The sequence below is a fragment of the Electrona antarctica genome (assembly GCF_951216825.1).
Source record: "Electrona antarctica genome assembly, chromosome: 4".
Taxonomy (NCBI): Eukaryota; Metazoa; Chordata; class Actinopteri; order Myctophiformes; family Myctophidae; genus Electrona; species Electrona antarctica.
The window spans coordinates 23,911,944-24,189,306 of record NC_136809.1 but is presented as its reverse complement, the minus strand read 5'-3'; the positions used below and the strand labels follow the sequence as shown (position 1 = coordinate 24,189,306).

Genomic DNA, 277,363 nt, shown 5'->3' with positions numbered 1-277,363 from the left:
CCAAAGCTGCCTTTTCAATTCAGGGAAGCGCTGTCAGTCTGCGGCCCGAATCAAATCAACACGGGACAGCACAGAAAGTGTCTGGCAGTAAATCAACAGGTGTGTCTGCCACTTGTGATGTCGGTGAGATGAGGCCTTGTCCTCATAGCACACCAAGCTCTCTCTGCTCCACCGGATCCACATGCAGTCTGAGACGAGGTGCTTATAAGTGGGAGTCCTTGTATACATTATGTCATGAGTGGCTATACATAACATAACACGACTTTGCTTTCCTTTAAAAGACCATCCGCCATCGTCAGTGCGGCGCGTTCTTGTTTTTACATGCAGCACAAAGCATGTGTACACAGACCTCGCAATCACATTCACACATAGAGACAGCACTCTGCTACCGCCACTTTTTCCCCAGTGCAACTTTACATACATTAACACATTTGATGGTTGAAGGCGCATGATATTAGACCCACCTGATCTTGCCCTGAAAGAGGCTTGACCAGATGAACCCTTTGGCGAAATGGTCATCCCTCACTGACCGACTGACTGATTGAATCACAGAGGTATTTAGACAACAGCTCAAATCTCCTGTCCTGCACATACTGTACTATAATACTGTATACATATTTTGGATGGGATGGGAAAAGAGGCGGGGAGAGAGAGAGGTTGGTGGGAGATGAAAGGGCATAGGCTACTGTAGATAGACCACTGATTCTCAATTTTGGGACTGTTACAAATGGAACCAAATAGACAATATTCACCTTTAGACCTTCCAGAATTCCACCTGTGGGATTCTGGGACCTCTGTCTTTCACTGACACAGTCGACGAAATAGTCAACTAATATATGACATACTCATGTGACATTTCAGCACTAGAATCGATGGACAGCGACACTCACTAGCCTGGTCTGCATTTTGAGTGGCGTATTTTTTTCCCCCTCGGGTTGTTTATTCGTTTCCAAATGGTTTACTTTTAACTGTTAACAATAACATTCCTCGTTAAATGAGCCGAGATGCATATCGTTTCAGTGTCTCCCAAATTCCCAATAGTTTTCTGTTTCATTTCAGGTTTTCCACACAATGAACAAGACGCGCAATGAAAGTTAAGTATAGTCTCCCTCAAATCGTTTCAACTGGGTTTTGCATATAGTCTAATTCATACTTGAGCGAGTTAAATAGACCTGTGGATTGATGACAATAGCCTAATAATAATAGTAGGCCTGCCTACTACTACTACTACTACTACTACTAATAATAATAATAATAATAATAATAATAATAATAATAATAATAATATAATAATTACGCACGCACATAAGAGTATCTTTTAGCATAGTTTTGCACACCACCATGATCATCTTTTCATGCATGGTAGCCTAGAGCTGTCAACTATAGGCTACGCCCTGCTATAGGCTATACAATACAAATAACTTGGACTATACTTGTAGCATTTCCATAGACCTAGAATAGATAGACATAGTTTATAGCAACGTTTGGAACCTCAATAGCGGAGGGTGAGGTTCCAAACGGGGCTAAGTTGGACAATAAAAAACACTGGGCTGCACAATTCCGCTTTATAGTTTACAAAGAGGATAAGCTATAGGATATATAATTATATTATATTATATCTAATTAACGTGAGGAATATAACACAAGTGAACTAATAAGTATCGGAACGTACCTTCGATGCAGCAGACTCTCCACAGTCCGGAGTGCGTCATGTCGCCTTTAACTTTCTGGGTTTGCGTGTCGTCGGTGGTGACATTAGTGGTGTTGCAAACGTATGCCCGGTTGTAAAGCCAGTAATCGGTGCCGATGGCAATGGTCATGAGGCTGAAAGCGGCAAAAGCGCCAACAACGGTCAGCAAAGTCTGAACTCCTCTACTCCACGCCATGGCGTCTCATAATAATAGCCAAATCCACTTCTAGCCTGTACTCTCAAAGCGAGACTCCAGCGGGCGCATTCTAAACATTACAATATTGCATTCGCATACTTCCTTCCGATCTTTCCACGATATATTTCCAAGTCAATGCATATTCCACTTTCATTAACTTAAATCGAAGTTCAGCATGTCTCGACTGAGATCAAGTTGACGGGCTGATTTCAGGAATTGTAGCCCATTCTATACGAAGTTGGGTTCATCCGCATGCATTCCATTCGGCTACAGGTGGAAATATGAGCAGTAGCCTAGAGCTATAGCCTATTGCGGGGTTGAATGAAAAATATAGTGTAGCCTAGTTAATTGATCGACTTCCCCTTTGTGTAGTTTGTTTTCAATATTATAATGTATGTGATTTGACTGACAAGAGCGCAGCATCTTCTATCCAGAGTCCAGACGACCAGACCACACCTTCCAAGGCTACAGTCAAGCCAATGGGAAACGGCAGTTTAGGCATGAAAACACACAAAGTGACGAAATGTTTCTGTCCGGTGGGTTCAAATCTCGGGTTGCAGTCATGGGCCCTATCTTGCGTCAGGGGCACTTTTTCCTTAATTTGGGGGTTTAGAGAATAACGAGCCAAGAGGCGTCCCCCCGTTAAATTGGCTATTTTATGCCACCGCCTAAATCCAGTGCAACATCTGTTTTATTAAAGTATTGCACAGTGACAACTAAAGTATCTGTAATGTTTATGTTGTATACTAAAAAAACAAATCTAAATTGGTCCAGGACTTGTCACTCTTCGCACTTCGCCAATAGAAGTCTATGTATATATAGAAGAGCCGCCATTGGACTGGCCCCATGAAGTGAACGGAGTTGTCGTAACTACCTAATTCATCGGCGCACGTACCAGGCGTGCACGCACCAGGGCCGTGCAGAGTTAGTGTCGAAGTGTCCTTGAGCAAGACACTGAACCCCTAATTGCTCTTGATGTGCTGGTTGGTGCCTTGCATGGTTTCCTCCGCCATCGGTGTATGTGTGTGTGAATGGGTGAATGTATTGCACATCTATGTAAAGCGCCTTGGATAAAGGCACTATATAAATGCACCATTTACCAATGGTCCCCAGATCTCGCAACCAAAGAGGGAAATTAGTTATATCACAGAGTCCAATATTTTAAGCCATGTTTTTATTGGGATGTCTATTTTGATGTTTCTTTTGATGGCATAGAAGGCCCTTCTTCACACACATGCACTCTTTACATTGGGCCCCTGCCCTCTCAGTGCTCTGAAGGAGCTTGGGTTTGAACTGCAGCCACTCTACCCCTGAGCTACCGCCGCCAATTATAACATGGCTTAAAATACTGGACTCTGTGATAGAACCAATTTCCCTCTATGGTTGCGAGATCTGGGGACCATGAGCGCGAAAAATGGGATAAACACCAAACCGAGACCCACACAGAATTCTGCAAATCCATTCTCTGGACCCAGCGAAAAACACCAAAGAATCCATGCAGGGCAGAATTAGGACGACACACACTCATAATCAAAATAAAAAAGAGAGCACAACTAGAAAAAGTGCCCTTCTGGGCACAGGTCTCCACCAGGAGGATAGGAGTGTGTGATGTTTGGCAAAATGTTTAGGAGTAATATAAACATTTATTTTGTGTGTGTGTGTGTGTGTGTGTGTGTGTGTGTGTGTGTGTGTGTGTGTGTGTGTGTGTGTGTGTGTGTGTGTGTGTGTGTGTGTGTGAGACAGACACGGCTTGGCCTGTTGTAGCGCCACCATGAGGCTGATTTGAAAACTGTACAAAGCGGGCTACTCCTGAAAAGTTTAGAAGCCAATCGTAGGCAATGAAGGTGGATTATGAGAAATCAAACAAACCCGTCTTGATCACATGACTATGGAGAGCATGTGTACCGATTTGCGTGAAATTTGGATAACATCTGAAGGAGTAATATTAGAAAATGTGCTTTACATATGTCGGCCTCCTGGTGGCGCTATAAAGAGCAGATGTGAAAAATTCCAGGCAAAGGTTTTTCCTTGGCCTCTAGGGAGTTGGCATACAAAGTTATCCACAAATCCGTGCAGTTGGAGGTAAAAACACTTTTCAGCCAGTAGGTGTACTGTCCAAAAACTTGTTTTGCACAAAGCGGCCTCCTGGTGGCGCTATAACAGGCCGTTCTGAAGAATTTGGGGCAGAGGTTCATCGTTGGCATCCAGGGAGTGTGTGTGCAAAATTTGGCATCGACCGGGTTAACGGTGCCGGAGATTAGCTGTTCACAGACGGACGGACACACGGACGGACACACGGACGGACACATGGACGGACGGACGGAGTGCAAAACATACTCTCTCCCCATGCCTTCGGCCTGGTGGAGACAATAAGGCGAGACATGGTAGGTGAATAGGGAAAAGTTAACTAATAGCTATCACAATGAAACTTCGCCAGTTGATTACTTATATTAAAACTAAGATTTTTTGTATTACAAGTTTTCTGAAATTATATGTTTAAATGTGCAAATTAGGCATTATATGCGCTAATTTGCATACATTTCGGGACGATACATCTGAAGATCGGATAAAGCCAGGTTCAAAATGATTGTTTCATTTTGTTGACATATTAGAGACAAAGAAAATTACAGAAGGGATTTTAGATATCTCTAATTATCACTCCACAAATCAGAAAATAGTGTCAACAGGCATAAAAAACCCAATTTTAGAAAAAGTGCCCTTCTGGGCACAGGTCTCCACCAGGAGGATAGGAGTGTGTGTGTGTGATGTTTGGCAAAATGTTTAGGAGCAATATATGTGTGTGTGTGTGTGTGTGTGTGTGTGTGTGTGTGTGTGTGTGTGTGTGTGTGTGTGTGTGTGTGTGTGTGTGTGTGTGTGTGTGTGAGACTGTGTGTGTGTGTGACTGTGTGTGACTGTGTGTGTGTGTGTGTGTGCGGCTTGGCCTGTTGTAGCGCCACCATGAGGCTGATTTGAAAACTGTCAAGTGGCATTTCTTCCAAAGCCTAGTGGGAATATGCATGCAGTTTCACCACAATCGGACGCTGCGTTGAGTAGTTGTGGCGATTTGTACAAAACGGGTACAAAGCGGGCTACTCCTGAAAAGTTTAGAAGCCAATTGTAGCCAATGAGGGTGGATTATGATAAATCAAACAAACCCGTCTTGATCACATGACTATGGAGAGCATGTGTACCGATTTGCGTGAAATTTGGATAAAATCTGAAGGAGTAATATTAGAAAATGTGTTTTACATATGCCGGCCTCCTGGTGGCGCTATAAAGAGCAGATGTGAAAAATTCCAGGCAAAGGTTTTTCCATGGCCTCTAGGGAGTTGGCATACAAAGTTATCCACAGATCCGTGCAGTTAGAGGTAAAAACACTTTTCGGCCAGTTATAGCGCCACCATGAGGCTGAGTTGAAAATGTTCATGTGGCATTTCTTCCTCAGCCTAGTGGGAATGTGCGTGCACAATTTCACGGAAATCACACGATGATTTCCAGCATTTTGTTTGAAACTGAGCACTCCTGCGAACTTTGGAAGCCAATCTTAGCCAATCAGGATGGAGTCTGAGAAATCTGAAAGACCCGTTTCGTTGAATGGCTCTAGAGAGACTGTGTACCAATTTGCGTGATGTTTGGACAAAATCTGTAGGTGTACTGTCCAAAAACTTTTGCACAAAGCGGCCTCCTGGTGGCGCTATAACATGCCGTTCTGGAAAATTTGGGGCAGAGGTTCATCGTTGGCATCCAGGGAGTGTGTGGGCAAAATTTGGCATCGACCGGGTTAACGGTGCCAGAGAGTAGCTGTTCACAGACGGACGGACGGACGGACGGACACACACACACACACACACACACACACGGACACACGGACACACGGACGGAGTGTGAGTGCAAAACATACTCTCTCCCCATGCCTTCGGCCTGGTGGAGACAAACATACTCTCTCCCCATGCCTTCGGCCTGGTGGAGACAATGACTAGAATAATCTACTTCAGACAATTTAATTGCTAAATGATTCACATTGTTCTATCCATTGGCAAATCATCAACGTGTATGATATTACATTTTAGACCTAGGTACATTTTGCTTTTTTAACATGATGTGTCGAAATTTTACTTTGACCTACAAAAACAGTTTTTTGTGTAAAATAATGTTTTCTACTTTCCCCATGTGCTTCCCAACTTCACAGCCAGGTGTAAATGATGGATGCTTACTAGATTTAAGCTCCCCTACAGTACCAGTGCATTCTGGTATTGTGAATCAATGCACCAACTTCAGTGTTTACTGACTGACCTAGCTGACCTATAATCACAATATATAATAGCACAGTGAGTCCCCCAGGGGTCAGATTTCGTGTTTTGTTTTTTAATATAGCATCAACATCAGCTGTAGCCACTATAAACCCTATACACAAACTATCCGATCTACGAGCTTGTTGATCAGCAAATCAACAAATCAACAAATCAGACCTTTAAACTCAGTCAAATACATTTCAAATCATATGAAATAAAACATTGGGTCTTTAGTAGGGTCAAGGAGTAAACAGTGATGAAGAAGAACAGCAGAGGAAAAAACACAAAAGTCAGTTGGCAGTGAAAATCAGAACAGCGCCACAGCGCGTTGAGAAATGTCTCCGTAGTGATTCATCAGCACTAGGGCCGTTGAGCTAAAGAATCCGCCAGAATGTTCCATTTTGTAGGCCTACACCCTCAGAGTTAAATTAACCTTGATTTTACAATATAAATTGGGGGTCCCAGAGATAGAAATGCCATTAAATGGGGGTCCGTGGATGGACCGTGGACTAATTCATGAGAAACTAGCCCTAACCATAACCTCACAAAAACAAGTAATTCGTGTTTGTTGGAAAAACATCAGAGGGGTTTGAACCCATGAAGTTATAAAGTTCAGATTCAAAGTCGGGTGTCTAGACCGCTAGACCACTGATGACACTGTCAGAATGGGGATCACATTCTCTATTGACGATTTAAGCCGTGACGTAACCCGCTCTTCCAGAGCCACTTCCGGGTCTTACTCAAGGAAGCTTCCACATCATATATTTTCTTTGTCATAGACACTTGTACAGTTACATTAATAATTCTACTCGGGTTGGAAGCATTAAGGCCCATTTTAACCATCAATGGTTTCCTTTCTGAAAAATAACGTCATTGTAAAAAGATTCACGCGTTTCTAGTATTTTCAATGAGAAACGGATGGGATCTGGTGCCTACTAGTACCCGGATGTAACGTAGTAGGTAGGACTACAAATGACTACAACAAACACGCGGGAAAAACTCAAACTCGCGGGGAAAACTCGTGGGCGGAGCCTCACACCGGAAGGAAGTGAAGCCCCCCCTCAAATACGACGCAGACGCAGTGATGCGGGTTTGATGATCACAGTTTGTTGAAAGTGCCACGTCACCCATCGTGCTCTTCGTCTGCAGGTAAATAATTTATGTTACTTTAATACTTAACGCTGTTTTTGTTGTTGTTACTTGTTATGTTGTTTATATATACTATGTATCTACACAAATGTCCAACCGTGTTCCTGTAGTGGATTCGTTAGTGTCCTCGCTTTGTAAACACCAGGGCCCGAGTTCTAGTCCCGGTCGAGGCATTAGTCTTTTTCCTTTTTACCAACCAAACAAACTAAATACATTTCACATCTGGTCAAAAGGTCCATTTTATTCAGCATTTGAGCCACGGACCACCCATTTAGTAGTATAAATAACATAAGTAACATCACAATTAGAGAATGTAGAATCATTTGTTGGGGGGAAGCAAACAAACACTCTTTGGATTTGGTGGGAATCGAACCCGGGTACCCATGTTTACAAGGCAAAGTCTGTAACCACTCGGCTACTGTAATATATGTGTGTATATATATATACAAAAAAACGACTAGTTTTTTTTGGAGATTAAGTAATGCAGATGCTTAACGACAATTAAACTATTGAGAGTGTAAAGATCTACTATTGGGGTCCATTTGGTTACCTAAATGAAATTGCTCTGTATTGTGACAGTAATCATTGCTATAGTGTGTGTTCAGTAACAGTGTTAAATAGCTCTATAGTGTGACAGTAATCATTGCTATTGTGTTTGTTCAGTAACGGAGGTCTCCCGGTCTCTCCAGCTTTTTGTTGAACAGAAAAAGCATTTTCTGAAACTTGAATTTTATCCAATCAGGAACGCAGTCAGGATACAGATTAAACAAGTGGAATTGTAATGTTACAGACACAATTAGAACTGGAACATTAAGCTCATAAATAGCTACTTTCTCCTGATTGGCTGAACATTTGTCACCTACCTGAAATGTCTTTTTTTTAAAACCCTTTTCTATTTATTAAAGAGCTGGAGAGACATGAATATTCCTGTTACTGAACACACTCTATAGCAATGATTACTGTCACAATATAGAGCTATTTAACACTGTTACTGAACACACTCTATAGCAATTGTAAGAGCCATTTGAGCCACCATATTGTTTTCCATGGTTCATTCAAGTTGCCAATCTAGGTTGCCATGGTTACAGGGAGGGAGGGTATTTAACCCTGGCCCTAATTAGTCTCAGGTGTTGCCAGTGGCAGAGGTAAACCAGTTTTTGACTGTGTTGATGAGGGCTGGTGATCTGTATCCTGTGCGTTTGAGGATTTATGTTATGTTTATTTTGTATGATAAAGTATAGGACTTTGAGCACTAATAAATATAGTTTAATTTCTACTCAACGGACACTTTTGGACATCAGTTATTTTGATCACACGTCTGAACTTCCTCGGCAGCCAGTATCACCCAAGTATAGGGACTTGGGCGTTACAGCAATGATTACTGTCACAATATAGAGCTATTTAACACTGTTACTGAACACACTCTATAGCAATCATTACTGCACAATATAGAGCTATTTAACACTGTTACTGAACACACTCTATAGCAATCATTACTGCACAATATAGAGCTATTTAACACTGTTACTGAACACACTCTATAGCAATGATTACTGTCACAATATAGAGCTATTTAACACTGTTACTGAACACACTCTATAGCAATGATTACTGTCACAATATAGAACTATTTAACACTGTTACTGAACACACTCTATAGCAATCATTACTGCACAATATAGAACTATTTAACACTATTACTGAACACATTATAGCAATCATTACTGCACAATATAGAACTATTTAACACTGTTACTGAACACACACTATAGCAATTATTACTGTCACAATAACTTTGTAATGCTACTGATGTTTGTGTGCAACATTTGAGCAGACAGGCCTTTTTTATGTCAATCAATCAAGTCACCTTAATTCAAGTGATAGATTATATACAGGGGCATGCCATGTGTTCTACCTGCACAGCCTTTGTGATCTACTGGTAGATCACGATGTACCTTTTTGGGCACCCCTGCAATACAGGATTCCTGTCCAGAATTGTTTTATTAAATATAGAGGGTTTAAGTCGTTCTGAATTTATGTGCGTTTCTTTTTCTGTCTTTCTTTCTTAGGACGGAGATCAAGGTAGACACCGTTGGAAGGCTCTAGCCAGCCAGCCCCGCCAGTCAGCCAGTGTAGAAAGTCAGGCTGCCAAGCCAGCGCACTTCAGCCATTGCAGCCAAGGGTTAGGGTTAGTCAGCTCAGCCAGGCCTCTCTCGAGGCCTGGCTCGCCCTGCCTTGCAGCAACAGAACCAGCCGGCCTGGCAAGCCAGCCAGCTCAGAATGCGAGCTCAGCAAGCCAAAATCTTTACAAGCCCAGACTCAGGATGCCCAGCAGACAGCCAGGGTCTCCTACCTGACAGCCAACAGTCAGCCAGACCAGACCCGCATTTGCAGCAAGCCAGGCTCTCAGCCCTAACAGTGCAGTGCCTTTGATTAGTCATCTAAGCCAAAGGGTAGGGTTTGACTGCCCAGGCCTGTAGTGCCCTTGATTAGTCATCCAAGCCAAAGGGTAGGGTTTGACTGCCCAGGCCCAGTGCAGTGCCCTTGATTAGTCATCCAAGCCAAAGGGTAGGGTTTGACTGCCCGGGCCGCCTGCCAACTGCTAATGCTTTCCTGCGACCCTTCCTGCTTGCCAAGGTCTGCCACAAACTTTCTGTCCTGTCCTGGCCTGAAACTGGTTATTTCTGAGTCTGGGCTTGTAAAAATTCTCGCTGAGCTCGCATTCTGAGCTGGCTGGCTTGCCAGGCCGGCTGGTTCTGTTGCTGCAGGGCGGGGCAGACCGGGCCAGGCAGACAGAGCCAGGCCTCGAGAGAGGCCTGGCTGAGCTGACTAACCCTAACCCTTGGCTGCCTCGGCCGGCCTACCTGCCTGCCTGCCTCGGCCTGCCTGCCTGCCTGCCTGCCTGCCTGCCTGCCTGCCTGCCTGCAACTTGAATGAGGTGTGTAAACATTTATTTCACGGGTTCTCCAGGTGTTTTTTGAAGGAGTGTCCTGTCCAGTGTAACTCCAAGTTTCATGGGGTGGGTATGGTAGGAGAGTTTGTGACCATCCCAAGTGACTCTCAGTTCTTTTTTCACGTCTCGGTTCCTCAGGTGGAAGCTGCATAGTTGGGTTGTTGATGGGTTGGGGTTCAGGTGGTTGTATTGTAGTAGCTTGACATTTCTTGGAGGGCACTTTCAAGGACAGATGCAATCTTCTGGAAGTCTGCTTGTTGGGTGGTAATGCAGAGGTCGTCGGCGTAGATGAAACGCTGGCATTCTGTGGGTAGTGGCTGGTCGTTTGTGTAGATATTGAAAAGGAGGGGGGCGAGCACGCTACCTTGTGGGAGGCCGTTCTTTTGGGCTTTCCATTTACTACTCTGGTCATTTAACTGGACATAGAAGCGCCTGTTGTTGAGGAGGCTTTTCCTGACCATTGTGCTGTGTTGGACAGTGTCGTAGGCAGCAGAGAGATCTCTGAATGCTGCTCCAGTTATTTGTTTTCCCTCAAACCCATCCTCAATGTGTTGGGTGAGGTTGAGCTCTGTCCAGCACAGGAGCGGCCGGGACGGAAACCAGCTTGGTGTCTATGAGTGGCATGAGGCGTTGGAGTAGCAGCCTCTCATAGAGCTTGTAGGTGATGCAGAGGAGGGAAATGGGTCAGTAGCTCTTTGGGGATAATGGGTCTTTGCCAGGTTTGGGGATTGCAACCACTTTGGCCTTTCTCCAGACAGAAGGGATGGTTTTCTGTGCCATGCATGTGTTCAGCATCCCCACAAGCCACGTCTTTGCGTTAGGTCCCAGGTGCTGTATAATTTCTGCCAGTATGTCATCAATCCAACACTGTTTTTTGTTAATCATCGAATGAAATGTGGGAGGTCGGCAAGAGAGTTTAAAAAATCATAGCAAAACTTGAAAAAGTGCCACTCGGGGCTATTATAGGCCAATGTGAAAAGGGTGCCATTTCTTCTTACGCCTTGGATGGCAATTGGATGATTTGAGGCATTTTCTTCCAAAAATGTGTTTTGCAAAAATCCACCTGTTGGTGGCGCTATAACAGGCCAATGTGAAAAGGGTGGGATATATTCCTCAGCCTTGTAGGAAAGTCTGTGAAAGATTTCACGTACATTGCACGCTGCGTTCATGATTTGAGGCTTTTTGTTCAAAATGGGCAAATCCTGCAAACTTTGAAAGCCAATGTTAGCCAATTAGGATAGAATAAGAAATATGGGACAGATGTTAAGGAAATTATGAGGTCCCATCATTGGCAATCAGCAGAGGGAGGCGAAGGCATGACACAGCACAAGGAGTCCGGCATATGGTCAGCATCGTTCTTTATTCGTTCCGATCATCTCAGTACAGCAGAATCGTAGCATGGTTGCTCATCGTCGTACAGTCAAGAGTGAAGCATCACCCCGTTCCTCCCCCAAGTTGTTCCTTTCCCTCCCCTTTATTTCCCAACCACACACCCCCAAATTGACAGTCAGTGACAGGTGTTTTATTCAAATACAACAGGACATGGACAGATAATAACAGGTGGTCTCGCTCATCTCCTTTCATGGTGTTTGCTTGCGACATTTAGACATAGTCTAAATGGGGGATAGTTGGAGGCAAGCAGGAAACAAACTAATTTGAGAACACACCCAAGTAGGTAGAGGTAATAGTGACAGCTGTCAGATTGACAGCTGTTGGTTGGTTTGACTGCGTAGTGAATGATTGTTTCATCCTATTTGACCGAATGGAATACAATTATAGTTCTTATTGAATAGTAGAATTGGCATTCTAAAACTGCCATTACACAGATCCGTCTTGAACACATGAATATAGAGATGGTGTGTAGCGATTTGCGGGATTTTTGGACACAATCTGGAGGAGTAATATCAAAAAAATGTTTTTTCAAAAGTCGGCCTCCTGGTGGCGCTATAACAGGCCGTTCTGGAAAATTTGGGGCAGAGGTTCATCGTTGGCATCCAGGGAGTGTGTGTGCCAAATTTGGCATCGACCGGGTTAATGGTGCCGGAGATTAGCTGTTAACAAACTGACGGACACACTCACACACAGACGGAGTGCAAAACATACTCTCTCCCCATGCCTTTGGCCTGGTGGAGACAATAATTCAAAAATGTTAGTTTTGTGTTTGTTTTTCTTCTTTATATACCGTTATTAATTATTGCCTACAATGTAAATTGTGAAATTACTTTACCGTTGAAATGTAAAATATTACATTTCAACGAATGGACCTGTACAACAAAACAAAAACTAAGGCACTGGTGTGGTACTTCTGGTTTACCGGAATGGGGTTCAACTGCAGTGCTCCGCTCAATTTGTTGTATTTACATGGTTCATTTTTATTTTCTGCTCATTGTGTTGCATTTTCATAGATAGCCCCCAGGTTCTTTAATGTGTTTGTACTCCCTACACTTAGGTTACCAAGTCTATTTATGTATTATTTATGTTCACTAGAACTAGAACCATTGATGATATGCACACGGCTGCCATCTTGCCAGCAAGGTGCTACCTAGGTGCAACTTCCCATAGACAGCACATTCATCCAAACAGAAGTCCTATTTAATTCACCAACATGTACAAAAAGCTTGAATTATCAAGTTACTATCTGCAAAGTGTTTGTTTCATAAAAATCCACTGATACTGGTGAAGGTAATTTACTAGTCTCATGAAGGTCATCTATTCTGGTCAAGGTAATTTATACTGGTCAAGGTAATTTATACTGGTCAAGGTAATTTATACTGGTGAAGGTCATTTATACTGGTGACGGTCATGTACGAGTCTTATGAAGGTAATTTCTACTGGTCAAGGTAATTTCTACTGGTTAAGGTCATTTACTAGTCTTATGAAGGTAATTTATACTGGTCAAGGTAATTTATACTGGTGAAGGTAATTTATACTGGTCATGGTCATTTATACTGGTGACGGTCATGTACGAGTCTTATGAAGGTAATTTCTACTGGTCAAGGTCATTTATACTGGTCAAGGTCATTTACTAGTCTTATGAAGGTCATTAGTGTCGGAGGGCATACTAGTATGTCATTTTTTACGATTTCGGAGGATTTGAAAAAAGGTGAAAATCACGGAAAAGCGAAAGGCTATAGTCCATGGTGTCGGAGGGCATACTCTAGGGGGCCATTTTTCACGATTTCGGAGGATTTGAAAAAAGGTGAAAATCACAGAAAAGCGACAGGCTATAGTCCATGGTGTCGGAGGGCATACTATAGTATGTCGTTTTTTACGATTTCGGAGGATTTGATAAAAAGGTGAAAATCGTGGAAAAGCAAAAGGCTATAGTCCATGGTCACGGACCACATACTGGTCAAGGTAATTTAGGGCATACTATAGTTTGTTGTTTTTCACGATTCCGGAGGATTTGAAAAAAGGTGAAAATCGTGGAAAAGCAAAAGGCTATAGTCCATGGTGTCGGAGGGCATACTATAGTATGTAGTTTTTTACGATTTCGGAGGATTTGAAAAAAGGTGAAAATCGTGGAAAAGCAAAAGGCTATAGTCCATGGTCACTGACCACATACTGGTCAAGGTCATTTATACTGGTCAAGGTAATTTAGGGCATACTATAGTATGTTGTTTTTCACGATTTCGGAGGATTTGAAAATCAGGGAAAAGCGAAAGGCTATAGTCCATGGTGTCGGAGGGCACTGTCAAGTGGCATTTCTTCCAAAGCCTAGTGGGAATATGCATGCACAGTTTCACCACAATCGGACGCTGCGTTTAGTAGTTGTGGCGATTTGTACAAAACAGGTACAAGGCGGGCTACTCCTGAAAAGTTTAGAAGCCAATTGTAGCCAATGAGGGTGGATTATGAGAAATCAAACAAACCCGTCTTGATCACATGACTATGGAGAGCATGTGTACCGATTTGCGTGAAATTTGGATAAAATCTGAAGGAGTAATATTAGAAAATGTGTTTAACATATGTCGGCCTCCTGGTGGCGCTATAAAGAGCAGATGTGAAAAATTCCAGGCAAAGGTTTTTCCTTGGCTTCTAGGGAGTTGGCATACAAAGTTATCCACAGATCCGTGCAGTTAGAGGTAAAAACACTTTTTGGCCAGTTATAGCGCCACCTCTGAGGCTGAGTTGAAAATGTTCATGTGGCATTTCTTCCTCGGCCTAGTGGGAATGTGCGTGCACAATTTCACGGATATCACACGATGTGTTCATGATTTGCAGCATTTTGTTTGAAACTGAGCACTCCTGCCAACTTTGGAAGCCAATCTTAGCCAATCAGGATGGAGTCTGAGAAATCTGAAACACCCGTTTTGTTGAATGGCTCTAGAGAGACTGTGTACCAATTTGCGTGATGTTTGGACCAAATCTGTAGGTGTACTGTCCAAAAACTTGTTTTGCACAAAGCGGCCTCCTGGTGGTGCTATAACAAGCCGTTCTGGAAATTTTGGGGCAGAGGTTCATCGTTGGCATCCAGGGAGTGTGTGTGCGCAAAATGTGGCATCGACCGGGTTAACGGTGCCGGAGATTAGCTGTTCACAGACGGAAGGACGGATGGACGGACGGATGTCGTGTATTATCATCACGAAACACCATGAATTACTTAACCAAAACGGGAGAGCGGAGATAATTGTGTGAGACACGGCAGACAGCAGAGTAGATGTTCCTTGATGTTTATTTCGACAACACAGCATAGCAAGACATGGCATAGGCTCCTCCAGCCTCACGGCCTCGGGTCGACTGACTAAATGACATAGAGAATCAACTAGCTTAAGTACAGGTTTACACAATACACATTGGACCAGACTACCATTTGGCCATTCCTAGAAGGATCACTGTGGCCCTTTGATCTACTGTTTTAGCTTGGAACTCCTTTTGTCATACAAATAGCACAGGATAGCAAATGGCAAAGCCCTCACCACATGGGATCGGCGTGGGAAAGACAGTCACATACTTTGGAGACGAACTGACTGGTGCAATTAACTATACCTATATGAATAAACAGGATCACCCATATGCTAGGCCCAAGAACATGAGATATTGTAAGAATTATTGATTCATAATTCACCACATTCCCCCTTTGACAGACACAGTCTGTCACTATGAAATATGAAACCATAATTATCTTACCAGTTACCACCCCCCTTGATCCTCAGCTTAACAATACTCAAGACACCAGAATAACAGCCTTACCCCAACATGGTTTTCAAACAGACATTCAAGATTACAAAACTCGACATAAATGATTTCATTTACAGTAAGTTCAAATACAATTTCGTATCAGTGGATAATTCATAATTGGTTTCCATTACAGTAAGTTCAAACACAATTTCGTATCAGTGGATGAATCGGATCAGAATTCTCTTTGCGTTATTTCAAACTCTTATGGCTAAAAATGTTACAGAACATTAGGAGGATAATTTCCCTGTTGTTACTCAAATCTAGGATAACATGTTTATAAGCACCAGATCACATGAAACTCTCTCTTTGGAGTTTTCACAGGACCGAAATCAAAATAAGTCTTAGACTTATCCTGACCATAACACACCAAATCACATAAACCTCTCTTGGAGATTCACAGGACCAATAACACACCAAATCACATGAACTCTCTTTGGAATTCACATGAAAAATAAGAAAAAGGAAGAACACGTTATATCCCAGAACAGAAGCCAACAGAAATTTAACCCCTCACTAATAACTCCCATCCCGTAATTTAAATCACATTTTAAGCCCTAGAAAACCACAAAAGAGTCAAATTAAACCCTCCTTTCAACACTGTCGGTACTACACGACTACCAATTAATTACCCTGTAATTTAATCACTATCCTGACTTTAAACACTGTCGGCACCAAACGGCTGCCAATTGCCCTGTAATTTAAACATAAATGATTAGTACAAACGAACGTGACGCACAATTGTAATCAGAAAGAAGGAATGTCCGTCTCCCTCATATGAACAAAGGAAATTCTTCTGTTTGCTGCATTCCGTTACCTCAAAGTTCGCTTCAGCCACGGATCAAGTTGAGAAAAAGTTCACCGCTGTTTGTCGCTGAAAGTTCTCATAATCATCCCATCATCATCTCCCCCCCTCCCAGCTCTGAAACAACAGAGATGGGAATACGAAGAGAAAAAGGCCGCAACGTAACTTCACCACAGACCCCGTAGGCCCGTGAAGGCCCTCAGCTTGCGTTGTCAGTCGGCCATGGAAAGCCAAGCCACCGCCACCACGGAGATGTGTCCTTCTTCGGCACGTGTCGTGCGTGCAATGCGTGATCAGTACACCGCATACTACACGGCCGCTGTTTGACACTGTCCCCCCGTCCACTTCGAAACGAACTCCCGAAAGCGGAACCCGCCGCGCCAAGCGTCGAGTGGTCGCCTCCCCCCGTCGAGATGAGCGATCCCCTCTCCCCCTGGAACGCCGGTGCCCCCGTGCCGTGCCTCGCTGCTCCTCTGCTCGCCGTCCCCAGCGTAGAGGTGATGATCAAAGGCCCCCCCTCGTGTGGCTGTCCGCTTCGCCGAATGCACCGCTGTCCACCCGTCCAGCGGCTGGCCCCGGCGATGCATGTCCCCGTAGCGCAACACTCCCCATCGCGGCGGTCCGTCGTCATCCTCGTCCTCGTTCCGCTGGAACCCGTCGTTGCCGTCTTCCACAAAAACTCGCTGATTAGACTGAATAAAAAGCCGCCGATTCTTCCTGTCTGGCGCTGGAACGCACCATAGACACCGGTTTCTAGGCACCACATGTCGTATCTTATGACACGAGACCATACAAACTTAACCAAAACGGGAGAGCGGAGATAATTGTGTGAGACACGGCAGACAGCAGAGTAGATGTTCCTTGATGTTTATTTCGACAACACAGCATAGCAAGACATGGCATAGGCTCCTCCAGCCTCACGGCCTCGGGTCGACTGACTAAATGACATAGAGAATCAACTAGCTTAAGTACAGGTTTACACAATACACATTGGACCAGACTACCATTTGGCCATTCCTAGAAGGATCACTGTGGCCCTTTGATCTACTGTTTTAGCTTGGAACTCCTTTTGTCATACAAATAGCACAGGATAGCAAATGGCAAAGCCCTCACCACATGGGATCGGCGTGGGAAAGACAGTCACATACTTTGGAGACGAACTGACTGGTGCAATTAACTATACCTATATGAATAAACAGGATCACCCATATGCTAGGCCCAAGAACATGAGATATTGTAAGAATTATTGATTCATAATTCACCACACGGACACATACACACACACGGACACACGGACGGACGGACGGAGTGCAAAACATACTCTCTCCCCATGCCTTCGGCCTGGTGGAGACAATATTGTGTGTATTCCTGCACTATCGTCATTGAGCGATCTTAAGTCTCGAAGTCTCATCATTATAAATGCTTCAAATGTTCTGGAGGGGTGACCAATGACCATGCCATGTTGTGTCTTGTCTTGTCTTGTCTTGTCTTGTCTTGTCATACGTTTGTCTTGTTTTTATTTCAAAACTTGATTCAGGTTATGTGGTTTGTAACTATGAGTGTCACTTCCCTGTTAGCATAGGACTATACAATTTATTTTTCTTTTATGCTTCCACAATATTTTGCAAATGGTGGTCATGACATTTATATGTACATGTTATCTTTTTGGTATGTTCCGTATGGGTGTGTCACATATATTGTCATATTATTTGATTTACTGTAGGCCTATACCCTGAAATCTTGAATAAACAAAACTGTGAAAAAAATAATAATAAATGCTTCAAATGTAAAAGCTCTCTTGTTTTTGTCAATACTTACATAAAAGTTTGATTTCCACGAACTTTAGCTGAACTCCCTGGAACACGCACGCACGCACGCAAAACACACACACACACACACACACACACACACACACACACACACACACACACACACACACACACACACACACTCCATGGGTAAAATGTGAATAGGAATATATCTGCATGTGATATTGAAATACCGCGTCAGCGTTGCGTCTCCGTCACCGCCAGGGAATGTTCCCTTTTTAATCAATTAAGGGTGGATCTGTCTATAGTCTATACGATGCGTTGCGTTGCGCTGCGTTCGGTGACTGCTTTAAAATTGCCCCGGTTCGTTTTTTGACCCGCGTCACACGTACGCGTCACACGCGTCCAGTGGAGCCCCGGTGTTACTTGTCAGTCATAGTTAAGCAGATATGTGATGGCCGGATGTGTAATCAGATTCTCGGATAAATCTATCTGACAGCCTCAAGTCAGGGTTCATAGTCCATGTACTAGAACTAGATAGAGTTCATCCTGAGGCAAAGAAGACACACTACAGATGTGCCATAGTGCCCAGCTGGACATTGTGTATCCAGTGAGAAAGCAACTAAGTAGGCCCTATATGCCTACATATACTCAACTCACAACTGTGCTTTAATGAATGAATGATTGAGAATGCATTCACAGGGGCACCCGCTGGCCAAGTGGTCCAGGCGCACGGGTTGTGTTTACAACCACGGTCCAGGCGCATGCCACATATAGGCTTTGGCCTGTCAGTGTTGCGCTTTCGAGTCCTGTTCATGATGACCTTTGCTGCATGTCACTCCCCTTCTCCCCCTCCCTGTTTCCTGTCCACTTGATACTACCAATAAAGGCAGAAAAGCAACAAAAAAAGAGGGAGAGGGAGAGGGAGAGGGAGAGGGATCTGTATACAACCACTAGAGGGGGTTGTTGGCAAGTGATAGCACAGGCATGAAATGATAAGGAATGGATTTATATTCAAATTAAGCATGCACAAATGAAAGTACAAGTTACAACACTAGACACACATGTACCTGAATTCATGTCCTGACGACACACGTACCCACGGCCCACGCATGCACGCAACACACACACACACACACACACACACACACACACACACACACACACACACACACACACACACTTGCTGGTCGGTATCAGGTCAGTATCGTAATGGTCTGGTCAGTATCCGTATCATAGTCAGTATGATGGTCAGTATCATGGTCAGTAGCCTATATTAGTAATAGTCAGTATCATGGTCAGTATCAACCCTATTTAGGTTAATCTTACAGTAAGATTAACCTAAATATTGAATGGGGTTTCTAGGTGTAAAGTATATATAGGACTAGTAGCATGTCAAAGTTTGTGCTATTGACACATGGCCTTGGGCGTTTAAGTTAAATAACTCAGGAACTAAAAAACATTTCAAGGTAAAAAGTTCCAGCATGTGTGCCCACACTCCCACAGTAATCTGAATTATACAAAGTGTGAATGGAGTTTCTAGGTGAAAGTGATTTTTTTTGTGCCAATAGCTGCCATTGAGCTTCATTATACATTTCTCAAATTTGAAGTCTCTATGTGAAAGTGATTTTTTGACATCAAGGTCCTTTTCTTTACCAACTGCACCTTCACTACCTTATAGCCTGACTGAGTGAGACTTCCGGGCGCTTTTATCTTCTTCTTTCTTCAAAGTAAAGACCAGAGTGGGATTTGAACCCACAACGTCTGGATCATGTGGACAGCCACTTAACACATTGCGCTACCAGGCTGTCTGTGTCCTGTCATGGTTTCTCCTCTGTATTATCTGATTAACATCCACAATAACACTTAAAACCACTAAAGACACCTTTGATGCACTGCAAACACCATTCAAATGCTCTGTACATGATCCTATAGGCCCCATTTGAAGTGACACCAAGAAGAACAACTTACATCTTGAAATCACAGAGAGCTCAGTGGCACCCTTGTTAAGATGATGTTCATGTGAGCCAGAGGTTGTGAGTTCAAATCCAGCTGAGTTCCTCCTACTTTCACTCTGCAGCATGTTTTGGAGAATAACATCCAGAAGAACACTGGAAAGAGATGGAAAGCTGAGAGCATGGTGGCATTCTGTGATAAGCTGCTGTCTATGTGAGCCACAGGTCATGGGTTCAAGTTTAGCCCATGGCCTCGGATGGCATACTATGCATGCCGTTTTTTCATAATTTTTGAGGATTTGAAAAAAAGACGAAAATCACTCTGAGACCATGGGCTCGGATGGCATACTATAGCATGCAGCATACTATAGCATGACGTTTTTCATCATTTTTGAGGATTTGAAAAAAAGACGAAAATCACTCTGAGACCATGGGCTATAGCCCATGGCCTCGGACGGCATACTATAGCATGCCGTTTTTCATCATTTTTGAGGATTTGAAAAAAAGACGAAAATTACTCCGAGACCATGGGCTATAGCCTCGGACGGCATACATATATGTATAGTCCATGGTTTCAGACGGCATACATGTCCACCATAAGATGAACCTAAATAGGTTCAAATGGGGTTTCTAGGTGTAAGTATGTAGGACTAGTAGCATGCCAAAGTTTGTGCTATTGCCATTGAGAATGCATTGGGCGTTTAAGTTAAATAACTCAGAAAATACAAAACATTTCAAAGTAAAAAGTTCAAGCATGTGTCTTCACAGTAAACTGAATTATAAAAAGTGTGAACGGAGTTTCTAGGTGAAAGTGACTTTTTGACGTGCCACTATCTGCCATTGAGCCCCATTGTAATTTCTCAAATTTGAAAGCACTATATTTCTTAAACTATGAAACATTTCAAAGATTCCTTTTTGGGCAAACATGTCCACCGTAAGATAAACCTAAATAGGTTGGAATGGGGTTTCTAGGTGTAAGTATGTAGGACTAGTAGCATGCCAAAGTTTGTGCTATTGCCATTGAGAATGCATTGGGCGTTTAAGTTAAATAACTCAGGAACTACAAAACATTTCAAAGTAAAAAGTTCCAGCATGTGTCTTCACAGTAAACTGAATTATAAAAAGTGTGAACGGAGTTTCTAGGTGAAAGTGACTTTTTGACGTGCCACTATCTGCCATTGAGCCCCATTGTAAATTTCTCAAATTTGAAAGCACTATATTTCTAAAACTATGAAACATTTCAAAGATTCATTTTCAGGCAAACATGTCCACCGTAAGATGAACCTAAATAGGTTCAAATGGGGTTTCTAGGTGTAAGTATGTAGGACTAGTAGCATGCCAAAGTTTGTGCTATTGCCATTGAGAATGCATTGGGCGTTTAAGTTAAATAACTCAGAAAATACAAAACATTTCAAAGTAAAAAGTTCAAGCATGTGTCTTCACAGTAAACTGAATTATAAAAAGTGTGAACGGAGTTTCTAGGTGAAAGTGACTTTTTGACGTGCCACTATCTGCCATTGAGCCCCATTGTAAATTTCTCAAATTTGAAAGCACTATATTTCTTAAACTATGAAACATTTCAAAGATTCCTTTTTGGGCAAACATGTCCACCGTAAGATAAACCTAAATAGGTTGGAATGGGGTTTCTAGGTGTAAGTATGTAGGACTAGTAGCATGCCAAAGTTTGTGCTATTGCCATTGAGAATGCATTGGGCGTTTAAGTTAAATAACTCAGAAACTACAAAACATTTCAAAGTAAAAAGTTCAAGCATGTGTCTTCACAGTAAACTGAATTATAAAAAGTGTGAACGGAGTTTCTAGGTGAAAGTGACTTTTTGACGTGCCACTATCTGCCATTGAGCCCCATTGTAAATTTCTCAAATTTGAAAGCACTATATTTCTTAAACTATGAAACATTTCAAAGATTCCTTTTTGGGCAAACATGTCCACCGTAAGATAAACCTAAATAGGTTGGAATGGGGTTTCTAGGTGTAAGTATGTAGGACTAGTAGCATGCCAAAGTTTGTGCTATTGCCATTGAGAATGCATTGGGCGTTTAAGTTAAATAACTCAGAAACTACAAAACATTTCAAAGTAAAAAGTTCCAGCATGTGTCTCCACAGTAAACTGAATTATAAAAAGTGTGAACGGAGTTTCTAGGTGAAAGTGACTTTTTGACGTGCCACTATCTGCCATTGAGCCCCATTGTAAATTTCTCAAATTTGAAAGCACTATATTTCTAAAACTATGAAACATTTCAAAGATTCATTTTCAGGCAAACATGTCCACCGTAAGATGAACCTAAATAGGTTCAAATGGGGTTTCTAGGTGTAAGTATGTAGGACTAGTAGCATGCCAAAGTTTGTGCTATTGCCATTGAGAATGCATTGGGCGTTTAAGTTAAATAACTCAGAAAATACAAAACATTTCAAAGTAAAAAGTTCAAGCATGTGTCTTCACAGTAAACTGAATTATAAAAAGTGTGAACGGAGTTTCTAGGTGAAAGTGACTTTTTGACGTGCCACTATCTGCCATTGAGCCCCATTGTAAATTTCTCAAATTTGAAAGCACTATATTTCTTAAACTATGAAACATTTCAAAGATTCCTTTTTGGGCAAACATGTCCACCGTAAGATAAACCTAAATAGGTTGGAATGGGGTTTCTAGGTGTAAGTATGTAGGACTAGTAGCATGCCAAAGTTTGTGCTATTGCCATTGAGAATTCATTGGGCGTTTAAGTTAAATAACTCAGAAACTACAAAACATTTCAAAGTAAAAAGTTCAAGCATGTGTCTTCACAGTAAACTGAATTATAAAAAGTGTGAACGGAGTTTCTAGGTGAAAGTGACTTTTTGACGTGCCACTATCTGCCATTGAGCCCCATTGTAAATTTCTCAAATTTGAAAGCACTATATTTCTTAAACTATGAAACATTTCAAAGATTCCTTTTTGGGCAAACATGTCCACCGTAAGATAAACCTAAATAGGTTGGAATGGGGTTTCTAGGTGTAAGTATGTAGGACTAGTAGCATGCCAAAGTTTGTGCTATTGCCATTGAGAATGCATTGGGCGTTTAAGTTAAATAACTCAGAAACTACAAAACATTTCAAAGTAAAAAGTTCCAGCATGTGTCTCCACAGTAAGCTGAATTATAAAAAGTGTGAAGTGTTGAGTTTCTAGGTGAAAGTGATTTGCCATGAAAGGTGAAAGTGTGAAAGTGATTTTTTGACGTGCCAATATCTGCCATTGAGCCCCATTATACATTTCTCATAATATGAAAAATAAAAATAAACGACATACCGTCCGAATCCAAATATTTTTTGGATTCGGAGGATTCGGAGGATTTGAAAAAAAGAAAATCACCAAAAAACGGCATACTATAGTCCATGGTTTCGGACGGCATACTATAGCATGTCATTTTTCGTGATTTTGGAGGATTTGAAAAAAAGATGAAAATCACGAAAAAACAACATACTATAGTTCATGGTTTTGGACGGCATACTATAGCATGTCGTTTTTTGTGATTCTGGAGGATTTGAAAATCACAAAACAGGTCTACTATTCATGGTTCCAGACAGCATACTATAGTATGTCATTCTTTCATGATTTTGGGACACTATGTCAGAGCCAGGACTTGAACCTGTGGCCTCTTGATTCCCAGGCAGGCTCTGTACCCAGTGAGACACTGTGCTTGCTGTGTATGAAAGCAAAAGAGATAATGATAGAAGAGCCAGAGACTTGTTTCCATTGTGGTTCATAAGCATTCAAACGTCTAGAGATAAACAACAGCACAAGAAACAATAGAAATACAAATCTCCTGTTATTGTCTCCACCAGGCCGAAGGCATGGGGAGAGAGTATGTTTTGCACTCCGTCCATGTGTGTGTGTGTCCGTCCTTCCTTCCGTCCGTCTGTTACCAGCTAATCTCCGGCACCGCTAACCCGGTCGATGCCAAACTTTGCACACACACTCCCTGGATGCCAACGATGAACCTCTGCCCCGCATATTCCAGAACGGCCTGTTATAGCGCCACCATGAGGCAGCTTTTCACATTTTTTACCTAAAACTGCACCGATCTGCGTGAAACGTTGCATGCACACTCCCTAGAGGCCAAGGACAAACCTTTGACCTGCATTTTCCACATCTGCCTTTTATAGCGCCACCAGGAGGCCGACTTTTGTAAAACATATTTTTTGACATTACTCCTCCAGATTCTGTCCAAAAATCTCACAAATCGTTACACAGTATCTCTATGGTCATGTGCTCAAGTCGGATCTGTCCGATATTTCATATTCCATCCTAATTGCCTATAATTGGCTTTCACAGTTTGCAAGATTGCCCCGTTTTGAACAAAAGCCTCAAATCATGAACGCAGCATTCAATTTACGTGAAATATTTCACACATTTTCTTACTAGGCTGAGGAATATATCCCACCCTTTTCACATTGGCCTGTTATAGCGCCACCAACAGGTTGATTTTTATGCAAAACACATTTTTGGAACAAAATGCCTCAAGTAATCCAATTGCCATCAAAGGCAAACATGTTTATATTACTCCTAAACATTTGCCAAACATCTCACACAGTCCTATCCTCCTGGTGGAGACCTGTGCCCAGAAGGGCACTTTTTCTAGTTTAATTTTATTTTTATTTTTGTATCAATGTTGTTACTCACATGGAACAGCAGACTGTGTTGTGGCAGGTAGCAAGTAGGTCAGTGACTTAGCACACTGGTTACACGCGCCGGCCGGTCGTGTATAGTCGGCACAGCCGGACAGCCAATGAAACGAAGGCTTGCCTTTGTTGCCAGGCAGTTTTGCCATCTTTTTCACCCAATCAGAATTTTTCACTTTTCTATGTAGGTGATTTGGAGACTGGAGTTCGATTCCCCCTCATGGAAGATAGATCCATAGTTAAAGTTAGTTATTGACCTGTTAACTGCCTGGTAATTGCATACCTGGATGTAAAATAATAATAAAATATGTTGAGTTGTAATTGTACCACTGTGTCTGTGACTTATTTCTCTGCCCTTGATTTTCTATACTGCTGTAAATTTACATTGTCAGTAGTTATGATTGAATTGATGAATTTGGATAATTCTTTCCATCTAGATGACCAAGTTGGTTCCGGGGACCCTCAGGGGTCCTTGAGGGAGTTCCAGGGGGTCCCCATGCAGCTAAATGATAGTTAGTAACCAAATGGACCGTTATGGTTCTGTAACTCAGAGTGTACAAATGGAACCAAATGGTTCCATTTGTACACTCTCATAGTTAAATTAACATTGATTTAAAAACAAAAATTGGGGGACCCAGAGATAGAAATACCAGAAATGGGGGTCCGTAGACTAATGCATGTCAAACTGGGGGGGTCCTTGAAATTAAACGGGTTGAGAATCACTGCTATAGCCGGGAAAAAAAGGAAAGAATATCTCTTATGGGGGGTCCCTGGCATATGATTTCAAATGGGGGTCTGCGGGCTAATTAGTGTCAATTTGGGGGTCCTTGACATGAAAAAGTTTGGGAACCATTGGTAGATAGCAGTAGTACTCATCATCATTGCCATCTAGTGGCTGTTATAAATCATAGCACAGCAAATGGAAGGCAGCCTCTGTAGACATTTTTAAAGCTCAGCTCAAGACCCACTTCTACACCCTTGCTTTTAATTGATTTATTTGTCTTTAAAAAAAAAGTTATTCATGTCCTCACTGTATTGTTTATGCCCTGCCTTTCTTTCTTTTTTGTGTAAAGCACTTTGAGCTGCATTTCATGTCATGAAAGGTGCTATACAAATAAAGTTTTATTATTATTTTTTATTAGCAACAAAACATTTCTGTTGAACTCTGTGAAATTACACAACTCTTATATACATACAAAGATAAAGATAAATAGTATTAGAAAATAGATAAAATATCAAAAAACTGTGGGATACAATATATAGTGCAAATGTATCGGCTAGCAGCAGTTGAAATCCCATCCTAAAAATAAAACAAATGAAGAATGTATGTAACAGAATTTCTTTATACAGATGTAATTTGCTGTAAGCAGTGTATGGGTATAAACAGTGTACACACAATGATTTGTATTCCTTAAGGTGCTTCCATTCCATTCCTTTCAGAGTGCATTCTCTCTCTATGAAAAATGTTTTAGTCATTTGTTTTTATCAACACTTGTATGTGTGTGCGTGTGTGCATGCGTGTGTGTGTGTGTTCCTCAGGCACAGTAGAGGCGTACAGACAGTTGGACTGTGAGGTGATGTGGCAGCCCTCCTCCTCGCCTCCAGAAGGAGACTTTGACCTGTGCGTCCATGAAGGCAGCGCCCAACGCCTGCACTGCGTTGCCACGGTCTGCCGCTCACTCACTCGTTAACTAAAACACCTAAAACAGGCAGGGAAAGCATATTGTTTTTTAAATGACCGGTTAGTTTGATTAGAAAGTTCTGCATTGTCCCTATAACTCATGCATCAAATCACAAAACGTGTCGGCTGAGTAGAGATACAGAATGGATTCTTCTAATGGTTTGTTTGATTTATTGATTGAATACTTTAATAACAGCTTGCAAAGAAGTACAGAGATACAGATAATGCTAAAAGGATAACACAGGCCTTGTTTCCATTCTGGTTATATGTATTCAACTCATCAAGCGTGGGCAGTGTGTGTACTATACAGGCTACACATCTGTCAGACCCCACTTCTGCATTGCTGTACTGAAACGTCACACCTGTCCTCAGACGATTGAGGGTTGTCCACTCCATGCAGGGCAGGTGCTGGCTGGCCAGGAACATCTGTGGGATCCTTGATGTAGTGGTGAAGCCTGGATGTTCTGCTGCCTTGCACTGATCCCTCCATCTCGCCATCACCCAGGAAGCCTTGGAGGTGTCAGCTGGTGTTGTGTGAAGCAGTTCCTGAGCCTGTGTGGCAAAGGGGCACAGGGACTGGTGTTTTAAGGATTATGTTATACTTTAGCTATTGAAAAATAGCAGATCTACAAGCTCATAGCGCAGTGCTGCACTACGAGCTTGTAGATCTGCTATGTTTGGAAAATCTTGAAAATGTGGCGCAAATATTAGAATATATATTCTTTCAGAGCGAACGTTTTAAACTCCAATCTTTGCTTACGGGGGAAGACGACTTGCAGCAAGCTATACACCTTGAAAAGTACAGTCATGACTCTTACTAAACACCAAAACTCAAGTGTACACTTAAACTGTATGTTGGCTTGTTTACTGTTGAGTGAGAGACCCACAGTTTGGAAAACACTGCATTAGCTGTCTGGGTGTTATACATATTGATATGACAATTAAAATTGTATTGCTATATCACACAAATTATGTTGTATTACTGTTGTATGGTAGACAATATATTTGGGTTTCAAGTGTGGTCATCTGAACACAGCGTCTTTACACTCTAGTGAAATAGTGCATTTCATATTTAATGTAAACACACAAAGAGGACTAATGTGAGGCAGTCAGCAGGTCACAGCGCTGTAGGGCTTCGAACCCTATATCCAGCAGAAGCTCGGATAGTACTCTACCAGTGCTTTTTTTGCTTTGCAACACCATGCCTTTACTTGCATGTGAATTATTGATGACACCATGATAGGAGTACAATAACTTTGCATTGTGAATAAAACATATTAACCACAGTGTGGTTGCAGTGTAATGCTAACGATGTAATCACAGGGCTGTCTGCTTCATGTATTATAATTAAAAGTGCATTCTGGTAGTGTGAATCAATGTACTTAAATGAAAGCACCAACTTCAGTGTTTACTGACTGACCTATAATAACAATATAGCCTCCAATAGCACAGCGAGGGGTCCGGGGACCCCCAGATTTTGTAAATAGCATCAACATCAGCTAAAGCCACTATAAAGCCTATTTGAAACTAGGCGATCTACGAGCTTGTTGATCAGCTATTTTCAACAAATCAGACCATTAAACTCAGTCAAATAAATGTTAAATCATGAAATATAACATCGGGTCTTGTGTAGGGTCTAAGGAGTAAACACTGATACAGTGAGTTATTATTTTGTCTGCTGGTTGCATGAGTTCAGCTCCATGTACAGTAACAGCTCAGCACAGTACTCAATTAATAGATCCCATTCCCTGATCGATCTAAAAACGAATCCACTACATTCACCAAATCACCAAGACATATAAGCATTAAAACGTTTCCTTTGACAAGTCAGAGAGTGATCTGTTCGTGCACATTGAGCCATACAACGTCTGTTTAAGATGATGCTAACACGCTAATTCGATTAGCATCCCTTCCTTTGTCAAAGACGTGCAAAATAAAAAATCTGTCAATGTATATACACATTATGTTACACGTCTTTATCGGCGTTTCTGTGGTCAAGACAATGCATTGTACCGACCTGTCAGTTTCTGCTGCTGCTCGGGACGTAAACATTAAACAGGCAGAGAGACATATGAATCCAGGCATTAATCTCGTCCAAAAATATATAAAACGTAAACGCCAAAATCGCGAGAGAGTCAACTATTCATTACAAAATATTTCACAGACCTTGATGTGATTGTTCGCTGTGATAAAGTAACACAAAGGTGATGATGATGATGAGTAGGAAAAAATACAACGAGACGAGAGGATAAACATAACTCGAGAGAAGAAGAAAAGAGGCATTTGGCAGCGACATTCAGAACAGCGCCACAGCCAGCCCATCCACACCCACTCTGTGGCCAGACGTATATTACATCGGCAGTGAGATCAGGACAGCGCCACAGCCAGCCCATCCACACCCACTCTGTGGCCAGACATATATTACATCGGTACCGAAGTTTAGGACAGCGCCGCGGCCGCCGTCCGCACCCACGTTGCGGCCGGAAGCGGTACTGCGCCCGTAGTGAAAATTCACTACCGTAGAGAATGAACGGGACCCCGTTTAGGGCCGTTTAGCTAAACAATACGCGACGGCCGCGCGCCGGAGGTTGTTGGTTCAAACCCCACTCAAATCTTTACTTGCCAAAATCTGACTGACCCCCATTCTACATTTCTCAAATTTGAAAGCATATATTTCTAAAACTATGAAACATTTCAAAGATTCATTTTCAGGAAAACATGTCCACCATAAGATGAACCTAAATAGGGTTGGATGGGGTTTCTAGGTGTAAGTATGTAGGACTAGTAGCATGCCAAAGTTTGTGAACTAGAAAACTACAGAAACTACAAAACACTTCAAAGTAAAAAGTTCCAGCATGTTCTTTTCAACTTTCACTCCGCTATCGGTCTCGTGCCGTTATTTAGCCTTAGATGGAGTTTACCACCACAGTAAGTTGAATTATAAAAAGTGTGAATGGAGTTTCTAGGTGAAAGTGATTTTTTGACTTCAAGGTCCTTTTCTTAACAACTGCACCTTCACTACCTTATGGCCTGACTGAGTGAGACTTCCGGGCGCTTTTATCTTCTTCTTTCTTCAAAGTAAAGTATCAGAGTAAAGACCAGAGTGGGATTTTAACCCACGTCTGGATCATGTGGACAGCTACTTAACACATTGTGCTACCAGGCTGTCTGTGTCCTGTCATGGTTTCTCCTCTGTATTATCTGATTAACATCCACGATAACACTTAAAAGCACTAAAGACATCTTTGATGCACAGCAAACACCATTCAAATGCTCTGTATGTGATCCCAAGGCCCCATTTGAAAAGTGACACCAAGAAGAAGAACTTACAACTTAAAAACACAGAGAGCTCAGTGGCACGGCACCCTTGTTAAGATGATGTTCATGTGAGCCAGAGGTTGTGAGTTCAAATCCAGCAGAGTTCCTCCTACTTTCACTCTGCAGCATGTTTTGGGGAATAACATCCAGAAGAACACTGGAAAGCTGAGGAGATTCTCAGAGAGCATGGTGGCACTCTGTGATAAGCTGCTGTCTATGTGAGCCACAGGTCATGGGTTCAAATTCAGCCCATGGCCTCGGACGGCATACTATAGCATGCTTTTTTTCATCATTTTTGAGGATTTGAAAAAAAGACGAAAATCACTCCGAGACCATGGGCTATAGCCCATGGCCTCGGACGGCATACTATAGCATGCCATTTTTCATCATTTTTGAGGATTTGAAAAAAAGACGAAAATAACTCATAAACTACAAAACTTAAGTAAAAAGTTCCAGCATGTGTCTCCTCTCCACAGTAAGCTGAATTATAAAAAGTGTGAATGGAGTTTCTAGGTGAAAGTGATTTTTTTGACGTGCCAATAGCTGCCAGTATCATGGTCAGTATAGTCAGTATCATGGTCAGTATACAGTATAGTCAGTATCATGGTCAGTATCATGGTCAGTATCATAGTCAGTATCATGGTCAGTATACAGTATAGTCAGTATCATGGTCAGTATCATGGTCAGTATCATGGTCAGTATCATGGTCAGTATACAGTATAGTCAGTATCATGGTCAGTATCATGGTCAGTATCATAGTCAGTATCATGGTCAGTATCATAGTCAGTATCAGGTCAGTATCATAGTCAGTATATATCAGTATCATAGTCAGTATCATGGTCAGTATCATGGTCAGTATCATGGTCAGTATCATAGTCAGTATCATGGTCAGTATACAGTATAGTCAGTATCATGGTCAGTATCATGGTCAGTATCATAGTCAGTATCATGGTCAGTATCATAGTCAGTATCAGGTCAGTATCATAGTCAGTATATATCAGTATCATAGTCAGTATCATGGTCAGTATCATGGTCAGTATCATAGTCAGTATCATAGTCAGTATCATGGTCAGTATCTTAAGTATCATGGTCAGTATCATAGTCAGTATCATGGTCAGTATCATAGTCAGTATCATGGTCAGTATCATCAGTATCATGGTCAGTATCATCAGTATCATGGTCAGTATCAGTCAGTATCATGGTCAGTATCATGGCCAGTATCATGTCACTATCATGGTCGCTCAACTATTCAAATACATTGATCCTTTTATGTTGCAGTTGCAGCCAACTGATGATAATTACCATCCTAGTACCATTCTTCAACAATGAAATAATGAGTATAAAAAGTGAACTCCACAGGCACATTTCCATTTATGTTGATTCTCTGTCTCTCAATAGAGGGAGACATTGTGCTACACAAGTCCAGTGCAGTTACTCACTTTTAAACAACTTCACTGGCTTTAACATATGGATCTACAGTATTCCCTTAAACATGTCGGCACATTACACATACAGTTGGAGGCCATCGATATTGTCCTTTTCTTTTTGCCGAGTTTTGCGTGATCTGCGCAAAAGGACAGTTAACCCATTTTGGGCGGGAACCCCTTTTGGTGTTTTAAACATTGTTATAATTTAGCTATTGAAAAATAGCAGATCTACAAGCTCATAGCGCGCCACCGAGTGGCGCGCTACGAGCTTGTAGGTCTGCTATTTTTGAAAAATCGTGAAAATATTTATTTCAGAAAACAGAGGATTTAGAAGGATTTTTTTAAATTTTGAGGTCAGGCCTAAATGGGTCAAATGATAAGGGACAATATCGGTGTCACCCAACTGTATAACATATTAAAGATATTCACTGCTTCTTAATCATTTTATGATCTTTATTGAGAAAGAGTGGATTATTGTGCTACTGTAAACCAGGTTATACTGAAGGTTATTATATACAATGTAATTTGACACGTAATTTGAGAAAACCCCCAAGAAAGTGTGAAATAGGAGTCATTTCTTTATCAAATCCCATTACATTTTATTTGATTGAGAACACACAAATTACTCCCTTTGACAATACAAACGAACAGATAACATTTCCACCTGTAATATCACTTTTGAATACAGTAGCCTATATTCGTTACAGCATTATGTAAAAGCTCACATTCTGAACAGGATGCAGTAGTCTCTACTCAACAATGGAACTGGAACCTATACAAAACTATGTACATGCCTAATTTCATATTTACAGTCTTCAAAATCAACACAATTCTAAATATACCTCCCAACTGTTAAGTATACAAAAGCCAAAATAAGAAAAAAAAAAACGACTAACGAAGTCTGTACAGTACATATAGGTACATCTTAATGTTGTGAAAATTAACTGCATGCCAGTTTACACCATGCAACATTATTATGAACAATAATTATATAGTAACATATCAAACTACTGCATGCAATATAAACAACCTAGCACAAGACAAAATATAGTCCCATAATATGTTTATTCATACTTAACACAACCTGAAATGTCTATATTCAGTCCAAAATGTACCACAGTAAACTACAGTAAATCTCCTTTGGCATTTGTGTTTTAGTCTATACTATATAGGTTTAATTAAATGTTGTTTTACGTTGAGTCTGTGAGTATGCCTGTGTGCCAGAGGTGTGTAACGACTGCATCACTCAAGGGACTATAATACTTTATAATGAAGTATTATACTGTATCTGTATGAGAGATATTTCACTGTGCACAGCGAAGTGTAGTTTAGGTTAGGTCACCTTTGTTTCCTTCAGTAAATCTTACATTCAACATAGCGCTCCATATCAAGCCTATCAGACACTTTCCATCACATTCCATCATCATATATGCATTCATCATCTTATCCATATAACACAGCCAACATTTTCTCCTTTCATTTTGTCCATTTTTTTATATTATTCAAAGCTGTGTCAGTTAAACGCCAAACCCAGAATCCATTGGTGTAACTAAATGGTACAAATGTTTCCATTTCTTTTCAGGCTTTGTTTACTGTACTGTACTGTAAAAATCATTGCATACAACAAATGCTTTGGGCTATGATGGTTTATGAAAGCTGATTTTCCATAGTTTGTTAACATTTAGGGGAAAAAAACTAAAAAACTAAAACATTGTAATATAAATATTTTATATGGCCAAACAATTCTCGACAGGGGCTTCATTATGAGCTAATCTCTGTTTGTTTGGTTATAATGGTAAAGCAGTTTTTTGGCAATTGTACAAAAATTACAAAGTTTTACTAGTGTGTATCGACAATAGTAGTAAAGTGCTGAGAGTGACAGAGCAATGAAAAGGAAATCAACAAAACAGGAATTTCAATACTCAATAAAAAAGTTTAGCGAAGTCCTGTTATGGCTTTAAGAGAGAGGATGGCTTCAACCCAATGAATCTAGATGTTGAATAGCACTATGTCCAAGAATTCTCTGTAGCAAAGGAATGCTCATCTCTTTTTAAGAGCTGCTACCTGTACATTGAGCAAAAAAAAGAAAACGAAAAAAGACACAGAAATGCTAATAGGGTAGAGAAGCAGGGAAAAATTGGTGAGTTTAATGCCATCTCTCATGGTGCCCATAACAACTCCACAAGACCAAAGGCCTAACTCACAGAATGGTATGTTGGTCAAACATGATCTTAGTCATGTTTACAGGGCTGAAACATATATGAACCTATTATACACTAGAGGGCATCGCCGGTGATAAAATGTGTTGCCTGAGGATGTGACCAAGCGGCTGCATTAGACAGGTTGGGAATGAGAATGAGTTGGTTGGACATAAACAAATGAAAACCTGGGTTGTGAGGTACATACTAAAAAAAAAGAAGTGTATTCCGCATGCACCCCAGTGCATTGCAAAACACAACAGTCTGGATTGATAATGACTGGTTATTATGGATGTGTATAGCACAAGCACATGGGCCAGATCTTGAGTACAATCTTACTTTATCTCAAAGCGGACCCATTTTGACAATCCAGACACTAAATTTGGAAAAGATAAAATGATAAAATCTCAAGTTGAAATTGTTGTATAAAACCAAGTCAAATCCAATTTGTTTCACTAGACCCTATAGCGCAATCACTCCCCCAGTCAACCCCCCTCAACCAACCCTGACTCTTTTTCCTGGAGATTAGATATCTTTACTATTAACCAGGCTAACAGGATATTGGCTCTTCTAAAGGGAAATGGGTCACCGTTTCACTGCCAGGGTGCAGTTTCGTGCTCCAGTTTTATACATGTACACCTTCTTTTTCCTACTTGACTGAGAAACAGGCTTAAGTGACTCCAGCTCAGCCTCTATGGCAACATCACCCTACTCACCGTAGATTTGGCTCATCAGACTGCTAGGCACCGAAGATAAGAGATGAGACAGAGTCAACATATCGAGCTAGGATTTCCCCACAGATTTCCCCACAGCCTCCGTCTATCTGCCGATACGTTAACGTAATCAAACCCCGCTCAGCATGGTGACGAGGACATCTGTTCGTCCACGGGACATTTGAGGAGGGCGGGGTACGTGGAGGTGGAGTTCATCTGGACGGAGGAGGAGGAGATGGCCGAGGGGCTGCGCCTGCGTCCGGCGCCGGCCACGGCGTCCGGATGGAGGAACTGGGCCGAGTACTCGGAGCAGTTGCTGAGGCGTGGCCGGTAGTAGCCCTGGTGATGGGGGCGGTACATCTCCTCGGCCGTGTAGCGCTTCATGAACAGGTACACCGACATGACGCCTGCAGTCTGGCCGGGTGTTTTAGACGTGCAGCCAACATGCACCACACCAAGGATGAACGCACGCACGCACGCACGCACGCATGCGCGCGCGCGCGCACGCACGCACGCACGCACGCACGCACGCACGCACGCACGCGCGCGCACACACACACACACACACACACACACACACACACACACACACACACACACACACACACACACACACACACACATATATTTCACTTACATATTCAACACTTTTGTCATTCGAGTTTTGCTCAATTATTCCTGAATTACACTGTCAAAAAAAAAAAACAGCTCCATCATGTCACGTGTCTCTGTTAACCCTGATTATTTCCATGTCCTGTTACGTATATAACACTAATGGGTCCTATAAACCTCCATAATGATGTCTAATAGACCTATGTTTGTCTACATTCCCCAAGGAAGGAATCCATTAAGACTATACTCATCTTTCTGTCACATGGCTGAGTAATAGTTTCCTTTATTTATTTGTATGATACTGTACTGTAAACAGTATGAGCCCAATATGTCAGTGGCAGTGCATGTGTGTACGTGCACTTACAATGTAATATCTATCAATTTTCCCTTTTTTCCTGCAGGGGTCTAGTAGGACTATAGTAAATATTATTAAAGAAATCATTGTAAAAGTTTGTAAAACATTAGCAGAGATGGAATACTTGTAGAGAGGCTGGGGAATTGGGAATTGGCTATACTAAATTGGGACTTGAAGGGGAGAAAATGTTTTTCTTTTTTCTTGAAGGGGCATGTTTTGCACAATAAGTCTTTTCATTATGTCTGCCCACGATCTCTTTGATTCATACAGTAGGCTACGTTTGTTTACCTCAGTCACTGATACTAAATCTGATATTTTATTTTTATTTTTTCTATGAACCTGTGACTTGACACCCATACTGTTATAAAACGGAAATAAATAGATTTTGAAAAGAAAAGAAAAGTTTGTAAAACATAATAATAATAATAATAATATTAATAATAATAATAATAATAATAATAAACAAAAATACAAATTTAGCCCCTACACCCATGTAAAAAAACAACAACAAAACACTCATCTTTTACAATCTCTAATAACATAAAACATGAAACTTGGTTGGAAAAACAAAACAAAAACAAGTTATCCTTTAGGATGAATTAACACTCAGTCTCAGTTACCTCGGTGAGCAGGAAAGAGAAGGCGGCGGAGGCAAAGGACCAGCCGTACTTGTAGCTGATATAGGCCTCTTTGCTTTTGGTCGTGTTCAACATCTCATCATTAATACTTGAGATGTACAACACCAATCCTACCACCAAAGACAGGCCTGAGGCAGGACGAGGGACAGGGGAAGAGAGGCAGGACAAGGGACAGGGGAAGAGAGGCAGGACGAGGGACAGGGGAAGAGAGGCAGGACGAGGGACAGGGGAAGAGAGGCAGGACGAGGGACAGGGGAAGAGAGGCAGGACGAGGGACAGGGGAAGAGAGGCAGGACGAGGGACAGGGGAAGAGAGAGACAAAGAAAATGCACATTAACTTCAGTTTATTCCACTTGATGTACAGGACCATTTCAACGGAGAGGAACGCATGTCACACTTTCATCTATCCATCGAAACATGTGTGTGTGTGTGTGTGCGTGCGTGCGTGCGTGCGTGCGTGCGTGCGTGCGTGCGTGCGTGCGTGCGTGCGTGCGTGCGTGCGTGCGTGCGTGCGTGCGTGCGTGCGTGCGTGCGTGCGTGCGTGCGGCTGTGCGTGCATGCGTGTGGGTGAGCGCGTGTGCGCGTGTGCGTGTGTGTGTGTGTGTGTGTGTGTGTGTTTAATATTATTTCTGATGCCATCAATGCCTGCCAAAATAAAATGCAGTCGACTAAATCAACTGTAGATTATTAGGTTGACTAAAATAGTATGATAGTTGGTGAACTAAAACTACACTAAAAGTTAAACATTTCAGATGACTAAAACTAAATGGAATTTTATACAGAAGACCATGACTAAAACTACATCCAAAAATGCTGTCAAAAAATGTCAAATATCGATATTGCGATATATATCGATACGTCCTCCCGCGATAAATAATCGATATCGATTATTAAAATATCGATATCGAATTATTTTTTATTTTTTTTATTTTTAAATGTTGTTCATAATGAAGTGATGAACAACATGTTTAGAAAAGGAGGAAATGACAGCTAAAATAAAGCAAATCCCACTCTCAGATTCCATAGCAACCAGAAGTACTGAATTACTGGATGGTGATTTGTCCAAACAGCTTTGTGGGAATACAAAATGCAGAATGCATTTCCCCAGCAGTGGACAAGTCCACTGACACCAGTGATGATGATACCAGTGATAATGGTCAGTTGGTGCATGGTGTTTGTGAGGTATTATAATGATACCAGTGATAATGGTCAGTTGGTGGTGTTTGTGAGGTATTATAATGATACTAGTGATAATGGTCAGTTGGTGGTGTTTGTGAGGTATTATGATGAGGGTATGAGGCAAAGGGGGAGTTTATTGAGTATTCATTTTGTGTTTGAGTGGTGCAACCACTATAGACAGCTATGTGTGTGTCCCTCCTTGTGTCCGAGCACGAAAATAGCGTTTTTTCAGTTCCAAGTATTTTGTAGTTGCAGATATCGTGATATATCGTTGATGAAATTTCATACAATATATTGATATATCGCAAATATCGCAATATATCGAATATCGTGATATTATCGTTATCGAGGGCCTAATATCGCGATATATATCGTATCGTGAGGTACCCATATCGTCCCACCCCTAATTTAAACATGTGCCGGCTGCAGTCATATAATGTCGCAGCTTACTGTACTGTACCACACCTGAGAGGATGAAGAAGATTCCGGAGACAAAGGCCAGTATGGTACGGTGGGGTCGGATGTGGCCGATGTTGCTGAGGACGAAGCCGATGAACATGAAGAACAGGCTGACCAATGGGAAGGGCGTGGAAGAACGGATCATCTCTGGAGGAAGAGATAGAGTTGCGTGTGTGTGTGTGTGTGTGTGTGTGTGTGTGTGTGTGCGCGTGCGTGCGTGCGTGCGTGCGTGCGTGCGTGCGTGCGTGCGTGCGTGCGTGCGTGCATGCGTGCGTGCGTGCGTGCGTATGAGTGTGTGCGCGCGCGTGTGTGTGTGGGGGGTGTTAGAAAAAGAGTGAGGGAGACAAGAAAATAAAAAACAGGGAGAAGGTACAAAGTAGGTTTATATACAGTAGGTGGAATGCAAATATTTTATTTTATTTATTTATTTATTAAATTGTTTTTTTGGGGGGGCAATAACAACTAAATCAGTTTAGTTCTCACACTTCACTAAGATGTTTCTAAAAGTTTCAGAAATGGAAGATGTACAAGCTCACAGCGCAGCACAAAGTGACATCTGCTATTTTTGAATATCCAACGCTAAAATCTGAAATGACACAGATGTCTTCACAGATGGGTTAAAGCCAGTGTGTTCCAACTTCCACATTGACGCATCATGAGCTCTGTGCTGCAGCTACTTCCACTGAGCAGTACTGCACTTAGGGAAGGAGCAGTGCTGTACAAACAATGTATAATGCTGAATATGATATCACCGATGACAGAATAACACCTCCTACAAGGACAATTCATCACATGCTCCCCGTTGTTCTCCATTAGCACTTTAATTTATTCTGACTTCATAAGCCTCATGGATGCAGGTTGTTCATGAAGTTAGAATTGTGTCATAAACTTTACAGCCTGGATATCTAGAGTGTCAGCCATGCCAGAAGAGGAAATGATAGACATCTGATCTGTCAGATTCTGTGGCCTGAGGAGTGGCAAGCAACATGCATGGATGGAGTTGTGTTCTTGTAACCAGTGGTTCCCAAACTGTTTTAGCACGTGACCCAAAAGAGAAATACAGTTGGGTGCCACCGATATTGTCCCTTATCATTTGACCCATTTAGGCCTGACCTCAAAATCTTAAAAAATCCTTCTAAATCCTCCAGTTTTCTGAAATAAATATTTTCACGATTTTTCAAAAATAGCAGACCTACAAGCTTCAATAGCTAAATTATAACATAATGTTTAAAACACCATAAGGGGTTCCCGCCCAAAATGGGTTAACTGTCCTTTTGCGCAGATCACGCAAACCTCAGCAAAAAGAAAAGGACAATATCGATGGCCTCCAACTGTATGATGTCTCCCAGGGACCCACACTAGTGAAAATAGAAGTATTTTTTTTTAAAACATTGGAAATAAAAACAATAGTTAAAAATGGCACCCTCGAGAAACTCAAGACTATACAATAGGTATAGCTATAGATATAGTATTAGTATTTACTATCCAATTGTTACGGATATACTTTCCTATAGTAACTATATTAATTTGATTACCATCTACTTTCCTGATCAATAGAGGGCATAAAGTGAGTTGCAAATCAAGTGGCAAATCGATTGGCAAAGTGAGTGGAAACATTTGTTTAACGTCGTTTAATGCAATCAGATTAGACTTTTCTGTTTGGATGTATGGGCTGTCAAGGCCAGAAAGTATTTTTTGTACCACTTCCAGGTATGATGATGATGTCATGTACATACCCTCTATACCTGGTATTAGGGAACTGAAACACAAAGCGTTACCACCTTCTCTCTCTCTCTAATAGAGTTTGATGCACACATAGCTCTAAGTAGCTGTTGTTGCTCCTATAGTGTGGCTTTCCCTGTATACTGCCAGCCTGTCTCTGTATGTTCACACTGTAATGCTTTGTTGTGCATCCCACCCGTGCGCATCCCACCCGTGCGCATCCCACCCGTGCGCATCCCACCCGTGTGCATCCATGCACGCGTGCACACATGTAAGCACGGGCGCACACGCACGCACGGGCGCACGCACGGGCGCACGCACGCACGCACGCACGCACGCACGCACGCACGCACGCACGCACGCACGCACGCACGCACGCACGCACGCACGCACGCACGCACGCACGCACGCACGCACGCACGCACACATGTAAGCACGGGCGCGCACATGAGGGGGTCTCACCCAAATGGAAATGGCACCCTTGAATTTTTCATATGCCCCATATCTTGTGTGAGTGCTTGGTGGATGGAGCCCTCACCTTGGGAGTTGGGACAGAAATAGCATCAGCACACACATGCTTGATGGGTGGCCTATGTTGTTCTATGAATGTCTTCTCTTCCCCCAGCCGTACATCAGAGGGAGGGAAACACTGTGCATAAATAAGGGTGTGTGTGTGTGTGTGTGTGTGTGTGTGTGTGTGTGTGTGTGTGTATGTGTGTGTCACTCAGTCTGAACTGAGTGATGCTGTTGGGGTGTCTGACTATTGGTTGTCAGACTATTGGTTGTCGGACTATTGGTTGTCTGACTATTGGTTGTCGGACTATTGGTTGTCGGACTATTGGTTGTCTGACTATTGGTTGTCGGACTATTGGTTATCGCACTATTGGCTGTCAGACTATTGGTTGTCAGACTATTGGCTGTCAGACTATTGGTTGTCGGACTATTGGTTATCGCACAATTGGCTGTCAGACTATTGGTTGTCAGACTATTGGCTGTCGGACTATTGTCTGTCAGACTATTGGTTGTCGGACTATTAGTTGTGGGACTATTGGTTGTCGGACTATTGGTTGTCGGACTATTGGTTGTCGGACTATTGGTTGTGGGACTATGTATACTGTACTGTACTGTACTGTACTGTACTGTACTGTACTGTACTGTACTGTACTGTACTGTACTGTACTGTACTGTACTGTACTGTACTGTACTGTCTCTCATCATGCACCTATGCATGTGCTACACCATAGTCTGTACTGCAATGTGCTCTGTGCTGGTGTTACACTAACACTATAAAAAGCTTCCCATCATGCACCTGTGCAGTGTGAAGCTCACTTTGTCACCTGTTGGTACCCTAAACAGACATAGGGACTGTTGCTGAACATTGCTGTTCCTTGGAGTGGCTGCACCACTCAAAAATATTTGGATGTTGCTGTTCAAAAGTAAACCTACAAGTGGGTATGCGCATGATAAAGTCAGTGGCAAATCGAGTGGAAAAGTGAGTTTAACATTATTTAATGTTGTTTAATGCAATCAGATAGGACTTCTGGGCTTCAAGGCCAGAAAGACGTTTTTTGCCACTCAGTAGGCGTTCCGGCATAACTTACGAGTATGATGATGATGTCACGCCAATACCCTCTAGAATTACTATTACTAGTCCTTACTATTACTAGTCCTTACCCGTTCTGAATATATGAACAGCAAATGATGTTCAGTGTGGGTAATGCAATGTAATAGATCACATTACTGATAGGGGGGGAATTGTTTACAGATGGTCTAACAACAACAGGGTTTAAGTCCACCCGGACAGGGAATTGCCTTGGCAACAGTTACAATCCTGTGCACTTTTATATCTGTTGGATGATCATAACATTATGAATACTTGTGACATTGGTGATGTTCAGTGTGTCACGCAATCACGCTGGGTGCGTGCAGGGCTGTAACGTGTCGTAGTCAGTGTACAGGCTTTCAGCGTGCATGTAGCCTATATGGCACGGTGGTTGAGGAGGGAGCGGACAGTGTGGTGTCGAAACAGTGCGTGTGTTCACGTTAACATGCCCCCGTCCAACTGTCAGAGCTGGCTTTCAGGTGCCTGTGCCACGCAACCCCCGCGGTGGCCGCGATGCTTCCCCAAAGAAGAAGTTATGTCGACTGACGCAAGAGTAGCTAGTAGTATCAGGGTCGGAGTTGTTTTCCCCGTGTGGGTCTGTTACGCGGAAAAGTGTGTCCCAGTATTAATCTGTGTCCGTCCCAACATGCATTTCACTGGTGACACTGGTGACATGTGATTTGCGGGGAGATGAGTTGTTTTTTACGCAAATTAATTTAATTTAGATGATTGTTAGAATGTTTGGCGTGTGTAATGCAGGGCAGATTGAGGTTGGAGGACAGGGCTGTGCGGCGCTAGGTTCCGTGAGGCGGTCCGTTCGTTGTGGCGTTGTGAGGAGGCGCTCTAGGCGAGCAGCTGTCTTGCTCTATGCTAGGGAAGTGGACAGACAGACAGCGACCGAGCAAAATAGACAGCGGGCGAGCGATCACTAAATTATTAGATAGATATAGCTAAAACAAATAACCAGACTGGCATTTGGCCATCTGAGCAAATCACCAGGGATTGATATACAGTATATACATACAGTATATATACACACACACACACACACACACACACACACACACACACACACACACACACACACACACACACACACACACATTTGAACCATTTATTTATGTCCACACAAAGGATATGCATACAAGGACACAAATATTATAGGTGCATTAAAGTTACATCTGCAAAGTCATGGCATGTGTTTTCATGATACAACAGGCATGTCACACAGTACTCTATGGGTATAAGTAACAGCGTCTCCGCCATATATGACGGCTGCCAATTATAGCAGAGACACCACAATACTTTGCCAGCCTTTTTGCCTCCTTTTTGGGCATCCCAAGTTGTTGGAACCCTCTAACAACCAGTCTGTGCATATGCCCTAGGCTGCCAAATATAAATACAAATAGTCTGCACCTATAGCCCAGCTCTGAGATGTTATGTAGAAGTGGTTGGTATTTTATGACCTTGGTCATAAAGGCTTCCTCTAGGCTGTGGTCAAAGGTGCAGGCTATCTCTAATACAGACACTTCTCTGGACTCTTCATCAACCACAACAATATCTGGTGTATTAGCTGCTAGAGATGTAAAGGTATCTGAGTTATCACTGAGTTGGAACATGGATGGAATGACCCTGGAATGTTTGTACATTCTCACTGAAGATGCATGGTATTTTGATATATCCTTTGCTATGAGTTCCACTATTCTATCATGGCGTGCTATGTACATTCCTTTGTATGCATAACATCCATTCAAGATGTGTGACAGTGTTTCAGTGATCTGTTCTGTGGTGTGGTGCAAGCAATGAGGGACCTGAGTGGTGGGGAACCAGATGGATAGATTGAGTCTGGTGGGAAGGACTTGTAGTCTGGCCTTAACTGTGAATGTGATAATGTCCTCATTGAGTGCAGTGTTCTTGATGAATGCGTGTGAAACGGAGTGATCAGCATGGGGAAGACATGCAAGCTTCCCTTGGAGTTTTAGTCCAGTCCAGTGTTTAGTCCAGTCCACACACACACACACACACACACACACACACACACACACACACACACACACACACACACACACACACACACACACACACACACACACACACACACACACACACACACACACACACACACACACACACACACACACAGCACTTACTCAGGACGCTAACGGTGGGCTCTGACGTCATTTGGATGTTAGTTGGCATCACATAGTCTATGGTGAAACAGCGGCCTTTCTCGTCCCCTGGAGCAAGAAGGGAAGAACAAAATAATTTATAGCCTTTTAATTTGTACAGGACTTGCTCGGCTGTCCCTCCGTCGCTTGGCATTCAGCAGACCTTATGAAGAAACTGACAGAGCTTTTTATATAATTATTCGGTACAAAAAATTCATGGGATACAAGTGAAAAAAGTAGATGCTGCCTGTTTTACTGTGCGTAATTGTGTTTTCATAAGGATACAAGCTAGGTCAAAGAAGTTCATGATAAATGCACTCAACTGCAAGATAAACTTTAGCGGGAAGAGTAAACCTTCAGTTGTCTTTCATTATCTGTAGGTTAAAATTTTGAAGCAATAATGTGTGATTGTCACTTATTTTGTAGAAGAAATATTTCTGGGATTGTTCACTTCATAGGCATTTAATTAAATGCGAGGTGAAGTCTGGATAATCATGGGCCACACTGGTCAACTGACCAGTATGGAACCGTCAGGCAGGCGAGGTCAGAGTCCAGCATGAATCACTATGTCACAACCTTAACCCTGAATTAACAGCTCTCATAGAATGTCATAGCAGTTATCCCGTTTAACAGCAGTTAACACTAGGATGTCTGAAAAAAATGCACTACTAATATGACGGCTAACGGTCAGGCTGACCGGTGTTTTTCGTGCTATTTGATTGGCCATTGTCTCCCCCACTGTCTAATGATCTTCACACCTCTCTCTGCACCCGTTGACGGCTTGCCATTGTCTTCTAAATGTTACATTCCAACGAATTCCAAGAGTGTCTGACTGCAGAGTCCGCTCAGGGGACCAGGAAGTGCTGCAAGGGGGGGGTGGGGGGAAGTCCGCTTCAGGGAGCATCTGCCAGAGGAAAGGAAACAGAAAAGCGGAAACGGAAACAGATAAACGGAAACAGAAAAGGGGCGTTCCCTTGTTCCCTTCAGTCCGCCGTCCCGGACGCGCTCCCGGGGGTCTCGTGCCCAGGTGGGGGTCCGCGGGGGTCCGCGGGGTATCTCGGCCGTCCCTGGGCCGTTTCGTACGGGGGGAATCTCGTTCGAACCGGGCCGCCGTCCCGGACGCGCTCCCGGGGGTCTCTTGCCCAGGTGGGGGTCCGCGGGGGTCCGCGGGGTATCTCGGCCGTCCCTGGGCCGTTTCGTACGGGGGGAATCTCGTTCGAACCGGGCCGCCGCCCCGGACGCGCTCCCGGGGGTCTTGTGCCCAGGTGGGGGTCCGCGGGGGTCCGCGGGGTATCTCGGCCGTCCCTGGGCCGTTTCATACGGGGGGAATCTCGTTCAAACCGGGCCGCCGTCCCGGACGCGCTCCCGGTGGTCTCGTGCCCAGGTGGGGGTCCGCGGGGTATGCACACACACGCACGCGCGCACGCCGCACACACACGCGTGTGTATAGAGGGAGGGCGGGGGGTCTCAAGGTTCGGGGACCCCTGTCTCGTGCCCAGGTGGGGGTCCACGGGGGTCCACGGGGGTCCGCGGGGTATGCACACACACGCACGCGCGCACGCCGCACACACACGCGTGTGTATAGAGGGAGGGCGGGGGGTCTCAAGGTTCGGGGACCCCTGTCTCGTGCCCAGGTGAGGGTCCGCGGGGTATCTCGGCCGTCCCTGGGCCGTTTCGTACGGGGGGAATCTCGTTCGAACCGGGCCGCCGTCCCGGACGCGCTCCCGGGGGTCTCGTGCCCAGGTGGGGGTCCGCGGGGGTCCGCGGGGTATCTCGGCCGTCCCTGGGCCGTTTCGTACGGGGTGAATCTCGTTCGAACCGGGCCGCCGTCCCGGACGCGCTCCCGGTGGTCTCGTGCCCAGGTGGGGGTCCGCGGGGGTCCGCGGGGTATGCACACACACGCACGCGCGCACGCCACACACACACGCGTGTGTATAGAGGGAGGGCGGGGGTCTCAAGGTTCGGGGACCCCTGTCTCGTGCCCAGGTGGGGGTCCGCGGGGTATGCACACACACGCACGCGCGCACGCCACACACACACGCGTGTGTATAGAGGGAGGGCGGGGGGTCTCAAGGTTCGGGGACCCCTGTCTCGTGCCCAGGTGGGGGTCCGCGGGGGTCCGCGGGGGTCCGCGGGGTATGCACACACACGCACGCGCGCACGCCGCACACACACGCGTGTGTATAGAGGGAGGGCGGGGGGTCTCAAGGTTCGGGGACCCCTAGGGACCCCCAGGGACCCCCCAGGGACCCCCACATGGTAACTCTCTCATTTCTCTACCATTTTGGACGGGGGTGGGTTCGTTGGAATCGTGTCACCCCCCTGGGGGAGTTTTTGGGGGTCTCAAGGTTCGGGGACCCCTAGGGACCCCCAGGGACCCCCCAGGGACCCCCACATGGTAACTCTCTCATTTCTCTACCATTTTGGATGGGGGTGGGTTCGTTGGAATCGTGTCGCCCCCCTGGGTGCGTTTTTGGGGGTCTCAAGGTTCGGGGACCCCTAGGGACCCCCAGGGACCCCCCAGGGACCCCCACATGGTAACTCTTTCATTTCTCAACCGTTTTGGACGGTGGTGGGTTCGTTGGAATCGTGTCACCCCGCTGGGGGCGTTTTTGGGGGTCTCAAGGTTCGGGGACCCCTAGGGACCCCCAGGGACCCCCACATATTTTTAAATATATAAATAAATATGAACACAATTTTGCCTTGACAATTAGTCTAAATTATCTTTGAGAGGATTTGATTTTTAAAATGTTGTTAAACAAAGAAAATGCATCATGATTAAATAACTGACATTCTATGAACTTTAAAATGTTGAATGTCCATCCTCAAAATACCTTGAGAACCAGTTTGACCGGTTTGTCAGATCCATCGAACTCAGTGCACTTGATTTAGGGGGGGGGTAGCCAAAATCCTGGCTGTCCTAGTGCAATTCTTCTAGGACTTGTAGATCGGCTATTTTGTAAACCTTCTAGGGGCTATATCTCCATGGGGAAATGATATTAGAAGCCCATCTTTGGATATGTTATAGAGCTCGTCGAGATGAACAATCTGAGGCGAAATCGAACTGTATAATTAGCCAACTAAGGGCCAATTAAGGCACTTCTGGTTGTCGGATTGAGATATAACCTACATATTCTGATTCAGGTTTAGTGGGGGTAGAAGGAGTTTTGGAGCAAACTGACTAAAATTCGAGAAAATATGATTTTTTTTAAACTTTCAAACAGCAATTTGACCCATTTTTAAGTCTTCTAGACAGTTAAAACTAACACCATTAGATTTCCCTTACTTGACATAGGGGGGGAAGTGTATTTAGAGGAATCCTTAAAAAATTTGATTTTTAGTGGCCTCCAACGCGTTAAAATCAATTAAAAATCCAAAATGTGTCCGTTTGTTTTGAGCAGGCAAATTTGTTCTTCTTCTCATCCAGCTGAATCCAATGAACTTTGTCCTGAGTCTCTACGACACTTCTAACTATCAATGGTCACGCCCGTGACCTTTGTATGGCGTCGAGGCCCTTTAAGGCTATAATCGACAGGGAATAACCAATTTTTCTAAAACAAAGGGTGTTTATCCATGTCTGAAGCACAGGGAATCCAATGGAATTGGTTTCAAGTCTCTACGACACTTATAAATATTTTAGATATTTTTTTAGACACGTTTTTTGGACCCCACAAACACAAATATATATTTTTTTTTACAAAAACGACTTAGTCTGACTCACTTTTTCACGCTGGATTTAACGGAATTGGTCCCGTTGAATGTTTTGTTATTTTTCTAGCCTCTCTAAGGCCTCTAAGTCAAAAACCATTGGATATTAGGGGCCCATCTTTTAGTATGTTATATAGCTTGTCAGGACGAACAATCTGATATGTGTTTCTCCACACACGGTCATGTGGTTCAGAAAACTAGGGTTGGGACTTTGATGCGCGATAGCTCCTCCCACAAAGGTCGAAAATGGGCGTGCTTTACATCCACGCATAGCTATCCATGAGACGAACGCGCCAATATGTGTCTCCCCGCGCACGGACGTGTGGTTCTCAAAATTAGGGTTAGCATTTTACCATTCAATACACTGTACGGTTTACCATGTCTATATGGCTTGTGGATTACAGGTCAGAGTTGGCGAACTCTTGCTACGGGTGTCGCACGAGAATGGCGGACCTATCGGAGCGTAGATCTTGGAGAGCTGTACGCGCCCATGTGAATTACTTGGCTGACGAACCTATCGTTCCCGAGCTATCGCGCGTTGAAAACTAACCCTAACGCTAGCCAATTAAGAGAACCGTAAGTCTGTGTGCTGGGAAACACATATCAGCGTGTTCAGCTTGTCGTGCTGAGTCCGAAAATGGTCTCACTTTTTCCCAGACGTGTTTCGAGGGCAAGGGACCGATAGGAGGCGTTTACACCCACTTCCTGACATCGTAGAGAGATAAGACCACCACCGTTGGAATCGGGTCGAAATATTGTGACACTTTTACAAAACCTTGGTGCCATTTTTGACCACTTTCCTGGGATCGGACAGTCTCAACATTATGATATCTGGATTCAGCGTCGAAAAGTAAGTCTAGATAAGTACATGTTCATTTTTATACTATGTGTTTCCCCTTCCGTCTGCTATTTCACCACTTTCTAGACGTCGCACAGCAACAGCAATATGTGCATTGGATGCAGCGTAAAAAGTGAGTCTACATAGGTACCTTGAGAACCCCAAAGACACCCCCAGGGGGCGACACGATTCCAACGAACCCACCCCCGTCCAAAATGGTAGAGAAATGAAAGAGTTACCATGTGGGGGTCCCTGGGGGGTCCCTGGGGGTCCCTAGGGGTCCCCGAACCTTGAGACCCCCAGAAACTCCCCCAGGGGGGTGACACGATTCCAACGAACCCACCCCCGTCCAAAATGGTAGAGAAATGAGAGAGTTACCATGTGGGGGTCCCTGGGGGGTCCCTGGGGGTCCCTAGGGGTCCCCGAACCTTGAGACCCCCAAAAACGCACCCAGGGGGGCGACACGATTCCAACGAACCCACCCCCGTCCAAAATGGTAGAGAAATGAGAGAGTTACCATGTGGGGGTCCCTGGGGGGTCCCTGGGGGTCCCTAGGGGTCCCCGAACCTTGAGACCCCCAAAAACTCCCCCAGGGGGGTGACACGATTCCAACGAACCCACCCCCGTCCAAAATGGTAGAGAAATGAGAGAGTTACCATGTGGGGGTCCCTGGGGGGTCCCTGGGGGTCCCTAGGGGTCCCCGAACCTTGAGACCCCCCGCCCTCCCTCTATACACACGCGTGTGTGTGCGGCGTGCGCGCGTGCGTGTGTGTGCATACCCCGCGGACCCCTGCGGACCCCCACCTGGGCACGAGACAGGGGTCCCCGAACCTTGAGACCCCCCGCCCTCCCTCTATACACACGCGTGTGTGTGTGGCGTGCGCGCGTGCGTGTGTGTGCATACCCCGCGGACCCCCACCTGGGCACGAGACAGGGGTCCCCGAACCTTGAGACCCCCGCCCTCCCTCTATACACACGCGTGTGTGTGTGGCGTGCGCGCGTGCGTGTGTGTGCATACCCCGCGGACCCCCGCGGACCCCCACCTGGGCACGAGACCACCGGGAGCACCCAGGGGGGCGACACGATTCCAACGAACCCACCCCCGTCCAAAATGGTAGAGAAATGAGAGAGTTACCATGTGGGGGTCCCTGGGGGGTCCCTGGGGGTCCCTAGGGGTCCCCAAACCTTGATACCCCCAAAAACTCCCCCAGGGGGGTGACACGATTCCAACGAACCCACCCCCGTACAAAATGGTTGAGAAATGAAAGAGATACCCCGCGGACCCCCGCGGACCCCCACCTGGGCACGAGACCACCGGGAGCGCGTCCGGGACGGCGGCCCGGTTCGAACGAGATTCACCCCGTACGAAACGGCCCAGGGACGGCCGAGATACCCCGCGGACCCCCACCTGGGCACGAGACAGGGGTCCCCGAACCTTGAGACCCCCCGCCCTCCCTCTATACACACGCGTGTGTGTGCGGCGTGCGCGCGTGCGTGTGTGTGCATACCCCGCGGACCCCCGTGGACCCCCGCGGACCCCCACCTGGGCACGAGACAGGGGTCCCCGAACCTTGAGACCCCCCGCCCTCCCTCTATACACACGCGTGTGTGTGCGGCGTGCGCGTGTGTGTGCATACCCCGCGGACCCCCACCTGGGCACGAGACCACCGGGAGCGCGTCCGGGACGGCGGCCCGGTTTGAACGAGATTTCCCCCGTACGAAACGGCCCAGGGACGGCCGAGATACCCCGCGGACCCCCGCGGACCCCCACCTGGGCCCGAGACCCCCGCGAGCGCGTCCGGGACGGCGGCCCGGTTCGAACGAGATTCCCCCCGTACGAAACGGCCCAGGGACGGCCGAGATACCCCGCGGACCCCCGCGGACCCCCACCTGGGCACGAGACCCCCGGGAGCGCGTCCGGGACGGCGGCCCGGTTCGAACGAGATTCCCCCCGTACGAAACGGCCCAGGGACGGCCGAGATACCCCGCGGACCCCCGCGGACCCCCACCTGGGCACGAGACCTCCGGGAGCGCGTCCGGGACGGCGGACTGAAGGGAACAAGGGAACGCCCCTTTTCTGTTTCCGTTTATCTGTTTCCGTTTCCGCTTTTCTGTTTCCTTTCCTCTGGCAGATGCTCCCTGAAGCGGACTTCCCCTCGCCCCCCCCCTTGCAGCACTTCCTGGTCCCCTGAGCGGACTCTGCAGTCAGACGCTTCTCACGAATTCAAGGCAGCAGTTTCAACTAGACAGGACAACTCAAAGTTATTTTTTATTTCAGTTTACCAAACTATAATTATAGTGACATCGATGTAATTAATATATATTTGATTGATTGTGCCAAAAAAAGGAAAGAGCTGTGCGTGCGTGCGTGCAAATCAGAAAAGTTTAGGCTACAGACAAAGGAGTTGGGAGTTTGGGAGCGGCTAGCCTTCTATATAATTCTGCGCACATATTAGCCTATATATATTTTAAAAATACCCAGCATAATTTTTGGGAAGGCTAAGCCTGGCCTAGCCTTACATACCCGCCGCCTATGATCGATGTCATTTATATATATTTGATTTATTGTGCCAGCAGAAAGGTCCGTAGCAGCAGCACGGTTTATATATACACCATAGGATAGATCAAGTCATGTGACGCATCACCGCCACAAATAGTGCTACAGCGTTATCTAAAATGCACTTCCGCATACCTCACCATCAGTTACTTGGATATTTTCTCCCTCTCCACGAGAGAGGGAGAGAGAGAGAGGGAGAGAGAAAAAAAGAGAGCCGTGATGCGTGGAAATCAGTTCCACTGGTCGCGTGCAGAAAAGTTTACAGACGAAGGACGGACAGAACTGTTCTTCTTACTGACAAAACATTTAGAAGTTCGGGACGTCTATCGGGTTGGACTGATTTCAAACACTGTCATTTTTATTTGGCATCGCGCTGAATCGCGCATCGGCGAACATTCTCGCTATGCGTTTGGTTGAAACAATACGCCAGTCAGTCAATACACCATATTTCACCATATTTTTGATGCGCTGATATATGAAATGAATATGCGCGACATAGTCACAATGCTATAAACTTTATTATTCCAACATAATTATGCTAAAGATGGCGTGTATAGTCAACATGTATTTATATCTATTGAGCTATGCGCTTGGTGGAAACAATACCACACACCATATTTATTTTTCCGTTTCGAGAAATAAAGTCAGACATCGTTATTTCTGCAAACCGCATATAACAAATATAACATCTAAAACAACATTTAGTTTATGTAAGTTTGTAATGTAAGTTTGCCTACATGTGGAAGGCTAGTTGGAATGCAAATGACAATTTGAACAGCTTGAACAATGCCCGTCTCCAGCCGGGAGGGAGGTGTGAAAAGCACTGCTTGTGGGGGAGAAAGGGTGAGGGCTCTAAGAGCGGTCCCACGGACCGAAAAAGAGCAGACATTTTAGTAGAATTATGTCTAAAATCATATTTCCAAAACGTTTCAGATGAAAAAAAAAACAGAGATGGTTTGAATCGAACATTTAGAAAAAGTCATGCAAGGGGAACTTTCTCAGGACTTCATGGGCAAAGAAAATCCACTTCAAAATTTCAAAATCGGTCAGCCTGACCGCTCCGACGCATTTCACAGTAGTTACACAGTTTCACACAAGCCCCCAGGACAGGGAGCGATGTACTGTATGAAGCAACGCTGGTAGCTAGTGCACATTTAGGCCCACATCCGGGTGGCACGACCAATGGGCTCGACTCATGGCATGTAGTTTGTGACATGACGTAGGACGTATAAAGGCGCTGGATGAGAAACTTTCATTTTTTCTTTTCTTTTAACAACACAATGTATTTCCAAGGAACAGCCCAGGAGAAGATTTTAGCACCTTGTCCGTTAACACACTTTGTGTGTCCGTTAACACACTTGCACACATGACTAGAAGTTAAATTCCAGCAACTGGTCTACAGTATGTGTTCAATTAACACCACAGACCCAGAGGTGGATTAAGTGATGATGTGAGTGAAAGCCTGGGGCTACTGTGTACTGTATCTTTGCGTGCGTGCGTGCGTGCGTGCGTGCGTGCGTGCGTGCGTGCGTGCGTGCGTGCGTGCGTGCGTGCGTGCGTGAGTGTGTGTGTGGGAGAGGGGGAGGCGGGGTATTAGGATGTCTGCACATGTAACTAATTGCAGTTGCAATCTGTATAGAGATCTTTGTCACGGTAACTATTCAGATATGATCCCATGGTGGGAAGCATTGTGCTAAAATCTTCTCCAGTAGCTCCACAATCTTATTAGCTTTAGCATTAGCTCATTTAACCACTTTCAACTTTCAACGATCCACAGAGGCACGATGATGAAGATCCTTAAAGGGCCACTTCGCCCCTTTTGCAACCAGATCTTATTTGAATGATGTTTGGGAGACCAGATGTTTTATGTTGGTAAATAGATATTTTAGTATTTCAAAGTATCTGTGATGTCATGGACACTGGTCTCACTGCTGGATTGCTACAATGACCATAATGCTTTGCTGCACTCACCCCACCTGGTGGAGAGGGCTGTCTTACTGAGACAACATGTAGTCCAGGAAGGAAGTGAGACCAGTGTCCATGACATCACTGGCACTTTGAAATACTACAAGGTAGGCCATCAATGGACGAGAGCAGGATCTTGGCCTCACTATAACACCAAGGAGGTCAATACGACACCCCACATAGTCCTGACAGACCTGGACTACGCGGACGACATCAGCCTGCTCTCCGACCACGTGGAATAAGCTCAGGAGCTCCTGAACAGAGTGGAATCAAACTGTGTCAAGGTTGGCCAATGGCTGAATGCCAAAAAAACAGAAGATCAGCTATTTTCACTATTCATTGTATAACAATTAAGATTAGACCACATACTAAATGAGACTGAAGTCCCCAGAACCACGGTAGAGCAATGAAGCAGCCGTCGCCTGGTCAAATCTGAGAATGCAATACTTCTGCATTTGAAACGCTACTACTCCGCATGCTTCTATCGTCTGCCCCGCCCATAAACGCTAGTGCGTCTGCTCATAACTCTGTGGACCCGCCCCATTGGCCTCAATGTTGAGGTCCAGGTGCAAGACAAACAGAAATATCAAAAATCTGCACACTGGTGATGCTGAAAAAGCTCCTCTAAAGTTTATTGCTGCTCGTCAATGTTTCAATCTTAAGTTAATATTAATCTTTATCAGGACATATCAGGACAAGTTTGGAGACAATTAACTGGTCTGCTGTGGGAATGCAAATGCACAAGCACATACCACGTTCCTGATTCTAGTTGTGACTTGTGAGATGAGATACACGTAATGTACGTAAAAACGTAAAATGTTAACACAGGGGAGTTAGAGAAGACAGGAGGTAAGGGCAGAGGGTAAGACACTTTAGTGCTCTCTCTCTCCCCTCCTCTCTATCACGACAACCCCCTTGCTCTCACACAAAGACTGCACACTGTGGCCTTTGGCAGCAGCAGCTTGGAATTAATTGACTGAACACGTTGTATCCTTGCTGCCAGTCAACCATAATTGAATTAATGTAAGGTTAGGTCTCTGGGGTTTGCTGGGATCCCTGTGCTTGTAAATTAAGTTGTTAGAGGATCAGTGTGGAAATGGCTTCCCCGAATCCATTTAGCTGTGTCTACTCTGCCAGCCTCCCACAGAGTATGAACTCCACTACCCCAGTCTATCAAATACATTTTGAAGGGGGGGAAAAAAGTACATACGTACAAATGTTCACATTGATAAGTGACTCAATTAGATGTAACTTAAAAAATGTTTTCCTAAATTGAAAGGAGAAATGGTTAAGTTGTTTCAAAATAAAGTTTGACAATGTCAGTATAACAATGTTGCATAATGTTGATTATGCTTCCTCTTTATCACATCAAATATAAATAATTTAGACATTTATTGTAGATCTTGCCTGCCCCAAATCATCAGTCAGTGTTACCAGAACTACAACAGCTCCTGTCCTACCAAATGTGACTTGATGCTTCTAGTTCTAGGTGCCTCTGATCCTTATTACTGACTCCCTACTTGTTACAGCCTTGTTATATTATGCTCCTGCATTGCTGACTCAGTTATGCCCCCTTATTGCTGACTCCCTAGTACTAGGGAGGCATCTCAAAGATGGTCCTTGACTGAAATGTTGCTAGTTAATAAAAATGAAATGTACTGTATATTGAGCAAGTGAAGACAGGCATGCAGGTGTTTTTTTTGAGTGGTGCAACCACTCCTATACGGAGCTTTGTGTGTCTCTGGCTGGCTGGCTGGCTGGGTCTGTCCGACCACGAAAATAGCGTTTGGTTGGTTTTCATCACCAAGTGTCACCGGCCCGATCCCCTGGGCGCGTTCCTTGTGTTACCGTGTGGGGGTCCCTGGGGGTCCCCGGAACATCCAGACCCCCAGGGACCCCCACACAGTAACACACAATAACTCTGGCCTTGTTCCTGTGGGTCTGGAAGTTCCGGGGACGCCCTGTTTTTTCGTACAGTACAGTAGAGGGACCCCCCTGGGGACCCCCACACGGTAACTCTGTCATTTCTCAACCGTTTCGGACACGGGGCGGCTCCCCGGAACCGGGCCGGCACCCTGGGCTCGTTCATGTGGGTCTGGACGTTCCGGGGACCCCCTGGGGACCCCCACATGGAGTTGCACCACTCACTTCAGACGGGTGTGATTTCACTCTTCAACTTAAAAATAGGACATGATGACACAAAGTTGGGAATGAATCGAGACAGCCAATTGTACGAATAGACGCACGACTAACCACGAATGGTCATGGATTCACAAATTGCCTCTCACTTGATGTCACACTAGATATTGAAGTAATTGGGTAGTTCAGTCTGAAGAGTGCTTGCCTTTGAATTGCAAGGTTCAATCCCGGGCACTACCATACAAGCTCAGCAAATGAGTAAAGGCATAGCAAATTAAATGAGTAGTGAGTACTCTGAGCTGACGGTAGGTGTGGCACTACATCTCATTCAATCTCCTTGGCCCAGGGCCTTGTAAGCTATAGCAGTGTTGCTTTTGACAGCAAATTTTGATTTAGTTGTAGTAGTCCTCTGAAAAAAAATCCATTTAGTTTTAGTCATCTGAAATGTTTTAGTCTTAGTCTAGTTTTAGAAATGTATTTTTGGCAGGCCTTGATGGTGTCGTAATGCCTGATTTTACACATGGTTGCATGCTGAAAATAGCCAATCTAGTTGTGAGCTTGTAGATCTGCTATTTTCAAAACACAGCAACTGAGCGCAACAAAACATAGAACGACTTGTCTTTTAGTTCTACTGGATTTTATTTTCCACTAGTCCTTCCCTATAACATTTTGTAGTGATTATTTGTTGACAAAATTGTCAATATATTTAGTCTTAGTTTTAGTCATCATAGCTTAGTTTTTATTTAGTGTTTATTTAGTTTTCATCAGTGAAAAAAGCTAGTCGACGAACATTTTGTGTCATAGTTTTAGTCGACAAAATCAACACTTTGCTTGTAATGGGGAAAGATGCCCTTGTTGCTCGGCAGACTAATAATGAAACCGTTGAGTAAAAAATATGAAACTGGCATAAATAAATAAGAAGAAACACAAATGCCCTCCAAGAGTCCTATTGTCTTGGCACTTTACTTCACAGATCCTACGCAGTACACAGAAACAGATTGATGTCCAAGCAATGATTCCAGTTTGAGGGTATACTTTGTTGAATAAAGTTTGATGCAGTTGAAATTAATTTACCATGTAATATAATTGTGTTTAGCAATTCTCTGTTTTCCTGAGTCCTTTCTGTCTGCTGATAGGAACCAGTTCCATCGAATTACTGCACCTGAGTGACCTTATACACACCCAGTGCTGCCACCAATTGTTCAAAAATAATATGCCAACCTAACCAATAATATAGCACCATCATATTGGCTCCTACAAGCACTTTAATCAACGACCCCCTTTCTGAAACATTACTTCTGTCACTCCCCGACATTCTCTGAATGCCTTGTGTTTGCCTACATGAATGTACTGTAGACAGATGTTGCATACGTCAACAAAGCCTATAACTAATAGCTATAGCAACTTCCATTCATCACCAACACCCAATGAACTCAAAGTCAGCATTGATGTAACGGCATAGCATGATAGTGCACAGTGGGCTTTTCTGGGTCAAACACTGAGCCAGAACTGTTAAGTGGTCCATAAGGTCACTCAATTGACCCAACAACACATGTTATCCCATTAGTCCTTCCACTTATCTGCATGGTGGAACATATCTGCTGCTACCAAATCCTAACCGAATATACCATGTTCACCAAGACTGGACACAATGTCAGGGGTGGAACAATAATATAAGTGGAGCGATCGTCAACTGCAGCAAAGATGTCACATGCACATGGAATGACTGAATGAACCCTGGCAGAATAATACATCTGCGATCACATTAAGCAAATACCTTTGCTTCAGAATCAAGACAACAACAGAGGAGGCAGGCATTTTGAACTTATTAAAGATTTGATGTCACTCTAGAGGGATAAAGAAAGTGAAAAAGTCAAGGTTGATAAGCCTAAAGGTGGCCTCGCCTATAGCTGAAAAAATAAATCTGCTCCTCCCACAATCAGACGGCTAATCACCACTGTGTCCATACCGTGGGAACGGCACACGGTGTATGCAAAATTCCGTTGTAGCCAACCACAGCAAGTCGCCTCTGTTTTCAAATGGTGGGGGGGGGGCAAGTCGGCAAAACCAGTTTCTGTATCAGATACTGTAGATTTACTAGGTCAAAGAATCTCTGTCAAATATAAGGTCCAAAGACAACTGCTGCCACAGATACCTGAACATCCTGGCCAAAACAAATGTAATGAAGAATAATGCCATTGAAAAGTGAGTCAACCTGAAAATGTTTTTTTTTTCTCGATTTGAGCACAGTGTATTTACTACTTCGCTGGGAAAGCGAGCAAGAGTCAGTGTGTGACAATGATATACGCATAAACAATAGTGGACTGTCAACTTGGTGAGTTGAATGTCAGTTTCTGGTTTCATGACATCTGCTATTGGCACGAAAATCCTCCAAACTACTCTATGCCCCAAACTCACCAGCCTGGAAGCAGACCCTCCAGAGGCCAGAGTGGAGCGACGTGCGGATCTCTGTGCTCTGGTTGAGGGGGAGGATGACGCCCTCCTCCAGGTAGAGCCAGTAGTCTGTGCTGACAGCGATCCCCAGCAGGCCCAGGCCGCACACGGCGAACACGCTGCTTAGCAACGTCAGCGTCTTCCTGCCACATACGCTCATACCACAGTCTCAACAGCAGGGGGCGCCGGTGGCAGAAAGAGGAGCTGGGAGGATAAGGAGAGAGACAGAAAAAAGAAAACTTTGAATTCTGAGCTCTAAGGTGAATGGAGGAAATGAGATTGGTCAGCTGCCGTACCTTGTCAAACCAAAATGACGCTCCAGAGTCCTGATGTCAGAGTTACAGACCTGTTCAATGTTCAGCTCAAGCTGTTTTTGCTGAAGCAAACAGAGCAACAGCCATTCAAATCCGTGCAAAACCGTCCAAGAAAAGAAATCGCCCCCAAAGTACAAAGTCTTCACCTGGCTCAGTAGCCTACCTAGGACCGTGTGTGATGCATGTGTGTGTGTGTGTGTGTGTGTGTGCGTGTGTGCGTGCGTGCGTGCGTGCGTGCGTGCGTGTCAGGGGCGCAGATAGCATTTTATAACTGGGGGGGACATATTTGGGGGCTATAATGAGGAGGGGGGATCTGCCCCCCACTTTTGCGCATAATTACGCAGACTTTCCGCGTTTTTTTGCGGATTTCATGGCAAAACACTGCCAACACAGCAAAACACATGCAGCCACGGTACATGGCTTTTTTGGGGGGGATAATCCCCCCTCCTCATTAAACTGAGGGGGTCGACCCCCCCCCCCCCCCCCGCCCCCTATCTGTGTGTGTGTGTGTGTGTGTGTGTGTGTGTGTGTGTGTGTGTGTGCGTGCGTGCGTGCGTGCGTGCGTGCGTGCGTGCGTGCGTGCGTGCGTGCGTGCTGTATGTTTTTATCGGAATAAAGAGTTTCTCTGCAGTTTGTAACTTTGTATACAGGCCAGAAGTTGAATAGCTGCAGAGTTTGCAACCAAAGCCAAGCTGCACATTATAAATTGAACATGTTGATGATGACAGGCGTGTGAAGTCAATATGCTAATAGGCTTTGTGTCAAGTCCACCTCAAGGCCCTGGACGTTTGTTCAATGAGATGCCAATGGAAACAAACCATAGTGCTTTATGGGGTTTAAATCCTCTTAGCAGACCTTGTATTGAACTGTACTTTCCTGTGCCTTTACCTTAACTTTTTTGCAAACTGTTAATAAAGTATTCAATCAATCAATCAATCAATCAGTCAATCAATCAAGAGTGTAATTAAAGTGGTTGACCTTTGCAGGTATAACGTAACATGACATCACATGAAATGTTTTATAGCTTTTCTGGCACACTTCATGTGTTCACTCATTGAATCATCATCAGTGTGAAAGCACGGGGTATTACTGATGGGATGGATGCCCAACATAATGGTATAGTGTAATTACCAGTGGTGTAAAGTAACTACCGGTAAGTACATTTACTCAGAATGTTTCCAATTTTCAATTACCCAGGTCAGAAGTCAGGCATAAGCAATCAATCAGAATTCAGCTCAGTGCAATGGACCAGCATTAATGAGGAACAAGAACTGAGCCCAAATCATTAAACCGCAGGTAGTCCCTTGTTGTGGTACAATTCAAAATAAGCATCTAAGCATTGTTTATTGTTTATTTGAGATCCCCCATTAGTGACTGCCTCAGCAGTGCCAGTGACTATTCTTTCTGTGGTCAAGCATTGACTTACAATGTTCTTATGGTATCCCAGCAGGATGGTTGCCTCTAAATGTATATCCACACTGAGCGGTCCACTTGGGCAGGTGGTAGCCAACCCACTGAAAAACTCATGTTGCTATATCAGTAGTGCTCAAAATTATGTGTATTTGGCCACCCCATGCCAAAATATGTTGTTTCAGAAGCAACGTTTTGAGTTAAAAATGTTAGCTTTAATATATTCAAAGATTTGCACACATTTTCAAGATCTACAAGGTCATACAAGCTCACCCAGCTTGTAGATCTGCTATTTTTGAGAAGTCAACCCTAAAATATGCACTAAAATTTGAAATTACACAAATGCTTTCCCGGTTTTAATTGGTTAAAAGGGTTTCATTACAGTTCAGTCACACAATACAGTTAGATGTCATGTCCAGATCAACATGCAGTGATTAAGCAAGCATGTTTTCAGTGTAGTGAGAGTGATGACAATGTGATAATGTACAGTGTAAAAGTGTTGATGTGACTCTATGAGGGTGTAATAGCGGACCCGTTTTGAGCTTTTAGACTGAAGAGACTTGCAGAAAGGATCATTAGAGTTTAAGTGTGATAGTCTATTGCAGCTCTGTGACAGGGCTACAGTGACAAGACTCGGAGTGAGGACTCGGAGGCAGGGAGTCACCCTGACCCATGACAGTAAAAATAGAGATGAAAACCAGTTGTTGGTTTCCAAGAGAACAGCAGACAACAGTGTGTGTGTGTGTGTGTGTGTGTGTGTGTGTGTGTGTGTGTGTGTGTGTGTGTGTGTGTGTGTGTGTGCGTGCGTGCGTGCGTGCGTGCGTGCGTGCGTGCGTGCGTGCGTGCGTGCGTGCGTGCGTGCGTGCGTGCGTGCGATAGCCAAAAATTGTCATAAATTGGCATACAACCTTCTCCACATGCAACTCTACTGATTCTTCTAAACAGAAATGTGATCTCAACCATCCTATACTGAATTCCATCAACGTTTGAGATTGAAATGGGTAAATGACAGGTAAATATAAAATATAACTTTTACACTCAATTCCAGACCTGTATGTCACATAGAGGTCTGATTTACTCCTTTCAATGAATGACCAAATCAAAACCTGTCATTGCAGTCTCAATACATTCAGCTGCCACACACACTGTTTGCACTATTATGTGCCCAGGGAAGATGATGACAACATGAATGAAAACATCTCTTCGATTTAAAACTATGCAAACTACCACATATTAACATAATAAATCCCAATCCATAACAGATGAGTGTGCAACATTTCAGTAATCATATACACCAGACAGCTCATTTTAACAACACTTTAACAACATTTCAAGTCTTTGTCATGATCCTTCAAAAGTGTATTAAAGGGTTTTAAAATGAAAATCCACTCCAGTATGCTATGCCATGTGTTTTTCTCTTGTGTTCTAAGCTTCTTCAGATGCAATGGAAAAATGCCTTATTCTAGCCAGCAGATGGTTCTTTGCCTGTCAATCATCGCTCCTGCTCCGCCCCCCCCAGGGGCTGAAGCATTCTGTATTTAAGTCCGACGTCATTTTGTAGTCCTACGTTACGTCCGGGTCCAAGTGGCACCACCTCCCATCCACACCTCATTGTAAATAGAATATCTAAACGCGTGAATCTTTTTACATTGATGTTATTTTTCAGAAAGGAAGCCATTGAGGGTTAAAATGGGTCTTAATGCTTCCAACTTGAGTAGAATTATTAATGTTCTGTACAAGTGGCCATGACAAAGAAAATATATGATGTGGAGACAATAAAGACTATTATTATCATTATTATTGAAGGTGGTAACAGTCCATTTGCTCAGTACAATGTTTCGGGGGCATATTTAGAATGTGTGCAGGGTTGAGTATGTTGAATCTAGTTTGCATTCATGAGGATTTAGTTGACACAATGAAAGAAAATGGTGATAGTATTCAGTGTGGGGCAGACGGCCTGTCAGCCAGATTTGGGAGACCAGTAGCTTTGTTGTTGCAAGGAAAACCGTGGTCTCAGATTTAGTCCGACGGAGACGGACACAGTATAACTATGGGGACACAAAAGCGACACAAAAGTAGGACCCGGAAGTATCTCTGGAGGGGGCGCTCACGTCACGGCTAAAATACTGAATAGGGTGGGGCAGGGAAGAGAGGGGGCAGGATTTGTGGACCGTTACATCACTGTCTTTTCGCCGTTTTGCCGTGAGCTTCGTCAGGTGCTATGTGCGGACTGCCACGCTGGAGGCGTGGCAGTCCGCTCTCTAGTTTATATATAACTCTATGGTTCAGACACAGCATGGATCTCTGTTGGCATGGCTGTTTAAACTGGTTCCCATATGGTTGCTAAGGGTTACCAGAGAATGTCCTGTCAAATGTGGACAGGCAATACGCTGTCTGGATAGGAAGTCAGTTGTTGACGACTGTTGCCTGCTAGGACAGGGTATACTGCCTCGGGACAGCTGTAACCCATTGCAGGAATGACATGATACTGCAAGTTGTTGAGTGTTGGACACAGCTGTGCCACCCCGCCTGGACCCAATGTTTTATCCTTTTGAGAGTAAGCCCCTCAGGGCATGTGCATATACGTACACATGCTTGTATACAGAGACATGCACACATGTGCGGTGCGCACGCACGCACGCACGCACGCACGCACGCACGCACGCGCGCACAAATCACATGCTCACACATTAAAACATACATCAAAACCTGTTTCTCTCCGTGCAGGCACATTCTCCTCATTAGCAGTGTGTCACTATTAAAAGTATTTTTAGAGCTTAATGTCTGGATTTATTGCATTTGCAATAAGGCACAACAATGTACTGTATACAGATTCATTTTGTGCAATATTGGTTTGAATCTATTCTATTACTGTCTATTGTAGTTTCAAATGTCATTCATTCATTCATTCATTCATTCATTCATTCATTCATTCATTCATTCGTTGTTTTCCCCCATATTTTTGTTTACTGTCCAAGTCCTTGTTCATTGCTCTGAGCTGTCGGGGAAAAACTCTTCTTGAGCACCAAAACAAGGGCTTTGTCAGTCAACGGTCCGCTTGCGGCCTGTTGCCCGTCATTCGTCATCGTTTTTGCTCTTTTCAAGTATCTACTGTTGTAAATGTCCAGCAGGGACAGGATGGAGCTCATGTGGTGCGCTTAGCCAAACACACAACCTTCTGTAGAACTGCCAGATCCCGGGAATGGCTATTTTCATATCATACAGTGATGGCCCCCTCAGGATGCTCTGGGTGCTCTGGGTGCTCTGGGTGCTCACCCTCAGGATGCTCTGGGTGCTAGCTGAGTATAATTACTTCAGGATTTGTCCTTAACTGAAAAGAAGGGTCTCCCTTCTTTTCCACAGACTCAGGTCAGGTCAAAACCCATTCAGCCAAAGGTTTTTACCTCTGGGGGTAACCGTTATGCAAGTTGGACTATACAAGTTGTACACATTAACACCCCGATCGCCCAGGACGAAGTTCACCGTCCTTATTAGTAACACCCAGCACCCAGGACGAAGTTTTATCAAAAAGACGGAGGTTATTGATATCAAAACCGATCGCATCGCTCCACAGCCTGGGAGCGCCTGTTGCGCAACATTCGATGTTGCGTAACAGTGGGACGTCATCGAAAATGTTCCCCCCCTGTTTTGCTGACGAGACCGAAAATCTTAATACGTTAATAACTCTTGATCTAAATCATTAGACGGCCCACCGCGGTCCCGTCGCTAGTCGCGGTAGATTTAATCATACCTCCCGTTGTTGTCGATCGGCTCTAGAGTGTTTTGGCTACATTTAGCTGCTATAGCCACATCCGGGATAACATCCGGTCCGTCTGTAAAAGTGCTCCACTACTATAAATCGCCGGGCGCTATGATTTGAGCCACTATGTGATCAGATTTTCTAAAAGGCTGAATGAGTCACCAGATACTGTGGGACATGTGACATGTGACATTGGCATGATTTTCTGAGGTTCATTCTGTCTCCCAAAACAATAGCGGCGTGATTTGTGTGCTTATTTTGTACAACAGACCACAGAAAATCCACTGATTGTTCAAAGTTCAGGTTTTTTGGGTGCAATTGTGGTCAGAAAACCTTATTTTGTAATCTGTTTATTTCATCATGTAGGCCTACAGTAGCAACAACATAGCTCTTTACCAACTATATAGCTTGTGTGTGGATGAATTTAAACACCCACGCATATCATAGAATCAAGCTCCCTTGGTAGATAAAAAGGACAGCAAAATATGGATAAGCATTCCAAGTCACGATCGCACGTCGTTTGAGCTAAACCAATCTTTGATGAAACAATCCTCCTCTGGATTTCTCCATCTCCTCTTTGTGTTCAGAATACTGAGAAGTGATCTGCTGGTGATATGACACCATGTTCAGAAACACACATTATATTATGGTTTAACAACAACCCTGATTAAACCATTAAAACAGGGGAAGTAGCCTATCTGTGTCACTTTATGGAACATTATTTTTAAATCTTGAAAGTGTTGAAATGTTGATCTTTTTTTAACACAAATCTTCTCTTCTGGGGGTCCCTGGGGCACAAACCATTTCCAAATGGGGTCCGCAGCCAAATACATAATATTGTTTTGAGGGTCCTTGTCATGAAAAAGTTTGATAGTGGTTTATAAGGCATTTATAGAATCAGTTTCAGGTCTAAATGGTTTAATATTATGCCATACAGTATATGTCATATGCTACATATTTCTCTCCAAATTAATTACAAGAAAGCAAATGAACCCAGTGGTCTGGGAGGCATGTTTCTCACTCCCCTATAACATTGAGTTGTGAAGCATTCTGCATCAGAATACATCTGGGCACCATAATGTCAGATCATCTTAATGCGATGGGACAGCTCTGGCTCTAAGCCAGAGGCTTTCATGCTGCTCCAAAGGCATTTCCCTGATGGCTCAGAGCAAATGAGTGTTGGCTTACTCCTCTACTCTGCATTCCTTCACAGAGTCTAATGAGCTGTGTGTAGGTGGAGAGCTTACAAAGCAGCTGCCACAATGTATACAATAGCTTTAGAACAGGTATGGTAACAAATGGCCTGGTCAGTGACTTGGATCAAATATCACTATCAAGTATGGAATCAAATTCCAAATCTTGTTTGATGGTCCACAAAATATAGATTAGCGTTACACATTTCCTCTACACAAAGCATTTTTTTTGCCTTTGTTATGAGGACAAGTCTGCTCTCTAAGCAACTATTGGAAGCAACGCAACAAGAGGTCTCTGAATTAGGCAAGCGTGAATGGGTTTACCAAAGTAATACCAAATGGTAAATGGTGCATTTATATAGCGCCTTTATCCAAGGGGCTTTACATTGATTGTGCATTACATTCACCCATTCACACACACATTCATACACCGATGGCGGCGGAAACCATGCAAGGCACATCAGGAGCATCCAGCCACTCTACCCCTGAGCCACTGCATGCCGCCTCCAAAATACTTTTCTCAAGGACACTTTCACACTTTTGCCAAGAGGAGCCAGGAATCGAACCTGGAACCTTCGGATTCCAAGACGGGCTGCTCTACACCTCCTGAGCCACTATGTGATCAGATTTTCTAAAAGGCTGAATGAGTCACCAGATACTGTGGGACATGTGACATGTTGGTAAAAGTTTGGCATGATTTTCTGAGGTTCGTTCTGTCTCCCAAAACAATAGCGGCTTGATTTGAGTGCTTATTTTGTAATCTGTTTATTTCATCATGTAGCAACAACATAGCTCTTTGCGAACTATATAGCTTGTGGATGAATTTAAACACCCACGCATATCACAGAATCGAGCTCCCTTGGTAGATAAAAAGGACAGCAAAATATGGATAAGCATTCCAAGTCACGATCGCACGTCATTTGAGCTAAACCAATTTTTTATGAAACAATCCTCCTCTGAATTTCTCCATCTCCTCTTTGTGTTCAGAATACTGAGAAGTGATCTGCTGGTGATATGACACCATGTTCAGAAACACACATTATATTATGGTTCAACAACCCTGATTAAACCATTAAAACAGGGGAAGTATCTGTGTCATTTTAGATTTTAGCTATAGTAACATACGTTTTTTTCAGAAACCTCTGATTAGTAACTCTCAAAAATAGCAGTACAAGTGCCACTGTCACTGCCGCCACCAAAGTAAAGTGGAGTATAGGTGATCCAGGACATGAAAAGCGGCATTAGTTTAATTGTTGATGGGGCAACACATTCCCACATATTATGCACACACAGTGAAAATCACTAGGTAATAAAGGAATGGATAGGAACCCACCAGTTGCATTTGATTTGCACTTTCATATACAAAAACATGATATAAACTAGAAAAAGTGCCCTTCTGGGCACAGGTCTCCACCAGGAGGATAGGAGTGTGTGTGATGTTTGGCAAAATGTTTAGGAGTAATATAAACATGATGTTTTGTTTGTTTGTTTGTTTCTTGCAACAATTTTCTTTAAGGAAATGCAGAGCCAGATCACTCATAGCATCTCTGAGGATAGAATTCTGGATGAGCAGGACATGTGCAGCATTTTGTACAAAACGGGCTACTCCTGAAAACTTTGGAAGGCAATCTTAGCTAATCAGTGTAGAATCTGAGAAATCCAACAGGCTTGTCTTGATCACATGACTACAGAGATCATGTGTACCGATTTGCGTGAGATTTGGATGAAATCTGTGCGACTAACAAACAATGTGTTTTGCAGAAATCGGCCTCATGGTGGCGCTATAACCGGCAGATGTGGAGGGATGCAGGGAAAATGTTTTTCCATGGCCTCTAGGGAGTGCGCATACATACGTTGTATACCGACCGATGCAGTTATAGGTAAAAACAGGAATTGGCCTGTTATAGCACCACCGTGAGGCTGATTTGGGAACAAAAATTGTGGCATGTCGTCCTCGGCCTAGTGGAAATGTGTGTGTATAATTGGAAATTGGACACTGTGTTTGTGATTTGTGGCATTTTGTTCGAAACGGACCAATCATGTGAGCTTTGGAAGCCAATCTTAGCCAATCAGGATGGAAGATGGGAAATTGTGCAGATCTGTGTTGATCACATGACTATGGAGATAGTGTATACCGAATTGTGTGATGTATGGATAAAATGTGTACGAGTTATCTACAGAAATACGTTTTGCCTAGATCGGCCTCATGGTGGCGCTATAATAGGCCGTTGAGGAATATTTGGGGCAGAGGTTCGTCGTTGTCATCCAGGGAGTGTGTGTGCACAGTTTGGCATGGATCGGGCCAACGGTGCCGGAGATTAGCTGATAACGGACGGACGGACGGACGGAAGGACGGACGGACGGATGGACGGACGGACACACGGACGGAGTGCAAAACATACTCTCTCCCCATGCCTTCGGCCTGGTGGAGACAATAAACTGATATAAGATGTGCCTGCAGAGGTAGTTACTGCAATGAACTATGCATGCTGTAAGCACAAGGAGTCTATACACACAGAGAAATAAAGCATACATTGCAAAAAAAACAAAAACATAATACGAGTAGTTCCTTTCTGCATTGTCAATTATTTAAACTTGCACCATCCTACTTAAAAGAACCGTCACCTGCTAACTGGGGACTATAGCTACTGTATACACACACATACTGCAGAGAGAGTCAGAAAGAGACGGAGAGAGAGAGAGAGAGAGAGAGAGAGAGAGAGAGAGAGAGAGAGAGAGAGAGAGAGAGAGAGAGAGAGAGAGAGAGAGAGAGAGAGAGAAATGATTCCTTGCTATGAGCATAGTGGAAGAAATACAATACATTCAATATCCATAACCATGGCTGGCCGATTCTCCAATACAAAATATAGTAATACACATCACTTGTATAAAAACTAAGGGAGTCATCCTTGGTTAAATCTTTCACTACAGTATAGTATTACTGTACACAGCACATTCATACTCCCTCATGTGTATCTAAAATGTGTATGAAGACTGAAGAGTTGTCAGCAAAACATTACAGAGAAGGAGCTCAGACAACATGACAGTACAGGTTGTTCAATGTTGGCTGTGATGTTGAAGTGGGAGACTATAGCATTTCACTCTGTTGAGATATATGTGTTGTTGAGAAAGACCCATGTACAAAGTAAAACATTAAACATCACAAAATGCAGAGTAGTGGGTCCCAAAAGTTGTGGAAAATATTATATGTATATGTGCCCACTCCATTGTTTCATTGGGTTTGAGGGATAATTACGTATTGGCATTAAGCCATTTCCATCCTCCATCACATTTGGCGTTTATTAGGCCGATTGTGTTTACTGTAATAGATAGTGTTGGGTGCTGGCACATATGCACACATGGCATCAACGCATGGTGTTGTGTGCTGGCACACTATACACTCTGTCTTTCTTTGTATCATTCATTTTTTAAGAGCCTGCCCAGGGACTACAGATGAAATTTAGCTTTGGCTAACTCTGGCCCATTTACATTGAGATGAAAACTGACATGTTGATTAATGAGCTTTGTCCCTGTCAAATAAAAATAAAAATAAATAAATTGCAAAGGTTTTGTTACAGCTTCATGCATCTCAAATAGCTCAGTAAATTAACTTTCCCACTTTTCCATTTGATTTAAATTCACATAAATCAAGTTAAATTATGACCGGCGCTCTTTTTCTGTAGCAATTGGATCTTTTAACTGTCCCATATTATAAAATAGATTAGTAGCTAATTCAATTAATAGCCTCGGTTGTTGTCTCCACCAGGCCGAAGGCATGGGGAGAGAGTATGTTTTGCACTCCGTCCGTCCGTCCGTCCGTGTGTCCGTGTGTCCGTCCGTCCGTGTGTCCGTGTGTCCGTCCGTCTGTGAACAGCTAATCTCCGGCACCGTTAACCCGGTCGATGCCAAATTTTGCACACACACTCCCTGGATGCCAACGATGAACCTCTGCCCCAACATTTCCAGAATGGCCTGTTATAGCGCCACCAGGAGGCCGCTTTGTGCAAAACAAGTTTTTGGACAGTACACCTACATATTTTGTCCAAACATCACGCAAATTGGTACACAGTCTCTCTAGAGCCATTCAACAAAACGGGTGTTTCAGATTTCTCAGACTCCATCCTGATTGGCTAAGATTGGCTTCCAAAGTTTGCAGGAGTGCTCGGTTTCAAACAAAATGCTGCAAATCATGAACACATCATGTGATTTCCGTGAAATTGTGCACGCACATTCCCACTAGGCAGAGGAAGAAATGCGCCATGAACATTTTCAACTCAGCCTCATGGTGGCGCTATAACTGGCCGAAAAGTGTTTTTACCTCTAACTGCACGGATCTGTGAATAACTTTGTATGCCAACTCCCTAGAGGCCAAGGAAAAACCTTTGCCTGGAATGTTTCACATCTGCTCTTTATAGCGCCACCAGGAGGCCAACATATGTAAAACACATTTTCTAATATTACTCCTTCAGATTGTATCCAAATTTCACGCAAATCGGTACACATGCTCTCCATAGTCATGTGATCAAGACGGGTTTGTTTGATTTCTCATAATCCACCCTCATTGGCTACGATTGGCTCCTAAACTTTTCAGGAGTAGCCCGCTTTGTACCCGTTTTGTACAAATCGCCACAACTACTCAACGCAGCGTCCGATTGTGGTGAAACTGTGCATGCATATTCCCACTAGGCTTTGGAAGAAATGCCACTTGACCGTTTTCAAATCAGCCTCATGGTGGCGCTACAACAGGCCAAGCCGCGACACACACACACACACACACACACACACACACACACACACACACACACACACGTTTATATTGCTCCTAAACATTTTGCCAAACATCACACACACACACTCCTATCCTCCTGGTGGAGACTTCTGGCACTTTTTCTAGTTGGCTCTCATCTGAACGTCATGAAAGTCGCTGTCCATGGTGCTGATCGTCTGAAACCGACCGTGCTAATTTGTTAGCTGGAAAACAAATCATTACACACATACTACTCCCTACCCTACATCTTTACCATATGTTCTTATTTACTAAATTACTACGCTATCCCACTATCTCTCACTTTAACTCAGGTGAAAGCACTTAGCCTGATAGTTTTCTCCTCACAAATTGAAGCTTTTGCTCCCGGTTTCTCATGACAGCTACAGAAATAAGTTTGGCTCTGCGTGGGCACTGCCACTGTTCATTAAAAAATAAAAAACCTTATGGAGCATAATTCGTGAAGCTTTATTCCGTAGTATGGTGTTGCCTGCCCAAAAAATTGGCCACACCCTCCAGGATGGAGTATAGGCTATAAATACATCTCTAGCCTAAACCTATAGTCTTGACCAAACCTAGTATAATCTGTGGAATTAAAACCAGACACAAACAACAGCAACCGACCAACCGAACCAGAATTATGCGGTAGCCTATAAACTGCCTTAAAACAAACAAAACGAAATAAGGAAACAAACTAAATTAACTGGTCTAAACAAACAGGAGGAAAGCAAAGACGTGTATACGGTTGTGATGTTTACCTTCACGAAGAATTCTCGTGGAGAAACGCGCTGCTCGTCTGTCGTCCTGGTCCTGCTCTTGTGCTGCGCGTTGTGTCTCCACTCCAGGCTCCAGTAGCTGCCTGTGTGAGTGTGTGTGGCGCGCGCTGTGCCAAAAGAGCGATCAAGGCGCCGCGCACGTGGCACAGTCTCAAACTTTACCTCTCGTGCTTCCAGGTGCGACCAGGGATGGATGGATGGATGGATGGATGGATGGATGGATAGATGGATAGATGGATAGATAGATAGATGGATAGATATAGATAGCATAAATGAACTCATTTACATAGTCTCCAAATGTCTTTGGAAAAAAAGGACGAAGCAGTCCATTAGGACTTGGTCCTTTATTGTTATTGTTAGTTTTTTTTCTTCTCCTTCCGCCAAAAATACCAGTTCTGGCTGAACCGTGCAGTCGGTTTTCGCAAAACTTGGAAATATGGTAGAGGGCCATGCCAAACGGTGAGGATGCCAAAGGGCCAAAGGGTGGCACTAAAGCACTCAATTGAAAATGCAAACTTTGAAAGCGCATAGCTCATGAACCGTTTGACCGTCGGCAATGAAACCTCAACACACATATGCGTCTCCTCATACTGAAGTTTCGTGCTCTTACTTTTGACCTCTGACCTCTAGATCACCCGCCATTTTGAATTATATGGAAATCAGTTAAAATGCATCTCCTCCCTGGATCTTTGATCAAAATGCACGAAAATATTCTACACGTGAACTTTGGACCTATACGGACATGGGAAAGTATAGTACATTTTTGAAGTGAAAAAATATACATGCAGCGTCATATGCTTATGAAACTTTACAGTATGGTAGCACAATCTATGGACCATTATCTGAAATCCCAGTTGAAGATAAGTTTGTACGTGAAAACATGAACAGCGAACACACTGTAGTAATGAATAATGGACCAGGACACAATTGTCATCACAAACACTGAATGATTCAAGTTAACAATAGAACAACTGATTGTGTCTGGATAGCACAGTAGGTAGAGCTACCGCCTTTGGAGCACAAGGTCATGGGTTCAAATCTGGGCACTGCCAACTCAGTGTATGACGATTAGCTTGGTTTGGTGCTGCAAGTTTGCTGGAATTCCTGGGAACTGATGGTAGGTGTGGTGTTAATTTATTATACCCCACTACAATTACAGCATTTGCTATAGCTTTAGTAATCGTTCATGAGGATTTTATTGTGAATACAAAAATGGTTACAAAGCTCAGTACAGTACAGTACAGTACAGTACAGTACAGTACAGTACAGTACAGTACAGTACAGTACAGTACAGTACAGTACAGTACAGTACAGTACAACCTCTTATAAGCACCAGGGCCAGATTTGCATTGCGTTGAGCACAAAGCTGCAAACATGTCTTTGTAGTTTGCACTTAAGATTCAGTAAGCCTTTCTACAAACACCTGCAAATGAAAAATGCATTATAAAACATTTTCTGCTGCAATTTAGAAACGCGTAGGCCCTGAAATATTGTGCATCCTTGTTTTGTTTTTATGTCCGGAGACTCCTGTCCAGGACAGGATTCAGGCGTGCCCCCTCGGGGGACGTGGCTCAGATCTGAACCCATTTGATTTGGCGTTCGAACTCGCAACCTTCTGCATGAAAGGCATAATGCTCTATAAAGGCAGTGAGTGAGTGAGTATTACATAATACAGAGATGTGCTTGAGAACTTCACATGTCCTGCTATTGGCAATTCAGTAGATTGTCAGTGTATGGTCAGAAACAGAACACCATCAGTGAGAAAGGGTGGCATTTGCCCGGTGTTATTAAGTTAATTAATTGGCTGAATAGATAGTTACTCTGCTGGACACTTCTTTTCAGTATCAAAGCAGTAGAATTAGCAAGGCTAATGAGTGAATAAAACATGCAGGGAAAACTTCAGGAAAAGCTCAGGAAAGTGTAAAGAGTTGGAATGGCACATCTGTAACTGGAGCGGCATGCATTCCCAACGGGCATCGCTCCCAGTGGGCATCACTCCCAGTGGGCATCACTCCCAGTGGGCATCGCTCCCAGTGGGCATCCCATGCAGCAGCGAACATTGGCCTAGTCTACCAATAAAACGCCATGGTACTGATCTAGACCGCCCTCCAAGTATTATGAGGATGCACAAAGTACTCTGTCGGGTACAATTAACAGTTGAAAAATGGGTACAATGTATTGCATAAAAGGAGGAGCATGCATTCCCAATGGCCATCCGTCTAATATTGTCTAAATACCATACTTTGACATTTAGTGTGGTGTTATCACTGTTTTCAGAATAAGAGTGACATGAAAACATCTGCTCTAAAGCATTGAGGCAATCGCTTTGTGCACGTGATTACACAACATGACTATATATACTGTATAGTCTGTTATGTAAAATTGTCTGCACCATTTACCATTTTGCCCAGAGACCTTGTGTAAATCGTTACAAGGATGTTTACACGTGGTATACTGGCAACACCACTCCCTCTTGTTTCACTTGAGGTCACAACACTGTCCATAATAAACGATATGGTGGTGTTTACCTTAAAGTTCACCCCAAGCCTTGCAGATGCTATGTTGCTAAGGCACCGTGACTGTGTGTGTGTGTGTGTGTGTGCGTGCGTGCGTGCGTGCGTGCGTGCGTGCGTGCGTGCGGCCAGTGAACTGAAACATTTTTGAATAAAGGCTCACACACCAGCTGGGTCCACCGTCCACAGTTCACATAATCCCAGGTTTTTTTTCTACTTGAAGAAAGATGGTTGATCTGCAAACGAGTGGAAGAATACAGCAGGTCTTTAGCAAGAATATCTGAATAAAGGAATAAAAGCAGATCAGTATTTTTAATGTTATTCAATTAATATAGTATTAATATAGGCTAGACAACTTAAGCTTTCAAATGGAGTCTCTGCTTCTCTTTTCATATATTTTTTAGTATATACTGTATCTATCAAACGAATTAAAGGTCATGAGGGAACGCCACTACTATCTCATTATTTACAATAATGCACTGCAGTGACCTGATCCCCAAAGAGGAACATACCATTTGAGCAGGATAGGGGGGATACAAGTGTTGGGGGAAATTATACATTGTGAAATCTGTCATTACAATAATTTAATACTATACAGAGTATGATCCAAGAAATCCAGATTATATGACGTACTGTTCAAGAGTTATAGACCAAAACGTGAAGCGACCTGAAGCTACCAAGCTCTACCTATTGGGAGTGTGCTCGCAACCGGCCTTCACACCGATTGGATGCTGCATTCATTTTGTGCTAAATGGATGCTCGCACACACTTTGAAAGGCAATCGTTGCCTTTCAAATCTGAAAATTAGACCCGTCTGAACTGAGTGTTGCTGTCTGTGTGTGTGTGCACGGCGCGCGTGCATGTGTGCGCGCTGCAGTGGTCAATGGCTCTGTGTGTGTTAGGCTACTCAACAGTGACACCTTAGGTCACTGTGTGGTATTTCCATACTCACGCGGACATGGAGACATACATAGGGACCCACATTGCTGTTCCTTGGAGTGGCTAGCACCACTCAGACTCACAGTTTTATCACCCTCTCACTCTCTTAATACTGTTCATCCACTTAAAATTATGTTATGGTCCTTTTGCTTTATGGTCCAGTGTACTGCATATTGCACAGCAAACATTTAAGTAAACATTTAGTTGGCCAATAAAATAATCTCTTAGATTATAGACATTGTTTGTTTACTAACGATATGGAGATGGGGAGACCCCAAGCCCCCAGAGCGGCTGGGAAACGTTGAAGCTGCCCAACCCCTACTGACCAACGTTGGAACCCCAGGTGGGCGGTTTTGCTCGTGCATGCAGCACAACTGTGCACGAGCAAAAGAACGCGCAGCTGGGATTTAACACAGAGCGCTCGTTCATGAATCGATTCAGGTGCGTTCAGGCGAATCAGCACTTCCGCAAAATCGAGAAAATGTGGAAGTATGTCAGTGAGCAACCTCCATGGGAATGAATAGTGGGGGCGGGGCTGTCCGCTCTCTAGTTTATAGATAACTATATGGGAGACCCCTCTTACTGGGGGGAAAGAAAAAAAACCTATATAAATGATTATGGAATACAGATCTATAGTTTAACAATTTCATTTTTTTACACAATAGAATAACAAAGCACCACCTGCCTAACCACAGATGTGGTTTTTCTGTTTCTTTTTTTTTCTCTCTTTTTTATTTGCATTATCATACATTAGGTACAAATAACACTATTGATTACAGGGTTAAGTAGCTCAGACTCATTTCATGGGTGTCAGGCTGAGGTTAGAGACGAAAACGAACATACACCATTTGCAAAATACAATATATTCTTTCTTTGTCTATGCAGATATCTAAATCATTTATATACAGTATACAGGGATAAACAATGTTGTTTGGTTTGTAAATAAACAAGATGGATTGATTAATAGATTATGTGTGTAATGTATGGGTTAAGAGAGTGTCATCTAAACACAGATACAGTATGTCAATATGATGAGATGCATATGTAGCTAACAACATGTACTGTATGTAAAAATAAGCAAAAGTTGAAGTGAAGCAAAAACAGAGGAATAAATCAGAATCTCTCTTCCTACAAACTTAACATTCAAGCTAATATTTTCACATATTTTAATTGGCTATTCGGACCAATTTATTTTAAAATGATGAATATCGAACGGGATGTAAACAGAGGAAAACAAAAAGATAAAACAGAATTGGGAAAAAACACATCTTGGCAAAAAAAAAATCAGTGATTCTCAAAGTGGGGTTCAGGGACCCTCCAAATGGACCCTTACAGGTCTATAACTCTGAAGAGTGTATACACGTGGAACTAACTGGACTCTTAGAGTTATGGGGATCCTTGAAATTAAAAGGTTTGAGAACCACTCCTATAAATCCTTCTCAGTCCACCCCTCAGGTAACAGGGGGTTTGAACCGGGGAGGGAGGGAGGCGAGGGAAGGGGGTGCTTAGAGCAGGTATGAGGCAGTGGGATAGCTTGGTCAGTAGAACCGCGGATGGACTGGCCAGCCACTGAGGAACAAGGCCCAGTGAGTAGAAGGGAGCAGAAGACAGAAGGAGCGACAGGTCAATAGGTGTGTCCTTCAAAGGATTCTTCATACAGCCACTCCTTTACTCATCTATCACCCCGCCCGCCACCAGACCAGTTCCCATCCACCGACAGTTCATCACTCCTTCACCCTCTCTCCTCCTCCCTTTCAGACACATTGCTGAGCATTAGAAACAGTTCAACTTTCACTCGTTTGTCATTCAAGCCGTTATTCCACTCAGTCATTAGTAGGCACAGGGAGGTAGATGGGAGGAGCAAGCATTGTGACACAAAAAGGATGTCATAGTAGTGGTTAACCACTTGAAACCCTATACCTAGCCATTTTTCGCAGAATGTTTGGCTATTATGGCATACCCAGAATAAGGACCCTGGTGCTTATAATGGTCCCTATCTGACCTGGGTGCCAATGCAGATTCACTGGGCATTGCTAGGGGAGCATATAGAGTATGGAAAGTATGGAAGAAACTGGGAGACTAGTTATCAAATATTGCATGTGCCAAATGATTACACAACTATTTGTTGTGTACTGCATGCTCTACACTCTACAGCCTTTTGCTGTGTGCCATAATGGCTAAAAGCTCATTCATACGCACATGAATGCATTTTTTTTTCTCTCCCTCGAGCGACATCGCTGTGCATGATGGATACGATGTACAGACAGATGACTAGCTACCTACAGCAGCTGCATGGCATTGTTAAGTCCAGTGACGTCAATGTGCGTTGGCACATTCCTGTCATGAGGTGGACAGTGATGAGTTGAAGGTATGGCCACTTGCCAGAGGCAGGCGTCTGTCTATGAATGCATCAGGGATCACTATGACTATACAGCTAGTGCAACACTGATATCATTGGGTTCTGGCATTTTCTGGTTTGGCACAGACAGGTAATACAATAGGAAATGCAGGGACAGCAAACAACCCTTACAAAAATAGGGAGGAAACATTACAAAGGTGTGTGTATGTATATGTGTATGTATGTGTGTGTGTGTGGTGTGTGTGGTGTGTGTGTGTGTGTGTGTGTGTGTGTGTGTGTGTGTAGTCAGCCAGATATGCATTACAGTAAAAGTTTCCAACTGTGATATTTCCTATGAAAATTTCTGCATTAAAAGTGATGCCGACAAACCGATTAGACAATAAACTGCTAATAAACTGACAACAACATACAAAATGCAACAAGTATAAGACGGAACCCCGTTAACGAGACACTAATGAGGTCCCTTTGGTCTCTAGAGACAAGAGCAGTGCTGTTGAGTGACACCTCACATCAGATCTGGGTTCAGTCTTCCATATCACCCCCACAGGCATTCAAAAGGTAAAAGCAACCGGTGGCAGTATTTATCAAGCTTGGTCAGGTCTCAGCCAGACAATGTAAACATCACTTTAAAGCTTATTAGAGTGGAATTGTCAGTAGTACATCTTTCACTGCTATTGAACAATGTATCATAATGACTGTGGGAGCTACATTTATTTTTTTATTGATAGAGATATAAATCCTTGCCTGTCATTTTGATACGTAAATTGCCCTTCAGTTCAAATGCTATACTTCTCTCAAAAGACAGCATGACACAGCTGAACCTAGATCTATGTTTGAGGTGCAGTGTGGGGTTTGATACTTAGTAGCATGCAGCATTTTACCCGTGATTTATACTTTGTTGCACGTTGGCTTAAGTTTGTCACGTGCACGGACCATCCTTACCAGCAGCATGCAGGTACAGTAGGGATGGTCAGTCATCACACATGCACTCAAACATGTTGGATATGATCACAGAAAACAGAAAATGCGATAAATCTGCCAAAAACAGGTTATGCCGATATATCACAATTACTGTAGGTAAAGCTGGACTCTATGAAGGACACCCAAATGTTGCAAATTTGATCTGTATTGGGCACTATTTTAATTTTTACATAGAAATATATGTTTAATCTATCTAATGTAATAAAAGCACATTCAGTTGTTGGTATAAAAACTGTAAGTTGCTATACTTCCGCCTTTTAATAACTATGAATATTTACAATGGAGTTATACTCTGGTAAGTGATACATTAAAATCTCAATTATATAATCTAATGAAAAAATTGCATGACATCACAAAGGCAGAGAAGATTCAAACTAATCTATAAAAAAAAAGAATATGACATATAACAAAATGAAAAGTCTTGCACAAGGGATTCCAACATGTGATATGATAATGTGGATGACATGTTCCCCAACACAGAACAAACCTAAAAAATAAAAAAGCATGGTCAACGGAGCTACCTCTCCTCTAGTATGGAAACTACCATTACACAATGATCAACTCAAAGACAAGTGACATCTACTACGTGTTATCATCTAAAAAAAATAAAACAATGACAAATAAAGAAACATTCTGGTGAGTTATTGGGTAATTTCTTCCCAAAGGGAACAGATGGATTCTATTAGGGAACATTTTGACGGTAAAACAACTTATTTTAAGAGACGTACGGCCATACAGTACATATTTTACTAGAGGCCTTTGCTAGTGGACAGAGACAAAGATTAACACTGGATAGTGTTGGGAAATGACTGTAAACTTGGTAGTATCATTAATTAAAGGTAGATATGGCAATGTTCTGCCACTGCCCACAAACTAAACTCCCACAAGTTGTTCCTTCAAAATGTGGTTGTAAAATGAAAAGGAACTAATAGACAACGTGCAGCTCAAAAGGGCTATGAAGGGACTGTATTCTATGCTGCTGATTGTGTGTGCACGGTTAAATCCAGAGTGTGTAACCTGCTTACATTTCTACACCCTCAGTTAACCACTTAAACCCTATAATATAGGGTTTACGAGGTAAACCCCCCTCTACTCTAAATGATGTATCTTCACCAAAAATAGCCGTCCACAGGCTGAACACTCTGGATTTTACTGTGCAGACACCAACCCAGCAGCCTACAATGAGAAGGTGATGAGAGCGTGTTTGGTCATTACGATTAGTTGTGTGGCCCCTCTCACACGTGTGCTGTTCGTACAGTATTATGCATTTGTGCATGCTATTTGCATGCATGTTATAATAACTAGGGTAACTCACTGTCCTTTTGTTAGGTGCTACACACAAACTGGACCATGACACTGGCTAAAATTAAACATTGTACTAAAATAGAATCTCGTAGTCGCCACGAACGTCAGACAAAAAGGGGAGGTAAAACTGTAAACAAGCTACCGTGCACACAGCAAAACCCGGAGGGTTAATTCATTCTGAAAATGTGAAAATGCCCCCTCAAGGGTGTGTTTTTAAAGTGTTAAAGTAAACACTGTGTTTTGCTGTGTACCAACACCAGTCACATGGTGCCAATGCCGACTCCCAATGCTCCCCAACCCCCCCAACTTTGGGCTGAGCTTTTAGGAGATAATAACTTTTACCAAATATTGTATTAGGCTGTAATAGATATCAATTCACTTAGATTTGTAAAGCTTTCAATATTAACAGTGTGTGGGAGATAAGAGAAAAGTTAACCCATCTCACCTAAGGTCTGTATTAAACGTTTAGTTATTATTATTTTTTTAATTCTCTTAATTGTAACATACTGGCATAGGTTCATAAAGACTGACTCAGAATTCTCACTTGTCAATTCGTGTCACAACTGTAGTGGGCTATCCCATTCAAGTGGCAGAGTGGCTATTGGTTATTTCCACTGTGGCGTTCGTTCATGCCAGCCAGTGGATTTTTTTATAGGAAAAATAATATGATATATTTATGTTGGAAATCAAAGATCAGCCTCAATACATCAACGATATTTCGGGGCGTTGTTGGGATCATGTCGCATTCTTTTGGGGTGGGGGGGTGGGGGGGGGTGGGGAGGCGGTCTCAGACTCCGCTGTCATTAGTCGTCAGCGATGAAGCTACTAGGGTGCACGAACTCCGGATTGATGAAGGAGAAGCCGGCGAAGTCGGCCTGGTCGATATTGGCGATGACCAGCTCGTCCGGCGGCGTGAGCTGTGGCTGGGTGCGCGTGAAGAACTTGTCGAAGTTCTCGGCTCCTTTGCCACACTGCAGGAAAAACAGACAGATTGGGAGAAGAGGAGGTTAGAGTCGACGCATGAAGACAGTTACAAGGATGAAATAACGAAGCAGCGTGGTAGCATTATAGACAAACGGTGAACATGCAGTAGACCAGCGATTCCCAACCTATGGGCGAGGGTGGACCGTGAGGTTTGATGCAAGTGAACCTCCAAATAACAGATCTTTTTTTTTACATTGATCCAAGTCAGAACACAATCGATTGATGGATCATTAAAATAAACGTGCTCTGAAAATGCACACAGCCCACCCATCTGACCACTTAACACAGCAGCTGCTGTGGTCAGATGGGTGTGGGCCAGTGCCACAGTGGGCCCCTGCCAGGGGGTCAGTGGGCCCCTGCCAGGGGGTCAGTGGGCCCTGATCCAGAAAAGGTTGGGAACCATGCAATAGACTTGAGTGAACGGGAACCAAGCATAAAGGTGTTAATCAGACAAAAAGAGTTTTCGCTTCACAGCTAAATTCTTGGTGTCAATTTAATTCTGGACCTCTAGGTTGCCTCCAGGGCAGTAAACTGACACACTCTGCCGATCATCTGCTTTCTCCAAGTAGGTAAAAACAGGTAGTAGAAATTGTTAGCACAGATTCCCAGGTATTGTGAGCTGCCCCTATAGATCTGACAGTGATCACTGCTTCCCACAATGCCAGGGAAGACACTGTACTCCTGGTACACTACAGTATATGTTGCTAGGCAACAAAAACAAACCAGAATCTTTGTCACAGTGGAGACATCATCAGACATACAGTAATATACAAACAATGTTGCGGAGATGTACGTTCCCCTCATTAACATGCTTAATGTGAAAATACAATTACCATTTAATTCAAACAAATCTGGTATAGATCTTTTCACCTCAAAGTCACAGGCTCCTGGATAGCTCATGGAAATCAGAATCTGCCAAAATTAGTATCTTGTCCACACTTTCATCCAACAGGACATGACTTGTTTCTTTTGGACGGCTGGGAATTTCACCATAATGTGCCATATACAATGTGGAAAGGAGGGACACCCACACACCGCCACTTGCTGGGTTCAGAGCATTTATTGAAGCAACGTTTCGGTCTTGCGACCTTCCTCAGCCTTGCCTCGCCATCATCGCACCTGCTCAAAATTACCTACCGGGTGTGCGGAAGTCATCTCTCTATAACCATAATGTGCCATGAAACGTTAAAGACATGGTGGTGCCCTCCATGAACTCTGCACACCAGTGTGTCCGACACATCTTACCTTATGTCAGCTGCACCAATTCCACTGTGTGACAAACATGCAAGCCCACCCACTGCTCTACAGATAAACATTAACGCTACCGCCCTAAAACAACATGCCTCAGAATTAAATTGACACACACAATGATTTTGCAGTGCACATGGCAATTTACACTGAGAGACACAAAGCAAAGGCCACATAGTATTAAAGTATTCAGATCAGACATCATCGTCATAATCTATGACAAAAAGATGACGCTGGCAACTGGATCATGTGCTCACACAGAAAACAACAGGCAACACTCTTGGATGCCACATTCACTGTTTCAAACAAATATAGGAGTACGAGTCCATCTCTCCCATGGCCCACATTGAAGTGGAGAGCATCCTACACCTGATGTTCTGTTCTTCTTGTCCTATTATGCACCTACAGTATTCCCGCAATAACTTGACATTACACGCTCTACATCCCATTACAGTGCCGTTAAGCATCCTGGATGCCCAAGTTAACAATGGCACAGCTGTGGAATAGCAATCTGCTCCTAAAAATACATAGGCCACATCTCGGCTCACATGTATTATGTAAATGTTGTTGTGCGTTGCACCTCCCTCTGGCGAAGACTAGTTATGAAGGACAAAATTATAGCTCGAGCCCAAATCCCAACCACGTGATGTTACAAGGTGGCAAACAGGGTTAATTAGTATGTTCACAAGAGCGCAGGCAAACCGCCAATACCAAATGTGAGACATCAAAGTGTCTTCTTTGGTTTGGGTGAAGAGAGGATATTCAAATCGTATGAAAGGCATAGAAATGGTTCATGCCATGCAGCGGTTGAATTAGCACTTGTCTAATGTTGATGTTCTTTACAAACCCAGGTCATGTATGACCAGGAGTGTGAGTGCGCAACTGCGCATCCCATTACTGCCATTTTCAGTGACAATTCTCTCTATAAACTCATGAAAGCAAGTGTGTGTGTGTGTGTGTGTGTGTGTGTGTGTGTGTGTGTGTGTGTGTGTGTGTGTGTGTGTGTGTGTGTGTGTGTGTGTGTGTGTGTGTGTGTGTGTGTGTGTGTGTGTGTGTGGACCCACAAATAAGTAGCAGAAGTCATCATCGGACACGATGGACTACCATAAGCAAGTGTGTGTGTGTGTGTGTGTGTGTGTGTGTGTGTGTGTGTGTGTGTGTGTGTGTGTGTGTGTGTTGTACAATTACTCACTGCCGCATGCTCGGTTGTCATGGGCAATGTAATGTATTTGTGAGAGAAATAAGCAAACCGGTCCAGGAAAACAAGCCCAAAAGAAGCCACTATTATGCCACACGAGCACTTTAAATCGCCAATTTGAAAATATCCAATCTACAAGCTCACAACGCGTTGCATGTTGTTAAGCAGAAGAGGAGGAGGGATGCTAGTAGGAGTCGCATGTGGATTGCATCTGTGGCTGATATTGGGGCACAACATAAGCACATTTCTAAAAAAACATTTAACTATTCTCAACTTTTAAAAGCGCTCTGCTCGGCAAGAAAAGGCACTCTTAAGCCCAAACCACATCACCAAAGGGTGATGTGGGTCCAAAGGGTTTGCGAGGAGTTACATGGTGACCCTTTGGTGTGGTTTGGGCCATTGAATTGAACCAGTTGAATCACTTGGGACGACTTGGGATGACGTGCGTCAACGTGCAACAGGGTATATCACACCGCTGGGACAACGCTAAAACCGTCTCGACCCTTTGGTGTGGTTAGGGCTTAATGAGCGCCTTTTGACAAGCAGCCACTATATGTGGTTTCTTTATGGTCATAGGATTTAACGTTTTTAAAAAATACCACTTTTTTTTGCCTGGTGTGAACACAGCCCAAGGTTGCTGTGGACAATTTGGTAGAATTCATGGCTGAGGAGACACTAGCATTTATCCAGTGTCAGCTGCCAACATACCTTCCCTAGGGGGATATGACTAATTAGCACAAGCTCATTACCCTCTGTACCACTCCCCTCACCCAGGGCAGATATATAAAGGCCGGAACTTATTACAAGGCATTTTGTGCCATAATGTAGCATACTGTTATCTGCCAGTGTTTGCAAACTCGCTTGGAATGGTTGCAATCTAAACCAAATGCTGTTCAGCACCATGAATGGAGAGAAGCAACAACACCACATGCTGTGTGGGAGATGTGCTGGAGATATGTGCCGTTTACATTTCTGCATAATAAAGTAATCAATCAATCACTCAATCAGATCCCTGCTGTGACACAAAATACATCACATTGTGAGTGACGTATTGTGTGGTTGTAGATCTTATCATCTGCTATATTGGAAGAGTCTGACTACAGTATTTGTGACAGTATAATGCCCAAAAGACAGACGCTAAGTTGACTTGAAACGCACGCATGCACGCACGCACGCACGCACGCACGCACGCACGCACGCACGCACGCACTGACTGACTGACTGACTGACTGACTGACTGAGAATACAGTAGTACTGGCTCTGTAGAATCCAAAGCACAGGGGGGTGCAGCAGTGTAACACAAACACACAAGCTGACGGCAACGCAGAACCGGAACAAACAGAAAGGACATTTCTGCTGAAATCAATATTCATGAGTAGGAAATTTGACTGGCACCCATACAGGTTTTTTATAGATTGCAAACGTAGTGGTTTTGTTTTTTTGACAAGGACATGGAATTAAGCACATGGGGAAAAGTTGATACGGCATAAGGCCTCATTTCAGGAAACATTACAGTGGCAGATGTTTTCATTCCAATTTCCTGAATTTCAGTTGCTGTCCATGTAAGAAACAGCTGAATAGCATGGAAACGTTATCAGCATGACAGCATTAAACAATGTGGCAGCTATGTTGCCTGTTCTCCAGCAGAGAATAATGTATGCATCCATTCCCATCCAAGTAGAAAATGCTAGATCGGGATGTGTTGCAACACATTTGTCAGTGAAATTTAGGCTTTATTGTACATCCCATATGCTATCCATATTGAACCTGAAGGAAAATAATTTCAGTCAACTTGAAAGTCCTACTTTATAACTTAAATTATTTTTGAAAATAGAACAAACAGACGATCTACATCTACAAGCTACATTTTACATAATACCACCTGGCTGTTCACTATATGCTCAACAGGTTGAGAATCTGTTTTTGAGGGGCGCTAGCCCCTCCTATTCCCAGCTTTGTGTGTGTGTGTGTGTGTGTGTGTGTGTGTGTGTGTGTGTGTGTGTGTGTGTGTGTGTGTGTGTGTGTGTGTGTGTGTGCGCGCGCGTGTGCGTGTATACCCATAGCGATGATTTGATTGGCTGAGCCACGGAATTGAGGGAAAAAAAGTGAGGACGCCAAAAGCGATTGGCCGGATTGGAATTGAGGATAAATGAGTACCACAGACGAAAAACAGTCTAAGTCCAAATTTCAGACTGACCCCTCCACGAAAAGGCCTCGTTGTCCTGACCACTTATCTATCATTTATATATTATGGATCAATAGTGTGGACTTAGACTGTTATTCGTCTGTGGTACGAAATAGTGATGACAGAAAAGTGAGGATGCCAAAAGTGATTGGCCGGAATGTGATGCAGTATGATGATAAGAGCGCCCCTCACTTTTTTATTTGTATTATTGTTACTTTCCATAATACACACGAGGCATACATGGGATCAAAATACCGTTGTCCGCAACCCATGGTGCCTGTCACATTTCGCATTAATTTTGATGAATTATTTTCCATGGCGAGGATACACTACTGCATGTGCTGAGTGAGCTCGACTGCTAGAGGTTAAAAATAGCTCAACGTGTTGGGAAAGAGCAGCAGAGTTGGAGCGTGTTGGGAAAGAGCAGCAGAGTTGGAGCCACAAGAACCTCCCAATCATAGATTTAGCCCTCGGCGTACTAGCTAAAAAAAAGAGATGTCGTGGTGTTTTAGTCTGTTTGTCTTTGCTTGGCATTTTAACATTTCCACAAGGCACCAACATACATTGGATTTGTGATAAAAGAGGATACTGACTACATTTAAATTCTAACACTGTGGAACTTTTAATGAAGTGCCATGTTTTCATTTTCGTGATAGTCAGTGTGCCATATAATTATGACACCAGATCAAAATGTAATCCCTCCCCAGTCATGGGTTAGGAGTCTGAATGAATGCACAATTACAAGATGTAATTGGTAAATGAGGTGAGTGGACTTAATTTAACGGACTAAACTTTTTTGGAATATTTAATTTTAAAAGAAAAACGTCTCTCTCACACGTATGCCAGTGTGCCAGTGATCACCCTCCCTTGTGCCAATGTTGGCACCCGTGCCCAAGGTTGCCTACGCCTAGTCTAACAGACATCTGTGATATCTTGAATTATTACTACTCGGCTTGGTTGAATGCTTCATTCTGATTGGTCAATCACTGAATTCAGCGGCGCGTTATTTCTGGATAATGACCGCTGGGCTCAATAACAGACCACTGTCTAATCAAAGACCTAGATCACCTGCTTATATTTGCGCAGCTTGATTTTGTGCCATATCCAACATGACAGCCATGTAAACAAACACACAATGTAATTTACAACTAAATATTGCTCTCAAGAATGTTTTTGAAAACATTTGAAGCGAGAAATATGCAATGCAGTAACGAAAAATCGAAAATGTATTCTATTTGATCAACTTTTCTTTGTTTTCTGAGGCCCTGGTTTTCTGATTTGTGTTTGATTGGCAGAACAGTCATCAAATGTTTGGTCAAACCATGTGACTTCCATTGGAAAAGCATTGAGGCGGCCATTAAACACAGACAGAACATGCATTTGATGTGTGTGTATGAGGCCATACAGAACACATGTGTTTGATAACCGCCTCAATGCCTCAATGGGAGTCACATGGTTTGACCTAACATTTGTGTTTGATTGCTTGATTGCTGCCCACCTCCCCCCATCAAACACAAATGTTTGGTCAAACCAGGTGACTCCCATTGGAAAAGCATTGAGGCAGCCATCAAACACAGACAGAACACAGAACATGCGTTTGATACATGTGTATGAGGCCTTAGGCGACCGTGTCCTCCCTGCACAACACTTATGGAATACTTTCTTTATTATCGTAAGCAAGGAACTACTTTGTTTTGTTGTTACTTTTGGGTCAATTTAATAATCAATTTATTAAGTAGCCTCAGTGTTATTTCTCAACAACTACCGGCACGGAATATAGTATGCCTTGCATATCAATTTATTAATCACATGCTCAGTCTCAGATAGGCTATTGTTAAACTCCATATTAAAGCCTTATAGTGACACAGCGGAGCACTTCAGTGCGCCTCGGAGCCCCAATTAGATACAGATTGAATCATTAATTGATGTAGCTATTTACAACCTTCATATGTATTGTTGAACATATGTTGTGTTGAAATCAGAAGGATCAAAATGGGAAATTTAAACAAATTACATCTAATATACAGTAGGTATATTGACAAACTACCCAATTTTTTTACTTTGAATGCAAGGTGAACAATATTTGCGCTGGAGTTCAGTTTATAGGATTAACATCTTTAGACATACAGTGTACTCCCAGTCTCCCACACACCCTTTTAGTGTCTCTATATGGATGTTTGACCTAGTTTTGTTCTCTCTAATCGCTCTCTCTCTGTGCACATATGCAGACACACACTTGTGCACTCAAGCATATTAAAAGCACTCTTACTATGATAAATGAGAGCCTGTCTCCATTAGAAGTAAGGCCAAGACTCTCTCTCTCTCTCTTTCTCTCTCTCTCTCGCTCTACACTAGCAGTATCATTCTTTCACCATCACTATACAGTATGTATAATGCTTGTTTTCTGAATTTAACATAATATATTCAAGGCTTATGTATTTTGAATGTATTATAGCTCTACAAATATTATTGTTGGATATCTTCAACAACTCGATAAGAGTTCATGCTGAATAAATCCTATGGAAGAGTTCAGTACCAGGGGCAAATGAAAAGGTTTAAAAGAGAATAATGCCCAACAACATACAGATGAGATCTGGGATCTATTTGCTTTTGGGTTCAGTCACATGGTAAATATAAACTTGTAGACAAGAATAAGAGAAATATGTTTCCGAGCCCACTGAGCTCAGTCAAAATGCATTTTCAGCTGCACTCAGCATTAAATAGATACAATGTTATAGATTGTGACCGGTCCATTTATATTCACTCCAATTTCCAGAATTTGTCATACAACAAATCATATTACTGTATGTGGTTAATCTATTTGACCCATTTCCTTCTTCTGCCTTCCTCCCTCCCTTAGAACGCTACAGATGGTCAGCCAATCAACAAGTGGACCACAAACATGTGGGCGTCAAATGTATCCTACAGTGACGGCTTACCGTCATTACTTATTGTCACGTAATTTGTAATTACCTGACATATGATGTAGTGTGTATGCACGCTTTGATCGCCGGCACCCGATTTTTGCTGCGTTGATAGGCCGTGCAGGGACAAACACCATACGTCTGTATACATACCATACTGTCTACAATCTACATACGGTAACGGCGTCTGCATTAGCGCAAGCTCTTAAACCGATGCTCCCTTCGTGCGCGGCGCCTCGCTTTGGATTTGGGGCTCGAGTCCTCCAGGCTGTCTAGTCTAGCATACACAAGTGATTAATTCGATGCCTCTCTGAGCTGGCTGCTACTGGTGTATTGATTGCAATTCCACAGCAGTCACACGTGGATGAAGTGAGATCGAATGGCAAGCGGAGGAAGGTGGAAACGGGACGAGACGGAGGGTGGAGAGGAGTGGTGTGTGTGTGTGGGGGGGTGGTTGGGAAGCAGTTGGGGTCAGTGTCTTGCTCAAGGACACTTCGAGATCAAACCAGATAGCATTCCGGTTCCCAGTCATTGACTGCCAAATGTATTTCTCTCTGCGTTTACCCCTTGCCACGTTTTCTTTCTAGTTAGAGTTAGAGGTTGGGGCAGCCACCTCCCAATAGAAAGTAACATATCAAGTATATATTTGTATATGTTAAATTTTGTTCTATCTCAATAAATGTATTGAGATTAAATAGATCATAAGATGATATTTGTACACATGTAAGGTCTGACTCCTTAATTGTTTTTAAAAATATATTTTTCCTTGTGGGACTGCAATTTGAACCACGCACATGTCGAACACACGCACGACACGTGTGACCCAATTCATGTATTTAGTTTCCTTTCTCTGTGTTTTCTCAAAGTGTCAAACAGTGAAAACAGAGACAGAGAACTAGACCGAGGATAAATGAGAAACAGGGAGAGAGTCTGTGTTTGTATGCATGTATACTGTACACAAGGGAATTCAAAAGCACTCCTTTGCCGACAGCTTTATGAAGCATTCATTCATAATATATGGTGGCGTTTGAGTTAATTATGCATCGAGGTTGTCTTTGAAATTACTTACGGCCCATACAGCAGATGACATGACACATATAGCTCCAGCTATAGGCGTTTTGACTATACAAATGCAGGTCAAGTAAAGGGTATACAGTACAATAACGACTGACTATGTACATTATGTTGTGATCTCAGTAAAATGTATCACTGAACTATGTCGACTGCATTCAGTTTGTACTCTTATTGGAGGTTAAAAAGCATTCTGTAATTAAAGCTAATGAATGCAACACATTAACATACCTGGCCCTTATAACCTTGATTCTAATGGACCGTTATGGAATGACTGAACTCTTTGCTTCATTACCTTAAGTAGCTAGAGAATTATACTTTTTTTTAATTTATGGCACTTTGAGTTGCTTTGGATAATAAATGCATAGCAACATACCATACATAGTCCCATGTTTGGCCTGGCCATAGGTAGGCTACTGAAGAGCAGATGGGATGGATAGCTTGGTGCAGGCCAACGCCATTAACCAACATTAACCTCCATCCATGTCTTGTCCACTTACCTTCATTAACAGCCATGAGCCATTATTCTACGAGTTATCTCGTATATCTATTGCCTCATTCGATGACGACGAATTTGACCAGGATGTCGAGTAACAACGTCGCCCAGATACGCCTGTAGTAGACCCGTGGCCCAGCCTCAATGCTCGTGCGTGCGTGCGTGCGTGCGTGCGTGCGTGCGTGAAATGAAAATAAAAAGCTTGTGTGTATCTAATGTCTAGAAATAACTCACTCAAGCAAAAGTAGATGCTTCCAAATAACAATCTAAAAGGGGCTATAAATACAGAAACATCTATTCCATTGCAGCGGTAAAGTTACATTCTACACACTGCATGTGTGTGTTCTGACAAGTGATTGAAATGCTCCGGTGAAAGCTGGTAAAAACAGACAAGCACACACACTCCCTAGGGAAGTGATAAACACAGAACATCAAATAAAATGGTTGAGCAGAGTAAGAAAGCAACCTGCAAGCGGCACTGTAGGAACAAAAGATGCCATCTTTGCCTCTTAGCTAATTAGCACATACTGTATGCTCTTGTTTAAGTATATGCAAACATACACTGTATACGTACATAAATTTTTTGAACTCATGATTGTGCATGAGTGCATTAACAAATTCTGTGTGTGTGTGCTCACTGCTCATGCTGGTTAATGTGGCCATGCGTGTACTGTACCATATGTTCTGTAGCCACAGTACTACATGGCATTTTTACCAGCTGCTGTGTAAGCACAGCTGGTCAATGTTCTCTCTGCGGTGCTTTGAGACCTATGTTTCTCATTGGCTGTACTGACAACCTATCGTCCTGATTGGCTGCCTCGTCTCTAGGCAACCACACAACTTTTTGTACATTTCCACCTTCAGTTGATGCTTCATATCCATATGAGTGAAAAGGCCGGGATGATCGGTTTATTTTTCAAACACAGTTCTTATATGAAGAGATCTAATATCTCCCTAAAAAGTACACGAACCTGTGGCGCCCTCTACTGACAGTGACGTCAGGACTTCGGTGCTCTATAAGGCAGCAGCTGGTAATTAATTGATGTCATCAATTCTTGTTTTTTTAAAGGTTTAACAGTACTTCCTCAGCACTGCGACAACGTTGAGGGAGACCGCTTTTTGGTCTTCCTGTATTTGCTTCTGAGATGCAGTGGCGTATAAGTAAAAGTATTGAAAAATGTGTATATTACATTTACTTAAGTACAGTACTTCAGTAAATGTATTTAATTACTTTCAACTACTGCTCATAGCTGGATCAAAGACTTGCGGACAGACAGCTTGGTGCATTCCAACCCCACCCCCATGACTGTGATTGGCTGAAGCGCACACACAGCTCCCGTTTCACTAGGAAATATGTCACGATACAGAAATTAAAAACTCACAAATGAACACATGTGGAGTGTACTGTGGAGGACTCACCACTTTGGGCTTGAACGGAGGCTGTATATCGCGGGTCTCCAGGCGCTCCCAGTCGATGCGTCTGAAGAAGGCGTGCTGCTTGAGGTCACGCTCCCCTTCCGGGCCACAGGCTAGACGCTTTGACGGGTGTTTGGTCATCAGCTGGTCACAGGGAATGACACGAGGGTGGACATGACAGTTAGTACACACTCACGAGTCATGAACCACTTGCGTCCAAATTTTGGGCATGCCATGTCATTATAGGTTGAACATTTGCAAGAAATAGTGAAAACTAGATAAAGTGCCCCTCGGGGCACAGGTCTCCACCAGGCCAGGTCAGGCTGTGGCCTCCTGGTGGCGCTATAATAGGCCAATGTGAAAAGGGTGCCATTTGTTCTTACGCCTTTGATGGCAATTGGGTGATTTGAGGCATTTTGTTCCAAAAATGTGTTTTGCAAAAATTCACCTGTTGGTTGTGCTATAACAAGCCAATGTGAAAACTGAAAAGGGTGGGATATATTCCTCAGCCTAGTAGGAAAGTGCGTGAAAGATTTCACGTAAATTGCACGCTACTTTCATGATTTGAGGCTTTTTGTTCAAAACGGGCCAATCCTGCAAACTTTGAAAGCCAATGTTAGCCAATTAGGATGGAGTATGAAATATCGGACAGATTCGTCTTGAGCACATGACTATAGAGATACTGTAATGATTTGCGGGATTTTTGGACAAAATCTGGAGGAGTAATATCAAAAAATGTGTTTTACAAAAGTCGGCATCCTGGTGGGGCTATAACAGGCCGTTCTGGAAGATTTGGGGCAGAGGTTCATCGTTGGCATCTAGGGAATGTGTGTGCAAAGTTTGGCATCGACCGGGTTAACAGCCTCTCCTTTATCTAACGGGCATGTAATACTGGTTTTGCAGTAGCTTTAGCCACTAAATTGTACACACTGTGCTGCTGTCTCTCTGAATAATCCTCGTTCATTCGCTGTTTATTCTATTAGCTGCTATAGTTTCCCTTGCATTTCATTCTTTTGCACACCTGACTCTGGCTATATTGCTAAGCTTTGTTTGGCCTGGGCCTTTGATCCCAACAAAAGGACCGGATTGTACCTTGATTGATCATTCACTCCTTCCAGCTGCTGTTTTAATTGGCTATACACCTTTTATTTTATTTTTGTACAATACCTTATGTACATTTTTTTCATCCCCCTCAGAATGAATTCTGTACTGGCCATATAAGGAGCATGTCTTGAGTGTACAGGGTTTGATGAGGTCAGCTCAGTTATGGAGATCTAAGGGTGGTAGCGGGGCCATTCTCTTGAGTGTACAGGGTTTGATGAGGGCCTAGGTAGGTCCGGGCCTCAAATTTCGGGCCTGTTGAGAACTCTAGTTTTCGCCGGCTGCGGCTGCACTATTAACTTTAGGGCAGGCCCATCTAGAGTTTGAATGGACAGGTGGGCCTGTAGAGAACTCTAGTTTTCGCCGGCTGTGGCTGAACTAATAACTTTGGCGCAGGCCCGTCTAGAGTTTGAAATTTGAATGGACATCGAAGAGGAAGGAGGGAAGGATGGAAGGATGGGAAAGGATCAACGTATGGAATGTTAACAGGTTCTGAAATATATCCATATATGGAGATCTAAGGGTTTGAGATTTGAGGTCAGAGATGTAGAGTTGTTGGCCAATAGTGATGACATCAGGGATCTCCATATATGGGCTTAACTGTGACAGCAGCTCGCATTTACTATGACATCAGGGTCTCCACATCTCCATCCCTGATGATGTCACATGTCACGATGACACACTAACTGACGGGAAATGCTCGATTCCAAAATGCTCGATTCCCATTTTGGGCGGGAACCCCTTTTGGTGTTAGCATTATGGTATGCTTTAGCTATTGAAAAATAGCAGATCTACAAGCTCATAGTGCGCCACCGAGTGGCGCACTACGAGCTTGTAGGTCTGCTATTTTTGAAAAATCAAAGAACGACTGACATAGAAACATAGCTTTTTCAGAAAACTGTCAGGATGTAGAAGACATTTTTAGAATCCGATCTCAGGTCAAAATGGGTTAACACAAGGTCATGGGTTCAAATCCGGGTATCCTGGAAGGTGAAAAAATGCCGGAACAGTGGAGAAGTAGTACTGTATGAATACTGGTACCAATTCTCATACACAGAAAGCTGATGAGCAACAGCATGGGAAAGAGTAGTGGAAGCTAGGCTAATAAGAGAGGACGCACTGTTCGCCTTGAAGAAAGTACCACAGACGCACTGTTCGCCTTGAAGAAAGTACCACAGACGCACTGTTCGCCTTGAAGAAAGTACTGAGTGTTGATGGAAGTATAGTATAGTATAGTATAGTGAAGGGCAGAAGGAGTTACACTGTATCTTTGTGGACACAGAAAAATCGCACCCGTGTGAAGTGAGGGGCACTCCTATCATCACACGTCATCATCTCATTCTGGCCAATCACAATTTCCATCCTCACTTTTGAGGACTTTTTTTCCCCTCAAAGCTGCACATACTGTAGGAGGGAAGCATACCATTCAAAAAACATCTAAAGAAATATCTTATTTCTTCCTCTCTGTAGATTACATGATTTACTTTTATGTGTTATATTTTATTTTGTGTGTTTGTTGTTTGTATTGTTTATTTCCCTTTTTTGTGCAGTCTGTGTTTTTTATTTCTTTATTGCACATCTGCCCCCCTTTGCCAAACTTGTAGACTTTTGTATTGTTCTTAATTGAACTTTTAATCTGTTTTAAATTAATTGACCTCATACAGGAAAGGATTCCAAATCAGCCAGCTGGCTTCTTCCTTTCCTTGCATTGTATTTTTGTTTTTTGATATGTATTGTCTATCTTTTGTACTACATGCTAAATAAATAAACCTAAATAAACCTAAACCTACCATGATACTGTAGGTTTCCAAGAGAGGAAGTGTGGCATTGCATGAGGAAGTCAGGAGTGGCAGAGAAGTATGTCAAAATGGTGCAGGACATGTATGAGGATAGTGTGACGGGAAAACATGAGTATTAGTTTACTAAGTTCTAACTTCAACTTTATCGTCAGGTTTACAGGTGTAAAAACGTGGGCAAAATTCTTTGTCATATACAACAAGCTCCCGTCATTGTTATTTGCCCTTCCAAGAAAGGGGGAAAGAATAGAGACGGGAGGAAAACAGGAAAACGTCTCAGATGAAAATGTGCTTGAAGCGAGGAGAATCCAGAATAATTGTCATTCTCTCTTTGTTTTCTCTCTTTTATCCGGGGCCACCTGATTCCACCTATTTTCTAGGTCAACTACCCGACAGCCAGAGAGATGGGGCTGATAAATAAAAAATAATATAGCTCTCTGTCTGCCTCTCTCACGCTCCACCTCCCATCCTCTCTTTCCTTCATCCTCACCTCTTTGCGATGCCAGTGCCACTTCAAATCGTGTGGCAGATGCAGTGACTGGTGAGGGCATGGTTTGTTTGTCTTGTGCTGTGCGTTCTGTTATACTTTAGCTATTGAAAAATAGCAGATCTACAAGCTCATAGCGTGGCACCGAGTGCCACGCTACGAGCTTGTAGATGCAAATCTTTGAAAATCTTTTAAAAACGTTCACTCTTTCAGAGTGAACGTTTTTAACTCAAATCTTTGCTTCTGGGGGGTCCCCTAGAACAACATATGTTGTTGTTGTTGTTTGGTTCGTGGCCAATTACATATAATTCTGGGGGTCCTTGACATGAAATACTGTAGTTTGAGAACCACTGATACAGAGAAATCGTTTTTTTCTGAAAACGGTCATGGTTTAGAAGACATTTGTAGAATCATCCTCAGGTCGAAATGGGTTAACTTAGAACAAAATGTTAAACCCCCTCTCAGATGGAGTGGGAGAAAACAGACAGTGCTGACAAAAAGTATGTCAACGTGATATGTCAACGTGATATGAACGTTTTACCACTCATAGATCATAATCACAGTCTGCGTCAGTGATTGTTGTGCGTGGTAGTGTATCATTAGAAAGTGTTGCCCTTTACGTAGGTGATTTGAATGCATGCTCATTGCTCATTTGTCGCAATTTGTCCTAGTCCCTAGGAATGAAGGAGTTGTGAGAGTTATTAGACTAGGCTATGTATTAACGCTCTAAGGATAACATGACTTATTCACGTCCACCATTCTGTACTGTATGTGCTAATGGCAGACATGCACCAGGACTTAATGCAGCCAAGGAATCCATTGACAGCGTAATGCAGAAACATTAAGCGGATAGCTATTAAGAAAGTGCACACTTAGCAATGGGGCAAGTTATTGTTCTATGGGGGAGAGTGGTCGGTAATTCATATGGAAGGCTGATGTGCACAAACCATTGAGGAAGAATTTATTTTAACTCCTTTTCTGCAGGATTGGACAACTTTAATTAATGATCACAGATTGCCAAGGATGAGGTTTTATACTGAAATTTAAAAAATAAAAAATAAAAAATATTTATTTCTGTTCCATGTGTGATATCATCGGTTATATTCCATCCAGGTCCCAGTCGAAGAAACTCTTTGCATTGGAATTGAGCTCAGATTGAGTTGATCATACAAAATCAATGTTTTTGGAGCTCAATAAAAAAATGTGGCGACCACGCTGGACCGCTGCAGCTGTTGTGGTCACTGACCATGTATCTAGTGCACCCCTGAAATGCTTCCATGTTCCCGGAAGTGCGTCAATTTCATCAATATCTCGCTTCTAAAAGGGGCCACATAGGGCTAAAACCTTGGCGGTCTGAGCCATTTCTAGATGGTGCTGTTGGGCAGTCAAACCCTCACAGACTCATTATTTTCTAAAACATACTGTAGTTCTCAGTTAGCCTACAGCCTAGTTGTTGTAACCCTCATTATATTTTATTCTTGTGTGTGAGCCTTGGGGCAGGATGACCACACGCACCGCACGCACGCACGCACGCACGCACGCACGCACGCACGCACGCACGCACGCACACGCTAATGACCAGAAACAACACCTGTCATCCAATGTTTCTCTGACAGCTGTTGAAATATGGCACGAGACATTTAGAACTCCACATGCACAGTGGTACTGTACATTGTGCATTACCGTGGCTCTTGAAAGCAATGCACCCACTGTGTTATGAACCACAGTAACTAATAGTGCAGAAGTGAGTTTGTGGATCCTGGACCAGTATGGTATTGCATAATTGCATGGTATTGCCATGGTCCAAGGAATCCAGAGAAAAAAATCATTGTATGCCTTACGGCTACAAATGTATGCCAAAATGCAAATTGGCCTGCCATGAGGCCGAAAATAGCCTACAGGGAGCGTGCGTGCACAGTTTCACGCTGTTTGGACCAACAGCGCCGGAGATTACACTTCAGACAGACGGAGACAGACAGACAGTCTCACATGAGTGAGTATACAGAATCCTCCACCTTTGGCCGCTTTTCACCGCCTGGCAACAGAGGTCGCCAGGAGGTGCATAACCAGTAGGTGTGGGTTAAGTGATGATAATATAAATACACATTCAAGTATCTGGTAATGTATACAATCACCATACCAACTTTGATGAGGCAGTATCAAATTGTGTTGTTCAAAAAAGATTATTTTCATTTCCTGAAATGTTTCTATTTTGGAACGGTGTGTAAATCCACATGTTGACTGACTCAACATAAACAACTTTCTTTACGGTAATGTCATAACCATAAACATGGAACCAGGTGTGAATCCAGCCGCAGACACAGTTTGGGGTGGAAAGGAAAGGAAATTTGCTACCTGTTTTTAACACATTTTCATGTTCACAGGGCTGTCTGAAAGCAAACAGAAAGCCTGTAGAAACGTCATGGATGGCTGGCTATTGGTATAGTGTATCAGGAAGTCAATCAATCTACCCGTTTTTTAATTTAGTGTCCTGAATGCTGATTGTGTTCAGACAGAGTACCAGTATGTTCTCCCCCTCTCCTGTCTCTAACAGGAGACAGGAGAAACATGTGGACATCCAAACATGTGGACATCCAAAACACTAACAGTAGGTGGGTGAGATGGGGTGTTGAACTGAACGCACGCGCACGCACACGGCACGCACACACTGATGTGTATAATCTCCGGTTCTGTCTAGCTGTGATAACATGCTATATTGCTGTCGTGTCTTTTCTATTCTAGAATACTGTTATTTATCAATTGCTCAATTTCTGACATGAGATAAGAGCTACATTATGGTTTAAGTGAAAGATTATATTCAGCAACACACAATGTCATGAAAAGGAGACAGAAAATTCCATTCAGGGACGCTTAAACAATTCTGATGGAATACATTAAAAAAATGTTTTTGTTTTACACTTTCTTTATAAGACATAAGCCATTATAGATAGATACAATAGTATCTCTTGTGTGGATTTCTGAATACTTGAAGGACTGTATAATGCTGTAAAGAAATAGCTTCCCATGCCCTGAATGCTTTTCCTTTCCATTTTCTGTTTGAGTTGATTTCTGTTCTGATAAAAAAAAAAAAGAGTACAAATCACTGGGAAGAAGGGAAAAATCCCGGCATGTTTTCTCACCTGGTTTGACACAAAAATGATCACTTCAACTAACATAAAGTGACCTTTCATTTTGTCCACACAACCAGACCAGCAGCTGCTGTTGACAACTGTCTATTGTTCTTCAAAAAAGGTATTCCTAGTTCCTACTCACCCCTTTGCAGATGGAGACAGATTCTTTGGACAGGGACTTGGGGTAGGACACATTGTGCTCCATAATTGCCTGGAACAACTCATCTTCATCCTCGCCATCAAACGGAGGCTACGGACGGAGGAATAAAAAGTGGAAAAATGTAAATATGTAATAGTAAATATAATTAAATATGAGAAAACATGCAGCATATGGTATGCCTGAATAGTAATCATGAAGGAACAAGAAACTTGAAGAATGTGGCCGCACACAATGATAGCCAAAGTGCCAATACTTTATTTAGGACTCAGAGTACAAGAAACCAACATTTCGGCAGTTAAGCCTTCTTCAGGGGATTAAAAATGGGACCCAGTGCCTCCCTGCTTGGCACTCAGCATCAAGGGTTGGATTGAGTCCCTGCGACATACTGTACTAGCTTCATGTCCAGGGGGTGTACTTGTACATCATGTCCAGGGGGTATATTTGTACATCAAGCTGCCTCACGCTGCCCTATGGGAACCACTACAAGGACTTTGGTGTGCATAAGCATCTCATTCTTTGTGCACAGAATATGGTATGCCTGGCATAAAATGGCATTACATTCTTTTTAGACTGTTGTCTGGCGACAACAGCTAAGGGGGTTGGAAACCCTCCGCTACGCCCCAGGCATCCTATGCCGTTCTAAAAGGCATGGTGAACCACGGCCTCTTATTGCTTTATTGAGTGTACAATAAAAAATCACACCCGTGTGAACTGAGTGGTGTAAGGCCTGTCTGATGTAATGAAATCATGTCTGACGTAATGAAATCACACCCGGGTGAACAGGGTGAACATAGCAACCATGCTCATTTTTTCTGCACTAACAAAGCCAGGTGTAGGAAATCATACCCGGGTGAACAGGGTGAACATAGCAACCATGCTCATTTTTTCTGCACTAACAAAGCCAGTTGTAGGAGTGGTTTACACCACTCAAAACAAAGCCAGTTGTAGGAGTGGTTTACACCACTCAAAAAGTGGACACACAAGGGTCCTTTCATACTTTCTGAGCACCCTTGAGGGTGATGAGAGCAACAAAGGAGAAGAATAAGACAGTGGACAGATAGAAAGAGGCACGAGGGATATAAACTGAGGGTGACAAAGAAGGGGAAGGGGAGGGAGAGAGAGAGAGAGCAGAAACATAGTTACAGTAAGTACGTTGACTGAGAACAATGATGAAGAAGTAAACAGTGACCGGTGAAAAGTGTACTGAGACGTTTCAGCAGAAGCCCTTGTGGTGCCACTGGAGTGGGCTTCTCATCACCAATCAAAATGTGACTGTTATGACAGTCTAGAAAAAATAAACCAGTTTAGAAATAGGTAATCTGTCTAGACTCTAGCCCTCTTTTCTCTGACTTACTAGACTGGAGGAAGTGTGCTTCAACGTGTGCCGAAACGAGAAATGAATTTGGGTGTGAAAACTGTGAATGTCATCACACCCGGATGATCAGAACTGAAATGAACTCTAAAATGTATGCATTGTTATTTGTTCACCCTTGTTGTGGTGCCAAATTTCAACTAAACTTGGCATGTCAGCTGCCTCAAACCCAAACTTCTTCAAAATAATAGGTTACTTTAATGATAACATGAGTGTGGTGTCTCCAGTGTGGTGAGACTCCTCAGTCATGTTCTCAGAGAACCATGGGTTACGAAAGTAACCTATTGTTCTCTTTCAACCACTCATCTCTGTGTATCACATGGGTACTAGCACCCCGGGCATTATCCTAAGAAATCCTCAGTAATACAGATACTAATGCTTCTGAAAACTACCAGATCATTAGTTTAGTGCATTTTGGAGGGTGTGGGTGGCCAAAGTCGGAACAATATTTACTTGGCCTGGGACTGTCAATGTGTGCGTGTGTGTGTGTGTGTGTGTGCACGTGCATCTGTGTGCATACCACTCACCTGCCCTGCCAGCATTTCGTAGAGCAACACGCCATATGCCCACCAGTCTACAGAAAATGCATACGGCTGATAAGCAATGATCTGTGAAGACAGGGAGAGCTAATCATCAGTTGTGTATTGGAAGAATCTCCACTGTTGCAGTCACAGGCCCAAATAGTAAGGTGCACCACTTTTCCCTTTGAGCAGAGAGACTTAATGAGCATGTTGAAATAATGCGTCAGGTTTTTGCTGTAGCAACACTCACTTTGCTTTACAGGAATCAAATATTGCATGGAAAATACAGCTGCCACACAGGATACTGTATGGAAAATGAAGCTGTGTTGTAATTGAAAAATCACACCACTTTAAATATTTGTGTTCTTCTTGAGGTAACGTAAAACAATTAATGCGATAATGAAAAATCACACCCGTGTGATGTGAGGGGCGCTCTTATCATCATACATCATCATACATCATCTCATTCCGGCCAATCACAATTTGCGTCCTCACTTTCGTCATGCAATGTTTGTGTTTACACAAACACTCAAAACTGGCCATTCATTATCAATGGCATTTTGTGTTAGGACAATGTTTGTGTTTACAGTTTTACACACACACTAAAAGTTGGACATAGGAGGGGCTAGCGCCCCTCAGAAAATCTAATATGCTTGATAACCAAATAACTTATTTTGGAGATGACTGCTTTCACAAAATGTTTGATAAATAATCATCAGTGACTATAATAATGAAGTAGCTAGACAAATAATAGAACTACTATTACAATTCATGTAAGTTCAGAAAATCACTTTATGCAGTCTTTAAAACCAGGAAAAGACAACATTTATGCCATATGATTATATTACAATATCCAAAATTCCTGGTGAAATTGAGTTTCCTATCATGGCATTGATATATTGATATATTTTGCCTATAGCTACATGGTAGGGGGATTGTGATATACCCATGCCCAATACAAACAAAAGAAGAAGAAACTGCATTAATAGCTGCTGGATTTTGTTAACTTTTTGTTAACTACGGGTGAACGATTATGGTAAATTAAAATGTGTTGATTATTATTTATTATAAATGTTATTTATTATAAATGTATTATTATTTATTATATTATTATTTAATTGTAAATTGTAAAGTACACTTCCTTGAGGGACACCTCATTTCAGTAGCGATGCTTATACAGACAGACATACACACAAAGCTGTGCATAGGAGCCGCGTAAAATAAACAAATCACACCCGTGTGAACTGAGTGGTGCAAGGTCTTATATAGCCTGATCAGCTGTGGTCTGACGTAATGTCAGTGACCATGGTAACCATGCTCACCTGTGCACGGACACGTACACAGGTACACGGACACGTACACAGGTACACAAACATACAGACAAAGCTGGTTGTTGGAGTGGTTTGCACCACTCAAAAATAAAAGTTACACTCATGTGAAGTGATGGGCGCTCTTACTCGTCATACATCATCATACATCACATTCCGTGTTCAGCCACTCAAATCATCTCAAATTTGGTACACACAACCACACCGTGCTAAGCCAATCAAATCAACTCAAATTCGGTACACACAAACACACAAAGCTGGGGATAGGAGGGCCCTCAAAAACATTAATGTCTTCTGGTACTAGTTATTGTAGGTTTATACTAAAGCAGTCAGTATCAGCTTATTCTCATGGGCAATGAAAAAAAAATTACCCTCGTTTAGTATAGTGTGGTGGTGCGATGAGTGGTGTCTTTAATCATGATGATGATGTATGAACATGTACAGTACACAGGGGGTGCAATAGACAGACATACAAAGACATACACACAAAGCATGACATCAAGGGGGGGAGACATACACGCCACACGTTGGAGCGATTAGCACTGCTAAAAAACAAAATCACACCCATGTGAAGTGTGCGGTGCCTTTTATCATGATGATTATGTATAGACCCACATGATCAGTGACCGTGCTGCTACCGACTAAAGACACCAAAACACACAAAGTCACATGTTGGAGCGGTTAGCACTGCTCAAAAACAAGACAGGTGTTGATGATGGTCAGTCTTGTCCAAATATGGAGGGTTGGGACAGCGCAACAGTGATTCTGAGATCATGAATTCACAAAATGTGGAAAAAAAGAAAGACAACGTTGACAGGACGGAACCGGCAGTTGTCCAGAATCTCAGATCCGACCGATATGCCCATATATAACCAGATCCAATTGATATGACCATATATGGGCAGAGCGGACCGATATGCTCATATATGGGCAGAATAGACCCATACGCCTATATATGGGCAGACCCGACCGATATTCCTGTATACAGACAGATCCAGCCTATATGACCATATATAGACCATATGGGCAGATCTGACCGATATGCCAATATATGGGTACATTGGTTGGATCAATATGCCCATATATGGACATGCATGGACATATCGGTCATATCATCAGTATGCCCATATTCCGATGTCATAAGGGGTCATATATGGGGGTGGGGGCAGGACACACATACATTCATCTGCATTAACCTGGTGCAGCATTCCCAACTTGCATCATTCCCAAGGTCGATTCCTTTCAATAAATGTGCAAAATCCTTTGCGCAATCCCAGAACTATCCAACCAATCAACTTCACACTCTGTGTGTGTCACAGAGGACCCGGGGTAGTGGATTTGCTTGGTGTGAAGTTGCTCGGATTGGCAGTTAAAAAAAAGATATTGATAAATCTGCAAATCACCATATACAGTATGGTAGAATCAGCAGTTGGTATCTCTATATACGGGCATAAAGGGACACAGATTGTGGAGATCACTGATGTCACCAATATGACATCATAGTACTGAGTACTGTCATCATAGGTTGGGCACCAAGCACCATCTTTAGGTGGGCCTTTTATTGTCACCAATATGACATCATACATAGGCATAGTGTTATGATAAAGGGTATTGTGAGGGGTGGGTCCAAATATGGACCAAATATGGACCCACCCCTGGAGTTCCATGGCTCCAGTCTTGGCCACCAAGTACTCTCATAACGGTATTAGGATTAGGGATCAAAAATATATATTTGGTGCAAGGTTGTATGGAGCTTCCAAATTTAGCTGCCATCTTGTTTCGTGACTCTTTTAGCTGCTATGATGGTAGGCACTCTAACAACTATATGATATACATGCACATACAGTACTGATATCAATGACTGGGTGATCATACAATGGACATTCTGACATTAGCTAGTTGGACCCTGGGGCCTGGGCCTCCATGGAAGGTGTATTTGCGAGGGCTGGCCTGGTGGTGGTATTGTTGTATGCATAGGAGGCCTTTGTTATGTTTCACCAGCTTCAATTGAAACGGCCTCCACCCTCCACCCAGGAACATCTGTGGGATCCTCGATGTAGTGGTGAAGCATGGATGGTTCTGCTGCCTTCCACTGGTCCCTCCATCTCACCTTCACCCAGGAAGCCTTGGATGTGTCAGCTGGCGCAAGGCAGGAAGGGTTTTCTTGAGGAAGGGAATTAGGTATTCCCTTGGTTCAGGGATTTTCAGCTCAACGTAGAGCCGAGTGGCAAATTCATCTGGTTCAATATTGGCATCGAGCAGATCCTGCACCAGGATTTCTACACGTTTGTGGGTTTCCTGGGAGGAATTTCTGGTTGAAAAGTCAAGGATCTTAGACAGATATTCCCTGCATTTCAGCACATCTTTGGCCATTCCATATCCTTGGACGGTGGCCCCAGCAGTTAGGGCATTAGGTCTGCACACTGACACTGACACTCTCGCCTGGGCCATCACTTTTGGGGCCATCAGCAGCTGGCCAACAGGCAGTTGAGGTGTAGGTGTTCTTATAGGGCTCACATTAAGTCCTGCCCTTGGAGAAATCTTCTTTGTCTGGCCTAGTTGTTGCGTTTGTTTGATCCGGTCATATATGTGCTGTGGCAACCAGTACTCACAGCCATCTTCTGCCATTTTCACCCTAACGTTCGTATCAGGTTGTGCATCAGGGTTCAGCCGAGGTGCAGCAGTCATCATGGGGCTTGCAACAAGCCCGGGTGTCTGGTGATTTACCGAGGTACCCATTACAGGTCTGTTGTTGGATACACTGGACATGGGGCAAGTTCTCACTTCATAATCAGTGAGCTGGGCATCTTCTGCAAGTTTCACAAGCCATGCAGCATCAGTCATTTTACTGCAACGTACTTCTAAGGTGTGACAATAAAGTTTTTCTGATTCCGAATCATTTCTGGATTGGGGTATGGGAACGTTGGGCTGTACGTCCATGGACATTATGATATGTCCTTGTGGCTTCTGCTCCACAGCCCTCTCTGATCACAGTTTCCCTGAGAAGCTGACTGACAGAACCACCAGGTTCCACTCTTCTTACTGAAAGAAATATGAATAGACTGGATGTTTTGTAACTATATGTTTCAAACGGCCAATTAAGTTGCTACGAAACTTCTTATCCACCTTTTAAAGACACCAGGTCACGCTCGGTGACGCAAGTTGAGACAGTAGGTTCCATATATGGTCATATCACTTCCTTTCCACACTTTGTGAGTCAAGTTTGGATTTGTGTCAATATCTTCATAATGGTACAGTAATATGGCTCCATATATGGTAATATAGCAGCCAGCCACACATGTGGATGACATCTATATACCTATAAATGCATCGGTCTGGGGCCCATGACCCATCTTTTTGCAACCCATTTTAATAGTCTAGGGTGGCTCCGGTAGAAAATAGAATTAAGCAATTGAAAATGGGACTGACATTTAAAATTGTAAATGCAGCTTTGCCCTCTGTACCTGACAAACTACCTAAAAAAGTGAGCGACTCCCACAGTCACAATACAAGAGGAAGCAAGAACAACGATCTGGTTCCACCTACTTTTAAAACAAACATGGGCAAATTCTCCTTCTGCAGCACTGAATTCCTGTGGAATGCCCTGACTCCATCCCTCAAAAAATGCAAATCCCTGGCGTCCTTTAAAACAGGCCTGAAAATCCACCTTTCAGCATGCCAAAGGGAGAGGAAATTATTCCCCTTCCCCCCCTTAGTCTAGTGACTACCCCCACCTCCTGATAACCCCCTTTGTTCCCCAACCTGTACATATTTTGTAATGCCGATCAGTACATTGAAGTACACAGTAGGATCTGAAGTGGAAAACAACGTTCCTGAAACCAAAATTGAGTAGTAGTGTAGAGTCGAGCAGGTACCATACAATGGAGAAATGCCATTCGAGATTCTGTTTAGATTAGTTTCATGTTACGTTATAGCACACAGTCTTAACGTGACACTGCTGTGACACTGCTGTCCTTGCAGCCCATCGCCGGTTGGCAGGCATGCCACTGGACATTAAACAGAATGCAGACATGGTGACCTGTGTATATAACCTGTGTCTTTGTGCATAACCACATTTGTGTGTGTGTGTGTGTGGGGGGGGGGGGGGGGGGGGGGGTTGCCATAGATTATCTAAAGAGAAAGGGTGATGAGGTTGATGGGGACAGACAAGCATGACCCCTGTCTGCCATTCTTTCCCCATCTATTTCTTCAATACTGTGCGAATGCCTGTGGCCAGTTCAACCCTGCTGACTCATTCCAGCTCGTGTGTGTGTGTGTGCTGTGCATGTGTGGATCAAGGATCGGCCTCTACAGCCACCTGAAGACTAGTCTCTGGAGACAGACTGTTGACTCCGACAACTTCAAAGAAAAAGAGGGCGCTGTTTCTCCTTTATTTTTGCCTGAAGACCCCTAGATCAGGGGTTCTCAACGTTTCTGGCCGGGGACCCCCGAAAATGCTTTGGCAACGTCTCGGGACCCCCGCCCCGCCCCCTCCCGACCCCCAATATAAATTGACTGCTACAATAACCTTAAATAAATACACCATAAATAAATACTGAAACCATAATCATTAAGGAAGGTGTATGCATGTACTATGTGTACTATATGTAAACTCTTCATTTCCACTTTACAGCCATTCAGCCATTCCAAAAAAAAAAACTTTGGGGACCACCCAAAATAATTTGGTGACCCCCCGAGGGGTCGCGACCCACGGGTTGAGAACCCCTGCCCTAGATGACCAAACCCACCGGCAGGAGAACAATCGTACTTGATTGGAGTGATCGCCGATGATAATGAATGCTGCCAAACATTTTATTTTCCAGGGTTGCCTCGTCGCTCATACTGGCAACAACCATACACAATAAATACGATTTACATCGTGTGTGGGAAAATGTCTGTGTTGGCAGCATGGACATCTCTTTACCATTAGTCCTAATGCTACATGACAGTATTAGATCAGCCTTGTAGCTACTCAAGGCCACACTCTTCAGCGCGCGGGTGTGTGCAAATATTTTTCATAACTGCTGTTATCGCCACCCCCTGGGATGAATGCACGCACTATGGAGCACAGTATTCATTTTGATTAGACCATACGATTTCACAAAGACATTTATCCAGCACTGAATGTGTCTTTCACACACAAACTCTCTAAAGCATGGGCATATCAAAAACCTGTAATATAGATTTGTCTCTTCTTGTTTTGTTTTTTGCTCCATTTGGAGCAGGGAGGGTTGTGGGCGGGTGGTATGTGTATTTTGTGAAGACTTTAAAATAAAAACAAAATATATAAAAAAAAAAAAACTGTCATATTTTGTGACCTAGTTAAATCCTAAATGATGAAGCCCATTTGAGTTTCAAAATTCAAATCAATGCAAAAAAAAAGAATAAAAAGGCAAAGGCTCAATTTTCCAAAGGGTCTCATGGATATTTTTTTTTTTCTTTTCATTGAATATTCCATTAGGACATTCCTGTGGCTGTCTACTACTGTACCTAGCAGCAGTTTCCCAGGCCTACATGTGAAAATCCCCTGTACCCCCAGACAGATACAGTACAGGTCCAGTGGGTGGCTAAACATAATTGACAGCTCAATGTGAAAGGGGCATTTTGTTTTTCTCCTAAATGGAAAAATACTAATAAGGGAAATGGTGAGGAATAATGTTGTAGAGTAAAAATGATTTTAACATTGCACATTGGTACATCAGTCATCAGACCAAAATGTAACCTTCAAGTTGTTGTTTTGGCCCAAAATGAGTGGATATACAGGGTGTAACATTTTCAGAATCTCCATAAGAAGATTAGTAAACATTCTTTGAAAAGTCAATATTTGTTCCCACTCCAATTGGCTATGAATGCAGAGATGAGGAGGACTGTTCTAGTTAGGCAATCAATTGCACATGGTTCAGCCCATGGTTCAGCCCCAAACTGTTGTCTTGCCTTCATTTGTCATACATCGCAGGCAACACACTCATCACGAGCCTTCGGCTTTGTAATGTGCTTCTAGAACGCTATTTAAACATTTAAATCTGACACTTAAAAATAACACTTGGTGATCCTGGTGATCCTGCAACACATTCCAGTACATTTTCTTATCCTCTCTCTCTAACACACAGAGAGAGAGATTTATATTTTATTTTTAACAACTCTTTAACATTATCATTCAAAACAGTGTTTCCTACATTAGCTCTTTCAAACAATCAATCACAAACTACAATACAATGCGCGCGAGAGAGAGAGAGAGAGAGAGAGAGAGAGAGAGAGAGAGAGAGAGAGAGAGAGAGAGAATCCATCGATGTCATTGTGCATGTGGACATGCATTGTGTTATTGGGCCGGGTGAGTGCACACTATTGTGTAAGATAGGTGTGTGACAGTGTGTTATGTGTATGATTGATTGATTGAGTGTGTGTGTGTGTGTGTGTGTGTGTGTGTGTGTGTGTGTGTGTGTGTGTGTGTGTGTGTGTGTGTGTGTGTGTGTGTGTGTGTGTGTGTGGATGCACCAGCATTAATCTGACGTAGCGTGCCCCCCCCCCCCCCCCCCCCCCCCACCCCAAGAGGGGTCACAGGTAATCAATATCCAGCCCACCACACACTAGAGACCGGCTGCATTAGCCCACAAATAGTATGAAAAGCATGGGTAGGCAACCGACAATTATAAAACTTGACATTGTGGCAAGATGCCTTTCCAATTAAAATATGTCCAATGCGGAATCTAACTTATTTTGTAAAGGTCTGTTTTCAACTTGTACAGCCAGTCGTAACTATCACAGCGATATTGTGTACTGTTGTACAGGGGACACACAGATATGTCTGTCCATTTGCAAGTGTGCATGTAGCCTATGCGTGTCTGCACTCTGTACTGGAGCAGTGTCTGGTGATGTGGAGCATGAGGGCGCTTAGATTAGACTGTTACATGACCTCATATAACAGAGAACACACACACACACACACACACACACACACACACACACACACACACACACACACACACACACACACACACACACACACACACACACACACACACACACACACACACACACACACACACACACACACACACACACACACACACACACACACACACACACACACACACACACACACACACAGTGAGGTCCTTACCTCTGGGGCAATGTAGTCTGGGGTGCCACAAAAGGTGCGTGTAGTCATACCATCGCCGATGTTCTCTTTACACATGCCAAAGTCAGCGATCTTGATGTGTCCTTCAGCATCCAGCATCACATTGTCTAGCTTCAGATCCCTGTAAGGACAAGGCTCTTGTTTTCATCTACTAGGATTATTACTTTTAAACAACATTTTGGTTAAATGGTTAATGGTTTAGGCCTTAGCAGGGTGAGTGACTGAAAAATGCTCTTCTTTCCCTAAAATTGATTCATGAATTTAGTGAATATCACAAATGTGCCCTTGAACACAGTACTCCAGAGCTACAATGCAACAGGGGAGAGTAACATCCTTTGTTTTTTGTGTTTAAACATTATTTGATTGTCTAATTTCTCAATACAAATATGGCTGACATAACACTTAATTCTGGCTCTCTTCGTTCAGGCTAAATAAAAATAAGAAAAAAGCACCCAACTTGTCTTGTAATATTGTCATTAAATTTGAACTGGAGGGCAACGTACATATGCGATGAATATACACCATATTGTCATACTGTAGGTACACACCTGTATATGACTCCTTTTGTGTGCAGGTATAAGAGGCCAATAGCAATCTCTGCTGCATAGAACCTGTAATGACATCCAGAGAGAGCAACATCAAAACACCTTCACTGGACAGTAGACAGACGCACGCACGCGCACACATCGTCTATATATATATATAAAGTTGTCACGAGAGCAAAGCCCTATACAAGCTTTTATAAATAAATATGTACGTTGAAATAGATATTAATCGTGCAATAGAGGGTATCCGCATGTATAATGTGAGTGGCAAATGAAGTTGCAAAGTGAGTTTAACGTCATTTAATGCAATCAGATAGGACTTTTCTGTTTGGATGTAGGGGCAGTCAAGGCCAGAAAGTATTATTTTGCCACTCAGGAGCTCGGGGTGCCGGGAAGATATGGCAGCTTTTACTCTGAAAGCCTCCCCCCTTCCGTTCCGTACAAAAACCGGGAGGCATAATGTTGCTTGCTTACCTTGCGTTGATTACGATAAAGTCTCTCTAGAAGCATTAATATTTTAAACGAGAGGCATGTTGAAGTCAGAAATGATGACAGAAGTATACCCATCTGGTCAAAACCACGGAGAGCTCCCTAGATTACGCACTACGAGCCTTTCTTTCTGAGCGCTAAACAAGGAAGTGAACGGCAGCGCGCATGCGCAAACAGCAAGGAGTATGGTGCAGGAGAGGCCAACCCCCCAAAAAATAGAAAAACATCGGAATATATTTTTTTCGTTTGATATCAATGAAAAAGCGTTAGGACGTGTGTACACGTCCACTGGATCCATCGGTTGGATTAGCTATGACGGTTCCACACGTCGTACGGTCTGAATGTGTTAACAGTGCCCATGTTTGGCTAAGATTATGGCTAATATAATATAATTTTATATATAGTGCTAATAAATAAGTTGATGAATGAAATAACTTGTCCGTCTCTGTTCCCTGGAGTGTGCAGTCCCTTGATACTGATGCAATACAACAAGTACAACTGATGCAATACAACACTTACACTGCCTGGGGCTCCTTGAACTTGCCCACTTGCTGGATATGGTACATGAGATCTCCTCCATTCACATACTCCATGACAAAGTAGAGACGGTCCTGAGAGAGAATGAGAAAAGTCAAGTAAGCTAGGACTGCTATTATGGCTCGTACACACTGCACGATATTTTCTCCGATGATGCTGTCGGGGAGCATTTTTGGCGCTCGCCGACAAAACTCCCGATCTGACGCAAGATCGGGCTTTGATTCCCAAGATTTTGCTCGCTGTGTGTAAAAGGAGCTGCGAGAAGATCCAGATTTTCGGGCCTGTTGAGAACTCTAGTTTTCGCCAGCTGCCGGGCGCGGCTGCACTAATAACTTTGGGGCAGGCACGTCTAGAGTTTGAAATTTGAATGGACCGGTATAAGTCAAAAGGGAGACATCGAAGAGGAAGGATGGATGGGGAAGGATCAACATATGGAATGTCAGAACAGGTTCTGACATATATCCATATAAGGAGATCTAAGGGTTTGAGGTCAGATGTTGAGTTGCTGGCCAATATTGATGACATCAGGGATCTCCATATATGGGTTTAACTACGACAGCAGGTCGCATTTACTATGACACCAGGGTCTCCACATGTCACGAGACCTGGGCACCATATATGGTGCCCGACCAACACACTGGTTAACCAACCAACCAACACACTGACGGGAAATGCACGATTCCATAGTTAACTGCGACCTTCGGTCGCAATTATTATTATTATTATTATCCTTATTATTATTATTATTATTCAAATCAATGATATCTCACATAAAGAAGTGGACCTGTACCCTGTACTGATTACATTTCTGCCAATAAAGTATTCAATCAATCAAACCTCGGCCATGCTGCTATACTATACTGTACGTACCACGGTCTGGAAGCAGGAGTGCAGGTATGTGAGGAAGGGCGGTTTGCCTTGCTGTGCCAGGACCCTCTTCTCCACCATGGTGCACTCCACATCGTCATCCTGGATCACCACATCCTTCTTCAGGATCTTTATGGCATACAGCTCCCCTGTGTCCTTCATCTCCACCAGCATCACCTACAGAGAGACACACACAGAGAGATGATGGGATAGTCCCTAATGCCGTGACCACGTTGTGATTTGTAGGATTCACCCCAAAACGGGACAGCTCCGTCTAAGAAAGTGGGGGCCCACAAACAAACTAAATGTTGCTGCATGTCTTTCTCTTTGAGAAGGCAGAGTAAAGCTGGCCATGAGGAATGTATACTGTAGATGCCAACTCGTTCTTTGTCTTGGCCCGGACCTTTGTTGACAGTGATGGAGAAAGCCAGCATGTCTATGTGTTGAAATTGTATTGCGATTTGGGGATTTTGTACAGTCTGTGAGTGTGTATGCATGTTCATCCTCTCACCTTGCCAAAGCTGCCTTTCCCCAGCACAGCCAGAAACTCAAAGTCCTTGAGTTTCACCAGGTCCAGGCTGCTCAAGCAGGAGGCGCGGTTTTCGTCGTCGTCTCCTGTTGGGCTGCCAGGCTTCTTCGCAGGGCCCATGGCTTTCTGCACTCAAAGGACAGTGCAGCGGACATTTCATGAAAACATGTGCGTCAAGTGAGAATGTACACACACACACACACACACACACACACACACACACACACACACACACACACACACACACACACACACACACACACACACACACACACACACACACACACACACACACACACACACACACACACACACACACACACACACACACACACACACACACACACAATGTTGACAGCTAGTTAGAATGCAGAGACTTGAACTGGAGTATGTACTGTAGTTTGGGTAAGAAAAAAAAACTTGGATGATTGTAATTAATGACATGGACTAAATGCCATCACATTATCCAGAAAAAGAAATGAACAATGTGAACCAAAACAAAACTCAGCCGCACAGAACATCCAGTCATTAACAATCCTGTTGCAGGAGTCAGAATGTAAGGGAATCAAACAGATGTGCTATTATGTTGCAGATGCCCTGAGGTGGTTTCAACAGAAGAGATATGGGAGCATATATGGCATGACATTTCATTTTTATTTATTTATTATACTCAAGTTTATGTTCTATGGTTTTGGTTCCATTACAAAAAAACGACGCCTTAGCCACTTTCTTCAATTGTTTCTTTCATCTGATTCCTACTGCATATTAGCTGTGACGCACAATTTGTACCTGTTCAGTCTCATCCATGTCATGTAAAGCTTCATTTCATCCATCCTTATCAGTACTGAATAGTCACCAAACCATCGGCCAACCATGAACCAAAATGCCTTACTGTGAAATGTCTGCAAATGGCTGTTTCTCCTTGACGATACTGTGCTCTCAATGGTCAATTCAATTGTTACAAAGTATTACCAGACTGTAGTTTTAATATTCAAATGACATGCATGTCAAGACAAAGAGGTCATCATCACACCTTTACAGTATGTAGACCTCCATTCAAAGAAGAGAAATAATTTATCTTAGGCTATGCAACTGCCATCACACCCAAACCATGCTTAATCTTAGAATGGGATTATGTTTAAACAAGATAAGAATGTTCGATGTGTTCGATACTTTAACCTGAAACATACACATATGTTCGATACTTTAACCTGAAACATACACACATACATGCCCACAAATGCGCACACAGGCACACACACCCACACTCACAGTTCATAGCAGTTGAAGGAAGCATTGAAATCATTCTTACTCCGCAAATACCACCACATGTGTTGCAACATTACGTTGCATTACGTCAGACGAAACAGACCCATGCTAAAGGTTTTACCACACTCTCACTAATACAAGCTAGAAGAGTGGGCCATAGTGGCTACGTGTGGATCATAATTACTTTTTGTTTAACTTGTATAATTACCAAAAGTGAAATTCAGAACATGTGTGGGATGCCCCCTCCCTCTCTTCGTGCACAGACTAGGCTCATTTTCCATAGCAAAATCAATGACACTTCACACTTTAACAATTACTAATTACTAACTATAACATTCTAGTCAGCTTGTATTTGAACTGAAAAGACAGCGGAGCTGTGTCTTACAGTCCATATTGTTATGCTGTGATAGCAATTTCAGAGACATTTAAGGTTTTGTCAGTACAGTTATGCACCACTTCTGTAACGCCACTCTGCTGAATACAAGGTAAATATAATCATTATTTTAATTAATTAATTACAAAATACTTGTAGTTGTACTTGAACTACCTATAGATGAATTTTCCCATAAGGAAAATGTACAGTTAACCCATTTAGGCCTGACCTCCAAAAAAACAAAAAAACAAAAACGTTCGCTCTGAAAGAATATATATTCAAAGATTTGTGCCGCATTTTTACGATTTTTCAGAAATAGCAGATCTACAAGTTCATAGCGCGCCCGAGTGGCGCGCTATGAGGTTGTAGATCTGCTATTTTTCAATAGCTAAAGTATAACATAATGCTTAGTTAAAACACCAAAAAGCAGCACACTGCTGCATTTTTCTGATTTTTAGCTGCGTTTTTTCGTCGGTTTTCCGAAAAACGCGTTGTTTCTGATAAAAGGTCATTGTCATTGCCAAATGTCATGGTTTTAAGAAATGTAATACAAAAAAGAATAAATAAATACATACATAAATACATAAATACTAATACTAATAATAACTACTATTATACTACTACTACTACTATACTAATAATAACTACTATATACTAATATACTACTATATACTACTACTACTACTACTACTACTACTACTACTACTACTACTACTACTACTACTACTATTATTATTATTAAGTCTATCAAGTGATGATCTTACAAATTTACCTGATAGCCATATCTCGTCATAAAGCACACAGAAACCTACAATGCTACACACACAAACAAGCTTACTAACTTAACTTCTGACTAGAGACAACACATCAATGCCCAAAAAGCGACTACTTCAACAACTGGCTTGTATGAGAGAGTGAGAGAGTGTGAGAGTGAGAGAGTGTGAGAGTGAGTGAGTGAGAGTGAGTGAGAGTGAGAGTGAGAGAGAAAACTTGATTTGCCAAGCAGTTTTAGTTTTGTTAATGCCATCAACCAAAGTCTGCTGCTACTGGGAGTGGCAGAGAATCACAAAGCGGAGCAAACCAGACCACACAGGACCACAGCACACCTGTAAGCTTTAGCCAATGAAACGAGCCTGGCTGAGCCGAGCCGAGCAGCCTTACTTCCTTCCTGTCAGACGCACCTGATCAGACTTCTTCACACCTGCCTTGCCCTGAAACCACAGGGGAGAAGTGAGGCACAGTGGCCCACTCGCTTCAGGTAATTGCACTGGTTCTCAAAGTGGGGTCCTGGCAGGGACCCCAGGGGTCCATGAGGGGGCCTGGCTACAGGTCTATAAATCTGACACAGTACAATTGTAACCTCCATTTGGTTCCATTTGTATAATGTCAGTTATTGGGGTCTGTGGCCTAATGCAAACTGTTGGTCCTTGAAAGGTTTGAGAACCGTAGGGCCAAAATTCCTGTCTCACTTTGTGTGTTTCAATCAAAATAATACTGACACTACACTACAGTACATAAATATACATAGAGATTGACAGACTGACCTTGAATCAAGCTCTAACTTACTTGCTTACTTACGTAGTATGAAATTCTAATGTATATTTAGCCAATATATGGATTTCTCTATCAATTTCACGTGCCTACTTGTCTCACACTGTAGGAAGATATGAAGCAATAGTCAGTATGTTTTGAAGACTGATGCTTTAAAATGAGAAGAGAGTAGACTAAACAAGTAATGAATAAAGAATGAAAGACAGTGGAAGACAGAGAGAGGGGGAAAAAAACCACATACAGACAGACAGACAGACAGTAAACGCAACAGTAAAGCTATTGCTGGCACGAACATACACTTTTCTATTGATACGCAATGGTGACATCTAGTAGTCATAGGTGGTATTGTTTGTGGTTATAAAATGTGAGTGCAGTGCAGATATTCACATAATGACAGGAATATTACCACAGACAGACAGACAGACAGACAGACAGACAGACAGACAGACAGACAGACAGACAGACAGACAGAACAAAATGGATACATACAACATACAATTGTGATCATTCTAGTGTTGGAATGTACTAAGAATAATTTTCCTACCAGAGGAGTTTGGTTTGGGGTTTATAACTCCTAAACATTTGTAGCCTACTGTCTCTATTCTGTTGCTCATTAGACTTTATAGATGGACATTATTCTCTCAAACCTTCCCTAGTAATGCCGGAAAAGAGGTAAAAGAAGAATGACATGAAGAACAAAGACAGATGGAAAGATAGAAAGGCTCCCGAGGCTGTAGCTAAACGAGTTGTTGTGGTCTGTAATAAAAATCACATGATCATACCTGACTCTAACAGCATGTGTTGTTTGTAGCCTACTCTAAACAATGTGTAAAAAAAATCATTCAATGCTTTTGTAATTATGATTTCCACATCCTGGCCCTTGTGACAGCGACAACAGTTGAAACACAGACAGTACAGACAATGGTTTACCGCAGGAATGTCATACAGGGTTCTGTTAATTTATTTCTATTATTTAGTCATGTCCTTGAATACAATTATTGTTAGTGAATTGGTTTGCTTTGCAGAGGCATGACACCTAAATATTTTTTAAACGAGTGGAGAGAACAAGAAGTCACCGCATACTGTAAGATGAGGGGGGGTGAAAGCAGCAGAGAGAGAAGAAGAAATAAAACAAGGAAGAGAAAACAAAGGGGAGGAGATGAGAGGGAAGGAGAGGACAAGGAACACCAGCGGAGAGAAGGACAAAGAGGACAGACGGGAGAGCTACCTTTCGCTTAATTTGGCAGTCCTGAGAGCGAGGGGGGACGGGGGAGGAGAGAGGAGGAGAGAAACTCAGGCGTTAGATTGGACAAAGGCAAAAGGAAGAAACATTCGTAGGTCTCGCCCTCCAAACACGCAGGAGAGAACAGGAAGCTGAGGGAAGAAAGAAAGAAGGGGAGACACACAGCAGGGCGAGAAAGACTCAAAGTGAACACACATTTGCAATGCAGTTCTCAATTCGGGAGTGATGAATGAACACTGGACTTCATGCCAAAGTCTGGTTATACCAAAGTTACCATCAAGACAAAAGGGTGACCAGTTTTCAGTTCCATGTAAAGTGCAATTATCAGCACCTGGTCCAAGTCATGTTTGTTAAAGTAACAGGGTGACAGGAATATCTGCTATATCTCAATAATGAGGTCTGTTGAATTTGTCAAAATGAAGTTGCAGTAGGGATACAGAGGACTACTCCTTGGATACGTAATTCTTAGGGCTTTTTTGGTCCAGCAATTGAACGGGGTAGGCAAACAGTAGGCAAAGTTGTTGACAAAGTGTAAATATAAACTGCTTGTCACTGAATGGCCACCCTAGAAAGGACAGAAGTCATGCCAGAACTCGGCAAAACTTTCACACTAAACTAAATGTAATTAATTCAATCCATGCCTGAAATTAATAAATAAAAGTTCTGTCTGGTTCACTTTCATCAAAATAAGACATTACATTTACTTCAAAACAGAGCAGCAGCAACATTGTCTAATGTCAAGATCAGATGAGAATAGTTGGGGAAAGTTAGCAAATTATTTTGACTAATCTGCAAAATAGTTTACCAATAGCTTTCTTCACAAATCATAAAGGTGTCTACTAAAGGCCTATTCATACTCCAGCTTTCGGTGAAGAGGTGACCATCGCTATCACCAAAAACTAACAACATGAGCCTGAGCCGCAGTGAAGAGCAATGTGATTGGTCTAGAAGTTGTTATGTTGTGCTGGCTATACTTTATAATAGTTACAATGAGAGCTCTGGACGACGACGTGTTGTTAAAATGCTGGATTTATTCAATTGACCAATTGATACATTAGGTATTACATTATGTCCAATAGGCAGCGTCAGTCACACACAAAAAAGTTGGGTGAGCGGCCCCCTTGGTTTTGCAAGCTGAGCTCCCGATGTAAAAACAAACAAACTCCCGAAACAGAGCAGCGAGAGAACGAGAGAACAAAGGAATTAAATAATAGAGACAGAAATAGAATAGGAAAGGAACAGAAAAGGACCAGAAAGGAATAGAATAGAGGCAGATAGGCAGTAGAGAGAAAGCAGAGGGAACACAATGGACGAATTTGAGGAAGTGTTGGCCATGGAGGGTATGAGCATGGTGATGGACTATGAGCAGCGCCATCAAAACCACCGCTGGTGTGGTGACCACTGAATTCACCCAAATCTGGACTATGAATAGGGCTTAAGTACTCAAGTAGGCCGGGAGAGGTTTATTGTCGGTATCAGCCGGTAACACGCGGTAGTCTGTCCCCCGTTACAATGCGCTCCCAGGACTTACTGCACGACTTGCTGCACCCAAGCCGTGCTACTCATATACGCAGAGTTGGTGGTGCCCGGGATCGAACCCATGACCTTGTGGTCCAAAGGCGAGAGCTCTACCGACTGAGCTAACCGGACACTACCTGAGACACACCTCTCAATTTGTTCCAACCAAACTCCCATGGGACACTTTGTGGGAGCCAATCAAAGTTGGGGTACCCGGAGGGCCTGGGCTAAAATATATATTGTTTTACAATTGGCCAATATGAACTGGTGGGATGACAAGTTACTTTTAAAAAGTAATTAGTTATAGTTACTAGTCTGAAAAAGTAACTAATTACTTTACTAGTTACTAAATTATGAAAGTAACTAGTTACTTTACTTTACTTTTTTTTAACCCATTTTTTCACCCAGTGTCAATTATCAAATGTAATTCCTGGGCGCTACACTTCCTCTGCCAACCTGGGGGGGCAGCGGACTGACCTCATGCTTCCTTCTATGCATGAGGAGTCCAAGCTGCTTCTTTTCACCTGACAGGGGAGAGTTTCCCCGGCCGGATGTAGCAGCACTACCGACTGTGCCACCGTGTCCAATAAAAACAAGAAATTACCAAATAAACACATCTTCCATTCCAGGCATCTTCCAGGCATCTTCCATTACACAGTGTTGTAACCATGCTAATTGAAGTATCTTCATCTGCCACGTTATCATCAATGCCCAGTCCTGTCAACTACAGAGAAGGCATAGAACCCTTGTAAAGGTCGTTTCAGACGGGAAGCACCCTTATTTTGGACGTGCCCGCGCTACGGCCCGCGCCCCTCATGTACAGTAGCGCCGCTGATCCAAGCGAGAACGTCTGCATCACTCGCTTCCCGTCTGACAGGAACTGTTTGTTTGCCACCCTGGAATCTCTTCCGTGTGGCCTCCTTCAGTAAAGATGGGAGATTAAAGAGGTCATACACTACATTGATCTCTCTATACTATTTGGACTTGCTGTCCAGTGTGGCTGTGGAGTGGTCAGCCTACTGGGCACATGATCTATGATGGCTTTCCAATTCCCTGTCCCACTGCCATTCCATCCATGAGAGTTACCTTCTTAGTTCTCAGGGGATAACCATCACTGATACTACGTTGAGGTTGCTGATCACTGCTCAGCATTGGCAAAGTCATCAGTAATCCTCTCCTCTCCTGGTCGGGCAGTCATGAGCTGATCTTGTCTGTGCATAGATAGCATGTTACCACTCACTGTGAAGAGGGCACATTACATGTACAGTACATGGCCGGTGAACTTGAGGTGGCCAATAGCTTTTTTCAGATTGATCTCTAACCATCCTTCAATTCACACCTGGTCAGCCAGCGTGTGCTGGTTATATACTGTAGGTATTTATTATTGTGCTAATGAGAAAGGTTAGGTCATTAGGTTAGGGCAAGGTAATAAATGTCTGGAAATGTTAACATAGACCTACATCTACATCTATGAGAGTTGGAAGAGTTTTTTCAGTTCTTTGCCCAGGCCCTCCGGTTACCCCAACTTTGATTGGCTCCTGCAAAGTTATCCATAGGAGTTGGGTTGGGACATATTGTGAGGTGTTAGTATAGACACCTTTATGAACACATTATTGTGGAGAAAGCTATTGGTAAGCATACTGTATATTTAGCAAATTGGTCAAAAACTTTCCCTATCTAAAAAAAGAGGAGCTGGGGTAGAGGTGGGTTTAGCAAGAGTTTGAAGGTAGGCATACAAATGCTGCACAGGGATCATCAATATGTCTGTACAAAGTGTACATACACAAATGTGTCCGTGGCAAAGCCTTGGTCTTATGCTCTTGTCCATGACACATTTTAGATTTTCCGTTTTACACCATTGTGCTGTTCCTATTTTGAATAGAATAGAATGAGGCATCACCAAATTAATCACCAAAGGCTTAACGCCGAAACGCTATTAATTAAAAATGACCAGATTTTTTTTCTTTTTTAAACTGGCAGTCTTGAAGGAGGAGCGAGATGGTCCAGTTAAGGGGGCATGGCCCACTCACGCCAATATTAATCAGAACTGCAGTGTGTTAATCAACTTCCTCACTGGCTTCATTTCCAAGACGGATGTAACATCTCGTTTTCGAGAGGGTCCTTGAGTGGAGCTGTTGATAATAGGTTGTTGTTGGGTACCAGCTGGTACACTCTTTCTGAGTGAGTACCAGCACACAGTGAAATGATATACAGTATTGTTTTGCTTGGTTTTGAAACTCTATTACAGGTCATTTAAGAGCACGAAAAATGATCTGTGAAAAATGGACCCTTTTCCTATAGACTCATTAGAATTAGAATGTTAAAAAGTTAAAAAAAAGTATAATAATTTGTAAAAAGAAAAGTACAAGCAATAATAACAACTGCATAAAGCTGAACATGTTGAAGTTTGAACTAAATTGCTAGCATAAAGTAAGTGAAAGTAGTAGGGTGCCAAAAAAAGTGGCAAAACTTAGAATAAATAAATATAAACTGTACAGAACTAGTGTGTGCTCGCCAGAGCGAGCCCACAATAACAACAACAACAAGAACTATTTGGCTTTCATACAGTATTTTGAAATTGATAAATCTTTCTTTCATTCAAAAGATGTTTTGAATTATTATGTTGAATTAATAAATAGAGGGAGTAATGCCACTAGAGTTATCTCTTTTACTAAAAATTAACAATGTTGCTTGTTCGATGATTTCACACCAGATTAGGCAGCGAGATGTCACAGCTTGCAGGCAGGAAAAGAGTAGTTATAAACACCTTTTATGAGGGATCAAGTTGTATCCTGTGTGAATTTAGAGTGCATGCATGCTATGGGTGCGAGAAATTATGTGAATGTGTGTTTTGCAGTGTTTGTTTGCAGTAGTAAACCTGCAAATGTTCTCTTTTGATCCAATGAGCAGAGATACAGAAAGGCCTTAACCAGAGTTCTATAGAGCGTCGCAGTTCAGAACGACGAGGGCACCAGGAAATAATTCCCCATTAATTTTCCCCATAGACGTTTCAAAAAGTATTTATTTAAAGACCTTTAAAGCCTCGGACAAAGTCAACTCGGCAGGTGACAACTCATGACAATAAACACATTCTTTTGGGCCGAACAAATAATTAGAAAGAAGGAAAACAACAAATAAAGTGTTGTACCCAGCTGCCCTTTTTTCATCTTTATTTCTTTTTTTAAATAATTTTTATCCCACGATTTTGTAACCCATTTTTCACCCCTGTGTCAATTATCTAATGTGATCCTGGGCTCTACACACCCTCCGCCAACCTGGGGAGAGCAACGGACTTGAACTCATGCTTCCTCCATGCATGAGTGTCCAAGTCGCTCCTTTACACCTGACAGGGGGGAGTTTCCCTGTTTGGATGTAGCGCGTGGAAGGAACACGTTATTCCAACCAGTTCCTTTCCCCTCCATCAGGCGCCCTGGCTGGCCAGGGGGAGGCAGGTTAGAGACCAGGATTACTGCATGTTTTTTGTGAGCGTACCTACCCTAGGGGACACGGGGAGAACATGCAAACTCCACACAGAAAGGCCCTTTCGGGTATATGGGCACTGATGACACAGAGGAGAGGACACGCCGCCAGCGCCCACAGCGTCCCCAGCGGGAATCAAACCTAGGACCTTCTAGCTGTGAGGCGACAACACTACCGACTGTGTCCCCCTTTTTTCGTATTTCTAATTATCTGTTCGACCCAAAAAATATTATTATTATTATTGTCTCCACCAGGCCGAAGGCATGGGGAGAGAGTATGTTTTGCACTCCGTCCGTCTGTCAGTGTGTGTGTGTGTCCGTCTGTCCGTGTACAGCCAATCTCCGGCACCGTTAACCTGGTCGATGCCAAACTTTGCACACACACTCCATGGATGCCAACGATGAACCTCTGCCCCAAATGGTCCAGAACGGCCTGTAATAGCCCCACCAGGAGGACGACTTTTGTAAAACACAACACAGGTGGATTTTTACACATTTTTGGAACAAGATGCCTAAAATCATCCAATTGCCATCCAAGGTGTAAGAAGAAATGGCTCCCTTTTCACATTGGCTTATTATAGCGCCACCAGGAGGCCACAACCTGACCTGCCCTGGTGGAGACCTGTGCCCCAAGGGGCACTTTTTCTAGTAATTATTATTGTCATGAGTTGTCACCTGCCGAGTTGGCTTTGTCCGAGGCTTCAAAGGTCTTTAAATAAACACTTTTTATTATTTCCTGGTGCCCTCACAGGGAGCGAGACTGCGACGCTCTATAGCGATAGGACAATATACCTAATTCGAGTTTGTTATCAAGGAAGCCTAACTTTATCAGTAATACTAACTTCTGAGCATATTTATGCTGAATACGTCATCACAAATAAAATATAGTCTAGTAAAATGAAATGTCTGCCTGTTTTCATCATCGAGCATAATAAGGGGGTTGGTACAGTCTCGACTGATAATGTGCTGGTCCCTTTATTCTACATTAGTACACATCCACTTTTTGAGGAGAAGCTCAGTTATATTTAAGAAATGTAAAATGATCAAAGGAAGCTGGGCACAGAGCCAGTGCTCAAATCACAGAGATCAAGTGATGACCCTGGTGAGCTAACAGAGGTCATCAAGAGGTGCGACTGTCAGGCTGTCACTCTTAATTGACAGGAACCTGTAGCAGTTCATTATCGTCTCCAGATGCTGCTGTATCAGGTGTCAAAGTTGTGGGCGGCCCCGCCCGCACTGTCATGCAGAGAAATGACAGTCGAAACAGGATGAAGACGCAACTGTCAGGGTTTAACTAGGCGTGATTAATTAGATTGGAGTGGATTAGGGAAGGCGCAGGGGTAGCCTTCATGGGTTTAGCAGGCTAAGTGGACTTTGTCTCGGTGAAACCCGTGACAATTGTGACGCTAACAGACTCACTGTGACGCAGCAATATTGTCATCTTACGTTTCACGTATAAAGAGACACAACATGTACATACATAAACAACAAACAAAAACATAAGAGCCAACCAGAAGAATGTAAACAACGGAGGTGAAGTATAAGTGTTGTGTATTGTGAAGCTGGAGTGCTTCACATTCACGTTTTTGAAACACACAAACTGCACACTCTTGATGAGACTGTTGTAAAACTTTCACCTAACATTCTATGCAGTAAGCAATGACAGCGAAACATGGTGTTTGTTTCTTCTAACCCAGTCCTCACCTCAAATTTCTGTCTCAGCTCCTCGTTGCCATCATCCTCCTCCGAGATGGGCACGTTGTAATACTCTCCTTCCTCCTGGGCCAACATCTTGTACCTGACACAGAGACAGACAGACAGACAGGAACGGAGATGAGAAATAAATAACTTGGTCCATTTTCTTAAGGGTTATCATTTTCTTCATATTTGACACGCATAACAGTTCAGAATCCTGTACCTGTTGCCATTATTCATTATTGCAGTTACGGATTATATTTGCTCACATTAACCTTAAAGGCCAACACTCATGTTGATACACATTTCAGTTAATTGTTGATGACTGCCGTAGTCTAAACAAGAAACAACTATGCTTAATTCAGACTTATTTCAGACTTTCTCTGTGTTCCTAGAATTCCCATGATGTATTTCACAAGAAAGCATTGGCCTGGCATGCCAAGTAGTCAATAACACCATTACCTAAATCTGACTCATATTTTCTGATGTCAAAATCCCTATTTTGTCATAAACACAGCGAACAAGGTCACAGCCACTCAGGGTAGAGGCTAAATACCAGGAAGTAAGAGTTATAGTTATCACACTCAGGTATTTTGAATTATCAGTACAACCTCTGTGTTCGCAATAGAGTTTCAGAGACACAGACGAATGACGATTGGTCAGTGTTGGCTGGGAATGGAATGTTGGTTAGCCCTACAACAAATATAGAGGCAATGTTAGAATTCCTGGTTTACCGTTAACAAACTGAGGGATCTTCACATCTGCTGTAAAAAGTGTCGAAAAATAATCGAGGCCTTGTTGTGAAGAGTTGTGAAGAGACCAAAGGGAGTAAGGAGGAGAAGAAGGAAACCTGACACATGCCTGGAGCCAATATGCTGTATGCCACCCAAAACCATTTCCAATTAAAGAAAGTTGCTGTCTGTAACGTTCAAATTTGTTCTGTTTGTGCAATACATTTAGGTCAAATAAAGGGACCAGTTGTGGGGCAGCAACTAACAAAAACTGAGAGAGACTGATGAAGGGGTGTTGTATTGATGGTGCTGAATGTTGGTGCTCAGCCATGGGGTGATGTAATGTTTTTGCTAGTGGCGGGAGCATCATAGTGGCTTTGTTTATTTTAATTTATTTTTGTATTCGTCGTTATCGTTTTTTGTTTGTTTTTTTAAATTATTAAGCTTGCGCCCCCTCTTGCACACATACTGTATGGCTCCAAAGAACCGCAGTGGCCAATGAGGCATCTATTTTTTAAATATCTATGGCTACAACAGGTAGGATGACACCTACCAGCCATCGGCAGGGGCCTTCATTAGCTCGGACACTCCGAAGGACAGTGCTCCCATGAAGTCATTCCTGGTGGTGCGGTCCCAGTCCCATACCTCCACAGACAGTCTGCGGTCCTTATCTTGAGCCTTCAGCTTGCTGGACAACACACAGGGTAACACAAGACCAGCACAAGTTAGTGATGAGTCAATATGTCATTCAATGTGGACTCAATTACTAAATTGAGACAAAATACTGCAGGCGTTTCTAAATATTCATATTGCACTGCACTGATGTGTATTGACTTTGAGCAGACTAGACGATTGTTTTTTTTCTTTAATTTTTTCCCCCCATAATTAAATTAACCCATTTTGTCAATTATCTAATGTAATCCTGGGATCTACACTCCCTCCGCCAACCTGGGGAGAGAAACACACTGACCTCATGCTTCCCCTTCAATGCATGAGCGTCCAAGCCGCTTCTTTTCACCTGACAGGGGGGAGTTTCCCCGGTTGTACGTAGCACGTGGAAAGAACACGTTCCACCAGTTCCTTTCCCCCCCATCAGGCGCCCCGGCTGGCGAGGGGGAGGCAGTTTAGAGACCAGGATTACTGTTTTTTGTGAGGGTACCTCGGGCGTGACAGGCACGGATTGCCAAAATTGTACCCATGCAGAACGGACAGGAAACAGTCACGGCCATGCCTTCGGTCCGGCGGAGACAATAACTAAAAATGCATATTCAGATCGATCATATAATTATCTAACATATAATTAACGGAATGTCTGTCTGAATGTCTGTCTGATTGAATGAATGAATGAATGAATGAATGAATGTCTGAAACCCTGTCGCTGCTCCTCACTGGCTGCACCAATCGCTCAGAATTTTCACACAGGCTAGGACCATAATATTATGGAGGTCTTAACGAAGCCCTTTTTCAATTTAACAAATTTAACGCTGTTAATTAAATGTATTAGTAAATTCAATTTTCCCATTCACTTATACAGTATGGGAAAAAGCGAAAACTTTCTCTCAAACCGTATGGGCCACAGTTACAACACACCTCAAAATACATACAGTACATCAATAATATGATCTATTAAATCGCATTACCCACACTGTACATAATTTGGTGTTCATATATTCGAATGGGTAAGGACTAGTTACAGTTAACTAAACAAATTGAGCAGGCTGAGGGACTGTGAAGGAGGGTGTCACCCTTCACCACTTCCCATCAACTCACAACTTAAAGTATTCATTCCAGACGGGATTGAGGTTGTTGTGGATGGTTTTGGTCTTCTGTTTGGTGTCACTCTTGGGGTCTGGTATGAGCTTGAGCTTCACGTAGGGGTCAGACAGGCCGTTGGGGTCCATGGGAATCAGATTCCTGCCTTCTTTCACTGTGGAAAGAGAGAGACAGCAAAATGGCTTATTGTACAGACTAATTGCATGCACTTGTTTTTTTATCCTCTGAACAGACATGTACAAATACATGTACACATGTTCATGTACACTGTACAGTATAATTGTGCGTGTTTGGTCAATAGAAGCATCAATGAATCTACAGTATATGGCTACAAATAAAGTAGCTCATCAATCACTGAATGGACAAATGAATGGTTTATAACCACACACAACGACAATTGTGTCTCTGACAATGCAATCAAAAATAAGAGTAGGTATAGTGGTGTACACATCCAAGGAACGGGTGTACAGCTTCAAACAAAAGATGAGAGTAATAAAAGCACTGTATCTAAACTGTCGTGGTCTAATTCCTGAGCGGGAGCCGACTCTCCCCTCTCCCCGGGTTTCTGTATTTAGCTGTTCTGTAAACACAGACCGACACCCGGGACTTTAGCACCCCATTAGCAGTGAACCATGCATGGAGCACTGCCAGACCTGGCAACAACATGTATGCATGCGCGTGCTCACACGCACAGGCAGAGGCACGGTAGCACACTCTGTACTACAGAGTGTGCTACCATGCCTCTGTCTTTTCCATGTGTGTACATGTGTGTGCATGCAGACTACAGAGTCTGTAGTCTGCATGCACACACATACTGAGTCTGTAGTCTGCATACACACACATACTGAGTCTGTATTCTGCATACACACACATACTGAGTCTGTAGTCTGCATGCACACACATACTGAGTCTGTAGTCTGCATGCACACACATACTGAGTCTGTAGTCTGCATGCACACACATACTGAGTCTGTAGTCTGCATACACACACATACTGAGTCTGTAGTCTGCATGCACACACATACTGAGTCTGTAGTCTGCATGCACACACATACTGAGTCTGTAGTCTGCATACACACACATACTGAGTCTGTAGTCTGCATACACACACATACTGTACACACATGGAAAAGACAAAGCACTCATGGAAATGTGTGCTTTCTCACACACCGCTGCACACAGACACACATCCCCAAAGGGAATGAATGCAGGGGCACACATGCACGCACGCACACACAATTACAAAGTATTTCCACATAGACAGGCTTAAGCCTTGCCAGGCAAGCCCTTGACCCCGGAGACCCTGGGAATGTCCTCCTCATGTGGCACTGCCCATCACAATACAGTAGTGATGATACTAATAATAATAACTGACGTTCCACCTAGAAGGGAGGCAGAAAAGTGAAACTGATGTATATTTTGTCTTTGACTTTCAAAATGAACTCCGAACTGGACTCTCAAACAAAATGAGTATACAATATACAAAAAATTAACCAGTTCCTTTCCCCGCAATCATCTAATATTTGACTCTTGATTGGTACCATTTAAATTATAGATGTCTTTGCGGAAATGTGTTTTGTGCCAAGCAGTTATCAGGATACAAAAAAACAACACATCTACACAATACAAACAGATCACACTGACAATACGTCATAGCTCCTCTCTTGCAGAGATTGAAAAAGAAACAAAAGGCTACCAGTCATATTTCCAAGAGGCATCACATTGGATTATATTTTATGCACAGAACTTAGATGGGGCCTGCTTGTTCAGAAGTCCTATACTTATGGGCACAAACAATCTTCTATCCCTAGCAATAGTTTTCCCCTTCCTGAGTACCCAGGTCTCATAGATTGATGTCATACTCTCAAGTCGTACACCAGCTATTTTGATGGATACATTGATGATTTTATAGAGTTTGTTCTTATTAACCAATGATAAGTCTCAGTCTGCACATAAAATGCAGCCTCTGCTGACCATTCTTATGATACATTATGCTAGACTCTGTGCAAATAATTTCTCCTTATGTACAACCTCTGGCAGAGGGCAAATGAATGGAAATATTAACAATCTTCCCCAATTCTTTGCAGCCTAGAACGGGAGAATTGATTTTTTTTTTTATATGATGTGATCATTGACAACTGCAAAAGTCGCTGTGGCTCGCCCTCTAGGCATGGGGATAGAATATCCAGCAGAAAAGGCACAGCCAGAAAATAAACCTACGTCTTGTTAGAGAGGCTTTTAAACAAACACAAACAAACATCTAAGATTTAAGGGATTTTAAGGGAACGAGAGAGAGAGAGAGAGAGAGAGAGAGAGAGAGAGAGAGAGAGAGAGAGAGAGAGAGAGAGAGAGAGAGATGTTAAAAAGAGGTTATGCTTGAGGGGGAACAGGATACTGAACATTATTATCTGAAAAATGTAAGCTTGTCTTGCAAGAAATCATCTTTATGTGTGTATTAGGTTTCGATGTGAATGCGATGAGAAGTCAGCCATTTGGCCCAAGGGACACAATGGGCCTTCAAAGACTGTATGGACCCTGAAGAATAATCTCATAATTTCACTTTAATACATTTTGTTCCCATAATGTGATTGAGTGAGAACAGAATGTAACAAAACAAATTAGCAAAGGGCTAAATTGCCTTGCCAGCACGTCTCCTCCTACAGTGTATCTCCAGAACTCAAGACGAATATTTTATTATAATACCATTGGGAAATGACTAACACAATAATAGTACAGAAATCACATCACAATAATAAAGAACACATTTACACAGGCTAAAAGACTGCATGATACGAAGAAATCAATCCAGTGGTCATCCATCTAACTGACAATCTTTCTGTCCATTAGTCCTCATCAGTTGACAGTGAGCGGCTGTGAGGAGAAACCCTGAATGCAGTGGGCATAACTCAGACAAGCATGTTTGACTCCAATTATGTTGCTGCTCTGATCAACAATATGGTTGATGGTTGATGGTTGCATTCCTATGCTTAACAATTTAAACCCTATACTTGTAGTTGATCAGGGTTTCCTAGGACTCTATAGTAAGTCCACTCAACGCCAGATCTGTTTGCCAAAAATAGCTGATCTACAGGCTCACAATGTATCGCAGCACAACCTGTTTTGAGCTTGTAGATCTGCTATTTTTACTGAATATTTACCTCAGAATAGGGGCGCTAAGGTTCATGAATATGAAACAAACCAACATACAGAATCATCACCGTTGCAGGTCATTTCTTTACATTCTCAAACAACATTCTCAATTAACTGTGAACTTGTAGATCGGCTATTTTCAGCAAAGAGGTTTGGTGTACTGAAAACACATTTAACATGAATTGTTTATGTACTGTAGTGGGGTCCCTGCTTCATCTCTCTCTCAGCTAAGGGACCTTGGCCTGAAAAACGTTGAAGACGTTATGCCCCGGTGAGAGATTCTGCAGAGAGAGATTTGGTGGCTTATAGAAGATAATATAAATAATATAATGATGATGATAATGTCATCTGCAAATTCCAATTATGTTGACTTTTGAGAAGAGAGAGAGAACAGATCAGGCCAACAATAATGTACAATGACTGAGTTCTTTGAGATAAAATAAATCCAGTATCCAGCCCACAAGATTAAAATTCAACCCAAAGTTGTCAATATGTTTCCCAACTAAAAGCTCACTTGTTGAATGAGAGTTAAATGAATGATGAAAATCAATGAAGAAAATCAATGAAGGGTAACTTTGCAGGTGTCCCATTATTATTCTGTTGGCTAACTAGCAGATATGTGGTGGTGCCCTTCAACCACATGTGAAGAAACAGAGTGGGTAGCCTTAGCCTATACTGTAAGTAGGTACTAGGTAGGTAAGGCCACTCCTCTGCTGACAATAAACAGCAGAAGAAAAGTCAAAAACTCACAGTGCCCGAGGATGCAAATTGTGTGATTTACATAATTATCTAGACAGAGGAAAATCATCACTTTAGCTACGGTGCCATTAAAAGGTAATTTCCAATGCAATCTCCTCCCGACAGGCACAGATGTAATTCCAGCCTGGGCCTGTAGGGGGAAACCTAGACTACACTATTTTTCATTCTGTTGTTTTCTGTTGCTGAGACCACCCAGTTTGAACTTTATGGCTTAGCTTCATCTCCATAAAACAAGCTAATGATGTGTCTAGTTTGTGTGTGCGTGCGTGTGTGTGTGCGTGCGTGCGTGCGTATGTGTTGTGCATGTGCGCAGTGTCAAGACGTGCACTGGACTGAGGAGGCTAAATGGCTAAATGTGGTAATCAAAGTCGTTATTGAGAAGGATTAGGAAAACGTGACACTTGGTGGGTGTTTGACACAGCATTTTCCACACAGAACTTGTGAAGAGCTCTCAACAGCCTACACTCTTAAGTGTGTCCCTCAAGTGTCATGAAACCTTCTCTCTGTCATTGATATTTCACTCAAAGATGGATACACACTCATAAAACACACGTTAGGACATCAGCAACCAGGGCATCTTAACAGTTGCTGGGAAACACAAAACAAGAAATGGAGACGCCCTGGATACTCCAGCATGGCAAACAGATATACAATAAATCACCAATCCCATACATAATAGTAGATTTTAGATTTATGTTTTTAGGTTATTGGATTTTTAGATAGGCAATTGCATTTTAGATTTGTATTTGTATGTAGTTTTATATTGTAATCAGTAAAATAATTCAGTGCATGTGGCACGTCTTTTTAAACTTCTGTGATCACCTTGTTTAAGGAGAGCAATCTGTTTAATCTTTTAATTCCCCTGCTCTAAATGGGGTTCAGGTTGACCACATTTTCAGCCTTGGGTATAATTAAGAATGTATTAAATGAAACAGGAACAGCATTACAGCAGTTTTTGATGAAGGACTTCAAGGTCTAATAGTAAATGACGTCATCAATATGATAAGGAGATCGGGCCTTCTCTCATGCTGTCCCTACAATGGGAGATTGTTAGAACAATCTCCCACACATCAAGTCCAGCCCCACCACTGGAACATTTGTAATTGAACCTAAACAAAGACCCACTTTTTCTCTCTCGCTTTTAGCTTTTAGCTCAGTCTGAGGGCGATTGATTGTCTATGTTTACATAATGACTACTTCAATGCAATTAACTTTTCATACTGTTTTAATCTTGATATCGTTGTTTTTCTTGATGGGAAAGCACTTTGGATCAACCACAAATTGACTTGACTTGATATCAGTCTTGCCCAAATATGAAGTTGGGGACGTACTGTGGGCGGCGTTGGCTCAGGTGGTGGCTCAGGGGTAACCAAGGTTGCCATGTCGAACCCGGGCTCCCCCAGAGTTAGTGTCGAAGTGTTCTTGAGCAAGACTCTGAACCCCTAATTGCTCCTGATGTGCTGGTTGGTGCCTTGCATGGTTTCCGCCGCCATCAGTGTATGAATGTGTGTGTGAATGGGTGAATGTAATGCACAATCTATGTAAAGTGCCTTGGATAAAGGCGCTATATAAATGCACCATTTACCATTTTTAACATTTACTGTACTGGCCACAGCCAGGAGCGACAATGGAGCTGAGATTTTAAATAAAATAAAATAAAATCCCTCACCGAAACACAGGCCAGTTTTATTCGTAATAGGGCATACTGTAGCAGTGGTGGACATTTTGTGGTAGAAAACCCATATTTTAAGCATAGAACCAAGCCATCCAGGCTCCTGGTGAATCATGGCCATAAAACATTTGATTCTGTGTCAAAATAATAGAGTAAATATACACTATATTTAATAGATACCCTTTTTTGCAGTTTCTAAAAATATTCTTTGACACAGAATCAAATGTTTTATGGTCATTATTGCCATATAGACACTCAACTAAGCCAGACACACCACGGTGGATTAGAACACCTAGATTGGTATTATTAATACTTTACTAGATTACCACCATTTCTTAAAACAGAACATACTTTTTACGATCCAAGGCTACAGTGAAAGAAAGAAAGAAAGAAAGAAAGAAAAATAACGATACAAACAAACACAGCAAACCAAACAAATAAAGGACTAGCATGTTAAAATATTGGCAGCAGTGTGAGAGGTGGAACAGCAGGGGAATAGGTGACAGAGCGGGAATACCAATGACATGGCTTCTGGCAGCAGGAACTGTGCACTGTGTTCTAGAACCCCACAGAAAAAGAGAGCGACAGGGCAGAGACAGAAGAACAGCAAGACTGAGCATGTGTGTGTTAAAAATCACACCCGTGTGAACTGAGTTGTGCAACTATACTTTTACTGTACTGTACTGTACTGTACTGTACTGTACTGTACTGTACTGTACTGTACTGTACTGTACACTGTAGAGAGTTACAGTGTGTCCAGACCCCCAGGAACACGGCCAGGGTGGGGCGGCCTGGTTCCGGCGACCCGCCCCGCGTCCGAAACGGTCGAGAAATGACAGAGTTACCATGTGGGGGTTACTGTACTGTACTGTACTGTACTGTACTGTACTGTACTGTACTGTACTGTAACACCTGAAATCAAGTAAGTAAGCCGTGCCGAGCCATGAGGCCCATAGGGCAGGAGCCTATCTGCTGTTTCTGTATTGTGAGGCTGCTTGATGTACAAGGACATGACGCTATAGTATGTCACACGTAATGGCTGCTAAAAACTCAGCTTCCCATCATGCACCTGTGCACAGTGTGAAGCGCCACCTGTTAATGCTTTGGGCAGCTGCTGCTGATGATTTTACCAGCGTCAGCGTGATACTTTTACTAACTTAATTAATTAATTACTGACCTAATGCTGGCTGCCGCCGCAGTAGAGGATGATAGGATCCACTTTCACCATGTTTAACGTATATTTCAAAGTGTGTACACATTGTTTAAGTCAAAGATGCGCAGCATCATGGCTTTCATATGGTAATATAAACTTTGGCTAAAAGCACATGTTTAATCCACCACCACCATCACTTCTAATCAATGTTTACAGTCTGTCAGTCCCTCCCTCCCGGCATCATGATCTGGAAAACAACTGTCTGTCATGGAAGTAGGCTACAACCGAAACAGACTTCCTCTTCCTCTTCAAAATAAGAGCTATACTTGTAATGATTAGTCAACACTATTTTTATTTCTTACGTGAACTTACAAGATGTGTAGATATATTTGTAGCGCCCTGAGAGATAATGCTTTGAATGGATATCTGTCGTGAGTGACTGTGTAACGCAGTGTGGTCGTCGATGGATCATCTGAGAGCCCCAGGCCCCGGGCCCCCTGGAGTCACGGGCCGGGTGAAACCACACCCCGCTCCCCCCCGGTAGTTCCGTGCCTGTGCAGCATACAACATGGAATTAACTCTTTAGCTACTGGAGATGCAGCATACAACATGGATAAATTCTTTCAAGATCAAAATGCTGCGTTCAAGTTCAGGGGAGTCCAGGAAAAGGCAATTCTCCTGAATGCTGCCTTCGGGTATGGCATGGAAAGTGGGGCATTTTTTTTTTTTTACCATAGCAAATGCTGCATTCATGGTATGGAGAGGGCAGTTGTTTGCAGATGTTCAAGGTTCAAGGTTCAAGGTTCAAGTTTATTTAGTGTCCCCGAAGGGCAAATTGGGTTGCAGCATAGACGTACATTAAACAATGAGACAGTACACATAAACAAACAGTTCACATAGCAGATCATACCAAAGTACAAAGGTGCACATAACCAATAAAGTGCAGGCGTTAAAGTGCTATGCGATAGTCGTAAAAGTGTGAGTGCATAGGCATTAGGCACGAGACAAATATAATATGTAAAAAGGTATGAAGGTAAGTACGTAAAAGTGCTTACCATAAGTTATCTCCTAGATCTACCCACAGCAGCATTTAGTGTGCAAATAGAGACAGGGACAAAGGAATGTTTGTGCCTGTTTTTTGTGGCACAAGGGGCTCGCAAGCGAAGGCCGGATGGGAGAAGGATGTACTCTCCATGTAGAGGGTGAGCAGCATCAGATCGGATACACAGGGCTACGATGTGCAAAAGGGCAGGGGATCAAGCCTCCTTTGATGTCATGCATGTGTGTGCACGTACTGCATACTGTACGTGCACATGTTTCCTATATGTCATTATTGTGTATGTTGTAAGCTTAAAGATCGGCTATTTTTCCACCCCAACATTTGAATGTCCTTGGCATGGAAAGATTTGGAAGCCCCTGCTTAGCTTAAGGTAACCTAACCTCTACATATACCTGTAAAGGCATAGTCTAATAGTAGCTATAGTAAGCACTTGAGACTGCAGCCCCAACAGCCTGTGGAAGAAATGCACACTGTGGAATAATGTCAGCTACGCTGTGGAATAATGTCAGCTCTGATTCATAGGAAACGTCACAGAGTTTTAATTCATTCTGCTTATGGCAAAAGAAATTAAAAATAAAGAAAACGAAAAAAGAACTGCAGGCAATTCACACGTAATGACTCATCCTCTGCATGATGTTGTAGAGATAAGATGAAAATGACCAATGGAACAGAAAGCGGCGGGGTAGAAGCAATAAAGTAAATGGCAGACCACTGATTAGCACCTGGCAGCCAGGCAGCCTGCAGATTGAAATCTCGTCTGTAATGTTCCAGCACTGAAATCACCTTCCATCTAGTCCAGCATTATTAAGGTATAGGGTGGAAGAGATGTCAGGTTTTCAGTGAATTCTAAGAGCCAGAACTGAATGGTGGGATACCTTTATGACTGGTTTAAAGAATCATACCAATAATCATGTTGATAATAGATATGTAAATGTGACTATGGGCTTCAAATAAGAGCTCCTGCACACAGAGCTCCTGCACGATTAGAGTATCATCCTTAGTATGGCTCAAATATTCCTGTTATCCTATAAATACAACCCTCCAAGTCTAAGACAGAAGGGCTGGAATAAGACATTAAGGAGTACCGTTTGAGACCAGGGTGCACCACTGACGGGAATACAGAGGGATGAGGGAGGAGGGGACACTTGTCATTTTACACCATGAGAGGAGGACAAGAGCGCAACGGATGGAGACAGAGGTGAAGACATGGAGACACAAGGCAGACGAGCACTGGGAGGAGGGGAACTGGGTAAAACGGCACGGAACTGAGTGTATTATTACTCTCTGACTGGTGTGTGTGTGTGTGTGTGTGTGTGTGTGTGTGTGTGTGTGTGTGTGTGTGTGTGTGTGTGTGTGTGTGTTGCGTCTGTACGTGCACAATTGGCCGTGGTCTGGGGAGGGAAGCCGGGTAGAGTGGGTGATCTTTGTCGATGCACGTACCCTCGCCTTATGGGCTGGGGCAGCATGCACATGGAATGGTGAATAGGAGAATGATGGAAGACTTTACGTCCTCCCGGTGGGGGCTCCTTGCTGGCAGGTGGCAACACGGCAATGCGTGGGGGGGACGTAATTGGCATAATGAGTAAATTAGGGAGAATAAGGGCTAAAAATAATTATTACTATACCAGTAAGACACCCTAAGGGCAAGAAGCAACCTCACCCTGCACACATCCGCCTGGGTGACGGCAGACTGCTGGGTGAGCACTGGCGCTTTGGCATGGGGGGTCAGATCAACATATGGAATGAATTCTGTACTGGCGTCTAGAGTTTGAATGGACAGGTATCAGTCAAAAGGGAGACATCGAAGAGGAAGGACGGGTGGGAAAGGATCAACAATGGAATGTCAGAACAGGTCATCTCCTGCACATATGTGGATGGAGGCATGACGTCACAAGGCATGACCATTATATGGAGGCATGATGTCACGACATGTGACCATATATGGAGGTGTGACGTGACCGCGTGTACGTCTGTAATCCATGTAACTCGAGAACCGTTCGCCCCACCCCACCCATCAAATTCGACACACGTTCCACACCACCACAGGGAGTGCAGTTGGTCGAACCCACGGTTGTCCAGAACCGTCACAAAAGGCCTCTGCCCAGGCTCTGGACAGGGCCCCTGCCCAGGCTCCATATATGGAGCTGGCCTGTTCAGACATCACAACACTCCATATAATAAAGGACACAGAGAGACAGATACAGAAATGTCCATATATGGGCATAAAAGGGACACAGACCGATGGGTGGAACGGGTACTCTGACACGGGTACAACGGGTATTGCATAGCCAGGTGGGGCATGGATCTCCAACTTCCATTGTTACTGACTCGGTGCACTAAAGCCGGGCACCGGTCTAGTAATTATAATTTGGGGGAGAAAAAAAGAGGATGCATGACGTTGTCTATTACCTTCCCAGACATGGTCCCCAGTCACGGTTGGCAGCAACAGTGCAGTATACGGTGACATGTGGAGAGCAGTGGAAGTGAGAAAGTTTTTGACTGGAGGGAGAGCAGCAGGTCATCATTAAATGATGCTCTGCTGCAGAAGTGGGTGAGTCAACAAGCGAAGGAAGACAAAATGTAATTACAGCTCTGTCTCCAGCTCTCCCAGTGCCCACAGGATGGGCAGGCTACAAGTCAGCCACACGCGCACATATGTGCACATACAGAGAGAAATTCTGGGGCTAATTGTTTAGTCTCAGGCAGTTTGCACCAAATGATATTATATGCCAACAGTTCAGGGTATTATCCGTACTCACAAGCCCAAACGGCATTGTTACCTATCTCCTTCTGCTATGGATTGTGAATGGACAAAAGATTTCGCCGGGACAAAGAAGCAGAAAGGGGGACCGACAGCAATAGAAGGACATAAGGGAGCTGTGTGTTAGTGGGAATGAGAAGGCGAGGAAGCTATGTGGTCTATGTCGTCTGGAGGACTAGATAAATAGAACTGCATTTGTCCATTGTTTCTTTGTCAGCTCCATGCCTTTCATAACATGCTTGTCCTGGTTTCTGCCAGTCATTTCTGTCTAGTAACGTTCTGATATTAAATGCATGAATGTGTGAGAGATTATTGATTGGTCTGTGTTTGTGTATATGGGCAAACTGTATCATTCAATCAATATTGTACTGAAAGTATGGTTGCTACATTAGTAGCAACGTTCTCCCCTCGTAATGTCATCACTGTGCAGTTTAATTCTGCTAACTGTACAGTCGCCTTTTCATTTCCATATAAATACAGTATATTTAAAAATAAACTGATGCTGTTTTACACAAATGAACACAATATGGACAAGTATGTAAATATCAGTAGTTGTCCCTTATCTGTTGCCCTGCCTTTAACCCATTCAAACCGGGAAAGCATCCGTGTCATTTTAGATTGAGTTGGCTACTCAAAACTAGCTGATATACAATCTTCTATTTTTGAACATTTCTGAAAAATCTTGAAAGTGTGAGAAATACTGATTCAGAAGGCAATTGTAGAATCAGCCTCAGGTCTCAATCAGTTCAAATCAACTTGGTTAAATAAACACAGCAGAAACAGGAAAGCAGAAATAAGCAATAAATCGTGGTCAGCACTGGTGAAATACAGCAAATACAGACTTTGTTCAAGTGTACTCAGTGTCGTCTGGCATGTAGACCTCATTTGAACCAAGTCCCACTGATCCTAGACTTCTAAAAGAAAAATACTGGACAAAATACTTCTCTGTAAGCCACGTTAAACAGACCATCTGGTCTGATGACAGCTTGTTTCTCTGTGCACTCAGATGGGTCAAATAAACCTCAACCTTCTTATCCATGGCAATATGAGACACTGTGGCTCTGTGTATACAGCTTAGCACTCCCGTCCTGTCCAACAGGACACTTTGCTTGTGTTTTGCCCAAATGCAGTGCAGTGCTGTCCTAAAATACCATGCATGTGATGTCAAATTGGTGCACGTGTTCTCTCAATTTGACCGTGTCCATTTGCTGTGCATTGGGCTATCTCAGCTACTTCATATACAAATGTGTTTGGGTATACACTCTAAAATCCAGAGTGTAATGGGAAACAAAAAAGACCCATACGGGTTCATTATTAAATGCTCACAGTTAAATTAAACGATAGCGTTCTCGCCTTTGGACACAAGGTCATGGGTTCGATCCCAGGCACCGCCAACTCAGTGTACAGTATGAGTAGCACGGCTTGGGTGCTGCAAGTCGTGCGGTAAGTACTGGAAGCTGATGCTAGGTGTCAGTATGGAGGCTCCACCACAGCATTGTAACAGGGACAGACTCCCGCATTATCGGCTGATACCAACAACAAGCCTCTCCCGACCTACAACACAGATATTTACAGCACATTTACTGCACATAGGCTATATTCCATCCACCCTTGGAGTAGCCTGGCGGGGCGGCATACCATTTTTGGGTTTCTGATCCGGTCGGGAGCAGAACGAACCTACGTAGTAGTTTATTTTTAGTAGTTGTAGTCACTGATTTGTAGTCATCCAGCCAGAACCACCAAACCGGAACCAGCATTACACAAAATAATTCCCCACATCATAATTTTAGGGCCTACCCAATAAAAGCCTTGATGCGGCGTAGATTAGCTTATAGGAATAGCTTGTTTGGTATATCCATCTTCTATTCCTACTCGTAGCGACTGGGGAGACTAAACTAGTAGTTATAATTGGGGGAACCAAAACAAAGCGTCGGCAAAAAAACGGAACCCTTCAACTGGAACCACGTGTTTTTGTTTTGATTTTTCATATCCGTGGTCTAGACCAGATCACACAGGCCATTTTGGAATGCAGACCAGGCTTCCCTCCGAGGTGGAAAGTCTGATGACGCGAGGTTACCCTAACAGTGATCCATGTGTTTACTTCCATCCCCTATGTCAGTGGTTCTCAAAAGTTTTCAAGTCAAGGATCCCAAAATGAGTATGCATTTGGCCGTGGACCACCATCTGAAAAGCTTTTGTGCCAGCTAAGGACCCCCAGATGACAAGATTTATGTGAAAGGAATTCAAAATGATCAACATTTTTAGCAAACATTTTCGATATTTTTCAAAAACTGATCTGCTATTTTTGAATAGCCAACATAAAAATGGAAAAAGCGCTTAATAATGATTGGGATGCTATATTAACTACTTTGTTGGGGACCCCCTGGAACCCCCCTACTTTGAGAGCCACTGCTCAATGTGACAATTTGACAATTGAGTAACGTGCTGAGTCCGTGGTGTGAGCCACGGTGAGCCCCCTTTGGCCTGCTAATTGAATGATCCTAGTCCAATCACTGTTGTTTGAACAGATGCTCTAATAAGCTTTTATTACAGGGTGTCATAACCAGTGGCTTAACCCATTTTGACCTGAGATCAGATTCTAAAAATGTCTTCTATGTTTCTATGTCAGTCGTTCTTCGATTTTTCAAAAATAGCAGACCTACAAGCTCGTAGCGCGCCACTCGGTGGCGCGCTGTGAGCTTGTAGATCTGCTATTTTTCAATAGCTAAAGCATAACATAATGCTAACACCAAAAGGGGTTCCCGCCCAAAATGGGTTAACACCGTGTTTCTCAACCCCTGGGGGTCCCCACATTGTCACTTCACTTGACAGTGAAGTGACAATTTAAGGACTTTTAAGACCTTTTTAATACCTAAAAAAAGGAAAAGACCATTACTGCATCAAAGGTAACCTAGCCTGGCCCAGCCAGCATGCCTTCTGGTCTAGATTAGTGGGCATGGAGCAAGTGTTGGAGAATATTGGTTCACTGATTGGAAATAGCAGATATATAATGAATTGCCATTCATTTTGGCCTCTGATACCAGTTCACAAAGTATTAAAAGCTTCTGTCCTAGTACTTCATTGCCGTTTATAGCTTATGCAAAGCCCTTTAAATGTCCCTTGTGTTTAAAACGTGCTATACATTGAATACATTAAATATATTTCCGTGGCCTTGCCTTTAGTACTGTAATTTCAATACAAAGCACAAAGCAATAAAACAAAATATATAATACCGGAATGCCACAGCCCTACAAACCCTGTTTACAAAGACCCTTATTTAATTCCAATGAAACATTAACTATCGCAAGTATTGTATACCGTAGTATGCTTATAATAAGCAAGGTGTCCAATTTCCAGAAAAGGTTTGCCTAATAATCTTCATCATTGTAAATTCCAGGTGTCACAGAGCCACAGCAGTGACTGCACAAGTAACATGAGATGCGGGCTCACACAGCAACCCACTCACCCAAAATTGTTCTTCGTTCTTGCACATGTGTTGTGACAATGGTCGCCCAGAATAATGGGTCTGCTTGATTCTGGGTGAAGCTCTATTGATCTGTGTCCACTCCAGAGTGTTTGTAAAACACTCAGAGATCCCTGCTCAGAGCTGGTTCATTTCACGTTAGTGGCAGGACTGGGTCACGGGGGCTTTATCGACAAGTTGTGCTGAAAAACGAGTCACCTATACACATACAAAGTCACCATGTTGCCTCCCACTCTTCTACGAGGTGGCAAATACAGCTACATGTGCACAATCACATGCAGTATGTGCCCACTGCCGTTACACACGTAAACTGGTGTGCATGCGTGTGCCCCAATAGCTAAGACAGTGCTGAGGTTTATGAGAAAATGGGACCCAGTACGTTAAGCCACTTTAAAAAGCACTGGGTAACTGACATCACAGCCAACCTTTAAACGTTTTGGTATTGATATTTAGCTGAAACTCAATTATGCAAACACTCACACACTCACACTCGGACTTGGGGTGTGTGAAATGGTGGAGCGCTGTGGCGTACCTGTGACATGCAGAATGTCATTGCAGACCTCACACTTCATGTAGAGGCGTCCCCTCCTCTCGGTGTGGTCCGTTCCACACATGCTGGGCACGTTCATCACACACGTGTTGTGGACATTCATTTCACAGGCTAGAGAGACACACAGAGAGAGCGAGAGAGTTTTTACATTAGGCATTATGTTCAGCTAATGAAGCACTTACAGTACAGTCAACAGTGTCATGTGTGTATACTGTGCGGTGGTGCGTCCAGGATGGAGTCGTTTTTTCCCCCCCGTTTCTACTACTGGTTACTGGATGTTGTTACGCCTCGGCCTAGAGGAACTGAGACGAACAATAAGGTGTGGAAAACCGACATGCCATAGTTTTTTCTTTTTTTGTCTCTACCACTGGTTGTTGGATATAAAAGCATCAGATTTCGGTAAGACATGTCCAGAATTCTCCTTTACGTGGTTCACAGTCTGGATTTGGAATTGCCGAAATAATTCCTAATACCATCCACAATATATTGTACTTAGGACAGTGACCCATTCAGGAGCCAATTAAGGCATTCAGTCTATAATACACCATTAAAACATAATTAAGAGAGAAGAATGGAGAGTGAAGGATTCATTAATATAGACCAAGCGATGCTTTGATAATGGATATGCAGACTGAGGCCTGCTGCTTAAGGCTGTGCAGTTTTGTTCCTGGGTTTTAAAGGGACATTTCACAGCTGGAAGAAACTGCAGTCACTCAATGTTAATAGTATTTGTAGTAGACTAGAATTTCGCCGCCCTTTGGGCGGCTCATCCTAAAGTTATGTTGCAGCGCAATGGGAAGAAGGAAATTGCGGGATTTGACAGACTCTACTTCATGTTTCAGCTGTGTTTTTAAACCCAGTATTGTGCCCTTCACATGTACGGATGGGTTATTATTATTATGTGTAGTTTTGTATTATTTTGATTAGTGATTGTATTGGAGCAACGACATACGAAATCTGAAAATTTCCCAGGGTGAAAATCCGATTTCTTCCATGGTGTGCACTGCGCAACTGTGCATGGGAGTAAAACATGCTGAAATCAAACTACACACGCATGCATGCACACACACACGCGCATGCGTGCGTGCATGCGTGCGTGCGTGCGTGCGGCAAATCACAGCTGTGTTTTGCTGCGTGGGGATCGGCATGTGAGCGGGCCAGCCAATAAGGGCTCTGTGTTGCATGTGGAGAATTGTGTAGGTTAGTGTGTGTGGTGTAGCCGAATTGGGTGGTGAGAACATGAGGGGGATGTTGCACAGCAATCGGTGACCCCTACATGTCCTTCCCAACGTGCAGTGCGGGGGCTTTGGCAGGGCTAGTACATTTGGGTATTACACACAAGTCTTTGCGCCAAGTCTGGCGCACACATTGTGGCGGGATCGGAGGGTGTTTTTTCGCGAGGTCCCGGGAGGCTGGCCATGCTCCGTGGCGTGTGATCATGTCCGTGGAAGTCAGCAGCAGTGTTGCTAAACAGCAATCCCGAGCTAATGTTGCTTTAAATGCCAACATCAGAGTTTTGTATTCTCGCTGCCCGCACAGAATACAAAACTCTGATGTTGGCATTTAAAGCAACCAAAGGTATGGCTCCCCCATATCTTGCCAGCATGATTGAACCCTACAAACCCTCCCGCGCACTCAGATCAGCCAACGCAGGGAAGCTGGAAGTACCCTCACTAAAAACGCCGGGACAACGCTGCACACGTCCCAAACTCTTCTCCCTTCTGGCCCCAAAACTGTGGAATGCACTTCCCGTTGCAATCAGAACTGCAGCATCACTCCCGATCTTCCGCCGTAGTCTGAAAACCCACCTTTTCAGACTCCATCATGGCCCATAGCACTTACCCTACCCCCCTTAGACAGCACTTCTTAGACTTATATAGCATTTGAAACAGACTTATAGCATGTCATGTAGACAGCACAATAAGTGCATTGTATGTAGTCATAGCACTTCATAGTATATATGTACAGCATAGTATAGCATATATGTGTAGTTTATATGTATAGTGTCATTATATAGATATGTTCTAGTTATAGTTTATATGTATAGTGTCATTATATAGATATGTTCTAGTCACGTTCTTAGCTTACGCACGTTTCGCGATAAATGCATTTTTACATATGTGATGTATTCCCATGCTTTTTGTTCTTGCCGATTGTAAGTCGCTCTGGATTAAGAGCGTCTGCTAAATGCCTAAATTGTAAATTGTAAATTGTAATGTGACGCGCAGGTTTTCAGTAGCACAATTTGAAATTTGCACTCTATGGCCAGAAAAATAATGTATTCTGTGTGTTTGACTAGGGTTTGACTGGATTGCTGGATTACTACAATGACCATAATGCTTTCGTGCACTTATCCCACCTGGTGGAGAGGGGGAGGGCTGTTTTACTGAGACAACATGTAGTCCAGGAAGGAAGTGAGACCAGTGTTTGTGACATCACAGACACTTTGAAATACTAAAGTATCTAAAAACACATATTACCCACATAAAAAAACCCACAGGAAAGTGTTTGTCGTCTCCCAAACATCATTACAATAAGATCTGGTTGCAAAAGTGGCCCTTTAACCAGTAAGGGATATTTCACGTCTACTCAGGCTTTTGGGACCACCCCAGACAGTTTTTAACTGTTTGGCCCCATGATTAATTAATTGATTCGCTGTAATTCATGCTAGGATTTTAGGAGGCTAAGTCATGGTGACGTGAGCGTGACATCAGAGGTCTACCCTTTCCGCCCGCCCTCCCATTAGCCAATTTTAAGGATGTCCATGTATTGTCTCTCATGTAGTCTGTAAATCATCCAAGTTCAGCCACTGACACCACTTGACACTTATGTTTTACATTTCAGAAACATCCTCCTGGTAACAGTCTAACAGACAAGGTCATCCCCAAGTTAGAGTAAGAGTTGTTAAGTAATAGTACTTACTTTCACACTTCATGCCCTGGTGAATGAGTCCGTACAGCAGAGAGCCACAGTGGTCACAGAAGGTGGGGCTGCCATAGGTGTGGCTCTTAAACTTGTGCTTGGTTCTGGGGTCCTGACAACATAAACAGGATAAGAAGCATTAGACCCGATGAATAAAGGAATGAATGAATTGTGCATAAAGTGGTGTCTAATATGTTAAAGCAATGCAATGGACAAATCATCAACTACTGTTCTGCAAACAGCAAAGACCAAAACAATATGTGCATTTCAACAATGTTGCTCTTTACCCATTCCTCCCCACACACATTGCTGTGTGTTGTCACTGCTGTTGTATCCTATTCTCAACTGCCTCAACCTGCCAGTGAGGAGCCCCCACTGGGAGGACGTAAAGCCATCGTCCTACTCCTCCCGCCCCAATATTCACTGCTGACAGGTGCTACACCAGCCCGTAGGACCTAATATCACCCTCCACGCCCATCTTCCCTCCCCTGCTGACAGGTGCTACACCAGCCCGTAGGACCTAATATCACCCTCCACGCCCATCTTCCCTCCCCTGAAAACTGTCCAATTGTGTTCGTATAGCTGCTCGACAAAGGGCAGGCACTTTACCACTGTGCCACCCGAGCGCCGCAATATATGGTTGAAAGACTTGGGCATGAAAAGTTGGAAATATCACAGAGTAATAACTTTTCATTAGAACTCCTATACAGTAAGTAAAACCACATAAAAAGTCATCTTTGCCTGATCTGGGCATTCACTTCAGTCTTCAGCTTAGTCTTTTATCCGCTGGCACTCAAACATATTGCATTTGTTAAAGGGTAAAGAATAACAAAGGAAAGAGCAAAATGAACATCCATTGATTGATCTTTCAATCAGATTTGGACGAGATGAGGATTAATTGAGCGGCAGTCCAATCAATGTGCCTCCAGCCCACTTGAAATGTTAACATCAAGCTCCCCTTCAGTCATTTATTGTCTTTTGGGGTGAATGAGCGTGTAATCCATTGCACTCCATGGACTAAAATTAAACACAGAGCCACTCAGGCATGACAAAATGTCAACCGCCTGTGAATATGAAAGCATTACGTTTTGGTATTTAGCTGCAATCAAGCTATTACTATTTAAAACCACAAATTGAATGCTACAAATGACAAAACATTTAAATTATACTATTCAGAAGTGTCTGTCAAATGTTTTTGAAGAAAAATGTGAAATATAATCACTAAATCTTCTTTACAGTAAGTGGCATAAATAGTATTATGGATTTATGGAATGCTGTAGATATTAATCAGTACATTATGACATAACCACAAAAATGCTCAGTGTTGATTTATCCATTTGTACACATGTAACGAAATTGCCCTGTAAATTAACAGGATTTTACTGTGTAATAGTAACCTCTTTCCCCACATTCCAGTCATTTGTAGTTATTGGGGTTAAGATCTCCATTTGTCCAGTTAATAATTGGTTTCAGAATGTGGAAACAACCATCAGCCTGAGCGAGCCCTTCATGTATCATTACCTTTCTAATGTACCATTGCATTTCCCCAGACACTAACCCTCTACTGTACAGTATGTTCAATTACAATTATTGTTACAGTAGCCAATTATAAGCTGACAACCGATTGGGTAAGCTAACGTGCCTAACAATTAAAGGTTACAACGCAGTTTCCACCCGGCAGCGACGGTATGGCACATGTCGTGAAACATTTGACTGTGTAGTACTCTGACTGAATATGGTGGTGGAAAAAGTACCCCGTTTTGACCTAATTAAAAGTATCAATACTGCAATGTAGAAATACTCTGTTACAAGAAAAAGTCCTGAATGTACTTTAATGTAACAAAAGTAGAAAAGAAACAAAAGTAGAAAGCCATGTCTGCCTATCAGTCTGTCTGTATATATATCATATCATGATATATATACAGTACATATATATATTCTTGATGCTAGGGATGTCCCGATCATGTTTTTTGGCTCCCGATCCGATTCCGATCATTTGAAAATGACGTGATTGGCCCCGATTTCCGATCACCCGATCCGATCGGGACAACTCTACCTCCCCCAATACTTAAAAAGGTAGATCTACAAGCTCACACTGTCGCAAAGAGACATGTGAGCTTGTAGATCTGCCATTTTCAAATAGCCGTTCTATTCATGACTTATACTTCCTATATCAGTCCATATCAGAGCGACCCACCCAGCAAGCATCATTCATGCGCTCAATTAATTTAAAACTCGCTCGTTGCTCAAATTTGAACTTCTCGGTTTTACAGAAAACACAGTATTGAAACAAGCAAGAGAAGAATGTCAAACACTGTCCCAGATAGAAAAACATTTAAATAGGGGCTAAAAAAAACAATAAAACTCTGCCTTGAACAAATATCAGTGGGCGTACAGCTTGAAGAAGAGAGGTATTCTTCTGAACAGGTAAAACCAAACTGAAAGGCCAATACAGTTTCAGCTTCCAAACTACCTATCTATTTCATCCTTCTGGATAGAGAGCACACAACGAAAACAACTTTTTTATTAAGTTGTACGTACTGTAACTATGTTTGTGTGTGCGTGTGCGTGCGAGGACAGCCCCGCGTGTGGTTGGATTACCTAACAGTGTTTGCTAATAGTATTAGGTATATCAATGAAGCTGGGCAGGGTCTTGGCACCATTCACATCACATTGTTCTTTCATTTCTCTTTGCACTTAACTGACAGCTCATAGCACTCTCAGTCAGAGTAAAAACAGAAAAGAGGCCAGTTTTCCGAGCAGCCTTTCAAACTACTTTTCTGCTCTTTCTCAACGTATTAGGTAGAGTAAACTGCTCTCAGAACAAGAATCCCTTTAAGTGGATTTGTATTAAGAACATTCTCAAGGATACACTTTTTTGCTTTCTCCTTGCAGTGCATCAGCTGCAACTCTGCAAGGGAACACCTGCCTATTTATTTACTGGAAACCGGAGAGCTCCATTTCTGTGGGAAGTGGGGATTCCACAACATTGTCTGGGAAAAAATACATCATGGCTAAGAATATCCCAGCAGATTTGTTTTTGTTACAGTGGTAAATGGGGGGGGGGGGGGGGGGGAGACCAACCAACATCGTACTATAAACAGGGTGGATTCTGTCCGGAGGTTTTGTGTTTTGACCAGCTTTTGAATTGGTCTTACAGTAACTGTGCGCAGTGAGACCGTATTTTTAAGATTAAGATGCAACAAAAAAGAAGAATTGTGCTCAAATGGCAGGTAACTGATTATGAAACAAAACTCAGTGGTGCTGTGTGTGTGTGTGTGTGTGTGTGTGTGTGTGTGTGTGTGTGTGTGTGTGTGTGTGTGTGTGTTGGGAAGCATGAAGGTGCACACCAAACTCCATGGCAAGCCAGCCTATCTGATTTTGACTTTATGGATATTTTGTTTGAACAGAAGGTTCATGAAGCAGGAATGAGACATGGAGAGAGCAAGCAAGAGAGAGAGAGTGAGAGGAGAGAGGGGGGGAGGGGGTTTGGAGAGACACCATGCCAGGCAGCTGCAGTTACTCATGTCCACCCACACACAGCTGATCCTGAAGGATTATCCTCTTGTTTCCCCCGGATCGCTTTGTGTCCCCTATCCAAGCCATGAATCAGTGACGTGAGCTTATTCGATCAGCCACAAATGGATCATATGGTTTTGTCTACTGTCAGATCAGCTTTCAATGGGTGACCCCGTCCATCTTCACAAATTTGATGAGGTCATCACATTTGGCTATGGCGGTTTTTAGCCCAAGGAGTGTTTTTCGTGCAAGACTAATGCTTGGAATGGGTTCAGAATCATGAATAACCCCTAGTTTGACATGTCACATTGACACATGTCACATTTGACATGCTACTTAAAGCATAATTCAAATTTGAAAATGTTGCCTTATATGTTTTCAACGTTCAACCCCTGAATTTAGCATGATCCAAAATGTATATAATAATCACATTTTAATATGTTATTTGGATGACCCTAAGGATCATAAAAAACCTTGAACGATTACTATTGCAATTTATTTTGGGTCACGCCCCTTTTTACACAATTTACAATTTAGGCATTTAGCAGACGCTCTTAATCCAGAGCGATTTACAATAAGCAAGAACAAAAAGCATGGCAATACATCACATACATAAAAAGTAGTTATCATGAAACATGCGTAAGCTAAGAACGTAACAGTGGAATATCTATATAATGAAACTAATACATAAACTATGCATAGTACATTACTACAGTACTATACATATATACTATAAAGTGCTATGACTACATCAAAATGCAATTCTAGTGCTGTCTACGTAACATGCTATAAGTCTGTATAAAATGCTATCTAAGTCTACATAAAGTGCTATCTAAGGGGCTAGGTTAAGTGCTACGGGCCATGATGAAGGTGGGTTTTCAGACTACGACGGAAGATTGGGAGTGAGGTTGCAGTTCTGATTGTAATGGGAAGTGCATTCCATAGTTTTGGAGCCAGAAGGGAGAAGAGTTTTGGACGTGTGGAGCGTTGTCCCAGCGTTTTTAGTGAAGGTACTTCCAGCTTCCCTGCGTTGGCTGATCTGAGTGCGCGGGAGGGTTTGTAGGGTTCGATCATACTTGCAAGATATGGGGGAGCCATACCTTTGGTTGCTTTGAATGCCAGCATCAGAGTTTTGTATTCTGTGCGGGCAGCGACCGGGAGCCAATGGAGGGAGCGGAGAAGGGGGAGACGTGTGAGAATTTTGGCTGGTTGAAGACCAAGCGAGCTGTGGCATTTTGACTGAGGCATTTTGATCATGAACACAACTCCATATTGAATGTGCATCTACACATTCAACTGTAGATTCTACAGTATGTCTATATTAAACATGGAGTCGCAGGCAAGCTGGCTAAAAACCTGGTTTAAAAGGTTGTTTCAACACATCGATTATTATTTTCTGGATGGTCAGAACTACAGACATCTGTAGCATAATTTCTCACCAGGGAGAGCAGTAACATGCTGACAAATTGCCCATGACATGTGCATGACATGCACTGTCAGGTTGGCTCTCAACACATCATTCCCTGGAGCTTGGGAATGGATTGCAGGATATAATCCTACAGCCTATGTCCACCATTCCATCCTAATTGGACCTTAATAGTACATTCGGGGCAAATGCAGGAGGAGAGGGGATTGTATCATCACAATCATGTCAGTACTGTACAGTATATGGTTCCTTTCAACTACCCGGAAACTTCTATAGCATGAAAGAACCCATGAAGGGGGGGAGGGGTATGTCATATCTATAGTATTCTGTTTACGATGTTGTATGAAAAAGCTTCAACAGCAACCTTTTGATGGAATCTGGCTGCACAATGGAAGACACAAAGACATTCTCACCCTAAGGTATCCTATTTTGCTGCTTGGTCATGGCACTTAACTTTCCCCGTCCGAAGCTGATGTCATAGTGCCCTTAAGCGCACCCTGTGCTCAGCACCTGTGAAATCCTAGATCAAATCGTCCCGATCAAACAACCGGTGGGGACTGAGGGCGATGAATGAGAACATGCACGACTCAGCAACGTCGAGCACAGCCTTGGTGGCTAATTAGCAGCCCGGATTAATTAGCAGGTAGCGTGTCAGCCATCCAGCCTTATAGTTCATTAATGATGGGTAAAGTCGAGCAGGGCTTCCCAGCAGAAGTGAGGCACTGGTGTTCTCCATCCTCCCACACAAAGGGAACTTGTATACTGTAGTAATGCTCCGTATGGTAGTCGTTTCCCCTATATTTCATTAGCAGAGGCAGGCCCCCGCCAACTTTGTGGCTTGCAAATTGCCCTTTGTGGAAAAGACCATTAAGATCACGAAGACTGATCATCTGGTGCTAATGTTTGGCTTGAACAAACAGCATGTGGGGAAATCACACCATAATTAGTCCATAAATCCAATACAAATGTATGCACATATAAACTGATAATGTGAGTATGACCAGGGAGAAAACCCACCCCAAATCCTTTGTCGTGCCCTACAAAAATATTGATATCCAAAAGCCAACACACTGCCACACACAACTCATCATGGAGCACCACAACATCTCCCGTGAACAGGTTTTGACGGCCCAGGGCCACCTAGTAGAGGTCTGCATCATGAGGGACAGAGGACCCACATTTCAACTTTGTGTGCATTGCGTCGTCATACTACAGACGTCACACAAAAGTAGTAAAAAATAGCCTTGCAGCTTGTAAATCTGCTATTTTTTGGAGAGGGGGAAAAAGGAAGTGAAAGTGGTTAAGTGTGTCTGTGGGTTTTATAATTATTTAACCAATGACAAATAATAACAAGAGCTTGTGAATAAATAATAACTGTATTAGGTCCATTGGAACACAGGTTCTTTTCCCCATTTTCAGAAAACCAACCATTTTGGACATACAAGGTTTCCATCCGACAGCGACGATATGTAAAGCCTGGCGAGGAGCCATTTAAAACTACAGTGTAGAGTAGACCAGTGGTTCCCAAACCCTTTCATGTCAAGGACCCCCAAATTGACACTAATTAGCCCACGGACCCCCATTTGAAGAGGTATAATGAATTGCATTTTTATAGCGTTGCATTTTTAAGTGCTCAAAGCGCTTTACAATGGTTCATTCATTCATACATTGGGATGCCAGAAACCCCCCGATAAGAGAAGATTTTCACGGCTCTAGCAGTGATTCTCAACCTGTTTATATTTTTATTGTAATAATATTTTATATTGTAAAATCAATGTTATTTTAACTCCATTTGGTTCCATCTGTACACTCTCTGAGTTACAGACCCATAATGGTCCATTTGGTTCCAAACAATCATTTAGCTGGGGACCCCCTGGAACTCCCTCAGGTAGCCCTGGGGGTCCCCGGACCCCCTGGAACTCCCTCAGGTAGCCTGGGGGTCCCCGGACCCCACTTTGGGGACCACTGGAGTAGACAGTCTGTGCTGGTGTCCACAGGTTGGTCAGCATTCATTGGATTTGTCAAGTTATTCATCAGAGCTTACAGGACACTTACTGCAGAATGCCACTGCAGCTGAAGGGTAATCTCTCCTGCTCAAGAAGACATTCAGCCTAACCTGAGCTCAGGCCAAGGCTTTAAAGATCATGTTGTTATGGAAGTAGAGAACAGAATAGCAACAAACAGAGAAACTGACCAGGGTTTGTGTAACAGCACAATGCACCTCAGGGGGACAAATTCCTTGTGTCCCCGAGCAGACACTTATTTGTGAAGTAGTCTGTCTTCTGTGTCAATGGTGTAGTTATATGACTCATAGTTTTTATTTTTTTATGATCTGATTACACAAGGCTATTACACACACATTACAGCACAGCAGACAATAGAAGTTGTCTCTCTGCTTCTTTCTGCTCTGTCAAAGTATTAGCCTGCCTTTGTTGACACCCCCTCCCTAAACCAATCGGCCATCCTCTGTAAAAAATAAAAACATATTATAAGAATAATATTCCTTTTGCGACAGCAGGCACGTCACCAAATCTATAGATATAAGTTATGACGCATTTATAGCTATACATGTAGGTGTGGTTATGACTCAAAACGCATAAACAGCAAATCGGTTGTGATTACTAGTACTTATCTATAGCAACATTGTATTAAATGCTTTCCTATCCAAGGCTATCCTATCCAACAAAACTACTGTCTTCATTTGCACTCAAAAGAATGGAAATAAGTCCTCAAGCTTTTTGTATTTTACTATTTTGACAGAATATAAAATTATGGTATTTGTACGCATTAAAAAACATCAACCAATCTAGCATGTTTGCTACTACTCCTGTCACTTCCATCCCTCTAGAGCCCTTTTCCTCCAGTAGGGGCGGCGGTGGTTCAGGGGTAGAGTGCCTGGATGGGAACCGCAAGGTTTCCAGTTCAAACCCGGGCTCCCCCAGAGTTACTGTCGAAGTGTCCTTGAGCAAGACACTGAACCCCTAATTGCTCCCGATGTGCTAGTTGGTGCCTTGCATGGTTTCCGCTGCCATCGGTGTATGAATGTGTGTGTGAATGGGTGAATGTAATGCAAATCTCTGTAAAGCGCCTTGGATAAAGGCGCTATATAAATGCACCATTTACCATTTACCATTTACTGTCTTCATTTGCACTCAAAAGAATGGAAATAAGTCCTCAAGCTTTTTGTATTTTACCATTTTGACAGAATATAAAATTATGGTATTTGTACGCATTAAAAAACATCAACCAATCTAGCATGTTTGCTACTACGTCTAGTCGTCTACTGTCTTCCATCTCTCTAGAGCCCTTTTCCTCCGGTTGTTGCTTCCCAAGCCAGTGGTCAAACACGTACGTTTCTCCTGAGAGCACATCATTGAGTCGAGACATCTAATATAGACAACAAATGGATGGGTTCCAAAAGTAAATGGATGGGTTCCATTAGTAAATGGATGGGTTCCAATAGTCACTGCTGTACATGGTTGACCATCTGGATCTTGAAAACTATTTCAAGGCCATTCCGTCAGAATTTTCCAAGATTGCCTTAAATATGTGCCACAGGTTACCATTATTGGACTTGTAGAATCTTCATAAATGGTGCATTTGGTAAATTGTAAATGGTGCATTTATATAGCGCTTTTATCCAAAGCGATTTACATACTGTAGATTTGTGCATGACATTCACCCATTCACACAAACATTCATACATCAATACTGGAGGGAACCATGCATCAACAGGTAACCTCACGGTTCCCATTCGGCTGCTCTACCACTCTACCCCTGAGCCACTGCTGCCCCTTGCCGCCCCCATGACAGTTACACTACAATACATGATTTACATGTGCTGAGAGTGAAAAGGGGCCTTTTGAATTGTGCAACCAGACTCAATCTCATTACTGTCCCTCCCCCTCTCCATCATCCATCCATTCATTCTTTCTTGCCCTGGAGTGACCCCGGGGTAGGGGTTCCGTACCAGGGCATTCTAAGCACCACTGTTGCATTAAACCTATAAGCAATAACACCCTAGCTCACGCCTCCTGTCTGATCCCGGTGGCAGAGTTAATCAAGGCCACCCAACTGAGAAATAGGAACACAGTAAACCTCCATTGAATGTCTCACTAATCCCTTGTAAAGATGCTCTGAATAGGTAATAAATACCCTCTCAGTTTAATCTCTGAGAGCTTTCACGTGAACAGCAGTGCCTACATGCCATGCAGGCAGACAGCAGCCTTGTATGTCCGAAAACTTTACTTTTCAGGAAATGTAAAAAAGAATCAGTGTTCCAATTGATTTATACTTAACTAGAAAAGCACTCTGTCGAGGTGCCAACTTGCGCCTTGCACACAAGTAGACTTGTGCACAAGCAGAGTGCGCAAGTACTGCTCTTTGAGCCAAACGTACCTTAGTTACGTCACCATCAACAGCCAATAAGGGACCGACATACTGACCACACACACACACACACACACACACACACACACACACACACACACACACACACACACACACACACACACACACACACACACACACACACACACACACACACACACACACACACACACACACACACACACACACACACACACACACACACACACCCAGTCGATCACCAAACGTACCTTAGTTACGTCATCAAGAATGGTGGTCCCTTATTGGCCACCGTCATACAGTACATACTACATACATACATACCGGTATACCCATTTGGCCGGTGGACAACACCGACATACATACCCAGCCGTTCGCAGTACTTGCGTGTGTGTGTGTGTGGCAGCCAAGTCTATGGACTTTTTACGGAACAACTGAAGGAATATTTCTCGCAAATACTTTATTATCTCGCAAATTTCTATTAAACATGTTTTCTATATTTGTTTTGTGTTAGTCCAGACAGCTTATACGGGAATTGCTTTTTCTAGTTGAGTGATGAGAGTGGTAAAATGTACCCGTTTGTGTGTATGTACTGTACATGCATGGTCCTGGCTGGCAAAGTGATATTGTGCAGACTGTGCACTGGCAATGGATATGGCACCACAGGTGTGTCACTCTGCCAGAGCAATGAGTGAATGCAGAATGCGTGTATCTTGGGAACAAAAGACAGGCCAGCGAGATGAGCAGAATGCCAACAGGCGGCTAGGATAGGAGGCTAAAGATAGATTATTCTCTCTCTATCGTACCACTCTCCCTCTCGCTCTTCTTCACACCCTGCAGTTTTCTTGTCTGCTGCACACTAAATTACCATGTCTACCAAGTCATAGTCCCAACAGGAAGCTTCAAGACAAAGACTGTGCTTATTCCAACTGCAAGACTAATACCGTAGAACCAATTAAGGGCCTCTAGTTGGTAATGTTCATGCCCATCAGCAGTGGAACTGATGCCAAGTTTGCCCTACAGCAGGGGAATAAACGCCTACATACCTCTGGCTTTGTTGATCATCCATCTATATTCTATACGATTCACAATTGGCATGTTCGGGGTAAGGAAGCTGGGCGGGAAGGGTGATATTTGTCACTGCACACACTCAGGCTGGGGCGGAAACTGTCAGCAGGGAGTGTTGAGCAGGAGGAGTAGGACGTAGGCTCCACAGCCTCTCAGTGGAGGCTCCTCACTGGCAGGTCAGCCAGTAGGATGACAGCAGTGATACAGACAGATTTAATTGGCGCATTGACAAAATAGGGGAGAAAGAGGGATAACAAGTTTTTTTTCTTATTCTTTTTTTACTGATGATTCAACTCTTCTAGTCTCTCATCACGATAAATTAGAGGTAGAAAAATGACTTGGTGCAGAATTCACCATCTGGTGATTAACTAATGCAAAACTAAATAGGTCTCCTGGGGAACAGACAGGGTAGGTGACTTTGAAGTTACAGTAAAGGAAGAAGTTGCTCATAGTGACTCAGAGTGGAGGAGAGAGAATCACATATTAAAACTAGAAAAAGTGCTCATTGGAGCACCGTTCTCCACCAGGTCCAGAACGTTTGTGATGTTTGGACAAAATTGTAGGAGCAATATATATATATTTTTTATCTGAAGGAGTAATATGAAAACATGTGTTTTACATAAGTCAATCAGGCATTTCTTCCTCAGCCTAGTGGGAATGTGTGTGCACAGTTTTACCACAATCGGACGCTGCGTTCATGATTTGCATAATTTTGTTCTAAACGGACTTTATATATGTCAATTGTAGTCAATCAGAATGGAATATGAAAAATCTAACAGATCCGTGTTGGTGACATGACTGTAGAGATCATGCGAATCGATTTGCGTATCAAACTTTGGAAGCCAATCTAAGCTAATCAGGATGGAGTATGTAAAATCTGAAAGATTATGTATGTCTGTTTGGGGTACGAACAGCTGCAATACCGCTGGGTTGAGCAGCCTAACGGACCTTTGCACGGAGCACTATAACTATAAAAATAAAAGTATAACTAACAATAAAACTGTACCATACAGTACAGAGTACAGTACAGTAACTATAATAACAAAAGTATAGTTGTGCCTCTCACTTCACATGGGTGTGATTTCTTCTGTTCTGAAAGGTGCAGTAGAAGTACAGCCAGGGGCATCCATTCTCATCAAGTTCTCCTCTATATCCCCCAACTCCCTCTTTTGGCTTCCTCTCTTCCCTTCACTCTTTTGTTTGCTCCTCTCCTCACCTCCTCGCCCCATACCAGGAGGTGACATTTGGATTGGGGCAAACAGGTGGCTTCTTATTCCATTGGGGTTTAAGTCAATAATTTCTCACCTGGCAACCCACAGCGACAGATCCATGAATCCTTCTTGGCATTACACCCAACACATGTGCAGTGAATACACACACACTACAGACATACATGCGTGTGTGCATGCATACACACACAATTCAACGGTAATGCAATTTTCCATGTTGTAAATGTTACTCAACTGAGAAGTACATAAGATGTGACAAGGATGTGATTAAGCACTTACAACCCTATACTTCAATGGCCGGGTTCCCCAGGTTCGATACTTTTTCAAGCTACACAAAATATCCTCGCAATATGACATGTTATTAGCTTGTAGTCAAATATCTGCCTATTTTCGCCAAATGTTCACCTATTATGAGATGCCTAGAATAGGCATCTCATAATTTTTACCCGTCTACTTTTCACCTTCACTCTTCAGAGTGAAGTGATACATTATAATAATGCTTTTCTCTGCAACAATAATTTGACACGATTGGTTATTAGAGCAGCTAATTATGCATTCACATCATTAACCACATCCAGCACTTGTTACTTGTTTTTGCACTACACAGCCAAGCAAACATGAGAGTGCACTTAGTCATGTGCATTCACTCACACAGTCGATTGTACTCTCCACACACACACACACACACACACACACACACACACACACACACACACACACACACACACACACACACACACACACACACACACACACACACACACACACACACACACACACACACACACACACACACACACACACACACACACAGCTGAAAACAGTGTGGAATTTAACATGGGGCTGCCCTGACCTTTATTCTATCAACGTTACCAGGGCTTAGCAGCCAGCCTAGGGCAAGCTCACTATATCCCCCTGACAGCACGTCTCTCCCCCTCTCTCTTGGAGTGCAGGGATAAGCATTGGAAGAAACAAACTGGGGCTACCATTTATCCAGATAGAGCTATGCCGCTGGATGCCACTATTTTTAGAATATACACATCAGCACCCTGATTCCCCGATGGCCTTTCACTAAGCTGTTGACTGCAGAGCAGGGGGGGCAGGTTGCTGCTGCACCTCACTGGGGTCTTCCTGTCCATGCGTTTTCCATTACATCTACTGGCTTGCACGGTTCCTCGCTTCACACTTACAGTCATTACATCTATCAGCTCAGAGGAGCTCTTAGATAATAAAAATAACAACAATGTAATACCTCTCCAAGTCCATACTTTCCAGGCTGGGACCAAGTGACAGTTTGTTTTTTCATTGGTGCTCAAGCGTATAGAAAATGCAAAACCTCAGGAAGATAAACAGGAGGAGTGTTGTTTCCTTTGTGGGTGGCGGACCCATTTACCCGCTAACCCAAAGACTAATTTGTGAGGGAACGCATGCAGGCACCAAACAGTCTGCTACTGCAAATATTTGCCAATTAAAATGGCACCATGCAGACATGAAAAAAGGAGGAGTTGGAGGAGTGAGATGTACCGTATATATCCATACCAGCTCATTTTCATGTATTTGTGTGTTCGGTGGGGTCAGGAGAGGATAGGAGGCTGCTATCATGGCCGTCACATCGGGTTGAGGCTGACCGCATCATACATGGTCATTTCTGGCGACCTTTTCAACACCACACAAACTACCGCAGAGAGACTTGGTGATAACAGAAGAGGGTGTATGTGTGTGTGTTGGCGGCGGGGGGTGATGAAAAGCTCCTGGCTCACTGGGTTGTGTCGCAGACACGCCAAAGTCTGAATAAATTGGCGTATCAGGCCATCTGCAAAGGTTTTAATAATTAAGAACTTTGTGAGGCTAAAAATAGGTTATCTTCTGGCCAAAGTCTCGGCAGTCTTTTTTCACGGTAATGAACAGTGTGACAGAGAGCAGCCGTGGCCGTTCATCTCACTGCTCTTTGCTCCCATGATCAGTTTAAATATGGCTTGCAAGTGCTTGAACTGCAAAGGTTTGAAACTGAGCGTGTGTGTGTGTTCCTGTACCTCGGCTCTTTTGTGATCCTCACAAGAAAAAAACCCTTTTAAGGGTCAAATGTGAGGTTTATATTTTAGGGTTACATTTAGGGTTAGAACTAGATTATTAATATTATGGGGCCTCGGGCCCTTATTTAGATGATCTGTGCTACAGTAGGTCGGTGCAAAGAGGTTGTATGTAGATTATGAGTTAGTCATGGGTGTGTGTTGAGTGTTACATTAATTAAACCAATCAGGGGAAGCATCCAACTATAAATGCACCAGGTCTCTGTGTGTACATCTGTACTGTACGTCTGAAATCTACGTAACTCGAGAACTGTCCCTCAAATTCGACACACACGTTCCACGCCACCACAGGGGGTGCAGTGCCCGGTGTCGAGTCGGTCGGACCCATGGTTGTCCAGAACCGCCTGCCCCAAAAAGGCCTCTGCCCGGGCCACAGCTGACATCACAACGCCTCTGCCCGGGCACTGGGCATGGCCACTGCCCAGTATCTCACGGGCACTGGCCCCCCGGGCACTGGCCCCCCGGGCACTGGCCCCCCGGGCACCGCTCTAGTAACAATACACACTCTGTGTGTACGTCTGTACGTACGTCTGTTATCCACATAACTCGAGAACCGTTCGCCCCACCTACTTCAAATTTGACACACGCGTTCCACACCCCCTCAGTGCCCGGTGTCGAATCGGTCGGACCCACAGTTTTCCAGAACCGCCTCAAAAGGCCTCTGCCCGGGCTCTGGACAGGGCCCCTGCAACGGCACCTCTGTAGAGGCTCCAACGGGCACCACTCTACAATAACAATAAACTATTTTTTTTGGGCAGAACAAATAATTACAAAGAAGAAAACAAGGGCAGGTACTGTACAACACTTTTTTTTAGAGTTTTTCTTCTTGCTAATTATTTGTTCTGCCCAAAAAAAACGTGTTTATTGTCATGATTTGTCAGCAGCCAAGTTGGCTTATGTCTATGGGAAAAATGAATAGGAAATTCTCTTCCGGGCAGCTCGTCGTTCTGAAAGGGGGCGTAGGCATATTATTGTTGATGTGAGCTTCGTTCCCTATCACTTCTCGTATTTATTTATTTTTATCCCATGCAGCAAGGCAGAACAATGAGAACATGATTCCATTCACGACTGCATACACTGCATAAACAGTATGCAAAACCCAGAGTGGAACAGCCTGTCATGTCAGATAACCCACTTCCTCCACTTTCAAAATTAGCACTATAACACTGATCGATTCACTTTGGTTGCGCTGGTCAGCGTTGGTAAAAAATATGTCCCGTCGCTCAGTTGCTTTTTTGCGATGGGACCGTGGGAAATATCACCCTTCAACACCCCTGCCGGGCCGGCACAATCTTGACAATGACAGCTCGACCGATCACTATACACCCCACCCAAATAAAATAGGACCAAAACCATATCACTAGTGGTCCTTGAGGGGGTTCCAGGTGGTCCCCAGCTAAAGGAGTTGGTAACAAAATTATCTTTAACTTTTGAGAGTGTAAAATGAAACCAAATGGACCCTTACGGGGAGCAAAAGCGCAGATGTGACGTGGACAAACACATTGGCAGTGTTGCTGAGGTCAGAATCACTGTAGCCTGATGTCCCCTCATGTTCAAGAGACATATATACTGATATACAGGTATACTGACTGACATATCAACATAATATTCAAAATACATGCTCATTTTCAGTTCTTTTTAAACTGCAGAGTGGCAGCAGAAATGTGCTCCTCGCACACGGGGAACTCCATTTGGATACAGATGATGACCTTACGGTAGCTACAGAGACGGATATGGAATGCTAGGGGACTATGGATTCACAACATTCTTACATAATGAGGTATTTGAACATATTATATCAATGATAAAATGTAGGCAGGCTTTTTAATGAAACACATGCATCTATTTTTCCTCTCCCTTTCTCTCTTCTTACCACTCGTCATTCTTTGGAGACGCATAACAGTCGTCAGTGGCACTTTTTGTTTAAATTCTTATTAACAGGATTAATGAGAATCAAGTGCTTGAACATTTTCTATGAGTTTATCCGCATCTTAATCACAACAAAACTAAAAATCTAAATAGTAAGGAAATGTCTATCTGTTCTATCGCTGCACCAGGTGTGCAGATTTAGTATTTAGTGTACGCCAGGTTATAAATGTGTGCGTTGGAAAATAGCAATGAGGAAATTAATGCAGTGTATGCCTGTGTATGTAGGTGTCAGGGGGTTAATTATGGAATAAAGTAAAGGAGGGTTTCCTTTGTTCTTCTCTTGCAGAACAAAACATTAAAGCGGTTCGTAGATGCAAATTTCTTGGGCTCAGGGGCTCCTAAATTGCATCGTTACTTCTCACTCCATATTTTATTACTTTGACATTTAACATAACAGTATGATAGACCCTACTATATCATCATATCATACAAATACATATAGTATGAATGAATGAATGAATGAATGAACGAATGAATGAATGAATTCACATTAATTCATTCACAACATTCTTACATAATGAGGTATTTGAACACATTTTATCATTGATACCATCCAGCCACTCTACCCGTGAGCCACCGCCACCTAGACTAGTATAACATGATTAAAAATACAAACTTGTAGATCTGGTATTTTCAAATGGCCGAAATGTATATAGGGCTGAAGTGGTTAATGTATGTTTTGTAATAATAAGTAATAACAACAGTCTTTGTATTGAGTTGTGCTTGAAATGTACTGTAATTCTGTAAATATTTCAATCAATCAATCAATAATAATCAAAATCTAAAAATTAACTAAAGTTAATATTTGCCTCTAAGGTGTAGTGGAGTAGAAGTAAAAGTATTGGAAATTGAAAATACTCAAGTAAAGTACAAATGCCTCCAAATTGCCTCAAAAAGTACAGTAATTAAGTAAATTCACTTAATTACACCATGCTTGACTGCAACGCGGCGTTGGGCATCAGCCTCCCAGGTATCCGGATCATTTCCACCACTGCTGCAATGATACCTGTCCTGAATGTCCCCACAGGGATCAATAAAGGTCTATCTTGTCTTACTGTACCACATTTGAAATTCAGATGTGGGCTCATTTGCGGGCCAACACTGGCATGTGTAGTTCAACCACTGGAATGGATCCTACTGTACCTTGTTTTGCCACAGCCCTCAGTGGCTGTGACGTTAGCCTTGGTCCTTGTGATTATGTCAAAATACCGAATTAGACACAAAGAGAAATGTTCTGTGAAAATGGTTTGTATGGTATATAGTTATTTCTGTACTGTACTGTGTGTGTGTGTGTGTGTGTGTGTGTGTGTGTGTGTGTGTGTGTGTGTGTGTGTGTGTGTGTGTGTGTGTGTGTGTGTGTGTGTCACAAAATTGACAAACACACTAGGCTTCATACTGTAATACTGTATGACCCGGTACGGAAAGAAATAATCATATAATAAAAAGCTAAAAGCAAGCAGAAATCGATACACTTGATAAAACCAAACCAGTATGCCTTGTGTCAGAACAAACAAGGCAAACGCCACTAATGCATCTTCACTGTGTGTTTCCAAGAGTCAGACCACCCTGCCCAACACCAATTATGGCTCAAGAAGAACAGCAGTGAGTTCTTCTTGTTCCACGTACATACAGAATCCTTCTCCAAGTCTAGGACACTGGGACGATTTAAAAGAAAGAGCAGGGTTTTTTTTAGGTCTTAATATTTGCTTCATCGGGATGTGACAATCTATTTATGGTTTTGGGTGGGCTGATCACAGTAAATATTTGTCTGCAAGTCAAACAGAGAGAGTGGGAAAGTATGGCGTTTGGACTGAAGACGTCTCTGGGAGAAGTTAAGGCACAACGAAAAAGAGGATAAATTAGGAATGGAACAGATTAATCAGATGGGTTTAGCATACAAAAATAGTTGGCCGACGAAGACACCAGAAGATTAATTTATATTCCATCGTACAACAGTATCGCTTGCCAACAATATCTGATAAAACTTTCAAATCTATTCTTGTTGGCAAGTGACAACATGATACTGGTGTGAGCGCGTTCTCATGTCATTGGTGACGCCGTGGGACGGATTTGACTAAACGGTTATAGGGGGGATTTGAGTTACAATTATGTCCCTATCGGGACATAACTGGAACGGTGAGTTGAAGTTGGCTTCACAGAGTTCAGCTCGACTGTTCGCCTAACAGCTCGTTCGGTGGTGCCTCGCGTGGCTCAAGTTCGCTTTAGACGACGCGCCTCTGTCATTTTAACTGTGTGTTTTTGTTTTGTTTTTTTGGCAGAGGAGTCACCCATTTACTTTCTTGGGTTCGAGAACGGCACTCCTGCATTCCAGGAGTGTGGCAGTAACCGGGATGGCGTCAGATGGCGTGAAGGGGAGGGACCCCTGTCATGTCTTGGTCACATTTATCCCAAGATAGGCCGTTTTGGGATGATGTAAAAACGAATTTGATTAAGGAAGAGTTTGGATGCAGCCACTATGGTTACCTCAAACTAACTTGGTTTTGGTCCTGTTCTCTTCAGTCACAGGCTGCCCCCTTCCTCCACCCTACCATCATTTCACTGCATCAACTCCTTGTCATAATCAATCCATCTACCCTGGCTGTGACAATACAGTACATCCCTTTCATCTCCCATTCGGTGCTCATATCCATTTACCTCCCACTGCCTGTCTATTGCATTCTGTACCATCGCTTTCTCCATTTCCAACTCATTTCTTAACTCATTTCTCCTCTCCTCTCATTTCCCCATCCCTTCATCTCCCCCTTCTTTCCATCTCCCTCCTGTCTCCTCATCCCTCCATTCTTCTCCTGCCTGTTCTTCTTTCTTCCCTTTTTGTTTTCCCATGGTTCCTTACAATGCCTTCATTTCTCTATCCTTAAATCATGTAAGGATGTCAGGCATGACAGGAGAGCTGATTGCCTGTGGGAGCTGATGGCGAGTGGATCCTTTATCTTGCTCGGGGCATGTGTCGAACAGGCCTCACTTCCCCTGCTCGCTGCCCACCACCTTCTCACATGTTTTACAGTCAGACTCACTGTAAGTTTCCCATTCCATGGTCTACCTTTCACTCTTAGCAAGAGAGGCAATGTACAGTTGGGGCGATGACACATGTGACCACTGACCAGTCACAAAAAACATGCCTGTTTACCTAAAAAAAAAAACTATACAACCCTATATTATGTTGTTTCAAATGTGTTTGTATTTATTAATTGACGCAGATCTACAGCAATGGCAGGAAGGAAGCGTGTTAAATGTGGGAAAAAATTAATAAATCCAAAAACCTAATATCTTGATAAGATACATAAACAAGATATACTGTATGCAATGTTACTGGCAGGGAGTCTAGTGTGGGCAAACCTCTGCCCTCAATGATTTGCCACACTATGCTGATGTAGGGTCAAGAGGGAGTCCAGCACTCCCACCAGTGCATCATTAATAATACTTAGCATGGTTTGGAGAATGTCATGTTCTGTAAGCAAACCACTGGAGTAATCTATGGCGTGCAGTGTATGCACAGCCGGACAGTGTGTGTATGTATAATGTAACATCTGTATGTCTTTGCTAGTCTGTCTGTGGAACATATGCACAGTACTGTGTGTGTGTGTGTGTGTGTATGACTGTATGTGTGTATGTGTGTGTGTGTAGGTGTGTGTGTGTGTGTATGTATGTATGTATGTATGTGCGTGTGCGTGTGCGCGTGTGTGTGTGTGTGTGTGTGTGTGCGTGCGTGTGTGTAATAAGTGAGAGATAAATTCTGGCAAGCCCTGGCTCCCATCATTGTGAGAAAGCAGGAGCAGAGGCAGATGGCTGCCAGACAGTGCAGAATAGATAAAGCGGCAGCCTCTGGACAGACTGTGGGTCATGGGCAGCACATGGCATCAACACACAGGGGGTAACTTCCAACTGGACACACACAATCAGTGCCGGGATTCCTTCAAAATAGAAGCTCTGGGGTGCCGGAAAGAAATGGACGCTTTTACTCTGAAGCCCCATTAAGTTTCATGATATTACACTAGAAAAGTGCACTCCTTGGAGCAGGCTGGTTAATTGCCTACCCAGGGAGCACGACATTTACATGGAAGGCAGTCATAACCAGCTGGAATGGAATCAGAACAATCGGACTGGTAGAGCTTATGACCCCAGAGATAATGTGTACCGATTTGTGTGAGTTTTGGGCAAAATGTCTAGGAGCAGTAGCAAAAAGTGTGTTTTGAAGCAAATGCAAAATTGCAGAAGATCTTGTCTGGCGAAATTGTGACTGTCTGTGGCCTATATGTGGAGTTTCTCCTTCATAGGTTGTGCGATTTTGAGTCATTGCCTGTACAACCTACTGTTCAAGAGTTATAGGCCAAAACGTGAAGGGACCTGTTCTTAGTGTTCTATAGCGCTACCGTGAGACCAGGGGTGAGCCATCGATAGGGCTATACAGGTCAACGCCCTGGTATATAGTTTTGAAGATGCACGCAAGCCCGCACAGCTATTCACAGTTTTTGCACCTCGCTAACCTCGCAGAGTTTTGAGGCCCCTAGTGTACAGTAAAAGATAGTACTTCTCTGTTCCACACAGAGTTGTAGAATGCAGTAACACATGGCATGGACATGCCACAACCCCTCAATCCAAACAACACACTGGACTGAACACTGCATGCATAGCAAATAAAACTAAACTATTTTAATAAAAAATGATTGTGTGTGTGTGTGTGTGTGTGTGTGTGTGAGAGAGAGATGGAAAGTGAAATAGAGCGAGAGAAATGATGGCAGAGATGACTATTATCACCCAAAGGAGGCAAGGCTTTCAGAGAGAGAAATATGGAGTAAGTACAGTATCAAAAGTGTCACGGTAAATCTTACATATTTGTAACTCACAAGTTCAGATTTGCAACTCACGTGAGTGAACTCACGTGAGTGAACTCACAGGTTCACATTTGTGTTTTGTATCCACAAGTTCAGATTTGTGTTTTGTATCTGTATTTCGCATCTGTGTTTTGTATCCGTGTTTCGCATCTGTGTTTTGTATTTGTGTTTTGTATTTGTGTTTTGTATCTGTAATTTGCATCTGTGTTTTGTATCCGTGTTTCGCATCTGTGTTTTGTATTTGTGTTTTGTATTTGTGTTTTGTATCTATAATTTGCATCTGTGTTTTGTATCCGTGTTTCGCATCTGTGTTTGAAACACAAATACAAAACACAGTTGTGAAACACAGATACAAAACACAGATGCAAATTACAGATACAAAACACAAATACAAAACACAAATACAAAACACAGATGCTTAACACGGATACAAAACACAAAACACAAATCTGAACTTGTGGATACAAAACACAAATGTGAACCTGTGAGTTCACTCACGTGAGTTGCAACTCTGAACTTGTGAGTTACAAATCTGTGAGACCTTTGAGACTGTGCTAAAACTCTGCTGCTCTACTATTGACTCACGGTCGCGACTCACGGTCGCAGAGACAAGGAGATAAACAGCTACACAGCTGTTTAAACTTTGAATCTCTGCACACACACACACAGGTAGAGGAACACACTCTGTTCTTTTTGCACTTATTCTATTCTAACCACTTAAAAACTATCTCTCTCATTCTCACTCCTTTTCTTACCACTCTGCCTTTCTGTGTTTTTGTTATAGCTTGTTTCTGTTTGTCTGCATTGTTTTTTACCCTCTCTGCTAATATTCTGTCATCTTGTATTTTCTCTGTTTGTCTATTCTATACTCTGTGGGTACTTTAAGTCCTTGTGGGAGTGACTCTTTTGATCTGAATTTTGAATCAGCCATCAGACAGAATCAAACAGACCACTCACTGAGTGATCTACTTGAGTCCCTCTGCTGGCCAGATCAAGGCTTTAATTAAAGGCCTCAGGCAGTATATATCTGCTCTCAAATCACTCAGTCACTCACTCACGGTCGCAGAGACAAGGAGATAAACAGCTACACAGCTGTTTAAACTTTGAATCTCTGCACACACACACACAGGTAGAGGAACACACTCTGTTCTTTTTGCACTTATTCTATTCTAACCACTTAAAAACTATCTCTCTCATTCTCACTCCTTTTCTTACCACTCTGCCTTTCTGTGTTTTTGTTATAGCTTGTTTCTGTTTGTCTGCATTGTTTTTTACCCTCTCTGCTAATATTCTGTCATCTTGTATTTTCTCTGTTTGTCTATTCTATACTCTGTGGGTACTTTAAGTCCTTGTGGGAGTGACTCTTTTGATCTGAATTTTGAATCAGCCATCAGACAGAATCAAACAGACCACTCACTGAGTGATCTACTTGAGTCCCTCTGCTGGCCAGATCAAGGCTTTAATTAAAGGCCTCAGGCAGTATATATCTGCTCTCAAATCACTCAGTCACTCACTCACGGTCGCAGAGACAAGGAGATAAACAGCTACACAGCTGTTTAAACTTTGAATCTCTGCACACACACACACAGGTAGAGGAACACACTCTGTTCTTTTTGCACTTATTCTATTCTAACCACTTAAAAACTATCTCTCTCATTCTCACTCCTTTTCTTACCACTCTGCCTTTCTGTGTTTTTGTTATAGCTTGTTTCTGTTTGTCTGCATTGTTTTTTACCCTCTCTGCTAATATTCTGTCATCTTGTATTTTCTCTGTTTGTCTATTCTATACTCTGTGGGTACTTTAAGTCCTTGTGGGAGTGACTCTTTTGATCTGAATTTTGAATCAGCCATCAGACAGAATCAAACAGACCACTCACTGAGTGATCTACTTGAGTCCCTCTGCTGGCCAGATCAAGGCTTTAATCAAAGGCCTCAGGCAGTATATATCTGCTCTCAAATCACTCAGTCACTCACTCACGGTCGCAGAGACAAGGAGATAAACAGCTACACAGATGTTTAAACTTTGAATCTCTGCACACACACACACAGGTAGAGGAACACACTCTGTTCTTTTTGCACTTATTCTATTCTAACCACTTAAAAACTATCTCTCTCATTCTCACTCCTTTTCTTACCACTCTGCCTTTCTGTGTTTTTGTTATAGCTTGTTTCTGTTTGTCTGCATTGTTTTTTACCCTCTCTGCTAATATTCTGTCATCTTGTATTTTCTCTGTTTGTCTATTCTATACTCTGTGGGTACTTTAAGTCCTTGTGGGAGTGACTCTTTTGATCTGAATTTTGAATCAGCCATCAGACAGAATCAAACAGACCACTCACTGAGTGATCTACTTGAGTCCCTCTGCTGGCCAGATCAAGGCTTTAATTAAAGGCCTCAGGCAGTATATATCTGCTCTCAAATCACTCAGTCACTCACTCACGGTCGCAGAGACAAGGAGATAAACAGCTACACAGCTGTTTAAACTTTGAATCTCTGCACACACACACACAGGTAGAGGAACACACTCTGTTCTTTTTGCACTTATTCTATTCTAACCACTTAAAAACTATCTCTCTCATTCTCACTCCTTTTCTTACCACTCTGCCTTTCTGTGTTTTTGTTATAGCTTGTTTCTGTTTGTCTGCATTGTTTTTTACCCTCTCTGCTAATATTCTGTCATCTTGTATTTTCTCTGTTTGTCTATTCTATACTCTGTGGGTACTTTAAGTCCTTGTGGGAGTGACTCTTTTGATCTGAATTTTGAATCAGCCATCAGACAGAATCAAACAGACCACTCACTGAGTGATCTACTTGAGTCCCTCTGCTGGCCAGATCAAGGCTTTAATTAAAGGCCTCAGGCAGTATATATCTGCTCTCAAATCACTCAGTCACTCACTCACGGTCGCAGAGACAAGGAGATAAACAGCTACACAGCTGTTTAAACTTTGAATCTCTGCACACACACACACAGGTAGAGGAACACACTCCGTTCCTTTTTGCACTTATTCTATTCTAACCCCTATAAACTATCCATTAAAGCTACCCCTCTACTCTTCAACCATCTCTGCGGTTGGTTCTTTTACTTCCTCCCTTTCTTCCATACATACTGCCCTAGTACGCGCGTGAATGAACCTTGATCCGTAGCTCATTCCGGCTAACCAACGACCACTTTAGCCTGGTGCCCAAGCCAAAGACCCGGACATCCAGACACATCTAACGAAGGAGGCAGCCTCCCAGGGTTTTGTATCAATCTTCTTCTTCTTACTATTATTATTTTTTTTTTTACTATTATTACGCTCTTATTTCTTTTATTTAACTGTGTACTATGTGTTTTCCCACCATCCCTATCCTGCCCTTTTCATGTCGCCCTAGACACTACTTCCCCCGCCACAGAAATCCCTCAAATCTCATATACCCAGCTCGTTCACCCAGTCACCACATTGTGGTGGAGGGAGGCCTTTGGAACTGCCACGCAGCTACCAAAGAGGAAATGCCTGAATTTATCTCAGCCCACGCCACCCTCAAGTCTCTGCATTTCCTTGCTCTAACCGAAACCTGGATTTCCCCTGATAACACAGCTACCCCCGCCGCCCTCTCTGTTTCACACAAATTCACACACACCCCTCGCTCAACAGGTAGGGGGGGTGGTACAGGGATACTCATGTCCCCGAAATGGAATTTCCGTGTCTTAAATCTCTCTCACCTTTCTCTCACCACATGTGAATTTCATGCTATCTCAATATCACAACCAGTCCCCCTCACCCTCATTGTGCTCTATCGCCCCCCAGGAACCCTTGGGAACTTCCTGGAAGAACTAGACTCTCTGATCAGCTCGTTTCCGGAGGATGGCACCCCCCTGATTCTACTGGGTGACTTTAACCTACCTACGGCAGAGAAGTATCTTCCCGTTACGTCCCTCCTATCCTCGTTTGACCTCTCCCTTTCTCCCTCCCCTCCCACTCACAAGGCTGGTAATGTTTTGGACCTCGTGTTCTGCAGAGCCTGCTCCCCCTCCACACTCTCTGTTACTCCCTTAATTAGGTCTGACCACCACTTCATAACCTTCTCCCTCTCTCTCTCTACTCTCCCACCTAAACCTACTCACCCTCCGACCGTCACCACCCGACGCAATCTCAAGTCCCTAAACCCCTCCTCCCTCTCATCCTCTATTCTCTCCTCTCTACCCTCCCTAGAGTCCTTCCTCTCTCTCTCACCCGACCCCGCAACCACATCCTTCCTCTCCTCTATCTCATCTGCATTTGACCAACACTGCCCTCTCTCGACCAGGCCAGCTCGCTCATCCCCACCGGCCCCCTGGTTATCTGAAACCCTCAGATCTGAACGAACACCTCTCAGGGCAGCTGAAAGGAAGTGGCACAAGACAAAGCTACCAGATGATCTCTCCCACTTTCATTCACTCCTCTCTGCCTTCTCCCTCTCACTAACCACCGCTAAAACCTCCTTCTACCACACCAAAATCCAATCCTGCACTTCTAACCCAAGGAAACTCTTCTCCACTTTCTCCTCCCTCCTTAAACCCCCTCCCCCCACTCAACCCTCATCCCTCACCGCGGAGGCCTTTGCCAACTACTTCGAAAAGAAGGTTGATGATATCAGTAGCTCCTTTACCCCCCTCCCCCATAAAGAAGCACTCGACTCAACCAATGCTAACCATAACATACCATGCATGTCCTCCTTCTCTCCTCTATCCCCAGATGAGGTCCTGAAACTAGTCACATCCACTAGACCTACCACCTGTCCTCTCGACCCCGCCCCGTCTCCAATCTTCCAGACCATCGCACCTGACTTGCTCCCCTTCATCACTTCCATTATCAACACCTCAGTAACCTCAGGCTGTGTCCCATCTGCCTTCAAGTCAGCCAGGGTATCACCACTCCTCAAAAAACCAACTCTTGACCCCTCAGATGTCAAGAACTACAGACCGGTATCACTCCTTTCCTTTCTTTCCAAAACCCTTGAACGTGTTGTCTCTAACCAGCTTTCTCTCCATCTCTCAGAGAACAACCTGCTGGATCCCAACCAGTCAGGATTCAAGAAGGCACACTCCACGGAAACTGCACTCCTCGCAGTCACAGAAGCACTACATGCTGCCCAGGCTGCTTCCCACTCTGCAGTCCTGATTCTCCTAGACCTATCGGCGGCATTTGACACAGTGAACCACCAGCTGCTCCTAGGCACCCTAGCTGATCTAGGCATAGGCGGGACGGCGCTGAAGTGGTTCTCCTCCTACCTCTCTGACCGGACTTACCAGGTTTCTTGGAAAGGTTTGCTATCACCCCCCCGCACCCTCCAAACTGGGGTCCCACAGGGATCTGTACTTGGTCCCCTCCTCTTCTCACTGTACACTAAATCCCTTGGCACCATCATCTCTGCTCACAATATATCCTATCACTGCTATGCCGATGACACACAACTGTTTCTATCCTTCCCCCCCTCTGCCACCCAGGTAGAAGAGCGCATCACTGCATGCCTGGCTGACATCTCACAGTGGATGTCTTCCAACCACCTCAAGCTGAACCCAGACAAGACTGAGCTTCTGTTCTTCCCAGCTAAGTCCTGCCCTATGCGGGAGCTAACTATCTCCGTAGACAACGCCCTGGTAAAGTCTGTCCCGACAGCCAGGAACCTTGGTGTTGTCCTGGACAGTCAGCTCTCGTTCAAAACACACATCACAGCTGTCACTAGATCCTGTAGGTTTACACTCTACAACATACGACGAATTAGACCGTTCCTCACCCAGGAGTCAGCCCAGCTCCTAATCCAGACAACAGTCTTGTCAAAACTTGACTATTGCAACTCCCTCCTTACTGGCCTACCGGCATGTGCACTTAAGCCCCTCCAACTGATCCAAAATGCCGCAGCACGCTTGGTCTTCAACCAGCCAAAATTCTCACACGTCTCCCCCCTTCTCCGCTCGCTCCATTGGCTCCCGGTCGCTGCCCGCACAGAATACAAAACTCTGATGCTGGCATTCAAAGCAACCAAAGGCATGGCCCCCCCATATCTCACAAGTATGATCGTACCCTACAAACCCTCCCGCTCACTCAGATCAGCCAACGCAGGGAAGCTGGAGGTACCTTCACTAAAAACGCCGGGACAACGCTCCACACGTCCCAAACTCTTCTCCCTTCTGGCTCCAAAACTATGGAATGCACTTCCCATTGCAGTCAGAACTGCAGCCTCACTCCCAATCTTCCGCCGTAGTCTGAAAACCCACCTCTTCAGACTCCACCATGGCCCGTAGCACTTGCCCTAGCCTAGCCCCTTAGATAGCACATTATGTAGACTTAGATAGTATTTTAAACAGACTTATAGCTTGTTATGTAGACAGCTCTAGAATTGCACTTTATGTAGTCATAGCACTTTATAGTACACATGTATAATATATTATATAGTATAGTATGTATAGTTTACATAGATACTCCACTGTTACGTTCTTAGTTTACGCATGATTCATGATAACTACTTTTTATACATGTGATGTATGCCATGCTTTTGTTTTTGCTTAATGTAAGTCGCTCTGGATTAAGAGCGTCTGCTAAATGCCTAAATTGTAAATTGTAAATTGTAAATTGTATTGAGACTCTTCTGACATTGGGCGTTAACGAACGTCATCATTGGCTGAGGGAATCTGTCAATCATTCTGATTGACAGATTCCTCGGCCAATCAGATCGGTCCGCCTTCAGCCAATCCTATGGCTCTAATGCCCTGGGGGCACGCTGGTCCATAGCTCTAATGCCCTATGGTGGGGGGCACGCTGGTCCATAGCTCTAATGCCCGGGGGGCACGCTGGTCCATAGCTCTAATGCCCTATGGCGGGGGGCACGCTGGTCCATAGCTCTAATGCCCTATGGCGGGGGGCACGCTGATCCATAGCTCTAATGCCCAATGGTGGGGGGGGCACGCTGGCCCATAGCTCTAATGCTCTATGGCGGGGGCACGCTGGTCCATAGCTCTAACGCCCTATGGCGGGGGCACACTGGTCCATAGCTCTAATGCCCTATGGTGGGGGGCATGCTGGTCCATAGCTCTAATGCCCTATGGCGGGGGGCACACTGGTCCATAGCTCTAATGCCCTATGGTGGGGGGCACGCTGATCCATAGCTCTAATGCCCAATGGCGGGGGGCACGCTGGCCCATAGCTCTAATGCCCTATGGCGGGGGGCACGCTGGTCCATAGCTCTAACGCCCTATGGCGGGGGCACGCTGGTCCATAGCTCTAATGCCCTATGGTGGGGGGCATGCTGGTACATAGCTCTAACGCCCTATGGCGGGGGGCACGCTGGTCCATAGCCCTAACGCCCTATGGCGGGGGGCACGCTGGTCCATAGCTCTAACGCCCTATGGCTGGTCCATTAGAGCTATGGACCAGCGTGCCCCCCGGGCGTTAGAGCTATGGACCAGCGTGCCCCCCACCATAGGGCATTAGAGCTATGGACCAGCGTGCCCCCAGGGCATTAGAGCCATAGGATTGGCTGAAGGCGGACCGATCTGATTGGCCGAGGAATCTGTCAATCAGAATGATTGACAGATTCCCTCAGCCAATGATGACATTTGTTAACGCCCAATGTCAGAAGAGTCTCAAAAGTAGAGCAGCAGAGTTTTAGCACAGTCTCAAAGGTCTCACAGATTTGTAACTCACAAGTTCAGATTTGCAACTCACGTGAGTGAACTCACAGGTTCACATTTGTGTTTTGTATCCACAAGTTCAGATTTGTGTTTTGTGTTTTGTATCCGTGTTTCGCATCTGTGTTTTGTATTTGTAATTTGCATCTGTGTTTTGTATCTTTGTTTCACAACTGTGTTTTGTATTTGTGTTTCAAACACAGATGCGAAACACGGATACAAAACACAGATGCAAATTACAGATACAAAACACAAATACAAAACACAGATGCGAAACACGGATACAAAACACAGATGCAAATTACAGATACAAAACACAAATACAAAACACAGATGCGAAACACGGATACAAAACACAGATGCGAAATACAGATACAAAACACAAATCTGAACTTGTGAGTTCACTCACGTGAGTTGCAAATCTGAACTTGTGAGTTACAAATATGTAAGATTTACCGTGACACTTTTGATACTGTTCTGACCCCATAGAGAAATGTGAGAAATGTGTACGTGTGTGTGCACTTGTGCACGTGCACGCGTGTGTGCGTGTGTGTACATGTGTGTGTGTCTGTATTGGAAGGCATCTGTTAGCCATGCTGACAGATGCCTTCCGATCTAGGAACATGGAGATCGACCTGCACTACTGCACTGACGGCAAGCAGTTCAATCTGCAGAGACTCCAAGACAAAATTGCAAACGACCACTTTTCGCGACCTCCTCTTTGTGGCCAACATCAATGAGGAGGTCATGCACAGGGTAGCCCAGAGAAGCGCTGCCTTCGGCGGACTCCGCACCTCTGTCTGGGAGCATAGACCAAACTGAAAGTCTACCGTGCTGTTATCTGGATCCGGATACCTGGGAGGCTGATGCCCAACACCTCACTCTCACCCAGCCATCCCCCAACCACAGCATGCCCTCACACAACCGCTCATTCTCACCCAGCCATCCCCCAACCACAGCATGCCCTCACACAACCGGTCATTCCGTTCAAGGATCGGTCTCATCAGTCATCTTTGCACCGACAAGGCATTGGGAAGTCATCTTTGCAAGCGAAGGAGGAACATATGCACAGTACTGTGTGTGTGTGTGTGTGTGTGTGTGTGTGTGTGTGTGTGTGTGTGTGTGTGTGTGTGTGTGTGTGTGTGTGTGTGTGTGTGCGCGCGTATGCGTGCGTGCGTGTGCAACTGCAGAAAACACTTGCTGTCAGCCACAAGAGTGAATAAGTGTTTGGAGAGCTGTCAGTGTTAAAAGGTCAACAGTTTTAGAAAAGAACACAAAATGCACAGTCAACACATGCACACACATCTTTCAATTGATGTGTGTGTGTCACCAGTGTAACTACTTGTTTTTGAGGGGCGATAGCACGTCCTATATCCAGCTTTGTGTGTGTGCAAACACAAACTTTGTCCTACACAGACATTAAATGCCATTGACAATGAATGGACAATTTTGAGTGTTTGTGTAAACAAAAACATTGCGTAACACAAACATTGAAGACGAAGGTGAGGACACAAATTCTGTTTGGCCGGAATGAGATGATGTACTGTATGATGATGTACGATGATAAGAGCGCCCTCACTTCACACGGGTGTGATTTCTTCTAATTAAAAACACCCTCATCCTATCCTATCTATTCATTTGTACTCATCCCTGCAGCCAAGTCTTTCCTTTCCTGTTTGAACTCTTTTCAACGTAGGGTTCATGCCATGCCATGTACTCCAATCTTGCTCTTGGTAACACTCTCAATTAATTTTAACTGTGTATCCATTACTGGTGATGCTTAAATGAGACTGCTGGGTGTTATGACACTCATTCCTAGTGGCGGCTGGTGGATTTTTCACCAGGTGGTGCTACACCAATAATTAAGCCAATAACATGTACTGTAACTGTTTGCCTAGGCTAGTAGTCGTTCAATTGTGAAAGACATAACTTATGGCATGGGAAATATGTATGCTACACCTTTTAAAATTATGCTGTAGTAGCCCATTATATTATCCATATTAATTCACTGCAATAATAGACAAAAAGTTGTTTCTTATTTACAAATTATGGTCGCTATATTATGTTTACAATCTACGCATGTAAGCATTTGGCATGATAATTTGCATTCTTAATCATACAAACAAAACCGTGTGTAAATGTGTGAGAACTTTTAATTTGTGTGTGTGTGTGTGTGTGTGTGGGGGGGGGGGGGGGTAATGACTTGTCATGAAATACAATCAATCTTTATTTCAGACTCCAAGGTCCCTAACAATAAACAATACAGGGGATAACACAAAAGTATTTCTTGGTAGTGTATATTGTTTTGGCATTTTTGGATCGATCTCGCCAAAGTCTATAAACATTTTTCAGACAGAATAACAGCATCTCATGTCTTGTTTTTTTTATTGAGGACGCCGGTGCTTCAAGCCTCATTAAAGTAACCTGGGTTCCAGCCTTATTTGCTGCGTTACGCAGATCTGAAAATGTCACTTCGCAACTCAGTCTGGACAGTCTCCTAATCTCCAAGGTAGGCAGGTAGGTATAGGTAGGCAGGTAGGTAGGTATGAAAGGTTGAAATGGAACCGTGGCTTCTGATTGGTCTGTGGTGCAGTTTGAGGAAAAACACCAGTTTTACGTTGTATCAATGTGCACTGCGCAGCTACTGCTGTTGTCCTGCAACGTCCCCTTATAATTCACTAAACTCTGAATCTGACAGTGAACTACTGAATCGTTTACTTTTTACCGTAGGTTTTTACTCTCTAGTCTCGAACGGCACTATTCTTTTCAACAGTGAGAAGCATGAACAGAGTGGCGCTGGCTGATGACGTATCAGCAACAACTGGCTACGTAACAGTTGACGTTATGAAATGCGAGTCAAGCAGCCTCTGTCCAGACTGAGTAGCGAGCCCAGGCTATCATTAATGCTTCAGTGAAACAGTGGCATGTGATATGTCGCTTGACAAACATTACACATTCTTCACAGTATAAACTGGGGGGAGGGGGGACCAAACTTCCTTAGTCACACTGAACGAGCTGCAGAACACATTCACTCATTCTTTGTGGAAGGGGCGCATCCACTTATGGCACCCACTGCAAGGGTTTCTTCAATGGCTCCTATTCATCATTATGTGAAAACATTCACTCTGCGAGTACTCGCGGTGTGCATGTGCAACGTGCATACCGTGCACCTTGTGTGTCTACAAGCACATCTCCCATGAACTCATCTGTCGGAAACCACGAACCCTGACAGGGCTCAGTGGGACACGTCAACACTCACACCAAAATAAAAACGGTGTGCTAAGCACAAAACTGGGGCATTGAATTTCCTTGCACCAGTCATGCCAAGGATTGGGCCGTGCCGTTCTGGAAGCATGCACTGGGACTCTGCGTTGGGCTGAGAGGGTGGGTGCAGGGGGGGGGGGGGGGGGGGGGGTGTCGACACTGGCACAGACAGTATTACATCGCATGGGCATGGCTGGCTATAGATTTACAGGCAGGCATGCTGCACAGCCCCCTCAGACTGCTGGATTAATTGGCTGAGAGGTGGGGTCCTTCAAAGCAAAGTTCTTTGTTTACCCAGGGAAGTGGACTATGCTCGAGATGCTTGTTTACAGCCACACCCTGCTCATAGAACATTTCATGGTAGGGGTTCAATGCCTTGCTCAAGGGCACTTCAGCGGTGGTAATTTTAACGTGCCGGTCCGGGGATTCGAACTGGCGACCTTCCGGTATCAAGACCGCTCCGCAAACCGTTCGGCCACCGCTTTCCACCGCTTCAAAGGCAGTCACTGAAACTGTATTCAATTTATTTGAAGGAGACCATGTTAACATTAACAGTAAAACAGAGAATTTTACTGCCAACATTCTGATTGGCCAGATGAAATGTTGCCTATAATCGACTGGTAGTCAACTTTAGGCAGCTACATTTGACTGAGAAATCAGGCAGTCAAATCAGTCTGATTGCATAACATAAACAAATACAATAAAGGAACATTCCATTTGGGCTGTGGGGGGTGATGTCTGATTTAACATATACTTGGTTTCTCCCAATTAATCATGAAATATATAGCTTCTTTTTTTTCTTTTTTTTAAACGTGTGTTAATTATTAGTACATAAAATTAGGCCAATCTCTCAGTCGAATCTTGCATTTATCTTTTTTTTTGCATGATTGGTAGTCGAACAAGACTCCCTCGATGTTCTATTCGACTAATCGAGGTCAGGCCTACATCATCGGTAGATCTATTTTGCCGGTATGCAAACTGCCATGGATCCAGCGCAATGAGCAGGGCCGAGCAGATGTAATCTCTTACCAGCCTCTTAAAAATGCTTGCCGACGATTGACGTTAGTACAACAGGTCTCCAAGTCCCAGTCATTGTGGCATGATGTGTTAGCTCGCTTGGGGACTGGGACTACGGTGGACTTTTTGAGGGTACAGGCTTTAGTTCCGACATACTATTGGTCCGACTGTCATTAGACAGACAGCCTACCCAAAGCCAAAACCCTAACCTAACCCTAACCACAAGCATGGCGCAACGCATGTCGGACCAACGCAATGTCGGGAGCGACGGGTGATTTCCGCATGTCGGCCCTTTGGTGTGTCGGATCGGATCTGCGTGTGCATCCCTTTTTTGAAGCATGCAAGACCCTCAGCTTGGGAAAGGGAATGGTTAAAAATATCCACAAACACACCTGCCAGCTGGTTGTGCACAGACTTTGAGGACACGACCTGGTGTGCCATCAGGGCCCGCAACATTACGGGTGCTCACACGCATGAACGCCTTCCGCACTATCAGCCTCTGAGATGGATAATGGGCTGGCCTGGTCTGGTGCTGGTGCCGTCTGTCTTAAAATGGGCGAACGTGTTTAGCTCATTGGAGAGGGAGGCAGAGGGGGACTCCATGCTTCTGGTTCGCCCGCTGAAGTCCTTGCCACACGCTTCTCGCATCCCCATTATTGAGCTGGTCTTCCAGGGCTTAGCACTATAACTCGAAACTAGCTCAGTGGCCTTCTGGTTAGAGTGACCGCCCTGAAATTGGGAGGTCGGGGTTCACTTCCCGACCAGGTCATACCAAAGCTGTAAAAATGGGACCCAATGCCTCCTTGCTTGGTACTCGGCATCAATGATTGGAAGCACAGTCGAGACAGATGGTCACCCACCCTATAGAGACGGGTTCTGCTTGACGTTTCTTACAGCTAAGAGAGGTTTTGTTACCACGGTTATAAAATTGCTTGCTCAGGGTGGTCGGTTCTCTGCTCTACATGTAAAGTGTCTTGAGACAACTTGTTGTGATTTGACACAATTGAATTGAATACATGTTATATTCGCATAGCATTTCCTGAAAACGGTCTTAACCCTAACAAAGGAATACTGTAGCTATAAATGTGTTATTTCCTCCTGGGCCTTCCTACCGCTGTGCTCTAGGTAGGAGAATCAAATAGAGTTGGAGGTGGATCACTCACTGCTGTAATGCTTTTTTCATATCCACCTTTCCACTGTAATGGAAGCGGTTTGTCAGGCAGTCAATTCTCTGTGGGACTTTCGCTTCCAATGGTGACAGTCTTCTTCTGTGGCCTTATTAGAGGGAAATATGACAACGAATGAGCATAAAAGATCAGTCAGAAAGAACTAATCTTCTTTCTTTTCTTTTTTTTGCACACCTTGTTTCTTATCTCTCCACAACCCAGGATATTTAAAAAGAAACGTAATATCCGACATTAGCTTAAAAATAACACATTCAAGGAAGTTGTTGTCACTCTCCTCGTTTAAGGACTACAGGGAGAGTGCTGCAAAGGGAGAAAAAAAAATTGCGGGAGATACTGTAACACAAAAAAATGGTTTAATTCCTTGTCTTTCAGACAAATAGTGTTCCTCACTGATGTTCCCAACATTGATTTTCAAAATTTTAGATTAATTTATTTCAGTCATGGTTTAAAAATCATTTGTGTGTCATTGTGTTTGTGTGTTTGACGGCAGTGAGCCATACGATGTCAGCCTCAGGTCAGTCCTGTCTGTTTCCATGCAGAAGAGACAGAGAAGGCACCGTGTTTCTGTTTAATTCACTTACTTCTCTTAGCTAGAGCCACACTGAACTGCCCTCAGGGGACCCGGGTGATCGTGTGTGTTCAACATGTGCGTGACCATGTGTGTGTGTGTGTGTAAAATAGAATCAGTGCAGAGAGTTACAGATTTCCCCAGGTCACACCAGGAAAAGTGGACATCAATGATGCAGTATAGCGCCACACACACACACACACACACACACACACACACACACACACACACACACACACACACACACACACACACACACACACACACACACACACACACACACACACACACACACACACACACACACACACACACACACACACCCCCCCCCCCCCCCCCCCCCCCCCTCTCGGTTTCATCTCCAGAGCGCCTGTAGTGAAACGGGAAGCCCTTGCATTATTTATGGTGCTTGTTTTGCAAAGCGCTGCCCTTGCTCTCACTGTAAGCAACCAAACACTACCAAATGGAAACATTATGTTTCATTCACTGGCCTAATGGGGCTAATTGACATCAACATGACTGGCATTGTAGCCTAATGGTTCAAGTAACCCAGAAGGTCATCAGGTCCAGTTCTCCAGGGAATATATGGGAAGAGATGTGGAAGTCCCATGCTGTTGCTGTCAAGAAGAATGTCTTCCTAGACAACTCGCCACATTGGCTTGTTTGCTTTTGAGGAGGACATCGATAGTGGATAAATATGGTAGTGATTGCGGTTATAATGCATGGATGATGGATAATGGACTCCAACCTCCGGGAGCCTCTGCCCCAGCCAACCTGAGTGTGAGGATGGGCAAACATTGCCCAGCCAGGGAAAATATGCAGTCCATACAGTAATGAGCTTTGGGCTGAGTTTAACTTGCAATGTATATATATGGGAGACAAAAAAGGGGACTCCTGCACATCCAAAAATCCCTTTGGGAGGTGCAAGTCTAGTTAGCAGGCATAGACTTCAAAAAGAGAAATAAACCTTCCAAGGAAAGGACTGCACACTCCAGGGAATAGAGACGGACAACTTACTGCATCATCAACTTATTCGTCAGGTGATATCACCTGACAAAGCTCACGGCGAAACGTGTCGTACTAATAAATAAGTTGATGATGCAGTAAGTTGTCTGTCTCTATTCCCTGGAGTGTGCAGTCCCTTCCTTGGAAGGTTTATTTCTCTTTTTGAGCTAGCGCCCCTCAAAAATACATTATGTCATGAGAGAAAGAGAATGGAATTGGCTTCCCTTGAAGGGGCTCTCCTGTCCTCCATGGCTGCTATACCCAGTGGGCCTCCTCTCACCTCAGTCCTGGCTGGCAACGCTACAGTTTTATAACACCATCCAGCGGAGGTGTTGTAAAACATTTTGGCAGCACTGTGCTGATTCTTTGGTATTATGCTCTTGGGCTGCTAGTTGAGCTTCGTTATGCTACTGTAAATCAACGCCCGTTAAGCTACAACAGATGCAGTTTTTCCTGGATATTTGCTAGCCTTGGAAGATTGGAAGATATTGTCTTCCTGGACTGCACACCCGGGGGGCGAGTCCATCTCAAAACTGAGCAAATTTCAGTGGTTGCCCCTAACAACAGAATTTATTATTGCACAAAAATCTATATTAAAAAGAAGAAAGTATTTTAAGAAAGTATCAGTAACAGTAGCAGAAGAAAATATTTTTGATTTGATTTTTTTTGGTACAAACTGAAACAAATCATACAGAATTAGCAAAACACTTTTTATATTGAGAGTTTATTAAATGAGTTGATGTAACTTATATACATTTTAGAGGAATATTAGCCTGGCATACTATTGTACACAAACAACAAAGATAGCCAGTATAAGAGTCTAATTCAACACAGAAGCATGTGCTTCATAACACATAAGTAAACAAAGCCAAATACATCACGTTGTGATTCCTGAGATGACGAATGCATATTTCACAATAGAGCATGGTGTGTGTACGAGCCTGTTGACAATGCGTATCCAGACTCACTCAGAGATGATGAATGGTAACTATAAAGTAGTACAGTTTACCTCATTACCTCAGTACACTACAGGACTCACCGAGCTCCCCACAGACTATTTTCTATGGCTTCTGTGTCATCCATGGTGTGCTCTATTAAAAGAGTCTAGGAGAATCTTGAATCTCCAGTTACAGGGGCCAAACTGCGCTGCAGTGAGGCTATGGCCATGTGCACTTGTCTTTAGCAATATGCAAGCAATAGCTGGTAGATGGCACCAGCAGCAGAGGAAGAGAGAACAGTGAAGTCTCATTGAAAAGCTTCACACAATAGGCCAGATTGTATCTCTGAGTTGGAACGGCTGATCACAATGTTCTTTCTTCAAACTGAAGGCTCTGCATTGTGAAAATTAATTGTATGTCTCCGGCCCAAATAACTTATTTATTGATGAATTAATTAATTAATTAAATTGATTACTAACCAATAAATCAATCAATCAATCAATCAATCAATCAATCATTGAATCATTGTAACCATTGAATGGCACAATCTATCATCAGCGCTTCATACCAATGGAGAAACATGCATGATGGAGGATGTGTACAAATTACCTTCTGCTGGTGTAGAATGGCCAATAAGGCCCTCACACCTTACAGACTAACAGTCTATTTCAGCCTTGAGACTGTCAAATAATAGGATTTTTAGACCTGCTACCGGTGGTGGGGCTCTAAGGATGGCCATGTCAGTCATTTTTGTCTGTCCAACAATTCGTCCCAAACAGCATTATCTTGAAAGATCCTGGCTGGAATACTATGACACTTGCTGAGCACATGCATGCTGCTTGGATGATGACCTCTACTAATTATTTCCTCGAGGTCTACGATAATAATGTTGTCAGTTCAAACACTTTGGGCTATATGTTGTGCTACCCTTACCCCTTATCCCTAAACCCTTATTTGGCTATTTGAACTATTTAAAAAGGTTTTTCAAAATAGTAAACAATTGCAATCTACAAGCGCACAACGTGTCGATGTAGATCGGCTAGTTGAACAAGTTTTAAATGTTTTTCAAAATAGTAAAAGGCAAAGAAGTTTAGGGATATGGGGTGGCGCAAGATAGGGAGGGCCCTTTGTGTATTCATCACATATACAGCAGATTAAAGCTGTAGACCAGCTCAGTGGTCTTGTGGTTAGTCCTGAGATTGGTAGGTTCGATTCCCTGGGTGGGTCTCACAAAAATAAATCACACCCGTGTGAAGTGAGGGGCGCTAATATATTAAAGTCTAACTCATATTGATTAGGTGATGTAAAACAAACAGTGCCAACACAAACATTAAACACCATTAACAATAAAGAGACAATATGACGTAATGAGTTACATTATGAGGTACATTTTCCCTTCATTGTCAATGGCGTTTACAAAACAAACATTGAACTAAAGACAAACATTAATCCTGTGTATAGGAGGGGCTAGCGCCCCTCAAAAATGGGACCCAATGCCTCCTTACTTGGCACTCAGCACCAAGGGCTGGATTTGGGTAAATCCCAGTGACATACTAGTGTCGTCCAGTGGGTGTACTTGTACATCATGGCTGGGGGATGACACCTCGCCCTCTCTCTGAACTTGTGCGTCAAGACACACAGACAAATCTACAGTTCAATGTTCATTAATCTCTGAGAGATCAATGAAAAAGTTAAAGCAAAACGTAGACAATGTAGTTACTGCCGCTCCATACCCCTGAATGACAATATACAGCTCTAGATGCTTGGGGGGACTATATCCGCCATGTGTAAAGCAAGCCTCATTTTTCTCCTGTCCCTTTGTAACAAGACATGGATGTATGGTATAGTGCAAAGCTCTGGGCGTCAGTCGCATAAATGTGATGGACAGAAAACAAGACAAAGGGATCAACTCTGTCTGACCACGACCTGCTCTGCAGCAAAACGTACAGAGAGGCAACAGCTGGTGTTTGGTTACTTACGTCTGTGTCGGGTCCCTTATCTGCCCCGGGGCAGCAGAACGTGACGAACTCATGGCACCTCTTGTGGCACACAAAACAGCAAACTGAAGGGGGAGAGAGAGGGGGGAGAAGGGAGAGAATGTTAAAATGACTGGAGAGGAGAAAGCTTCTCAACATGTGTCAACATGGCCAGTTTAACACCTCTTTAAAGGGGCATTCCAATCATTTTCAACATTTTACCATGTCATTAACATACCTTAGAGCTGTTGTGTGGAAATAATAAAAAAGTCCCCCCATGCTGTGTTTCCTAGTATGAAAAGTATGAAAAAAATCATTAACATGGTGAAACACATTTTGATGATGACATCAAGATGTGTTCCACCATGTTAATGATTTTTTTCAGACCTCCAGTTCTAGGAAACACAGCATGGTGTTAAGGTTTGTACAATGCTACACTGTAAAATACTGAGCCTCAGTGTAACCCTCATTTGTACACTGTTAAGGTTTAAAACTAATGATTTGACCGTGAACCTCCCAAGATCAAAAACACACCGGCACACATAACAGTGATTGCATAGTACTGTATGCATAGTGAAACATAGATTGCAGTGTAGTACGGTCATTGAAGGGAGATAATGGCACCTATGGATACCTTCTCCCAGACACTGCCTGACACAGAGAGGAGAGAAAAGGCATACAGTATGTCTTTGTCTCTCTCTCTGTCTCTCTACAGTTTGAATACATTCATTAAATTATGATGTGGCTGATAGTTCTCAGGAAGAACAAGTTTTACTGAACATTCATTTTCATACCATTAAATTCACACTGACCACAATGGAAACCTTTTTTTTGCATTATTGTATACTATACCTCTGTATTTTTTTTTAAAACGTTAATAAATTATTCAACCAACCAACCAAAATACTGGAATTCTATTTGTCTTTCTTTTTCCCTTTACTATTTGAATAGAAGCGGCCATAGCTGAGTGGTTAGTGTGCCTACCTGGGGAGCCAGAGCCTCTGGTTGTCCCCGAGCAAAACTCTTAACCCCTGATTGCTCCCCGAGCACCGTAGAATGCCCACTTAATAGGAGGACGGAATGTGCATATATACTATATACACATTATATATATATACATATAATGTCACAAAAACTGCCTATTAACATCATATCGACGTATTATCTCCTCTTCAAAATGAACACAGTCGAGGCAAGCGTGCCATGTGGATGCAGTGACATAGATTAACAGAAACTGATGCAAATCAATACAGCCACACCCCCAAACCTTCACTCTGCCCCATGGCTGGTCCAGTCAATATGAACATCAACCCCGATCTATATAACTCACACCACCGCCCACACGCACACAAGATGGCTCATCAATCTGATGATTCATAAATACACTAGGTTACAGAGCACAGTCTTCTAAGACCAGCAACCCCCTGTGAGGGGCCAACATCTCACACCAAGACAACAGACTCTCTTCTCAGAAAAGATTGACAAGGATGATTCACAGTTATTACGTACGTAATCGCCTGATTGCAATTATTTCAGCCCATCACAATATAAACTGTATAAAAGCAGTTGGAGGAACTGAACAGCTGTTATATTTACTTTGTTATTTCCACATCATTGTCCACACTCTTAACCCGTAGTACCTATTTTGTGCAGTTTTGTGGACTGTGGAAAAGTATATGCCCTGATATAGCAATATTTCACTAATAGGATTTAAGTTATTTTTCATAAATGCCCTGTGCTGTTTTTCTATTTACAAAATCATAAATCATAAATCATGTTCCAATACCAAAAACAACGATTAAATCATTAATAGTAATTATTTGCAAATTTTGCATGACAAGTAATTTGCCATCTGAAATGTCATGATCGTGATGTATGTATGTATTTTTGCATACACGCATTGGTGGAAAGTAACTAAGTACATTTACTTAAGTACTGTACTTAAGTACAATTGTGAGGTATAGAATTTCCAATATTCAGTATATTTACATCTACTCCAGACCACTACATCTCAGATCCAAATATTGTACTTTTATCCTACTACATCCATTTGAAAACTTTAGTTACTAGTTGCATTGTAGATTTTGATTATACTTACAAAACATACATGAACCACTTCAGCCCCATATACATTTCGGCCATTTGAAAATAGCAGAACTACAAGCTCACAATGTGTCGCGATGCAACACATTGTGAGCTTGTAGATGAGCTATTTTCAAGATTTTTATAAATTTGAAAAATGAGGCATTCTGCATAATGAAATGAGTACTTCCTAGAGAGAAAGAGAGAGAGAGAGAGAGAGAGAGAGGGAGAGAGAGAGAGAGACAGACAAACACACGCACACACACACGACACACGAGTGATACAAGGACGGTACAGGACTGAAGATGAAGATGTAGGCTATGCTGTTTATGAACCCAATGTACTTCCTGACCAACTGTCACCCAATAGGTCAGAATGCCTTCAGAATGCAACATCACATCAGTCCCTCATCATAGGAGCTCTTCAGAGTTCTCTGCTCTACTCCCGGTACACATACAGTATGACCTATAGTGGCCACAGAGTGGTCAGTTAAGCAATATTACACCAGAGGGTGTGGTTTAACGTGATTATTGCCACGACAGTGATGCGGTCAGGAACAAGATGTAGTCGAGTTCTGCAAGCATCACTGAAGTGGCAATAATCACGTTAAACCACACCCTCGAGTGTAATATTGCAATTATACAACAGTTACCCTTAAAAAAAAAAAATTAATGACAGATGTAGTCACTACGACCACAAATGTCCCAAGAAACTATAGCTATAGCCTAGCCACCTAGTTTACTGTGCTGTGGGAAAACAGAGCAGCTGAATTCTTTGTTTTGATTAGGTGTGGAGTGGTGCTCGGCTAGAAGGCTGTTTCAACCAATCAGATTGCTTCCTCGAAACGACCTGTTGTATAATGTGTGTTATTATGTAGTTTGTTTGATAAAACAACTGACAATGCTACTCTCGCTGGGGATTGGGAGATGTAGTCTTTAGGTTATTTTTAAGCCTAAAGCCAGGTCCACACTGCCCCGACGATCGGCTGTCTCCAGTCGCGAGACTGTCCGCAGGACACTCCCCGACCGGAAGCTCCCGTCGCTTGCCGTCCCTAGCGCCTTATCGACGCGTCGGAAACCCGTTGATGAAGAACCGAACATGTCCGGTCGGTTGCCGATGTCGGGATCCATGTTGTAGTGATGAGGGGGGTAAATTACTCCACTGTAGAGTGGACTTCTAGTCTGCTCGTCATGTTTCAGGGCTGACTACTGGTGTAGTGTGTTAACTAGATACCATATTCTCAATATCAACTCTCAATTAATATATGTAATACTAATCAATCAACTCCAGTCTCCAAATCCACTCCAAAGCAACACTTTGTTTGTTTTGGTGTGAAGTGCTGTGTTGCCAGATTCTGTGAGTGAAACAAGCGACCAGGTCTATGAAAACAAATCCAAAAGAAGCAACCAGTTTCACTACTTGAGCCCTATTACATCAGCAATTTTTTAAATGAATTATGAAAGCAATCCCAAATAAGCAACTACACTTCATAAATAAGCCCAAACTATAAAGTAACTGGCAACTATGAATATTAAGCTATGTTACAGGACAACTAGCCCAAACCAGAGCTTTCTGCAATTTGCATGGTGGAAAATAATCTTTCGTCGGCAGACTGTATTTGTGCAGATAAAAAATGCTAGTCTGTTGCAATATGAGAGTTTTAAGTAGTCTTTGACTGGTCTGGACAAGTTCCCTCTGTCTGGAGTCACCTTGAGAACTATACTGCCACCAAACTACTATGTTATAATGGTCATAAAACATCCATAACAATTAAGAACAATTAAGACACAGTGTGTCCGTATGTATGTATGTATGTATGTATGTATGTATGTATGTATGTACTGTATGTATGTATGTATGTCTGTCTACGTGTCCCAGCACGGATGAGCACGGAATGAGCACGGAAAGTTGCAACACGATAACTGTCATTTCTCGACCTTTTCGGACACGGGAAGGCTCGCCGGAACCGGGCCGGCCACCTGGCCTGGGGGTCACCCTGGGGGTGATTTTAAACTTGTATCAGATATCTATCCAGGTTTTCTAAGGGTATGCCCAGGGTATGTACCTGGAATTTTGTCATTTTATGGCCAAGGCCTTTGATGTTGTAAATGTTTTAGGAGCACAAATGCCAAATGCCAGGGCAGGAAGGCCACCCAATAAAACAATACTTTTAAGGCCACAGAAATATTGCCTTTAAATACATTCATTCATTTGGTATTGGCATTTCAAAGAAATACATTGATGTTTAAAAATAACTGACAAAGAGGGCAACAGATAAAACAGTACAATTTTCCCCGGTTCACAATAACGAAAAAGCCACTGCCTAGAGCACTTTTTGATACCCGATTTATACATGGCTCCAGCCTCCTGTGGAGAGGTGAGGCTTGCCTCTTCAGAAATTGTGCTTCTACATGGCTACTGCCATAAATGGTGCATTTATATAGCGCCTTTATCTAAGGCGCTTTTACAATGATTGTGCATTTTATTCACCCATTCATACACCGATGACAAAACGAAAAAACCATTCAAACCTGCTCATCGTGAGCAATTTAGGGATTAAGCGTCTTGCTCAAGACACTTCGACAATAACTCTGCTGGAGCCCAGGAACAAATTGGGATCCCAATCGGCCGCTGTACCTCCTGAGCCACAGCCACCGTGATAACCTAGATATAGGATGTTTTATCAGCAGGCAAACTGAAGAAACCAATGCAAAACAAACAAACTTGAAAAAAATCAATTGGTTAATTCTGAGCATAACCAATATCTAGAGTCTCTTGTTCAAGTGTTCCACTTCCAACACACACACACACACACACACACACACACACACACACACACACACACACACACACACACACACACACACACACACACACACACACACACACACACACACACACACACACACACACACACACACACACACACACACACACACACACACACACACACACACGCTCTTCTCCTCTCCTCCATTACTTGAGAATAATTTGCATCATGTGCCTGAATATAGAGCCTCCACAACCAGTTTTGCTTGAAAACAAAAAATGGCAGGAGTGCTGTTTATGTTTTTGTATGAGGCGAAAGAACAGAAAAATCAATAACAACATTGCACTTCTTATTAGATGTCACATTACTCCACGCACACGCATGTATTCATGCATGCCATGCAGCATGAATGCAGCGTTTGTTTGATAATATAAAATGGATTATTGTGAAAAGTGTACAATTGTTTACAAGAAACAAACAACAGAACATTCATGACCGAAAGAATAAGGTGGCGAATACATGCGGCCGAAATGAGTTCTTCGTCGGGTGGCTGGCATCTCCCTTAAGAGATAGGGTGAGAAGTTCGGTCACACGAGAGAGACTCGGATTAGAGACGCTGTTTCTTCGCCTGGAAAGGAGCCAGCTTAGGTGGTTCGGGCATCTGGTTAGGATGCCTCTCTGGCGTCTCCCTAGGGAGGTCCTCGAGGCGCGTCCCATTGGGAGGAGACCCCGGGGCAGACCAAGGCGCAGATGGAGGGATTACATCGACTCACTGGCCTTGGAACACCTATGGATCCCCCAGGAGGAAGTTACTAATGTTGCTCTGGAGAGGAATGTCTGGAGGTCTCTGGTGGAGCCAGGTGTCCTGTAGGACCACCGGTTGAGGTATTCAGTCAATACTTCTATGGCTATATCTAATTATGCCTTAGGCTGGCTCTGTTAAGGGTGGGCGAGACATCCCATCTGGAGCTTTGGGAACGATTGGTTACCATCGGTGTATGTCTGAACTGCTCTCCCTAAGTAGGTCTGAACTGCTCTCCCTAAATAGCCCTTCTTGTGGTCGATGTGACGTCATGCTGTGCCTGTGACGTCACACTGCTATCCGTTGTCGTGGCAATACAGGGCTTCATCAAATACGGACAGCTGTACACTACACGTCTCATCTGTAGAGGCAAACATAATAAAATAATGTCCTCCATCTATCTTAATAGGGAAACAATAAACTTCAGGCATGAAAATGTATGCTGCGTATGTAGGCGCGCAATTTGAAACGGGCACACACAAAAATATTATGTAAATCTAAAAACATTTGGCAGTTTGGGAGTTACTTGTTGCTAAATATATGAATGAAAAACATTATTTAACTGCTATAATGAAAATTCCAATTAAGTATTCTGTTTTGGAACAAGTACAGATGATTAGATTTATTTTTGTTCCTGCTCCTAGAAAAATATTGTTTGAGGTAAGTCAATTAAAAAAACAATACATTTTTAGGCCCTGAAGAACTGACGGCAGCTTGGCTCCATCTACAGAGAAAAGCTACGGTGTTGCAGTGGACTAAGAGTCTGTGAGTCGTGACTGTATTGTTTCTCACTCTGAAGACAAGGATAATTACAAAGCAGGTGAGAATGTAATGAGGGCTGTCAAATCAATACTTATCCAATTCTCTACAAACCCTGTAGCATAGTGAAACGCTTTAGCCCCTCGACCCCCCTGCTTTTGTTTGCCAAGACAATAAGTCTCTCTACAATTTCCTTCCATCGGACTGGAGGAAGTGATTTCCTTTTGTTTTGTCTCTTTGAGTCTGCAGTGGAATCAGAGGGCGGGCTATGAGAATGCGTATTTTCAGGATAGATGAGGAAGCTTAACTGATGTCAAATAAAATATGGAGGTGCCTTGCAGAAACAAGGAGCATGTGTGGGCGAGTGCTTTCAGTGGGAACATTTAATTGCTTCCCACTCTTGGCCTTTATAAAATTCACTTATTGAAAAGCTGGAGAGCTTGTATTCATCCTATCCATTCTTTAGAATAAGTCATCAGTGAGTCTGCAAGCAAGTGCACTATCCCATTTCACCAAACAATGGTTTGATGGCCATGAAAGAGCAAATGTAGAGACATGCAGAGACAAACACATCTGATGAAACCTATTATTTTTCAATTAATCACCTATGACTTTTGTTTCATTTACCATGTATTCTGACAGATTGGTGACTAATTATGAATAGATATAGAAGCAGCGATATATTCTGAATGACTAGATCAACTTTATTTTTTTAGATCAACTTTTTTTTAATAGTCAAAGTATGTGGTGTGGGAGGTGGGAGTTTTGGAGCTTGAAATGAACGTTTTATTATCAAAATATACTTTGAGTACCAAAGTAAAAGTAAAAATTTCAGAAAATAGCAGATCTACAATCTCATAACACGTCACATTGTAGATGTACTTTTTTCCCGAATTGCCAAAGTAGGAAGTAGTTAACAGTGCTAATCACGACATTCCCAACATTTGTTTTCATTATTTAATTCGCCTTTTGTACAAGCCCTCCTCCCTGGCCTGTGTGTGTGTGTGTGTGTGTGTGTGTGTGTGTGTGTGTGTGTGTGGCTGCGTAACAGTGACACTTGATGGTCAACAAACGCTATTTCCGTACTCGGACAGACGGACAGACCCAGCCAAGGACACACATTGCTAGCACCACTCAAAAATAATAAAAAAATACAATTTCGGCATGGTACAGTAGGAACTAGGAACACGGTGCACAACCCCCCCCCCCCCCCCCCCCCCCCACCCCCACCCCTCTCCAGCCACCAGCAAATTACTGTGGGAGTGTATGGACACTTACCCCAGGCATGGCATGACAAATGGATCTCTGGGGGTTTCGAGGAAAATGAGAATGAATCGATCCGATTCTGCATCAGCTCTGAACTGAACCACACATGGCGTTTGGTGGAGACCGAGCTAGTGGCTGAGGGTGAAAGAAGGTTTGGTGGAGACCGAGCTAGTGGCTGAGGGTGAAAGAAGGTTTGGTGGAGACCGAGCTAGTGGCTGAGGGTGAAAGAAGGTTTGGTGGAGACCGAGCTAGTGGCTGAGGGTGAAAGAAGGTTTGGTGGAGACCGAGCTAGTGGCTGAGGGTGAAAGAAGGTTTGGTGGAGACCGAGCTAGTGGCTGAGGGTGAAAGAAGGTTGTGTATACTACTGTATATGCAATGCATTTCCTGTTCATGTTCATTTATTTGATTTGTTGTGAATGGGTAACGCACCTAAAGTCAGAGCGCGGTGGTAACATGAAGAGCTGTTCATGGCATGGAAATTCGAGAATGAAATATAATTGACAGTATCTATACATAACTAAATCTGATCAAATATTCAATAAAGAGGCAGATACAACGCACAATAAATAAATAAAACGATACAACGCACAATAAATAAATAAAACGATACAATAAAACTATAAATCCATGTGTTAGAGTATTGCCTTAAAGATCAAACCACAGGCCTAGTGGTCTCATCATTAAGGAATATTGCAGAAATGGGACTATGTACGATGCTCTTGGCTATGAGCATAATGGAAATGGCAATATTGATGAAAATGACAATGATAAAGGTCATAAACAGTGGAAGAAGAAGACGGTTTGAAATTACCATAATTGCCACCACCATCAAATGTTTCTTTTTCTTATGCCATAATGATCATAATTTAAGAGTCGACAGACTGAGGCTGACTCTACAGTTTATTCCCTTCCCCTATGATATATATTTAAGGGCCAGCTCATAACATTAAGGTCATTCGTCATCATATCATCATATTAAGTAATGGCATCGTAGGATCATAAAAGTGAAAAATGAATTCAGACATTATTGAGCCATTTGATTTATTCCTCTCCATGCCTGGCCAACACCAACATTCCTGCTGTAATAGAAAGTGAAAAGGTCTGCTGTGGACAAAGTAGACGCTACAGGTTCTACTCACACTCCGAGGCTTCTTTAATGAAGCAATTACTTGCTACTGGTCTATCATTAATGAATGAATCGATGTTAGTATCTTATCCGTTTGATTTACATTCGGCCATTACATTGTAATTGCAGTCAATGTCGGTGTCTGGGGCGCGTGGGAGGTGAACTCGCAGAAAATGAGCACTCCTTTTTCAATCCGACTGGTTTTTCCAATCGTACTGACACACACACACACACACACACACACACACACACACACACACACACACACACACACACACACACACACACACACACACACACACACACACACACACACACACACACACACACACACACACAGAAATCTGAGGAGCCACTGTTGGCAGGATCATGCCCTCATGTCCTCTCTAGCACCGTGCCTTACACTGTTACCTTTAGGCGCTTGACTCATGAAGCCAACAGAGCGGCAAACATACTTTACATTCAGTGACCCTCCACTTACCCTTACTCATGTATCATACTACTGCAACAGCTTCATAAATACTACCCGTACTCATGTATCACACTACTGCAACAGCTTCATAAATACTACATGGACACCACTCTTTTAAAGTACCCAAAGTGGTTTATGCCCGGATGCTCCCAGGATGGATGTTGACAAAACAGAGTCTGGCTATGTACATTAGTATGAATCACTGAGATCAGTGGATGAGATGTTTATATGGGGCTCTGCTATAAAGACACAGTCGAAGGTTTGTTAACACTTGGCCCGCTAGCATTTATTGAAAAATTAGGATCTAATTCACGCCAGCATTTTTCCCATTTGAGCTCTTATTTTGAAAAGCCACATTTCCAGTCTACCGGAAGTAGTATTATCCTAGTAAACTCAACGGAGCCTGGACATGCCTTATTGTGTGTGACAGGAAATGGGGAGAGAGATGGGGGGAAGATATGCAGTAAAGGCCGTCGGGATCGGGAGTCGAACCCGCGGCACACTGCCAGACTGGATTACCAGCCAAGGTGCCTGGACCACTGAGCCATGGCCCAGGCCGGACATGCCTTATTTACAAGATGAATCCAAACCGGGGCACTGGAGAGGTCCACATCGTCGGCTCTGTGCCGTCAAATAAACGTTGTTGACCAAAAATGCCATCTGGGACAAGGAATAGATACAGGCGATTGAAAGAAACAGAATGGATTATTATGGCGACGACGATCTAAGATGGACGATCCAGTGCTGTGACAACAACATAGCTAGCTAACCGGCTAACGTAAGTAGCATTATTGCTCGATCGATCGAATGCACTATAATGCGCAATTGCCATTAATCAACGGCAATGGCGGTAAGTGTAGTATAAAAAAATAGGCTTCAATTGCCATTAATCAACGTCAATGGCGCTGAAAGATATGTTTTACATGGCATTGCAACAATTAGGACTGAACAACACACTGCCACACAATAACTTTTATGTTTCCAGTAAATACCCTGAGCTAAGGTAGTGCATTATTAAGGTAAAAAAAAGAAAGGAACTTTGGTCTTTGATGATTAGGTGTGAAGTTATGAAGCAGTGCATTTGTATGGCTGTGTACTATAACTGTCTGCAAATGTGTCCACATTATTTAAATGAGCTCCTTTATAGGGCTGGGTCCATAGAACAGCATTTCTGCCACACAGCATTCCTATGTTGAAGATGTGTTAAACCCAAACCGCACCAATGATTCGCCACGCAACTCCTTGCAACATGCAACTATAGAATGAGGGCTGGGACCTTGAGGAGACATTCATATTGAACATACGTGTGGTTTCTTTTTTTTCTTTTTCATTTCTTTTTTTTTTTTTTGCACATGTGTTTCCCAAAAAAGGACATAGTGTCTGATTGGCTGCCATGCAGCCAATTAGGCCGCACACAGGCTTCCGTTTGCGGCCTAGAGGGGTGTGTTCAAGCATGCAACACAACATTTCTTTGGGAAACCCAGCCATTGTATTTAATGCATTGCTAGGGGAGGCGGGACATAGGTTGGTGAACCAATAGGGAGCCGGTGTCGGTTTCCAGCGCTAGTTTGAATCCACCCCTCTATGCCTTGGAAAGGAAGCATACTTTCAGGCTACTGTACCATTGACCTATAGTGTTATTGTACTTCTCCCCATGATATCACATGTACATAAAGCATAACCATCACCACCTAGAATATATTGTTTCGACTCCTATTTTCCTCATGATTGATCCAGAACTCCATGACAGCAAGCATTATTCAATGTCATACTCAGCTGTGAATTCACATTGTCATATGACAGCAACGTGTATGGAAAATTGGAAATAATGGAGTGAAGAAAAAGATGCCGAAAAAGGTCGATCAATGCCATTGCTTTTGTAAAGGACTATTAATCATTTATGACAGACAGTATAGGCTTATGTCTCACCATACGTCTTTAAGAGGTATCTGAAAGAGTGTAGCTTAAAGGGCACAGGATATTGTCTCATATCAATAGTTGGACCCTGAATCAAATCATTATTGCACTGTGATTCACACCACTAGTATATGTGCAAAGTACATACAGTATATACAAGTACGAATGCAAGATATTAGCCAGGTACTGTAGTTCTCGCTATGGTTGAACAATAATGGCCGTGCTACTCCAAGTGTGTGTGCGAGCTGCGCATACGCAGACTTTAAAATAGGACTGGATCTAAAACTGAGCCGTATGGCTCAGTTTTAGGGTTCCTGCTGGATCTGTTATATCCTAGCTGAACCCCTACCAGTACCTGCACAATAACAGTAGGCAGTGCACCAACGCACAAATGATATATAACTGCAGATCATTTTGTTGTTGCAATAAATGGCATCTTTAAAAATTCATGAACTGCACCGACATACAACGCTGATGGGCTGTTATAAGAATCAGGGCTGCAAACAACTACTGTAGTAAACAAGAGGATAAAAGGAGCTGGAGCAAAGCCTTGTTCAAAGGTGAAGCAGTGGGTCTTACACAATAAAAGCGCAGGGATCATGTCATAAGCCTCAATGTTACTGTAGTAATGAGCTCTTACACATGCACCCATTGAACCATCGTCATTCAATATCGATCTGACAGAGAGAGGCAGAGAGTGAGTGAGTGAGTGCGTGCGTGCGTGCGTGCGTGCGTGCGTGCGTGCGTGCGTGCGTGCGTGCGTGCGTGCGTGCGTGCGTGCGTGGTCTGTAAACACATAACACATAAAGTCTAATCGATAAATGTACATATGGCCATCGAAAACAGACAAATACGGTATTCAGTTATCTTCAATGTCGTGGCACCAGCAGCCTGAAGAAACTACTGAAGGTCTACTAGGTCAGAAGAACAGTGCTTGAATGCACAGCAGACCTTGCTTAGCAAGTGTGAACATTACATCTCCCATAGAGACAGTGCTCTCCTGGTTGGTCAATTAGGAGCTGCGGGGATGGAAGGGCCTGCTCCCTTCAACATGTCAACACCTCCAGTCAAGCACATCAGTGGATTAACCTACCAAGCTTTCACACCACCACAACACTGGCTGTGAAACGTCTCATCAGGAATTTCAGCTTCATCACCCTAAGGACACTGTACAGAATACACTGACTTAATCAACTGAAGCACACATAGAAAAGAGTAATGATTCTTTTTTCATTCAGCACGAAATGTTGGCTGACACCTTAATTGAAATGTTCTACATAAAAAGGACAGAATTGAAGCACTAATTGTGCATAATTATATTCTTAACTCCGTACTGGATGATGTCATTACACATACAATTCAATATGAACTCAACCATGAAAGCAACCAAACACTGCCTCCCTCAGTATCTACTGTACATGTAATGGCACATTTGGGAATAGTGGAGTAGATAATACTAATTTATGGATGGTCGGTCAGTCCAAAAAAAAGGGTTGAAAGACCTAGTTCCAGAGGGACGTGGCCAGGGTGCCGGCCCAGTTCCGGTGAGCCGTCCTGCGTCCGAAACGGCCGAGAAATGACAGAGTTACCGTGTGGGGGTCCCCGGGGGGTCCCTAGAACATCCAGACCCCCAGGAATGTGCCCAGGGGGTCGTCCCGGTTCTGGCGAGCCACCCCACGTCCAAAATGGTTGAGAAATGACAGAATTACCATGTGGGGGTCCCCAGGGGGTCCCTCTACTGTACTGTCACTGTACCGTAACACCCCAAATCATCATATATACAGTTTGTGTGTGTGACTGTGTGTGTGTGTGTGTGTGTGTGTGTGTGTGTGTGTGTGTGTGTGTGTGTGTGTGTGTGTGTGTGTGTGTGTGTGTGTGTGTGTGTGTGTGTGTGTGTGTGTGTGTGTGTGTGCGCAAACACAGTGGCCATGCTGCTGTGGTTAGAATCACTGCCAGACATAAACATTTGAACTTTGTTGAAGCAAAAATATTTGGAACAGAGCAAGACAGTTAAGACTGCGATTAAAGGTGTTAGTTGGCTACAGTAAGCATTTTTGCTTGTTTGGCAGGCATGCAGCCTCTTACAAAAAAAACAAAGATATTATTAATATCAAAATGTCCACATTCCAATTAATGTGCACACTCAAACTGTGCATATGTAAATGCTATGATAAACACTAATAAAACAAACTCATAAAACCCAATAAACACAGTTAACAAGTGATTACAAGTTGTAGTTGCTGTGTAAAGCTGATTTTAACATCAATGATAAACATTAATGGCCCAAATGAAGCAGGGGGCGTTTAATAGGTTTTAGTGATCAATGGAAGTAGCAGTGCAGCACTATTATGCTACATTTTATGGTTATTTGATCTGTCCTCTTTCCAGGCACTGCAGGGTTGGACTGGATCCTTATTATGCCTTTCTTTCACAGGAGACAGTCCATGGCCACTTCCTAGTCACACTCATGTCAGCTGACAGGTTTGATACATCATACAAAAATAATAGTAATACATAAAATAACTATAGTGTAAGCCCTTTCATTCAACATCAGACAACATGCACACATTGACACATTGATTGATACAGATTGCAAAAAAAGGCACGGTGGCACAGATTCAGACTGTACCTGGGAGAGAGAGAGCGAGAGAGAGAGAGAGAGAGAGAGAGAGAGAGAGAGAGAATGACATGCGGCAGGTTTCACGTGTGCCAAACGTGTCAGGACAACTTACGGTATAACTCTACCTCAGCACACTGTGCAAATATACTAGCAAAACCCTGTGTTTAATTTAACTCTGAGTGTAAAGTGGACTAGTATAAGGGACCATTTTCACACTCTTACACATGTTTATGTTGTACGTCATACGGCACATGTTCTGCTCATCGGTTGTATGTACTGTGCAGAGAAGAAAAAAAAGAAAAAATAGAAAAAGAAAAAACCTGCAAAAACCCTGCGTGCCCCCTGGGTAGCAGTGCATTATGCAACCATGCCTTTTGGGTGATACTGTAGGAGCCTGTCAGTCAGCGAGGACTGACAGAGAGTGGATGGGCCTGGCTGAATCAGGTTACTGTTGTCTACTCTGATTCACTCTGTCCAGGCGGCAACAATAACATTTGTTCTGACAGCTACAGTACCATACGGTATTCTGATTTACTCTGTCCTGAATGATAGTTAAGAATACACTGTATTCTGTCACAGGATAGTAGCAGACAATAACCAGACACAGATACAAGGTAAAGCTCAGAGTTATTTAGGGATATTAACATGTTGTACTTTTTTTTGTACATCTAATGGCACACACACACACACACACACACACACACACACACACACACACACACACACACACACACACACACACACACACACACACACACACACACACACACACACACACACACACACACACACACACACACACACACACACACACACACAAATATTTGATTACCTTTGTGAGTTTGGTAATACTGGGCAGTGGGAATGGTGGAATTAAGTGAATTTGAGCTTAAATTAAAAAGGTGAAGAAAGGGGTATTATTTTCTCTGTCTTCCTTGAAGAGAAAGAGATATGCAGAGATATGCAGAGAGGATTTGCACACGATTCAGTTTAGTGTTTGCTCCTTATTTGTGAGGCGTGATAAGGTGACAAATTGGCCAAAGGAGTAGTGTTTGAAATCCTAGTCTAATGATAACACTTCCTTCCCATCACATTGATTTGTGCCAGTTTGTTATAGGCTATAGGCTATAGGCTTCATATTATATGCCATTTTATATGTCAAGCACAACAAATTAAATCCAAATTTGTTAGAGTTGAAATAATAAAGGTGTAGTTGTACGTCAGACCCTTACAGGAAAACAGTTTGACTGGGAGTTTTGTACTTACTGTAACTGTAAACCTCACCAAGGACTAATACTTTTATTTTGATGTATCGTCCCGATGGCAACCTCAGAGCATTCCTAGAGCTCTCCTCGGAGGCTATGCTAAGCTTCCTGTTTAGCTAGCGGAAGACAGATGGATTTTGTTTAGATAGCTGCTCCACTGTGGAGAGTCGCTCTCTGAGCAGCGCTAGTCGCTCTCTGTCGTTACCCTTTAAGCATAGCTGTGAGACAGAACATACTGTCAATGTGTCTAATCGGGTGGATTGAGAAATACAACAATTTCGTAGTTGAAAGAATGACCTTCATCGTTCTCTTCACTCTTGTTTTGAATCATATTTGGTGTCATACATCAGCTCATCAGTCACTTGAAACTGCGTACGTTCTGTACGCAGTTTCAAGTGACTCTCTGATTCTATGTTTCTATTTATGCATGTGTATTGTGTATGTGTTGTGTTTACGTACGTATGTGTACAGTATATTACTTTTCTGTATACATAATTAATTACGTCTGATTTGTTGTGTCCTATGTTTCAACCATGATGCACTGCATGCAATGTATCCCAAATCCAATTTGATTTGCAAATCACGGCCATTAACTTCAGCTACAAGTGGTGCTATACTGTAGTGTAGATAGAATGCATCAATACCAACCAAGAGCCTTTACAGATACAGACATATCTCACAGCCTGGGGTCAATATGTATGTGCACGTTTTACGTTCAAATGGCTTTGTCCTAGCTTGGACATGAAGGACTTGATAGGGTAGTCTTAATATAAAAGGGATTATTGACTAATGCAGAGCTAATCCAAAGTACAGCTGCTAACCTCTTTCAGGCAGAGGAAATCATAACATTTAACTTCACTAAAACCATGCCTAAACCTAACCTTAACATCACAGAAATTATGCCCAAACCTAACCTCAGGAGTCAATACGCTGTCCGCGTGGGCTAAACACAGGGAAAAGAGACTCTTCCTAACCTCAGGAGTCAATACGCTGTCCGCTTGGGCTAAACACAGGGAAAAGAGACTCGCTATGCCCAAACCTAACCTCAGGAGTCAATACGCTGTCCGCGTGGGCTAAACACAGGGAAAAGAGACTCCGGGCTGCACTGTTTCATTGCCTTCCACTATCCCCTGAATTACAAGTCATGCCCACTTCAATAAAATTGAAATTAAATTAAATGTGGGCTTAGTGTCAGACTGTTGGATTCATTTTGTGACTTTGATGTTTGCAGTGATCATTCTTTGGTACGTCAGCATCTTCCATTACATCCATCTGCTCTGACTGACTATTGATGAGACCCTGGGGCAGGAGAGAAATCAAATCACCATCCATAGGTCACCAAGGGCTCTCTAATTAGCCAGCCAGGTTCTCTGGTTTGGGTGTATTTTTGAGGGGCGCTAGCACCTCCTATATACAGGTTTAATGTTTGTTTTTAGTTCAATGTTTGTTTTAAAAACGCCATTGACAATAACTTGTCTCAAAACAAGCGCCCCTCACTTCACACAGGTGTGTTTTTGGTAATATGCAGACTTTGGATACTTCCCTAAAGGGAAAATGCATAGCTGCTCACGACGTGGATGGACAGAAGGTCTAAAAAGACCTTTTCAGCTCACTAGTTACAACACTACAACACCACTAAGCTAGATCAACAAAGTGCCATAGCTAGCAGGTTCCACTCTATTGAAACAGCCAGAGGGGAGAGGCTAGATGACGGAAATTTACTCATGTGCAGAGAAGCAGAATCAAATCGATCCGGCTAACGACATCCGTCTTTCCAGTGAAAAATGACCCAAACATAACAAAACGCCATAGCTTTGAGATATACAGTAGAATCTGGAATTTAGAGTTAAGCATTCACAAAGGATTTATAGAGGTCAGTTAAGGGGAAAAGTATATATGGAACAGTAGATGAGAGAATAATACCTGGGCACTTCAGGGGAGATTACCCAAATAAAATACCGGAGCACTCGACTGGTCTGAAGCTCTGAACGTATTTATTATTTTGCAAAGGTGACTGATGTCGGTCACCCCTACAAAATAATAAATACGTGCGGACTAGTCGAGTGCTCCAGAATGTTATTTGGGTAGTCTCCCCTGAAGTCCAGAGGTATTATTCTCTCTGATTCAAGTTGTACCCGCTGAGCACCGACAACCCCATCTACCTTCAACTGGTTGAGGCGTACCTGACTTCTCTTTGTACCCATGTAAAAAGCTCTGTCAGAATCTGAGTCTGGGCGTGATGTGTGTGTGTGTGTGTGTGTGTGTGTGTGTGTGTGTGTGTGTGTGTGTGTGTGTGTGTGTGTGTGTGTGTGTGTGTGTGTGTGTGTGTATGTGTGTGTGTAAAGTGAAGGCAGAAATTATGCCTGTCTGAAATCCAGTGATGTTTATATCCTATCTTATGCTGCACAGTGTGTGCACTGTGCAGCACTCCTGCAAGCAGAGTTCTACCGGCGTAGCTCCAGCTGCAGCCTGCATCATCTGTCACTGACAACGTCCCTGTAGTTCCCAGAATGACCACCATGGAATTGGTCCCTTGGCACAACAAGTCAACATCTGACCCCAATTTCAATACTGAATAGACAGCATTGACAACAACATCCTGGAGTTTCATTGCCTCAAATGTACTCCATCTTCCCTGTCAGGGGAACAGGTGCAGGGCAGCAGGTGCGACTCGCATGCAGGTTTACGGGGCTACTGACAATCCTCAGTGTCAACACTGAGGTTATAACTGTGATAAAAGCGTTGTTATGTAGTTGAGGGAAAAGTGTTACCATCCAGGCTTCCAACCTCCTCACAAAGTCTTCTGTGTAACTTTTTTTCCCCCATTCCATTGCCTCGCTCTCAGTCTCTTAACTCTCCAGCATTCTTTTACCATTTCTCTCCGTCTTTGTTTTCGTCAGGGCCAGATTAATGGTTTATGCTTGCTAGATCGTCTGAGACAAAGTGTGACAAGCTCGAAAGTCAGGAAAATGTGGTAAATGGAGAGAGAGGGGGGGTGTAGGGGAGAGAGAAAAAGAGAAAGAGAGATGAATAGAGGAGGAGAAGGGAAGCGGAGACAAATAATGGGGCTGAAGGGGAGAGAAGGCAGTAGAGCAAGAGTGAGAATAGTAAAGAGAGACACGAGGGAGGGAGGGAGCTAGGGGAGAGCAGGCAATAATGAAGCCAAGAGCAGAGGAGGGGTTGGAACGGAAAGAGAAAGAAACAAACAAACAAACCAGACAAAGAAGGTTTCTGAAAACAGAGTGGGAGAGAGGAGTTGCAACATGTCCTTGGCTTGAGTACTATTCGATCTAAGTCGCAACAATACTCAATACATGCTTGATGACAGGATGAGGATTCCTCAGGAGTGTAAGGTCCATATGGAGGGGTGTGTCAACGCATGTGTGCTTATGCAGCTGCAAGCCTGTATGCAGTAAAATTGTGTGTGTGCGTGCGTGCGTGCGGCCAACGGTCCCTAAAGGATAGACTTTACCACCTATGAGATTGGCGAGCCAGAGAACAGCACCAGCCAACACTATTATTACCACTGAACTCCTCTGCACAAATAAATATACTTTATGTTAGCTGTCAAGTTCACATACTGCGATTATTATGAGCGGCAAATCACATCACGGCATCACATTTAGTCTATATTCAACAGTCCTAATTGTGATTGAGGTACTGTAGCAACTTTAAAAGGTAATGAATTTTGATAGAAGCAGAAATAAACTACATACTGTACCTACCACACACACACACACACACACACACACACACACACACACACACACACACACACACACACACACACACACACACACACACACACACACACACACACACACACACACACACACACACACACACACACACACACACACACACACACACACACACACACACACACAATGCTGTGGAGACCATACATTATGTTGCATAACAGTTTAAACTTTGTCTCTCTCCTCTCAGGCGACCTGCATTGGGGAAATGCTATAAATAAACTTGGGGGATTAATGGTCATGATGGTAGACAGCTTGACTTCACATCCCAGCCTTTACACTACTGTGTGTGGGGGTTAAATATTAAGACAGTGACATATTTGCAAACAGGAACAGCCTTGGGAGTTTAGAGTAACGTCACTATGGTCTGGATGGCAAACAGAACATCAGCTGTGCAGAGCTGGTTGTTGCCTGCTGGTGCTTCATAATTCTCTTGACAAGAAGGCCGATGCACACCTCAAAATGTTCATCATTCATAATTCTCTGAAACAGAGCAGAGGTGCCATGTACAATTAAAACGAGAGCATTCAAAATAAAGTAACATAGTGTAAATTGCTTCATAACCAGCATTCACAAGCCGAAAAGCATTTTTATTTTGCATGCACGCTCTCAGTAGACCATGGCAACTTTATAATTTGGCCTATAACGCTTGACCATCAATAACAAAGAAATCCCCTGGATTCCTTGGACCACTACAGAGCTCCCGTACAAGCCCGACCCATTTCTGCTCAACTAGAGTTTCCGACATTTTACATTTTTCTTTGAAACATTTGCAGAGCAAATTGAAACATGGATGGTTAAGGCATAACATAGCAGGAGGGACTAATATATTACAAAAACGGGGACTAGCACAAATGAAAAAACCTTTAACTGTATGTTCTATGTTGTAGAAATGCTATTTCCTTGCAGCCTGCTGGCTGCAACCCACAACTGCCACAGGCCCTGGGTGTGGCACCTGCACTCCAACAAGCACCGTTTTCTAGACATTGTATCCCGTTATCAGACTTCATTTCCTTAGTTTCTCTCTCTATTCTTCATACACTACACTATACTCTACATTTCTGGGATATAAGCAGTGAGTGCAGGAGGTTTGCTTGCTTGCATGCTTTGCCCATGACAAAAAAAAATGTTTTTGTTTTGTTTTGTTTTTATCTGGGGATCCACCAAAATAATTTGGTGACCCCCAGGTTGAATAAGCACATGTTTTGATTTGATTTCCTTTTTTACACACAAATGACAATACAAATATACAAAAAAACAACAACAATGAACAGTACAAGACAATTACTGATATAAAGAAAGCAAAACAACAATAACCAAAAACAACAAAACAAAAACAACAACAACAGTAGCTATTTTACTGCTGGATTGACTGCATTAAAATGGAAGTGAAGGTTTGCTGTACCGAAGTGAATACACGCATATTTTCTATATTCCTACTGCTGCAAAAATGTTCTGGTGAATACATATCTCATTTTAAGCCGAGTGGAAATCAGATAAATATAAACACCCAGAACTTCAAAACATGTGCAAGTTAACTTTTCAAAGTCCAGGAGGCAGATTGATATTGTGAGCCAATGCACCTCACTACAGCCAGACAGGTTGTGTGCTTTAAAGCCAGAATGGCTGGTTCAACAGGAAACTGAACGAACGGTTCAAAGAAAAGTGTGGACGAGTGAAAACCCATGATCTATTCTAAAATACAGAATGTGGCACATATTTATAGTATACTCACTGTATGCATACAAAGAAATTCAATGCAGTCCTACTGCAGAAGAAGAGGAGTTAAAGGAATTATGTATAAACTCATCTGGAACTGAAAAACGTTGAACAACAGATGGAAAGAGAGACAGAGAAGAGATAAGAAAGAGGAAGTATAAGACAAAGTATGCGAACTAGAATCATCGAAACCCACTGAGAAATGTAGCTGAACTCAATAACTATAAATATTATTCTGATATCAGATAATCTATAGAAAGTTTGAGAAAGACTGCATGAAAAAGGAATGAAGAGAGCAACAAATGTAACCCCTGACATCACAGTTTAATGACGTCAATCTGTTTGAGTCGGCGGTCTTCTTATACAGACAGTATGACCACTGTGTGAGTTTCAGCCAGCTCAGCTCAGCTCAGTTGGCCAGAGAAAATGCTTACTGTGGTTTACAATGTTGCAGCCAGACAGGGCATTACTCTTCACAGGCCTCTCTCTCTGTGTGTGTGTGTGTGTGTGTGTGTGTGTGTGTGTGTGTGTGTGTGTGTGTGTGTGTGTGTGTGTGTGTGTGTGTGTGTGTGTGTGTGTGTGTGTGTGTGTGTGTGTGTGTGTGTGTGTGTTGGTGTGTGTTGCATGCGTGCATATACAATGTTGTTCTGGCAAAGCTCCAAGGTGTCACTACGGAGTTCTGGCAGGTTAGGGGGCCCGTCTCTCTTGCAAATCAGCCGTTCTCTCCCTCTCTTTGACAGGGTCCTATATCTAAAGCGTCTTGCATGGCTCCGACAGAGAGAGCACGTGTCAACAGCACTGAGCAGCAAGCTTTTGAAGGCTGCGTGACAGGATTCCCAGTCGCAGGATCATTCTGTGCAGTCAATGCCACAGTTTATTAAAGTTGCTCTGAGGCTTAAAAAAAATCCCATTAGCCCAACAGAGACGAGTGGGGAACACAGTTGAAAAGTTTACCTCACAGCTCAATGCTGAAATCAACCACATCCTATGTCAGTGCAGCTCTGCAGGCAAAAGGAAAGTCACTAAATGTTGGCTGTTGATAGAAATCCCACGCTTATATGAAATTCGCTCATTGAATGCAGACAGTCCTAGGTAAATACTTGATATTGACACTACATGTTTGAACTTTTGCTACAAGCCAATGCTTTGATGACATTTCAATTGTTCATTGACGACATTTCAATTGTTCATTGCCGTCAGAACGCCCAATATAGTTAATATAGTGCATATATGACTAACACTATTTATATGTTAGTTTAGTATAACTTCAGAACAACAACAAAACAGGCAGGCACATTCATTTAGAAGGATTCCGTTTCCAATAGAACAAATTGACATTGTCTCCACCTGAAGCCTTTTAGGAATTGTCCCAACAAAGTAGCTGATGGATGACATCAGCTTAGACTGTTTGTATCATCTTATTTATGCATCAACGGAAGCAGAGCCAACAGCACACAGCCCACGGCCATCCATATCAGCCTATGACTTCCTGTCACAGAAAACAACAGCCAATAATGGGAGAACAGGAAGCAGGAAATTGATGTAAAGGAAGCAGTGACAGATGACATGTCAGGATATGGGCGTAGCCGGGCTATAAAAACCAGCAGCCAGATCACACTGTGTCTGGGTAAGTGCTTGACATTACACCCAATCCATAATTTGATAAAACAGCCAAATACCCCGCCTGCTTTGTCAGTGACGTGTAACACCACTGATGGTTGGCGTGTCTAACCAATCTGTACTGAAGACTACTTGAAGTGTGGGAAATGTCTCTGCCATTATTTTGTGTGTTGTTGCATCAGGGCCTGCCCATGTGGAACAAGAAATAATAGGTAATGCCTCTATATTGGAGTGCAGCGAACTAGAAAATGTTTAATGGGCGAGAATTGTATTTATACATACTGTACATTGTACAAGGAACTGCACAAGTTATGGAGGGATTAAGAGGCACTCGACGCGCGAGCAGGGTCAGCGGGGCCTGCCGATTTCACAGCATTGACTGAAGTACACGGGGATGAAAGGGAAAGATGACATGAGCAACGAAGTGTAAAGAACGTGTCCTGCAAGGCCCACCATGTGTCACACAAACACTGTCCACGCACATGCAGACTGACGCACCCACTCACACACACACAAAGATCCAATTGCACGTTCCTCTTTCCTGCACGTGTCATACTATTGCAATAACAAGATATGTCACAGCTGATACAAAGGGGCTCGTGTGGCTAGACAGTGGTTATGGTGGCGATGGTGTTAAGAGGACGGTGCTAAAATTAGTGTGCTGCGATAAAGTGACAGATGACCTCATGCTGGCTGTCACCTCGCGCTGCTGCAGAAATAAGGCCACCTGGCGAGGCAAAGCCACTCTCGCCTTTTCTGCCACGGCACCCACATCTCCCCAAAGATGTACAGTAGTCCTCTACTCTCCTGGCTACTGTACAAAGATGTACAGTAGTCCTCTACTCTCCTGGCGCAAAGATGTACAGTAGTCCTCTACTCTCCTGACTACTGTACAAAGATGTACAGTAGTCCTCTACTCTCCTGGCGCAAAGATGTACAGTAGTCCTCTACTCTCCTGTACAGTAGTCCTCTACTCTCCTGGCACAAACTAAAGATGTACAGTAGTCCTCTACTCTCCTGGCACAAACTAAAGATGTACAGTAGTCTTCTACTCTCCTGGCACAAACTAAAGATGTACAGTAGTCCTCTACTCTCCTGGAGCAAACTAAAGATGTACAGTAGTCCTCTACTCTCCTGGAGCAAACTAAAGATGTACAGTAGTCCTCTACTCTCCTGGAGCAAACTAAAGATGTACAGTAGTCCTCTACTCTCCTGGAGCAAACTAAAGATGTACAGTAGTCCTCTACTCTCCTGGAGCAAACTAAAGATGTACAGTAGTCCTCTACTCTCCTGGCACAAACTAAAGATGTACAGTAGTCCTCTACTCTCCTGGAGCAAACTAAAGATGTACAGTAGTCCTCTACTCTCCTGGAGCAAACTAAAGATGTACAGTAGTCCTCTACTCTCCTGGAGCAAACTAAAGATGTACAGTAGTCCTCTACTCTCCTGGAGCAAACTAAAGATGTACAGTAGTCCTCTACTCTCCTGGCGCAAACTAACCACCTGTTGTGACCACTCACCCTATTATTCCTGGCTAACCATAAGCAGACATTGATCGATCAATGTGAATGTCGACAGGTGGGATCTGCATTCCCAAAGGAAAGGGGGGAGATGGTGGAAAAGATGATGAAAGATTATTGTTTTTCACCCTGCATGGCTGCTAACATGCAGCCATACAGGACCCCACCAAAGCTGAAATATGGGACTCTTCCCTGTCGGGACTGATTTTACGAAGTTCCACAAGGCTCTATTGAAACGAGCCACTTAATTACAATAGAGAACCTTCTAATGACTTCCAATTAAACCATAATGCCCACTTTAAGCCTCACCAGCTGTAATGTTGCGTTCACACGGGCAGGTGCAAAGATACAATCTACCATTAATTGTCAACGGAGGCCAGCGACATGAAGATACAAAGGAGCATCCAACGTTTGTAGCTGCTGCAAAAGCTACAAATTGAAATTGAAGGTGAGCTGGGTTCAACTTCCAGATGCAAAGCTACAACTGTAGCTGCAATGAGACACATCACTATGGACGCAAAACGACAAATATCCTGTGATCTTTGCATCTTTGCATCTGCCTCGTGTGAACGAACGGAAAATGGGGACCTGCAAAATGTCATGATGTTCAAGTTTATGTTTGCATGCTTATAGGACAAATACGTAAGAGGAAAATCACACACATGCTGTACACGGTATACACACATGTACCACAAACTGTTATTACCTCGCCACCTCCCTGGACAAATTTCATTCAGGAGAGGCCGCTCAATCAAAGACCCACAATGCCGTAGACTGTTCTGGGCCCTGCCACAGTGCCTGGGGTGAGGACAAAGCCGTGGCTGGACAGTACAATCACATAATCATGTGACCTGTTCCATTTCACTGTTCTTCCTTATCTGTCAATCTCGCATGTCCCCACCGGGCAAGAGTGCCTCACCGCTACTTTAATAGTGGCTAAGAATAGCAGCCCTGGCCAGGTCATCACACCACCTGTAACACCATCACAAAATAGGCATCATCACAGCTATGGGTGTACTGTATATGAGAGAGAGAGAGAGAGAAAGTGTGCGTATGCATCTGCCTGTGTGTGTGTGTGTGTGTGTGTGTGTGTGTGTGTGTGTGTGTGTGTGTGTGTGTGTGTGTGTGTGTGTGTGTTTACTTAGAGAGAATCATTGCTGACAGGCTAGTAAATTGGAGCCAGTCCAGCTGAGAGGAAATTGATGGATGAAAGGAGCAGAGCGGAGTAAGTAGGTATAGCATTTGGATGAAAGGGAAGGCCCACGGTCTAAAATGCTAGTTGATAGTCAACACTGAATGAAACCCATGCATTAAGCAGTGCTGCTGGACAAATGGGAAGGTCACAGCTTACACAATATCAGACCCAGGACCCAAGCACCTCAGCACCAGCTCACTTTGCTAGGCTCGGATGGCAGAAGACAGAGTACAGCAACTTCCCAGCCAATGAGCCTGGTCTTTAAATCCCCAATGGCTGTTGCAAGGACTTGCATTGGTGTGGTTGTCGACCTTAAAACTGATTTGTTGCAAAGAGTTGCGACTATAGTTGCTATGAGTTCCAACTGTAATTTGGGCTTAAGATAAGGAACTATGGCAATGTACCCGACCCGTTGGACTACTTCTCTAGAGTAAGAGGTGCAATAGGCCCAAACCTCACCAATGTGTGTGGTGTAACGTCCTTAAAACTTTGTAGCAAGGAGTTGCAACTACAGTAGTTGCATTGGTGTAATTTTGGTAATATTCTGCCACCAAAATGTCGAATGCCCTACCCAAAGCCATTCAAGATCTCGGTTCCCTATCCACACTTAAAACTAACCTAAAAACATGACAAATGGACTTAAGAGTTCTATTCCCTAGCAGCTTGCTCCTAGAGAGTCAAACTCCCTCAGCAAGCTTCGGAAAGGCATCCATGGTATCATCCCACTCCGATCCCTCTTTTCTTCCTGGTAAATATATATTTTTGCTGCTATTGGTGTCGTTACCGATATGTAATGTATTGTATGTAAGTGTCAAGTGTATGTCTTATTGATGAATTGAGTACAATGGACCACAATGGAAACAAGGTACTTTTCTGTTATTCTTTAGCAGAGCTATTTTGACTGTACTGCCATACTGTTAATAAAGGATTTAATCAATCAAAGACACGTTTTATTTGACACTGGGTGGAAACGAAGCAGGCCATGACTAATATTTAATAATGTGCCATGAATTTTGGCATGATTGTGACTGTATATTAATTACTGCTCTTCGCACCTACATGTACCATGTACAATGTAATGGTACATGTAGGCCTACTATTGTAGCAAACTAACGGAGTATACTATCATGCTCACTCAGGTATATGTGTACACTGTACAGTATTACTGAATTAATTTTGGTCAGTATGTGAGAACCCCCTCATTATATAATCTGCACTCCACTGCACCTTACAAAGGCCTTTTTCTGACAAACTATACAAGGATTAAACCTGTTCCTATTCTTGCCTGTGCAAAAACTGTTAATGGTTGGTTTTAGTCTGCTTAACGGCCAGATGGATGGCTTTTGCCTCATAGGATGACACAACAAATGCCCAATGAGTGCCACTTGGGGTCAAGTATGTAATTTTGTTATTACTTCCACCAACAGAGATGGACAGGGATTATGTTTTCACCCCGTTCTGTTTGCCTAAAGTGTAATTGCAGACAGGTGAGTAAAGTGGGGATGTCAGTCCAGGGGAGAGGAAATTGATTGATAGATGAAACAGAAAGGGGCATTTGGATGAAAAGCCGAAACCACAGCGGTTGCAACTCCTTGCAACTAGTCGTAACTCCTTGCAACAAAACAGTTCTAAGGTCAACCACACCATTGCAACTCTTTGCAACTGCCATTGGGGATAATGGTTAAAGTAGCTGCATGTTACAAGGAGTTGCGTGGGGAAGGTCCACTCAATCTGTCTATAGAGACAACTATTGTAAGGTGTATTTGTAAAAGAGAAATAGATTCAGAGGTGGTACTATTGAAAAGTCATTGGTCCATTATTATTATAATATTTTCCATCATTAGATTATTAAAACTGAAGCATCAGGGTAATGCAGGGGAAAAGTTCCTGCCGATCACTGTGGAGAGTAGGGATTTGATTCCTCGGCAGTGCATCCGGCTTGGCGGGGCGGTCCAGTGAACGCATTGTCTGTGTTCGAGGGTGGGAATCTAAGTGGGGAGGGTGATGTCTATTACTGCACTAGACTCCTGCATGCAGGTTGGTCAGGGCAACTGTTCAGCAGGGGAGAGGCACTATGTCAGACAGCATGTTCTTTCACATGCATGCGTCCTCCCAGTCAAACTACTCGCTGTCAGGTAAAAAGAAGTGGCCTGGAGTGTACTGGACAGAGACTCGTGTGAGTCTACACACTCCCAAATGGGAAGCTGTGGGGGTTAACAATAGAAGTGACAGGGACTGCATGTCTAAGTGTGTGTGTGTGTGTGTGTGTGTGTGTGTGTGTGTGTGTGTGTGTGTGTGTGTGTGTGTGTGTGTGTGTGTGTGTGTGTGTGTAAATTGAAAGGGAAAAAGAAAAAAAGATTGTGAAAACAAAACAAAACTGAATCATCAATGTGTAATTGTTGTAGCTGTGAACGTGTGAACTAGTATTTTACCTTTGCATGCTTATACCTTTATTCTTTTGTGTTTACCTGAATTAATCAATGCTAGCTCTTCCTGGTTCTAGTGAGTCCCTGAACGTGATACTGTAGACATTCACATTATACAGTGTATAATGTAGATTTAAGGTTAAAATAGGATTAAGGATAGAAAGCAGCAGAGCACCAAAAAGTTGCGTGCCTACAGAAAGTCGAACCGGAAGTTTGATTGTGTAATCTGCACTCCACTGTACCGTACAAGCCCATTTTTTCTAACTAACTATACAAGGATTATACCTGTGCCCAATCTTACTTGTGCAAAAACTGTTAATGGTTGGTTTTAGCCTGCTTAACGGCCAGATGGGTGGCTTTTCCACATAGGATGACGTAACAAATGAGTGCTGAATGAGTGCAACTTACGATCAAGTGTTTCATTTTTGTTATTACTTCCTCCAGGCTCCAACGGAGTTGGACAGGGATTATGTTGCCTGTCTATGTCTGACAGCATAACTCGAGAATGGATGGCTGGATTTCTGTCATAAATCCCCCAAAGAGATCACTAACTTTTGGGACGAATCTGTCTAAAGATCAAGGACACTGTCAAATTATGGCTACAAAATTCAAACATCTTCCTTCCTGTACTTCGGTAGAGAAAAGTTCTCAATGAAACCATTCGCAACAAAATAACATTGAGGGCGGTTAAAGTTGGAGCATTCACAAAAGCAGGTACCGTACGTCCACCATTCATTCAACAGTAATTTAAACGTGACATTTGTCAGAATTTTTAAATGAATGCATTTCTAGGATAATGAAGAAAATAATTAATGCCATTTTTTTATGTCCGCACACAATATAATTCTGCTCCCTGTCCTCTTTATTTCAACCTAATAAAAAGTTTCGCCCCTCCAGGCTTTCTCTTCCTTGAGAAAGCCCGGAGGTTGAAATAAACATGGAGCAGAATTATATTGTGTGCAGACATTCAATTTTTTTCTTCATTTGATCATTTTTTGGGTCCAGCACCGTGTGGGATGTGCATATATTTTTCCTTCTTTGCATTTCTAGGATAGCCATTAGCTAGCCATGAGCATTGAGAGTATATAAACTCACTACTACAGACACAAGTGGGACTGGGAAGTGAATTGACGTGGAGCCAAACTAATATCAACTCCATGCACCACAGCTACAAAACAATGACAGATAAGACATAGGCATGCAAACAGGAAAACAATTACTGTAGATGACCGACTTGCACCACAACATCGATGTTCAAAAAAGCTTCAGTCTTCATTTGAGAGAGAGAGAGAGAGAGAGAGAGAGAGAGAGAGAGAGAGAGAGTCCAGGTGGGAATCTTGCTCAAATGTTATTCAGTGTTTTTACATAGAATATATAATGAACTACTGCATAGAGGCTCTCCAAATTAGTTGCAACTTGCAGGTGTCTTTACGCATGTCTGTGATGATGAGATTTCTCGTCATATTCTTCCAAGGCTCACATTGCCAATGAGAAATTCTCGTTATGTGTGTCTTTAGTTTTTATGCTAGATGGCACGCTACGCTAACCTTCATAGGAACAAAATGAACCAGGAACAAGGAAATCACACAAAAAAACTCTCATTCACTCCCACGTTACAAGAGTTTCTGAAATGCCTTCATCTCCTGTAGCATTCCACTTCCGCGTCCGCCAGTATGGCATTTTCAACGGACCATAACAAAGGAATGCATGGGAACTTAAATACAAATCTGCCAAAGCACAGAGAAACCCTGCATGTTTATCAGGTAAAAACATTTAAGGAAATACTTAAAGAAAGCTGGCAGAGGGTGGATGATTTATGTAATTAAGCAGTGAATGACTTAATATTACAGGGGGAGGGGTCATTTCATTCACAGTATCAAAAGAGCACTTCATTTACATGTAATGTAACACTAAACCTGAAACTGATGTGGAGTATACTGATGGATAAAATTCACCCACTGTCTCTGTCCCCAGCCACTAACTTGTAATACTGTAGACAATGTTTTTAATTCAGTTTGCACGCAGCTGCCGTGTTATCAAATACCATTCGAGATAACTTGTCCTTGTAAAAACGTAACAATAAAAACACCTCACTATAGCCGTCAGTAGGGACAAGGTTCCAGATCAACAGGTTGTCGTGGCAACACATCCAACGTTATGAGACTCCGTTTCCCATCTTGTGACGGCGACGTCAGTACACCATCATCATCATCACCAGCTGAACCACTCGGGGCTTGCCAGCCATCACCACATCGAACCTTGTCATCTGACATCGCGGACATGAACTATTTCCAACCACTAACTAACAACAATAAACTTTGCCACAGAAGAGTAATTCGGAAAACATCGGACATTGGATTATTTCTGTAAATGATATGTAATGTACTTCCGAATTGCAACACATTTCTTGTAAAATTGATCTTTATTCGGTTGTCCTCTTTCCTGCATCCGTCTTCAGATTACTGTGTTACTGTACAATTAAAATCCATGTTAGACAAAAATCACACTTGTGTGAAACGAGGGGTGCTCTTATCATCATACATCATCATTCATCATCACATTCCGGCCAATCACAATAAGGTGTCCTCACTTTTTACCCTCAATTCCGTGCTCACAGGCAAATCAAATCATCGCTATGGGGTACACACAAACACACAAAGCTGGGCATAGGAGGGGATAGCGCCCCTCAAAAACACACAAGTGTGTTTTTTGTGCAAGATTCAAATACACTGAAATCCTGTCAACAATGTTGTCAGTCTGTACTTTATCCCCCTCACTATCTTTCAAACTATCTCTCTCTGTCTCGTTCTAGCTCGCCTTTGAGCGACTGTGACAAAACGTACTCATGCTGTTCAGTGTCCACACAGAAACACACTGGTTAAACATTTCTCTCTCTCAGTTCAACCAAAGGTCTGTAATTAAAAGAATCTGGCTATGACGTCATCATATTGGAGGAGGCTACAGGCCAACTCCTCAGCTCTCCCAAGCTGTCCTTGAATGCTCTCAGATTTAATTTGCGAACGCAATGAGCGATTACTAACCCAGGCAGAACTATTTGTCTGTATGTCAGTCTGTCTGTCTGTGTGTCGCTGTGACACCACCCGCCCGCCAACAGAGGGCGCAGCTGTATCACACACAAAAATACACACACACACACACACACACACACACACACACACACACTTAAAAAAAGAAAAAAAAAAGTACTTTAAGTAATTTATTCTAATTGTTGTTATTGCAATTTACGAGCTGCGTTCGCACGTCTTACTTGTATACTGTAGGGTAATTTGGTGCCAATTGTGTCCTTTGGCGGTAGAAGAAACCCTCCACACAATGGCGCAATTAAGACACCACAAAGCACAAAAAGATGTTCAGAGATGTGTACTCGAAGGCATTTGACACCCACTGCTTTTCTTCACCATGTGGAGTTCATTGCAAGCTAAATGGTTTAAAAAGAGGTATGTGGGAGTCTAACAAAAAGACACTGAGCTGCAATTTTTTATGTAACAGTATTTTGAAAACAAAGCCATGCGGCTAATTTAATAGACTGCAAACCTGTTCAAACTAGAGTCTGCATGCTGAACCTGTGCAATTTGTATTGCTGTAGCCTAATGTTGAGAGGTAATTTCAATTTAAGGCCTGGAGGCGTGGTCAATGCTATTTGGTTTGTTTTGAGTGGCCAAACAGCATCAGCCACACCTCCAGGCCTTAAGTTAAATCATAAGACCTGGTACTTAAGACACGCAAAATAGGGCCCATAATGTGTCTCAAGTGGACATTTTGGCTAAAAGTCAAACTCTGGAGAGTGCAAACTTCAAAGAGCATGGAGGTGCACTGCTGCCAGTGGCGGATTTAACAATCTGGGGGCTCCCAGCAAGGCTGAAGCAGGGGGCTCCTCCTGCGCACGACAAGTGGCTGGCGGTGGGCGGGCTGTGGATGGCGAGCGGGCGGCATGGCCCCCCGGCCTCGGGGCTCCACGGAATTGCGTGGTTGGCGTAGTGAAATAAACCGCCCTGACTGCAGCAATAGTATTTTGTGTTGTTTCAGACGAAACTGGTGGATAGGATAGTCGTACAGATTTAGAGCCAAAAATAGCAGATTAAGAACAAAATGGAGGAGGAAACACGTTCAGAGTGGGCTTGTCACTGGGATGTTGTATGCATAAACTAAGCCCTAGCAAAGAATCTTACAAAAAAAACTAAAAACTAAAAACAAAAAGACGATGAGTGTGAGTGATGTGTTAAGACATTTTTATGGCATTGGCATGTTTGTAAATATCATTACAGTGCACTGAACAATTATGTGGTATGGGGGGGTGGGGTGGGGGTACATGGAAGTGCATTCAGGTAGGACGAGGCCATATAGCCATTAAAATCACACCCATGTGAAGTGAGTGGTGCAACTCCGTGTGGGGGTGCCTGGAACATCCAGACCCCCAGGAACACGCCCAGAAATGACAGAGTTACCGTGTGGGGGTCCGAGGAACATCCGGACCCCCAGGAACGCACCCAGGGTGCCGGCTCGGTTTCCGGCGAGCCGCCCCGCGTCCGAAACCGTCGAGAAATGACAGAGTTGGCGTATGGGGGTCCCCGGAACATTCCAGACCCCCAGGAACACGCCCATAAATTACAGTTACCGTTTGGGGGTCCCCAGGGGGTCCCTCTACAGTACTGTCACACCCCAAATCATCATATATACAGTTAATATGTATGTGTGTATTAGGCTGCACAACAGTGACACTTGGTGATGGAAACCAACTAAACGCTATTTTCGTGCTCGGACAGACCCAGCCAGGGACCTAGGGACACAGCCAGCCAGAGACACACAAAGCTCCGTATAGGAGTGATTGCACTACTCAAAAACCATGGGAAAGGCAAACCCTGTTCAATTTCAAACTACTATAGGCCTAACAGCATCCATTTTGAAGCAGACAGCATCACAAATTAAATGAGTTGCACTGATGCCAGTGCTGTAAAGGTAGTTGACGTGACAAGAAGGGTATAGACCTTTATGCTGTTTCAAGAATGCTCAGTATCCAGGTGTCAAAAAATGGTAAATGCTAAATGGTGCATTTGTGCATTACATTCACACACACATTCATACACCGATTGCGGCGGAAGCCATGCAAGGTACCAACCAGCACATTGGGAGCAATTTGGGGTTCAGTGTCTTGCCCAAGGACACTTCGACATGTAGACAGGAGGAGCCGGGATTCGAACCGCCGACCCATGGATCATTGGACGACCTGCTCTACCTCCTGAGCCACAGCCGCCCAAAAAAGGAAGTAACAGTAACAAAAAAGGAAGTAACAAGGTAATAACACAGACGGTGTCATAATTCAGCTACTGTATATATTACAGATGCTCCTTTGCCAAAGACAAAAGGCTATTATGTCACATAAAATTAAAAGTATTCAGTGAATGAGACATCATTATGGTATGACTATTCAGGAGGCTAGAAACAACAAGTCACACTGTATGGATGGTGGCAATTATTCACACACTCAGAACGCCATTCCAATCAATGATTGGAATGGCGTTCTGAGTGTGTGAATGCATGTGGTCCAAGGCAGAACCCAGAAACCCTGGGAAAGACTAAAAAGACAGCTCTATAAGAATAACAACACATCCGAGAGCTGTCACGTCAGAACATGCCAGGCTGTTATATCACTACCATCTCTGACAGATCCACTTAGTAAGGTTAAATAAAGAGGAGTGGCGAGGGGGAGCAGCCCTGTGTCACTTAAGGGAACACTGTGTGCGTGTGTGTGTGTGTGTGTGTGTGTGTGTGTGTGTGTGTGTGTGTGTGTGTGTGTGTATTGGGGGGTATCTCACATTCTGTCTATTCAGGTAGTTTATTTTAGAGGCATGCAACATGACATGGCATAAAAAATGGAAGCGTTTCAGGTCAAAGCCATCCGTCTGTTTCTTCTGCCAAGTTTCCTGCGAAGTGCATTCTCTTCACGATAAGATTCTTTGGAGCCGTGCAACCAGCAAGTTTGTCATATATGTGTGACTAAAGTTGTGCTCACATTCCTTCTAGTTTGACTGTAGGGTATCTCCCATCTCGAGTGTCCATCCACTTAACTTCCATCTAGAGATGCTCACTATGATCAATGATTACAATATGATCATAATGGGAAGAAAAGATTTTACAATATTAATTTGCCATCATAGTTGAAAAACACTGTTTCTAGGGTCAAAAGTAGTGCACTGGTATACTTTCACTAAATACTGTTGCACTCTTCTGCCAGCACCCTTCCGTGAGGCATATTTTGGGAAATCCTGCAGCTCTGATACAGGACATTGACATCAGCATTGTAATTGTGTCCACCAACTCGTCTACACATCCTGCTTTACTCCAGCTAATGGAACAACAATATGGCCTTAATGGTGTGTTGATGCAGAGCCAGAACAATGTTCCCCTCCCCTTTTAATCCTTAAATAGTGGGGATAAAAGATGGGGATTATACAGAGAGCCAGACAGTAAACAACAGAAAGGGCCCAGGAAGCGGTTCAATAAAACAGACTCACGGGTGTGCATCTGGTGCACGCCACGGGCCCTGAATTGTAACTTCTAACACAACCATGCACACTTTGCACAGCCACAATAGGAATTTTTAAAAAGGCAACAAACGACATTTGTGTCCTTGCCTCACCAGAATGATGAAATCCAGATGTATGTGTGTCTAATCGTGGCCAGTAGCTAGTCGCGATCGGAGATCTCTGCCTACACCAGTATAGTCTGCCTGGTGACATCTAAATTAAATCTTGTGGCTTAACCCATTTTGGGGCGGGAGCCGGGAACCCCTTTTGGTGTTAGCATTATGTTATGCTTTAGCTATTGAAAAATAGCAGATCTACAAGCTCATAGCGCGCCACCGAGTGGCGCGCTACGAGCTTGTAGGTCTGCTATTTTTGAAAAAAATCAAAGAACGACTGACATAGAAACATAGCTTTTTCAGAAAACTGTCAGGATGTAGAAGACATTTATAGAATCTGATCTCAGGTCAGATATTATAATACGCACTGTCAGGCCAAAGCCTATACTGTATGTGTCATGCTCCTGGAGGACCACTTGGCCAGCGCGCGCCCCAGACATAATAGCCTATTGTCTTTGTCAAAGGAGCTCATTTATCAGCATCTACATGTGAAATATATACAGTAGCTGAAGTATACAATTACCCTGTTACTTCCTTTTTGACACCTGGGTACTGTGCAGAACTGCATGGCAGGCAGAACCAATACAAAGACCTCTGTTAAAATAAACTTCCACTTGATTCTGACTTCCTCGCATTTGGGTTCTACTTGGATTACACCCCTGACAGAATGGTTGGATTATTCTGTCAGGGGTGTAATCCAAGTAGGACCCAAATGCGAGGAAGTCAGAATCAAATGGAAGTTTATTTTAACAGAGGTTTGCAGGAGAGCAACACCATCAAACAAACATAAAACAGACTTGGAACTGGTGTTGGTGACAACACAACCAAACACAGGGTTTAAATAGGCACAAGATTAACAGGACACAGGTGAACTCAAATCAAATCAACACAAGGATTGGCTATGGAAAATAAGACACAGGTGAAACAAAGAACCAAAAATCAGGGAAGGTGAGACAAGGCAGGAAACTACTACAAAGGAGGACAGGAAACACAAAAGCATCACTTCAAAATAAGATACAGGAACACCAAACACAAAACACGGAAGGCAGATCCTGACACATATGACGTAAATGCTCCTTTCATTGGCAAATGCGACACGTGTTGGGACGAAAAGCTGTATATAGGAGGGGCTAGTGCACCTCAAAAATGAATGCACAGTTACACCCTCCAGCCAAGTAGACACCCGTTTATTTCCCACTGCTTGAATTCAATATCAACCCCTATAGTATATACTGTACATAAATGAGAGTAATCCAAAACTACAGTATAAGTTATTGCTCTAAATGAGTAATTACTGACTGACTTTGCTGTTTTGTCAAATGTCAACATAATTACTTACTTGAAATATACCCACTAAGGACATTAAAGTGGGTTGTTTCAAATGGAACAGAGAATTCACTTTACAGTTGAGGCTAGTCGCAACACACCACTCGTGGTATATAATGCAGAGAAACCTGCATGTTTACAGGAGGTTGTTGAACATATCATTTCCAATTCAGAAGCACATTCAGTACCCTGGACTCCAGTCATCATTGTTTATGGATCTTGCTTAATTAAGGTGGGATTTGGAGCCTACAAAGATACACACTTATAGTGCATGAGGGAGAATGAGAAGCAAAGAATGGGGTCAATATAATCTCAGTCATACAATTGAGGCATGCATATCGAGAGTAATCTCTCAAGAACAGCTGAGTGCCGATTGTATCGAGAGTGCCTTACAAAATGCAATATCAGAAGTGGCATGAACCCTAGTCAACAAACAAGACGGTAAATGATGACAAAAATAATTAGCCTACTGTAAATGCTGCAAAGTCACTAGAATACCAGATAAACATCAAACCTAGGCTAGCATCTCTGATCTATCTAAGCAACTTAAACCTGCTTTCCAATTCTTAGCATTTGTGGACAAGCAAACAGAGTATCTATGCCTATCTACAGTAAATAACATACATACTGTAGATGTGCGAACAAGTAAACATCTATCAGGAAAATGGCCGAGAAGAAGTGACACAAGGAATAGGGGATGAGGTGGAGTCTGAAGAGGTGAGTCTCTTCATGAATTTAAATAATGTATGAGTCTTTTGAGTTCTAATGCTGAAATTGGGGTAACCAAGGAAACTGTTCTTTCTAGAAATGATACCATTTGGATCGAAACAACTCAGAGCACCTGCCACTGTTTACCTACCCGAAATAGTAGACTTTCAAGATTAGTAACCATTTCGTCCCATCCCATATTTCCCAGTATTTTGTTCAACCCAAAGCTTTTCCATTATTTGATAATGTCATTATAAAAAACAAAATACTGGCCAATTAAATACAGATTACAGCGTAACTCTTAGCCTGGTGCATTAGTCTGTGCTCCATCATGATTCTACAGTATCTAATACACCTCTAATGCGTTCAGACAGTAATATCCTTCCTAATCCATGGTAATGTCCAGTGCTGCACCTCCCAATGGATTAACCAAACTCTCACTCAGTTAAAAGCATTCTGATCCAGGACCCCAAGTGACCTGTATCGCAGGACGGAACACCTTTAGTCAAGTCAACACAACAGGATCTTTATGCTGTATTTTTGAGTGGTGTAAACCACTCCTACGACTGGCTTTGTTAGTTTACGTGTCTGTCTGTCTGTCTGTCTGTCTGTCTGTCCCAAAAAAATTAGCATGGTTGCTATGGTCACCCAGTTCACACGGGTGTGATTTCATTACGTCAGACATTACGTCAGACCACAGCTGATCAGTCTATATAAGACCTTACACCACTCAGTTCACACGGGTGTGATTTTTGTTATGTTAAAAGGCTTTAGACAACTAAGTTCAGGCGGATCAAACCTTTAGTCGTCTTTTCATTGTGTTATTTATTTTTGTATCCAATTTATTAAACTACTAACGCACAGCAACTCCAAAACAAAAGCATACTGTATTCAAGTGTACACACAGTGAGACAAGACGTGAGAAGATGGCGATGCGAGTACTGCAGAAATTCAATTGTTTAGTCGTCAGTTGTATCAGCTCATGTTCCCTCTAAATCTAAATGAACTGTTTAAACAAGGGGAAAGATATGGCGGTAAGTCAGACAGAGCCAGTCCAGCAGTTGTAAATGAAGAGCTTAACAGCCATCAACAGAGAGAGAGAAGCAATGACGACATTCCCCTAGAGTCAACAGCAAGACAGCTGAGATTTGCACCTTGCGTGAGTGCAGTCACACAGACAAACTGAACAGATTGAATTAAGTAATGTATCAAATTCGTTTCGATTAATTATTATGTGTATGCAAAAACAGCTAATAAAATACAACCACCCCAAAAAAACTACCTGGAAGGCTTTATAACAGGTCTAAATCTACCCTATAAAAAGTGCTATATCTCGAGTATACTCTGGGCCTCATGGTAACGGGTACGGTCGCCCCAATTCCATCTCGCCCCAGCTTTTTTTCCACCGACAGCTCTTTTGTTTTACTGAGAATAAGGTTAGAAATAAGTTTAGGGTTAGGCATAGTTTTACTGGTGTTAAGTTTAGGAATATGGTTAGGTTTAGACATAGTTTCACTTAGGTTAAGTTTAGGAATATGGTTAGGTTTAGACATAGTTTTACTGAGGTTAAGTTTCTGGTTTAAGGACTTCAGTGTTTTGTACCATACTATTGTATGAGTACCGAACAAAGAATGTTTGCTTTCGCCATCTTTGTTGAAGAAGAGTCTGGGCAATTAAGGTTTAGTCTTACTAGATGTACTAAACGTTTCTCAATCTTATATTTATATTTAGTCTGGCTTAATCTAGTTACCTCTGAGGTAGGTTTCTGGAGGTCAATGATTAAAGTGTGATTACCTTTGAGGGGATTAAGTCCACCCATCAAGCCCATTAGTGTCAACCTCAGACCATCAGATCATGGTCTGATTTTGAATCTAAATGGCTTTGTGTTTCTGCTATTGTCCTGGCTCTGCTCTAATTAAGAGCAAATTTAGAAGTTTAGCATTTAATGGTTTGTTTACTACCCTGTATCCTGTAATGGATTGGTATTGTTTAAGCCTTGTGGAAATGTGGTGTTTAATTTTAAAATCCACTGCTTCTCTGCATATCTCCTTTCCCCCTCTGTCCAGGTTTGATTAGATTCTAATCCACGGCGGTTCTTGTATTCTTTATTTTGTTTTACTGAGAATAAGGTTAGAAATAAGTTTAGGGTTAGGCATAGTTTTACTGAGGTTAAAGGACCACTTCACCACTTTTCAACTTCTCTTCCTATAATTGGTCCTAACTAATGTTCATGATAAAATACCATCATTTTTTTCTACTCAGTCTGTGTCTCATAGGAAGGCTGTGGGCAGTTCAGAAACCCGTCCACCAGTGACATCATCGATGGTGAATCCAAGCTAATAGAAACGGCAGGCTTTCTTTTCCTGAAAAGTTGCAATGCAAAAGTTGAAGCCATCGTTCTCACGATAATACAAATCTAAATATATTTTAAAACAAATCTTGTTTAAAAAAAATCTGCCTAATGATGATGTCACTGGTGGACGGGTGTCCGAACTGCCCAAAGCCCTCCTATGAGACACAGACTGAGTAGGAAAAACTTGTGGTGTTTTATCATGAACATTAGTGAGGACCAATTATATGAAGAGATGTTGAAAAGTGGTGAAGTGGTCCTTTAAGGTTAGGAATAAAGTTAGGTTTAACCGTTTAAGCATAATTTTGTTGGATTACTTGAGGAATACTAGGCCACGCTGTTCCGCCGGCTGTATGCCCGGGGTGAGTTGGTAAAGGGGCGAGTTGTTTGGTATTCGGCCTCATGAGGGGCATAGCCTGAGACCCATTGGCGCATTGGCTGTCAGGCCAACTCAAAAAATGGCTTTTGAAGGAGATCTGAACACAGAAGAGAAAGCTTTCACCGTGTGTCGATTTGATTTGATGAAGTATAGTCTGAGTGCCAGTTGAGTGTACCTTTTTGAGGGGCGCTCAATGGTGTTTAAAAACACCATTGACAATGAAGGGAAAATGTATAACACAAACATTAAATGCCATTAACAATAAAGATAATTTAATGTTTGTTTTGACACCGTTTGTTTTACATCACCATTACATCACCTAATCAACATGAGTTAGACTTTAATATATTGGCGCCCCTCACTTCACACAGGCGTGATTTTTAAATTGAACAGAGAACACACAGCATTGTTTAACCAGCCCCTACATGAGCCAGTTGAGCATGTTGCTGTGAGCATGGCTGCCTGGTCCTTGTTACGCTAAACCAACATCTGCATTATGAAGCTTTGGCCTGCAGGATGAGGTTCTGAGGGAGGGACATAAGTTGTTCATAATAGCCTTTCTGTTGTGTGGTGATTTAAAAAAATTGGGTGTCAGGAGGTGCATACGTTGGTTAGACATACTAACAGTCCATTAGAGGCATTAGTCTGACAACACCCCCTAGCACCCCCTAGTGTCTATCTGTGCACACCACTGCCTAGCATATAGTTTTGTTGCCGTCGGGCAGAAACCTCATAACTCCTTTTTTTATGAATGCCCTACTTTGCCATACTACAGTGTCATACAGTAGCATGAGTAGCAGGTCTGCAATTTCTTAATTTGAATCCTGAAAAGTAGCTGTTTTGGAAATATGAGGTATGCACCCGCTATGTATAAACGATATAACATTACAAATAAGAAAAGGAGTGAAAGACTTGAAAACCATCCTGAGCACATTTACTTTAAACTGTGTCCTTTTTCATTTTCCACTTTCTCTCACGTACCCCTTGTAGTACTTCTGCGTAGCCCTAGGGGAACACGTACCCCATTTGAGAACCACTGCTGTACCTCATTTCCATGTCAATGTTTCCAAATCAACAGGGAAACGTGTGCATTCGTAAAACATTCCATTTTGTGCTCAAACTATGGAAAAGGCCCCAACCATCCACATTTCGAAATGTGTTGAGGTTTCAGTTTAACTGCCAAGCAGCGTTGCTAAGAGACTTTGTTTCACACGGATGTCATGAGCCAATTGCCATTGACATAGCCCCAGCTGAAAAAGGACCACAACACTTGTGCTTTGTGGTGGGAACCTTTTATAAGGTCTGTCTGGTCAAAAACAAGCAATAGGCTATACAGTTGGGTGCCACCGATATTGTCCCTTATTATTTGACCCATTTAGGCCTGACCTCAAAATTAAAAAAAAATCCTTCTAAATCCTCCAGTTTTCTGAAATAAATATTTTCACGATTTTTCAAAAATAGCAGACCTACAAGCTCGTAGCGCGCCACTCGGTGGCGCGCTATGAGCTTGTAGATCTGTTATTTTTCAATAGCTAAATTATAACATAATGTTTAAAACACCAAAAGGGGTTCCCGCCCAAAATGGGTTAACTGTCCTTTTGCGCAGATTAGTCCAGAGGCTTAGTGCACTTTTTTAGGAGAATAGTGCACTTGCGGATAAAAGCGCCAAATTTTGTATGAGGCTTCTTTACATCATGCTAAAGGATTTTAGCCTAGGAGCCCTTGTCAAATATCTATTTTAAATATCAAATTGCAAGACTATCAATATCAATGAAATATGTGAAATATGTGAAAATCCGCCTAGTATTTTTCAGACTATATACATCATAAAATGATCAGATTACTTCCAAATGTGATAAAGTTGACTTATTTTTACATTATTAAAGTCACAGAACATGAAATATCATCAATAACACCTTTATTGCAATGAAGAATACAAATTAATATGCATCATAGTGCGAAACATGTTATAGAGCTGTGCGCATTCTGCCTAGCTGTCACAGTTGCATTTGCAAAGTGGGGAACAGTCCAAATTTACATTGCTGCATTTGCAGGTATACATCACCTTTACAGGTGCATCTGATCAGCTCTCTGCAAGCTCTGGAAACCTTTGGAATGGTCAGTCAAACTAGCACCCATGACCCTTCTTCCTTGGCCCACCCATAGTTTTGTGGAGAAGGAATCATTTGATGGCTTTGTGTGCTGGTGGCCCAGATGCCTGCTTGGTAGACTGCCCGTTTCACATGTGAGTGCACCCTGGGTGGGAGGTAATTTCTCTATCGTTCGATTTTGTTCACAGAAGAGTTATTTTCTTTTTTCGTTGATGGAGCTCAAAGGACTGGATTTGTCGTACAAAATTACTGTCAGTCTTTCAAGCTCCCGGAAGTGCTGGCAGTCAACATCTAGTTGCTGGAAGGGATGCTTTGCCAGATTGACGAATGTTTCTGTCGCAGCATCATAGGCTGGCCAGGTCCACCAAGCTTACCCTTTCCATTAATAGCCAGGGAGCGGGAATAGAGATTAACCTGTGATGTCATGACATACTTTTTATTTGTGTTTTTTCTATTCACTTGGTCATTAAGGAACACAGAATGAGAGGTCTGCTCTGACCAAATGAATAGAAAAAAAACTAAAAAGTATGTTATGACATTACAGGTCCTCTCAAATTTTGGGTGACTGGCTCCCTGGCTATTAAGGCATATGTTGTGTCACAACCGGAATATGCGTGAAACATAGGCAGGGCTCGAGATTTGTTTTCCCCTATGCTATTGCAGTCTACCAAGCGGGCATCTGGGCCACCAGCACACAAAGCCACCAAGTGATTCCTTCTCCCCAGAACTATGGGTGGGTTAAGGAAGAAGGGTCATGGGTGCCAGTTTGGCTGACCATTCCAGAGGTTTCCAGAGCTTGCAGAGAGCTGATCAGATGCACCTGTAAAGGTGACTGTAGTGTAGTACCTGAAAATGCAGTAATGCAAATTTGGACTGTTCCCCACTTTGCAAATGCAATTGTGACAGCTAGGCAGAAAGCACAGCTCTATAACATGTTTCACACTATGATGCATATCCTTGTACTATAATGGAAAGGGGGAGCAAACCAATATGTTTATCCGTCCGGCTTCTCCTACGAAACCTGGCAATTCTGCTCAGCAAGCCATCCTGGGAAGCAGTATAGGGCAAGGCCTCTCGGAGGACATGAACACCCTTTCTTCATACCTGAAGGACTGCCGCCTCTCAAGCTCAGTGTTGAGAAGACTACAGTCCCAGTCCTCACCGACAAACCTTGGAGTGAAGCTCGACAGAACACTGTCCTTTAAACAACACCTGGACAGTGTTAAGGGAAAGACCACCGCCCGTGCCGCACTGATACGGCATCTAGCTGGCACCACGTGGGGAGTCACCACAAAGACATTGCGCATCTCCACCGAGGCCCTAGCCGCTCCCCGGCCTCTGAATACTGTGCCTCAGCCTGGAGCCGTAGCCCCCATGTCCAAAAGCTGGACATGGTCTCTGGATGCCTACGAGCCACGCCAACCAACCAACTGCCAGTCCTTGCTGGAAGCAGAGGTCAGGCGAGAAGCAGCCACACTGGCCCTCACTCGGAAGGCACAGTTGAGCAAATCTCACCTCCTCCAACAGGGTCGTCACGGAGACACAACAGCGTACACGTCTCAAGTCCCGGCGGCCCTTTGCCACACAGGCCCAGGAACTGCTCGGCACAACACCAGCCGACACAAGGCTTCCTGGGTGAAGGCAAGATGGAGGGACCAGTGGAAGGCAGCATATCCTTTCAGGCTTCACTACTACATCGAGGATCTCACAGATGTTCGTGGCCAGCACCTCCCCCGCAGGGAGTGGACAACCCTCAACCGCCTGAGGACGGGTGTGGGACGCTTTGGTGCATCCATGCAGAAGTGGGGTGTCACAGAAAGTGCCCACTGCGAATGTGGGGATCCAAGGCTTAATTGACCTAGACAATGACACACTGGACTGGCTTGCTGCAATGGAGCTGAAGGTCTAATTAGGAGCTGTTAGGACATATACGACAGAAGAAGCACAAAAAAATTCTACATGCCACAGGAATCCATCATTGCCTCCGCTCACCTGTCATATGTATTGTACAAATATTGTTTTTGTGTGCCATACTGTTATTGTGCAACATTTTGCTGTGACGCAAATTATATCACAATTTCCACATTCACCGACCCCTCCCTTTTTCACTTCGCACACGCACATGCACACACACACAGCAGCACGGTATGGTACAGTACAGTACGGTACAGTAACATACAGTATGGTAGAGTAACATACAGTATGGTACATTGCAGTACAGTATGGTACGGTACAGTACAGTACAGTACAGTACAGTACAGTACAGTACAGTACAGTACAGTACAGTACAGTACAGTACAGTACAGTACAGCACAGTACAGTACAGTACAGTACAGTACAGTGCAGTATTGTACAGTACGGTACAGTATGGTACAGTACAGTTCAGTATCGCACCCAAAATGTAGTCTGACTGAAGTGGGCACCCTGCACAAGTGGCCACCCGGACAACTGGCCACCTGGATGGTGTGGCGCGAGACCGTCCGATGGCCGGTCGAGTTATAGTTCATTTGTATGTATTCTTCATTGCAATAAAGGTGTTATTGATGATATTTCATGTTCTGTGACTTTAATAGTCAAAATAAGTCAACTTTATCACATTTGGAAATAATCTGATCATTTTATGATGTATATAGTCTGAAACATACTAGGCGGATTTTCACATATTGCACATATTTCATTGATAATAATAGTCTTGCAATTTGATATTTAAAATAGATATTTGACAAGGGCTCCTAGGCTAAAATTCAATAACTGACCCTAACGAACCATCATGCAAAAAATTACGCTTTTATCCGCAATTGCACTATCCTTTCACTAAGCCTCTGGACTAGATCACGCAAACCTCAGCAAAAAGAAAAGGACAATATCGATGGCCTCCAACTGTAGGTGGAAATCAATTGATTTCATTCTTTAAATGATACAGCAGCATTCCACTAATTATTTGGTTGGGATTAGATCAAACTTACTTCCTCCTTCTCCACACTTTCTATGTCACACTTAATAAATAATATAAAATATAGATAAATACAATGCATGAAGCTCTCCCATGTTGTTATTCCAATACACACTCCTGAAGTAATTTTCCATACAAATCCTACAATAAAATAGTTTTTTATCAAAGGGTTTCAAGTGCTGTCTTTAACACAAACTGTTCAACAAAAGCACTGTACCCACTTTCAACATGTTGAGCCTAAACCGCACTAATGATTCGCCACGCAACTACTTGCAACCATCATCCCCAATGGCAGTTACAAGGAGTTGCGACTGGTGTGGTTTGGGCTTTTACAGAAAAAAATCACACATGCATACAGTAGTAGCACATACTGTCATTCCAATACCTCATTTAATGTCCACTTTCTTTGACCTCCTACTACTGCTGTAAGCTGAAGTTCATCAGGCCACATGTTCTAATGCTGACAGATATACAGTCCCTCCCACCACTGCAACGTTTCAGATACCAGATGTTGACATACAGACCTTGAAACCTTAATAGCTTAAAAGATAAAGAGAGGTTGTATACTTTTCTGTTTACTATAATGACAACAAATGGTTGACAACATATCAACCATTTCATCAGGGTTAGGGAATCACATTTACATACTGATGATTCCATCGCAATGACTCTGATCATCAGGAGGATTACCGCAAAAGCACTAATAGTATCCAGGGGGGGCTTTATTTTCCTCGACAGAAGAGAGAAAATTATTGTTGTTGTTTAAATACTTCTCTTTTTAGCAATATTTACTCTTGAAAGGCCAATGCACTCAGTTGTCAAGTTGCAATTGAAATGTTGAATTCTCTTTCAGATCAGGCATAATAGCTCGTCTTAAATCCGTTTGCAAGTCCTGTGCTGATAGGGGTCACACAAAATAACGAACTGAAAGTAAAGAGGCAGGTTTTGCACTGAAATGCTTAGACACTAAATAGCAGACTTACAAGCTCGTAGCGCGGCACCGCTACGAGGATCATCAGGATCATCAATATTAATTCAGCAGGAGCAGATGGGATGACAAACCAGCAGTCCACTGGTTGGGAGTCAGATGATTAGGCTACATAACTGGAATGGATGTGGTAATATTCTATAGCAGCATAACATGACTAACACACGTACGACAAAACCAGTAAACCACCATGACCTGATCAACATTCTTCATTTTAAGGTGACAGGGGATATTCCGTCATAGGACAGCATTTGTGAAGGACATGATATTGAACCATCAGTCGCCCTTGCCTTACAGGTTTTATTACTGACTTTGAATGTGAGCCAGAACATTGCTTGCTTGTATTGAAAATAGAAACTCAGATCAAAATAGTGGCAAGCACAACTATGGCGGGCAGGGCGGGGTCAGTGCTGAAGAGGATGTTTGGCAAATAATAATGCTATTCATTGACAAAAGGCAATTGAAAGTATGAATATGAATAGCACAATGTTGATCTTGTAAATTATATTGAATTACTTAAATGATATCACTGAGTACCACAGACGAAAAACAGTCTAAGTCCAAATTTCAGACTGACCCCTCCACGAAAAGGCCTCGTTGTCCTGACCCCTTATCTATCATTTATACATTATGGATAAATAGTGTGGACTTAGACTGTTTTTCGTCTGTGGCATTATTGTATTGGTTGATAGATCTTAGCCAGCCCTATTCATTGCATAACACTTCATCCTACACCATCATCACCAGCATGTCTGGAGAGTACAGTTTCTCTGGTCATCTTAGCATCTTGCACCTGCCTTTTATTATTATTATTATAAACATTATAGCAAGGCCAGGTGAGTTCCATTTCAATCAAGAGCTAAAATGTTCTGCTTGTATGCTACAACTGGATGGATTATGATGCTGATAAAGTCAGCATCAGAGTGGTAGACTTGTGATCATTCATCACAAGACCTGGTTGCATTCCTGCAGCGGCCACATTCACTTATCAATGAGATGGAAATTGCTCTAGAGGAAAAGGTGGAGATCGTATGGTCAGGGTTATCTGACCTAATTTCTCTTTTCTGTCAACAAAGTCCATGCAGCCATATGTACGTAGACAAACATAAGCATATACAGAATCACATTTTCAACATTCAGCCTTTTGCGACGTCGATTGCAGAGCAAGTACTGGAATTGTTTGACTCCCCCCAGGCAGACCCGCAGGATTCTGCATTCCTTCACCATCTGTTTTCACTCATATAATACCATCTTATTTTGCTGGATCAAATTTCCACTGAAGGAAAAATATGGGGGGTGTCCGTGGTTCAATTTTATAGCAGTTTCCATCAGGGCTGCCTCATAAAGCCGATGCCGGGTTTTGTCATAATTAAAGTTCTGCTCTTTATTGAACCTGCGGCTATAGATCCACCATGGCACATTATGGAGAGTCATCATTGGATGCTAAATCCTGAGGGCGCCGACTGAGGCATATTGATCACTGGGGACCTTAGAAGATCACCCGTCATCAAAACAATGGAGCATAGAAACGGAGACAGAGATCGGTTAAAAGAAATGCATTTCATTCCCGGCACCGGCAGTCAGCCTGGGTCCATGTTAAATGGCAATGTAAGCGACAGGATGGAACATAACAACCAGTCCAACGTCCTGCTTTGAATGCAGACAGATGTGGGATTTGTGGCATTAATTTTTGTCTGGGTGTCACAGCATGGAAGAGCACAGAGGAAGCATGCTTCCTCTGGTGCTTACCGCTTACAATTAGTCAGAGCTAAGTCCTGCTAAGCATACACTGTACCGCGAAATCACAGGGCAGCAGGGGGTTCCATTTTCACTGAAAAAGGAAGATTTGTATGTGATTTTTTCCATTGATGTAAAAATTGTAACTATAGTAGCTCTTCCACTGTTTCAAAGGTTTAACACTCACTCAAAAGCCTTGGACTCAAGGTCATTACACACTGGCGAATTATTCGCGCGAATAATTCGCCTTTTTTTAAAACCAATTGAAGTCAATGCAAGCTTCCACATCAGTGGCGAATGTGCGAATGTGCGAAAATGCGACCGTTTTCGCTCTTTATTTGTTCGCTCCGGTGTTCGCTCCGGTGTCGAATTTTTTATTCGCGTCGCTAATTCGCCAGTGTGTAATGACCTTTATTCTTAATAGTCTAAATGTGTGACTTAAAAGTTAAATGGGAGTATTTAGAGGTCAGTGGCAATACAAACCTAACTGCAGGAACAACCTATGGAGAGAAACAACGGATGTGCAGACAAGAAGAGTGACATCTTTTCAAGAGCAAACTCAGCCAATGTTTCCATTTAGGATACTAAATAGATACATGCCTGAAACACTAGTACGCCTGCTCTATTGGCTCGAACGTTGGAGCCAATCCCGGAAGAGTGTACTTCCGGGTGCTTCATACGATGGGTGAGCAACTTCATTCAAATGAAGGATGGGGTCTAGTTCAGCTCACATCTAACCCACTTCATTTAGTGAAGTCAGCAGGTGATGCATTTCCTCTTGGAGGGATAGTGTGTTCCCTTGTATGGTGTTACATCCTCCCTGTGAAACGCCTAGTTGTAAGGTGGAAAATAAGTTACTGGAGACTCGAACGAGACACTTAGTTGAGGAGGATTGGCAAAACAAGTAATTGATCATATCCATTGCCATAACCATGCCATAACCATTGATCATCATACAGTATGCTTTGTGTCACCACGCCATAACTGTGTGCTGTCGACTACATTCTGTTATGACTTGCCTGCCACCTGCCAAGCTGTTTCCTCTCACAAGAGCTCAAGGTTGCCAAGCAAACACAGAACAGACACTGAGTGCTGCTGCCTGTGTGCGCAGAGTTCTCTTTCCCATGTTGTCATTAGTATTTCTTTTACCGGCGTCACTTCTCTGCCACACCAGCCAACCCCTGCAGTTGACTTCTCAGCTGTCAGTATGTCTGTCACAATTATTACATAATCGCCTGAGATAATCGCAATGATTTTTGCATAATCGTCAATCGTTTCCACGTTGAAAAATGTCCATACATTTCAATAAACTATAAATACTATTGACATCACCTGGGTGCGTCAGTCGTGTAACTTTCCAGACGTTAAGCTCTGTATGTGTTCAACAATAAAGCCATGCAAAATAATGATAGCTATGAGGTGTCGAAAGCTTGCCCAGTACAACGGTTGCTATAACTATTTGGATTGGCATTGGACAATCGCTTTCGGGGTGGGGTTTAGCAAAGGGCTAATTATTTGTGTGACAATGAATCGTCAACTTAAAATTGCAACCATAGTCCCTGTAGTGGTTATGTGCCTTGATCAGGGGAACGTACAGTACCCAAAAGATGGCTTTTGAAGAAGGGCAATGCATTCACTAATTGACTCTGTCAGCCCAGAATATAGCCCGGGTATTCAACCTAATGATTGTTTACACAAAAGGGCCAAGCAAGTTTACTCAATGTACCTTTACACTGGCTTTCCACAAAAATCAATATTGCATGATTACGTTATTACTGACATTTTTTCATAAGCTGGCAGCTGGTTAACCTGGGCCCTGCAGTGGAACGGTTGCATTACAATGATGTGATACAATTGAGATCATGTATGACAACAAAAGGTATTTTAAACCAAGAACAAAATATCTGCTAATTAAACATAAAAGTGCAGCATGAGTGTTTCCCTTTGCACTTTCCAAATGACACACAGAGAGAGAGAAAATAGACCATGATATTCCAAGTGACATTAGGAGGGACATGGACATTATACCTGACATTTCTTAGCCAGTCCCTTCCTGTGCAGCGTGCACAATCCCCCAAACCAAGTCATGCTGTGGAACTGGTTTGGGCTAAATCATTGACAGCATGCTATTACGGTATCTCATGCCACGCAGGTGTCAGATAATTAATTCTGATCCATGCAGGCATTCTCCTGCATTAAGTCGTTTTAGATCGAGTCACTAATTCGTACAGGTCCTGAACGTGCTTGCTGGGTATAGGCAAACATCTTCACATACAGTATAGCAAAAAAAAGAAAAGTTCTGCTTGTGAGAGGCAGACTGTAGGGAAAAAGGTACTGAGGCACTCTGTCTTCAGGTGAAAAAAAAAATTGTTGAGCAAGGAAACAGAGGATGACCGGTGCGTTTTGACACTTGGGTCTTCAATATAGGGATATATTAGAAGTTGTTATTGTTATTATTTTAAAACCATTAGTCATGTATAATCTCCTTCCATATTACACTACAAGTCAAGATAAATTGCAACAGTTTCCATGCAAATGTACAGTATGTAGGATCACGTATACTGAGCAGGACAACGTTGCCTTTCCCCAGGTGAGCTTTAAGGATGCATGCAATAAATAATGCAGACAGTCAAGATGGATTTCTCTCATCTTCATGCAGCTGGACCGAATCCATTGTGAAGAAGCAGGAAGTCCTGAGAGGTTTTCATTCAGTTAAATCCACAGGGAAACTACAGTACTGTAATACTTCAAGTCAGCTGAAAACTGATGTACTGGTAACCAGCAACTCCAACTACATGGACTTCAGCTCTGTGTTTCTCCTGTCATGCTTGGCTTGAAAACAAAACCACCAATCAGTCTTCTTCAGGTGCGTGGTGGCCCAGCCATTAGTGCACAGACATGGTGAACCCAGTTTGAATCCAACTCCCGGCTTGTCATTTCTCGTTTCTCCTCCATCTGGTTTCCTGTCTGTCTAGTCATTTTCCTAACTGATGAATAAAGCATAGCAATGCACTGGGGGGAAATAATATGTTAAAAGAACAATCATAAGGTGGAACTAAATCATTATTAAGAAAAAATAAGAAATAAAATAAAACCATTTGTAAGAGTGAGTGTAAATGTTGAAGTTGTGTTTTTCAGAACCTGATCGAGGCTAGTAAATACATGTCCAATACATTATCTATCCTTGTCTAAGAGGCTTGACAAATAGGTCATATCGACTATCTCTGGACATACATACGTGAGCATACTCACTCACTCACTGACACGCACGCACGCACGCACGCGTTGGGATGCCGCTGCAGCTTCCCCTGTGCGGCTTTCATCTGTGCCACGCCCAGCTGAAGCCCCTACATCACCTCCATCCATAAAGAAACAGACACTCCCAGATCAAAAGCTCTAATCCACCCATACAACTGTGCTAATGGACAGGATTAAGATCAGCTGCACTGACAACTCACTTACAGCGTTGGGCCATTCTATGGCTGGGAACAACACATAGGCCAGGAGTATACAATTTGTCATGTTTGAGAGTACTGTATTCATTATTTGAGCACAGTAAACTCCTCACTGTTAATTTAACTCTGAGTGTGTACAAATGTAACTAAATAGACCCTTATGGTTCGTGTGGGAAGCACAGGGAAGGTTTGAATCATCTTCAACTCAAACGGATGTGTACACTTTTGAGCGAGTCTCAACTCATTAAAAAACAAATATTTACAAATCATATTAAAATGTCGGAGCATTATAAATCTTCATAAAAATATGGGAATCCTGTCTCAAAGTAAATAGCTTTTAGAAGCTATATCAGGAGATATAGTACATGCATGAATCATAAACTCACTAACTTCAACAACAACAAATGGGTCTTCCAAGGCTATGGTAATATGGTCTAGCTGCAGCTTATGTGCTGCAAGGCATGGCATTAGATGATGTCATAATATCCACATGCATACTGTACTGTGTGGTACAGTATTGTTTAGTGCACTGTCCAGATATTTTTGGAATTTTGAGCACTAAGTCACAGAGCTAGTCTTCCAGTGGTCCAAAGACAAAACTCTACTATACTACATGAGAACATTTAAAGGTTTTCAAGAGTGATCATAAATGACTTAACAAATGATGTCGTGGTTTTTCATAGTTTGTATTATTTGTGTGGCGACGACATGAGTTAAAAACTAAAATGTCCTTTTAAAAACGGCAGCTCTTCCAGTTTTTACACTGCTCTCTCTCTCTTTCTTTCTCTCACGCACGGGTGCAAACACAATATCTGTATAATATATAGCTATCTCTCTCTTTCCCTCACTCACACACAAGCACACACGTACGCTCTGGTGTAAAACGTGCAAGGTGCAAACACAGTTAGTTGGTGATGGAAGGCAGTTTTTAAGTCATGATGTGGGAAGTGCAGCGGCCCAAGCTGAACACGGTTGGATCTTGGATGCATATAGCCAATTGGCATCACTGGTCTAGGACTCTTCAAAATTGTGATCATCATTAGACCCAAAGGTCAGGCTCTATTGTGTGTGTGTGTGTGTGTGTGTGTGTGTGTGTGTGTGTGTGTGTGTGTGTGTGTGTGTGTGTGTGTGTGTGTGTGTGTGTGTGTGTGTGTGTGTGTGAAAAACTATCTCACCGTCTCTTGAGATATTATTTTATTTGAAAGATGAGAATAATTTTGTCAGTTGTAGTTTGTCAGGCTATCTTGTGAGGGAAGGGGGAGACAAAAGTAGTCTATGACTTCCAATAACCTGGCAACAGAATTATGGAGGCATTATCTGGAGGCATGCAAGGATTTGTCTATGGATACAGTTGTAAAGGTGAAACAAGATAAAGTTGTGTTGGAGATAACAAATATCATTTGATGTGTTCCTTAGTTTCTTTCTTTCTTTTTATTTGTTTCAAACACCATACAATAAAACATCACAATAAAACAATAAAAGTAAATAATAGACAATAGACAATAGGTAAGTGTGTTCGAAAAGGAGCAGGTAGAAGCGGATAGAAGCAGGTAGAAGTGGATGCTTATAAATAAAAAGATATGAGCATGTCTAGAAAGGCTTTCAAGTTGTCCAACATGAGTCATGAGGTTAGTCCTGAAGTTTTGATATACACAGATAAAGAGACGGATAAATCGACTACAGAGCCAATAACAGGGATCTCAGTTGTGTCCAAATGATTACACAGAAAACCTTGTTATTGGTGCTTTAGTACAACCGCTATATAGTTTGTTGTACACACAGTAAATGGCCAAAATAGTTGATCTACATACTTTGTTTGCTCAATGTTCATTTATTTTTGCAGAATATTCATCCAGTTATCTAGCCTTATGATATGCCCAGAATATGGATGCTAAGGTGCATGTGGTTAAGCTAGGGCTGGAACACTGAGTTTCAAAACATAGTGGCCAGATGTTGTGAAGTCTCTGAGCATAATCTCAGTTAATGGTGATGCCACTTTGTTTCTGACGCCGTTAAGACAACATGGGGGGGGGGGGGGGGGGGGGGGGCGATACAAAATTTGTTCTGGGTTGAAAGTGTTAGTTAAGTAGGGATGGACAAGAGCTCTCAACAACTTTCTTTGGTGTATGTGGATCCACATGCCATACCTTTGTAAACTCGACGGGCTTTTAGAGGTAAGCGGTTTTATTGCCAGGGATTTGCTGGTGCAGCAGCAGAAGTTACTATGCAGGACAGGCACTCCCCGACAGGGTATTGACATTGTATACTAATCTCTATAAAGCTTCTCTTACAGGCACTACTGGCGAATCCTGCAAATCACAGCCCTGAATTACATCTATATTGCAATATGAATCCTCAAGAACTACAGTCTGGACACAAGCCCAGAGAGAGCTGGGGAAATTCAATTTCAGTACACTCATGTCAGGAATCAGGACTAGTAAAAAGGAGGTTTAACCTTTATTTTTTATTTTTTTTGCATTACAGAGTGAACCTTAAAATTATGTTCTGTAAGAAAGATTAACGAGGCAAAATTGTGGCACTGGATAACCATAATGATTGACTTATGGTGGCTGCTTGTGACTGAAGCATCTCCAAGCTTGTAGCATCATTAAGTTGAGAAAGCCATACTAGGGCACTGGTACCAATCATTAACCCCCTAGTCCCCCATTTCTACACCCACCACTCCAGGGACAGAAAATGTTTCCTGTCGTCCATCAGGGAACGCACACTGCACCACGATTAATTCCTGTTCTTGTTATCTGTTGAACGGTGTATAAAATATACATATATTTTTGGTCAAAAGCGGGGCATCAACTTCCTGCCATTAAACATATTAGAGCGGTGCCCATTGGCATCAGGTCCAGAGCCCAGGCAGAGGCTTTCGTGCTGGTTCTGGACAACTGGCTATCCAACGGACTCGACACCGGGCACTGCACTCCCTGTGGGGGTGTGGAACATGTGTGTCAAATTTGTAGTCGGTGGGGCGAACAGTTCTTGGGTTACAGACGTACGTACACACACACACCGTGCTGCTTTTATAGATAAGATGAATATTACTTTTGTTTGTATTTGCTTTTGTTTCTCCATCTTCTGTATCCCAGCAATCCCGAGACGCGATGGCTCATGTTTGCATTGTCAGCAATCACAGCGTGACTAGAAAGACAGGGTATCATGTAAACGGAACATGAGCAGCAGTCTACTTCAGGGGACCAATGAGCAGTACTATACATAGACTAAGATGAATTCTGCGCACACACACACACACACACACACACACACACACACACACACACACACACACACACACACACACACACACACACACACACACACACACACACACACACACACACACACACACACACACACACACACACACACACACACACACACACACACACACACACACACACACACACACACACACACACGAGCCTGACCTTTGGGTCTAATGATGATCACAATTTTGAGTCCTAGACCAGTGATGCCAATATTATTGGCTATATGCATCCAAGATCCAACCCTTCCGTGTTCAGCTTGGGCTGCTGCACTTCCCACATCATGACTTAAAAACTGCCTTCCATCACCAACTAACTGTGTTTGCACCTTGCACGTTTTACACCAGAGCGTACGTGTGTGCTTGTGTGTGAGTGAGAGAAAGAGAGAGATAGCTATATATTATACAGATATTGTGTTTGCGCCCGCGCGTGAGAGAAAGAGCAGTGTAAAAACTGGAAGAGCTGCCGTTTTTAAAAGGACATTTTAGTTTTTAACTCATGTCATCATGTCGTCGCCACACAAATAATACAAACTATGAAAAACCACGACATCAAATAATCAAATGAAATAGTGTGGTTTATAGAACTTTTTTTGTTTCCTACAAAATCACAACCATACGTCCACTATCAATGAGTTGGCTGGCGACTGGAAGTGCAGCGGCGGCCCAAGTTGAACGCGAAAGGGTTGGATGCATATAGAGCATTGCCTAAGCTGTACCTACCTAGGCACTACTCTCCCTCTGCCAACCTGGGAAGAACTGAACTGAGTTAATGCGTCCTTAAATGCACAAGGAGTGAGCAGGCCACTTCTGATCAAGTGACGGGGGGAGTTTCCCCGGTGGGACGTAGCGCATGGAACAAATACGTTATTCCAACCAGTTCCTTGCTCCTCCATCAGGCGCCCTGGCTGACCAGGGGGAGGCAGTATAGAGACTAGGATTACTGCATGTGGAGAACATGCAAACTCCACACAGAATGGCCCTTTCACCAACCTCACCTACGGTATGGGCGCTAATGGCACGGAGGAGAGAACATTCGGGAACCCGGGACCTTCTAGCTGTGAGGCGACAGCGCTACAGACTGCACCACCGTGCTACCAGTTTTATTTGATTAGGACAGTGATTGCGATCAGAGAGACAGGAAAGGTGGGACAAAGAAGTAATATAATAGAAGAAATAACATGCATTCAAATATCTTTGGGTGGTTTAAAACCAGGATCAGCTGCAGAAAAGTGTAGTCAGTCTGGCTCTCAGACATTGTTATATTATTATTATATAGAGAAAAAAAAGAGCGACAGAATCGGTGACAGGAGATAGCAGGGTGAGGCAGTTGGGTGGTCGGTCTACATTTCAAAGCTCTGACAGTGGCTGAGTTGATGGTTTGAATCCAATGCATTAAGGTGAACCATCAGGGAATGTGTTTGGTATTCTAGGCCTTCCAAGAGTCCTTGGACCATACCAAGGCCTGCCTGTGTCTGTCAGGGCTGTCAGGAATGCAGTCAGCATAGCTTAATATTTTATTTTCCTTTTATGTTCCCTGGAAGGCCCAAGAGATCTCATTCAGTTTCTGCAATGCTCTCATGTCACGCACAGCGACCAACATTGCCATGGTTCATTCTGGGCCATTTTAGGTTCACTTTGCCAGAACCCCACGACATCCCAGAGGGAAATAAGAGTTTGGTATGCAAGGTCCCTCTGGGGATATAAACCATGCATCCAACTATCCTTGCAGGAATTGAACCAGATAAAACCCTCAGAATCTTCACTTAATTTAACATTAAGGTATTGTGTTTTCATGGCAATAATAATAGTCAATAGCTGAATTCTGGCCTGTCAGGCTATTACATATACAGCCAGTGCACAGTCTGTGGCTTACAGGTCAGGCACAGTGTTCATCGTGACCTCAATTTCTAACATAAACTCAAACAAACAAAGGAAAGAAAAGAAAAGCTTAAGAAAGGCGGGTGAAACCTGAGGTTGGTACCTCAGGTTTCATGTTGATATTGCTGCATCAATTACAGGTCCGGTAATGGATTTTATATGAAAGGCATTCTCCTAGATATATAAGTACACAAATACATTGCAAACGAGTTCTATACAAACGGCAAAAACCTAAGAGGCAGAGACAAGGACAGAACAGGTGTCTGTACACCCGAACACCAACTTTGAAATTGGGTTTCAAATTACACGATATGATTTGTCAACACTAAAACCTGACCTCACTTGTCGCTTCACCTTGTAAACATTTGCAATATTAAAGCTGAGCCCATCAGTAAACTGCATTACCGTATGCTTTTTTATGTGACATCTCATAGGCAAGAAGACAAAACAGCAGAGGAAAGACTTCTATGCCACTGCTATCAATACTATTAGTAGTTTCATGATCTGATCTTGCTTATACCACCCATTCTTCCATTGTCTATAACTACTTTATAGAAACCTCTTGCTAGTTTGAAGGTGTTACATCATGAGCTTGTTGTATTTTAACATGTTGATGTTCTGGTTTTTGATCCAATTAATATATAATTAATAATTAGTATTCAATTAATCACTTAACACCAAGATTTCACATGGGTTACCTCTGTCCCAAATACAATTCACACTGAATGCCTTTAATGACAGATGTGAATTGTGCTAATGGAAGGGAGACAGGCCAACCAGATCCAGAAATAATAATAAACGGTTAAGCAACGAGAGCAATTTACTATAGGCAGGAGCGTATGACATTAACAGAGTTTACCTTTCCATAGACTGTTATGTCAACAGTGTCATTGTTGAGATACCACCATAGTGGATATGCAGCAGGATGCGGTGAGTGCTGTCCAAACACCAAACACTCCACAGTCATCCTAGACCACATGTGCATCAGTAATAGTGGTTGGCATGGGATAATACATCAGTTTATTGACTTGGCGCTTCTTGCATGTTCTCAATGTAAGAGTCTGTAATAGCATGGCCTGCTGCTGTCTGTGAGGATGATGTTTCACATTAGAAGAGAGAGAGCAGTCATGTTGTTTGATAATTATTCTACATGTCCAGCTGAAAAATGCCCGACAGAGTAACAACAACCACTAGTCATCACAATATTCATAATATGCCACAGGTTCTTCTCCTGCCATATCGCTTTAGTATATCTAAAGGTGGTGCTTAATGTTCTGGTTGAGCAATGTCCGCTCCTCACTGCAAAATCTGGAGTGTTAACTCTTTGGGCAGTATTATGCGTGTCTTAAGTACCACTTAACTTATTACTTAACTTAAGACCTGGTCAATGCTGTTTGGCCACTCAGAATAGCCAAATGGCATTGATCACGCCTCCAGGTCTTAAAGGACCACTTCACCACTTTTCAACTTCTCTTCCTATAATTGGTCCTAACTAATGTTCATGATAAAATACCACAATTTTTTCCTACTCAGTCTGTGTCTCATAGGAGGGCTGTGGGCAGTTCAGAAACCCGTCCACCAGTGACATCATCGGTGGTGAATCCAAGCTAATATAAACGGCAGGCTTTCTTTTCCTGAAAAGTTTCAATGCAAAAGTTGAAGCCATCGTTCTCACGATAATAAAAATCTAAATATATTTTAAAACAAATCTTGTTTTTAAAAAAAATCTGCCTAATGATGATGTCACTGGTGGACGGGTGTCCGAACTGCCCAAAGCCCTCCTATGAGACACAGACTGAGTAGGAAAAAATGGTGGTGTTTTATCATGAATATTAGTGAGGACCAATTATATGAAGAGATGTTGAAAAGTGGTGAAGTGGTCCTTTAAGTTAAGTAATAAGACCTGGTACTTAAGACACACATAATACTGCCCTTTAACTCTTAACTGTCATAGTTATATATGAAGACTGGATTCTACCGTGCACTTTCCAACTCTTGGAATGTAACCTTCACATAACCCACAGTAATAGTAAGGTCTGTTACAATTCACTTGTCTGTCAGTGAGGGTCCATGTCAACTCTGGCTGGAGTCTAGCTCATACAAGCTACTCTTTTTGTAGTGGCAATGTCTTCTGAAGTGATTTTATCTTTGCATATGACATTCACAAAGAGCAAGAGATTGGGGAAAGTGAGAGAGATTACTAAGAGAGTACTAATTGCCAAAGAAGGACGAGTTCAAATAACAATGTCCTTTCTACATTCTTCAATTCATATCAATTTTCTCCGGGGCTGTGCACAGTGTGCAGTCCCCTCAGTTTCTTAGATGCTATTACATAAATTGGATGTAGTGCATATACGAGTCGAGAGATGCACTTCAGAAGCCTAGCCTCCCACACTTAAAACCGGGGAGTCCTTTTCAAAGCCAGCAGTTTAATGAATTATATTCCCATTGATTCCTTCTTCATTATATTTGTGTGGAGGCCAGGAAAACACTGCATTAAGTGGAGCATTTAAATGATAATTAATTCCTTCTATCCATCTCATAGAAACATTATTTGGCATGACAAAATCTTGATTTTTTTCTTTTTCTAATATCTTATTATCAAGGATCCTCTGTGTCATGCTTGTTAAACAGCATTGGTTGTTTCATGTTTCAGCCAATATTTGTTGCCTGTCTTGTGGGAGAGACTGGCAGAGCAAGATGGTTATCATTTATCTATAGATAGATCGGTATTGGTGCCAGTGGTGGTGATTAGAGTTCAGTTCATACCATGATGTCGGACACTGATTGAAATGCCCAGGGTGCATGGACAAGTCTAATCTCCCTTCCTTACACATGTACCGACTCCCTGAACGATGGGAACTAATTTGAGTCCTAAATGGCCCCACAAGACTGTACTTGCACAAGTGTGCAGGTCCCTAGGGCAAATATCAAGTAACTAAATGAATGCAAAGCCAGGCAATGTTGAAACAACAAGAACATGCTTGGTTAGCCTAACTAAAGTACCTAAAAATAACCTGAATTTGGATCGAGGGTCTGTACAGTAGTAGGTACTGAGTGACGCGGGAACAGATTGCATGGGTTCACATACAGCGACAGTTTAACAGTGATTTGAGACACCTGCACAAACGCTGCATGCCAGAGCCTGGAAATAGGACCCTGCTGTAATAGGCCTGGCCTCAGGGGGTAGAGATAAGATGCAGGTTCAAAACACAGATACCATTGAGGTAAGGTAGATGCTGATAGGCTTGTCCCTCTTTCAAACTTTGACCTGGCACCAGGCTGAAATCGTATTACTATCGTTAAGGATCCCTGTTAGGCTGGATTAGGGATTCTGACTGGCCTATAAATTCAAGATCAAGACACGATATTATAAAAATGTAGTCCATCTGATCCAACAGATTGACAAGTGTCCAACAATAGTTCTATGGACATAAACTACACCTAAGATGAGATAAGATACTGTATAATTGCCACAGCAGTGAATGACACACTATTTCTAGAAAAGCAGACACTTACAGTATAGACTTGAAAGTTAAATGTCACTCTAGTTAGGGAAAGGCCACTGTCCAGTTTATCACCTTTCTCTTTTCATTCAGGGCTTGACAGTCAGAGACACTCCCCCACGCCTGTTGCTGTGACCCTCACTTCCAACAACCTTGGTTTAATAATTGATGGACAGACAGGTATTTTTCAGTGGAAACTCTGTTTCCTTGGATAGAAAGGCTATTACTTCTCAGTTCTCACCTTTGTCCCAAAAAGGTGGATGTATTAGCATATCCATCCACATATCCATTGTGGAAAAGGTGGGTAGTCAAGCCTCCGAATATGCGCTACATCTCAGAAAAATGAAAAGAATACACTTGTGCACCTGCACCACTTGTGCGTGGCATCTCTGATGGTGTACAACGCAGTCCAATTCACATTCGCTCTCGTTTTCTCTCTCTAACAATGCAGCCTTTACGACAACCTTACAGGCAGTCCTAATCATTTTGTCTCTCTACTCTTACACCTGAACCTATCCTGTGTAGGCTGTGTTTCATCGTGCTTACTGCTGTTGCTGGTACGACACCTGGATTTCCCCATGAGTATCAATAAAGCTCTATCCATCGTCTCTAAAAGGTAGGTTGAGAAAATAACGAGGAGAACAAGCGGGGTTGGAGTACTGTGTGGTGGAAGTGTGATGATATCAACATCGCATTATGTGAAATTGGTGTTATTGGCAACAAGTCTGTTATCAATAGGCAATAGCACCATGGTGGCCCGGGCCAGCCTACCGGTCCGGGCAACTATGCTGGTAATCCAGCCTGACAGCGTGTTACGGCTTCGAGTCCCGATCCAGACGACCTTTGCTGAGTCTCTTCCCTCCCATCTCTCTCCCCGATTCCTGTAAACCTACTGTACTTCTATCAATAAAGACAAAAAGCCCCCAACAATATAGCCACTGGCTTCTCATCACACTCACATTCTGAAGGCTGAGGACAGAGAGTGTCCCACCTCCATGCCAGAACACCAAACAGAGGAGTGGTTGTTAAGGTGGATGTCAGGGAAAGGAACAACATTAATTTATCCATGGGTTGAATATTCTTTCTTCACAGAGAAGATAGATTTTTTTGCCTGTATTTAGGCCAGGTGCTGGACGTCAAGCCATTAAAGCAAACATCAATGAGAAGGAAGGAACATACGCACACTTGTTTCTAGAGCTCCATAGACTTACTTTATTTATTTGGCAAAAGACTACAATGTTTCGCCTGCTAGGTCTTCATCAGGCAAAATATATCTGAATATCTTTCAGTGCACACTATAATAGTTACAGAAAAATGACAGTATATAGCAATGTGTGTAAGAATTCTAAAGCGACCTCCATCTCTTTTTTCTTTACATTTTTCTCTCTCTGCAACTCCATCCTATCTCACTCCATGAGAGGGCTTCGGAGGCATTGAGATCAAAAGCCCTAGCTCTCAGGCAAGGACTTATCCTTAGACTCCAGGAAATGTACTGAATTATTGTTCTTAGTGAATGTCTCTCTCTCTCTCTCTCTCTCTCTCTCTCCAGGAAATGTACTGAATTATTGTTCTTAGTGAATGTCTCTCTCTCTCTCTCTCTCCAGGAAATGTACTGAATTATTGTTCTTAGTGAACGTCTCTCTCTCTCTCTCTCTCTCTCTCTCTCTCTCTTCAGGAAATGTACTGAATTATTGTTCTTAGTGAATGTCTCTCTCTCTCTCTCTCTCTCTCACTCCGCACATGCGCGCGTGCGTGTGTCAAATTTCAGCCAAAAACATGCAGTCAGTTAATAATTGAATACAAGGAAGAATTTCAATGTGTTCCAGTGTGTATAACATATGGTTTTCATCTGCAAAAAAAAAAAAACATATCCAAGGGAAACATCATGTGCAGACATCATCTGCACAGCTACCTGAGCACTCTGAGCCAAAATGTAAAAGCTGGCAAGCACAACAGTTTCCACATTAGATGGAGACTTATGCAGTTGTGACGTAGGAGTGGGTTGACAAAAGACAATTGTCTTTTGTCCATGTTGTTAGCAATAGCAGGCCGAGTTGGTAAGAGCTGTATGTCTGACTCCAGTTGCATGCCCTCTTCCCCTTTCCTTCTCTACTACTTTGTTTTCAGCTATATGTGCCATACAGTAATCAGACCCTTTTCCGCTTTTATAACAGACAAACTGAATCATAATCACAGACAACCAAATGCCATACATTTCCTCCTGTACGTGGGCTGTTTAAACAACAAGCTTGCTATCCTGAGAAGCACAGAGAGAAAGACAGGCTAAAAGAAAGAAGGACAGTAGCAAATCAAAAGAATGGAAGCATTTCTGTTTGGTAGCCTGGTATACAACAACAGTATTTCTGTTTATCACACACACACACACACACACACACACACACACACACACACACACACACACACACACACACACACACACACACACACACACACACACACACACACACACACACACACACACACACACACACACACACACACACACACACACACACACACACACACACACACACACACTTTACCTTGGCACTGGAATCCTTGTTTTCCAAATCCCCTGTGAAAACAGAGCAGAATTAATTAATTACTGTACCTCAACTGGTCAGCCCACTCAGGTAGTATCAAAATAAAGGGTTCAAAAGTGAGCTACAGTGTGTTTTATTTTTCTTTGATGATTTTACAATAATTACTTACATACTGTGTGTGTGTGTGTGGTTTTACATAACCTTTTACAATTGCCTCTAACTATAGTGCAGTATCTACAGTAGCTGGGTGAAATTCAAAAGCAGGACAGGAGGGCAGTGGTTAAAATGAACACAGGTGCAGTGTGCTATGAATCAACTTCTAATTTAGCTTCAAACTACTTTATGGATCCCACTAGGGACAATTACATTCGAGCAGCTTGAAACACAGCAACACACACACACACACACACACACACACACACACACACACACACACACACACACACACACACACACACACACACACACACACACACACACACACACACACACACACACACACACACACACACATTATTAACTCAGGTATAATAGGGTGAGGTGAAAGAAAAATCAAGGATCATTATAATAGAATCTATCAAGGAACAAAACAAAAATGTTAAGTTGGAAGTTTGTACATTTTGTATATTAAATTACAGTAGGCTATGTGTGCCAATGAATGTCGCCCCACACACACACACACACACACACACACACACACACACACACACACACACAGAGGAGTGGCATTATCTTGGCCATAGGTTGTCCTGCAGAATTATTAAGACTGTAAACCAATTAGAACACACCCCCTTCCTTCCACAGCGGGGGGTTGTTATCATGGGTGCGTCCCTTCTTCCCTTTCAAACGAAACCATGTAGCCTCTATAGCTATTAATTTCCAATAGAATATGCAGTTCTCTCTCTTTTTTTTAAGGGATTGGGCCTGCTGCAATGGGCAGTGCCTTAAGTTTGTTATCAAGTAAAGGATACGTAGGTCTACTACTGTTTAATATTCACACAACATGATCGGAGAGGACGAGCTAGGTTACGACGAAGTTGTCCTTCAGTCATTCAAGACCAATTCAGGATTTAAAGCCTGCAACAGTTGTCATGTCTCATCTGGTATGCAGATTTTATCGCTCACTCAACCCGTTTGTGACAACATAAGAACGTCGCTATTTGGATGGATAATTCGCTTTAGTGTTCCAACATGTTTGGGGGAGTTATAATATCAGTTGTTACATAATCGTGCACTGCACACACAGACAGTCAGCAGCTATAGTATTCAACAGGCAGTTTAGAGTAGTAGAGCCTTTATACTCCGTAGTAGGGCGGTGTCGCTCGCCAAAAAAACAACTCATCCGTACAAGCCTAAACATGCTTGAAGATTAGTTATTTTTGGCAAACGTCGCACGACTCGCACGGTGGAGTAGTAGTATGAATTGAATTCCAATGCTCTTACCAGATGAAGTCTTTGCAGTGGCTGCAGAAAGTCGGCTGCTTGAAGAACCTCGCTATAAATTTATGGTCCTTGACTTCGTGGACGTTCTTTTGCTTAAAACCACCTTTGCGGGCGAACCTGTTCTCCGTCTCCGAGTCCGACTCATCTGAGCTTCTATCAGCCATGGCTTAAAAACAAACAAAAACAACAACAAACAAATAAACAAGCAAGCAAACAAACAAACAGAAACAAGCGTTATTATTGCTCTCTTTTCGTTCCGTATTTAAATCCAACGGGCACCTTTTTTAGAAGCGCAGCCTTGCTGTATTCAACTAGTTGAAGGAGTAGAGTAGTGGACTTGGCTGTAAAGTGGAGACAGAGTGTGTGGTATATCTATCCAGGCTGTCTGCTCCAGTACTTTCAGTGACAGCTTTGCTTCCTCCTTCTCTCACTCTGCAGGGTGATGTCAGATCCACAGTGGGAGGCTGGGTTGGGAGGGTAGGGCCCCTGGTAGTACAACTGCAGAGTGCTGGACTGGTCACGGCGGAGGAATTTGGAATGAGAACGCCATCATGTGGACACACTGCGCACCTGCAACTACATTTGGGCGTTGGAGGAAAGGAAACAATGCTCATAAAATGAAAATGATTTATTTTCTTTAGAAAATAAGTTTATGAAGTCGATAATGTAATAAAATTAAGTATTTAATACAACCTTGAACAATTAATATTTTTGCCAATAATGTCTTTTTTATAACATTATAGGACAGTTTAGGACATATTAGTATATTTGCACACTCACTGAAGTGAAATAAGTACCATGTATGGGGGGGGGGGGCCGGGGGGGTCCTTTTGGCCTATGGGTGGTGCTAGAGGAAAGGCTATGGGGCCACCAAAATCAGTAGGGGTTGTTCTCTTTATTTTTGATGAGATTTGGTGTGCATTTGTAGGCCTACAATGCATGATTGCATACAAACATTTTGCCAACCATAATACCCACAGCCTGTTATACACTATTAGCTTGTTTTGCTGAATAATATAATAATTTATTAAAGTTGGGGGGGTCATGGTTGAGAAGCACTGGTTTACGATACGATATCACTGCGTAGATATTAGTCTTGTCTCTCAGTATTAGATTTATTTCCTGCAATGTCCCGCCCCATATTTGAATACTGGGCCCTGGTTGGTTATAACCTGGTTCCAGACGAATCTGGTTGGCTCGTCACCATTTCGGCCGTAAAGTCCTCCCACAATTGAGAGAAGCCAGACTTAATCTTCCTGGGGCAATATGCATTGCAAAGGCAGATGAAGGCTGGCTACGTGAGGCTAGGTTTACCATGCCAAATATTCCTAAAGCAACTCCAAAATTGCATTCCAACCTCTCCTCTACTGGCATGTGTAGCCCCCAGCCAAGACCCAGCTCGCAACAGCCCTGCTTCAGTGTCGTGCACAGATAGACACTAGGGGGTGCTAGCCCTTTTGGCAATGTGCCCTTTTGGAGAAAAAAAAGAAAAGGTTTTTTCTATAAATCTCACACTATTATTAAGGCAACCGGCCGGTTCCACGCGTTGCACAAGGTGCCCTTTTTCACTTGAGCACCTGCCCCTCTAAATGTCTGTGCACGCCACTGCCCTGCTTAATCGGGCTCAGGTTGCGCGTTGGTCTGGCGAGTGGGAGCTCCAGGTTCAATCCCCACTTCCGCGCAATGCTACACATGCAATCTCACATGATGAAGTGTCACACATTGATGAATTGAACAAGGTGGACCCTCTTGTAAACAAGTGTAATGCTTAATTGGGTCGTCCACTCACAGTTAACAGTCTTTGTATTGAGTTTGTGCTTGAAATGTACTGTAATTCTGCAAACTGTTAATAAATATTTCAATCAATCAATCAAACACAAAAGTAGCAAAAGTAGCCAATCTACAATGCATCGTGATCTGCCATTTTTGCTACTGCTACTTAACCAATGGAAATTATTAACAAGAGCTTGTGTTAATTAATGAATAACTAATAAAGGGCGGCTGTGCCTCAGGAGGTAGAGCAGGTCCTCCAATGATCCCTGGGTCGGCGGTTCGAATCCCGGCTCCTCCTGTCCACATGTCGAAGTGTCCTTGAGCAAGACACTGAACCCTACATTGCCTCCAATGAGTTGGTCGGTGTGAGCTTGCCACCATTGGTGTCTGAATGTGGGAAGTGAGGACGCTGGCGTCGACTGTTCACCGCTTCACTTCCCAATGTATGAATGAATGAACCATTATAAAGCGCTTTGAGCACTTGGAAAAGCACTATAAAAATGCAATTCATTATAACTGCATCGGATCTATTGGAACACATAGCTCCAATTTCCCGAAAAGTAACAGTTTTGGACATTCACGGGTTCTACCTGGATGACAGTGACAACTTGTTAGTTTGGTGTGTAGATATATCAGTACTGTACTTCTGTACTTTGGGACGGTTTAGTAAATTGAGCACACACACACACACACACACACACACACACACACACACACACACACACACACACACACACACACACACACACACACACACACACACACACACACACACACACACACACACACACAGTTTTAGACACAGATTACTTAAAAAAGCCTTTAATCTACAGTAGAGGCCATTTCATCCCAGTAATGTAGTTCACCTTCAATGAGGCTGTGCTACCCCTTTTGTATTTTAATCAGCAAATTACGTGTAACCTAGTTACAGTGGTCTGTATAATCCCAATGCTTGATGTGTTTGTAAAACATCAGTCTCTCATCCCCTGTTGGTCTGTGTACATTCAGCATCTGTGTCAGCCTGTGTACAAAACCAAAGTTAAACTCTGAGCAAATATTATGCATTAGTACTGACCTTTGGATTCAAACAATCAGAGCCTATTCTGGCTTAAATTGGAGCTTGAGCAGAACATCATGCACTCTTATGTAACTTCCACCCAGAGTTAGAGTGTGCAGTTTGGAGATCTCGCCCCCAAAGATGACTCCAACACTGGCTTTGCTGTTCCTCTGCCAAGTTGCTTTATACACAACTGTAACATCTAAGAAAGGTAATGAGAAATCTCTTCGAAATGCTTCATTGTGTTATGGAATAGAGACTGGAATCAATGCAATTAATATGAGTAGTTATAACGTTTTTTTTTTCCATTACTGTGCTCACACACACACACACACACACACACACACACACACACACACACACACACACACACACACACACACACACACACACACACACACACACACACACACACACACACACACACACACACAATGTGTCCAATAGATGGAGAACAATTCTGCTCTTTAGAGCCACACTGCCAAAATAATAATAATGAACTATAGGTCTGTCTGTTTAAGCAGTAGCCTAATTACAAATTGGGAGAAAGAGGGTAGGCTATGTTAAATCAACACACTTTCCATGATGTCTGCAACTTCTTCTCCATAAGCGAGCGTACAAAAATTGGTGCAGACTGTGGGGTCTCCAAGACAAAACATTTGTAGCCTAAATGAAACATTTACAGATCGTTTGTTTTTATTTTCATTTGCAACTAACCTGCTGTTCCTATTTTGGCCACATCATAATAGGCAAATTTCCCACATTTTCCAAAATGTTTCCAAAAAAGATATACAAAATTTTGAGAAAATGTTAAAACTTTTTTAGATCAGGAATTAGAAGGTGTTTTTAGAATCAGCAGTAGTCCTAAATTGGTTAAGTACTGCGATTAGCTGATCTACAACCTCATATACTCGTATGGCAATGCATTGTAAGCTTGCATATCTTGTTGTTGTACAGTTAGTATAATACAGTATTATGGCTTCTTAAAGCTGCTATAAGCAATATGTCAAAATTGTAATGACCTTTTTATTTTTTATTTTTTTGGTATTCAGACAGCCAGCAATGGGTAGAACGCTCCCCAAAGAAATGAGTCTCTGTGACACATCTAGGGGCCGCAATCTGCATTCAAAGATTTTCCTAGAAGCTTTGTCATTGGTTGATTTGCCTGTCTGCTTCCTGATTGGTTAGTCACTGCGACCGGGTTTTTTTCGACCAATGACAAAGCTTCTAGGAACATCTTTGAATGCAGATTGCGGCCCCTAGATGTGTCACAGAGACTAAATTCTTTTTGAGAGCGTTCTACCCATTGCTGGCTGTCTGGATACCACAAAAATTAAAAATAAAGACTAAAGGTTCTACATGTTTTTTCTGTTTCCCTCAGTGTGCGGCCGCCCGCCCATCAGTGATGGCATTGACGAGTCAACCCTAAAACGTGTGTATGAGGTGGCCGAGGAGGTGACCCTTAAGTGTGAACAGGGGTACACGCCTTCCACAGCATCCCCTCGGAGGATTTCTTGCACTGCCACAGGAGAGTGGACGCCGTCAGACATAACATGTGCCCGTGAGTGACTCTTACAACCTAATTGCAGGTTTTCAGCATCAAGTCAACACAATTTATGTGTTAGTAAGAGCTGGACATAACCAGTAAGACGCCCTGAGGGTGAGGAGCGACCTCGCCCCTGCACGCATCCGCCTGGGTGACGGAAGACTGCTGGGCGAGCGCTGGCGCTTGGTCATGAGGGGGTCGGATCAACATATGGGATGAATTTTGTACTGGCCATATATGGAGTGTGTCTTGAGTGTACAGGGTTTGATGAGGTCAGAACAACATATGGAATGTCAGAACAGGTCAGCTCCATATATGGAGTTCTAAGGGTGGCAGTGGGGGCAGTGTCTTGAGTGTACAGGGTTTGATGAGGGCCCAGGTAGGACCGGGCGTTAATTTCCGGGCCTGTTGAGAACTCTAGTTTTCGCCGGCTGCCGGGCGCGGCTGCACGAATAACTTTGGGGCAGGTCCGTCTAGAGTTTGAATGGACAGGCAATATAGCCTGGATCCAGCCCAAAGACCCCGCCCACTCTCTGAGTGGACTGCATCTCTTGGTCTGGTGTTGCACTGTGAACCTATAATTTCTTCGGTAGAAAAATGTATTATCCAATGAGAATCGGTGGTGGGGGGGTGGGTCTAACGAACAACCAATCAGCGCCGAGTCCCGTTTTCAGCGTCATCACGCAGCGCAACACACAGAGGGTTGAGGGAAATTCTAATCCCCTCCCCTTGAAATCGCTCAGACAGGAGACAATGTCAGACTGAAGCTTCAAGAAAGCTACAGTCTGATAATCAGGCTACAGGCAATAGGCATCAGTCAAAAGGGAGACATCGAAGAGGAAGGACGGGTGGAGAAGGATCAACATATTGAATGTCAGAACAGGTCAGCTCCATATATCTAAGGGTTTGAGGTCAGATGTAGAGTTGCTGGCCGGAGATGCTGGCCGGCTCCATATATGCAGATCTAGGTGATGATCCAGTCTTCTCCATGTATGGCTATCCAGGGTTTGATGAGGTCAGTGTCGTGATCTTCATACTGTATATGGAGACGGCCATATATGGAGCGTGTCACGAGGCGTGACAGACTGCCAGCCATATATGGTGGCTTGATGTGTCACGAGGCGTGAGGGACTGACAGCCATATATGGTGGAATGACTGACAGACTGACAGCTTTTGCAGGTTTTCATAGTAATCTGCGACCTACAGTCGCAATCAACTCACCACAGAAGTCACTTGCCATTCACATCACAAATCTGAACCTGCAAATTAAGTTCTCAAAGCTGTTGAATGAATTCCAAATAAATTATTAAATATTTAAATACACAAATAATATATGAAACTCCACATTAATACAATGTGATTATAAATACACATGGTTATATAATTTAAAAAAATGTCTTCAACTGAACTAGATGACGAATTGCCTGGTTAAGTAATGGTTAAATAAGGGTTTTATTGAGTGGACTGTTCTTTAAGCCCATACTGCACCAATGATTCACCACGCAACTACTTGCAACCATCCCCAATGGCTGTTGCAAGAGGTTGCATTTGTGTGGTTGACCTTAAAACAGTTTTGTTGCAAGGAGTTGCGACTAGTTTCGATTATTTGCAACAAGTTGCAACTGGTGTGGTTTGGGCTTTAATACATTGTCGTAACCATCATCTTTCTGGTAGCCAAGGTGTGCCCAATCCCCAAGCCGCTACAGCCCTTGGCAATGGGGAGGAAAGAGGTTCCCTTTAAGACTGTGCTCAACTACACTTGTGACGACGGGTAAGCTCACTTCATGGTTCAAGCCTTTACTATATGTGGCTCTCAGAGTGGGATCTGGGGACCCCCATAGTGGGAGTTCCATATGGGGTCCTCAGTAAATGATTGAAAGTTTGGAACCAAATGGACACTGAATTATAACTCTGGTAGTATACAGAACTCTCTGAGTTATAGACTTGTAATCTGTTGAACATTGTTTGTCTATAAAATAGCAGGCCCTAAATTTGGATGGCAGGTTTAAAGTGGCTAACCTACTTTATTGAATCAGCTAATCCAGTGACAGTGGTTTGGTTTCTATTCATAAAACGCAATTCTTCCCTTCAGGTATGTCATGGAAGGAGCCAATGAAAGCAGTTGCCTACATGATAGTACTTGGAGCCACCCACCACCTCTTTGCAGAGGTATTGAAAAAAAATACTTTTTAAATAATTGAATAGTTTTCACTTACTCTTTGCCCCAGGTTTGATTATCTTCTAGTCATAAATACAATTTCAGATTGGGGTTTGAGAACAAAGTCAGTAAGAATAGGTGTGAAGCAAATTGTCAAATAATCTAAGAAAGATCCAAGAATTGTGAAAACATCTGATCTACAAGATAACAACGCCTCACATTGCGAGGCGTTGTGAGCTTGTCGATCTGCTATTATAACAATATTTACATGTGGAACCGAGTCAAACAGAATTGAATGCCTCAGCTCCAAGTGCTTGTCAGGGTGTGGGGTCCCCAGTTTAAATATGTACATTTTGGGGGTCACAACCTGAAAAGGTTGGGAATGAGAATAGAGCATGACTTCCCCTGGGGGAATACAGTATAAATACAAGCATGATATATCTTTGTTTAAATAATGTAGAAATAACATGTTGCTTTATTCCTGCATCAGGATAGGTTCCCCAGTTTAAATTCAGATTAACCTCTTGTTCCCCCATGCAGCTGTGAACTGTCCTCTGCCTAAACCACCAAGAGATGGCCGAATCATCCACGACAAGAGAGTTGTTGGAACCAACACCATCTATGGGCAAGGCTGGACATATGAGTGCAACTCACCCAAAGCACCAAGCTACGAGAGGGGTTTCTGCATGTCTGATGGAAATGCCACTGAGCCACCAGTATGTCGTGGTAGGTAGCCTATATAAAAAAGAATAATAATAAAGTTCCTTTTTCACATTTATGTTTGATTTCTGTCATTCATTATTTGATGGAAAGAATATTTTTGAAATAAAAATAATAAATACAAATAAAGTTCCTTTTTCACTCGTTGATACATTCCTAAGAGTGGCATTCAGAAATGCCTCAAGCCCTCAACTCAGTTTCTCCACACAGATGTGAGCTGCTCAATCCCCAGAGCCATGCCAAATGGCTTTATCACCTTCGCTGTGTTGCGGGAACATGGCTATAAGGAGAAGGTCAAGTTCGCCTGCAATGAGCACTATGTTCTGGAAGGAGATGCTGAGATACAGTGCCAGAACTCAGGGAACTGGTCCAACCAACCAATCTGTAGGGGTGAGTCGAGGGACAATCACCAATCACATTACACTATAGTGCCCCTACAAAGCCAAAAGTGCAATAACTACAAAAATAAAGTAACCGATAAATGGTTTTAAAAGTGTTTCAACTAGTCAGCCTGCGGCCAATGAGGAATCGGCATAAGTGATATTATGTAATTGTTCTTGAGGTAATTGCTTATCCGTCAAAATCATGAGGGCTAATTTGACCTTATCTGCCTTGGGCAACAGAGATATATATCTGCCTTGGGCAATTTGTATTGCAAAGGCAGATACGTCTGGCTACGCGAGGCTACATTTGACCTGGTGGGATACACAAATACGTAGTTACTGCACTTTGGCTTTGAAGGCAGTATAATAATCAAACCTTTTAACCCATTTAGACCTGAGTTAAAAACATTCACTTTGAAAGAATATATATTCAAAGATTTGCGCCACATTCTTACGATTTTTCAAAAATAGCAGACCTACAAGCTTACGAGCTTGTAGATCAGCTATTTTTCAATAGCTAAATTATAACATAATGTTTAAAACACCAAAAGGGGTTCCCGCCCAAAATGGGTTAACCAAATAAATTATAGGCTTATATGACTTACAGTGAGCCAAAAGATGTAGTTTTGCAAGGTAATATGAATTGTGACAATATAAAAACGCAAATAACATGTTTAGCAGCTATTATTGATATTATTACTTATTTGGTGTAGCAGAAAGAGAGTGCTTAGTTATGATAACTAAGCAAGTTAAAATCTCAAACTGAATTACCCATATATTCAACTTGGGGGAACTTGATGTAGTCAAGTTATGTTTGTCTTATAGTCTATCTATACTCTAGTGGCTGAATTCATGAAAAAAAGAAAAGAAAATCTCATCTCAGCCATTTTCCCCACAGCCCCCTGTGCAGTCGGTATTAAAAGAGGACGCATCTTCTACAATGGCAAGAAGCTCTGGATTGCGGATCTGAAACCAAACCGAGTCCTTCATATGGAGCCTGTTGTCTTCTACTGTCTGAACAGAAGCGAGAAATGCGGCTACCCCGTGGCCAGCGTCTGCAACCATGGAACGCTCCCCATCCCAGAATGCTTTGCAGGTGAGCCTCTGTTCACATAATTCAAAGTAACCCCTTTGTATAGTCTCACAGGGGGTGATTTGGATTGCTGATAGGATTTATGGAAGTAAACATTTTGAAATAATATGTGTGGTGGACTGGACAATTCCCCCCAAATACTCAGCACTGATGTTTGGTTTAGAGATGTCCTTTGAGAAACCTCACACTGACTACTGCCACCGACCGTATCATTAGGCTACACGTCAAGATGTTTCTTAATGCATTTGTTTTGTCATAATGTTTCCTTCCAGAACCAGGCAAGATGGAGTATAACCTAAGGGCGAAAACGCTTCCATCAGAGATCAGAATGTGTGCCGCACCTCCTGAAGGCCCCACTAGCGCAGTAGCACCTGCATAATGTCACATATTAACGCTTCGCAGCCTGCAATGCCATCATAAAGAACCAGGGTAGACTGGAACATGAATACTGCCTTAATAAAACCAACATAAAAACAAAACAAGATGTGTCTCATTAAAAAAGGGTGTTAACATAACGTTTGATGTACTGTAGGTGGTATACAATTTGCATAGAGTGATATCTAAAATAACTTTATTTCATCATGTTGACATACTGACCTTATGGTGTGTGTGTGTGTGTGTGTGTGTGTGTGTGTGTGTGTGTGTGTGTGTGTGTGTGTGTGTGTGTGTGTGTGTGTGTGTGTGTGTGTGTGTGTGTGTGTGTGTGTGTGTGTGTGTGTGTGTGTGTGTGTGTGTGTGTGAGAGAGTTATAGACCTGTAAGGGTCAATTTGAGAACCACTGATTTAAAGCAGAAATAACATGTATTTTAAAACTGTTGTGTGTCTATGCTCCTCAAACTTATTTCTAATGGTTTGAGCCTAAATCACCACTCATTTCTTTTGGACTTTGAAGCAGTTTTAGCTGCAGTACCACAATGTCCTGAGGTGGTGGTGCTGATATGAAAATTATTTAATATTTTAGTCATAATATAATATATATAATATAATACTGATGCTAGATAAAACCAGGCTTGTTTTAATTCCATGCCAGTAGTGTGATACTGATGACATCATGCATACGACCCAATCAGTTGTGCTGTTCCTGAGAGCAATTACCATAAAAGCCTGTATATGATGTGAAAGTCAGATTGTTCAAAATTGTGTATTTGTGGGGATAGAAAACACATAGGGGAGCCCAAAAAACACCAACATTTTTGAAAAAGTTGAATTTTATGTTGTACTGTAGGTCCTGTTCAGTGGCCTTGTGGTTAGAGTGTCCGCCCTGAAACTGGGAGGTCTGGGTTCGATCCCCGGCCGGGTCATACCAAAGACTGTAAAAATGGGACCCAATGCCTCCCTGTTTGGCACTCAGCATCAAAGGGTTGTATTGGGGGGTCAAATCAACTAATCAAATGATTCCCGAGCGCGGCACGGCTGCAGCTCACCGCTCCTTGGCTGCGGCTCACTGCTCCAAGAGATGGGTCAAATGCAGAGAACAGATTTCACTACGGTAACGTGTGTGACAAATCGTATGACTTTGACTTTAACTTAAAAGAGGATGTAGTTCTTCCTCAACAGAGCAATGCTGTTCAACTTGTGAGTTCTGAAGAAGTGTGTTTAGCAGATGTCAGCCCCCTGTCCCCCTTTATTTTGTAACAATTATTGCAGCAAGGGGAAGTGCACTGTTAAACTTTCACTTCCAGTAAATGGTACCATGGTTGCGGACTGCTGGTAAACAGAGAAGTACAAATCAATAGACTGTTACTTGAGCCTACACTTAACGGTTTCATTCAACAGAAACACAAACATCAGGGACAGGGGCAGACGGATAGCACTGTTTTGACAAATAACAAAGGAAGTGAAGCTGAACAGAACTTTTCTGAGCCCCTGATGATGGGACACATGACTACTTTGCTTCTCTTGTGCCCATTTGCCTTCTTCACTGCTGTGACATCCAAGGGTAATATTATCATTACTGGTATTCGTTGACAAAAAAGCAAAGCCTTATGGCAGTTCAACAGATTACATTTGCTTTGCTTTATTGTATTATTGCCTTCTGTTGCCTTATTATTACCGGTTAGTGTATATAAGAACTAATTAATGGTCAAAGAGTATTTTAATGTACTACGTTTTGATTATTTTAGAAAGTTGTACAGGTTGAATGCACTAGTGCTCTATATTTGAGCATTTATTTCACTTATCTTACTTATTAATGTCTTAGTTCTCGGTCCTGAGATAATTCACTTGTTTAATGAACCATACTTCCATGTGTTGCCTGGTTGCCTACCCAAAATCACTCGATGCACGGTCCATATGAGTGTAAGTACATTAGGCCTTATTGTGTGTCTTTGCAGATTGCGGTAGGCCAGTCCTGCCAGACAATGCTATTGCAGAAGGGCTCCAGAGAATCTCCAACCCAGGTGTTGCGATAACCCTGTCCTGTAAACCAGGTTATAGCATCTCTGCAGGTTCTCTAACTATCGTTTGTGCCAACACCGGACTATGGACCAAAAATGACCTCAAGTGCGACCGTAGGTCTTCATTTGTTTCCAATAAACCCAAATGATATTGACACTTCATTGGTGGTACAGTTATCATAGCATAATTTGGAGTTATTTACCCTAGTTAAAAGTTTTCACAGCATGAACCATAGCTAGCATCCTGATTCTGGGCATGTCAATGTCATAATGGGCTAACATTTGGCAAAGAATGGGTGAACATTTCATTTGTAACAAGTTGTGACCTTGTAGATTAGCTATTTTTGGAGAAGAGATTTGTTGTAGAGGGAAAAAGAGCAGAGGGCAATAGACTTAGTCTTATCTATTGTCAATCTATATCTAAATAATAATATCAATATAATAATATATATACAGTATATCATAGAACTATGGTCTTTTATGTTGCTAAATGTATATGGAATGCATAGTAAACATGTCTTAAACGTCTCTCCTACAGCAGTCAGATGCCCCTATCCACACACAATGTATAATGGAGAGGTTCAGCTTGAAGGTTTCCATCAAACTGAGTATAAGAATATAATCAGCTACACTTGCAATGAGGGGTAAGGAAAGAAGGACAGCTTTAACTCAATCACTGTCTGGAATTTCCCAGAGTTAGAGCAAAATACGATCTGCGTGGATGGAGCTATATGTTTTCATGCTGGGAACATAATTTGTCTATCTTATTTTGTTTAACAGATTACAGTAGAATACATGCAAATATTGAATTGGCTTTAATACCCAACACCTGTACATACAGGTACATCTTGCATGGTCACAACAGTTCCGAGTGCCAAGAAGATGGATCATGGAGCACCCCGACACCCGAATGCAAGCGTGTGTATATGCTACATGGCACTTTACACTCCAAAGAATGAGTTGACCTTTATTTCTTATTTTTTTAAACTGCTACACACATCTACTCTTAAATGTATTCTTGCATTTTAATTGTCAAGTTATTATTTGTTCAGACGAGTATATATATTTTTTTATTAAACAACAAATTGAAGGAGAAATTGTCTCTAATAATATATATGAAAAAAATCATAAAGTAATGGAAAATACCACCCCCTCACCCTTTAGAAGAACATTCTAATGAATGAGGTGGCCGTGATCTTTCCATTACTTTTTTCATTTTTTTTTAAATATATTTTCTTTTAATTTATTTTATTTAAATGTGAAATATCCCTTTAATCTGCAGCTGAAATATGATAATGGTCAAATGGATAATTGTATACAGTCTGCAGATGTGCCAGAGTGTGTGCAAGGTAAAGAGTGATCTTTAATGTCTGAATGCACACTAGATTGTAGTGTCCCAGCCGGCCCGGGTACTAAAAGAAACACTATCCTTGGGATCTAGGGATGGTGACAGACTGTGCCTGAACCTGTAGTTACACAGCATGTCTGCAGGCCTGAGTGAGTACATCCAAAATAAGTTAAAAGATTTTGTTTTCCAACTTGTTTCCCTCAGCTGTGATGTGTGGTCTTGCTCCGATCCCAGAGTTCGGGATAATAGTCTATGATAAGTATGTCAGAGGGAATACCACAGAGTTTGGTCTCGGTGGGACCTACAAGTGCCTGCCTCCATTTGTAGTCACAGGCAACGCAAGAGGACAGTGTACTGCGTCTGGCAGCTGGACCATGCCCCCTGAATGTCGACGTAAGTGGTAAAAATGGTTGTACTGTATATGAGCTAAAATCATTCTATTGAAGCCCCAGTACTGTGCAAAAAGGTTTGCCATTATACAAAGAAACCAAGAATATTCAATCATACTGGTTGTCTATCATTCTGGTATGTTGTAAGCACTTTAGAAATATATATTTTTTCATTACTGTGGACATGCTCACAGAAGACATGCAAGCCACTACATTGACAACAGTAAACTTTATTTTGGTTGATTATTTACCAATTAAGTTGAGACAATAACAGTCTAAGTCCATAATTTATGCTGTCCCCTCCCCGAAAAGGCCTTGCTGTCCTGACCCCATTTAGTGTGGATTGGACTGTTATTCAACTCAACTGCTCAATAACAATTGGTATTGTATTTTATATAATTGAAAAGCCCGAGTAATCACCATAACAGCGAGATTTCATTTTTTCCTGCATCACCTGATTGTAAACGCATCTCTCTCTGCATGCAATGCAATGCATATATATGTGTGCGTGTGTGTGTGTGTGTGTGTGTGTGTGTGTGTGTGTGTGTGTGTGTGTGTGTGTGTGTGTGTGTGTGTGTGTGTGTGTGCGCGCGCGTGCGTGCGTGTGTGTGTACACTGTATAATGTATATTCATAACATGTTCCCTTACAGTGGTAACCTGCCCCCCACCGCAGCCGATTGAAAATGGCTACATGTCCAGCAGCGTTCAGAGAGAGTATGACTACAAGGAATCAATCAAATATGGGTGCAACGGAGACTACAGAATTGATGGGGTTATGGAGAGCACATGTCAGGAGACAGGGGAGTGGTCCCAACTACCTTCTTGCAAGGGTAGGAACCGGGCTGTCGTGGGCATGTAGCAATGTAGCATGTAGTCTGATTTATAGTTGTCTAGTAGCCCCATATGTGACCTCAGTCCCTATACGCTCATTCTGCAGCTCCAGAATGCACGTAGGGACTGAGGTCACATATATGGTGCTAGTTGTCTATAGTTGTCACAATAAGTTAGTACTTTTTTGTCAAGTTCAACTAAAAGACATGAAGGACTTCATTAAGTAGTAGCATAGCTGGATATGAAGGATTACAGAGACGTCAGACATCAGAGATCTTACATCCACTGTATTTGTTCAATGTGGCACTAAAGAATACATTTATCCATGTCATAGCCCAGGACAGCACCACAGTTCAGTCTTGTGTGTGTGTGTGTGTGTGTGTGTGTGTGTGTGTGTGTGTGTGTGTGTGTGTGTGTGTGTGTGTGTGTGTGTGTGTGTGCGTGCGTGCGTGCGTGCGTGCGTGCGTGCGTGCGTGTATGTGCAATGCTGAAATTAGAGTGCGTTAGAATTCTGCAAATTGTCTGTATCACATGCTCATCACCGAAAATAATAATTTCTATAACGTCTGTAATGTGACTTATGTAACTCCCCTGTCCACTTCTTCTGGTCTATACAGACCCTTGCACTCTTGGTCTGCAAAGAGGAAGGATAATATATGAAGGGCAAAAACACTGGATTGAAGATCTGACGCCTAAGAGAGTCTTCCACCAAGAGATTATCTCAGTCTATTGTATGAACAAGGAAAGGGCATGTGGCTATGCAGTGTCTACTCAGTGCATTGATGGGCAACTCATATTGCCAGAATGCTTTGAAGGTAAGACTTATGTCCATCAGAGAAAAGTAAAAGAGATCATTAAAAGACAACTTCACCTATTTTCAACCTTTCTTCATATAATTGGTCCTCGCTAATGATAAAATGTTAGTATTTGTTTTTCTACTTGGTCTGTGTTTCATAGGGCTGTGGACACTTCAAAGAATGGTACCATATTATAATGAGCATTAGCAAAGACTAACTATGTTTAATTTAGGGGCGACAGTTGCTCAGGGGTAGAGTTGCCAGTTGGGAACTAGAAGGTTCCCAGTTCGATCTGCATATATTGGATCTACATCTGACCTCAAACCCTAGACCCTTAGATGGAGCTGACCTGTTCTGACCTTCCATATGTTGATCCTTCCCTACCCGTCCTTCCTGTTCTGACATGTTGATCTGACCTCATCAAACCCTGTACACTCAAGACACGCTCCATATATGGCCAGTACAGAATTCATTCCATATGTGGATCTGACCCCCCATGCCAAAGCGCCAGCGCTCACCCAGCAGTCTGCCGTCACCCAGGCGGATGCGTGCATACGATCTCACCCTTTAGGGCGAGTTCGCTTCTCGCCCTCAGGGCGTCTTACTGGTTATATGAGGATAGATGAAAATGGGTGAAGTCCTCCTTTAAGGCATTTTCACATCAAACCAGAGGTATTATTTTCAATTATTCGGATAACCAAAGAATTGGATGTTCAAAAAATAGAATTTCTATGATGTAGCCTACTCTGTGACTGCAAATTTAGGAAGGGTTTCAGCCCGATCCAAGACACATTGACTTCCATTACAAAAGTTAAATGTAATTATCTTAAAAGTCTTAAAACATAGCTGAACAAAAACATTTGTCATGGTATTTATTTGGCCTATTGTCATTGTGCACACAACATTTTTACAATTATTTTTTATCCATGGAATCCATTTTTAACTGGAAGCCTATAAGCCAAAAAATAGCAGATCTACGCTTGTAGATCGGCTATGTTACGGTAGCGCTTAACTAGTGTAAATCAGGCATAACCAAACTCTATTTCTAAAATATCTCTAACTTCTAAATGTCTACAGAAGACATTTGATCCTCACAAGTATATATTAATACAAACACACACAACCCTCGTCTTATAGATGGCTCGCCTTGCCACGGCAGATTTGGTGTGCAATCTAATTATTTTTACCCTTTTCTCCACAAAAAGGAAGCTATTTTACGTCACAAATTCTTGCAAAATGAAGGGTGCATACCGTATTGCAGTGAATTTTTGCAATTGTCAATTTGGAAAAATCTGAGAAACAGAAAGCAAAGCAGAATTATATGGTAAATTCCACTTGCTTATTCAAGAACTGAAACTGTGTACAGTGATTGGTTTAAAACATGTTTCGTTGTGGAATTTGAATATTGTGAAAGAGCTTTGCAAAATCACTTCAGGTTCTCATAGATTAAACACTAGCATTTCCCATGCAGCTTTCTTGACTGGATTACTCATATACAAATCAGAGGTTTGTTTGTGGCCTATAAACACATACAGAATAGACCTTTGACTTGTGACAATGAGGAAGTTGAATATTTTCCACCCATTAATTGATGTGCTTGTCTACATAGCCTACTGTCAGAACTAACATGCTGTGTGTGTGTGTGTGTGTGTGTGTGTGTGTGTGTGTGTGTGTGTGTGTGTGTGTGTGTGTGTCCTCTAGAGCCTGGAGTTTTGGATTATAAATTGCATGCCAGCTCTCTGCCATCAGAGATACAACAGTGCTAAGCAGGATGGTACCTGGTTGTGCAACACAATTAAGGCTGTTAAATAAGCTTTGTTTTATTCTTTGTCCTGTGTCATGTGTCATGTGTCAAGATCACAATGTGTCATATAGCCAGGCAAACTTATTTTTGATTATTTTGAAAAAGTTAGAGAATGTTTAGCCTATAGCCCAACATTTTAAAAGTAAAGTTCAATATAACAGATGACATTTTCCTTTTGTTATGTGTGTTTTCTTTTCACATGGTGTCATTATCATAGGCTACTCAAATAATATTCAAAGCGTCAGTATCAGATTGAGACAAGAATCCTTTTACGTTCGATATGTTTTTTCATTATAAAAAGCTGTAATGATGTTATGGTTTTCAAAGTTTTTGGTCTGAATCCATGGTCACACCCAGATTTTGACCTACTGATTTGCATGCAAATAATAGCAGGGGAAGGATGAGGAAGAAGGTAGTGCTCATCCTGATTGAAACAGTTACAGTATACCCTATATTTATAGTTTTAATGTGATACGTATTTATATATCTCATCTGGATTAGAAAGAACATCTTAATGCAAAGTATAATGCAAGTAATAAATGAAAAAAGTAATTGAAAAAACACATGCAGGCAATTCACATTAGAATACAATATCAGTCACCAGAAACAAGGACAGGTGTTTTTAATGAATCTAACATTGTTAAAATGGAGTTACAATGGGTTTGTATCTAAGGGGGCGAGTCTGATGAAATGAATATCAATTAGGCTTTCTAAATACTGAATCTAGCAACTTAAAAACTGTCTGGTGTTCACAAAAGCTGGAGTAGACGATACAATTACCAAAAGGTTTTTGAAAGTGAAATATCCCTTTAACATGTGGAATAGCAGAGAATATTATAAACAACTGGTTGCTTTCTGGACAAGGAAAATAAAATGCATTAATGATAATGACACTTAACTAATCATATTGTAAAAACAATCCATACTTTAATTAAATACAAAGACAAATTAAGAACTGACAACAAAGGATTCTTCAACAAAGGAAGTTTTGGTACGCATCACATGAGAGCTTGTAGATCTGCTATTTTCACCATTTTAAAAATGGTCAATACAAATCAAACCAAAACAAATTCCACCTATAATGATATGTCTGAAATTGGAAAACCAGGTTGAAACGTGGTTAAAATATAAAATTTCCTAGGATATAGAATTCACTTCTTGGGAAATTGGTGAACTGTACAAAGTAGGCCACTGATATATAATTTGTAACTTTTATACATACAGTATACGGTAGCATAGATATTGTATACAGTATAGCAAATATATTTACACCTGTAAGCTTTCTGGAGTTTCTTGTATATTAGACTTTTACCAGTGTAACACTTTCATTTGTTATCATTATTGTGACAGCAGAATGTTCAGTCCCTATACATTTCTAATCACATAATTTATGAGAGATTGTTTTCACCTCAAAGAATTGGGCGGAAATGTTCCAGTCTACTTTAATTCAATCATTTTAAACCAAAAACATTGGAGAGATTTGTTCAGAAGCCATTGTACTTTTACTTTTGATATAAGTATACAATTTAACATCAAATAGGCTACTTGTGATACATACAGTAAGTACATTTATTGGGAGCTACTTGACATGAATATTGGCTAAGGTACCGGATTCACTTTCAAGTAAGATACTTTAGCTTTACCTTCATGATTTTTTTGTCTTTAAAGTACTTTGGTACACCGGTGGTGTAAAGTTATACACCACCGGTTTTCTCAGTGGTATCAGCAAATGTTTTCTGTTGCCTCCAAAAATCTATATTAACTCTCAATGTCTGGCCAGTGCCACACGACACACGTATGTCTGGCCACCCTTTCTTTCGGGTAATTGTACAGTATAAACAGAGATGTCAAGTCATATGAAAAAGTGCTTCGCTACATTAGTTCAACTGTCAGCATTGCCAAATAATTGCATTCATGTTAAAACACTATATTACATTATTTCAAGCTTTCTCAATTTCCAGTTTACCAGGCCAGTCACAGAACAAATAAAAGGAAGTCAGCAGGCTGTATTCAGGGTCAAGCTTTATCTAGTTTGTAGTTTACTTTGGTTATGTCTGTAAGATGGTAAATAGTCTGTACGCTGACTGAAAAAGACCCGCTCACTGCGTAGAAAATAATGGAGAACTTATAGAAATAATGTACTTCAGGGATAATTTCTTCAAAACATGGTTATAATATTATATACCTTAAAACACCCAGCTGACAATCTGAGTTTCAACCACTTAAACTTCTACATTTTGCTGACCGGGGTCCCCCAGGGGTCTGTACTTGGTCCCCTCCTTTTTCCCGCTACACCAAATCTCTTTGCGGAAAGGAGACAATCAACAAGCTCCTGATTCATTGCAGCGCATCATGAACTTGTAGATCTGCTATTTTCTTCAGATGTTTGGAATAGGGATGCTAGGAGCAGCACAACTTGGCTGTGTTGGTCGCGGAGTGGATGGCAGATAATCAGATACTGGACACAAAACAACCCTCTGTAATATAAATGTATTCCAAGGCAGCACGCGTTGCTCTTCCATAAGGCAAGATCCAGGGCATAATGGATTATGGATAATAGATCTCTTAAAGGCATTAGCACCTGGCACACTGATTGGTTTAAGTTGCGTAACGCCCAAACCACACCTATGCATAATGTAATGGGTAGCGGAGGTGTTTTAAGGATTTAGGTGGTGGCACAAGATAGCATTTTTTACGGGGGAACGCCTCTTACACAATACTAATTCCCCAAATTGAGGAAATAGGGCTCCTGGCGTGAGATGGAGCCCCTAATGTGCAGATTAACCTGAAGGAGACTTACAATATTGGGATATATCATCCCGAAGCGAATGAAGAGAAGTGTACAGAAAAGATGGAACCTACAGAACATTGAAAAATTGTGCAAGCATTTCTTTTCCACAACCATTCCTTCATATCCAAACAAAACTAAGTGCCAGACTGACCCAGAGACATTGAGACAAAGTCAAAGTGTGCCCTCCGGTGGACGTCGTAGCAACTACAGCTGCTGGAGTGACTGTGGTCTCTGGAGCGGTTGTGCTTGTGTCTGTGCTTCTCGCCTGCGCCACACACGTCCCCACATTTCCTGCTCCATCAACTGCCACCAGCTCTACATCCCGTGAACAGCAGGAGGCGCTGTAGGTGGCGAGTGTAATGTTCTCCCCCTCAGCTCCCACGACCGTGCTAGTGTTGAGGGTTCCGTTCCCTTTACGGACAGTGAGGCTTTCAACGCCTGTACCGTTGACTCCATCTGTGATGTTCGCAGAGAATTCCCACTGGGAGGTACTACAGAGGGAGGGACAGGCGGCAGACACACTGGCCTGTGTGAACACTGGGCGGGTCACATCTGTCACCTGGAGAGAGAGCATGGGGGAGTGCCAAGTGGGCATACAGAAATTATTTGAAATAAATGGAATTCAGAATGAATTGCAAGTTACATGCCTTGACAGATCTGGTGTTAAATCATTTCATTGCCCTGTCTCAGTAGCAACTAGCAGGACCACCCACCCTACCCCGCAAGCCGGCGTGCAGTTACCTCAGCGACCACAGAGAGTCTGAGCATGGCATAGTTGGAGTCCGCTGTGGCAGTGTTCTCCGCCTCGACGATAAGAGTCACATCGGATCCAGACACAGCGCTGGCCGGGACTGTTAATGCCACCGTGCCGTTTGCTTGGCCGCCTTCGGCTGTGGAGATGGTGGTGGGCGAAGTGGAGGGGTAGCTCCGGTCGTTGCTGATGCGCATGGCGAAACTACCACTTCCGGCGGTGTTGACTACTCCGTTGGTGGATGTAGATACAGTAAAGGGGATGGAGATGGTGGAACCTGGTTTCACGGTGATGCTATCAGTTTGGACCTGTATAGAGAATGAATGACCAGACTAGAAATATAGTGCTTTCAAATTTGAGAAATTCACAATGGGGCTCAATGGCAGATATTGGCACGTCAAAAAAGCACTTTCACCTAGAAACTCCATTCACACTTTTTATAATTCAGCTTACTTTGGAGACACATGCTGGAACTTTTTACTTTGAAATGATTTGTAGTTTCGGAGTTATTTAACTTAAACGCCCAATGCATTCTCAATGCCTTAAACCATATAGAGTACCTTGGACGGTGTCCCCCAGGCCAGGGCTCTATACTATATACACTCCCTTTTTCCCTCAACACCAAATCTCTTCTCCGACAATAGCTGATCTACCACACAACACGTTGAGTTGCGAGCTTGTAGACTGTTTATTTCCAAATGTTCGCCCCAGAATAGGGACGCATGTATATTTCCAGGTACAGTACACCTTAAACACTCAAAGTTAAAGATCCTGTTACACGAATGTGAACGTGCTCACCGTGACAGAGATGCTGGAGGTCTTCATCTGTGTGGAGGCCTGCCGTTGGAAGTTACCCGATGGTGTTGTTGACCTGGAGGTGGCGCTGTCTCCTCCTTTCAGAAGCAGCACAAATTCACCCGCTGGAAGGTCAGAGAACTTAACCAGGAAGTTGCCCCCACCCAGCGACTGTAGAGGACAGAATAATCGACTTAGTGCTTTTATTTCCCTCTTTTTGTTGTGATTCAGATCTATTAATCGTAATAATCGAAACAGTACTTAAGACCTAAACTTACTTTAATCTATACTGTTAAAAGTGTATTACTTTACATAGGTCAAGTTCAAAGTGACTATACACTCATTCAGTGTATAGCACAGCGGTTCTCAATATTCCTCTCCTTGAGGTGGTTCCAGGAAAATGAGTATCGTAACCATACTGTAGTATTAAAATCAGTTTAACCACTTTTAAGCCTATTGTATTCCATACTTCAGTTTGCATTGTGCTCTACAAACTCACAACACAAAATTGTTACAATTTCAGAATAATTGTGAAAACGTTTAATACAAATTTTCTCTTATGGTTGTCCCTGTCACAAAATCTTTTCAGATGAGGGTCCGCGGCCAAATTCAATGTGGGTGTCCAGGAACCAGCGGTGTGGCATACCTGCACTGATCCGTTGACCTGTGACCCTGAGCCTTCCACCAGAGACGCCTCTCTGACTTCTGCTGTGTCACTTCCTGTGACAGTGACCAACAGGCTGACATTACCACCTACAAAGAAAAAAGGTCAATATATTGTTGAAAATGGAAAAATAAGGATTTTTGCAACAGTGTCTCTCAAACTTTTTCATGTCAAGGACCCTGAATTAACATACTTGGCCATGGATGTCAAACTGAAATATATTTTTTTAAATAGTCAGAAAACAGACTATAGCTGCTATATTAAATAAGTTATCTGGGGATCCCCCTGGGACCCCTAAGGACACCCCCGACTTCACAAGACAAACAGCATGTAGTGAAAAACTCAATACTTTTTGGAACTTACCTATGAGAGGACGCCCCTCTTTCAGACCAAAGTCACTGTGGGCTCCCTCGTGTGCCTCCACAAGGTGATAGATGAAGTTCACTGAACTTTGACCTGCAACAACACACAAAAGCAGATCCTCAGGCCTACTGTTTGTATAGTTCATGAAACAGTCAGCTGTTAAGCAACAGAATGCTCAGCAGCAGGTACAAAAATGGGTTGTTTTTTGTTGATAGTTTGACCGGTTTTACCACAGAAAGTACTGGTAAAGGGTTTTCTTCTGTGTGGGTCTTAGATATTTACGAGCTTTTGCCACAAACGGTACAACCAAAAGGTCTCTTGGCTAATTTACAAGCTTTTCTACAAACTGTACAACCAAAGGGTCTACTCTGCTAGCTTGTTTATTGGTGAATTGTCTTTTATGTAGTGATTACATTAATGTCCCAGTGCTGCTCTTAGGCCTCACTCACACCTAAGACACACTTGTCCTGTGTGTTCTGGTTGGAAGACACAACCTTGTTGCATGGCTGTCTTCTGCCCTTCCCCATGCAACAAGGTTGTGTCTTCAAACCATGTGACTCCCATTGGAAATGCATTGAGGCGGCCATGACACACAGAACACACAGGACACAAGTGTGTCTTGCGTGTCTTAGGTGTGAGTGAGGCCTTAGACTTAGAGTAACAGACCTGTATGGAACCCCCCCCCCCCCCCCCCCCCCCCCAAGGAGCCCTGACGTTCCCTGGACCCCACGATTTTTACGCACGCACGCACGCATTCCTTGGCATATTGGCAGTGTGCACAAGAAATTTGGCACTGAATGGTAGTAGTTTGCTAGTTTTGCACACACACACACACACACACACACACACACACACACACACACACACACACACACACACACACACACACACACACACACACACACACACACACACACACACACACACACACACACACACACACACACACACACACACACACACACACACACACACACACACACACACACACACACACACACACACACACACACACACACCATTACTGCAACAGCATCTACTGTACACATACATGTAACCAGGCAGTATGATACTATGTACTGACCTATGACCTTGAGAGAGTATATGGCATCAGAGTTGATGCTAATATCCCATGATCCTGTTAGGTTGTCAGCGCTGAAGCGGAAGCGACGCAGGTTACCCACTGTGGTGAAAGAGCCCAGAGGGCCACTGGTCTCAGTGGAGGCCTGAGATACACCTATTGGGGAGATGAGAGGAGAAACACAATGATAACTGTTTCTGCTGAAATGTATCAGATGGCCATTCCTTATGCAGCATTCCATGTCCATTCATAAATAATGCACAATAAGCAGGCGCCCGGGTGGTGCAGTGGGTGCACTGATTTTTCTTAATTTGTATTAATTTAACAATACATGGTTTAGGCCTACAGTAGCCTACATATGGAGTTTAAGGTATGTGTACCTCTCGGGTACACTATACAAACATAGTCATATACCTGTGGGGCTTGTGAGACTGAAAGTGAGTGAGGAAGCTCCTGTGATGTAAGCAGTTATGTTTCTCATTGAGCGGTCAACTTCAAAAGCAAAGTTGTCAGGCCTTCCGGGATTTCTTACTGCCTGGAAAATGGTAACCTGTAAAAGAGAAAGAAATTGACAGTACACCGAACAAGAATTTAGAGTACATCAGACCACTTTTCAAAATACAGTAACAACTGCAATAATTATAATAGCTAAACATCCAACCTAATTGCAGTTGGATAGTTAGTCTCACCACAGCACTTGCTGAAGAATCCTCTATAACACTGGTAGCCTGTGGAAGTTCAGACTTTGTGACCTCAATGGCTTGACCTCCAGATGCCCGAGCAAGGTCACGGTACAGTTGGGCGTCTGTTTGACTCATAGAGCGTGAAGCAGCTCCCTTCTGATTCTGAAGCATTCTCCTGCGCCGACGACTGGTCAAGACTTGGGTCAACATGAAGGTCACCTGATGCATGGAAGAGCAGGACAACAGAAAGGTAAAAAACTACCATAAGTGGAGTGCAGAATTGTATTACAACTAAGCTTGAGTAACATTTCGTGAATCGTGACCTTGTCAACATGGACAGATGCAGTTCTTATAGAAGTGATATAGAAGTATACTATAAACTTAACTCACCACCGTCTTGGTGCTCTCTATGAGGGCAGTCACAGCACTTTTCAGATGTTCGTCTTTGGCCGGAGCGTCAGTGAAGACGAAGATTTCAGAGGAGGGTGGAGCCGCGGTCAGGGCAAGCTTTGTACACAACAAAGAACAAACTGCCTTTAGAACAGGGTCAGGTCACTGTGGTAACTAGAAATTGCTCTTATATTCAAAATCATAGTTGAGGGGTATTCAACTCTGTATGGTAAAATGAAATATACCTTTAAGTAATTGAATTCTGTTAAATTGCAATTACAGACAAAACGATTTGAACGAATCATCTTATTTAGCTACATTATATCTTGTCAATGGGCAGTGGGCACATCTGCTACTTAAACTCTCCAGTCTTACAGTTGTAATCTGAGTTAGTGTACTTTTTCCCCTGTCTACGCCAAATGTCTTCACCAAAATAGCAGATCTACAAGCTCAAAACGTCTAAGCTTGTACAGTGTACACACAGCTTGTACGCACACACACACACACACACACACACACACACACACACACACACACACACACACACACACACACACACACACACACACACACACACACACACACACACACACACACACACACACACACACACACACACACACACACACACACACACACACACACACACACACACACACACACACACATAATAGATACTAATAATGGACGTTCAATGAGTCACGTCTTTATGTACAGTACCATAGCTAATAATTCAATTTAAACACACACCTGGAGAGCAGATAAGCACATCTCTGGAATGTCCCCTCCCCCTGATGCTGTCAGCTTATTGATGTGGGCTTTGAAGATGTCTGAATCAGTTGTCACTATCACAGGTCCAAAATCTGAACACACAAGACAAATTTAAATACTCATTTATGACAATGCATTTAACTAGTAAAATCGGTGAGGGTTCTATAGCCTCTACAAGCTCGGTTATTTTTCCTGGTATGAAATGTTATTTAGCCTAAACATATTTCAGAATGCACCTCCAAAAGCACTTTAACTTACAGCCATAGGAGCATGGCCACAAATGAAAGTTGCACCGTATGTCCCGGACTGCTAGGTCGGCCCAGGCCCGTATATCCTATCCTATTCCCACTGGAACCACTGGACTACTTGCACCGTATATCCTATCATATTCCCACTGGCTCGCTATGATCTAGGGGTCTCCCGCTCCCTCCTGACGCAGCATTAATAGACATTGCTTGCCATGGACGTCTGTCAATTGCATGTTTTCAGTACACAACAAAGAACAAACTGCCTTTAGAACAGAGTCAGGTCACTGTGGTAACCAGAAATTGCTCTTATATTAATTTTGTAATAATATGTGATAAAGAATCATGTTAAAACAAACAAACACGACAAAGTTGAGGGGCTAGAGGGCGGCTCTTCGCCAACATATGAATGACACTATAGGTTGCTCGGAGGGGACCCTCTCATGAAGGGAGGGTCTGCCCCACGAAGGGAGGGGCTGGAAGGAGCGCCGCAGCTTGTGATTGGGTGAGACGGGCCGTCAGTGGATTAGGGAGCGCTCCACTGTGCTCATTGAAGGGGGGGGACGAGGATTTACTATTCTCGGGTCGCAACTCGAACGCCTCAAGCGAACTTTGCAACGTTTGACACAGCAACTCGCTCGCTTTAGCTCGCCTGGCGGTGTCTCTCATGGCTCAAGTTCGCTTGAGACGGCGCCCTTCCGTCACGGTCAAAAACTATAGGGCAAAACCCTTCGTGTGGCAGAAAACTGTGTCGCTGCTAGGAGGATGGATATACAACCGGAAATGAACCGGAAGTGTCTATCCGCCTCCACGTTATCATATTTAGAAAAATATATTTATTTCACAAATTGGGGTTTTGGTCAAAACAAGCTATATTCAACGGCCCATAACTAAAGAACCGATGACACAAAAAATATTTTCCAATTCCAGGTGAAAGAAAAGATGATCATCCACGCCTCCAGACAGCCAGGACACATCTCGGGCTGCATGGGTCAACAAAATAAGGTAAACACTGAAAAACACTGACGGTTTTGGAAGAATTAATTAATTATTAACATGCTTAATAATTAAGCTACTAATTATTACATTGTTACTTAAACAATTCATTATGGCTAAGATGTTTGAGCTCATGAGCAAACAGTCAGTCTTTAGCCTCAATACAGTACATTTGTGAATGTTTGCTGTAAGACACATCTCTATACCTGGGTCGTTGAAAGGGACCAATATGTAGGCTGAAGGCTCTTGTTGGGTTCCCTTCAAAAGGTCGATGATAGCGAAGGAGACTCTCTTAGCCTCCTCTATGTCATCACTCATACTGCCTGTGGTGTCGATGACAAAACACAACACAGAAGCCTGGGAGAGGCCCATAAGTCTGGGAAAGCAAGAGAGTGGAAGTCAGACTGTGTGTCTCATACATATCTCATATATAGAGCACCGAAGTCCTGACGTCACTGTCAGTAGAGGGCGCCAGTTCACAGTTTTGTGTACTTTTTTTTGCATTGAAATCGCCATAGGGGGATTTTAGAGCTCTTCATATAAGAACGGTGTTTGAAAAATAAACTGATCATCCCGGCCTTTTCACTCATATGGATATGAAGCATCGACTGAAGGTGGAAATGTACAAATATACCCAAATAGTAACACAATAAGCGTTAGAAACGAGTCAAACAACCCAGAGACTATACATTTCCAGGTAGGCGGTGGTTGCAGCTGCCCGTCGCACAACAGAAACTGACTGACATGTTAATTAATTTTTTTTTGTATTTTTTTGTATTGATATTTAATGTTTCGTGGTTAGTCGAGTCACCGCCAGCTGAGCTTACGTCAACGAGGAATCTCAGGAACGCAATGTGTTGACAGCTGGGCGTGACATATATTAGCAGCGACATTGCTTTCATATGTAGTTTCAAGGCTTTTGCGGTCAAAGTAATTCCATTTTCTCCAGAAACTGGCTGTATCAAATATGAATGGACATCATTAACGACGCACAGCCACCCCCCTGACAGAAAGGCCGGGATGATCGGTTTATCTTTCAAACACAGTTCTTATATGAAGCGACCTAAAATCGCCCTATGGTGATTTCAATGCAAATAAAAAAAATACATGAACCTGTGTACTGGCACCCTCTACTGAAAGTGATGTCAGACTTCGGTGCTCTATTGCTATTGGAACAGGTTAATCTTTATTGTGGGGTTGCATGTTATCGTCAAGAGAAAACTTTGGCACCTAACTAGTCCTACACGCTTTCACTTTGTAACTCCATTCAAACATTGACATGTTCAGCTTACTGTGGAATCGTGCGGTAGTTCTTGAGTATTTGAAATGTTTTGTAGTTTGTAGAGATATTTTACTGGAACTTACTTTTAATGGAAGTCAAAGAAGGATTTTGATACGTTGAAACTTCTTCATAGTTAGTTAGTTAGTTACTTTATTGACACAAATGTATAAAACATTGGGTCCAAACAATAATAAAAACCCATGAATCAAAAACTTTAAAAGCTGGTACAATACATTAAAATATACAATACACAACACACAACACAAAATCCCTTTACAACAGGAGCTTACATTCACCTGGAGACTCCATTCACAATTTAGAAATCACACCTGTGTGAACTGAGTGGTGTAAGGTCTTATATAGACTGATCAGCTGTGGTCTGACGTAATGTCTGACATAATGAAATCACACCCGTGTGAACTGGGTGACCATAGCAACCATGCTCATTTTTTGGTACGAACAGACAGACAGACAAACAGACAGACACGTAAACTAACAAAGCCAGTTGTAGGAGTGGTTTACACCACTCAAACAAATCATACCTGTGTGAACTGAGCGGTGCAACTATACATTTATTGTTATTGTCTCCACCAGGCCGAAGGCATGGGGAGAGAGTATGTTTTGCACTCCGTCCGTGTGTGTGTGTGTCCGTGTGTCCGTGTGTGTGGGGAGAGAGTATGTTTTGCACTCCGTCCGTGTGTGTGTGTGTCCGTGTGTCCGTGTGTGTGTCCTTCCGTCCGTCTGTTACCAGCTAATCTCCGGCACCGTTAACCCGGTCGATGCCAAACTTTGCACACACACTCCCTGGATGCCAACGATGAACCTCTGCCCCACATTTTCCAGAACGGCCTGTTATAGCGCCACCAGGAGGCCGCTTTGTGCAAAACAAGTTTTTGGACAGTACACCTACAGATTTTGTCCAAACATCACACAAATTGGTACACAGTCTCTCTAGAGCCATTCAACGAAACAGGTCTTTCAGATTTCTCAGACTCCATCCTGATTGGCTAAGATTGGCTTCCAAAGTTCGCAGGAGTGCTCAGTTTCAAACAAAATGCTGCAAATCATGAACACATCATGTGATTTCCGTGAAATTGTGCACGCACATTCCCACTAGGCCGAGGAAGAAATGCCACATGAACATTTTCAACTCAGCCTCATGGTGGCGCTATAACTGGCCGAAAAGTGTTTTTACCTCTAACTGCATGGATCTGTGGATAACTTTGTATGCCAACTCCCTAGAGGCCAAGGAAAAACCTTTGCCTGGAATTTTTCACATCTGCTCTTTATAGCGCCACCAGGAGGCCGACATATGTAAAACACATTTTCTAATATTACTCCTTCAGATTTTATCCAAATTTCACGCAAATCAGTACACATGTTCTCCATAGTCATGTGATCAAGACGGGTTTGTTTGATTTATCATAATCCACCCTCATTGGCTACGATTGGCTTCTAAACTTTTCAGGAGTAGCCTGCTTTGTACCCGTTTTGTACAAATCGCCACAACTACTCAACGCAGCGTCCGATTGCGGTGAAACTGTGCATGCATATTCCCACTAGGCTGAGGAAGAAATGCCACTTGACAGTTTTCGAATCAGCCTCATGGTGGCGCTACAACAGGCCAAGCCGCATCTCACTCACACACACACACACACACACACACACACACACACACACACACACACACACACACACACACACACACACACACACACACACACACACACTTTGCCAAACATCACACACACTGGTGGAGACCTGTGCCCGGAAGGGCACTTTTTCTAGTTATAGTACTGTACTGTACTGTACTGTGCTCTGTACTGTATTGTAGTGTACTGTGCTCTGTACTGTACTTTGATTATTTTTGGGTTAGGGTTATCGTGTGGGAGTCCCCGGGGGGTCCCCCACGGTCAGGGGGCTGGCCCGGTTCCGGCGAGCCTTCCCACGTCAGAAACGGTTGAGAAATGACAGAGTTACCATGTCACAGATTTCCGTGCTCGGACAGACACAGGGACACATAGGGACACACATAGCTGCGTAATGGAGCGGAGGCACCGCTCAAAAACATCACCTTACTGTGGACACACCCGAGTGGAATAGTAAGAGTGGTGACACGCTTTGATCTCGCCGCAAAGCGGGTGCCTATGGGCTATAGTTCCAAACATTGGAGCTATCCCATTGAGATAGAATGAGCACTTCCGCATTCCATTGTTACAATGGGAGTCAACGCTAGTGTCACCACTCTCTTACTAGATTACTCTGGGACATACAGGCCTGAACCTTTTACTTTGAAATGTTTTGTAGTTTTTTAGATATTTAACTTTTAAAACTCAAGTGATAAAACTTTGGCCCCTCCATTTCCTTCATACTTTCACGGATAAACTCAATTCGCAGTTTAAAAATCACCTTGCTGTGGAGATGTGCTTGAGATTATTACTTATAATACAATAATTGGCAGTTTTCAAAATATATAACTTCAAGCGCCCAATGCATTGTCAATGGCCATCACCAAAGCACTCCGCAGCGCTGACAGGTGTCAATCAGCAGCCGTGCCGGCGCCAGAGGGGGGGGGGGTCACTGCATTTGTACTACTTGTATTGTGTTGTTGTTGTGGATGCAAAGTACTGTACCTCAAATTAATGAACTCTTACCGTAGGAAGCTCTTGTCACCAACAGCCACTCTGATATCCTCCAGTAGCTCGATTGTGGCATCAACAGCTAGGTTAGCTGCTGTTTGGTGGAGGTAGCCATGACTGGCCGAAATGGAATCCTTATTGATGCCCCCAATTGGGTCCTGTCGGCTGGTCCGATCAAATGAGCCACCATGGCTACATTTGCCTGAGAGGGGGAGAAAAGTAGGCATTATTGTCATTATGATATTTTGAGTTTTTGACAGATCAAACTGGAATGGTGAAGAAGACTATTGCCAGCAAAGTGGATATCATTACTTTTCCATGTCATTATTTAAAAATCACACCCATGTGAAGTGAGGGGTGCTCTTATCATCGTACATCATCATACATCATCTCATTCCGGCCAATCACAATTTGCGTCCTCACCTTCGTCATCAATGTTTGTGTTACGCAATGTTTGAGTTTACACAAACACTTAGAATTGTCCAAATGAGAAAAAGAGGTTGCGCATCAGCAATGGTTTTCAGTGGAGTGCCAGATCCAAATCCAGTATACATCAAAAAACAGGAATTAAAAAAATTCCAAAAAAGGTAGCACATCCAAAAGCGTTCCTTTTTGGTGTGTGCCAATAAAGAAATGGAAATGTGAGTACTTTGTCCACCGCTTGTTTAATTTTTGGATGGGCTACCTTTTTGGAATTTTTTTAATTCCTGTTTTTTGACTTAGAATTGTCCATTCATTTTCAATGGCATTTAATGTTGGACAAAATTTGGGTTACACACACCAAAAGCTGGACATATAGGAAAGGGTGACAAACAATGGCCAAAACTCAATCGAGAACCGTGTCGAAGATGTTTTCTCTCTGGAATGGAAGGTACATAATGACACACCTTTTTGTATTTAGAGGGTTTTCATGTCTTAAAAGTGGGGTAATTCCGGCCCAGTAGTGCCCAGTTAGGAACGGGCCTTAATTTTCAGGCCCGTTGAGAACTCTTAGTCTGGATACACTTGTGTCTCTTTAGGCCACTTAACAATCTGAAACTCTTGTCACACTGTTTACAGTGGTACTGTTTTTCCCCAGTATGGATATGCTGGTGTTTCTTTAGATTTCCTAACTGACTGAAACTCTTGTCACACTGTTTGCAGGTGTATATTTTCTTTCGTGTGGAACTCATCTGATGTGTCTTTATGTCTCCCGCTTGAGCTACATTCTTGCAAAAACTGTTGACGACGACTGTCATATTTTGGTTCATCCGTGTCTCCTTGTTTCTGGCTGGCTACAGGGCTGTTGATTTTCTGACAGGCTTTTGAGGGTGCCTTGTCGTTAGTCAGAAGGTTCCTTGTTCCGAAATTACTATCCCTATCTCTAATCCTAACCTAAACATAACCGCAAGCACGGGAGCAGTGCATGTTCGGACTAACGGGACTTCGGATCTATGGGCAGTTCCCCTTTTGAGGGCATCTGTTCATTCCTCAGCGTTTGGCAGTAGAGGTCGTTGTGGCTCCTCTTCACGTGTTGATGGAGGAAGGTGGAGGCACAGGCATACGGGCACTCAGAACAGACCTGAGTCTGGACATGTTGAGACTCACTCCTTCCCTCCATCATCAAATATGATGCATGGACTGTGATGGAGACGAGTTTTAGGTTTGTCTCTGGGGTTTCTGAAATATGCCCTTATTTTATATTTCTCTCTCCGTCTTCTCTCTGTCTCTGCCTCTATCTTTGTCTCTCTTATGTAAATCTCTTAACACAAATGTCTACACATCGCTCTGCTATTAAGTGAAAGTATGTATGCGCCAATCAATAAAGTAAACTAAACTTTTAAGTGAAAAGGGGGCAGGTATTTATAAGAATTTATTCTTCTTCCTGCTCCTTTTCGTCATAGGTGTATCAGATACTGTATAAAAGACAAATGAATTATGAAAGACATTAATTGTTATCTATTATGATTTGTACTGTATTGTGTTACACTATGTGCGAAATAAAATGAAATGAAATGAAATGAAGTCTAACAACACCATAGGCTGACCAGGAGCTGAGGTCTGACATCACGTGTACGTCTTCTACAAACATTGCAGTATGATACTTTTTCTTAAGCCTGCCTGGGAGTCCATATTTGGGAAAGAGTTTCTGCTACATTTGTGTTACATCACGCACATGCCTATATAATATCAGCCGGCCGACCCCAACAAATGTGTTCATGCCTGAGGTGCTGAACACATAGAAGAAAGAAGAAGAAGAAAATGTTTAGACCCACATTTCAAAATGGGTTATTGTCCATCTTATATAGTGTTGGCAGCAATCCTCTTCAGTTTTGGGCTAAAAAGACCAATTATGGCCACATCAAAAGAATCGTAGACGATGACATCCATTCACTCGTCGTTGAGGTAGAGGGGACCAATGTCAGTACCACATATATTACATGTCCTGCAGACCCCACAAAGACACTGGGCGTCAAACTTCCCTTTCTGATCTTAGTCGTCAAGAACCTCAATAAGTATTTCAGCTTTGAAATCCAGATAATGGACCATAAAAATACACGTCGCCGGATTCGGGCGAGCAACTACCAGACCAAGATGCGGGTGCAGCCCTTCCTCTGTACCATGCCCATGGAGCTGGACGATGGCTGGAATCAGATTCAGTTCAGTCTGATAGACTTCTGCCAGGCGACCTACAGTACCAACTACGTTGAAACGCTAAGTGTACAGATCCATGCTAACTGTCGCGTGAGGAGGGTGTATTTCTCAGACAAGCTGTACACAGAAGCTGAGCTTCCAGATGAGTTTAAACTATATCTCCCCGTTCACAAAAAGCCAATTTGCAAAAGCAAATCTGAGGCAAAGAAGCCAGGCACAGATATAGGGTTAGGGTTAACCCTAAACATACCCCAGGACTCAGAGGCAGAGGACTCTGAGGCAGCGTCTGATCCCCAGGATCAGCCAGAAGGTGAGAGTGAGACATCCAGTGTCGCTAGCGCACCCGAGGAAGGTGAACCTGAGGAATAAGCTCAAGCCTCATGACCCAAAAGCAGCAGATGAAGAAGATCAGATGAGCCATCCAGTATGATCAGAGAACCTTAGATGAAGAAACTGAAGCCTCATGACCCAAGGGATCAAAAGTCAAGGGGGCAGAGAATAGATGGTCTCCAAGAGCTGCAGCAGCAGCCACAGGCAGACCTGAGGAATTGAAGATTGCACATCTAAATGGAGATTTAGATTAGTTTAGCCCACATTCTGGTCATTAAATGTCCTGGGGAACAGGCAAACGGGTAAATCTAGTCCTTACCAATGATGAACCATAGAAAACAGTGGCTGAAGAACAGGTTACTACTACTTATTTTCATTTGTATTGTTATTTCTAGTGCTATTTTTATTATTTTATATTGTATTAGTGGGCTCAATCTATTGTTATGTTCACTATTTATTATTTATTTTTCTCCTCAACTTTAGCACAATCTAGCTCTGTCATCTATAGAAAATGTCCATCACCTTAAGGAAAAGAGACGTTTAGATTTTTTTTGAAAACACATATTTTGTGACATTACAATTTCTATACCTTTTATTTTAGGCTATAATTTCTGGGTTATATTCGTTCGCCGCAACAACACACCAAGTTACGACAGCTAAGGAATTAAATGGACGAATACGTTTTTACATGGAGCATCCTGTTTCAAGCTCACACTGTTTCTCCAGGAACAGTACCTGTCTAGTATATAATATTTTATTAGTGGGTTGGTTCCATTTCTTGCATGGGAGAGACCCAGATATGTTATTGACACTATTTATTGTGACTTTATTTTACATATTTGTATCCTCAGTTTTGGGGTTTTGAGTTTTTGCCATACTTTCACCTAGTCGTTTTGTTCAGAATTCAAAACGCTCATCTCCTTAGGGAATAGCCGGGTATTTTTTTAAATCTTTATTTTTATTTTAGGCTGTGATCTGGGTCATATTTGCCACAATATGTCCACCACATTGTTATCCAGGAACAGAGTACTCATCTAGTTTATTTATTCATTTTTGTATCCTCGAAACCTTAACACACTCAACCCTACTTTAACGAAGAAGCTTCTTTCAGACTTCCAAATCTGCTTCATCTCCTTTGAGAATAGGTGGTAACTTTTTTTTTATTTGGATTTTGTAATACCTTTAAAAAGTATATTTAACTTTTAAAATATGTATGTAGGGCTATAATGTTGGCCACGTTGTCTGCTGCAAAAATGCACCAACTTGGAAGAGTTCATGGATTTTTACATCCTTTTTTTAACATGGAGCATCCTGTGTCACACGTCAATAGATTGAGCCCACTCTGTTTCTCAATTTGTTTCTCAGTAACTATTCTTTATAGTGGGCTTGGGAGAGAGGAAAGATGAGATACATTTACTCACTTCACTTTTTGAATAAATTGTACTTGCAGTATTAATGCAACATACTTTTAACTTTTCTTCAAGGTAGGCTATATTTCTGGACAAGAAATGCTTTTGTTTTTACACGTTTTCTACGAATGAGATGATTTGATTGGCTGGGCACGGAATGTGATGATGTATGATGATAAGAGCGCCCCTCACTTCACACGAGTGTGACTTTTATTAAATGCGCATTCTGTTTCATTCCCTTGCTGTGTTCACACTACAGCTACAAAGATATATCGGCCCTATCTTGAGCGCCCCTACCCTTTATCCCTACACTTCTTCTTCTTGAGCGCCCCTACCCTTTATCCCTACACTTCTTCTTGAGCGCCCCTACCCTTTATCCCTACACTTCTTCTTCTTGAGCGCCCCTACCCTTTATCCCTACACTTCTTCTTCTTGAGCGCCCCTACCCTTTATCCCTACACTTCTTCTTCTTGAGCGCCCCTACCCTTTACCCCTACACTTCTTTATCTTGAGCGCCCCTACCCTTTACCCCTACACTTCTTTATCTTGAGCGCCCCTACCCTTTATCCCTAAGATATATTGGCCCTATCTTGAGCGCCCCTACCCTTTATCCCTACCCTTTATCCCTACACTTCTTATTGGCCCTATCTTGAGCGCCCCTACCCTTTATCCCTACACTTCTTCTTCCAGAGCGCCCCTACCCTTTATCCCTACACTTCTTCTTCTTGAGCGCCCCTACCCTTTATCCCTACACTTCTTCTTCTTGAGCGCCCCTACCCTTTATCCCTACACTTCTTCTTCTTGAGCGCCCCTACCCTTTTTTCCTACACTTCTTCCTCTTGAGCGCCCCTACCCTTTATCCCTACACTTCTTCTTGAGCGCCCCTACCCTTTATCCCTACACTTCTTTATCTTGAGCGCCCCTACCCTTTATCCCTACACTTCTTTATCTTGAGCGCCCCTACCCTTTATCCCTAAGATATATTGGCCCTATCTTGAGCGCCCCTACCCTTTATCCCTACACTTCTTCTTCTTGAGCGCCCCTACCCTTTATCCCTATATATCGGCCCTATCTTGAGCACCCCTACCCTTTATCCCTACACTTCTTTATCTTGAGCGCCCCTACCCTTTATCCCTACACTTCTTCTTGAGCGCTCCTACCCTTTATCCCTATATATCGGCCCTATCTTGAGCGCCCCTACCCTTTACCCCTATATATCGGCCCTATCTTGAGCGCCCCTACCCTTTATCCCTACACTTCTTTATCTTGAGCGCCCCTACCCTTTATCCCTACACTTCTTCTTCTTGAGCGCCCCTACCCTTTATCCCTACACTTCTTCTTGAGCGCCCCTACCCTTTATCCCTACACTTCTTCTTCTTGAGCGCCCCTACCCTTTATCCCTACACTTCTTTATCTTGAGCGCCCCTACCCTTTATCCCTACACTTCTTCTTCTTGAGCGCCCCTACCCTTTATCCCTACACTTCTTTATCTTGAGCGCCCCTACCCTTTATCCCTACACTTCTTCTTCTTGAGCGCCCCTACCCTTTATCCCTACACTTCTTTATCTTGAGCGCCCCTACCCTTTATCCCTACACTTCTTTATCTTGAGCGCCCCTACCCTTTATCCCTAAGATATATTGGCCCTATCTTGAGCGCCCCTACCCTTTATCCCTACACTTCTTCTTCTTGAGCGCCCCTACCCCTTTTCCCTATATATCGGCCCTATCTTGAGCACCCCTACCCTTTATCCCTACACTTTTTACTATCTTGAAAAACATTTTAAAATAGTTCAACTAGCCGACACTACATCGACACGTTGTGAGCTTGTAGATCGGTCTATATTCTATTCTTCATTTCTGAGGGGTTCTAGCCCCTCCTACATCCAGCTTTTTAATGTCTTAAACAAACATTAAATTCCCATTGACAATGAATGGAGAATTTTACGTCATAGTGTCTGAGCAAATAGGCATGACTATATCTTGTGCCACCCCTTACCCCTTATGTTACGTAGACAGCACTAGAATTGCATTTTATGTAGTCATACTGTAGCACTTTATAGTATATATGTATAGTATAGTATAGTTTGTATAGTTTAGATGTATAGTTTCATTATATAGATACTCCACTGTTACGTTCTTAGCCTACGCATGTTTCATGATAACTGATGATGTATGCCATGCTTTTTAGTTCTTGCTTAATGTAAATCGCTCTGGATTAAGAGCGTCTGCTAAATGCCTAATTTGGAAATTGTAAATTGTATCGTTAAACTTATTTGCCATTCTTTATCATTTTGAAAAACATTTTAAAATAGTTCAAATGGCCGATCTACAAGATCACAACGTGTCGATGTAGATCGGCTAGTTGAACTATTTTAAAATGTTTTCAAAATAGTAAAAAATGGCAAATAAGACAATAAGACATATAATAAATTCTCTGGACCGTACTGCAATGTCCATCATGCCCTGACCTGTATTCATGGCCCACAGCGGGTCCCTAGTGAATCAGCGGCCCCAAAAAATAAATAAAAATACATTCTGCCTTTTCCTTTCTATGGGGTTGATTGGTGTGCGCGTGCGTGCGTGCGTGCGTGCGTGCGTGCGTGCGTGCGTGCGTGCGTGCGTGCGTGCGTGCGTGCGTGCGTGCGTGCGTGCATGATACCTGCTGGTTTTGTTGAGGAAAATAAATTGAAGTATCCTGATGTGAGAAGTCCTTGCTGCAGTACGTCAGGCAAAATGTTGTCCTTGCAACTCTCTCCTGTACAGTTCCTACAGGTTGGTGTGCTTTGGCCTACAAAACATCAGCATTGATTTTAGATGGAATAAGGTCATCTGGTTACAAGTATCATTGCACATTATTTGATTGTCAGATGAGATTACTCAGAAACAAAAAGGACATTCTGCTACTTCTTGGGGAAAATAATGCAACCTTTCCATGACTATGATTATATGTTTCTCTAGCTATCTGTCTTTAAGCAATAATATTGTCTTTTACTTTATTGTCTGCTTTTGCTTTTAACTGTGTTTTGTGTCAACTGTTTTTAACTTGCTGTACGGCGACCTTGAGTGCCCTGAAAGGGAAATAAAATGTATTATTATTATTATTATTATTGCTGAGGACATACAATATCTGATTACTGAATGGATGAAAA

The 277,363-nt window shown here is 42.9% G+C and overlaps 7 protein-coding genes across 8 annotated transcripts in view; 3 read left to right on the top strand and 4 right to left on the bottom strand.

Annotated features, from left to right (window-relative positions):
• The window catches only part of cacng4b (calcium channel, voltage-dependent, gamma subunit 4b), a gene marked incomplete at both ends in the record, with an annotated part of 7,052 nt that extends 5,166 nt beyond the window's left edge, over positions 1 to 1,886 (bottom strand). The window contains one exon of the mRNA XM_079500125.1: positions 1,673 to 1,886. Coding sequence (XP_079356251.1) covers positions 1,673 to 1,886 — 214 coding nt within the window. The remainder of the gene's footprint in view (positions 1 to 1,672) is intronic.
• A 32,252-nt stretch (positions 1,887 to 34,138) lies between these two features.
• On the bottom strand, positions 34,139 to 68,655 carry LOC306922484 (voltage-dependent calcium channel gamma-5 subunit-like; the record flags this gene model as incomplete). The annotated part of the gene is made up of 6 exons (XM_079500126.1): positions 68,595 to 68,655; positions 56,359 to 56,598; positions 42,716 to 42,802; positions 37,247 to 37,387; positions 35,585 to 35,730; positions 34,139 to 34,411 (listed from the first exon to the last, which is right to left on the bottom strand). The coding sequence occupies exons 2-6, from the start codon at positions 56,552 to 56,554 to the stop codon at positions 34,139 to 34,141; spliced, it is 843 nt and encodes a 280-aa protein (XP_079356252.1). The 5' UTR covers positions 56,555 to 56,598; positions 68,595 to 68,655.
• A 4,561-nt stretch (positions 68,656 to 73,216) lies between these two features.
• LOC306922479 (protein kinase C alpha type-like) lies at positions 73,217 to 240,535 on the bottom strand. Of its 2 annotated transcripts, XM_079500120.1 has the most exons (19): positions 240,373 to 240,535; positions 240,094 to 240,259; positions 238,651 to 238,682; positions 177,462 to 177,544; positions 139,376 to 139,487; positions 136,436 to 136,564; positions 121,862 to 122,018; positions 120,645 to 120,779; positions 119,370 to 119,463; positions 111,056 to 111,085; positions 108,215 to 108,358; positions 107,707 to 107,880; positions 106,819 to 106,910; positions 105,814 to 105,876; positions 105,248 to 105,386; positions 96,806 to 96,886; positions 94,889 to 94,996; positions 88,235 to 88,375; positions 73,217 to 77,680 (listed from the first exon to the last, which is right to left on the bottom strand). In XM_079500120.1, exons 2-19 carry the CDS (start codon positions 240,255 to 240,257, stop codon positions 77,513 to 77,515), a joined length of 2,046 nt encoding a protein of 681 aa, XP_079356246.1. In that variant the 5' UTR covers positions 240,258 to 240,259; positions 240,373 to 240,535; the 3' UTR covers positions 73,217 to 77,512. The 2 variants fall into 2 exon arrangements, with proteins under 2 accessions (XP_079356246.1, XP_079356247.1); XM_079500121.1 differs by lacking the exon at positions 111,056 to 111,085.
• A 2,489-nt stretch (positions 240,536 to 243,024) lies between these two features.
• Positions 243,025 to 249,285, top strand: LOC306922005 (beta-2-glycoprotein 1-like). Its single transcript, XM_079499360.1, has 8 exons — positions 243,025 to 243,134; positions 244,305 to 244,484; positions 246,145 to 246,241; positions 246,563 to 246,639; positions 247,169 to 247,354; positions 247,559 to 247,738; positions 248,630 to 248,827; positions 249,097 to 249,285. The coding sequence occupies exons 1-8, from the start codon at positions 243,065 to 243,067 to the stop codon at positions 249,201 to 249,203; spliced, it is 1,095 nt and encodes a 364-aa protein (XP_079355486.1). The 5' UTR covers positions 243,025 to 243,064; the 3' UTR covers positions 249,204 to 249,285.
• A 1,283-nt stretch (positions 249,286 to 250,568) lies between these two features.
• Positions 250,569 to 256,651, top strand: LOC306922007 (beta-2-glycoprotein 1-like). The gene is made up of 8 exons (XM_079499362.1): positions 250,569 to 250,763; positions 251,158 to 251,334; positions 251,759 to 251,864; positions 252,062 to 252,138; positions 252,773 to 252,961; positions 253,609 to 253,788; positions 254,407 to 254,604; positions 256,288 to 256,651. The coding sequence occupies exons 1-8, from the start codon at positions 250,694 to 250,696 to the stop codon at positions 256,350 to 256,352; spliced, it is 1,062 nt and encodes a 353-aa protein (XP_079355488.1). The 5' UTR covers positions 250,569 to 250,693; the 3' UTR covers positions 256,353 to 256,651.
• Positions 256,652 to 256,906: 255 nt separating this feature from the next.
• The window catches only part of LOC306922477 (von Willebrand factor A domain-containing protein 7-like), a 45,896-nt gene continuing 25,439 nt past the window's right edge, over positions 256,907 to 277,363 (bottom strand). Inside the window, exons 6-18 of the mRNA XM_079500118.1 lie at positions 276,874 to 277,002; positions 269,857 to 270,043; positions 266,127 to 266,296; positions 264,659 to 264,771; positions 263,909 to 264,025; positions 263,525 to 263,737; positions 263,250 to 263,385; positions 262,839 to 262,991; positions 261,755 to 261,847; positions 261,374 to 261,480; positions 260,731 to 260,898; positions 259,923 to 260,240; positions 256,907 to 259,740 (exon numbers count right to left, since the gene is read on the bottom strand). Of these exons, the coding sequence (XP_079356244.1) occupies positions 259,300 to 259,740; positions 259,923 to 260,240; positions 260,731 to 260,898; positions 261,374 to 261,480; positions 261,755 to 261,847; positions 262,839 to 262,991; positions 263,250 to 263,385; positions 263,525 to 263,737; positions 263,909 to 264,025; positions 264,659 to 264,771; positions 266,127 to 266,296; positions 269,857 to 270,043; positions 276,874 to 277,002 (2,345 nt within the window). The 3' untranslated portion in view covers positions 256,907 to 259,299. The remainder of the gene's footprint in view (positions 259,741 to 259,922; positions 260,241 to 260,730; positions 260,899 to 261,373; positions 261,481 to 261,754; positions 261,848 to 262,838; positions 262,992 to 263,249; positions 263,386 to 263,524; positions 263,738 to 263,908; positions 264,026 to 264,658; positions 264,772 to 266,126; positions 266,297 to 269,856; positions 270,044 to 276,873; positions 277,003 to 277,363) is intronic.
• On the top strand, positions 272,083 to 272,844 carry LOC306922092 (cilia- and flagella-associated protein 20-like; the record flags this gene model as incomplete). The annotated part of the gene is made up of 1 exon (XM_079499485.1): positions 272,083 to 272,844. The coding sequence occupies one exon, from the start codon at positions 272,083 to 272,085 to the stop codon at positions 272,842 to 272,844; it is 762 nt and encodes a 253-aa protein (XP_079355611.1).

What these genes read in the sequence shown, in the direction of transcription:
- LOC306922479 (XM_079500120.1), bottom strand. Translation starts at nt 240,257, where the DNA reads ATGGCTGATAGAAGCTCAGATGAGTCGGACTCGGAGACGGAGAACAGG. An exon ending in ATAAGGGACCCGACACAGAC is followed by an intron (nt 139,488 to 177,461) that starts GTAAGTAACCAA and finishes TTATGTTGTCAG; the next exon opens with GACCCCAGAACCAAGCACAA. An exon ending in ACGAAATGCTGGCAGGGCAG is followed by an intron (nt 94,997 to 96,805) that starts GTGAGTGGTATG and finishes CTCCGTCCGTAG; the next exon opens with CCTCCGTTTGATGGCGAGGA.
- LOC306922005 (XM_079499360.1), top strand. Translation starts at nt 243,065, where the DNA reads ATGACTCCAACACTGGCTTTGCTGTTCCTCTGCCAAGTTGCTTTATAC. An exon ending in CCCACCACCTCTTTGCAGAG is followed by an intron (nt 246,640 to 247,168) that starts GTATTGAAAAAA and finishes TCCCCCATGCAG; the next exon opens with CTGTGAACTGTCCTCTGCCT. An exon ending in CAACCAACCAATCTGTAGGG is followed by an intron (nt 247,739 to 248,629) that starts GTGAGTCGAGGG and finishes TTTTCCCCACAG; the next exon opens with CCCCCTGTGCAGTCGGTATT.
- LOC306922007 (XM_079499362.1), top strand. Translation starts at nt 250,694, where the DNA reads ATGATGGGACACATGACTACTTTGCTTCTCTTGTGCCCATTTGCCTTC. An exon ending in CATGCCCCCTGAATGTCGAC is followed by an intron (nt 252,962 to 253,608) that starts GTAAGTGGTAAA and finishes GTTCCCTTACAG; the next exon opens with TGGTAACCTGCCCCCCACCG. An exon ending in ATTGCCAGAATGCTTTGAAG is followed by an intron (nt 254,605 to 256,287) that starts GTAAGACTTATG and finishes TGTGTCCTCTAG; the next exon opens with AGCCTGGAGTTTTGGATTAT.